Consider the following 288,358-nt stretch of genomic DNA (forward strand, 5'->3'; position numbering starts at 1 on the left):
AATGGGTGCAGGGTGTGTGGTGCAAAAGGGCCCATGAGTCCAGGGAAGGGGGCCACACCGCACACTCTGCACCGATGTTTTTCAATATTCACCTTTCCGAAGTCCTGTGTTAGCAACAGCAGTGCTCCACAAATCTCTGATAATATGGCACGGCGCCCAATTTCCTATGCACTGTAGTAAAAATGATTGTGCAGTAGACTGGCACAGCCCTAGAAAGGAGGGAGCACAGATGGAGACTGCACACAGGCTCCTTCCTCTCTTAATACGCCCCTACGTACTGCGATTGTTTTGCTGCTGATAATGCTTATTAATCAATCAAAAATGTTACCATCAGTTATGTTTACACATTGGACAAGCCTATTTAACTGGTATTGTGGCATCACCGGCATAAAAGCATTAAAATTCTTATTTTTTTTAAAGCAGAACTACAGTTTAGTAATGCCTACATTATATGATATCTAATAAAGGTATATCATCATATATTATGTTGCTTTCAGTTCCAATACTGATCTGCAAGTCTGTTCCTGTCTGTACAGAACAGCGGAGACTACAGTATGGGGGCTGTGTAATAGAGTCTGAGGTTTCCGTAGCAATGCGATTCCGACAATCTCTGCTGCAAATATAAAGCAGCAATAATCTAAATGATTAAACCAGCCTGGCCTACTTATACTTAGGGATAAATTTACTTAAGTGAGAGTTTTTAGAAGTGGAGATGTTGCCCATGGCAGATTCTAGCTATTATCTTCTAGAAGGTGCAAGTTAAATGTTAAGTAGAATCTGATTGGTTGCTATGGGCAACATCTCCACTTCTAAAACCTCTCACTTCAGTAAATTTACCCCTTAATATATCTCCATCACAGTGGGGGAGATGTATCACTCATTCTAAAGGGAAAAAGTAGAGAAGTTGAACATAGAAACCAATCAGCCTCTGTAAATTTACGGAAGGTATTGAAGGGAAAGGGAGGGGGGAATGGCTGCACAAGAGTAGGAAGTATTTACAAAGCCATACTTAACTTATAGAGTAAAAAAAGATGTGCACCCAGTATGCAGCATCATGTCACAAGAATAATTTGCTTTGTCCATTGTTTCTAAATGAAAAACAGCAGATAAGATGGAGGCAGGTGTCTGAAGGGGTAAGTGTAAAATTTGTTATATAGTCCTTACCTGAAGAGGTTATTCAATTTCTTTAAATGTTGATATTTAGGACTTTATTGGAAGATAAGATACAGTATAATCCAAAATCCAAATCAGTAGTCGTTATCCAAAGTCAATTAAATAAAGCAAGAACTGCTAAGAGAGTGTCTATGTAGGATAACATATCACCACAAAATGGCTGCCAGGAGCTGGCCATCCTTTATATAGGGATGTAACCTGCATGCAGCACAATGCATGCAGGCAGCAGCTAGAGATTGCTGTAGCTTTCTGCTGCAGCAGCACTCTGGTCAGAACAGAAAAGCCGGGGTTTAGGAGATGGCAGTGTAACATGGTACTGGTAGAGGACTGGGCACCAGATACAGCCTGAGCCCGTTATTAGCCCCATTCTCTGCACCTAATGTAGCTACACCCTTCTCCTGTCAGTGGCAAGGGTGTTCTGTCAAAGATTGGAAGATTGTGTACAGTGACACAATCCTTTCAGTAGATTGCTTTAGCAGATGCAGATATGAGATCTGCTGCAAAATTGCAGAGGTATGGAGGCATGTATTGGGTATTGAATCTGTGTCCAAGTCTCAACAGTCTGACTTGGAGTTGGATGCCCGGAGGATTGGACAAGTGTGTACCCATTTTAAATCATACAGTGTCATATCCATAGTTGCCGACATTCAGCTCCCTCCTTCTGGGAGGGAGCTGAATGCCTGCACACAGCAGGGGGCGTGGCCGGGCACTGACACCACATGGGGGTGGGGCCAGGGATGTGACCGCACAATTACACATCATGGCCCTGCCCCCTCTTCACAATGCCTGAAAAAGGCATTGTGAAGAGGGTTTCTAGCTGTAGTTTAAGCAGGCGGCAGCCGGGAGGCTTGCCTGCCTTTCCGGAGGGTCGGGAGCGGAACCCGATATTCGGGACGGTAGGCAAGCCTGGTCATATCTGATTAATCATTTGCTTTATCCATTCTTTCTAAATTATTAACTGCAGATAAAATGGAGGGAGGTGTCTGAAGAGGTGAGGGTGATGAAAATTTGTTATATAGTCCTTACCTGAAGATGTTATTCCGATTCTTTTTCTGAATATGTTGCTGTTTAGAACCTTATTGGAAGATGTAATCCAAGGTCCATGGCCCTCATTCAGAGCCGCTCGTTAGCAGCAGTACGCTCGTTCCGAGCGATGTTCGCACATCTGCGCATGCGTACGGTTTTTAGTACGCATGCGCGAACCAGTCAGTGCGGCCGAAAATCGTTTGTACGCTATATAGCGAGTGCCTGCTATTTTGAGTGACAGAATGAGGCGTATGTGGGTGGCAACAGGGGAAGGTGCTTGAAAACGGGGGAGTGGAATTCGAACGCAGGCGTGCTTAAAGGTCAAAACGGGCATTTTAAGGGTGTGCATAATTAATCCAGCAGCATCATTGACCACGTCACTTGGTTTTTTTAAACTCAGAACTGCTCACAAAATAGCGGTTGAAAAAACCAACCACAAGAATAGCGAGCAATTCATAAGCTGTACGATGTACTCGATTAATCTAATAAATAGCGGACATGACGTATGGTGCGAGCGGCCAGGGGGCGTTTTTATCAAATAAACTAGCGTATGTTTTGCTCGCTTGTTCAGACTTAGAGACGTGAACAGACTGCAATGTGCGAACGGATCATTTGAATAGCCACCCCTTGTTTTTGAACGGACGACCGCAAATAGCAAACGGCTCTGAATGAGGGCCCATGTCAGTAGTCATTATCCAAAGTTGCTTAAATAAAGCAGGAACTACTCAGAGAGCATCAATGTAGGACAACATTTTACCACAAAATGGCAGCCAGTAGCTGGGCATCCTTATAGGGCATCCATATAGGGCTGTGACATGCATTGTGACATCACAGCAGCTAGAGAAGGTTGTAGCTTAGCTCAGCCCTGGGCTCAGACGCCCTGCAGCAGTAAGTTGGTGAGAATAGAAAAAATGGGGCTCAAAAGATGGCAGTGTAACTTTATCCTGGGAGATGGCTGGGACCCAGAGGTGACCTGGGCCCTATATAAGTGCTATTCTCTGCACCTACTGTAGCTACACCCTTGTCTTGCCTGTGAGTGGCAGCTTGTCTACCGAAGAGTGTGTATGGTGATACAATCCATTCAGTAGATTATTTTAGAAGATGTAGATCTGAGATCTGCTGCAAAATTGGACAGGTACGGAAGCATAAAGTAAGTGATAAATCTGTGTCCAGGTCTCCAGTGGGATTGTGTTAACAGTTTGGTCTGGAGTTGGATCCCCGGAGGATTAGACAAGATGTACCCATCTTAAATCATGCAGCGTCATATCATATAAATAATTTGCTTTATCCATTCTTTCTAAATTAAAAACTACAGATAAGATGGAGGGAGGTGTCTGGAGATTATGATAGGCCAACATTTGTTATATAGGGGCATATTTATCACAATCCGCATCTCAGATGCGGATTGGCTGTGATAAGTTTGCCCAATATCACAATGCGATATTTGAATACATCACAAGCTCTGTCCCTGCAAATCCACTTCACATACTTTTCACTGTATTTTCCACACAAAAAAGACAGTATGTGTCAGCGCATGTGCCACCGGCTGCCAACACCCCACACAGTGACCGGCCCCTCCCCTGATCCCCTTCCCCCCCACAATTCCTCCCAGATTACACTTACCTGCCTGGTGATCAGTGCTCTGGTTAGGTCCTCTGGGGCTCCTGTCAGCTGGTCTCCGGGCTCCTGCACTCTGCCCCCGGTCAGCTGTTCTATGCATCAGCTGACCAGGGTCACGGTGCAGGAGCCAGGAGACCATCTGACCAGAGCCCCAGAGGACCTCACCGGAGCACCGATCACTGGTCCCTGGATGCAGGTAAGTGTTTGAGGGGGAGGGAGGGTTTAACAATTATTATTTTCTTTTTACAGTAATCATCTTGTCGTCTATTTAGACCACAAAGCTAATCACAGGGGCCGGCACCCAGCTCTGCTCTGTCTCTTAGAGCAGAGCAGGAGTCAGGGAACCGGGAGAAACATCTCCAGGTGGCGTTTTAACTTCACAGGGCTTTCCCCGGTATTTTTTCACAATATATTTTCAGTAAATCTGAGCAGATCACATTTCCATTACAAGTATGGGAAAGGCAATCTGTTTACTAAAAATGTGAATTTAAAGGATTTGGGTAGTTTTTCACAAAAACTACTTCAATTGCCCTTTAATAAATTTATGTGATACTAAAATAATGGATGTGAAAACACCTGTATTCACATTATTTTTGTAAAAATAACGTTGATAAATATGCCCCATAGTCCTTACACGAAGATGTTATTCAGATTCTTTTTCTGAAGATGGTGCTGTACATGACCTTAATGGGAGATTTAATCCAAAATCCATATCACATACTTGCCGACAATCTGGCTGCCCCTTCCGGGAGGGAGCGGCCAGATCGGCATTACTGTGGTGTGTGGCCAGCAAACAGGGGGCGGGGCGGGCCAGTCGATGAGTGTTTGCGGGCGGGGCAGGGGGCGGAGCCACACAATCACGTCATTTTGGCCCCGCCTCCGCTACACACTGCCGATATTACAGGCAGTGTGAAGCTGAGGGTGGGGCCAAAATGACGCGATTCCACGTGAATCGCGTCACCGCCGTCCCCCACTGCGGGGGCTTTACATGTAAGTGCGGGGGCATAGGAGGGGTCGCCGGCAGCCGGGAGGATTGCCTGCCTTCCCGGGAGGTCGGGAGCGGCACCCGATTTTTGGGAGGCTCCCGATCAAATCAGGAGGGTAGGCAAGTATGCCATATCAGTAGTCGTTATCCGAAGTTACTTAACAACAGCAGGAACTACTCAGAGAGTATCAATGTAGGATAAAATGGCACCATAAAATGGCTGCCAGTAACTGGGGCATCCTTTATATAGGGCTGTGACCAGCATTGTGACATCACAATGCATACAGGCAGCAGCTACTGTAGATATGGCTGCAGCTTAAGGTGCCCATAAATACGACGCGATCGGAAATGCCGATCTGCCGGGTGGAAGCGCCAGCCGGCCACCATCGATGTTCAGCGATCCGTCGCAGGATCTCTGAAATTTTCCATGTTAAATGTCCCGGATTAGACAATCACGATCATTTTTTGATCGCGATCGGGAAAATCCAACATGTTGGATTTCTGAGATCCAGGGTTGCAGCATTCCGGGATTGCGGCAATCCATCGCAGATGTATGGGGCCCTTTAGATCTGCTCTGAGCACAGATGCCCTGCAGCAGTAATCTGGTGACAATAGAAAAACCGGGACTCAGGATATGGCAGTGTAACACGGTGCAGGAGTAGATTTTAAGGTAGTGTAAAAAGTAAGACTTCATTACATTTTATATAGTTTTTTTCTAGACTAATGAGCAGAATAAGAAATTCTCCCAACCTGTAAGTAATCCTGTTCAAGATGAGAATGAACATCTGGATAATTCCAATTTGAGTCATTGGGCCTGATTTAGAGCTGGACGCAGTGGAGCGTTTTTTGGCTAATGCACCTGCACCAAAGTGACACTGCGCACGTGCGGCGATGGGTTTGAGACGGCGCATACAGCGTGGATTTATGCGCAAAGTGAGTGTCAGGTAGTCAGCATTTGGAGGAGGTAACGGGGTAGGCTACAAAAATGCAGACATGACAGAACTTCATGCCCTAGTGAGCCTCCGCAAATTCGTATGCAGCTGGGGAGGCCCCAGTGTCTTAGGTGAGACGGACATTCTGAGAGAGTGTAGGGTTGCTTAGTGGCACAATGTGCGACCGGTATTTCCGATATTTCCTATTTTGTATATAAGCGGCGGATGTGAGACACCAGAGGTGGGCCTCTCTGTGCACAAGACGGTGGCTGAGTCATTAGCATATTTTCGCAAGTGCGCTGCATACAGGATTGCAGAGGCGACGGGCATTGCATGCATCTCTTAATCGGGTCCATTGTAACTTCTCTATTTTATTTTTTTCAAAATATCCAGTGAACTGGGATTGGAATGGGTATGTAATGCCGGCAGACGGGATGCCTCCTGTCAAAAAATGCAGACAGTGGCATTCCAATGGTTGGTATACCAACAGGGGTCGGGTAAGTATACTTACCCTCCCCCCTTCTCCCCCTAACCCTCCCTTCTTGTAGCCTAACCCTAACCCTCCCCACCCTGCACCCTAACCCTCCCCGTTAGTGCCTAAACCTAAATCTCCCCCTTTCGTGCCTACCCCCCTCCCTTAGGCGGGCCTTACCCTAACCCCCCAAAAACAGTAACCCCGCTATGGTACCTAAACCTAACACTTCCCCCTCGCCCCCGGCAAACAGCTAAAATGTCCCCGTCTTACCTCGTTCCGGTTGATTTCTTGTCTGTATTTCGGCGTCGGGACTAAGGCAGGCATCGGTATTTCGACGCCTATCTTAAGTCCCGTAAAATAAAATGATTTGTGATAAGCGCTCAAAAAAGGGGGGGACCCCCAGGTGGTGGGAGCAGCTGGGTACTGGAGATGCCCATACTCCAAGAGAAAATTTTAGTCTAATAGATGTGGGTACTAAGCGCTCACCTATTGAGGATAAAACTAATGATGTATCTGAATGTTAAATGAATGAATGAATGAATATTCAATAAAAAATCTAAGTGAGTCTAATACATGGAAATACAGTTGTTTAATGATTGGCAGACACAATGCTCCAATTTTCAACAACTTATGGGTTAAAACAGTCCAAATCCGAGTGTGGTTGTGAGGGAGTTTAGATGGCTCCTTTAGGGTGCCTCTATCCGTATTGTGCTGGAGGCAATACGTTTCCCTCCAAGCACCTAGTGGTGTTGCAACTTGACTCTGGGTGGTCAAAGTGTAAAATAGGAATAACTTGGGTGGTGAGTGTGGCCCTTTAGAGGGTTACTCTCCGTATGTTACTTACGTTACCCTATGTACACTGTGTGTGTAACTATATAAGCTTTCCATCTATGATTGTACACATTGGGATGTCAGAGTTCCCTTGTATGGAGAGTCTCTTAACCGAGAGCATACATTACCCTCACTGCGAAGGATTGTCAAAGTTTATAGGCAGTGTGACAGTTGTATGTGGTGTACAGTAGCGGCGTCCCGCTATGTTGTGCTTACCACTCGATGTTAACAGGGTCCTTTAATGCTCCTGCTCTCTGGAGTCAGGCCCTGATTCAGAGCCAGATACTCTGATAGAGCGCTCGCTCTGAATCAGGGCCGTCCCTCTCTTTTTTTAGAGTGGCCTCCTGGCCGCTCGCATAACTGTGGATACCACCCACAGCTATAGCGAGCGGCCAAAAAGATGGTCGCGATGGACAAGACAATCGCGACCATCGGGCTTGCAACGAGACCCTTGTGGTAGGGTCTCGTTGCCGCAAGCCCTGGAGTGCTTGTGATGCCAGTGGGGCCGGCCCCAGATGGTAGGCATTCCCATAGGAATACCTCCGTCTGGGCAGCCACGCCACCAGCATGCCCACCAAAGGGGGCGTGCTGTCACTCACCATCGACAGCACGCCCCCTTTGGTACGAGACCCATAGCGATGGATTGGCCGTCGCTATCCGGGTCTCGCGCATGCGCACGACGGAGCCAGGTCCATCGTGCACATGCGCACTGGGCCAACATCGACCCACTTGCGAGCGCTCAGCGCTCGCGATCGGGTCTGAATTAGGCCCTCAGTTCCCAGGGAAAGATGTGGAAGTGCGGGTGACGTCTTGGTTCTTATAAGCAGGAGGAATTCCAGTGCTTGGAAGTCAGAAAGGACCCTTGTCCTCCGCAGTGCCGGGCGCTGTAGTAAGCAGCGGGGTGAGTCTTTTAAGCAAGAACGGGAGGAAACTCTCGCAGCGCGAGACCGTGCACTGGTCTCACTGCAACTTTTCTCCTCTGTGTGTTTGATCACACGTCAACGCGTTTCGGCCTATCAGGGCCTTCAAGAATGGATGTGTACAGGGGTTAAAATGGGCAGGAATGGGGTGGAACTGAGTTCCGTCACCTCTAATGGTAGATGGAACTAGTCCCACCTCCACCAAGTCCCTGCACAGAAGTCCACAGACAGAGACACTTTTTAAGTGATCTAACATTGTAGTCTCAGCTAATGAGAGGAGTGCTAAAAAAGCATCTAAAATGTATTTCACACTGTCATAGCCCCCAAAGCTTCTGGAGGACTAGGCAGCCCCCAGCCATTCACTTTATCGTTTCCTATACACAACAGTGTGTGCGTGTGTAGAGCACAGTGTTCACACTTGTTTTGGCCTGTCAGACTAGCGTGGCAGGGGGGTGGAGAGTAGGCGGCTAGAAAGATGAGTTCCACCACCTCTCCAGGACCACTTTAAGCCCTGGGTGTGTGTGATTAACTGGCTGGTAGATATCGTACAATCCAGCCAATCAGCTCCTAGTGGGTGTGTTCCTTAATGTAATCATCTCTGATGCTGAACATCTGGTGTAAAAAATAAAAAAACCTAATCGGGATCCAGCTGTTCCTATGTTGAGATGCAATGTAGGGTGTGTCAGTCTTTATTGGATGTATCTAAACAGTATAGGTAGTAGAATAGAGTTAATAATTGGTGTTGGCTGGAGGAAATGAGTACTGTTTATAAACATATGTGATAAATCCAGACTAAAAATAGAAATAGAAATAATGTATAATAAAATAATATAAAATAAAGCTGTGTTCTATATGGTAGAATGTCTCAGGTTGCGTAGTGATGATTGGTTACGTGCTTATGTGTGGTTTGTGTCGAAGTCAAATCATTGAGTATGATCATTTGCTGTTATTATCTGACGATCTAGTCATCTATTGTCTGACAAAGGGTAAATCGGACGCTACTTTGCATCAGCGCAATCCAATGCGCAGAACTGCAAACCCACCACACACATACACTGATTCACATAATGCACACGCAATAGACTTATATGCTTACACATAGACGCTCACATGTGTAACCACATGTGTACACATAGACACCCATGTGCATCCTCACATACATACATACGAACATTTCCTACATCAATGCACAGAGAGTTATTAAAGGTATCATCAATTAGCAATTATGATGAAATGTGTGCGTAAATAAGATCTAAGGTTTAGAACATAGTAGACATGTCATGTTTGGTATTATATTAAATCCCGGTTCATTTGCAGATCTCTGGTTCTTTCGGCAAGGAGATCGCATCATGCGTCCGCAAGTTACGAACTATAGAGTGTTATTGGTTAGCATGTTAACATTTTGTATGTAGTGTCTGTAGCCAGTTTAACCAGTTATTCGGCGGGAAAATACACAAAGCAACTGATGGAGAACTAGGACATACCCCTGATGACACCGTATGAACTAACCAATGACCAGAATGACCAGGAACAAGGACCAATGGAATCATGCCAGCTTGTCTCTATTGTTCTATCTGTGACCTGTAAGGTATATAGGCTAGTGCTCTAGACACCATAAGGGAGTAATTTTCTCTTCTTAGATGACCACAGGCTTCAGGATTGATGGCTGAGAACTGGAATCCAGAGCGCTAGCGTATGTATTGGCTGTACCTTTGTATTTACTTGCTTTTTGCGCTAATTGTTTAGATCAAAGCGTGTTATACTTTTTCTTGAATAATATAACTTTTTTGAGCTTTGAAACCACACAATTGGACTGGAAAGCAATTATTTCTTAAGCGACTAGTAGTGCTAAATAGCGAAAATTAGGTATACCGATTAAGGGGTATCCATAGATGGGGGCTCGCAGTTGATATCACGTTACCGGAAGTCGCATGATAGAATACAGATCTCGGTGGCTCAACAAAGGGTGGAAGGCACCATAAGCAGGTAAAACGAAAGGTGGTTATGAAAGTGAATGTGTGTTTGTGATGTGAAAAGGTTACTGTTGAAAAGAAACAGAGGTAACTCGTTAGGTGTCTGATGAGGCAAACTGCTACCGGGTCAGTATACAAAGCAGGTATATTGTGGTATGAAAAACCAGCAGTAGTTTTTCGGTCCAACACCCAATAGTAATTGCAAAGTCCATTGATCAGTTAGGTTCTCTGGGGCAATGCGATCAGACAGCACAGCTACGTAAACTGTGATTGTGACTTGGGTAGTTGTGGAGAGGAAATCACTGGCAAGGGTAAGTGTTATTGGAACACTTAAATTCTACCAAGGGAGAGTAACTCAAAGTAGGTAGCGAGCGGACGAAGCTGAGTTAAATTCGCTGCAAGCAAGATAGATCGCAATAGACATTATTCTGTTCCTTGTTGTGTAAGCTGAGTGAAATGCTTAGCGAGCTATACATAATGGGAAGGAGTGCGTGAAAGTAGCTCTTAGAAATCGTTCACCAGTCGAAATCCTCTAGTGAGAAGTTGCTAAGCATTTTCCGGAATGGGGGCTAAGCAAATGCTAGGAATGGTTGACGATGTGCTGCTCATGGAAGGGCTGACAGGGTCAGCCAGGTACATAATGTATACGAAGTATGGTGCATATGCTACTGTGTACTGTGATGAATGGGTCAAGATGACCAAAGGATTTGTAAAATCTTTCCCTAAAATTAGCAGTTTCAATTTGGAGGTACTAAATAATGTAAGAAATAGCATATGTTTAGTCAAATCACTGAAGAAATGAGTAAAATACAACGACTGTTTAAAGTTGTGGCAGCACGAGGGGAACACGTGGTTGAGTGGCGTGCACGTGATGCAAAACAGCGTCGTGCACGCTACGCAAGAGAGTGTGTGCGCGACGCAAAATAGCATCACGCACGCAATGCAAGAGAGCGCACGCGTCGCAAAACAGCGTCATGTACTTGCCGCATGGGAGCGCGGATGCACCGCAAGGTAGCGCTACCAAAGGTAAAGGGGATCGCACATGAGCACCTCCACCGCCCTATGCGGTTGAAGGTGAAGGTACAGCATTTCCAAAAATAATAAAAATTTAACAAGTAATTTGTACCCTGTACTAAGTAATTATAAAGAAAATATGTATGTAGAAGATGATGAACCCACAGTAATATCAGCCATTTCACATAATGTTAATCTGTTAGAGGCACCAAAGAAACTAGTAAAGGAAGTGAACCCCCCCAGTTGTAGCAGAAGAGGAGATTGCAGAGGGTAGTGGAGTGCGTTGCAGTAAGAGACTGAACCTCCAGAGTACCGAAACCATAAGCCCCGTAGTTAGCCCTGAACATAGAAATGTAGCAGGTATACATCCGGTCCGTACTATAACCATTCCCCAGGGGAAACCGGACTGAGAGGGTTTAGTTCCCATGCAGGATGTAACAATGCATTGTCCATGGATGAGTGCAGAGTTACATTCCATAATGTCAGACTTTCCCGATCCTAACTAGTTAACTAAGTGTCAGAAACATATTAAGGACTTACATAATGCCCATGAGCCAACTAATAAAGATTGGCGAGTGGTGTTAAGGGCATGTCTCCCTTTCAATACCGACGTGAGAAAGTTTATCACAGCTTGTGTATTGGATGAAGATGTACCCTTAACTGACGAGGATAATCAGGCTAACATTCAATGTATAGTCACACAATTGGCCGTATATTTTCTAGTGATAGTTAACTGGAGCAAGATCTTCACTATCAAACAAAAAGATAGTGAATCTGCAGCAGACTATTTCACCAGGGCGCTGCAGACAATATCTCAGTACACTGGGATAGAAAATATAAAGGATAATATACACCACAGGGAGGTAGCTGTAACGGTACTCATGGATGGGCTCAAAGACACTCTAAAAACCAGGGTGCAAACCTCTCAACCTAACTGGAGAGGAATTACTGTAGATGCTCTTAGAGAGTCAGCAATAGACCATGATAAGAACATACTCAGGAAAAAAGAGACACAAAGCGACAGGTTAATGGCTGTGAGCATTCAGGCTTTAGAGGGTTCATATACACAGCCGCAAAACACATATTTACCTGCACAAGGACAAAATCTCAACACATATCAACCCGCACAGCCACAAAACACATACCAATCATGAAGGTGTTATAATTGTGATAAAGTAGGACACATAAGTAGGTTCTGTATAGTGAAAAAGTGGGGCCACCTAGGAAAGGAACACCAAATTACACACAGAGAGGACACCCACATAATTCATGAAATGTCCAACAATCACCTGCTCACATAGTGGCAGTGAATGTTTTGCTAGAGAGTGATAGTCAATGCTAGGGGTCAGGTCATACCTGTAGTCTACAGCCAGTCAGGTTAACTGAGAATACTAGGGAAGAACCTACAATGACAGTTGATATATCTGGTACTAAACATACTTTTCTTGTAGACACAGGGGCGACCAGATCTGTGTTAAATTCTACATCTAATTTTCAGATTACTAACAAGACAGTACCAGCAATGGAAGTAAAGGGGAGGGTACAGCATTATCCCCTAACCAAATCTGCAGAGGTTACTATCGGGCCACTGCAAACCAAACATTCCTTTCTCCTGGCAGCGGCGGCTCCTACTAGCCTGCTGGGAAGGGATTTGTTGTGTAAAATGGGATGTGTCATTAACTGTACCCCTGATAGTATATTCCTAGCTATCCCAGAGAAAGTTGCGCATGAGGTAAGGGATATATTGGACACTCCACAAAGGATAATGTTTCACTCTACCGTTTTAGAACAAAGCTCATCCCAAGTAAAAGAGATGTTATCTCAAATACCGGGTTCCCCTTGGACCAAAGATGGACAGGACACTGGATTGATGGCAAATGTATCTCCTGTAATGGTAAATTTAAAAAGTGGTAGACAAGCTCCAAAAATCCCTCAGTACCCGTTAAAACCAGAGGTAGAGTTAGGGGTTTATCCCATAATTGAGAGTTTGTTACAACAGGGGATTTTAATTTGTATAGCTAGCCCAGTCAATAGTCCCATTTTTCCAGTGAAGAAGGCTGGGGGGAGGGGCTATAGATTATTACAGGACCTTAGGGGTGTAAACAAAGTAGTTGAAAGCCAATTCCCCGATCCAGCTGTCATCCTCATGCAGATTCCACCATCTGCAACCCACTTCACTGTCATTGACCTATGTTTTGCCTTCTTCTCTGTCCCTATTCACCCTGACTGTCAATATCTTTTTGCATTCACCTACAGAGGGGTACAATATACATGGACACAATTGCCCTAGGGTTTCATAGATAGCCGCAGTATTTTCTCTCAGGCCTTACATGACTGTTTGCAATCTTTTTAACCAGGCAATGGATCTGTTCTAATTCAATATGTAGATGATTTGTTGCTGTGCTCTGATTCGTTTATGTCATGTTTAAATGATACTAAACTATTGTTGCTTCATCTCTCACAGACAGGACACTAGGTTGCAAAGGACAAATTACAGCCATGCCAGACTAAGGTTAAATACTTGGGACACTGTCTAACCCAGGGGCTACGACATTTGACAACTGATAGAATACAGGCCATACAGAGCGTGACACTGCCGCAAAACCAGCAGCAAATCCGTACCTTCTTGGGCATGTGTGGATACTGCACAACATGGATCCCAGGTTTTTCTATTTTGGCATTACCATTGCAGGAATTGGTGTCATCATCAAAACCCGACCGTGTCACACACACTGAGGAAACAGAGCAGGCTTTCCTTAACCTTAAGGATAGTCTGACAAGAGCACCTGCCCTGGGAATACCAGATTATGATAAACCTTTTGAGTTATATTGTACGGAGGCTGATGGCTGCACAGCAGGTGTCCTCACACAAAAACATGGTGACGCTAGCTAACCTGTAGCATACTACAGTGCACAATTGGACACTGTGGCAAGATCACTCCCAACGTGTTTAAGAAGTGTAGCAGCAACCGCTCTTCTGGTCGATAAGAGTGAGGATGTATTATTAGGTCATGATATGATTGTTTATGCACCAGATATACATGACACACCACTAGAAAAAGCAGATTTGACATTTTACACGGATGGGAGTTGTCATAGACAAACTGAATTATGCACAGGTTATGCTGTTGTAAATGATGAAGATGTTGTAGAAGCCGAACCACTTGGCCCACCTCACTCAGCACAAGTGGCTGAAATGGTGGCACTAAGGAAAGCATGTGAGCTGGCAGAAGGTAAGTCAGCTTATATCTACACTGACTCCAGGTATGCCTTCAACGTAGTATATGATTTTGGGGCTCTTTGGCATCTGAGAAATTTTATGACAGCAGCAGGCACACCAGTCGCACACTCACACCACATAAAAGGACTTGACATCAATCCAGCTACCAAAGGCAGTAGCTGTCATCAAATGTAAAGCCCACACATGTGAAGAAGACCTGGTGTCATTGGGCAATAACAGAGCAGACGAAGCTGCCAAGTGGGCAGCAGGATTGTGCATTAATTTAACAACTGATAAAGTGATGGTCTGCCAGACAACAGACATGCAGAAATTAATTGAGATGCAAAATTTGTGTTCCCTACAGGAGAAGGCGGTCTGGAAATCGAAGGGATGTGGTCAGGAGTCCTCTGGACTCTGGAGAGATGGACAAGGTAGGCCGGTTGCTCCCAAGGCATATTACCCAACCCTGGCTGAGGCAGCGCATTGTTTGACTCACGTAGGAAAAGGAGGTATGTGCAAGTTGGTCAAAGCATATTGGTGTGCACCAGGCTTTTCTTCCCAAGCTGAAAAAAGGGCAATGTCCTGTTTGACTTGCTTGAGGAAGAATGTCGGGAAGACAATCCCTACCGAACCATCCCATATCCCTCCGACAGAAGCACCTTTCCAGGTAATACAAATCGATTTCATTCAATTACCACCCTACAGGAATCTCAAGTATGTATTAGTTTGTACTGATGTATTTTCTAATTGGGTTGAGGCATATCCAGCTGCCACTAATACTGCTGGTTTCACTGCTAAAAAGATTGTTCAGGAATTTGTATGCAGATACGGTATCCCTAGAATCATAGAAAGTGATAGGGTACTCATTTCACTGGAGATGTGTTCCAGAACATGTGTAAGCTTATGGGTATTAATAGTAGACTTCACACCCCCTACCGACCGCAAGCCAGTGCGAAGGTGGAGAGAGTGAACGGTACTATTAAGAATAAACTGCATAAGATCATGGCTGAAACTGGATTAGGATGGCCAGAAGCCTTACCGCTAGTCCTTCATAGCATCAGGACCACTCCTAGACCTCCTCTTAATCTGTCCCCCTTTGAGATACTGTTTGAGAGACAACCTCATTTGATTATAAGTCCACAGGATGATTTGAAGAGCAATAATGAGGTTACTGTGAAATATCTTATAAAAATGAGTAAACAGCTGAAACAGCAGCAACAGTAATTGAAAATGTTATCACCTGATATGCCAGAAACAAATTGTCATGATGTTGAACCTGGAGAATTTGTTATGATCCAAAATTTCTTACGTTCAGGTTGTTTGATAGATCAGTGGGAAGGTCCATATCAAGTGTTACAGACAAGTACGACATTGTTGAATGTAGCAGAGAAAGATACCTGGGTCCATTCCACTCACTGCAGAAAGGTCAACTACCCGGAGGAGATACAAGGCGGAGTCATGACAGATAACGTGGACCTGTCGATTGCGAGCCTGTTCCGGGAGAATTAGACACTGCAGTGGAACACCTGAGCTAGGGAAATTTGCAGACCACTATTTCAGCAATGGAGTGGCGGGCTGGGTTTGTGTTTCTGTTTCCTTCCAGGGCTCTCATCATCCTTATTTTTTGCAGGATTTTCCATTTCTGTGATGGAGGACAGATGACGGAGAGGGAGGTTGATGGTGATGTCGATGGAGTGGGGTCAGGAGAAGGAGCGATAAAAGCAATCAGGGCGGTATATGGCAAAACGCAGTATAGTTAAGAGATCTGTTATCCTAGAAACTCGGAGTCAGTGTGAAGGGCTATTGTCTGAGGAATACTGTATGTGTGCGACCTGTGGATCCCTAATTGATGAAAAGTGCATCCAACGGTTCCAGCCCAAGAATAGTCTGCATCTGGGCGAGCATCCTTTAGAGGATTATCATTCCTTTGTGGGTAAGGTCTTAAACCAGACTGAATGTTGGATTTGCACTCATGTGCCTCAGGGACAACATAATGTAGGATTAGTACCATTCCCGTTAAATGTCTCTGAGATTCTTGAATTACAGGGGGGGAAAATGGTGGACAAGAAATGTAACATATCTAACCCCCCTAATTTGAAGCTCCACCAGTATCAGGTAGATAGATCCCTGTTCTGCTTAAATGTCACTCATTTCAACAAACCAGGAAATTGGGAGGTGACCGGGAACAATCAGACAATGACGTTTTTACACAGAGCTGATAATGAACCAATACATTCTGAACTTGTACGCAAAATAATTGTAATTGGGAGATACTTCAGATACAGGTACATGCATAGTTATGTTAAAGTAATGGTTGGCAGAGTACCAATAGGGTACTGTGCAGATATTATACAACCGGAAATGTGTACCAGTCAGATGGAGGAAAGAGGGGCAGGATCCTTCATTAGAATAATGTGTTCCATGATAATGATGCATTCTATTCCTTATATACTCCCAGGTGATATGTATTTTATATGTGGAAGGAAAGCGTACAAGTGGCTCTCTCCGAGTTCAGAAGGTTTATGTTTTATTGGTAGAGGTTATGACCCTTACACATGGTGAAATGCTTGGTATCCATAAAAACACACCATCTCCATATCTTCACATGCAATATGAACACCGAGACAAAAGAAACATAAATCCTGGTGAAGTACATACAGCCACACAGTTGATTTGCGAAACAACTGGCTTCCAAATTTTGGTAGCATTAGATCCCACCAAGATCGCTCGGGGAACTTTAAATTTTAGATACATCCAAGACCTTGCTAAACTAATAGATAATATCACCGAGATATATGATGAAACTTTCAGGTATACAGGTAAAGAGCTACAAGCTTATAAAAAGGAGCTAGTACAACATAGGCTAGTGCTAAACTAGTTAACATCTATTACTGGTGGATATTGTGTGACTTTGGCCATCCAATTTGGTGTCAAGTGTTGCACATATGTTACCAATAATACTAGTGACCCTAAAGAGGTGATTGACCGGAAAATGGATGAAATCTACAACTGAAGTGGGAGTTTCGGAAGGACCATAATATTTCGTTGTATGAGACAGAGGTAAAGGTAGAGAAATGGTTCTCTTGGTTAAACCCTGTAAAATGGTTCGCCGGTCTAGGAGAGTGGGCACAGGAAATGGTTGCTATCCTTATAGTTGTTGTCATCTTAGTAATTGGTATATGTGTCAGGTGTGTCTTTGCTGTGTTGAAGTGTGAAAAATGTACCACTAAGGTGAACAGTAAAAATGAAATCTTGATGGTGGTGGATGGTGGTGATATAGGTACAAAGGTTGATAAAGAACTGCATTACAACCCTAACATTGAATGTGCCTACAGATAATAACATGCTAATAGGCTAAGTCATGTATAATAATAATTATTGTAAATGTTCCATTAAACATCCTAGGTAATGTAGTCTCAATTCCTCCAGACTTCCTTTATAGGTTCAATGAGATCCCACATCCTACCCATGGTCCTGTATAGATCCGCTGAATGCGTATAAGGGTTGTTCTATCGTCTCTTGAAACGCATTATTAATGGTTCAATGACCGACTGTGTCACACCATTTAGAACATTGAATAATACATTATTATGCATGACTGGAAAGGTTAAGTTCAGAATGTGATAGTTTTATGTTTGCTATAAAAGGGTGGACTGTCGAAGTCAAATAATTGAGTATTATCGTTTGCAATTATTATCTGACGATCTAGTCGTCTGTTGTCTGAAAAAAGGGTAAATCGGTTGCTACTTTGCGCCGGCGCAATCCAATGCGCACAACTGCGAACCCACCACACACATACACTGATTCACATAACACACACACAATACACTTATATGCTTACACATAGACGCTCGTATGTGTAACCACATGCATACACATAGACACCCACATGCGTCCTCACATATATACATACAAACAATTCCTACGTCAATGCACAGACGCACATATGCAAACACATATGTATATAATGGTTCCTAGTTACAATAAGAGAGTTATTAAAGGTATTATTAATTAGTAATTATGATGAAATGTGTACGTAAATAAGATCTAAGGTTTAGAACATAGTAGACATGTCATGTTTGGTATTATATTAAATCCCGGTTCATTTGCAGTTCTGCGGTTCTATCGGCAAGGAGATCGCATCATGCGTCCGCATGTTACGAACTATAGATAGTTATTGTTTAGCATGTTAACATTTTGTATGTAGTGTCTGTAGCCAGTTTAACCAGTTCTTCGGCGGGAAACTACACAAAGCAACTGATGGAGAACTAGGACATACCCCTTATGACACCGTATGAACTATCCAATGACCAGGAACAAGGACCAATGGAATCATGCCAGCTTGTCTCTATTGTTCTATCTGTGACCTGTAAGGTATATAGGCTAGTGCTCTAGACACCATAAGGGAGTAATTTTCCCTTCTTAGATGACCACAGGCTTCAGGATTGATGGCTGAGAACTGGAATCCAGAGCGCTAGCATATGTATCAGCTGTACCTTTGTATTTACTTTCTTTTTGCACTAATTGTTTAGATCAATGCGTGTTATACTTTTTCTTGAATAATATAACTTTTTTGGGCTTTGGAACCACATGATTGGACTGGAAAGCTATTATTTCTTAAGCGACTACTAGTGCTAAATAGCGACAATTAGGTATACCGATTAAGGGGTATCCATATTTGTCTAAAACTATATCAGGTATTGCCGTGTTAGTGGTCCAATTTGAAATTTGTTGTATGTCAGAATCATAGGTCAGGGGGTAAAGAATAGTAAAGAATAGTGTTACCGTATTTTGTCATAGTGTCATGTTATGTCGTAGTCAGGTGTTTGTTGTTTCACAGGTGTTATTCTGTGTTACATGTAGTGATTGCTTGAGCCAAGAAATCTGCATTACCTAAATCTAATGTATATGATGTATATCTGAACATATGTCTCACAACTGTAGTGACGGTCATGCCGTGGAACTGGATCTTATATGTTATGATGGTGATGGGATCTGAATGATGGAAAAGTAGTGAAGGGGGAGGATGGGGAAGTGAGGGGTTAACTATTTAATCTAGATTCTGTTGTTGAATTCTATATTTAAGCCTTTTGGTGCCATGGTATTTAGAGTATAAACCCATTTCATCTCATGTTTGTCCATGATATTCAGATGGTGCCCCCCTCTCCAATTGGTTGGTGGTTGTTCTATAGCAATAAAAAATATACCTGTGGGGGTTGGAATTGTGTCTGCCTTAAAATGCCTGGATACGCTGTGGTTATCATACACTATTTTTATATTTCTTACATGTTCATAGATGCGGGCCTTAAGGGGTCTGGTCATCCTACCTATGTATTCAAGACCGCAGCTGCATCTAAGGAAGCATATGACACCTCGAGTTTCACACAACATATTTTGTTTGATTTTGAAAGTTTGATCTATCGTGGATGAATGGAATTGTGTTACTCTCTTACAGCTGAGGGAATATGTGCACTTGCAGCCAGCACATTTTCCACAGTAGTGGAAGCCTCCTCTCTGTTCTGTGTAAGGTCATTCTTTTTGAATAAGTGTTTGTGGTGGGATATGATTCTTTATCAGTTTCTTTCTAATATCAGGGGCTTTCCTGTAAATGACTTTTGGAGTTTTGCTTAGGATTTTATTGAGGTCTTGATCTTGCAGAAGCATATACCAATGGTGTTTTAGAATGTTTTTTATCTGTTCTGCTGATTTATTATATTGGGTGATGAAGTGGACCTCCTGTGGATTGGACTCTTTCATTGTATTGTTAACTTGTAGAAGTGTTTCTCTGTCTATCTGTCCTATTTCAGTGAAAGCCTGTTGTACCAAAATGGGATTATATTTTTTGTCTATGAATTGTTTGGTTAATTCTAGTCCTTGTGCATGGTATTCTTCCAGCTTGGATCAGTTCCTCCGGATCCTCCGAAATAGTCCATTGGGGATGTTGTCTAACCAACTCTTGTGGTGACTGCTGTTAGATAAAATGTAACTATTGATGTCAACATCCTTTTTGCAGGTCTTGTTGTGTATTTTGTTGTTGTCAATATATATATCAAGATCTAAAAATACTGCTCTGTCATGGCTGATGTGTGTCATGAAAGTAAGGTTCTGGTCATTGATATTGATGTGATTGATGAATACTTCTATTGATGATCTAGAGCCTTTCCATATAAAAATTACGTAGTCTATGTATCTCTGCCATAGGATCAAGTTTGCCCTGAAGCCATGCCCCCTTCATATGTTGTCCTCCTCCCAGGCATATGCCAACTTCTTTATGGGCAAGTGGGAGGAGGACAACATATAGAGGGGGCATGGCTTTGGGACAAACTTGATCCTATGGTGGAGATACATAGACAACATTATTTTTATATGGAAAGGCTCTAGATCATCATTAGAAGTATTTTTTTTTACACCAGATGCTCAGCATCAGAGAGGATTACATTAAGGAACACGACCACTAGGAGGTGATTGGCTGGATTGCAGGATATCTACCAGCCAGTTAATCACACACACCCATTCTTGAAGAAGGCCCTGATAGACTGAAATGTGTAGACACATGATCAAACACACAGAGGAGACAAGTTGCAGTGAGTACAGTGCACAGTCTCATGCTGTGAGAGTTTCCTCCTGTTCCTGCTTAAAAGACTCACCCCGCACCACAGAGGACAAGGGTCCTTTCCGACTTCCAAACACTGGACATCCTCCTGCTTATAAGAACCAAGACGTCACCCGCACTTCCACATCTTTCCCTGGGAACTAACTCCAGAGAGCAGGAGCGTTAAAGGACCCTGTTAACATTGAGTGGTAAGCATTACATAGCGGGACGCCGCTACTGTACACCACATACAACTGTCACATTGCCTGACAATCCTTCGCAGTGAATGTAATGTATGCTCTCTGTTTGAGACTCTCCATACAAGGGAACTCTGACATCCCAATGTGTACAATCATAGATGGAATGCTTATATAGTTACACACACAGTGTACATAGGGTGACGTAAGTAACATACGGAGAGTAACCCTCTAAAGGGGCACACTCACCACCTAAGTAATTCCTATTTTACACTTTGACCACCCGGAGACAAGATGCAACACCACTAGGTGCTTGGAGGGAAACGTATTGCCACTGGCACAATACGGATAGAGGCACCCTAAAGGAGCCATCTAAACTCCCTCACAACCACCACACCCGGATTTGGACTGTTTTAACCCATAAGTTGTTGAAAATTGGAGCATTGTGTCTGCCAATCATTAAACAACTTTATTTCCATATATTAGAGCCACTTAGATTTCTTATTGAATATACATTCATTCATTTAACATTCAGATATATCATTAGTTTTATCCTCAATAGGTGAGTGCTTAGTACCCACATCTATTGTACTAAAATTTTCTCTTGGAGTAAGGACATCTCCAGTACCCAGCTGCTCCCACCACCTTTTTTGAGCGCTTATCACAAATAATTTTATTTTACAGGACTTAAGATAGGCGTCAAAATACCTATGCCTACCTTAGTCCCGATGCCGGAAGACAGACGGATCGCTGAACATTGATGGTGGCCGGCTGGCATTTCCACCCGGCACATTGGCATTTCCGATTGCGTTGCATGTATGGGCACTGATATCTCCTTGCCAAGTCCCCCTGCGTTAAAGGACCCTGTTAACATCGAGTGGTAAGCACAACACAGCACAATAATAATAATAATAATACTTTATTGTCATTGACAGCACAAGTGATGTCAACGAAAAAACAATACAGCAATATACCACATAGTAAAACAGGCTGCAAATTACACTATAATGCAACACCGTATAAAATTTGAGTTAACTGTTTAACATACGCACGGCTGTAGGAAAGAAACTATTATGCAAACGCTTTGTGCGAGTGCGCACAGCTCTAAAACGCCTATTTGAGTTACAATTTCTCAAAAAGAACATGATTAGGATGGCTGGAATCTGCTAAGATAGAGCTACTTTTCTTTCAGAGTCATTTTTCATATATCTCCTGTGTGCACGGTAGCACCACTCCAATAATTCTACTAGCTGTTCCAACCACCCTATTCAACGCCCTCCGTTCAGCCACAGTACAGTTCCCGTACCAAGCAACAATACCATAGGTCAGAACACTTTCCACAATACTACGATAAAAATTTAAGAGGGTCCCTCTACTCACACATGCAGATCTCAAACGACGCAGAAAGAACAAACGCTGATGTGCCTTCTTAACCAAGAAGGCTGAATTTAAGGACCATGACAAAGTATTCGAGATATAGAACCCCAACAACTTAAAGGAGGGCACTACCTCAATGGTCAAACCACCTAGGCACACCGGGGCCTTTGGAGGAGTACCACATTTCCTAAAGTCAATAATCATTTCCTTCGTTTTCATCGTGTTTAGGAGACAGTTACCGCTGCTCCACTCAAACATTCTAGCCACCTCAGCTCTATAGGCAAGTTCATCCCCGTTAGTTATTAGACCAACGATAGTGATATCGTCCGCAAATTTAACGATCTTAACAGACCGAGACTGGGACACACAATCATGGTGAACAATGAATACAGAGCTGGGCTCAAAACACACCCCTGCGGGACGCCAACATTCAGCACCAACTCCTTGGAACTGGTTGTCCCCAACATGACCACCTGGGGTCTATCAGATAAAAAGCTTAGCAACCATCTACAAGTAAACCACTTAAACCTAAGCCAAATATCTTAGCAATCAAAGCACTAGGTACAACAGTGTTAAATGCTGAGCTAAAATCTACAAATAAAATCCTTGTATAGGTATCTCCAATTTCTAAGTGAGATTTCACCTGGTGCAGAACAGTTAGGATAGCATCCTCCGTTGAACGATTTGCCCTAAAAGCAAACTGCCCCGGGTCAAACCCTGCTGCAAAATGAGACTTTACATGACTCAGTACTAGCCTTTCAAAGCATTTTATCACAAGTGATGTCAAAGCTATAGGGCGGTAATCATTTAGACATTTCGGAGGTCCATTTTTAGGAATCGGAACAATCGTAGTAAGTTAAAGCACTTTGGGACAAAACAAGTAGACAGGGAAAGATTAAAGATAACTGATCACTACATTCCCTCAGGACTTTACCCAGGATGCCATCCGGACCCGCCGCCTTCCTAGGGTCTACAGAACGCAAACACTAACGGACAGCCGGTTCGTGCAGCACCAAAGGCAACTCCCCTACTCTTTGGTCCAATACGGGAACATCAAAATTATTACTACCGTCAAATCGAGAATAAAACCCATTTAGATCCTCTGCCAGAGAACTATCTACACTCCCGATCTCCGATGATTTCGCTTTGTAATCAGTGAGCCTCTGCAGACATTGCCACATGCTCCTAGTGTCACCATTCAGATTAATATTATCTTCCATTTTAGCCGCATAGGCTACTTTAGCCGCTTAATACCCCTACAAAGATCTATCCTAGCAGAATGATACCTATCCTTGTCCCCAGACCTAAAATAACTATCTTGTGTCCTCAAAAGAGAGCGGATTTCTCTGTTTAGCCAGAGCTTTTCATTTGCGAACACCTTAAAGCTCTTTCTAATTGTTACACTCTCCACACAGCAACTTATATAGCCTATAACCATAGGAGTCAGCAGAACCAGATCAACCAAATCACTTACCATAGATTCCTCTAAAAAAGATCCCAATTTGTAAATTCCAAACTATCTTTCAGACGCTCAACAGCCACACTTGAACACTTTTTCTAGTTGGTCTAACATGCCTAACAATAGTGACATACATAGGAACCAAAAAAAGTGACACATGATCAGATTTCCCTATATGTGCACAAACGACATTCTCATATCCAAGTTTAAAGTTCGTGTAGACCTGGTCCAGAATATTTCCTCCACGGGTTGGCACCCCGATGTTCTTATAGAATTTGGGCAGTACAGCTTTTAAGTCCACTCCATTAAAATCACCAGCTACAATGAACGCCCCTTCCACATACGCTGCTAACAATTTGGCCATGGCATTATATAATAAGTCCAAGAGTCCAAGGCACAGCCCCCATTTGCTTGCGGGGAGGATATAAACGGCCATTATTATAACTGATGTAAATACTCTAGGCAGATAGAATGGCCTACATTTCAATGCAATATATTCCACCACCTCCGAACAAAAAGACTCCATAACCACAACATCAGAGCACCACTGATTGTTGATATAGGTGCAAAAACCACCACCTTTCCACTTGCTGGAGTCCAAAGTCCTATCTGCCCTGTCAGGTATGCCACTATGTAGCCATGATTCCGTAAAAACAAAGATCGAACAACTCCTCAAGAAGCATTTATCCGCCATTTCGGCTTGTATTATGTCCAATTTATTCTGCAAGGACTGCACATTAGTCTGTTACACTGCCTATATACTTTGACAATCCTTCGCAGTGAGGGTAACGTATGCTATCTGTGACATATGGTTAAGAGACCCTCCATACAAGGGAACTCTGACATCCGAATGTGTACAATAATAGATGGAATGCTTATATAGTTACACACACAGGGCTATATTCAGAGGCGGCCGTACGGTCTACGACCGCACGGCCGCCTTCATGTTTGTCTAGTGCGCATGCACACGAGGGAGCCGGCTCCTTCGTGCGCATGCGTGAGCCCCGCTACGACCGACAGCGCCATTCGTAGCGGGTCTCTTTCCAAAGGGGGCGAGCTGTCGATGTTGATTGACAGCTCGCCCCGTTTGGAAGGCGGGCCGGGGGGTGGCAGCCCAAATGGAGGCGTTTTGGGGAGGCCCCACTGACATCACTAGTGATGTCAGTGGAGAGCTTCCAGCTCTGACAGAGCCAGAAGCTCTCCGGGGCTTACGACAAGTGAGACCCTACCCTAAGCCCTGATGGTCGCGATGGTCAATGACCATCGCGACCATCACCCTAGCGGTCGTTAGAGCTGTGGGTGTTAACCCACAGCCTAACGACCGAAACAGAGGCGGCCGGTCAGGATGCAAGCGGCCGCCCAGTTTCTGAGCGACTGCTTGCATCCTCCGACCGCCTCTGAATGAGGGCCACAGTGTACATAGGGTGATAGGGTGACGTACAGATGTGTCCACATACACCTTTCCTAAAATCGAGCTGTATGGCCAAATGTTCCATGCCTTTGAATCTGCGAATTAGCCACGCCTTGTGATATTTCTTAAAATGTTCTACTTTAAAGTGATACTTTATATGAATACTTTTGCAGGAAAAAAATTTTTGGGATGTATCTAAATGCTACTCGTCGTGGTGCATCTTAGCCATGACGGCATCTCTTGCCAGACAAAGAAAAAAAGAAAGGTGTACGAAGACACATCTGTAAGTTACATACGGAGCGTAACCCTCTAAAGGGGCACACTCACCACCCAAGTAATTCCTACTTTGACCACCCAGAGTCAAGTTGCAACAGGGTGCTTGGAGGGAAACGTATTGCCGCTGGCACAATACGAATAGATGAACCCTAAAGGAGCCATCTAAACTCACTCACAACCACACCCGGATTTGGACTGTTTTAGCCCATAAGTTGTTGAAAATTGGAGCATTGTGTCTGCCAATCATTTAACAACTTTATTTCCATATATTAGAGTCACTTAGATTTCTTATTGAATATACATTCATTCATTTAACATTCAGATACTGTACATCATTAGTTTTATCCTCAATAGGTGAGCGTTTAGTACCCACATCTATTCTACTATCTTAAGTCCAGTGTCGTGCTTCCACCATCGGGATTCAGACCGGCAGCATGCAGTCCGCCAGTCTGGTAACAATAATATAGGCACCATGCTAATGAAAGAGCTCCAATCAGCTGAATGGGTCAATGTGTGAGCAGCCAGTCAGAAGTGGCTATACATTGCTGCTGGTGTGTTATCATCCTATGGGGTCTATTTACTAAGCAGTGTTAGGAGACAGAGTGAAAAGTGATAAGAAAGTGATAAGGTGCTAGCCAATCAGCTCGCAACTGTCATCTCACAGGCTGTGTTTGAAAAATTACAGTTGGGAGCTGATTGGCTGGCACCTTATCACTTTCTTATCACTTTTCACTCTGTCTCCTAACACTGCTTAGTAAATAGACCCCCAGATCTTTGTCATCTCATACCTCCAGTAAGAACTACTTAGAAACACACAGTATATGGGTATGCATCCAAATCTCATTAAGTTGCTTCCCCATTGGGCATGCAACACTTACATACACACACCCTTACTTCAACTCACAATTGTCTGCCCCCATTATACCTTTCCAGGCAAAACGCGCCATAAATGGTATGTATGCTTAAATCTACATACAGATGCACTGTGGGCAGTTAGACTGGAGTAGGCATTCATCTCTATTCCAGTAATATTTCTAGCTTTGAATGAAGCCATGAATGTTAAAGACAATGGAGCAGAGTCTGAGTTGGGAGCAAAGCAAATAAGCAAGTAACTTTGCTCCTGGGCAAACCATGGTGCAATGCAAGGGGTGCAAACAGGGCCGTGGGGAGAGGTGTGAGCGGTGCCGTTGCCCAGGGTGCAGGGGCCCTGGGGGAAGCACCATTGCTGTCACACAGCCCCTGTATGTGGCTAGCAGGTATGGATACCTCTTAATCACTATTTAGCGCTATTGGTCGCTAAATTTAAATAATTGCTTTCCAATCCAATTGTGGTTCCAAAGCACAAAAAGTTATATTTTGTAAGAAAAAGTATTATGCACTGTGATCTAAACAATTAGCAGAAAAAGCAAGTAAAATACAAGGTACAGCCGATACATACGCTAGCGCTCTGGATCCAGTTCTCAGTCATCAATCTTGAAGCCTGCGGTCATCAAAGAAGGGAAAATTACTCCCTTATGGTGTCTAGAGCACTAGCCTATATACCTTACAGGTCACAGATAGAACAATAGAGACAAGCTGGCATAATTCCATTGGTCCTTGTACCTGGTCATCCTGGTCATTGGTTAGTTCATACGGTGTCATCAGGGGTATGTCCTGGTTCTCCATCAGTTGCTTTGTGTACTTTCCCGCCGAAGAACTGGTTAAACTGGCTACAGACACTACATACAAAATGTTAACATGCTAACCAATAACTCGCTATAGTTCTTAACTTGCGGAGGCATTATGCGATCTCCTTGCCGATAGAACTGGAGATCTGCAAATGAACAGTGATTTAATATAATATAAAACATTACATGTCTACTATCTTCTAAACCTTAGATCTTATTTAAGTACATAGTACATCATAATTACTTTGTTAAAAAGACCTTAATAACTCTCTTTATTAACTTATTGTATCTACGAACCATTATATACATATGTGTTCGCATATATGCGTCTGTGCATTGATGTAGGAAATGTTCATATGTATGTATGTGAGGACGCACGTGGGAGTCTATGTGTACGCATGTGGTTACACAAAGTAGCGCCTATGTGTAAGCATATAAGTCTATTGTGTGTGCGTTATGTGAATCAGTATATGCGTGTGGTGGGTTCGCAATTGTGCGCATTGGATTGCGCCGACGCAAAGTAGCGTCCGATTTACCCTTTATCAGACAACAGACGACTAGATCATCAGATAATAATTGCAAACGATCATACTCAATTATTTGACTTTGACACAGGGGGCCAGGAACAGCACCTTGTGGCCAGTAGTGCTGCTTCAGTGGACGCACCCTGCAGTATGCACTGCCGCCCAGAGCGTCCAGGCACCTCTCCTCTTTATCCTCCAAGTGGTCCTGCCCCCTCGAGTAATGTCATGTGTTCGAGGTTACCACAGGGCAGCAGTGAGCTCTGCTCCTGCACTTAGTGCAATTACATTTATTATTTCTACTTCAGGGTCCATAGGGTATCCACAGGATACTTTGGAGTATAGGCGATGACGTCAGACATCGGGCACCGCAGAGTTAAGTTTTCAGCCTCCCAGGATGCACTGGGGTCCTCCTCCTATACCCCGCCCCCAAGCCAAGGCAAATCAGTTTCGAAGGTGCCCGGCTCAGAGTCGGAGCACCTGTAACAGAGGGGGGCTGTTATGGCCCCTGAAGTTTCTTCAAGGCAGCTGTGGCTGCACAAAATGAGCTGCACAGCATAGACAGTCAGTACTGCCTGGACTGTGGACGGATCCAAGGGGAAGGTAAGCGGCGGGTCCCGCTGGGGGTACCTGCCGAGTAACACAGTCCTAAGGTCCCTGGCAGGGGGCTCCCTGGGGACTGGCTGCAAGTGGAGCCAGGTATTAACCTACGCTTCCACTATTCTCCTGGGACAGCGGCTGCCTGTGTGAGCGCTCCTCCCCCGGGCCCGCCACCTCTATGCTCCTTGGCGGCCATTTTCTGTGACTTGGCAAGTGCTGCTGGACGCTGCAGACGGTGGCATTGTGGTCCGGGTCCCCCTGCATACCTCTCGGTGTATGTAGCACTGTTTCCTACCAGGCTCTGGTCTGTGTAGTTGATCACAGTGCTGGTAGTGCAGGGATTGATTTCTGCATTGTATGTGACTTACTGCTAGCGCTGCTGCCTGTGCTTTCACTTCTGACTGTCAGCCATTTTACTATCCCTGTTTTTCCTCTGCTAAAGCCCTTGTGGTGCGGTGTTGCAGGGTGTTCATTGCCTCATTATACAAGCATTTGTCTGTGAGGTGTGTCACATACACTCCATTACACTCATCATGGTTGAGAGTGAATGCGAATTTCCTCTTTAGCTAAAGTGTACCACATGTAATGTACCATTAGCGGAGGGTGATGGAAACGCTGAGGGGTTATGTAGGGAATGTTATATTATATCATGCCCGATTTCTGTGACTACGCCTGTGAGGAACCGCCATGGGCTTGTTTTGCTAAGGCACTTACAACCATTGTGGGCCAGCTAGCGACGCCCCCTGCATTCCCCCAGATGGGGTTATCACAGCAGTTGGTGGTGTCCTCACCCATGCAGGGGTTCCCCAGGGTGTTGATGGTACCCTAGTGTCTCCCACTTTTGCACCCCCAGGTCTCACAAGAGCCGGTGTGGGTGAATTCCTCGTCCAATACGGTACAACACCTGTTGGACGTTTTACAGGGGGAGTCATCATTGCGGCCGCATAAGCGGCCTTTAGCATCTCAGCCGGCTCAGTATTATGAGGATGATGTGTCGTCTGATGACGGTGAGATTTTTGACCTTTCTAACCAGGAGTCCCTCCATACTAAGGAGGCAGAGTCTAAGTCTAAGGTCTAAATACCTGGTCTTATATGTGCAGTCCGTACGGCCTTGGTTATTGAGGATGACGACCCCCCCGTGGCTAAATCCAAATACGCTTTCTTTAAGGATATTAAGGGTGATGCCACTGTATTTCCGCTATCTGGTCAGCTAGTGGATCATTTAGAGGAGGCATGGAAGAATCCGGGTAAACAGTACCAGCCTCAAAAACGTTTGGCTTTGGCATACCCCTTTGCAGATAATTATTTCTCCAACTAGGAATCTCCTCTGCATGTGGAGATGTCAGTAGGTGGACTTCCTGCTCTATTAGAGCAGGAAGTCCACTGGAGCTTGCGGCAATGAGACCCTACCGCAAGGGTCTCGTCACAAGCCCGATCCAATGGTCGCGATGGTCTTGACCATCGTGACCATCACCTGGCTGCTCGCATAAGCTATGCGAGTGGCCAGGAGGCCGCAACTAAAAAAAAAAACTACCCACCCTGATTCAGAGCGTGCGCTCGCTTTTTGCAAGCGCCTCTGAGTCAGGGCCTCTGACTCTTCTGCGGAGCAGGTGGAGTTAGTGGGCAATCTCACGTACATTAATGAGGCAGCCTTGGATATCAGTCTCCTCACCTCCAGAATTTCCTCGGCAGCTGTGGCCGCTCGCCGCACCCTATGGTTGCGCTCTTGGAAAGCTGACGCAGATTCCAAGAAGGGATTGGAATGCTTGCCTTTTAATGGACAGGTCCTGTTTGGCCCTGATCTAGACACGATAGTGGCCACTCTGGCAGCAGCTAAGCCTGCGTGTCTGCTACAGTCCCATCGGGGTCTGGTACTTCGTCCTTTCAGCCCTACAGGGGCCAGAGTAGGTCCAAAGTGCAGTCTTTTCTGAGACAGGCCGGGCCCAAGAAGTCTGCCAACCCCAAGAAACAGGCTTGCAAGTCCCCAAGTCGGACGATAAGCCTACGGCCTGACGGACCGGGTCTCCCTTTGGGGGTTCCCAGAGTGGGAGGCCGCCTGCTTCGGTTCACCCAGTGTTGGTGTCTGACTACCAAGGACACTTGGGTACACGAGGTGGTCTCTTGGGGGTATGCCCTCTCCTTCCGGCGCAGGCCCCCCAGCAGGTTTTTCACCACAGGCCCTTCAATCAGATCAGAACAAAGCCCTGGAACTACAGAAAGTGTTGCACTCTATGCTCCAGGCTGGAGTTATAGTGCCTGTTCCATTCTCCCAGAGGGGCATGGGTTTCTATTCCCATCTTTTTCTGGTGCAGAAACGCAATTGGTCTTACCGACCTATCCTCAATCTCATATCCCTCAACAAGTCCTTGAGGGTGCCTCGGTTCAGGATGGAGACCCTGCATTCCATTATCCTGGCAATGGAGCCTGGGGATTTCATGGTGTCGTTGGACATTCTGGACGCTTACCTGCATGTCCCCATTATCTTAACACATCAGCAATTCCCCAGGTTTGCATTTTCAGTTCCAGGCACTGCCCTTTGGTCTAGTGACAGTGCCTCATGTCTTTACCAAAGTCATGGCAGTAATGGCAGCCCACCTGCGGATGCAGGGAGTCCACTTGCTGCCTTATCTGGATGACCTTCTGTGGGTCTCCAGCGGACCTCCAGCTTCATCTGCAACTGACAATCTCAGTATTGCAGAATCACGGCTGGTTAATAAACTGGAAAAAATCCACCCTGGTTCCCTCACAGAGGATGCTCTATCTCGGGGCCCTGTTGGACTCTCAACAACAAAGGATATTTGTGACAGAGGAAAAGATCTCTGCATTACAGGCAAAGGTACGCAGTTGCCTTCAGAGCTGCCAAGTGTCTATTCATTCAGCAATGAGGTTACTGGGCTCAATGGTGTCACTCTTCGACATGGTGGATTATGCCCAGTTTCACTCCAGGCCCCTGCAGCAGTTGATCCTCTCCAGATGGAATGGATTGCACCATCGGATGAAGACGCAGACCATGGTGCTTTCTCCGGAGGTTCGTCTGTTTCTGGCCTGGTGGTTGCAAACGTCTCACCTGAACAGGGGATGTCCCTTTTGGATGGCAAACTGGGTCCTTTTGACGACGAACGCCAGTCTCCAAGGCTGGGGAGCAGTCACACTTGTTCCAGGGCAGGTGGACCCTGGCAGCAGCTGCACCTCCAATAAACATCTTGGAACTTTGGGCCTGATTCAGAGCCGCTCGTAAGCGGCCGCTCGTTCGTTCCGAGCGATGTTTACACAACTGCGCATGCGTACGGATCGTAATACGCATGCGCAAACCAAGCCGAAAATCGTTTGTTCGCTAAATAGCGAATGCCTGCTATTTTGAGTGACATGAGGAGGCGTATGTGGGTGGTAACAGGGGAAGGTGCTTGAAAACGGGGAGTGGAGATCCGAACGCAGGCGTGCTTAAAGGTCAAAACGGGCGTTTTATGGGTGTGCATAATTAATACAGCAGCATCATTGACCATGTCACTGGGTTATTTTATAGTCAGAACTGCTCGCATGATTGCGGTAGGAAAAACCAACCACAAGAATAGCGAGCAGTTCATACGCTGGTCGATGTACTCGATTAATCTAATAAATAGCGGACATGACGTAGGATGCGAGCGGCCAGGGGGTGTAGTTTCCAAAGAAACAACCCCAAGTTTTGTTCGCTCGTTCAGACATAGAAGCGTGAACAGACCGCAAAGAGCGAACGGTTGATTTGAATAGCCACCCCTTTTTTCAGAACGAATGACCGCAAATAGCGTCCGGCTCTGAATCAGGCCCTTTGTGCAGTATTCAATGTTCCCCAACAAGCAAAACATGTTCTCCACGGAAAGCCCGTGCAGATACAATCGGACAACGCCACCACGGTGGCTTACATAAACCGCTAAGGAGGAACCCGAAGTTAAGCAGCGCTGGCAGAGGTGTCCCGCATCCTGACTTGGGCGGAGGGCAATCTCCCTGCCATCTCAGCGGTGTTTATCCCAGGAGTCCTCAACTGGGAAGCGGACTTTCTCAGCCATCAGGACGTGCACCCGGGTGAATGGTCTCTACATCAGGAGGTGTTTCAAATCCTAGTGGACAAGTGGGGCCTTCCAGAGATAGACCTCATGGCCTCCCAACACAACAACAAGCTGCCTGTGTACGGGTCAAGAACAAGAGATGCGCAGGCTCTTCTAGTAGACGCTCTGCCGGTCCGGTGGACCTTACAGTTTGCGTACCTCTTCCCTCCGTTCTCCCTTCTTCCTCAAATGGTTTGAAAATTCAAGCAAGAATGCGGCATGCTCCTGTTGATAGCTCCAGCGAGGCCCAGATGTCACTGGTACTCAGACCTTCGGAGTCTCTCCGTAGACACTCCGATGCTGTTGTCTTTCCGTCCAAACCTGTTGTCACAGGGTCCTTGTCATTACCTGGACCTGAGTCGTCTGTCTTTGACGGTATGGCTGTTGAGACAGCCCTCTTAAGGTTCATGGGTTTTTCCAGCTCTGTAGTTAACACCATGGTAAGAGCTCGGAAGCCTATGTCTGCAAAAATTTACCATCGAGTAGGGCATACTTTCTTTGAGTGGTGTCACCCTAGAGGCTATGATCCTCATGTTTTCCGGATATCCAGAGTGTTGGCTTCCTACAGGCGGGCTTAGATCACGGTCTTCGCCTTGCTTCTGTGAAAGTGCAGGTTTCTGCCCTGTCCGTCTGGTTTCAGCATAGGATTGCTACTCTTCCTGATGTCCGCACCTTTATGCAAGGTGTACTTCGTATTCAGCTGCCCTTTGTTCCACCAGTGACTCCTTGGGATCTGGCTGTGGTCCTGAGGGCTCTCCAAGGACCGCCGTTTGAACCACTGGGCTCAGTGGATTTAAAATGGCTTACAGCTAAGACTGTATTCCTTCTGGCCATTGTTTCGGCCAGAATGGTCTCAGAATTGGGGGCTCTCTCATGGCGACCTCCCTTTCTCATTGTTCACAGCGACAGGGCGGTGCTTTGCACTTGACCTTGTTTCCTTCTGCAGGTGGTATCTAATTTCTACATCAACGAGGAAATCATAGTGCCGGCCTTGGTGCGGCCACCTTGGATGTGGTGCAGGGTCTAAGGTTTTATGTTGACCGCACCAATTCTTTTACAAAGTCAGACTCCTTGTTTGTCCTCTATGGCTTCCGTAAGAAGGCTTGGCCTGCCACTAAGCAAACTTTGGCAGGATGGATTCGCATGGCAATTGTGGAAGCTTATATTCATGAAGGTCTTCCTGTTCCATCCTCTGTTAGGGCTCATTCCACTAGGTCCGTGGGTCCTTCGTGGACAGCTCGACGTGGTGCCTCGGCTGTTCAGCTTTGCAAGGCGGCCACGTTGTCTTCTGTCCATACTTTGTGAAGGATTATGCATTTGACACCTTTGCCTCTCAGGATGCTTCCTTTGGGCGGCGGATTCTCCTTTCAGCACAGGAGCGTTCCCACCCTTAAAGGATACTGCTTTGGGACATCCCCAAGGTATCCTGTGAATACCCTATGGACCCTGAAGTAGAAAATATGAGATATGGTAAGAACTTACCCTTTTTATCGCTATTTCTACGATGTCCATAGGGTTCCACAAGATTCCCGCAACGTGGCACCTGTACTGCAGATGGGCTTTGATCTGGTCACTGGTTTTTCCGTCTCCTTCTGGTGAGAATGTGATTCTTGTGTGTTCCAGATCTTTCTTCTCTCTCTTTCTTCTCCTCCTCTAGCCTATGGCTTCTTACGTAACTGATTTGCCTTGCCTCGGGGGCGGTGTATCGTAGGGGGACCTCGGTGCATCCTGGGAGGCTGAAAACTTAATTCTGTGGTGCCCGATGTCTGATGTCATCGCCTATACCCCAAGGTATCCTGTGGAACCCTATGGACTCCGTAGAAATAGAGATAACAAGGGTAAGTTCTTACCATATCTCATATTTTTGTATGCAGGGTAAATACTAGCTGCTGTTGCATGTACCCCACAAATGCTGGACAGCTTTATTTTTACATTGCAATTTAGATCTGAATTTGGACACGCCTCTATCAAAATTCAAAACTAAGGGGTAGATTTACTGTACTAAATCTTCTAAAGCAGACAAGGGGTGGTGTTACCATAGCAACCAGTCAGATACTAGCTATCATTTATCTATTGCATCCTAGAAAACGAAAGACATAAGCTGATTGGTTGCTATGGACAACACCACCACTTGTCTGTTTTAGAAGCTTTAGTAAATCTACCCGTAAATCTCTCTGCACCTTTTAAATCTTCCCACCTGTAGTGCAATATGGTTTGCTTTGCTCCCAACTCAAAATCAGCCACAATGAGTTTGCAGTCGCTAATAGAGAATATACTGATAACCTGAACATGTTTTTATATAAATAAGTTGTTTTATTAAAAATATATCGGAAACTTTTTAAACATAAAATAATTGGAATGGTTTGTCTATATACCGTACTGTCAAAAATCAATGCAAAGCAAAGTGCGTAGTGTGTGTGTATGTGTGTGTATATATATATATATATATATATATATATATATATATATATACATAGATCAACCAAATATAGTGTTAAGAATGCCTAAAATAGTGTAACAACTAACACTCAATTGTGTAACATGCAATAAATGATAAACAGATCATATAACTTAACTTATTCAAGCTGTCTTGGGATATATGACCACCATTGAAATCAGGAAATACAAAATTAAACAGAAAGATAACATTGTGTGTATTGTTTCAACACAACATGCATGTATAATAAGAACTGCAGGTAAATTAGGAACAACAAAGTTAGTTACAAACAGACTTCAAGAAGTCTCACAGATGAGATGAAACGTGTTGGAACAGACACTTTATCTTGGAATTACCCCCTGGACAGATAAGTTCTAATGTTTTTATTCCTTGTATGTATTACCTACCATTTGTTTTTACTGCTGAAACGACGCACTGTAGTGACAAACTAAAAAGTATATATATATATATTATATATATATATATATATATATATATATATATAAAGATATCTTCCAATGCTGCTGCATAGAAAGAAGACCAGCACACTTCTTAATGCAAAAAAAAGACCCATTGGTCACATTATATTGTATAAAACATACAGCATGTATAAGTCCACAGATTACATGTCACTCCTAAATCAGACAGCATATTAATCACTGGAATGGTCAAAAATAAACACTCTGTGTTGAAGATAGTGTAGACCAAAAAAAATACAGCGATATACTCATCTAGAGCCTGGTGACAGAAAATGCAGTGAGTGGTATCTGGCCCGACGGCCGTTTCGGTGTATCTACACCTTCATCATGAGCACATTTACCTTAAGGAACATAGCTGTATAAATACAGGAAAAAGGCGCCACCCTGAAAAACAAATTAGCACACTCACCTGGAGTATCGTGCACGAGACAACGCATCCCGGAAGTGTCACCCCGGACTCCAGCTGAGAGGCGTCGTGTCGCGCCTCTTACGTCATCACGCAGTGAGGCAGACGCAGCGCTGGCCTTGTGCTATCATGGCAGCTTTCAATTAAGGCTATAAAAAGCCTAGTTGGGTGAGGCTAACAGCCAGCCCCTGTATAGATGTGTCCCTCTGTATCTAGGAGGTGAGTACATTTAACTGCAATGTAATGATGTGCTAGGCATATACGCTAGTGTTAGGGACCTGCAGAAAAATGGGGTCCCTTGATGCTGGGCTGCAGGCTTAAATGCTTTGATCAAAGCATGACAAAATCCCCTTTGTTTTATTTGCTGCACAGATATAAATTTGCAGTATATTATTGTTAGCGCCGATAGCAAAAGTTTTTCTGTTTTATTTATTTTTATTTATTAACAGTTTCTTATATAGCGCAGCAAATTCCGTTGCGCTTTACAATTTGAATCAAGATTAACATTATACTGGGTTGTAAAAGACATACATACATGACATACATAAGGGTAAGAGGGCCCTGCTCACAAGCTTACAATCTATAGGTATACATATATGGCATTAATATTGCCATGCTGCTGGTACCATGTATGATATGGGTAAAACCGAGCGCGGGCATATTTCTTTTCTGTTTTGTATATATATATATATATATTTACCGGCCAGAGTAATGATCCGGCACTCACTGTAAAAGAATTTAAGTGCTCCGGTGTCCTCCTGTCAGAGGAGAACAAGTCCCCATCATACACACCACGCAGCAGGCGGCACTCAGAGACTATTGTATAGATGCAAAGTTTATTCAGTCATTGACGTTTCGGGGCAACACACCCCTTCCTCAAGATGCAATATACAGAATAACACCAAATAACAGTGTTTAAATAACTCACCCCATTAGTGGTTCTGTTTCCGTTCCCTCCTGCACGCTGGAGCGGTTTCCGGTCAGTGTCCTCCGTTCACCAGACACCATCTGCATCCCGGAAGTCACATCATCAGGTCCCGCCCGGCACACATTGAGGACGTGTCAGAGATAATTCCAGTATGGTGACCATAGTAATCGCTATGGAAACAATAATGATCACATGATATACACACTTCCTCACAATCGAAAAGAAAATTGAAAAAAATTAAAGTGCATATAATAAACAAACAACAAACAAGATAAAAAAATATATAGGGTGACATGTGATAAAAAATATGAATCATCTCTGAAAAATAAGAAAAAAAATAACTAATAAGTACATATGAATGCAAAAAAATGAATGATCATGCATGTGCTGGATAAAACGGCATAAAAAACTGTGTAAAGATAGCAAACTTTGTAAAAATATATAAAGACTGTCATGTGTAGAAAAAACTATGACCCTGATTCAGAGCCGGACGCTCTGACCAGAGCGCTCGCTCTGAATCAGGGCCCACCTCCATTACTATGGAGCGTCCTCCTGGACGTTCGTATAGCTGTAGGTCACCACCCACAGCATATACGAGCATGCAGGATGATGGTCGCGATGGTCTTGACCATCGCAACCATCGAAACTGCGAGCAAAAGCCTGCGGTTGAGTTTTTCAACCGCAAGGCCAGGAGTGATTTTGGCTCTATCAGAGCCAAAATCACTCCCACTGACATCACTAGTGATGTCAGTGGGGCCGGCTTCAGACGGTAGGCGTTCCCTTGGGTACGCCTCCTTCTGGCAGGCACGCCCACCAAAGGGGGCGTGCTGTCAGTCACCATCGACAGCACGCCCCCTTTGATGAGACACTCCGAGCGAAGGAAAGTCCTTCGCTCGTCGCGTCTCGCGCATGCGCACGACGGAGCTCCCTCCGTCGTGCGCATGCGCAGTGCGGACCATCGACCCACTTGCGAGCGGACAGACGCTCGCGAGTGGGTCTGAATGAGGGCCAATGTGTGCTAAAAAAAATGTTATTATTCATTTATTGAAAAAATGATGCGTGCTGAAATTTTTTTTATATATTACATTTTTTTTTTTTAAAAATACGTGTTCTGTGATGACTACATACATGGTCATCCTCATAGTGAACAAAATGTAAAAAAGAATATATAGCTCACATCTAACGTGCCTAAATTAGAGAAGCTTCTTACAAGATTAAAAACACAAGAATTGCTTTCTTCTAACATATATGAATGTTAATAATATGTCAATAGTAAAATCTTAAGATATATATAGCACATGATTTCCAAAAAGATAATTCCCCCAAAAAATATATAGTTATATGACCTCCAATACAGAAATGAGAAAGCAGAGTATTATTGCTAATCACAAAAAACAACTCAATCCTAAGGATTCATTGAGCACTCCTGGATATATTGTGTCTAATCGGAAAATCCAAGCTGCTTCAAGTTTTTTTTTTTTGGGGGGGGGAATTATCTTTTTGGAACTCAAGTGCTATATATATCTTAAGATTTTGCTATTGACATATTATTAACATTCATATATGTTAGAAGAAAGTAGTTCTTGTGTTTTTAATCTTGTAAGAATTTTCTCTAATTTAGGCACGTTAGATGTGAGCTATATATTCTTTTTTACATTTTGTTCACTATTAGGATGACATCATCATTAATGTAGTCATCACAGAACACGTATTTGTTTTTTTAAAAATGTAATATATAAAAAAAATTTCAGCACACATCATTTTTTCAATAAATGAATAATAACATTTGTTAGCACACAGTTTTTTCTACACATGATAGTCTTTATATATTTTTACAAAGTTTGCTATCTTTACACAGTTTTTTATGCCGTATTATCCAGCACATGCATGATCATTCATTTTTTTTGCATTTATATGTACTTATTAGTTATTTTTTTTCTTATTTTTCAGAGATGATTCATATTTTTTATCACGTCACCCTATATATTTTTTTATCTTGTTTGTTGCTTGTTTATTATATGCACTTTAATTTTTTTATATTTTCTTTTCGATTGTGAGGAAGTGTGTATATCATGAGATCATTATTGTTTCCATAGCGGTGACTATGGTCACCCTACTGGAATTATCTCTGACACGTCCTCAATGTGTGCCGGGCGGGACCTGATGATGTGACTTCCGGGATGCAGATGGTGTCTGGTGAACGGAGAACACTGACCGGAAACCGCTCCAGCGTGCAGGAGGGAACGGAAACAGAACCACTAATGGGGTGAGTTATTTAAACACTGTTATTTGGTGTTATTCTGTATATTGCATCTTGAGGAAGGGGTGTGTTGCCCCGAAACGTCAATGACTGAATAAACTTTGCATCTATACAATAGTCTCTGAGTGCCGCCTGCTGCATGGTGTATATATATATATATATATATATATATTGTGACACAGTCAGATTAGGGGTTCCCTCTCCTGGGTAGATTGACTCTTTTCTTACACACACCCACAGCAGCAGGGAAGCAGCACACCAGTCTGGATGCGAGTACAAGCTGGTCGGCGCCAGTCTTTATTGTACAATGTCAGAAATAATATAAAGAAAACATAAACATAAATCCTAGCCCTGTCGGGGCACTAACTTCACAGGTGGTTCCCTCACTACCAGAACCTGGCAGGGCCTAATGCCCTCACCAGCAACAAAGGCACAGCACAACACTCACAGTTAGGTTTTCAAGTGTCTCTGAGCAAACTCCCTGCCTGCTCTCCCAGGTGAGACACTCAGCCCTAAACAAACTAGGCTTATATTGGCCACTTTCAGGTGGAAACCCTAACAAGCCTGTTACCAGGCTGCAAGGCCCAAAACCTGGAGTGGTTGTGGGTGGAGCCCTCCCTCTCCTCTCACCCACAACCCCCAGGTCCCAAACCGGCTTTTCAAAAAGCCGAGACTCAAGCCTGCTACACTGCAGACTTTCTCCTGGAGATTTAAAACACATAAGACAGGAATCTGGGACAAATGTACCTGCCACAGACCACTTTACCAGTGATCCTATCACAATATATATATATATCTATATCCTAATGGATGCAGGGCATAGGGTAAGCAGATCAAAATAACAAGATAGGTAAATGAACAGATACAAAACATGTGCGGAAATGGTGTATGTATAGCAATAAATAATAATAAATATTCACGTTAGGGGTGAATATTGGCAAAAATATGAAGAAAAAATACAGAAATACATAGTGAAAATACACACATTAAAATTGCATCAAGAGAAACAGACCGATGACCAGTAACTCATACATGGGCGCCGAGAGGGGGGGAGCGGGTACAGATTACCTGGGCTTCCTGAGGGGCACGGGTCCGGTGCCGCCAGCCCTCCCTCACAGCAGCCCAGCACACAGCGTGTGCTGAGCTGCAGGCGCCGCTTCGCGGCGCTGCAAAGCTTTTTCTTTTTTTCGGGAAGGGAGTGTGGCCTCGCCTTCCGCGATTAGGCCACGCCCCCTGTTACCCGGGCCCGCCGCGGCTCTTGGCGGGCCTGAACTCATATATATGAAATAATGTGTATAAATCTATGAAGCAGCCCTCAATGCACTGGGAATTAAATTACAAAACTTCAATGGAAGGGTCAATATAGACCAGTGTCTCTAAAGAAGATGAATCAAAGACTGTGCATTTACAAGTACTGGGATCTGCTTTCGCCAGTCATGCTAGGCATCAGACTGGGGATGAGAGTTCCGTGCTAATGGCACAGTGAAACATACAAAAGAGCTACTTCTGCTGCCAGTACTGAAAACAGGGCACGAATCCTGTTGCTGAGTAGTGCTGGTGTGAGGAAATGAAATGTGTGTTAAAAATGTATTTGCAGCATCTCATTGCCTGCAGCGATTAATTAACTTTTTAGTCCTTTTGTTCCCCTATATGTCTGCTAGTGTATGTGTGTTCATTCACAAGACTTATACTTTTGCATTAGCAGGTATATTATATACTGTAATACGGTGAGGAAATGTAATGTGTAATACTTTTTAGCCTTTGTTTAGCCCTTGTCCATATGCCTGTTTTATTCATAACCAGTAGAGCAATGTAACACCTCACAGAACAAAAGACCTCTTGGGTTAATTTCCACCTCCACAGGGGTCACTCAGGACTTACACCTCCTTCCATTTGCCTGCCTTTGTCCCTCACTGGAGTCGGGTTCCGGACTATAGACAGACAGTAATTAGTTAGACAATGTCTAGATAGACACCAGATGTTAGACAGTTATTAGTTAGACAAAAAAAAAAGGTCGACACAGACAAAAGTCAGACACACTAAAGTTAGACATGTAAAAAGTTCGACAGGTACAAAAGATCAACAGGGTCAAAAGTTTGACATGAAAAAGGTCGACACAAAAATGGTCGCACAAGGGACCCCAGCACCAACAAACCTTGTACCACTGGGAATTACCTACTATCAACTGATAGGTATTTTTTCACTAGCCTCACTGCTCTCTCACCAGCATTAAGCCAGAATCTGCAGCACTCAATGTCGTTGAGCCGCCGTCAGAGAGGAGGGGGCCCAAACGGAGGCTGCACACGGGCCCCCTCCTCTCTTAAAACGCTCCTGGCTTTTAATATTTTATTTGATATTTATAGACTCGCAAACACACATTTTTCACTTGTTTGAAGCTGCCACTCATATGTCTAGACATGTTAGGAGTGTCATTTAGATCTCATACACAGATTCTGATGTTACTATTTATACCTGTGCCCTTTTCTCTCCACTTCTTACTATATATATATATATATATATATATATATATGTTGTCTCCCATATCCAAATATTCCGAAATACAGAATAATTTTGGCATGACTGAGATAATGAAACCTTTGCTTTTTGATGGTTCAATGTACACAAACCTAGTCTAAGGCACAGATTATTAAAAATATTGTGTACAATTACATGCAGGCTGTGTGTATAAGGTGTATATGAAACATAAATGAATTTAATTTCTGTACACAAACTTAGCTTGAGCCACAAAATTATTGAAAATGTTGTCTAAAATGAGCTTCAGGCTGTGTGTATATGGTGTATATAACACATAAATGCATTCTGTGTGTATATTGGGGTCCTATTCCCAAGATATTTCATTATGATATGCAAATATTCCAAAATACGGAATATTCCGTTATCCAAAATACCCCTGGTCCCAAGCATTTTGGATATAGTACATTTGGAAATGTTAGTATTTCAAATAGTGCAGCATGAGTATATAGTAAAATGTTTCAAATTTAATATCACATTATTTCTAAAAGCAAACAGGCAGAGCTACTGTATAGACAAATAAGGCGGATTGTAGATCTATTGGACAGAGGCTGATAACGAGTCGTGTAACAGGTTTGTCACATATGCTTTCTCTGTACACTCCTCCTCCCTTCCAGGGTTAGTTAGAGCTGACGTAGTATAAACAGTGCAAGCAATGGTGATCTGCTTATGGATGACTGGATTACAGTGTGCAGTAACAAGGGTTGGTAATCATGCAGGATGATCGCACAGAGAGTGACTGGCAAGGACTTGTCAGTGAGGTGAGTGCTGCAGTCACGGATCTGGACATTACTGCAGGCATGTTAATATATACACACGTAACAGGATCTCCAGTCTGCAAATATTCTAGTGTATATAATACTATTAATATAATACACTGAAATAATGAGCCCCTGAAATAACGTCATGCCACATACCCACCTTTCCAATTTTATCATGCTATATGTATCTGTGAATATATGGTATATATTATTATGCCAACAGTGTATACATGTAAGTAGATAACTGCATATAATTAGAGCTATTTATCATGTGATAATCCAGGATCTTGTGATCATCCTGGGTGTAGTGTAGAATCAGTGTAACATATGTGAGTGATAGCATGGACATAGTCATAGTAACTGTACATCAGCATGAATATTACGTAGCTTTTTGTCAGTGCTTTGTGAATATAATTACATGTATGATCCTTAGACATTATGCAATCAGAGGCCATTTATGTAGTGCACTGTAATACATCTTGGTTTTATAACGGTGTGATTAAATGGGCTGCCCAGTGCACATTAGTGCCTCATAGCATAATGGCAGGAGTGGGAAGCGAGGTATACGTGTCTCGTGTTTCGGAGGGCCCTCCTCTGCTTTTATGTGAATACGCGTGGAAGAACTAGCACAAGGCCCTACGCTCTTGGCGGCTACACCATGCGCCCACTCCTAGTTACAGTCCAGCCTCACACTACAGACCAGTCTCACACTACAGACCAGTCTCACACTACAGTCCAGCCTCACACTACAGTCCAGCCTCACAATAAAGACTAACCTCACACTACATTCCAGCCTCACACTACATCCCAGCCTCACACTATATACCAGCCTCACACTACATTCCAGCTTCACACTACAGTCCAGCCTCACACTACAGTCCAGCCTCACAATACAGTCTAGCCTCACACTACAGACCAGCCTCACACTACATTCCAGCCTCACACTACAGACCAGCCTCACACTACAGACCAGCCTCACACTACATTCCAGCCTCACACTACAGACCAGCCTCACACTACAGACCAGCCTCACACTACATTCCAGCCTCACACTACATACCAGTCTCACTAGAGTCCAGCCTCACAATACATAAGAGTTTACACTACAGTCCATCCTCTTGCCACTTTAATGCCATCCCATGAACAAAAAACCTTTTCAGTTTTTCTCCTAAAATACTACACAGTTTAGCCTCAGACATAACTTACATTAATCATGACAGTGAGAGAATATAGGCATTGTCTGTATCCCTGACTGTCTGTGAGGTAGTGTAGGTAACATACTCACAGGCACCTAACTCTGGAGTTGCTCAAACTCACCACCCAGGTGTAGCCCAGTCCTCATCATCCCAGGCAAAGTGGAGTGTTAACAGGACAGATAGCCTCACCATATGTAGTTTAAGAGCGGGATGTACTACGCATTGCATTATGGATGCGTTACATCCCCCCACTTATCTGGTAGTGGGACATACTGGCGATTAAAAACTCCAGTCTGCACCTAGTGTTACGATTAAAATTGCAAAGGACACCTTTTCCGAAAAGAGTCGTCCCTTGTGATGACAGAACTTCTGGGTTTATGACACATAAAGGGGCATCCTGCATAGATGCTTATTGCAGAATGCAGGATGCCTCAGCGCTGAAGTGTATTAAAACGGAAGTCCTCCGCTGATCTCTGAGCAGCCCTATTGCACATGTAACTGTAAATAATCTGTGCATGTGCGAACACTCAGCAAACCAGCAAGAGTGTCCAGACACAAAACGGGACTGTAAGTAATCATATGAATACTGAATATATATTAGCCAGCCTGAGAACTTAGGTAACGGACTACAAGTCTCAGGCTTTTGCTGATAAGCAATGTTATTTAGCATATCACTGCATAGTATATTAGTTTAATGTTTTTAGTTTCTTTGTTAGTTAGCTCATTGAGCCTGTTATTAGCCTAGTGGTATGTGCTGTGTGTTTGTTTTACTCAATTTATTGCTAGCCATATTAGTGGGAGGGTGCTGGGCTTGTAAGCAATCAGTAATTTAACATGCCAAGTCTCCTACATATGGGTCATTAGTAGGCTGGAATAGCCTGGCTGGAATTGCCACATTCAAAAGTGCATTTTAAGATTAATACTGGCGTTAGACCGGCGTTGAACTGAAGTGGGACAGAAGGGAAATAACCGATCTGCACTTCTAAAAACCTAATCTATATTTGGAGAAAAACCATCAACAAAGGTGATTTCAAAATCTCACTGCTACAAACTCCTGCTGACTGCATAACCTGGACTTTCAAAACTGAACTCTGGTTGCTACAAAAACTCTGGACATCACTTGCTACTATTTGTGCTGCCTCTGTGCTTAACAGATAATCTTACTGAATACTGTTAATGTCAGCTTATCTCTCTAATAATGTATTTTTATTTTACCTTAACTCTTTGGCCTAGTCTTACATCATCTAGCTACTACTACTCTCTACTCTAATATTCAATTTCTGCTCCCATCTTATCTCCACTTTTTCAAAACTCTATAATATATTTTTGTTGGGCTGACACTTTACCTCATCCTTACCATGACCATGTTGTCTTCAACTCCTCCCTTCACTCATTTTCTAGCTAATCTTTTGTTCTGCCCTCTAATTCCACCTCTATCCTTTTTCCCTGGTCTCCTCCACCTCCTCCTATCTCCCCTTCTCTCTCTGCCTTCCCCCCCTCTTCTCCCATTACTCCATTTTCTTTCTCTTATACCCCCAAGGATCCTACTACCCCACGGGTAATCTTTCCTCCCTTACTTATCTCCCTGTCACTTTCCCCCCACTTTCATCCACATCTCCTTAACTTCCCTCCCTGCCCACTTCCTACAGGGTCCCCTCCTAGCACAGGAGCACGCATGATCCCTACACTCTATTCATCTCGGTCTCCCAAAGTATTCCCATCTCCACGCTATTGAATCCCTGATAATCTCATTCACATCTCTCCTATCAACTCTGTCACTCTATCCTCTGCCCTCTGGAATGCCAGATCAGTCTGTAACAAACTGGCCCCCACCCATGACCTTTTCATCTCCAACTCCTGAATTTCCTTGCCATTACTGAAACCTGGATTTTACCCTCTGACATCACTTCTCCTGCAGCTCTCTCTTATGGGGGGCCTCACGTTCTCCCACACCCCTAGGCCTGGGGATCACCATGGCTGTGGTGTTGGGGTCCTTCTATCCCCTGGTTACTCATACCAACATATACCATCAGAACCATCCCTTACATTCTCCACATTTGAAGTTCATGCTATACGCCTCTCCCAACCAGTACACCTCAGAGTAGCTGTCATCTACCGTCTCCCTGGTCCTCCCTCCAAGTTCCTTGACAACTCTGCTTCCTGGCTCACTCACTTTCTCTCCTCATACCTTCCCTCTATTATCCTCGGTGACTTCAATATTCCTATTGATATCCCCACAGAATCTGCTACCTCCAAACTACTCACCCTCACGTCCTCATATGGACTCTCCCAATGGACCTCCTCACCCTCCCATGCGAGTGGGCATTTGCTTGATCTGGTATTCACTCACTGTTGTGATATTTCTGCCTACTCCAATTCCCCATTCCCCCTCTCTGACCATCACCTCCTCACTTTTAACCTATCCCTCTCTCCTTCCCCTCCTCTACCTCCAAAAGCCACTATCACTAAGCGTAACATTGAAGCTATCGACACTGCTTTCTTTTCTTCCCTACTTAACTCACTTCTCTCCCCTATCCTCTCTTTCTCCTGCGCTGAACAACCTGCTTCCCTATACAATGCCTCCCTTACTTCTGCTCTTGACTCTGTTGCTCCGGCGATCACTACTCATCCTCGCAAAGCCACACCTCAACCCTGGCATTCCAAATGCACCAGATACCTGCAAAAATGTTCACGAACCGCTGAGCGACAGTGGAGAAGATCACGCTCTCAGGCAGATTTTCTCCATTTCAAATTCATGCTGTCATCCTACAGTGCTGCCCTTTCCCTCTTTAAACAGTCATATTTCAAGAATCTCATCTTCCTCCCACTCCCTCCTTGACACTTTTCAGTCTAGCTTCCTTTCTCTCCACTCCACTGAACTGCCCTCACAAAAGTCAGCAACGACCTCCTTGCTACCAAATCCAAGGGCCACTACTCCCTGCTCATTCTCCTTGACCTCTCTGCTGCTTTTGACACTGCGGACCACCCTCTACTGCTGCATATCCTTCACTCCCTTGGTCTACATGACACTGCTCTCTCCTGGCTGTCTTCCTACCTCTCTGACCGTTCCTTCTCTGTTTCCTCTCATGACGACTCCTCCCCCCCCCACAGCCTCTTACAGTAGGTGTTCCCCAAGGTTCTGTTCTTGGACCTCTCCTATTCTCTCTCTTTATACGTCTTCTCTAGGTAAACTCATCAGTTCTTTTGACCTCCATTATCATCTCTATGTAGATGATACTCAGATCTACCTTTCCTCACCTTATCTTTCCCCCTCTCTACTGACTCATATCTCTGTCTTTCTGCTATCTCTTCCTGGATGTCCCAGCGATTTCTCAAACTTAATATGTCTAAGACTGAGCTGATAGTCTTCCCACCCTCCCACATAACATCAAGTCCCACTATTTCTTTATTACTAGATGCATAACTATCTCATCTAGTCCCAAAGTGCTTTGTCTTGGAGTCATCCTGGAATCTTCCCTTTCCTTCAAACCACACATTCAGAACCTCTCGCAGTCCTGTCGTTTCCATCTCAAGAATATTTCCAAGATCAGACCCTTTCTCACCCAGGATGCTACCAAAACCCTTGTACATTCACTGGTCATGTCCAGATTGGACTACTGTAACCTACTCCTAGCTGGCCTCCCCAAATCCCATCTCTCTCCTCTCCAGTCTGTGCTCAATGCTGCTGCTCGGCTCATCTTCCTCTTCAAACTCTCTACACCTGCCTCTCCTCTTTTGCAAGCCCTCCACTGGCTCCCATTCCCTTTCAGAACCCAATTCAAGGTTCTCACCCATTCCTCTCCCATTTACATCTCTGATCTCATCTCCCTTCACTCTTCTGTCCTCCCTCTTCGTTCACTTAATCCATCTAATTATGGCTTCCTGTGGGAGCTAGTGTGTGTCTTTGGATGCAGCCGCTTACATCGAAATGCCCGCATCTGCAAACCCCCCCCCTCCCCCGATGCAGTGCTTCCATTACTCAGCTAACAAGTTACAAACTAGTTATAGAATAGTCTGATTTGGAAACCTTTTTATTTTGCCAGGTGAATTGCAGTTTATTCAGTATTTCTGTATTTTTCCATGTGCCTGGAGTCACCACCAGCATTGCTTTTTGTTATTTGTACAGCACTATAAATTTGGAAGACTTTTAGTAGTAGTAAGTTAAATTTTTAACAATATGGTGACTATTATGTAGATTATGTTGAATATGGAAACACCCAAGAGTAAATGTATTGATGAAATACTGTAGTACAGGTTGAGTCTCCCAAATCCAAATATTCCGAAATACGGAATATTACGAAATACGGAATAATTTTGGCATGACTGAGATAATGAAACCTTTGATTTTTGATGGTTCAATGTACACAAACTTTGTCTAAGGCACAAAATGACAAAATATTGTATACAAATACCTTCAGGCTGTGTGTATAAGGAATCGGTATGAAATACCGCCAGCCGATTCCCGGCAGCGGCAGGCCGACAGATGGACAGATCCCGGCAGTGGCAGCCCGACAGCACTGGAAATCCCGATCGTCCTCAGGTAAGTATATACTAACCTAACCCTAACCCTCCTTAGGGGTGCCTAACTCTAACCTCCCCCCCAAGTGCCTAACCCTAACCCCCCCCTTCTCCGCTGCCTAAACCTAAGTCCCCTGGTGGGGTGCCTAACCGTAAGTCCCCCCGGGTGCGCTAAACCTAACTCTCACCCCCCGCGGCTGTCCGCTCGCGGCGCCCGGCATCCCTTCTATCGGGTTGCCGGGCGCCTGTCTCCTGGCGTCGGGAAAATGACAGGCGTCTAGATATAGACACCTGTCATTTAACCCACACCGGGATAAAGCAGTCGGGAATCCGGCCATCGGGATCACGTCAGCCGGTTTCCTGATTGCATCCCATGTATAAGGTGTATATGAAACATAAATGAATTTCATTTCTGTACACAAAGTTTGCTTGAACCACAAAATTATTGAAAATATTGTGTAAAATTACCTGTAGGCTGTGTGTATAAGGTGTATATAATACATAAATGCATTCTGTGTATATATTGGGGTCCCATTTCCAAGATATTTCATTATGATATGCAAATATTCCAAAATACGGAATATTCTGTTATCCAAAATACCCCTGGTCCAAAGCATTTTGGATATGGGAGACTCAACCTAGTAAACAGAGATGGATTAAGATGCTAAAGGGCCATAGGTAAGATACTGGTTTGGAGCCCTTCCAATCTGTGCCTCGAAAATGCATTTTGTTTTGCTGACCCTGGTGAACGTTGGACTCATGGCCCCTAGAGAAGGATTGTTGTGATGCAGAGATGCAGGCAGGGGCGTCTTAAGAGAGGAGGGGGCCTGTGTGCACTCCCTGTGTGGGGCCCTCTCCTCTCTCCCAGGTGGCCGGCAGTCGACTGACGCGGCTGGCCAGCCACCGGAGCATTAGTAGACTCTGGGCACTAGAGTGTGCCTGGAGTCTACTATGCGTGCACAGAACGCCGGAAAAATGGCCGCGGTGGCCATTTTCCTGTGTTCTGAGCAGCGCTGACACCTGACGCGGGACCACGGACAGGTGAGTTTAAAATAATATGGGTGCAGGGTGTGCGGTGCGGGGCCCCCCTGGACCCATGTGCCCCGCACATGCCGCACCCATTATAGATACGCCACAGGATGCAGGGTTGGAGGATCGGTGAAATCCAACATGTTGGATTTCACTAATTTGCTGATCATGATCAAAATTTAACATGGAGAATTTCACTAATCCACTGACGAATCGCGGAACATCTATGGTGTTTCCGATTCTATTGCAGGATCTGGCAATCTGTCAATTAGTGTATGGGGCCCTTTAGTTGTACTTCTTGATAAAGGTCACATGCTGACCGAAACGTTGATGATATTCTGAATATGTAAGGAATACATTCTGCTGTTTTTGATGAATGCTGGTGAGTGTCCCTAGATAGATAGATAGATAGATAGATAGATAGATAGATAGATAGATAGATAGATATTAGTGTTATCTATCTATCTGGGGCAAGGGTATTTACTGTATTACATTTTAAATAATACTGTAATAACACATATAGTTGTTTGTGTGTGTTTATATCTATCTATCTGTCTAGTCCAAGTCAACACAGTAGTACAGTATGTAACAAACATACCACGTAATAAAAATATTGGGCCTGATGCTGCGTATGCAAAAATATGCAAATATTGCAGACTCCGGGAGATGTATTGAGAACGTCCACCTGAGGCTTTGCAAAGCCAAACATCTGCGCAGGGCCGTTACTAAGATGGTGTGACCAGTGTAGAGAAGACTGGAGAGAGGAAGGGAAGGAAAGTAGGAGCGTAGGAGTGGAGTGGAGAGAGGAAAGCCTGGGAGAAGCACAACATTTTCATGTTAATTCAATTAGAAGTGATGAAGTATTGCTTGTTTGGGCAGCACAGACTGTGTAATGGTTAGCATTGCTGCCTCACAGCACTGAGGTCGTGGGTTAATTACCCAGTATGGCCCTAACTGTGTGGAGTTTGTATATTCTCCCTGTGCTTGTGTGGGTTTCCTCCGGGTACTCCGGTTTCCTCCCACATTCCAAAAATATACTATTAGGTTAATTGGCTCCCAAAAAAAACTAACCCTAGTGTGTATGTGTGTGAGCATGTGATAGGGAATACAGTTTGTAAGCTCCACTGTGGCAGGGACTGATGTAAATGGCCAAATATTGTCGGTAAAGCGCTGCGAAATATGTGTGTGCTATATAAATAACTGGTAATAAATTGTTATGTAGCAGTGCATACATACGTTAGCTTCAATTTGTGCATTTTAATACGCCCTGGTATGGGGATGCAAACTACAATCAGGGCCTGATTAAGGGTTGTGCAGACTCCAGGGCAACTAATTTGTGGGGGCCCCTACCAATAAAATTGCCACTATGATACTGTATGCTAGTGATGTTATTAAAAAGTCTACTGTGTAAATACTCCCGGAACCACAAGTGTATTAAACACGCTGTAGTGCCCCCAGTTCACATTATGACACACAGAAACCCCAGCATATCATAGTGCCCCCACACTTGTGACGTAGCTATGTGTTGAGGCCCCCGGTGCTGCCCTGCTGCTAATCCGGCTCTGACTAAAACGCATGATTTAGGGGCAGATCGGAGAGATGTAAGGTGCTGTTGCTGGCGTTCCAAAGCTGTCACAACAGCACATTGGCCGCAAATCACCCCTAATAAATCAACCCCATAGATGGCTGTGTTGGTGGAGGAGCCAACCACAAGGAAGCACAGTAATGGTTTACTGGCCCCATGTCCCACATAGCAGCCACTACAACCAAAAATCTGGGCCTCCACTCAGAATGTGTGAGGGCCTCAGTGGAGTAATGAAAAAATAAAAATAATCTCTACCTGGACCTTAGAACCTTGTACAAGGAGCTGTTATTTGATACTTCAGCACTCAGGGGAACATGGCGATTACATTTTTGGGGTAATAGCTATTATAGCAGCATCCAACATTCCTTTTTGTTCTTTGATATACTATGTAATGCAAAGATGAGCGCAGAGGATCAGTATCTTAATTTTAGGCAATAGGTCAATTAGTGAGAGTGCAGGGTAATTTATGTGTGACTACTATAGTGCACAGTGTGCAGCATATCTGGCATAAATAACACTAAATATATCCCCAGCAGCAGCTCTCTATCTATCTGACTCTATCTTATTTACCCTGGAAGACAAACAAAACCCACACTGCATGTGTCACAGCTGCACAGCATGATTGCATGATGATAGCATGAGTGTACGTACACAGCAGTATTAGCATGTGTCAGTCAGTCCCACAGTACAGCATTACAGACACTGGATGTACAGTAGCTGCATTTGTAGTGTGGTTACTATATAAGCATGACTATATAACCTATACATTAATAATAACAGTAATAATAGGCTGGGCCCGGCCCCAGCAGCACGGTGCTGATGACGTCACTGACAGGACAGGGAATCCCCCCCAGGCAGGGAATTTCCCCCCGCCTGCACTCTCCTGTCTTTTTGATTGGCTGCCTGATCCTCCAACCCTCCCCGGGAACGTCTGCACAGCGGCACTGCGCATGCGCTGTTCCCGGGACCTGGAGTTTTGGTGGAGATTGCAGGGAGCTGAGGCTGGAGCAGCCCGGTAGCAGTATGAGGAGTGGAGCTGGGGGAGATACGGATGATGGCCGGGGACTGGGAGGTGAGGATGTGCCCTGTGCCTGCCCCCTCTCCGTACATCTCATTATACCGTGCTGCAGCATCTAGCCTGAACACTGCACAGGCAGCCCGGGTGCAGGAGAGGGGTCCATATACACTACTACACCATTACTGCATATGCTCTGTGCTGTCAGCTGTCATCATCTTTGGGTCTGTCACTTACGTCATGGCAATTGTGACGTGTGTTTGGGCTAGATGTGTGTGTTAGGGCTAGTGTGGCTTTCAAATGGCCTTGTGGAACATTAGCTATAAGTGGGTGACATGTCTACAATCTACTTATATGTTACTGAACCCTAATGTTAGGATAAGCTCATTAATTGCAGTACTTTTACCTTTTCTGTGATAGAACACATTAATTTATTGCTGCTCTACGCTGGGTCTAAATCCCAGTAGCTAGTCATTTATTTCACTAAAGTGCAGCTTATGATTCTCATTTTACATAAGCAAATAAACTTCCTGTAACCCTAGCTTATCCCTAAATCTGGCAGTCAGAAGTAATTTGTGCATTGAAATGATTGATGAGTACTGATGGCAGTACCTGTAATTGTCATGGCTGGTACTTGAGTTCCAAGAGTATTAATGCATTTGTGAAGTGGACCCTCCCCCACACGACCGACCGCCGCCATCTTTCCAGCGATATTCTCTAGAAGTTGGTGCCTGTGCAGAAGATTGCAGGCAGTGTGCCCGAGTCTTTGCGTATACCTGCACCAACGCCATCTTTCCGAAGATGTCACCCAAATGATGGCACTGCTGCCTGACTACACACAGTGGTAACAGCTGTATAGCACACAATGATCTGGGTGCAGGTTGTGCGATGCTGGGCCCCAAGTGACCCATTTGCACGCGTGCCCTGCACACCAGCACCCATTATAGATACGCCACTGTGAAATCAAGAAACTTTTTATCAACTCTATCTGCCTCGTTAAATATGCTGTAAAAGCATTTTCCGGATTGTTACTAAATGAAGATAGATTGCTATTTATTAAGCATATAAATCCAGAAATATCTTGGCTATCGTCTGCATTAATGTAGGACTCAGAGCACATTGCCGTCCCTATACGATGTATGGAAATGTGGTTATGTTGTTTATCAAACTTTGAAAACTCCATTTATATTCTGCCTCCTCCTGCCATCACAGTGTGGAAGCGCAGTAAAGCTGGCCATACGCCTGCACGACCAGCATCAGATCAGATTCACCTCATAACTCCCTGCAGCTCCCTGGCAGTCCCGGCGGCACGATTTGTTGTTTTTCTTTGCACACGATCTGTCGTACGATCGATCGTGTGTCTCACGTGATCATCAGGGAAAAGTCATTGAAATGACATGAATGGACGCACGATGCATCGCATGCACAAAATACACGTTACGATCTGCACACCATGCGATGGACCATATGGCCTGCATATCTGATCATACGATCCGTTTTAGGAGCTGCGGGGGATCCTACTCAAAAAAGACACTATTTCTACACGATTCATCGTACGACTCGTCGAAAATCATCCAATTGGTCCGAAATCGTGCAGGTGTATGGCCAGAATAACACTACCGGGACAGAAACTGACAGTGTAAAGTGCCGCTGGTATTAGAGTTAAAAGTATAGCTTTTAGGCTTTGCTGGGACATCTTGTTATCAGACATGATCTATGGCCCTGATTCAGAGCCGGACGCTCTGACAGAGCGCTCGCTCTGAATCAGGGCCGGGACCCGGAACGGCGGCTTGCCCGTTGCTATCCTGGTCTCGCGCATGCGCACAATGGAGCCGGCTCCGTCGTGCGCATGTGCTCTGGGCCACCATCGACCCGGTTGCGAACGCTCAGCGCTTGCGACCGGGTCTGAATCAGGCCCTATAGCCCCAAAACACGTTCCGGAATCACAGCAAATAGTGTCCGGGCATTTATCACAATCTTAATAAATAGGCCCCTATATGAGCGACATTTTCTAATTCATCAGTGTATTTGGCTTCCCCCTACGCTGGCCTTCTGTCTAGGTTTGTATAGTGGTAGTGCCATCCCTAGTGATTGTTTAGTAGGTAACAGGTATAAAAACTGGTGAAGTTGATTTAAGCCATAGCAAACATTTGTGTTTTTCTAAGCGTAACTAGAAAAATCAGGAAAAGTGATTGCAATGTACCCTAGGTTATACATGCCTTGTGCAGAAAAACAAAAATATTTCTTAGGTATACTAACACGACTATATGAGTCAACTTTTTTAAATGAGGCAATGTTCACTGCTCTACTCCCCCATCATATGTCTTAAAAATACCATGCATAGACATGGTTAATGGCAAATATTTGGAGTGTCCAGGCACCCACACCACTGGTTTCTATGCACAGCAATCTTTAGGCTATTTAGAAGCCATTTTAGTGCATTGCCCAAACTGAAAGCACAATAGCTGTGTATGTGTATATATATATATATATATATATATATATATATATATATATATATATATATATATATATATATATATATATATAATTTTGTATACTAGCTGGGATACCTGGCATTGCCTGGGTTGAAGACAGGACCCTGAAGTACACAAGCCTTTGCTTGTTTACATTGTCCTCGCCTATAACCCCATTCCATTGATCCTGAGGACCCCGCAGTTTGCTAACATGCATGCAAACAGAGGCGTAACTACTGTGGGTGCAAGGGGTGCAGCTGCTATGGTGCCCGAGCTGCTTCTGTGGCCCATCGCTCCCACTGCAACCAGTCGTGCACACAAGGTGGGCCGGTCCCATCAGGGTCGCCAAGAAGGGCCTGGGTGTAAGTGGTCTTGATTTGGATCTTGACCCGCTAGCTGCTTACAGCTGGCACACCGGTAGGTAGACCTAGAGAGACAGCACCGCTGGTCGCGAGGAAATCAGTTTTCGGACCGGCAGCCAATCAGCAGAGGCAGCACCTGACGGCTTGCCGGACTGGTGCATTATTCTAATAGCGCCAGCACTGTATGTCCATGTCTGCCACTGCCTGCCGGTGCACCAGCTGTAAGTAGCTGGCGGCCCGGCACCATATCCACACCTGCTGGCTGCTGCTGGCACACAGGGGGAGGCGAGAGGCTGGGGGGGCATAATGTGTAAGGGGCATTACTGTGTGGTAAAATGTTATAAGGGGCATTACTGTGGTGTAATGTTATAAGGGGCATTACTGTGTGGCATAATGTGTAAGGGGTACTATTATTGTGTGGAATAATATATGGGGCACTACTATGTGGCATAATCTGTACAAGGCATAACTGTGTGGTATAATGTGTAAGGGCATTACTGTGTGGCATAATGTATAAGGGGCACTACTACTGCATGGCATAACATGTATAATGGGTAGTTCTGTGTGGCATAACCTGAGAATGGGCTCTGTGTGGCATTACATGAATGGGCTCTGTGTGGGGGCAAATGTATGTGTGTGTTTTTTTACCTCTGGAGGGGGCCCTTTGAAGATCTTGCTATATGGCTATAAAGTTCTAGTTACGCCCTTGCATGCAAGCACAGAGGGCTGACTAATATATATGGTCACTTTAAAAAGGACTAACTCTGGATTTAATATGAACTTGCATGAGTCATGAAGTTTGCTCAGCTTGTGAGATTAAAATTATAGTTTTGTAGCTTGCACACAGGTTTTTGGCAGATTGCCAATTCCACTGTAGTCAGTCCTGGAACTTGTGTAACTTAAGTGTTTCCCTATTTTTAGTGATTGTGTGGCCCTGACAAGGTTCAAACCCAGGCAACACCCTAAACCATGCCAAATTTGGTGGAGCTAGGTCCAAACCTATGACCATGTATAAAGGATAGAGAGACAGACCCGCTTTCTTGCATATTATATAGATTAATTGCAAGAATATAAAGAGTAATTTAAAATGGATACAGGGCCTAATGTCACGGACGATTTAATCTAAACTGAGGCACCCAATGGCAGCGTCTTGACATTACTTTTCCTTCTCAGAGTGTCTTTAAACACTCTATCGGTCGCATCACCGAAACCTGCTCCAGCCCTATGGCAGCTGCAGTTTCTCCGTCTGAGTATGGTGTCCTGTGTGAGCAGTTATGCGTGTTTGGACACGGCTGCTTTCGGGAAGCAGGCCTGCGCGTTGACCCCCCCCCCCCCCCCCCCCGTTACTTCACAGGTACGCCCACTAAAATCCACTGACCTTGCATTTATTTTTGTACTTCATCTCTGAGATGTAACAGTCGGGACGCATGTGCAGACTTACATCACCGGCCAACTGCCTGCTGCATGGATGCGGCTTCCACCTCTGAATCAGGCGAACAATGTCGAGATTCAAGGGAGATATCATGTAAGAAGCCTGCGTAAGGAAGAGTGTGGCTTTTTACGTGCCCCTTGTGTCTGCTTTCATGGGACACCCTGTCAGCTGAGCCATTCGTGTCTCTCCTTGTACCTTGACAGTGACCCATTATCTCAGACCCTGCTTCAATAACTATTTGTCCTAAAGAGGGCGATGTGAATTGTCCTAAAGAGAGCGATGTGAATTGCCCCGGGAAAGAGTACCACTACCCAGAGCTATTCAGTTGACCGCTCTGTTAAGTCTGAATAGAGAATTTCTAGCAGGTGCTAGCAGAAATCCGATTTAAGTGCCGGTCGAGATGCTGCTTATTGGTTTACTGTGGCACCTACACCATTGTGACTTAACATCCGGCTGAAGGCGCTTTAACTGGCATCTCCCGACTTAGTGCAGTGTGCGATGGGGATAATTGAGTAGCTCTGGGAACCCCTTCCTGGCGCTATTCACATCGTGCTGGATTGAATCGCCCCCAAAGAGAGAACAAGCCAGCTATGTAACCACTCTGGACCTCTATGCCCCTTGGCCATGGCAATATTTATTCAAATATTCAATTCCAGCCACATGCCATCATAACACAATATACCTACAGTATTTACAATGAGAATGATGAAAGGACGAAAGCCCAATTCAAAGAAAGTACAATAATATAAAGCAGAATTTTACAAATCTTGGCGTACATCCGAATATCACATAGAAGTAGTCAGACATAGGGGAATCCAATTAGCCGCAAGGTTTACCCCGCGTCAAATTTCCTGCGTTGGTCGTTTCAGTTAGCGTGATTTACTCCGTGTGTTAAGACCTAGAAGTGGACCTTTCCTCACAGCTCCCATGCTGCTACTTATAATTGGTGGCAGTGTGACGCTGAAAAGTCCCTTTCTTTATGGCCACATGTTGCATGCTTTTGTTAGAACAGCAACACCCATAGGAGCCATTCTCAGAAAAGAGGCTTACATCGCAATTAATTCACTGCGGTTTCCGCAGTTTCAGGCATCAACACTGTCGCCATTACTACAATGCACATATTCATATCATTCACAAACTAGAGTCACAATAACCAGCAGCGGAGGCGCATGGAAGTTGCTAGTGAGGGCTCAAATGTTCCCTCTCCGGCAATAATTTATCTATAGGGTTACAAGATTATTAGTCATAATGTCAACACTTACAATGTATTTACAGTTATGCTGTTGACATTGAACATGTTGGCATCTGCAGAATGTCGACATGTTCACAGTGTTGACATGTGAAATGGCAACATTCTGCACGGACCGGGAGGGGAGGTTAGGGTTAGGTATTAGATTAGGGTTAGATGTTAGGGATATTCTTGCCGTAGCATCCACCAAAAGTCAACAGCACCTGACCACCAGGTCTGAAAGACACCACTGGGACCCACCGAACTAGGGAAGTTACAATTAGACCACCAGGGACATTTTGTTAATATTCTAATCATGACAATATTTCATCAGCGTCGACATGAATGTCGACACTGACATTGTGACCATGTCGACATTCTCATGTGGACAAGATAAATGTCTGCAATCTAAACCACGCCCGTTACAAGAACAAAGACTCTGAATTCTTTAGATCTTTCACTGTATCCAACCAGAATTTCTTTCACCGATCGGTTTTGGAGCATGACGTGTGTTACTTCAGTAGTAGAAACAAGTGCTTTGCAACCAAAAACTAGGTTTCTCACCATGCCTAAATTTATATGTAGTTTCTTCTTCAGGGTCCATAGGCTCCACAGGGAGACCTGGGGTGTAGGTGGTGGATCAGGAATCCGGGTACCACGCAGTTAAAGCTTTAGCTCCCAGGATGCATCAGTCCATCCCCCTATACCCCGCCCCTGAGCCAGAGGCACCTCCAGTTTAATTTGTGCCCCGTTATGTTTTTATTATTTTACTTTTACTACCTTGGAGCACGCAGCAGCAGACTGTCCATAAGAACATCTGCTCTGCCGCTCCGTCACCCCTATGGCGCCACAACACCAGTACAGATCTGGGGATCTCTGTGGGCATCCCGGGGTCAGTGCTAGCCAAGGCCCCGTAGGAGGACCCAGACTGCAGCCGGACGCTAAGGGGACAGGTAAGGCGGGTCACCGCGGGCAGTCATACCTCTGGTCTCAGGGGACAGAGTGGAGGTGCTGAGTGTGGACGCAGGCTCCAGCCACCGTGATCCACTAGACCACCAGGGTACACATGGTGCAGGAACCAGTGTCCCGGTGGGTAAAAAATTGGCAAGGGGAGGTCAGCTTCTCCATTATAGCGGCCCCTCAACTCGGGGCGCCATTCCACAGAGGTCTTGCTTCCCTGAGTTGCTCTCCTCCTCGGACCACTCCCTCTCTGAGTCATCCGGCGGCCATTTTCTTAAGGCACAGCCACAGCTCTCTCAGGGATATGCAGGTGTTCCGGTCCCCCTACATACCTCTCCCTGGGGTCTGCGTATGTAGCACTGTAGCCTACTAGACACTGAGTCTGTGTAGATGATTGTAGTGCTAGTTTGCAGTTATATGTTATTTCTGCCTGTCTGTTTTTCTATTCTACTGTCATCATATATCTTTCCATTTTTTTTCGGACTTTGCCCTAACATACAAGCGTATTCAGGGGTTTTCCTGTACCTCCCATATATAGAACTAAGGAGCTGATTCAACCTGTTCGCAAAGATGCGTTCGCTCGTAGCTGGCCGTGAGCAGTGACCCGCCTTACCTCTCCCCTTAGCGTCCGGCTGCAGTCTGGGTCTTCCTACGGGGCCTTGGCTAGCACTGGGGTAAAGGGGATGGCCCTCCTTCAGACCTGAGCAAGGCCTTACAATACAGTCCTTTCTGCAAGATGGGGGAATTGTGCCAGTCCCACTATCTCAGGGAGGGACTGGTTTTTATTTTACTCTTTTTCTAGTTCAGAAGCCGAATTTGTCTCCTCTGCCTATCCTCAACCTCAAATCCTTGAACAAATTCCTCAGGGTACTCCGGTTCAGGATGGAAACCCTACGCTCCATCATCCTAGCTATGGAGCCTGGGGACTTCATGGTATCCTTGGATATTCAGGCGCGTACCTATAGCGCCCTCACATCAGCAATATCTCCGATTTGCTATGCAGCAACACTTCCAATTTCAGGCTCTGCCCTTTGGACTATCCACAGTTTCACGGGTGTTTACCAAAATTATGGCTATCATGACTGCCCACCTACCTGGTCAGGGTGTCCGACTGTTACCATATCTGGACGACCTCCTGCTCCTAGCAGGATCCCCAGAAGTGCTTCACCGCCATCTGCAGTTAACCATTGCTTTCCTGCACAAGCACGGATGGTTAATCAACTGGAAAAAGTCCTCCCTGAATCTGTCACAGAAAATGATTAATATGGGAGCCCTGCTGGATTCTCAGGATCAGAGAATCTTTCTGATATCAGACAAGATCTCCACAATTCAACTAGGAGTGAGCAGACATCTCCACAGTCGCTGAGTGTCGATCGACTTGGCAAAGCAGGTTCTGAGATCCATGGTGTCCACCTTCGACATGGTGGAATATGCTCAGTTCCATTCCAGGCCTTTGCAGAAGCTGATCCTCTCCAGGTGGAATGGGTTACCCCATCGTATCAAAGTTCAGATGATGGTGCTCTCTCCAGAGATGCGTCTGTCTCTATCTTGGTGGCTACAGACATCTCATCTAGCCAAGGGTCTCCCCTTTTGGATCCCGGACTGGCTAATCCTAACAATGGACACCAGTCTCTGGGGCTGGGGCGCAGTGACCGGTCCCCACTCCTGTTAGGACCGTTGGTCCAATCGACCCTGCCAATCAACATATTGGAACTTCGAGCTGTCTACAGGGCCCTCAACCAGGCTCAGCACATACTTCACGGAAAACCTGTACAGGTTCAGTCCGACAATGCCTCAACCATCAAGGAGGTACTCGAAGTCAGGCAGCAATGACAGAGGTGTCCCACTGTCTGACATGGGCCAAGGGTCACATCCCGGCCATTTCGGCAGTATTCATTCCAGGAGTTCTCAATTGGGAAGCAGACTTCAACTCTTAGTGAACAGATGGGATCTCCCAGAGGTGGACCTCATGGCCTACCGACACAATCACAAACTAGCTGTGTACGGGTCCAGAACAAGAGATGCCAAGGCAACCTTTGTAGATGCATTGTCAGTGAAGTGGACCTTCCAGGTTGCGTACCTCTTCCCTCCAGTCTCCCTTCTTCCTCAAGTTCTTCAGAAGTTTAAGCAAAACGGAGGCACTGTCCTGCTGGTGGCTCCAGCTTGGCCCAGATGTCAATGGTACTCAGATCTTCGGAGTCTCTCCATCAACACTCCGTTTCTGCTGCCTCAACGACTGGACCTGTTGTTTCAGGGTCCTTGCTTTTACCCGGTTCTGGGTCATCTGTCTTTGACGGCATGGCTCTTGAGAAATCCCTCCTGAGGTCCAGAGGTTTCTATAGCGCTGTAGTCAAAACGATGCTCAGAGCACGTAAGCTAGTCTCTGCTCGGATCTACTACAGAGTGTGGCATACATTTTTCCAATAGTGTAGTACCTGAAGCTACGACCACCAGGTGTTTAGGATTTCCAGAGTCCTGGCCTTCTTTCAAGCTGGATTGGACCTAGGACTCCGCCCGGCCTCACTGAAAGTGCATGTCTCTGCTCTGTCCATTTGGTTCCAGCGTAGACTTGCCCCACTAACTGATATCCACACCTTCCTCCCAGGGTGTCCTCCGGATTCAACCTCCCTTTGTCCCTCCAGTGGCTCCTTTGGGATTTGTCAGTAGTTCTTGGCGCCCTCCAGGGCCCTCCATTTGAACCTCTGGATTCTGTGGAATTCAAGTGGTTAACAGCGAAGACTTTTTCTTCTACTGGCTATACGTCAGCCAGAAGAGTGTCAGATTTAAGGGTGCTCTTCTGTCACTCCCCATTTCTACTTTTATACCAGAACAGGATAGTACTTAGGACTCGCCCTGGGTTTCTTCTAAAAGTTGTTACTAGTTTCTCCTTCATCCGCTAGGGGACACTGGAGTCTCAATACAATGGGGTATAGGAGTGGGTTAACCGGGAGCTGGCACCTTAAAAAAAATCTAACAGTAGTTAGCTCCTCCCCCTCTATACCCCCCCACACGCCAGTCTAAAAAAGTGTGCCCTGGGAGCTGGACATTTGTCTCCTGTTTAGGGCTTATTTTAACAATGAATGACCTCCAATCAGCAGGAGGACGGATAGGCAGCCCACTGCCCCTGCCTGTCTACACCAATGGATGCTGCCGGGGGAGACCTCACCGCTGCTGCACAAAAGTTTGCGATGAGGTCTCCTGCTACAGAGACCTCAGTCTCTGGGGAGCCCAGATACGGGACTAAAACTGGATTTCAGGATACAGCCTCCCTCTCGTTTTTTCAAGACTGGTTTACCTCATGTTGCAGAAAAACGAATAGCTATCCAGGAGGCAATACAAAAACTGTTATTGTCTCAGGTAATAGTGAATGTTCCATCAGACCAGAAATGTCAATGGTTTTATTCCAGTTTGTTCGTGGTGCCCAAGCCGGACGGCTCCATGAGGCCCAAGGAATTAAACCCTTATCTGCGAGTCTTCAGATTAAAAATGGAATCTCTCCAATCCGTGATAGCGAGTCTCGAGAGAGATGAGTTTTTAGTGTCCCTCGACATAAAGGATGCTTATCTCCATATACCTATATGGCCCCCTCATCAGGTTTTTCTTCGTTTTGCAATACTAGACTCGTATTTTCAATTTCGGGCCCTGCCTTTCGGTCTTTCGTCAGCACCAACGGTGTTCACAAAGATTATGGCCCTGCTGCATCGTCAGGGTATTGTCATTGTTCCAGAATTGGACGATCTCTTGATAAAGGCCTCGTCACGGGATCGCCTGTTAAGGGACATTCATCTAACGCAGAGTATGGATCCTAAATATCAAGAAATCCACCCTGATCCCCACACAACGCCTGCTATTTCTGGGAATATTACTAGACACAAAGGAACAAAAAGTATTTTTGCCCCAGAAGAAGGTTGCCCCCATTCAGCACCTGGTGCGCACGGTTTTACAGCATCACCGGGTGTCTGTACATCTCTGCATCCGTCTTCTCGGGAAGATGGTAGCAGCTTTCGAGGCGATACAATATGCAAGATTTCACGCCCGAACCTTTCAATTGGATCTTCTTTCCCAGTGGTCAGGATCCCACCTGTTTCTGCATCAGAGGGTCCTTTTGGCACCTCAAACACGAACATCCCTCATATGGTGGCTGAATTCCTCTCACCTGTTGGCAGGAAGAAGATTTGCAATGTGGGATTGGATACTCCTCACCACGGACGTGAGCCTGAGAGGGTGGGGAGCAGTGACCCTGGGGAATCATTTTCAGGGGCACTGGACTCAACAGGAAGCAAGACTATCCATAAATGTTCTGGAGTTGAGAGCAGTGTTTAATGCCCTTCAGATGGCGCATCCCATATTGAAGGGTCAGGCGATCCGAGTTTAGTCGGACAATGCCACGGCGGTGGCATATATAAACAAACAAGGTGGCACAAAAAGTAGAGCCACTATGAGGGAGGTAAGCAGGATTTTGATATGGGCAGAGGAATTCGCAATAGCGATTTCTGCAATATACATACCAGGAGTAGAGAACTGGGAGGCCGACTACCTCAGTCGGCAGAACATCCATTCGGGGGAATGGTCCCTCAATCCTCAGGTATTCCATCAACTGACTCTGAGGTGGGGCTGTCCTCAAGCCGATCTCTTGGCGTCAAGAGTAAATCACCAGTTACCAGTCTTCTACTCCAGGACGAAGGATCCTCAAGCTGCGGCGGTGGACGCACTGACAGCTCCGTGGCCTTTCCATTACATCTACGTCTTCCCTCCGTTTCCTCTCATTCCACGCTTGCTCCAAAGAATCAAGCGAGAAAGAGGTACTACTGGTAACACCAGATTGGCCCAGGCGAGCGTGGTACTCGCAATACAAAATCTGTTAATAGATGAACCATGGTCCCTACCCCTTCAGGAGGATCTTCTTCTGCAGGGGCCGTTCGTTTATCAAGACTTAAGGCGGCTTCGTTTGATGGCTTGGCTACAGAAAGGGCCGTCCTCAGAAGCAAGGGGATCCTGTCCAGTGTGTTTCCCACTATGATGCGAGCCAGAAAGGATGTCACCTCTCAGCATTACTATCGCATTTGGAAGGCATATGTTGTTTGGTGCGAGAGATGTAATTACCCTCCAGCAGTTTTCAGGACATCACGTCTCCTCCTTTTTCTTCAGGCTGGTCTAACAGCGGGCCTTCGTCTAGGTTCCTTAAAGGTACAGATATCTGCGTTGTCAATTTTCTTTCAAAGAAAATTAGCCTTGCTACCAGATGTTCAGACCTTTTTACAAGGAGTCATCAGAATTCAACCTCCTTTCATACCGCCCACTGCACCTTGGGATTTGGATTTAGTTTTAACTTTCCTTCAGTCTGAAACCTTTGAGCCATTACACAGGGTAGAGATGAAGTATTTAACCTGGAAGGTGGTTCTGCTGTTGGCGCTCTCCTCAGCAAGGCGAGTGTCGGAACTCAGTGCTTTATCCTGTCGCCCCCCCCTTCCTCATTTTTCATGAGGATAGGGCAGGGTTACGCACTCAGAAATCTTTTCTTGCCAAGGTAGTGACTGCTTTTCATATTAATCAACTGATAGTGGTCAAGGTTTTCAAAGGCGATTCTCCAAATTCAAGATTATTGGATGTAGTCAGGGCTCTTAAGATTTACGTGGACCGGATGGCATCCCTCCGTAAATCTGACGCTTTATATATGAGGTTTGATTTGGCCCGTCCAGGTTGGCCGGCGTCCAAACAAACCATTTCAAGATGGATTCGCCTGGCTATCAGACAGGCTTACGTGGTGGCTTCCAGACAACCACCTAGTAGCATTACCGCACATTCAACGTGCTCGGTAGGTCCTTCATGGGCGGCTGCTCGGGGGGTTTCATTAAACCAACTTTGCAGAGCAGCTACCTGGTCGGGAAAGCATACTTTCCTTAAGTTTTATCGATTTGATACTTTTGCGGCCTCCGCTTCTGAGTTTGGCCGTGCAGTATTGCAGGGTTCTCAGCGCTCTCCCACCCGGGATGTAAGCTCTGGGAGGTCCCCATTGTATTGAGACTCCAGTGTCCCCTAGTGGATGAAGGAGAAAATAGGATTTTGGTACTTACCGATAAATCCCTTTCTCCGATTCCACAGGGGACACTGGACGCCCTCCCTGCGTTGTTCTTTTCTGCATTGTTACAGATACTACAGTTGTTGAATTAGGTCATTTGATTAGCCTGTTACCTTTTTTCTTTCTGTGTATGATGTGTTATTACATAGATGTAGTTATCGTAGCTTTTTTGTCTCCTTCTCCTTACTTCCAGCTCTCCTCGGGCACAGTTATTTTTAGACTGACCTGGGGGGGTGGTATAGAGGGGCTAGCTACTGTAATTTTTTTTTTTTTAAGGTGCCAGCTCCCGGTTAACCCACTCCTATACCCCATTGTATTGAGACTCCAGTGTCCCCTGTGGAAATTGGAGAAAGGGATTTATCGGTAAGTACCAAAATCCTATTTTCCACATTAATGAGGAAATTGTAGTCCAGGCATTTCAATCACCAGACCTCTCGGCAGGTGAGGCCTCCTTTGGATGTGGTCTGTGCCCTCAGGATATATGTGGAACGTACCAGTTCCCTTCGGAAATCAGATTCCTTATTTGTGCTCTATGGATTTCACAAGAAGGGATGGCCAGCCAACAAACAAACGTTGGCTAGATGGCTTCGCATGACTATCTCACAGGCTTACATGCAGGCAGGCCTTCCTGTACCGGCTACTGTTAATGCTCATTCTACTTGTTCTGTGGGTCCTTTGTGGGCAGCTCACCGTGGTGCCTCAGCTAAGCAGCTTTGTAAGGCGCCCATGTGGTTCTCTGTACATACCTTTCTGAGGTTCTTGGCCTTTGATACCTTCGCCTCTCAGGATGCTTCCTTTGGGGCGCCGGATTCTCCTCTCAGCGTAGGAGCATCCCCACCCTTAAAAGGACTGCTTTGGGACATCCCCAAGGTCTCCCTGTGGAGCCTATGGACCCTGAAGCAGAAAATGAGAGTTCTTACCATAACTTACCTTTTGTTAACTCTTTCTTCGAAGTCCATAGGATCCGCAGGGCACCCGCCCTGGCGCACCTGGCTTCATATGGGCGAAGTGTTTGGTCACTGGTTTCCCATCCTACTCCGTGAGAGTGATTCTTGTGTGTACAAGTCTTCCTTCTCTCTTCTCCTCCTCTGGCCTTTGGCTTGTCACGAACTGAGGTGCCTCTGGCTCGGGGGGTGGGGTATAGGGGGATGGACCGATGCATCCTGGGAGCTAAAGCTTTAACTGCATGGTGTCCGGATTCCTGATCCACCACCTACACCCCAAGGTCTCCCTGTGGACCGTATGGACTTCGAAGAAAGAGAGTTAACAAAGGTAAGTTCTTACCATAACTCTAATTTTTTCGCCAGTATCCTGGAAATCAATGTGTTTTGTAAGTAGCTGTCATTCCTGCTTCACCCCAGTATTCTTAATATCAGGGCTTGACAAATGTTTCTGAAATCTAGGAGTCAGGATGAAAATGTAGGAGCCAGACCCCCCCCCTCATTACTGAGCAGCTACACCCCGGCAACCAACCCCCATGGCCACACCACTAACTGGGTATGCCAGGTAAACCACCCTCCCACAGCCACATTACTGAGCAGCTAATCTCCCTCTCCAGGCAACCAACCCCCAGAAAGACAACCCCTTCTCGGCCAAAAAACCCTGGGCAAGCAAAGCCACCGCCGGCAGTGGCCGAACTAGAGAGTTGTGGTCCCAGGTGCAAGAATATGCTTTACGCACCCCTATGCAGTGCCCCCAGTAGTGGTCCACTGTGCAGTGCCCACAATAGTGCCCCATATACAGTGCCCCCAGAAGTGGTCCTCCATATGCATTGCCCCCAATAGTAGTACCCACTATGCATTGCCCCCAGTAGTAGTCCACCCCCTCCTATACAGTGCCTCCAGTAGTAGTCCTCACGATGCATTGCCCCCAGTAGCGGCCACCCCCCTATGCAGTGCCCCAGTAGTGGTCCCCATATGTAGTGGTCCCCCTATGTAGTGACCCCAGTAGTAGTGCCCAATATGCATTGCCCCTAGTAGCCACCCCACCCTGTACAGCGCCACACACACATCCCCCCCCCCCCCCAAACAACCACAACTTACCAGTCCCCCACTCCTGCCGTCAACCGCCGCTGTCCACTCCTCCGGGCTCGCTTTCGCTCTGTACTATGGGATGGGAGAGACGTCATGACGTCTCTCGCATCACCTGCTGCGGGGGGGAGCCGGAAGGCTGAGCTCATGAGTGAGCTCCAGCCGGCTCCCTCCGTGGACGCAGCAGTGAGAAATACAGGAAGCCTTGCATGAGTTCTCACAGCGGCTGCCGATCTCGCTCTATTACATAAGCCCTCATCTTTGTTGTTCATAAGATAAGTGATAGTATAGCTTGAATAGTCATCTGTACAAGTCCTTATGTACTTGTCGCCACCTAATGTGGGTAATTGCATGGGACCATAGTCTTCATTCTAGCACCTGTCAAAACCCGTGCAGTTCCTCTATCCTGACTGGGGTATCGTTATCTGCTCTGGTGCTTCTAGCACACAAGCTGCTGCCACAAACTGCTGAGACTAAGCAGTGTGTGCTAGAAGCACCAGAGCAGAAAGCAACACCCCGGGCAGGAAAGAGGAACTGCACGGGTTTTAACAGCTGCAGGGTGCTAGAATGAACCCTAGCCGACCATAGATGTCACTGTGTATGAAATCACGTGTTCTTGAGATTCTGGGCCTGATTCAGAGCCGGACGCTATTTGCGCTCGCTCGTTTAGAAAAAGGGGCCGGCTATTTAAATTGAGCGCTCGCTCGCTCTTTGCGGTCTGTTGACGCCTCTATGTCTGAGCGAGCGAACGAAACATGCGCTCGCTATTTTGTAAAGACGTCCCCTGGCCGCTCGCATCCTACGTCATCTCCGCTATTTATTAGATTAATCGAGTACATCGAAAGGCGTCTGAACTGCTCGCAGTGCTTGTGGTTGGATTTTCCTACTGCAATCATGCGAACAGTTAAGGCTAAGAAACAACTGAGTGACGTGGTCGATGACGCTGCTTTGTTAATTATGTACACCCTTAAAACGCCCGTTTTGACCTTTTGGCATGCCTGCGTTCGGATCTCCACTCCCCGTTTTCAAGCACCTTCCCCTGTTACCACCCACAAGCGCCTCATCCTGTCACTCAAATTAGCAGGCATTCGCTATTTTGCGAGCACACAATTTCCGACCGCAATGACTGGTTCGCGCATGCATATTACAACCCATACGCATGCGCAGTTGTGCGAACATCGCTCGGAGCGAACGAGCGGCCGCTTACGAGCGGCTCTGAGTCAGGCCCTCTGTTCCTATTATTTTTGGAGCTTTTATGGATTTTTTTTTTTTTTTACTTTTATGCAACAATTGCACCTCATAACTGCTAAACAAGCTGACACTATGGGAGCGATTCAGTTGTTTAGAAATGTGTGCAAAGTTCGTTTTTATGATGGCAATTTGCATATACTCCAGAATGTCATGAAGAGTGATCAGATGAATTGAATTAATTGCAAAGTCCCTCTTTGCCATGACAATGAACTTAGGGCCTGATTCAGACCTGCTCGCAAGTGCTATGCGCTCGCGAGTGGGTCGATGTTAGGCCAGTGCACATGCGTAGCCGCCTCTGACGTGCGCATGCGTGAGACCCGGCTAGTGACAGGTGCTCCATCGCTCCGGGTCTCTCACCAAAAGGGGGCGGCTGTCGATCGACAGCTTGCATCGTTTTGGAGGAGTGGTATGGGGGTGGCTTCACAAACGGAGGCATTCCCATTTGAACGCCTGCTGTTTGTGGGCGGCCCCACTGACATCACCAGTGATGTCAGTGGGAGAGCTTCCGGCTCTATTAGAGCCAGAAGCTCTCTGGGGCTTGCGGCCACGAGACCCTACCACAAGGGTCTCGTCGCAAGCCCGATGGTCGCGATGGTCTTGACCGTCGTGACCATCATCCTGGCCGTTCGCAATAGCTGTGGGTGGTCACCCTCAGCTATGGGAGCGGCCTCCTGGCCGCTCCAAAAAAAAAAAAACGCCCTGATTAAGAGCGAGCGCTCTTTCAGAGCGTCCAGTTCTGAATTAGGAGACCTTAGGGCCTGATTCAGAGCCGCACGCTATTTGCGCTCGCTCGGTAAGAAAAAGGGGCCGGCTATTTAAATTGAGCGCTCGCTCTTTGCGGTCTGTTGACGCCTCTATGTCTGAGCGAGCGAACGAAACTTGCGCCCACTATTTTGTAAAGACGCCCCCTGGCCGCTCGCATCCTACGTCATCTCCGCTATTTATTACATTAATCGAGTACATCGAAAGGCATCTGAACTGCTCGCAGTGCTTGTGGTAGGTTTATCCTACCGCAATCATGCGAACAGTTCAGGCTAAGAGACAACCAAGTGACGTGGTCGATGACGCTGCTTTGTTAATTATACACACCCTTAAAACGCCCGTTTTGACCGTTTGGCACGCCTGCGTTCGGATCTCCACTCCCCGTTTTCAAGCACCTTCCCCTGTTACCACCCACAAGCGCCTCATCCTGTCACTCAAATTAGCAGGCACTCGCTATTTGGCGAGCGCTCAATTTCCGATCGCACTGACTGGTTGGCGCATGCGCTTTACGACCCATACGCATGCGCAGTTGTGCGAACATTGCTCGGAGCGAACGAGCGGCCACTTACGAGCGGCTCTGGAAACTCCCAGGCCCTTAATCCCAAGAAAAACATTTCCACTGCATTTCAGCCCTGCCACAAAAGGACCAGCTGACATAATGTCAGTGACAAGGCTTAAGATCACTCTGTCATGCTGGTTGAGTTAGAATAACAGACTGGAAGCTTTAAAAGGAGGGTGGAGCTTGAAATCCTTGTTCTTCATCTGTTAAGCATGGTTACCTGCAAGGAATCGTGCAGTCATCATTGCTTTGCACAAAAAGGGCTTCACAGGCAAGGATATTGCTACTAGTAAAATTGCCCCTAAATCAACCATTATCGGATCATCAAGAGCAAGGATAGAGGTTTAATAGTTGTGAAGAAGGCTTCAAGGTGCCCAAGAACGTCCAACAAGTGCCAGAGCCGTCTCCTAAAGTTGATTCAGCTGCGGGATCGGGGCACCACCAGTGCAGAGCTTGCTCAGGAATGGCAGCAGGCAGGTATGAGTGCATCTTCACGCACAGTGAGGCGAAGACTTTTGGAGGATGGCCTCTTTGGAGGTGTCAAGAAGGGCAACAAAGAAGCCACTTCTATCCAGGAAAAAAAAATACTAGGGACAAACTGATATTCTGCAAAAGGTACAGGGATTGGACTGCTGACGACTGGGGTAAAGTTATTTGCTCTGATGAATCTCCTTTCAGATTGTTTGTCTGGAAAAACGATTGTCCAGAGAAGGAAAGGTGAGCGCTACCATCAGTCCTGTGTCATACCAACAGCAAAGCATCTTGAGACCATTCATGTGTGGGGTTGCTTCCCAGCCAAGGGAGTGGGCTCACTCACAATTTTGCCTAAGAACACAGCCATGAGTTAAGAATGGTACCAAAACATCCTTCAAAAGCAACTTCTCCCAACCATCCAAGAACAGTTTGGTGACGAATAATGCCTTTTCCAGCATGATGGAGCACCTTGCCATAAGGCAAAAGTGATATCTAAGTGGCTCGGGGAACAAAACATCGAAATTTTGGGCCCATGGCCAGGAAACTCCCAGACCTTAATCCCATTGAGAATTTGTGGTCAATCCTCAAGAGGCGGGCGGACAAACAAAAACCCACAAATTCTGACAACTCCAAGCATTGATTAGGCAAGAATGGACGGCCATCAGTCAGTATGTGGCCCAGAAGTTGATTGACAGCATGCCAGGGCGAATTGCAGAGGTCTTGAAAAAGAACTGTCAACACGGCAAATATTGTCTCTTTTAACGATGCTGGATCAGAACCTCTATACACTCCTTCCTATACCTTCTAATAACCTGCCTGTACCTTCTAAGGATGACGCTAATTTGCGTATGCAGTCATACAGTAAATAAAGATTTAGACCTGGAATCTGTGGTTCCAAAGCACAAGTATTATTCAAGTAAAAGTTCAGACAGATACATGCAATTGATCCAGACACAATTTAGGCGCAAAAGGAATTATACAGACCCAAGTACAGTATACATACGCAGCGCTTCCGGTACCAGGTGTTAGGCATCAGCAAGAAACCCCTCAGTCAGCATTCAGCAAGAAGACTAAAGACCCAGTGTTGGAGCACACATATTTATAACAGGCTTGTTCAAATAGACTCTCCCTGCCTCTAACAGCTGGGGGTCTCTCCCTTCCCGCCCCCTGTAACATCCTAACAGTTAATACATTTTGTTGCTTGAAGTCTCTGCGATCCAGAACTCGAGATTGCATGATGCGATCTCCCCACCGATAACACCGGAATATTGTGGAAAGAGTACGCATCAGTACGAAACCAAACACGGCTTGTTTAGCATGTATAAAACCTTAGTTATCAAATATCTTTATTTCACAGCGTTTATATTAAATTGTATATCTTAAAGCTAATGGAACCTTGTAAGTGAATATGTAATGTGTGAGTGTACGGGGTTTGATATGAAGACGCTAGTTAACTTGGTGCAGATGCATGCGCATTTAGCTACTAAACGGTGTTTTCATTCGGGGTCTTGTGCATTCGCTAATATGCGACTAGTTAACAGCGCTATTATGCATATTATTGTGTATATGAGAAATGATGGGAGATGCAGTCGCATGGTGCTAATAGTATTATGGCCACATGTACTAAAAAGTGAGTTTATCTAAAATGTCGCTTAGGCGGCCATTCGCAAAATGGCGTCTTGCGATCTCATTTTCAAGATGGCGTCTTGCGGCCAGTCGCAAGATGGCGTCGCCGCGATTCAATTTTAAACTGAACTTGTCTCAGCCAATTACTGAGCTTCGACACTTTGCATAAACTTATTGTAATTGTCAATAAAAGCTTTTGACACTTATGAAATACTTGTAATTTTACCTCAGTATACCATAGTAACATCTGACAAAAATGTCTAAAAACACTGAAGCAACAAACTTTGTGAAAACCAATACTTGTGTCATTCTCTTTTGATCATGGCTGTATATAGACAGCCAGTAGGGAGTGCACAATACAATTGAATCGGCCCCTATGAGATCCTTTATCAGGTTCCCCTTTTATAGTTCCTGTATGCATTTGGGGTCTTCATGCCCCTGTTGTCTGTGCCACATGTGAATTACTGTGTATTTGTAACTAGTGTCACCTGTTTCTTTGTGGTGTTGAGAGGGGTATGCAATCGGGAAGCCAGCTGACGTTATACCGACAGCCAGCTTCCCGACTGTCATATCCCGGCGAGGATTAAATGACCGGCGCCTAGATGTAGACGCCGGTCATTTTACCGACGCCGGGAGACCGGCGCCCGGCATCCCGATCGAAGTGATGCCGGGCGCCGCTGCAGACAGCCGTGGGGGGGTTAGGGTTAGGCACCCCCCAGGAGGTTAGGTTAGGCACCCTCGGGGGGGACTTAGGTTTAGGCGGCGGGGAAGGGTGGGGTTAGGTTTATGCAAACAGCCAAACACAACGTATAGTTACTGCGCAAGGTGTACTGTAAATAATGACCTTTAAAAATAAAAGATAATATTTATCGCTCTCTGATGAAATGTATATGAGACTTGTTGGATTGAATATCCTTATTTAATAATAAACATAAAACCACATATTACATAAAACTAATTGGATACATCAAAATGGACTGTTGATTATAATACAATTCTAAATGAATACTAAAGCAATCCTGTGACAATAGATAGAATCTACACATGTATATATGTTCTTTGTGTACAAATACTGGCGTCCCAGCACTAAAACAAATGTCTCAAATATAGATGGTCAGTTGTTTGTATAATAAAGGGTGGCCACACTACTGATGAATAATACGATCCAGTATATAAAAGTACTTATTGTATGTTAGTACTCCAACCTTATAGAGCCCTTTGGTATATAGGTTATCAATACCGTTTGGTGGTAAACAGGCAACCTTCCTAAACGGCAAACTCTCCACCTCCTTCGGCACTAACCAGGCACATGTACATCAGCAGCAGGTATTCACCGGGTGGTACACAGGCTTCCAAGTCTGACCTGTCAATTAGCCTCCGCTTCCTAAGAACAATATTACAAATCAGATTAGGTAGATAGACTTGATGTGATGCGAGGGACGTCGGTCGCCGCATCACACATTAAAACCATGATCGGTATATGGTACTATCTTATGATTTAAACATATATACAATCAATCAACTAATAGTGGGGAAGGGGATATGGTTCCATAATATGTGTATGTGTACATATATATTACAGTCAGGTGCATAAATATTGGGACATTGACAGAATTTTCATATTTTGGCCTCTATTCACCACCACAATGGTTTTGAAAGGAAACAAACAAGATGTGCTTTAACTGCAGACATTCAGATTTAATTTGAGGGTAATTACATCCAAATCAGGTGAACGGTGTAGGAATTACAACGGTTTCTGTATGTGCCTCCCACTGTTTAAGGGGCCAAAAGTAATGGGACAAACTAAACAATCCTAAATCTAACTTTACTTTTTAATACTTTGTTGCAAATCCTTTGCAGGCAATTACAGCCTGAAGTCTGAAACGCATAGACATCACCAGACGCTGGGTTTCATCCCTGGTGATGCTCTGCCAGGCCTCTACTGCAAGTGTCTTCAGTTCCTGCTTGTTCTTGGGGCATTTTCCCTTCAGTTTTGTCTTCATCAAGTGAATGCATGCTCAATCGGATTCAGGTCAGGGGATTGACTTGGCCATTGCATAACATTCCACTTTTTAGCCTTAAAAAACTCTTTGGTTGCTTTTGCAGTATGCTTCGGGTCATTGTCCATCTGCACTGTGAAGCGCCGTCCAATGAGTTCTGAAGCATTTGACTGAATATGAGCATATAATATTGCCCGAAACACTTCAGAATTCATTCTGCTGCTTTTGTCAGCAGTCACATCATCAATAACTACAAGGGAACCAGTTCCATTGGCAGCCATACATGCCCACGCCATGACACTACCACCACCATGCTTCACTGATGAGGTGGTATGTTTTGGATCATGAGCAGTTCCTTTTCTTCTCCATACTCTTCTCTTCCCATCACTCTGGTACAAGTTGATCTTTGTCTCATCTGTCCATAGGATGTTGTTCCAGAACTGTAATGGCTTTTTTAGATGTTGTTTGGCAAACTCTAATCTGGTCTTTCTGTTTTTGTGGCTCACCAATGGTTTACGTCTTGTGGTGAACCTTCTATAACCCTCTTGTGAAGTCTTCTCTTGATTGTTGACTATGACACATATACACCTACCTCCTGGGGAGTGTTCTTGATTTGGCCAACTGTTGTGAAGGGGTTTTTCTTCACCAGGGAAATAATTCTTCTGTCATCCACCACAGTTGTTTTCCATGGTCTTCAGGGTCTTTTGGTGTTGCTGAGCTCTACGGTGCGTTCTTTCTTTTTAAGAATGTTCCAAACAGTTGATTTGGCCACACCTAATGTTTTTGCTATCTCTCTGATGGGTTTGTTTTGATTTTTCAGCCTAATGATGGCTTGCTTCACTGATAGTGACAGCTCTTTGGATCTCATATTGAGAGTCGACAGCAACTGATTCCAAATGCAAATGTCACACCTGGAATCAACTCCAGACCTTTTTACCTGCTTAATTGATAATGAAATAACGAGGGAATAGCCCACACCTGTCCATGAAATAGCTTTTGAGTTGATAGTCCCATTACTTTTGGCCCCTTAAAAAGTGGGAGGCACATATAGAAACCGTTGTAATTCCTACACCGTTCACCCGATTTGGATGTAATTACCCTCAAATGAATCTGAAAGTCTGCAGTTAAAGCACATCTTGTTTGTTTCATTTCAAAGCCATTGTGGTGGTGAATAGAGGCCAAAATATGAAAATTCTGTCAATGTCCCAATATTTATGCACCTGACTGTATATGGTATTGTGTGTGTGTGTGTGTGTATATATATGGTTACAATTCTTTAGGATATTTCATATCACCTCAGTTTCTAATATAATGCAATAATAGTAATTCCAATGTTAGCTCCCGCAGGCTGTTAGGGCAGGGCGCTTTTTGCCCTCCTTCTGGAGGGCAGGGCGCTTTTTGCCTTCCAGAAGGAGGGCAGGGTGCCGCGCCCCGCTAAAACAGCATAGCGGGAACGCTAATATATATATATATATATATATATATATATATATATATAATGTACATTCAAATTATTTTAGGTTCCTTTTTTTTATCTTTCCTGTGGCAGAAATAAAAATGAAATATTGAATCCACATGTAATTAATCAATTAATTAAAAACCTGGAGGTATAAATAGGAGACAAATGGAAGTATGTCTCCAGTCTTGAAACAGTCCTGATAATACAGGACGAAACGCGTTGATTTGCCTTCCAGGCGATCCTGTATTAATGAATACATTCCATTAATATCTTCAAGTCCAGGAGCAATATTACTGACTGGGGTGATTGACAGTGCACCTGAACGACTTTGTACGATTACCGGTGGAGCCGGAGAACCTGGAGCACTAATTGCCCAGCAAGCCCTGGCCACTATCCACATAGCAGCTGCTGCCGCTGCTTTACAGGCAAACCTGTCATTGGAGGACATACTGCCCAGCAAGTTTTTCCTCTCATCTGGAGGAGCGCTCGATCGCTGGAGTGACCGCTGTGCCTTGCCTGGTGCTGTGCTGCGGCCGCCACTACCCCGCGGCAGGCGGGTTGATGATTGGTGGAAGCGGAGGCTAATTGACAGGTCAGACTTGGAAGACTGTGTACCACCTGGTGAATACCTGCTGCTGAGGTGATGCCGGAGGAGGTGGAGAGTTTGCCGTTTAGGAAGGTTGCTTGTTTACCACCAAACGGTATTGATAACCTATATACCAAAGGGCTCTATAAGGTTGGAGTACTAACATACAATAAGTACTTTTATATACTGGATTGTAGTATTCATCGGTAGTGTGGCCACCCTTTATTATACAAACAACTGACCATCTATATTTGAGACATTTGTTTTAGTGCTGGGACGCCAGTAATTGTACACAAAGAACATATATACATGTGTAGATTCTATCTATTGTCACAGGATTGCTTTAGTATTCATTTAGAATTGTATTATAATCAACAGTCCATTTTGATGTATCCAATTAGTTTTATGTAATATGTGGTTTTATGTTTATTATTAAATAAGGATATTCAATCCAACAAGTCTCATATACATTTCATCAGAGAGCGATAAATATTATCTTTTATTTTTAAAGGTCATTATTTACACCTTGTGCAGTAACTATACGTTGTATTTGGCTGTTTGCATATATTCCCTTGGTCCCAACTAGACCAAGAATGTTACTAGCTAGCAGGTGGTAATTAAATTAATTCCAATCAATTAAATAATAAGCGCCGGGTATTGTAGTTTTTTTAAACTACAAATTTCTCTTTTTCTGGGGTTAGGTTTAGGCACTTAGAGGGGGGGATTAGGGTTAGGCACTGGGGGGGGAGGTTAGGGTTAGGGACCCTAAAGGAGGGTTAGGGTTAGGAGGGTTAGAATTAGGTTAGCAAATACTTACCTTAGACGATCGGGATTTCCTCCTCTGCCGGCCTCCTGGTGTCGGGATTCCAAACGCCGACCAGGGGACCGGCGGTAATTCATACCGATTCCGTAGAGAGGATACAGGTGTTCATCTGCTTTGACTAATATGTTTAAAAAAAATAATTTACAAACAACAATTTATTAATAACTAGCTGAAGTACCCGTCGTTGCCCGTGTTTAAATCTTCAAGTTGTTAAGTTAGGCATCCTAGACCAATTGCCACCCCACATCCATCAAGTGGTAGGCCCAGAAAAGGATCCCTGGGTCAAAGTTCTGCCCAGTGTACACTAGCGGGAGGTCCAACCGGGACCCTAACTCTCCTAAAACCTGGCCAGGACCCTACTGGAGGAATCGGTATGAAATACCGCCGGCCGCATGGCCGACAGATGAGCAGAGCCCGGCAGTGGAAGCCCGACAGCGCTGGAAATCCCGATCATCCCTAAGGTAAGTATAAACTAACCTAACCTAACCCTCCTTATGGGTGCCTAACCCTAACCTCCCCCCCAAGTGCCTAACCCTAATCCCCCCCTTCCCCTGGTGGGGTGCCTACCCCTCCCTCCCCCTAGCCTAACCCTCCCAAGGGAGTGCCTAACCCTAAGTTCCCCCCCGGGTGCTCTAAGGAGGGCGCTGCCATAAGGGCACATTTTTGCAGTTTTGAAATTGGGCAGAGGGCGGCACCCTGCTATAACAGCCTAGCGGGAACACTAAAAAAAAGTGTGCGCTTATCTGTTGTACTCAATGTCCATCCAGGATCATGATTACTCCGGACAGGCAATAAATCCTATTCCAACTCCCCAGTCCAAACCACACTGAGGTATTCTGCATGATGAACAAACGTATTTTGTCAGAATTACTTCATCAGGGTCAAACAAAACGTGCTGGATAGCGTTGCGACTTTTAGACGCATTTTCGGCAAATAAGACGCCCCAAGCTAGCAGAGTCTCACGGGACCAGGCGTCCTGAGAGGGGCTGTTTGGCACGACTGCAGCAAAGACAAGTGAGGACACATCTGTATATTGATCTTGTTAAAAGTACATACAGATTAGGTGTGTTAGAGTGTATGCTTTACACTAGCATAATGCACACGTCGTTGTTCTTTTAGCTGTTGATTGAATTGGAATCCAACAGATGGTTTTGAATTGACCTGAGGAGAAGCTGAGCTTTTTGTATTGTGCTTGTTGTTATTGCTAACAGTGGTCAGTGCACGCACCTGGTTATCTGTGCATCTGTGTGTATGTTTGTAATGCAGGTAGAAAGTTAGCTTTTAACATGCATGGTTAGACAGATCATTATAGAGTTAAATAGATCAATAATAGAATAGAATTCATTCCGAAAAATGTGTTTAAATTAAAAAATCATCCGTGGGTATGCTGACAATGTGAGCCTGTCTAATGATAAATGTTTACCACTGTATCACATCATTAATGTCAGATTCCTTGTTATATTTTTTTTCTCTCTCCTCTAGTTCCTTGTATGTAAGAGAAAGCTTGAGAGCAAGAAAGAGGCTTTACTAATCCTCTCCACCGAGCTGGACAAATGTCAGCAGGAAAGGGACCAATACAAGCTGATGGCAAACCAACTACGGGAGAGGCACCAATCCCTGAAGAAGAAGTATCGGGAGCTGATTGTACGTCGGCGCTTTCATCTTTATTATCCTAGCTTCTGTGTAGCTAAATAACTATTTTTAGATTGTGATAGCTTTATAACCTGACATTTCATTGAAGACTGTTCTGTTATAAAGTTAAGTATTAACTTCTCTGCATTGCAGCCAGCTGATGTTCCTCTCCATAGCTAGGACCGGGTCCTTACGGGCAATGTTGTAGTGTTTTTACAGCTGTGTGTTCATGGGCTACACTTTCCTTTGTTGGCTATGGAGGAGGGAAATTTTGATGTAACAAAAAAGCTGCACAGTGCCTGCACTGCAATTAGGATTTTGATGGGGATCAGATAACTGAAACTGTATAGAGCTGGAGGCTCAGCCTTGTAGGTAATGGTGACATGACCAATGATGTCACTGAAAGGGAACGTTATGGTATGCTGTACTTTCCTTGTTTTTGCTTTGTGACCCATATGGAAGCTTATTTGTCACGCACAGTAACTGTAAATTGGGGTTTTGCTATATGTGGGGAAGGCAGGATATACGCCATCACACTTCTGTTTAGCAGAGCTGCACTGGGAAGCCAGGGAAGTACACGTCTATGAGTTTTACCTCCATGCTTACTCTACATGAGAACAGGGGTGTAGCAAGGCCTATGGAGGCTTCATAGCAAAATTTCCACAGGGAAGTGCAAGTTATTTAGCAGTTTATCTATTTTGACTGTAAATGATCTAATATTCGCAATATCTGCTTACTTAGCTGACATGCAGGATTAATTTAATGGTGATTAGCATATAAGTAGAAGTAAGTATTATAAGAAAAAAATCTATATATATATTCTAAAAAATTATATAGTCTTCCTAATCCTAACACCATGATATAATGTGGTACTGTATATAAGAAGAGAATGATTCACTAATAAATCAGTCATACCCTTATACACCTAAAACCCGGGTCACTGAACACTGTTTCAAGCTGTGTCACAGCGGCTTGAGACCCATTTACAACGACGGCTGTACCCGGGTTATTGCCAGCGTTTCTCCTCTGACGGCAGTTGGAGATGACATAATCTCCACTGGCCCCTTTTACGCTGAGCTGCGACCGGTTGACACGGCAATAACCCGGGTTATTTGGCCAACTGTAAAAGGGGCATCAGTGAGGAGAGACTGAGGCGAAGGCCGTTGGACCAGTGACGGCAGATGCCCTGTAGAAGCGCTCAGAGGTGGCCTGGGCCTGTAGCAGCCCCATTCTCTGCACCTACTGTCTGAGATCTGCTGCAAAATTGGGCAGGTGTGTAGGCCTATGTTGGTTGTTGAATATGCGTCCAGGTCTCCAGTAGGACTGTGTCAACAGACTGGTCTGGAATTGGATCCTCAGAGTATGTGTGTACCCATCTTAAATCATGCAGCGTCATATCCAATTAATAATTTGCTTTATCCACTGTTTCTAAAATAAAAATCTGCAGATATAACATAAGGAGGTGTCTGAAGGGGTAAGGGTGACAGGCCAAAACTTGCTATATAGTCCTTACCTGAAGATGATATTCAGATTCTTTTTCTGAAAATGTTGCTGTTCAGGACCTTATTGGAAGATATAATCCAAAATCCATATCAGTAGTCATTATCCAAAATCGGTTAAATAAAGCAGGAACTACTCAGTGTATCAGTGTAAGACAATATGGCTGCCAGTAGCTGGGCATCCTTTATATAGGACTGTGACCTGCATTGTGACATCACAATACATACAGGCAGCAGCTAGAGGTGGCTGTAGCTTGGATCAGCTCTGGGCCCAGATGCTCTGTAGCAGCACTCTGGTGAGAATAGAGAAGCCAGGAGGTGGCCTGGGCCCCGTAGCATTGCTCTCTCTGCACCTACTATAGCTACGCCCTTTCAGTTGAGCTTTGTTGTACTGTAAAGGGCAGTGCTTGGCCAGTCCTCTTATCCACAATAAGTGGCAATGTATTACTGGGTTTCTTGAATAAAGGTGAGTCGTTCAAAAATCGTTTTTTTGTGATTCTTGGCTCCACCCAGCAGAATTCTAGCATTGTGGTTTAATCCTTTAGGAAGGGTCAGTGACCATTGCCACGGGACACAGACTGGCACAAGTACTGTTACAGCTGACGTTACTGGCTTATCAGCAGCTGTTACTGCCGTCTCAATTCTCTTCACAGCTTCCATTGTGTGGCGCATAAGAGAACACAATAGCATTCTGATTTCCAAGTTCAGACTCCAGAACAAACCTCACGCAATCTGGAATTGGAGAGAGAATAATTACACTGCAAAAGGAAACTTAAACAATGGAAGCAGCAGGGTATTATGCTAAATGCCAGTAGAGGGAAGCTGGCATGAAGGAAGTGAGAGGGTGGGTGGGGGTGTATAATCATCTAACTTACCACTGAGTTGTACAGTAAGGATTATTGCAGCAAAAAGTTACTAACAAAGCAGCTGAAATATAAGGGGATATGTAGGCTACATTATATAAACTGAAACTGAGAATGAAATACTCATGTAAGTGTAACCTTCGTCTTTGGCTACTTCTCTTTTTGACTCTATTAATTCACTTTGCTTTATTTAAGGTTTCCGCAATTGTCCTTGTCGACGCTTTTGTTTTTCTATATACTTTTATTATTATTATTATTATTATTATTATTATTATCCTTTATTTATATGGTGCCACAAGGGCTCTGCAGCTCCTTACAAAGCACATAAGCAAATGATCACACAAGAAAACTGTGATTAACAGTACCAAACATAGCAGGACAAGGACATGTTTTGTACACTTTGCTGCATTAGTGATCATAACACTCAACAAGCAGCAGGGTGTAAGCAACCAAGTTAGGTGCCCTTGTGGGGAGTTAGGAGTAGATGAGTAAGGGAAGGAGAAGCACATGCAGCGACGTCGCTAACCTTAGTGACACCTGGTGCGGCTGACAAGTATCATCTGGTGCGGGTGTATGTAAGGGAAGTCACGCCCATGCACGTGTGTCACTCTTGGGGGCGTGACTACATGTCACGCCCCCCCCCCTTACCCGTTCTCGGCACTGACTTAATGAGCTTAGAGACTGGGGACCGGGCTGTCCAGCAGTTGCTGCTCCGCTGAGTAAGCCCGGCTTACTCGTTGTAGCAGCAGCTGCTGGGCAGCCTCTCCCCTGCCTCTCTCTGCAGTGTGGCTGCTTGGTGACACCAACCGAGGGGGTGACACCAAAATAGCAGAGCAGCTCTGCTACTTTGGTGTCACCCGGTGCGGCATGCACCCCCCTAGTGACGCTAGTGAGCACATGAGGGAAGAGGGCCCTGCTCATGAGAGCTTACATTCTAAAAGTGAGGGGCTTCGGACTTGGTGTCTTGTATTTTAAATAATTATTATAATATAAATGCAAGAAAAAGTAAATTTATTTATTTTTTTTAATTATTGTATAGTAGTTTTTTTGGACGTATATAAATTCTCATATTTGCATGGTAACTTCTTGGGACTTATATATTTTATTTGTGTACAGTATATGATTTACAACAAATATTGTGACCTTTTTTGTTTTTAAAGCATGTAAACATAGAAGGTTTTTAACATGTGATGACTAAGTACAAGAATAGTAATGCAGACAATACACCTCCCTTGATAATGTCAGAGTAAAGTTGTGTGCTTGGATATTCTTGTCAACCTAATGCCTCTGTGCCGACAATGAATTTTGTACTTTTTTGTATCAAATGTTCTCATGTATTTAATCATTTTTCTTCTATTGATTATAGGATGGAGATCCATCGCTCCCACCTGAGAAAAGAAAACAGGTACACGATGTTTCAAGTCATTTACTGGACAGCTTAGAGTTCCCTGACCAGTCTGTGTCATGAAGAAAGGATTACTAACATTACCTTATTCTAATGTGCAATCCTAATTACCGCCTGTGCAAGAAACCCTGCGGATAGTTGTCTAGAAAAGTTATTTCTTCCTGCACATCCCAGGTGTCTCTATATTGGGATCATACTTTCCAGCCATCCAATCGGTGTTCTTGATACCTAAGTTGTCAGCAGGATATAATTTCTCCTTCCAACCCCAGCAAGAGAATAACACTGTTAGGTGGCGGAGGTAGATGAATATTTCCTGAATATCACTATTTCTAAAGCAGCCATTATAAAGGGGTTTCATACAAAAGGTCAGATAATGAAAAGGACAATGATGATTTGGTCGACATCAGAAGGGCAACATGACCAAAGTCAACAGTGCAGAAGGTCGACAGGTTCAAAAGGTGGAAATGGTTGACACAGAAATGGTTAGGCACTTATCCCAACGGTTAGGATTGGGCACTTACCGGTGGGCTAGGGTTATGTACTAGGAGGGACGGTTAGGGTTAGGCACTAGGAGGGACGGTTAGGGTTAGGCACTAGGAGGGACGGTTAAGGTTAGGCACTAGGAGGGACGGTTAGGGTTAGGCACTAGGAGGGACGGTTAAGGTTAGGCACTTATTGGTGGGTTAGGGTTCGGCACTAGGAGGCATGGTTAGCATTAGGCACTTATCGATGAGTTAGGGTTATGCACTAGGAGGGGCGGATAAGGGTTAGGCACTAGGAGGGACGATTAATGTTAGGCACTATGAGGGATGGTTAGTCACCAAGTGGAGGGTTAGGGTGAATCTTAGGGTTACAAAAAAGAAAGAGTCGACCATTCTGTGTTGACTATTTTTGTTGCCCTTTTAAACATGCTGACCTTCTGAACTGTCTAGCTTTTGTCATGTCGACCTTTTTCCATGTTGACCTTTTGGTGTCAACCTTTTGTATCCCACCCTTATAAAGGATAACACTATTGGCAATGATGCACAGTTGCTGCTTATTATGTTCTCCTGGCATCGCAGATTCTCCAGCACCCCTTATTTAGGATGCAAGGGAAATACTGCAATATTGATGTCCCGAGGTACCAGAGAGACTGTCAGAATGCCGGCATCTCGCAGCCATCGCCGCTAATTGAATTGCCCTCATAAGGGCAAAATTCACACGCTGTTGCGATCACATGTAATGTTTTTTTCCTTAGTCTCATCTTCACCTTTATCCTAATGTTACCATAAGCCTTTCCCCTGGAGTGCAAGTGTGCATCTCAATGCGCAAGGGCTGCGACGACCACTTTGAGCGTCTTCAGTTGCAACTATCTGTAGCACCATCAAGACTTGCGCCAGCCCCATGCTAGATGCAGAATCTCCGTCACAGTATTACGTGCAATGCATGCGATTGAGCGCCTGAGTCTGCAGCCACTCCTGCGATACGTATATATGACACACGCATCTCACAGATGATCTTTGTGCATGTGTTTAGCCACTAGTCACTGTCCAGGAACGCCTAATACATTCCAAAGTCAGCGCTGCTCAATAAATCCTGTTTCTCTGTACACAGACACCGTGCATACGCAGTCGCAAAAAATCGCCAATTTAGGTGAACATTGACATTAATTCAGTGTCTTAAAACAAAATAGGAACCCGTAGGGGAGCGCTGCACACAGGCCTAAAAGGGTGCAACAAATGGAATAGGCACACAAAAAGGAAACACAAATACCACTATGATATCTGTAGTGTTGTATAGTCCTTTTATCTTCGATTCCTCTGGTGTTCTGTAACCGTCCCTCCACGACGAGAAACATGCAGGGGAAACAAAAATGACATCCAATGTGTATATCAACCTTATAAATTAAAGTGATATAAACAGTCTTAAAATCCCCCACATGCAGATGGTGTCCAATATGTAGGGTGGAGCTCTTCTATATGTGCCCCGGTCTATTAAATCCCCCCAAAAAATATTTGTATGATAGGGGCGTACCCCACTCACTCTGCAAACAATAGGATCAAATGTATCAAGGTATCTTTAGTCTTCATGCGTACCATACTCACGTGTGGAAAGGATGATGTAATCCTATCTAGGTATATTTAGTAAGAGCCAACAAAAACAAAGACCCACAGGGTCGAAACGCGTCGGTGTGTTGGCTGTTCTTTGGACTTTAATTGTATAGGTACTTTTGGTACCCAGCACAGGCAGTTATAGACCTTTTCACTTATCCGGAAAGTTGAAATTGTTTTTGTTAACATCTGCATACCTGCTTATGTTTGGATTCATTGACCTATTGGACTATTAATAAATGTTTTTTATTGAACTATTTACCTTGGTGGACATCTATTCTCCTCTCCAATATGGAATAGAGGATACGTTGGCCCTTACTAAAGATACCTAGATAGGATTACATCATCCTTTCCAAACGTGAGTATGGTACGTATGAAGACTAAATATACCTTGATACATTTGACCCTATTGTTTGCAGAGTGAGTGGGGTACGCCCCTATCATACATATATCTTTTTGGGGGATTTAATAGACCGGGGCACATATAGAAGAGCTCCACCCTGCATATTGGATACCATCTGCATTCTTTCTAAGAACTCACAGTGGGGTATTTTAAGACTGTTTATATCATTTTAATTTATAAGATTGATATACACATTGGATGTCATTTTTGTTTTCCCGTTGCATGTTTCTCGTCGTGGAGGGACGGTTACAGAACACCAGAGGAATCGAAGATAAAAGGACTATACAACACTACAGATATCATAGTGGTATTTGTGTTTCCTTTTTGTGTGCCTATTCCATTTGTTGCACCCTTTTAGGCCTGTGTGCAGCGCTCCCCTCCGGGTTCCTATTTTGTTTTATTTCATTGTGGATTTAAGTGTTGGGTGACGCTTAGGGACCTGTTGAAGGGTGCTGCTGTTTGTAAGATTTGCGCAGTGGGATTGTCTATTTTTATTACAGTTGTAATGAATTCAGTGTCTGGCCTAGAGCCTGCAAAACTGGAGCTATATGTCACAAATGTACAATTTCACAGCTTTCACTCTGTGTGTGGTGTTCAGAAATAACTACATGTAATGTCTCTAATCTTGTAATATAATACAGTTTATTGGTTTAGGTCCTTTATGTAGCAGTAGAGGTTAATCACTGTCCACAATTCTGTCACCATTCTAGAGTGTGATATTTAATATATATTTTATTAATTAAAATTAACCCACAGCCCATAGCTCGTCTCTTTTAAACTTCTCATGGTAGATTTATTAGGCATTAATACTGATGTCTGCAGTATGCGAGAGGAGAGACAATTGTTTCCTAGGTTTGTGGCATTGCAGTGCTGAGGATTAATTGTCACACTTCTGCAGGCAAACCTGGCCCAGATGCTGGTGGATGCTCGGGAGAGGGGCAGAAAGCTGGACCTGGAGGTGAAAGAACTACAGCAGAGACTGGGAGAAGTGCAAGGTGATAATAAGGTGAGGATCTGGTACCAAGTCTGCATGGGGCACAGCTTTGTGTGCTCTGATGTATAGTGCCAGCTCATAATCTCCCTTCTAGAGGATAAGCTTCTTTCCACAAATCTGTGTTTTGTTTTAGCAACCTGAATAGAGAGCTGGATGTACGGGTGCAGCAGAGATGGCTAAATATGCCGGGGAACCATTGAGTAGGATAAGACCTCACTAAATAATAATAATAATAGTAGTAATTAGCTGTATAATTGCCATGTTAATTGCGTTATCTCTTTGATATACAGATGTGCCCTCATACACCTAGCTGCAATACTGCATGCAGCGCGAGACGCCTGGCATAATTAAGCCGCGCCGAATGGTGTAGCGTCTTTTTCATCTGAAAATGCGTCTTAGTTCTAATCAGATACGATAAATCGCTTCATGAGACTGCACAGATTAATTTGATATGCGACACTTGTATATGCGTGTGTGACTGAGTGTTAATCTGTATACGAAGCGCAACGGTACTTGGCGTGAGAGAAAGCCGTGGACGCTGCATCATAGCACCTGGTATGCAGATTCAGACTCGGTTGCACGTAGATATACAAGTGTCACATACAGGATCAAATGAATCCGTGCAGTCTCGTGAAGCGGTTTTGTCACATTGCAAGTAAGAAGCATTTTGGGGCGACAAAGATGCTTGTTGCAAGTCGCACAGGACATGGCGTGCCGAGAAGGGCTGTTTGGTGCGGTTCCATTTGTTATCCCAGTACAACATCACTGGTTTGAGGTAGCTTTACATCCTTACTTTGTGCTGTGGTCACATGTGGATGCTTGGACTGGTTACAGATTGGCCTAAATATCCTACTTTATATACATTCACGTGGCCATGAAGGGGTGGCTCTGACCCTGTGGACATTCAAAGGCTACCATGGCTGAAGGTTGTTTTAGCAGTACCCACTAGGTCTCCTGCTCATCCCCAAGTACCAAGCTTTGAAGAATGATTGCAGTAGGTGTTCTGACCCTAGTCACACAGTAATGCGCACTGTGGTAGTGAGGAGGCAGCGGAGGGATCCGCTCGGATCCCTCTTCACATCCCCAGAACTACTTCCCACAGGAAGGAGCGGGGATCAGAGTACAAGCGCCATCTGAAGATAGCGCGTGTTCTCAGCAGCAAACTCCGAAAACTTTTTTATTTTTTCGGAGTTTGCTGAATACCAAGTGGGTGTATTCAGACCCCTAATGATGAATGGCCCGGTAACTTAAATATGCGGAAACTAGCGTTTTCTGCATGATTACCGGGCCATTTATCGTTTGATGAATAGGCCCCTATATCCTTTACTGGTTTAGTGCTGCTATCCAGAAACTTTAAAGGTCCTATTTTGATGGTATTAAACACACCAGACTACACTTCCTCGTCCTGTCTATGGCCCTGATTTAGAGGTGGAAGCACTGATGTTTTTGCAGATGACCGATGTTTTCCTACTGTGCATGTTCTAAAGGTCCGGGAATCCCTCACTGTGCACGAGTGAACCCAAGTGTCCTATACAGTTTGGGTTTCAAGGTAGAGACTGGGAGGTGACCTAAAGCGATCACAAAAAGGGGCCACTTCATGGACGTGTTGGGGGCTTGTCTGGGAATGCTGCTGCATTCCTAGTCGCAAAACCCCTGCTTCAGAGGCTATGGTTTAGTTCGATTTAAGAGTAGCTAGAGCAGACCCTAGGCTACTGCAAATGTTGATGGTGCAACCGATGTGCATTGCAAATGTACAGATCACGCAGCCTGAAAGTGGGCATCTCACTGCTCGGACACTTCATTGCACCGTGGAGCACAAAGTGAAGGCTGAGATTAGCATTTTGCCTGTTCCCGCAACCGCTAGAGAGAAGCTGTGAGCGTGGCTGCATGCATTACCTGATTTCAGGCCCTATATCTGCTGTCTGCTATACTAATTATGGTGACAAGGCCTTGAGCTACTTCCCAGGGCTTTAAGGGCTTGTCAGAGCTCTGGGCCAACCAACGCTTCTAGGGCCTCATTTACTAATGAGTTTTATCACCAAAACGAGTGATAAATGTCACTGTGTATGATACATGGTGCTCCAGCCAATTAGCTCCCAACTGTCAACTATTAGAAAATTGACAGTTGGGAGCTGATTGGCTGGAGCACCATTTATCACACACAGTGACATTTATCACTCGTTTTGGTGATAGAACTCGTTAGTAAATGGGGGCCCTAGTTTGAAGTGTATAACTGCCAAAGCTTAATGTCCCAGTACTTTGACTAATAGTGATCAGTGTTGGCCATAATTGAGGTGATGTGAGAACTGTTCATTGTGAGAAAAAATAAAGCCCTAGAGTGGCTGTAGCTCCTTCATGGAAATATATATATATTTGCAATATGCTTTTACTCTAGAATTTCCAATAGTGCCATAAGGCGCCATTTTACAATACACAGTGGAAGTGCCTCCGACATTCTCCCTGATGAGAGGCCTCCATGGTTCTTGCTGTACCCTATGGTCATCACAGAGAGATTTTTCTTAATTTCACTACTACTTGTTATAAAAAAAGGAAAACCACCCAAGAATATATGATGGACGACGTTCCTGCTGCAGAGTCGTCAATAGCTTCCAAGTGGATTTGCTGAATATATCATTTATGATCGTGGAAAGCAGGTCACTTTTTATACAACTAGATTTGGTTTGGGTTTGTTGGCAGGCTACAAAATCTAATCAAGGTATCTTGACAGTTATATCACAGTTACATTAGAGTGATGTCTCTCGTTGTTTTGTTTGCCAGGGGTGGGTATATTTTCATATCTTAATCCTGGGTCCTCATGCTTCAGTGCCTGCAGTATGCTATGTATTCATTGGGAGCGCTTAGATTTCATTACCATGTTTTTTTACGGTCAATACCCTCTTCGCTGTTTTTTCCTGGCATTATTCGGCTGATGCCTTCTTCTATATGCTGTTATTGTCTAGATAGATAATTTAATGAAACATTGCCTTAGTAACATTTGGGAATATTTTCCGTATTTGTGTCTACAGCTCTTACATGAGCTTTTCTTCAGTTCTCCGTATCTTGAAAAAGTTTCTAACACAATTTGGAGTAGGGAAAAGCACTTGTAGTTAGACGACTTGGTTTGCATATTGTGATGATATACATACATTAATACCTCTTGTTTTATATACCTGATCTTTAATTTCAATTTACTGTAAAAAGCCCTTGTACAAAATGACTCCATTATTCTTATATGGGCACTCCTATGCAGTGGTGTAAGTTCATCCCAGTCGCCTGGAGGCAAGGTTGTGGGTGGAATGGGCATGGCGAAGCTGTAAATAACGGAAAAAACATAGAGTTCAGGGCCCCAAATTCAGATTTAAGTGTCAAAGGATTTAAGAACCCCATCGCTATACAAATGTCCAAGGGAGAACCCTTGGACCAACAAATAGGGCCAATTCTCCAAGAGCTGAAGAATGCCACAAGGATAGATTAGGGTCAAAACCCTCACACCCCACTAAAGCATGAGTCTGCGTGACCAGTGGATCTCCCCCTCTAGGGCAACTGTCGTCAAGTAGGAGTTGTAAAGGGGAACGCCCTCTAGAAACAGTATGCACCAGTTATGTAGATAGATCCTGGCTCTCCTCCTCCTCCTCCAAAACCCACCCCTGCAGCGGGGCTAGCTGAGAGGCCAAATAATAAAAGTGGAAATTTGGGAGTGCCAGACCCCCTAACATTCTCGCCCTTCATAGAGTTTGAAGCTTAATCCGAGGTCGTCTGCCCGCCCAAACTAAGGAATAAAGGTAACTCAGGTGAAAAAGAAGAGGAGAGATAGAAACTGGCCTGCTGGAAAACATACAAAAATTTTTTGAGAACTATAATTTTAACCAGAATCACCCTACCTGTAACGGTCACGGGAAGTTTGTTCCAAACATGTAACTTAGATTTCAAACAGTCGATTTGTGGCTGAACATTAACAGGGGTATTCAATATGAAACGTAAACTTCGCCGTCTACGCAGGTCGAAGTTTTCGCCGCACATCGGAGCTTTTGCCGGCGAAGAAGTATCGCGCGCGCCCTGGATTATACCCGTATTCAATATGAAATCGGCGAAAATGGCACCCTGTGAATGTGAAATCAGTGAAAACTTTGCTGATTTTTGGGGAAATCACCCTAACACCCCCAAAAAGATGCTCTGACATGGGGGATCACTCTGGATACCCCCGATTAGCCCTGCTTGAAGGTTTTTGGGGTCTTTAAACAGGCTCAATAGCTGCTATTTTGGGGATTTGGGAAGGTGGTGAAGAATAGTATTTTAAAGTTTTTTTCTGCAGTAAATAAGTAGTCCCAGGAAATTTGGGGTACTTGAAAATGGGGGTGAGCATATGTAAAAGTTGCTAAAGTGAAGTTTTAAAAAACGTGAAAAATCCACCTGCCGCAAACACCTGCAATGAAAAAAACACCTGGGGCATATTTGGGGACCCCCCTAGATTGTAGTTCGCTAGTTTTTAACTTTGTATCCCCCAATTTTTTTTTTCGCCCCCAAAACGAAAGTGCTTTTTTTGGGGTCCTCTGAGGTATTTTTTTTTTTTAAATTGACACAGTTTACCTTTGGGGGACTGTCTGAAGGTTGCAGGGTGGTTTCCGAAATGTTGCACCCCAAAACCCCAATTCTGCACTTTTTTTCGCCACCCATTCCTTGGTGATACTTTTCCGCAGGGTCGAATGCAATATACTTTTCGCATCGGCGAAAAGTTTTCAAATTGAATACGGTGTAAAAGTAAAACTGGCGAAAATGACGTCATCCGAGCGAAAACCTTGCAGAAACGGCGTTTTCGTTCCATATTGAATACCCCTGTAAGTGGGGTCAGGCATGGATGACCTAATCCAAATTCCCAGATATTTAAACCGGACTTTGCACTCTAAGGAAGAATTTGCAGCCCCTGCAGGAAAGGAAGGACTATGAACAGGGAGAATGCAAGATTTATTCCAGTTAATATGCAGCCCAGAAAACGAACCATAGGAATCCACCACCGAAAGAAGGGTGATCAGACGGTAATAGCAACATGCCATCCGCATAGAGAGCCACTGTGACGACCCTTTGCTGTATCCGAATCCCCCGTATGCCTGGATGACTTCTTAGAAGAAATGCTAAAGGCCCAATGGCCAGGGCAAAAAGACTTGGAGAAAGGGGGAAACCCTGTCTTGTACCCCTAGAGAGGCAAATGGGAGAATAAACATAGCCATTAATACAAACCCGCCCTAAAGGGGAAAAATATAGTAATTGTTACAAGTCCAGTCCAGGACTTGTCTCCTGCCAGTATTCCTCCTGCTCCTGACCATGCTTCTAGGTTGCCGGTTGCTAGGAGACCCAGACGTCAGAGGATTTCACATGTTTCCTCCTAGTGTTGCCTGATTGGCGCCTGATCCTATTTGAACTTCCTGGACTGTCGCCGCCCTGTCGGTTATGCAAGCTGCTCTCTGTGCATCCAGACTTCCAGCTATATTTTCTACATGCTGCCTGTATTCTGCTCACCGGCTTTTAAGTGACCCAAGTACCCTGGGTCCAAGCAACGCTGTCTCCAGGGCCCTCCAGACCATACAGCTATCCTGCTTCTATACCACATTTCAAGTAACGCTGTCTGCAGGCCCCTCCAGGCCATACGCTATCCTGCTTCTATACCACGGTTCAAGCATCGCTGTCTACAGAGCCCTCCAGGCCATACAGCTATCCTGCTTCTATACCACGTTTCAAGTAACGCTGTCTGCAGGCCCCTCCAGGCCATACAGCTATCCTGCTTCTATACCACGGTTCAAGCATCGCTGTCTACAGAGCCTCCAGGCCATACAGCTATCCTGCTTCTATACCACGGTTCAAGCATCGCTGTCTACTAAGCCCTCCAGGCCATACAGCTATCCTGCTTCTAAACCACGTTTCTAGCTACGCTGTCTACTAGGCCCTTCAGGCCATACAGCAATCCTGCTTCAACACCACGTTTCAAGCACCGAGGTCTACTAGGCCCTCCTGGCCATACAGCAATCCTGCTTCTACACCAGGTTTCAAGCATTTCTGTCTGCTAGGCCCTCCAGGTCATACTGCAATCCTGCTTCTATACCAGGTTTCAAGCATTGCTGTCTGCTAGGCCCTCCAGCAATCCTGCTTCTTCACCACGTTTCAAGCATTGCTGTCTACTAGGCCTCCTGGCCATTTAACAACTTTAGTTTGGACTGTAAACCTACAGTATATTCTATTGACTGTCCTATGGTTTCAGCTCCTTATTGCACCATTGACATGTTGTGTTTTCACTGGTCCATCATATAATTTATTTAGTAAACTGCCATGATTTAACTATACTTCTTGTGACTGTTCTTCGATGTCCCACGTATCTCCAACACCTCCATCTCGGTCCTAGCAATTGCTAGAGGATCGTAACAGTAATTTAACCCAGGCTATAAATTTAGGTTCCCTCCCAAAGATAATACCACTCCGCAGAATCAAAAGCCCTGGCAGTGCCCAAGGACGCCACCACAACACCATCATCCACAGAATCTGTTAGCTGCAAAGTAGAGTACAATGTCCTAAGATTCTGTGAGGTAGATTTTCCTGGCATTAAACCTGTCTGGTCGGGATGTACCACCTCACCAATCGCCCTATTAATCCTAAGTGCCAGCATTTTAATATCTGTTGAAATTAGAGAAATTGGACGATAAGAGACAGGATCAAGAGAATTTGAGCTATAACTGTAGTAGGCCGAACCTCCCTGGTAAAATAAGCCAAAAAAGCTCCAGATTTATCGGAGTCTACATACTGACTATGTTTACCAAATCGTAAACCTCTTCTAGACTTATCTAAATGGAAATCTGATCATATTTTAGCTGCTTCCATATAGGAGGATCTAGCAATAGTAGAGCCATCAGAGCAATAATGCTGCTCAAGTAGTTGACAGTGACTTTCCAATTCCACTTCCTTTTTTCTATAAAAAGTTTTGATACTTATCACCCTCCCAATTAAAGGACCCCTCAGGACTACCTTAAGAGCATCCCACAAACTATCAGGGGAAACAGAACCAGTATTCTCAGAAGAATCATACCATTGGGACTTCAATTCCGAGTCAGCACCCATGTAATGTGAGCCAGAAAGGATTGAATTTCCAAAAGGAGTGACCTCGCGGAGCAGCATTATCCATAGCCAACAGCAAAGGGGCAAGATCTGAAACGCCACAAGACCGGTTTTCCACCTCAACACCCTGCGGGACCAGCCTCCCAGATATCAGTGCAAGGTCTGTCCTAGAAAAATAGTGATGTGAGGCCGAAAAACAAGACTGCCATGCCAGGTGAGTATGCCGAACCCTCCAGATGTCCACCAACCCAAGCTCATCCACTAAACTGGAAAAAGAATGGGAGGAGGGACCAGAGACAACTGAACTCTCTCACACCACCTATCCAAAGTAGAGTGTAACACATTATTGAAATCCCCAACACAAATAATCGGCTTATCAGTGGACAAAGATATAAATTCAGCAGACTTCTTCAGGACCACACTAGTATAGGGGGGGGGGGGGGATTATAAACAGCAACAATATAGAGTGGGGAGGAGTGAATAGATGTCTAGATAAAGACATATCTTCCCAATGGGTCAATACTAACCTCATCAAGCACAAAACCAAGGGATCTACGGACAAGGACTGACACTCCCCTGGAATACATGGAGTGGTCGGTCGGCCCAGTCCACCCAGGGTTTACGCAGAGCCAAGACTTTCCTTCTCACCAGATGCGTTTCCATCAAACATATAATATCTGCATGAGCCTTTTTTTTTTTATCTGATTCAAGACCAGGGAGCACTTAACATTGTCATTGAGGCCCTGGACATTCCATGAGAGTACTTGAAGAGGGGGACTTAAACTATTAGACATCATGGGGTCAGCCACACACCATGAGGGAGAGGAGAGACCTACAACTCAAACGTCATATATGGAGGCACCCAGCGAGGCACGGCAAACAGCAAAAAAACAAAAACAAAATAAGGTCCAAAAATATAGTTAAAACATTATGATTCTGATAGAAACATAACATTAGCAAAGAATATAGACTTAAAATAAAATCCCACACAATAACCTCAAAAGGAACCCCACCCTGTATACTCATGCCAACCTGGTATACATGAATCCCTAACCTACAAACCCCAGAACTAAATATCTAGAAAAACTAACAAACCCTAGTTAATTTTAGGGGTAAGAGAGGGGGAGGAAGTCTTACCTTGGCCATAAGGTGAAGTATCGTCCAGGCCCAAGGATAGCAGCCCTAAAGGTCGCAATATAACATAAATACCTCAACATAATAGCAATTTAGAGAGTGCAGTAGAACAAAAAAAAATCAGACTAGTAGTATCCAAAAATATAGTATTACAATAGACTCCAATGAAAAAAATGAACACTCAAAAACAAGCACATCTCATGAGACAAGTAATCCAGGTCAGTCTGGAGGAGCATCACCGCCACGTCCACTGAGCTCCATCCACGTTGCACCCTCATTGTGAGAATCAAAGTAATGGGATTGACCATCAGCCATCACACGCAGACAGGCAGGAAACAACATGGCATAGGAAAGGCCCAAATCACGGAGGCGACGTTTAACCTGAACAAATTTGAGATCTAGAAGTTTGCACATTCATAGAAAAGTCCGGGAGCACAGCCACTCGATTTCAATTATATTCCAAAGGACCACGTAGTTGTGCCAGACAAAGGATCGCATCTCTGTCTTTGAAATGCAGGATCTTGGCGAGTAAAAGTGCGTGGGGGACCACCAGGAGGAAGAGCCCTGGTAGCAACACTCTGCGCCCTTTCCACTGCAAATTGGGCAGTGAAATCCTCCCTGCCAAAGGTGTCCACCAACTATTTTTCAAGAAATGTCTCTGGATCTGAGCCCTCCGCCTTCTCAGGCAAACCAACAAATCGGACGTTGTTTCTGCGGAATTGGCCCTCAATATCTGAGATTTTAGTGTGACAGGCCACCATCTGTGACTCAATTTCCAAAAGCCGACCTGCAACCAGAGAAGTGACATCTAAAAAAGTAGAAATGCGGGTCTCTGCCTCACCAGCACGCTCTCGCATTGTCTGCATATCGTGACGGATAAATGAAAGTTTCACAAATATAAATGTGTAGGGCAGGAACAGCAGTGATCAGGAATGTCAAAACCCCCACTTCATCAGCTCAGAATCCAGCAGGCAGAGGCATCAGGCAGAGGGGAATCAGAGAGTGCAGGGAAGCAGCCAGCAATTAGAAAACAGAAGGGGGAGGGCTGTGCAAGGATGGAGAACAGCAGTAATATGTTGTTGCATTCAGTGGGGCCAGGCACAGCAGCAGGCTCCGCAGCAGCTCCGCATTTACTCTGGGGTACACAAAAAAGCAGGGAGCAGTGACAAGTTTCCCTCAGGCCCCCCCTGATGCAGGGCAGTACTCCAAAATGGTGGCCGGGTCCGGAAGTCAGGTTCCACAGATGTCCCAGCACTTTGTGGAGAAGGGTATTCACCCACAGTTACCCATGGAAGTGACCTGCAGGCAGAAATATTCAGCCCTGGAGCCAGAAGGTCAGCAAACACTCTGGCTGAAATCCAAGATGGCGGCCGCGGGAATTGCGGGTCCGCAGGAGCTCCCCCGGAGGACTGCAAAATGGCCTGGACAGGGTCCTTCTACCCAGAAGGCCAATCGGGAGCCAGCTGCAGTGAACGCCGGGGCCAGGAGCCCCAGGAGACATTGGGGCCGGATCCAAAATGGCGCCAGCGGCCAGGAGAGGCTGCAGAGCGAAATCTTCAGCGCCTGCAGCACAAGAGTCAGGGAGCACAGTTAAGCCACAGAACTCCTGTAGACTGTAGAGGTATATATGCGGCAGCGAGAGAGTGCCAGGGACCGGGTAGAGTAGTAAGGATGGCTATTCAGGATATTGGGGCCCAGGAGCTATGGAGTTAACGTCCTACATCCAGCCCGTCCAGGCCACGCTCCTTTTACGATACAATTTTGAATGTGAGATCCATCATACAAGTCAACATTTTAAAATGACTCTCCAGTTTGTGTGAACCTGTGCCCCCAGCAGCCTCAGTTACCTGTATTTAGCTGACAGGTATGGAAACTGATGTGGCACATCCACTTCAAAGTCCGGTAAGATGTACTGTGACTACAGATATCCTCTTCTCCATGCCACTGGTGTAACACATGGTCATTTTGAGTTACTGTCTCCTTCCTGTCTCCTTCCTGTCAGCTTGAACCAGTCTGGCCATTCTCCTCTCCGCTGACTTCTTTTATTAACAAGGGTTTTCACCCACAGAACTGCCACTCCATTGAGCAGCCATGGTAAGCACACACACTTGCCAATCGACTGCTCGATATGCCTGTGCTGACATCACAACTGGACGGGCATTTACTGTAGATTTGCCTGCCTAATTGAGATGTTGGTGTTGGCGGCCCCAGCAGCCAGTGTACGGGCCATCGACGGGTCACCCATACACACAAGCAGATGTGCTGGTATATCTTTCAGCTATATTGACATTGACTGTGCTGCAGGGCCGACCTGACATGTCTTTGAACTATGTAGATTACAGCGATATCGGTGTACAGACTGTGCTGCAGGGCCGACCTGACATGTCTTTGAACTATGTAGATTACAGAAATATCGGTGTACACACCCACTGATGCACTCAGGATATATTGCTCATTATTATAATGAGCGATCTATATCACCAAGTGTGTACCCAGCATAACATCAATTAAAAAAAACAAAATAAATAAGCTGCCTAAGTCGTAGAAAATACACAAGGCTATCACATCAGCGCACAAAGCGTGACAGATATACTGAGAACTAAAATACATATATTTTGCAACAGAACCACATTGGCATCACAGAAGATACATAAAAGAGCACAATGGAACCTGAGCACCCATGGGCCCTACTTATAGCCTAAATTGCGGAGGGTTCACTCTCTTAAGCTTATCTAGAATTTAGCCATAAGGCTCAAACTGTCAAATTTACAGATGTGTCCACATACATCTATCCTCCGTGCGCTACACATAACGCGGGAGCGCCATGTGACTTGGTAGCGCAGAACGTCTTTTCGTGTGACTTTTTACCTTCAAAGGCGTCTTATTTGCACAGTGATGCAAATAGGTGGCACAAGCAGCTTTTTGCTGATTAAAATGACATGCAGCATGCCTATGTTCTGTGTGCAACTGTGGGTGTAGCTGCATGCAAAATGCTACGTTAGTCGATGACACTGTAACGTAGCATTTTGCATGCAGATACACCCGCAGTTGCACACATAATATATGCATGCTGCATGTCATTTTAATCGGCATAAGCTGCTTGTCGACTGTGCGTATAAGACGCATTTGAAGTTAAAACTAAAAGTCTGAAAAGAAGACGCTCTGCGCTACCGAGTCACGCCACAACATGGCGCGACTAGACGGGCTGCTTAACATGAAAGGAGGCTAGATGTATGAGGACTCATCTGTATGAGGGCACTTTTGCTCATGATCAATTGTAGAATGAGCCATATCACTCAGCTGTGTATAGTGGGAGCTTTGGGAGCCATCCAACAACTGGCAATCCAAACCGTGGACAGTGTCAAAAGACCGTTAACATAAAGCTGAAAATAGTGATTTAAGCAATTCTTGAGGTGCAATCCAAAAATACATATGCTCGTGAGCAACAGAAGAAGGCTTATCCCTGTACCTTGTGAGCCCAAAAAGAAGAAATCAAACTGCAGGACTGCAATAAGTGCCACAAGTATGAAGCACCACATTTAGGGCATGAGTTCAATCTCTTTAATATAACCAGACGCACAGGGGGCCAGTACGCCCTATGCAGAATATAAAGTTGAATCTGTTAAAACCAAGCAGAAGATGTGGACACTCGGGGAGAACCCAGAAACAATGCCCAATCGTCATCGTCCAATATGCCTAAATCTACCTCCTATTTAACTCTAGGATTCTGCAGTGCTAAATCATCCATTTTGTGCAATAAATTGGAATAAATAACCGAGACAAGTTTGCGGGAGAGGAGAGATAGGAGTACGGCCTTCCACTTAGCACAAATAGGGGCATATTCAATTAGACGCAAAAAAGTTTCGCCGGTGATGTCATTTCGCCAGGTGAAAACTTATCCCTGTATTCAATTCCAAAGACTTTTCGCCTACGTGGAAAGTCAAAGCATTGGCGTAGGCGAAAAAGATTTGCCTATGAAACCAGGCAGAAAAAAGTGCAGAATTGCAGTTTTGGGGTGCAAAGGTGGGGAAACCACCCTGCACCATTGGGACAGGTCCCCAAAGGGTACCTGCATCAAAGAAATCCCAAAAGAAATTGAAGAACACCCCAATTCGTTTTCGCGTCCTTTGGAATTGAATAGGGCGAAAAGCGGCGCCGCGTGCAAAAAGTTTTCACCTCCAAAACACGCGAATGCGGGGAAAAGTACAGCAGGCGAAACCTTTCCGACTTTTCGTGTCTAATTGAATATGCCCCATAGTTGGAGAAACTGTACAATTATCCTGTACCTGATTGTTTGAAACAAATAAAACAGCATGAATTATTTTATTCACCACAGGGTGTGCAGCTTGGGGTTTTATGGTCCACAGAATGCTGTCACACTAATTCTCTTCGTTACAAGTGCACAGTGCTATAATCATGTGCTTCTGTCTTGTCCTCAGCTACTAAGAATGACCATTGCCAAGCAGAGAGTTGGGGATGAGGAAGTCGGAGCCCGCCATTTTGCACCCCACGAACGTGAAGACCTTGTGCTGCAATTGGAGAAAGCAAGGGAGCAGGTAATTTTGGAGGTTTACAATTCATATACATATAAGGCAGAGGTTCCCAAACTCCGCATTATAGCCAGGTTTTAAGGATATCCATGTTTGAGCCCAGATGGTTAAATCAAATTGACTGAGGTGCTATTTAAGGGCCTGATTAATAACCGATCGCAACTGCAATTACGCACGCAATTGGTCGATTGTTGCGTTCTGTGTATGCATCGCAGTGCTTGTGTGCAAACCGGCCACTGCGATCAGTGACTATGCAGACCCATCGCAGAGTGATTGACAGGAAGTACCGTTTGGGGGGGGGGGGGTCGTAGAAACGCAGGCGTGCCAGTGCGTTTGAACACCGTTGCATGGGCATACATAAATTCTCCACTGCGATACCGTACACAGCCTGAGGCCTGATAGCGTGCGACGAGGTTAGCCTTTCCCGAGTAAGGTGAGCGCTTGTGTGAGTGAGGCTACGATGGTACTCGATGTTACCAATGGTTTCGCAGTCTTGCTAAACATTACTGATGTGTGTAATGTAAGGTAAGGTGGGCGTCCTTATGTAGTGCTGTGACGGCATAGCGATCGCAGTGAATTAGCAAACTATCGCAGTGAGACTGCGTGCTTAATCACAGTTGCGATCCATAATGAGTAGGAAAAGGAGGGGGATTTAACCCCCTATTGTACCTCAGCACACTGAATAATACCTGCAACAATATATGAAGACTATATGGTCATAGAAATTCAGAGATATTAGTTGCATGCATTTGCAAATACATGGGAGGGTGCTGGGCCACGTCACGGCTTTTCTGTTACCAGCAGTCCCTAACACTAAGGGGTTCACGTCCGGGGCGCAGTGCACCCCAAAAAACGTCCAGCCCAGGACCCCCCCAGGGCATCACACGAAAATGGAAAAAGAGTGACAGTGCAGTGTAAAGTATAGCTGTGTGTGAGTAATCATTAAGTGTGGAATGAGAGGTTAAAATATATGTGAAAAAATACATGAATAATAAACAAACATAAAAGGTGATGTGAAAAGCAACTATGTGTATTAAGTGGTGATGCCCTGAGGAGGCCCAGCCAGACCAGTCCCGGGGGCCCTACGCCCAAACGCTCACCCCAAATGTAAAATATACCAATTATTTCCTACTTAGTCTGACCCCTCCCTTTCATGCACCTGATTAGTACTGCTAGATTGATTGAGCAGCTGCCATTTTTGTTTGTTTGTTATGAGTTGCATGAAGGAGCCAGCATTAGTAGGGCATGCTGGTTCTAGTAGTGCTAGTTGGAGTTCCCAGGGGTGACTCCCAGGTAAGCTGGCTCTCAATTTGGATGCATTTATGTATGTGCCTTTATCATGAGGCCTTACATTTGACAAAATTATATATGTGCCTTTATCATGAGGCCTTATAATTGGTATATTTTACATTTGGGGTGAGCGTTTGGGCGTAGGGAAACCCGGGACTGGTCTGGCTGGGCCTCCTCAAGGCATCACCACTTAATACACATAGTTGCTTTTCACATCACCTTTTATGTTTGTTTATTATTCATGTATTTTTTCACATATATTTTAACCTCTCATTCCACACTTAATGATTACTCACACACAGCTATACTTTACACTGCACTGTCACTCTTTTTCCATTTTCGTGTGATGCCCTGGGGGGGTCCTGGGCTGGACGTTTTTTGGGGTGCACTGCGCCCCGGACGTGAACCCTTAGTGTTAGGGACTGCTGGTAACAGAGAAGCCGTGACGTGGCCCAGCAGTCTCCCATGTATTTGCAAATGCATGCAACTAATATCTCTGAATTTCTATGACCATATAGTCTTCATATATTGTTGCAGGTATTATTCAGTGTGCTGAGGTACAATAGGGGGTTAAATCCCCCTCCTTTTCCTACTTAGTCTGACCCCTCCCTTTCATGCACCTGATTAGTACTGCTAGATTGATTGAGCAGCTGCCATTTTTGTTTGTTTGCGATCCATAATGAACCTGGCCCTAACTTACCTGTGCTCAAGCATGGATATTCTTAAAACCTGGACTGTAATGGTGCAGTTTGGGAATCTCTGATATTATTTGGCAATACATAGTTTTACCAAATAAATATTTAAACACGATTGAAATAGCAGATCGGATTTAAATTGTGTCATGTGTCGGAATCCTTTTCATGCATAATTTAGCAATGACAAGAAGCAAATTTTGTGTTCATTGAAATTCTATCCATTTTTATTTAACCTCTTGTTGTCCTCTCACAGAGTGGAAACGATTGTATGAAAGCTTATCACTGCGCTACCAATTTAAGTCGAATTTTGCAGTGTAAAAAGGGCCGTGCGCCCACTCGTGCTCCTTTATCTCTGTTCAGTATCTCTTGTTCTGCCTAATAATTCATGGTTTTGCAATGCACTCCCAACTTCCCCCAACTTCCCAACCTCCAGCCGCAGTGCTGGTGCAGATCTGTGTTTCCCCACAAACTGCAGAGACTTTTCATAAGTATGGTAGATAATAAAATATCCGTTTTTACCCTAATCTAAATATATGCAGCTTAAAATAACTGAATCCCTTGTCTTTTTTGTTTTTTTAATTTAACGTTAAAATGAAGGGGCGGTGGTAGACCAGCAGGTCTTTCTCTATACTAGGATAAATATCTGGGAAGGAAATAAAATGTCCCTCATTTGGTAATGTTTTTGGTGGCTCCTTTTACTATTACACCCACCATTAGCTGACACTATTTAGCGAGAGGCCCATAAACGTAAAAGAAAATTATTGTTGTTAAATGATAATTAATTTTCTTATGTTGATCTTGTATATTTGTATATTTGCTTGCTATATTATAGAAAAAAAGTAGTGTAACACCTTCCCTATCCCACCAATAGCTAACTACGGCGCCAGCCAGGTTGGACAGGCCTGACCACAGCATGGGAATCTACTGTCCTACAGTATTGGGGTCCAGCGCCAGCCCGTTGAGTGCAGGATTTTAGCTTCTATGATCCATGCTGAACTGACTGGTGAGGGGGGTGGGCATTGTAACAAAGTAGCCTGTTCCTTCTCTAATAGGCTAATACACCCATGCACCTGTGGGGTGACACACGAAACACACTTTAGGGCTTAATTACTAACACTGCATTTAAGTACAAAATGTTCTCTAAACCACAGCAAAACCAATCAGAAATGCATTTTTAATCTCTTCATTGCCATTTATACAATGTAAGCAACTGATTGGTTGCTATAGCTTAGTTCAGATTTTGCACCTGCAATTTTAGTAAATGAGCCCAATTTCTGAGACCTTTGGGAGCAGTTTGAGAGCCATCACTTTTTATCTTTCGGTACCTCATCCCTTTTTATTGGTGGCGGCCAAAGTAATTAACTAGAATTATTTTTTTTTCAGATTGAAGGTTTGGAGCATGACCTCCAGGCCTCGCTGGATGAGCTCTATGACGTGAAGCAGGAACGCCTGTTCTTCCAGGATAAAACCGAGAGACTGAACCAGGAACTTAACCATGTTCTAGGTGGTGACGAGAAGAGGCTCATAGACATTGATGCTCTGTGCATGGAGAACAGGTGGGTCTTAGATCTTAGCAGCAATTAAGGAGTCCCGGAGCTGTAAAAGTAAATGACCGAGTTGCAGACAGACGTGTATTTATCACAGTGTTGAGTCAGCTACGATGAGATAAAAACTCAAGGCTACAATCATATGGCTGACCATATGCTCAAATCATTTCAACATATGTTTGTGGGAGTTAATGTTGTCACAGGCAATGGGCTGTTAAGCCAACATATCACTTTTCCGTTTTGTTTTTCGTTCTTCCCATTTTGTAACTGCACAAATATCTACGTCTTAATTAAGTGCTGGTACTGTTCTTTTTATCCATTTTATGAAGTTACAGTACTTTTTTTGGCATTTAGCATAATCACATACTTTTTAATATTTCCTCTATTGGTAACGTTATAAAAATAAATACTACTAAATACTATTTCCTCTTTTGTCCTATGTGGGGGACACTGGTAGTCTGTGGGATTAGAGGGGAGGCTGAGGAGTAAGCACTAAATATTTATTCTAGTGCCCTTTCCTCCTCTAATCATTCCCACCTCCCACAGGCAACTCCACTTTTTAATTGTTGCTTATGGAGTAAGCGCAAGGATTTTTTATTTTATTTCTAGTTTTAAGTTTTTCTTAGTTTGTGCAGGCTCCATAGCCCCCTTTTGGAGATCAGTGTATTGGGGGAAACCAAAAACCTGCGATTGTGCTGGGCCCCGTTTATTATACTCTTCACTAAGACTCTGTTCCTGTGATGCAGCGTTAATGACTCTCGCCACAGGTAATGAAGGGTGAGCTTAGGGACCAATGACTGGGATTGGGCCTCTGGGGCTCTAGTTCTCCGCTGTAGGTTTGGGAGGGCACTGAGGTATGCAGGTCCCCTCCAGGTACTATGTTTTTAATAGTCGCTTTTCATGAGTATGGATGGCGCCATCCTAGTTGCAGTGGCTCCCGGAAGTGGCGTTCCAGCTGTTTTATAAGGACTCCTCCTTTATAGTTTTCCTGCTGTGCTGGGAGCTTTGGGACAGGAGCATGGAGGTATATTACTACCTGTATATCTGTTGTGGAAGGAGAGTGGAGAGGGGCTGCTGATATTGCTGCCTTTATTGCTGTAAATGAGCCACTTTGGTTACTGTTAGTATAGGGTGAACAATTTAGGGATTTAGGGCCCGATTCAGAGCCGGACGCTCTTTTAGAGCGCTCGCTCTGAATCAGTGCCCGCCTATTGTATTTTTAGAGCGGCCTCCTGGACGCTCGCATAGCTGTGGGTGACCACCCACAGCTAGTGCGAGCGGCCAGGATGATGGTCGCGATGGTCAAGACCATCGAGACCATTGGACTTGCGACGAAACCCTTGTGGTAGGGTCTCGCTGCCGCAAGTCCCAGTGGACGACTTGCTCTTACAGAGCAAGAAGTCCACCCACTGACATCACTTGTGATGTCAGTGGGGCCGGCCTCAGACGGTAGGCGTTCCCATGGAAACGCCTCCGTCTGGGCAGCCACGCCCCCGGCCCGCCCACCAAAGGGGGCGTGCTGTCACTCAACATCGGCAGCACGCCCCCTTTGGTACGAGACCCGGAGCGATGGTTTGCCCGTCGCTATCCGGGTCTTGCGCATGCGCACGACGGAGCCGTCTCCGTCGTGTGCATGCGCACTGGGCCAACATCGACCCGCTTGCGAGCACTCTGCACTCACGAGCGGGTCTGAATCAGGCCCTTATTTCCTTTTCTTTTACCTGATCTCCTCTTTAAATGATTACTCTGGCTTAATATACACTTATTTTCTGCACCATCTCTATTGATATTACGCAGTATATTTATCCCTCTTATCTGTGTACTGGGGGTGTCAGTATGGTTGGAAAGGTAGATGGACATCACAAGGCTAAGCAGAGGGCTGCTCAGGTTTTGCATTATGTTTGTTCAAAGAGCTCTAATAAGCTTCCTGGTGGCAACACAGACCAGGATGTCCTCTGTGTGGCATGCAAGGCCGAGTCACTCAGTCAGCGTGTATCTGAGATTTTGCCTGCTCAAGAGGTTTGGATGATGGTCGTGTGGATCTAGCTTGTCAGATAAATCAACAAACAAAGGTAAGTGATTCTACTCCTTCCTTTGCTTAGTCGCTTATTGCTCCCAAATCTCCTATTCCTTTGAGACAGGGTACCTCAGTAGACTCTAGAGGCCTTAATATTGAGAGGAAATTCTCCAGAGTATGTTGTTCTTTGGATAATTTTATTGACTACTCTGTGGAGTCACTTTCTAGGAAGCATCTGGCTTATCCTGGGGTCCTTTTCCCAGGTGAGGAGGATTCTGAGGCTTCTTTTAAGGAGAAAGGTGAGTCTCTGAAGAATGACTGGATAACTACTCTGAGTGGGAGGAGGAGTCTCTTGATAGTCTGGGGGTTCAGGATCTGGTTTTGGCTATCTGCCATACTCTGCAGTTCTCTGATGATTCTCTTTCTATAGCAGGGGGTCCCCTCGGGTCTCTAATGCTGGGCATAAACTGCCAGATAAAATGTCTGTCAGACCGACAGACATTTTATCTGGCTGCCTGCCAGCCGCAGATGTCGCCGGCATACACTGTGAGAGAAATCTCACAGTGTATAGCCCGACATCCGCGCTCCGCCCCCGGGGGAGGAGACATTTCCCTGTTCCTTCCGTAGGAAGGAACACAGGAAATGTCTGTCTGTCGGCCGCGCTGGGCATACACTGCCCGATGCGGCCGACAGTTTCCCGGGTAAATATCGCATCGGACGGGCATGCTGGACAATCCAGCATGCCCGACCGAGCAATATTTAACCCTCGGTCGCCCGCATACACGCTGCAATTATCGCGCCGATCCGCCGATATCGGACGGATCGTCCCGATAATTGCAGAGTGTATGGCCAGCATTAGAAAGGAAAGAAAAAAACAGGTAGTTACTTTTCCGGCTTTCTCACATTTTGAGGATGTACTGAGGGCCTGATTCAGAGCCGGACGCTATTTGCGCTCGCTCATTCAGAAAAATGGTCCGGCTATTTAAATTGAGCGCTCGCTCTTTGTGGTCTGTTGACTCCTCTATGTCTGAGCGAGCGAACGAAACATGCGCTCGCTATTTTGTAAAGACGCCCCCTGGCCGCTCGCATCCTACATCATCTCCGCTATTTATTTGATTAATCGAGTACATCGAAAGGCGTCTGAACTGCTCGCAGTGCTTGTGGTAGGATTTTCCTACCGCATTCATGCGAACAGTTCAGGCTAAGAAACAACCAAGTGACGTGGTCGATGACGCTGCTTTGTTAATTATGCACACCCTTAAAACGCCCGTTTTGACCATTTGACACGCCTGCGTTCGGATCTCCACTCCCCGTTTTCAAGCACCTTCCCCTGTTACCATCCACAAACGCCTCATCCTGTCACTCAAATTAGCAGGCACTCGCTATTTTGCGAGCGCTCGATTTCCGACCACAATGACTGGTTGGCGCATGCGCATTATGACCCATACGCATGCGCAGATGTGCGAACATCGCTCGGAGTGAACGAGCGGCGCTTACGAGCGGCTCTGAATCAGGCCCTGAGAGAGGCCTTGCTGATACCTAACAAGTTCAAGGTTCCAAATTTACCTATCCAATTGTGGAAGCAGATATGGCTCTCTGCGAGGTGCCACCCATGATAAATGCCCACATTGCCAGGCTGACGAAAGCTATGGTTCTCCCTACTAACAGTTCTGCTACGCCGAGGGATCCCACTTACAGTAAGAGTGAGGCCTTAAATCTTTGTTTTTTTTCTTACAGGGACTACCCTTTCGCCAGTCCTGGCTGTTGCCTGTGCAAACAAGCTTTGGAAACCTGGACAGACAGGCTTTCAGTGGGCATCTACACTGGTCTGGATTTGAAGGAACTCCTCTCCTTGGAGGGCAAAGTAAAGCAGGCCTCTATTTATGTACATCCCGCATCTCAAGCCAGGTCAGCCTTGGTGGTCTCTGCCAGACAATCGTTATGGCTGAGGTCATGGCAGGTGGGTCCTTAGTCTAAGAGAACTCTGGTAACTGTTCTCTTTGTGGGTAAGTCGCTGTTTTTTCTAGAACTAGGTCGGATCACTTCACAAGCTAAAAGAGGTAAGAGCTCTTATCTTCCTGTTTGTCCTGCTTGGCTTGTCCTGCTAAACCTCCTCCTAGTTTTTGGACCTTTCACTTTCCTGGCGGACAAGGCTCCATCCTCCAGGGGACAATCTGGGCCCACAGGGTAGGTCACTTCAGGGGCTGCATGTCCATGGTGACCCGATGATCCGGTACTAAGCCAGTGGACAAGTTCTCAGCATGTCTCTATGTTCACCTTGGAATTCCAGTGGTGGGGGCCACCTCCTCCAGTTCCAGAAGCCTTACAACAGGCAGCACACACTGTTGGCATCCAAGGATTATCTGTACAGTTCCACAGGGATAGGAGGAGTTGGGATTTGCTCCAACCTTTTCCTTCTTCAGACACCACATAGGTCTTTTCGGCCAATTTTAAACTTCAAGTGGTTGAACCGTCATCTTTTGGTGGAGTGGCTCAGACTTGAATCGGTAGTCGGTCATCACTACACTGGAGGGCGGGGACTCCCTAGTGCCCTTAGACATCAAGGATGCATGTTTACATGGTCCTATCTTGTCAGAGAAAGATGGTGGATTTCTTCAAATCTTTTCCATTTGATTTCATTCTAGGGATCTCCAAATCCTGCTCCATTGGTCCAGATTGAATCCAAGGTTAGACAAGAAGTTCTTCCAGCTGTTCCATTGGTTACTTCAGTCGCTGAATTGGTGGCTTCACAGGCTTCCTCTGTCCAAAGGGTACAAGTTCTCAGGCTGGGACTGGCCCCTGGTCATGACTAATGTTAGCCATTTCAGTTCTACACCCATATTTGCCACATTTAGCTTTGACAAGATAGTCAGGTGCATAAATATTGGGACATTGACAGAATTTTCATATTTTGGCCTCTATTCACCACCACAATGGCTTTGAAATGAAACAAACAAGATTTGCTTTAACTGTAGACTTTCAGATTTAATTTGAGGGTAATTACATCCAAATCAGGTGAACGGTGTAGGAATTACAAAGGTTTCTATATGTGCCTCCCACTTTTTAAGGGGCCAAAAGTAATGGGACAAACTAGACAATTCTAAATCTAACTTTCACTTTTTAATACTTTGTTGCAAATCCTTTGCAGGCAATTACAGCCTGAAGTCTGGAACGCATAGACATCACCAGATGCTGGGTGTCATCCCTGGTGATGCTCTGCCAGGCCTCTACTGCAAATGTCTTCAGTTCCTGCTTGTTCTTGGGGCATTTTCCCTTCAGTTTTGTCTTCATCAAGTGAAATGCATGCTCAATCGGATTCAGGTCAGGGGATTGACTTGGCCATTGCATAACATTCCACTTTTTAGCCTTAAAAAACTCTTTGGTTGCTTTTGCAGTATGCTTCGGGTCATTGTCCATCTACACTGTGAAGCGCCATCCAATGAGTTCTGAAGCATTTGACTGAATATGAGCATATAATATTGCCCGAAACACTTCAGAATGCATTCTGCTGCTTTTGTCAGCAGTCACATCATCAATAAATACAAGGGAACCAGTTCCATTGGCAGCCATACATGCCCACGCCATGACACTACCACCACCATGCTTCACTGATGAGGTGGTATGTTTTGGATCATGAGCAGTTACTTTCCTTCTCCATACTCTTCTCTTCCCATCACTCTGGTACAAGTTGATCTTTGTCTCATCTGTCCATAGGATGTTGTTCCAGAACTGTAATGGCTTTTTTAGATGTTGTTTGGCAAACTCTAATCTGGTCTTCCTGTTTTTGTGGCTCACCAATGGTTTATATCTTATGGTAAACCCTCTATATTAACTCTTGTGAAGTCTTCTCTTGATTGTTGACTTTGACACATATATACACCTACCTCCTGGAGAGTGTTCTTGATTTGGCCAACTGTTGTGAAGGGGTTTTTCTTCACCAGGGAAATAATTCTTCTGTCATCCACCACAGTTGTTTTCCGTGGTCTTCCGGGTCTTTTGGTGTTGCTGAGCTCTCCGGTGCGTTCTTTCTTTTTAAGAATGTTCCAAACAGTTGATTTGGCCACACCTAATATTTTTGCTGTCTCTCTGATGGGTTTGTTTTGATTTTTCAGCCTAATGATGGCTTGCTTCACTGATAGTGACAGCTCTTTGGATCTCATATTGAGAGTCAACAGCAACTGATTCCAAATGCAAATGTCACACCTAGAATCAACTCCAGACCTTTTACCTGCTTAATTGATAATGAAATAACGAGGGAATAGCCCACACCTGTCCATGAAATAGCTTTTGAGTTGATAGTCCCATTACTTTTGGCCCCTTAAAAAGTGGGAGGCACATATAGAAACTGTTGTAATTCCTACACCTTTCACCTGATTTGGATGTAATTACCCTCAAATTAAATCTGAAAGTCTGCAGTTAAAGCACATCTTGTTTGTTTCATTTCAAAGCCATTGTGGTGGTGAATAGAGGCCAAAATATGAAACTTCTGTCACTGTCCCCAATATTTATGCACCTGACTGTATATCGCTTGAGGCCCAGATTTTGAGATCTCAAAGACTATATCTAGATATTGGTCAGGGCCCATAAGCAGGATAAGGTGGCTATCTGCCATATGGTGTGGAAGACATATTTTGTGAAGTCCGAATGGTGGAGCGCACCTGCCTCAGTTCTGCTTGCTGCCTCGTCTTTCCTTCCTGCAAATTGGTCTAGACCAAAGACTCCATCATTCAGATTAACAGGGCCAGGTTTCTGCTTTGTCTGTCCTGTTCCAAAGGCATTTAGTTTTGCTGCCGGCGTTGCAGACTTTTGTGCAGAGGGTGTGTCACATTCAGCCTACTTACTGTATGTTCTGCTTATTCTACCTTGGGACCTGAATATGGTCTTGCAGGTTTTGCTGCGGGCCTCATTTGAGCCTCTCCAGTCAGTCGATGTGTGGGGGCTTATGTGGGAGGTTTCTTTCTCGCTAGCTATTGCCTTAGCTAGGAGCAACTCTGAGTTGGTGGTTCCCTCTTTTCGGTCTCCACTGTTAATATTTTATCCTAACAGAGTGGTTTTGCGTACAAATCTCTGTTTTGAACCTAAGGTAGTTTCCAGCTTCCTTCTCAACCAGGAAATTGTGTTGCTGATATTTTGGCATTCTTGCTCGTTTGAGGCTGAATTGTTCTCACAAGAGAGGCTGACCATCCGATGGTTCAGATCTACCATCAGACAGGCTTGTAGTCTTTGTGCGAGCATGTGCTGGATACCATCAGGCTGTGAGTGCTTCTTGGGCAGCACGACAGGGTTCCTCGGTTGAGCAGCTATGCAGAGCGGCTACCAGGTCCTCTGTGCATACCTTTACTGAGTATAACTGTTCCCACACCTTTGCTTTTACAGATGCCACTTTTTGAAGCACAGGGTTACCCCCCTCTTAGACTTGCTTCGGGAATTCCCACAGTCTACCAGTGTTCCCCAGATGGACTCCATACATTTTACAGTGAGTTAAAAGTCCACTTTTTTTTTTTTGCCTTTTTGGACTAGGTGCATGTGGGGCTAATATCTTTTTGATAGCTGCTTGCACTTGAAAAGTGTCAGCCGTCCTTTACGTTTTTTACACAATGACTTTGCTGAGTGTGGTCTGTACAACCGAATTGACTTCTGGTGCATATAGAACTGAGACAGTGTGAGATCACCACAGTCCTTTTCTGTGATCCCCACGGCCTCTGGTGTCCTGGAAATAGCAGCGGTATAGGTGCCGTTTGAAGATCAGGGGAGACCTGGCAGCTGTAGTCTTTAAGTCTGAGCTCGGTGTATACAAGCTGGGAGCAAATGGTTTCCCCCATATCGTGGTTGCGAATGTGATCTGTGCAATGTGGTAGTTTGTGACAGTGGGCAACAACATGGTCACTCCTGAACATTCTAATATAACATACAGTATAATTTTTAGCTGTAACTAGCTACATAAAACTGCTTTGTGTCTACCAATCCTAAGTGTTCCTATGTATCTTTTGGGGTATAGTGCAATGAATTGAACAAAGGGCAAGATTCATAGTTATTTTACAAGGATGAGCTAATGCAAGATAGATATAAATTGCAGTTTTTTTATGTTTTTTGCATGTATGAATTCTAATTTTCATAATTTTTAATATGGCATTGTGGATTTAAGTTGTGCCATCAGCTGCTCCCAGAGGAGGCAATTGGTGACCCCTATAAAGTGTGAGGTACAGAGTGCGTCATGGCTTCATCAAGTTTGTAGGTTCATAGGCTGCATTATCATATTTTGTCTCAGCTGACAACATGGTGGCCTTCGCTGTGTGTAGGGTTGATGGGTCCACCTTAAGTTTCCTGAATTTTGGATAATGTATTACAAATTACACAGGTCTGAGAAGTTTAAGATATTGAAAGCATTTTTAATAATACTTTTATATTCTTAATTATACTCCTGTGTTCATCAAGAAATAGTGTATTAAAAAAAATTACCACATCACATTTACCTATAAGGGGGTTACGTACATTTTTAAGAAAAAAACAAGGTTTAATTGTTTTTGACATATTTATTGTGAAATACGAAGAAGTGTAGATGATATCACTGTTTTTGTCTTAATTACATAATAAAATAACAATAAAATCAAACAATAATAGAATACTTAGAAACAAAACCATAATTATTGAAAAAATCGTGAACATCATTTTTTTTTTGTCTGCAAACTTCGTTTTTTCGCTTATAAGCTTTTTCTGTGTCGTCTCTGTGTATCGTCAGGCAGTAGTCAGCCATCATGCTGACGTCCCAACGACCCTGATATCTTCTTTCTACATCTTTAATGTCTTTGTGGAACCGTTCACTCTGTTCTTCACTGTAGTCTCCGAGATTATTCGGGAAATGCTCAATATGGGAATTCAAAAAATGTACCTTTAAATTCACATTGCAGCCAAGGTTTCTGTAACTATTAAGCATTTCCCTGACAATTTCTTTGTAGTATGGATCCCTGACATTGCCTAAAAATGTTGAAATTTTGAAAATGAGTGGTGTGTATTGTATATGTACTGTACGTGTGTGTGTATGTGGTGGTGGGCAGGGGTTAAAATGAGCTGGCACAGGGCAAAACTGTGTTGCATCTGTTGTATTTGGTTCTACCTTCGCCAGCTCACCTTGTAGTTGTAGTTGTTGTGTTTGTACAATGTTCCTTTAGACATGGGGTTTAGGACCTTTGTACATTTTAGCTCCAGGCCCATGTGGACCTTAATCTGTCACTGGGCGGGGGGAAGTTTTATGATGAGAACTGAATTGCAACGTTCTATACTACCGACTGAATTCATTTAAGACAATGTTTTATAATAAATGTAGGCAGAATACATTTATTACTTTAAAGAATATGAAAAAAAATTACCTTTTTCATAAATACACGATTTGCAGAAAAACGTGGTGATATGCCAAATCGGGAGTCATTTTCGTGTTCAGAAGCCAAAAATCTATAAGTATCACATAAATTTGTTAAAAAAGCTTTTTCATCGCAGAGCCTGTGTAATTAGTCCACATCTGTAAATGTAAACTGCAGTAACTTAATTTGTTGACTAGGATAAAGCAGCAGAATGTTTACCTTTGTTTTATTGGCCACTACATTCTAAAGGATATATTTGTATTGGATTTAAACTTAAACAGTTGGAGGGTTGCAACTATTGGGAGATAGCAGGCAGTGGCATCCCTACCTCCTTTTCACCTGGAGCGGGCGGCGGCGGGAAGCTTGCACTGCGCACAAGGGGGCGTGGTCTCGTCAGTGAGGGCGTGACATCGCTGCCAAAACCCCCGTTTTTTGGCCACACAGGCTGCCCCCAGGGACCAGCCTGTGCGAAGCACTATGGTGTCACCCCTCGGCTGGTGACACCCAGGATCGGTCCGCACCCCCCTTGTGACGCCAGTGATAGCAGGCACATCGGCTGATTTATTGATTATAGATAGACTTCAGGGACTCCATTTAATGCAGTATCTTAACGGCAGCTGTAGTTAATGGGAAAGAAATTTCTGAAACCAAAAAGAAATGTACAGCGGTATAGATCTGTATTACAGAAGTAGATCTAAATGTGTAAAACCACATGCATGCACATTGCATTAGGACTGCTGGTAAGCCATTCAAGGCTAAGTAGAGCTGAAAATGTCATCAAGAAGGTGATTGTTGTGATCTCTCTAAACCAGCGGTTCACTGGTCTCTTCTAACAGGCTGCTCCATAAGGATTTCAAATTTTGTAGTAATTAAAATATTCTAGGTCTTCATCTTTACTGCTATGTCACTAGATCACCCCAACTCACCAGTGGCAATAGATGCTACAGTGGCATTACATCCCCCCTCCCCTTCCTCCTATTGGTAATAGAACCCCAAGTGGCGGTACCTCCTCTCTCTTCCCCTCATGCAGTGTAGGGGGTCCCAGAAGGAAATGATCATCTGCCCCCGTGCTGATCTCTGAGCTCTATAAGGTTGATGATCACACATCAGCATGCTCTGGGGCCCATTAGTAACGAGTTTTATCATACATAATGAGTTTAAAACTCGTTGCGTATGATGATGGTGCTCTAGCTAATCAGCTACCAACTGCCATCTGTTTGAAAAGTGACAGTTGGGAGCTGATTGGCTTGAGCACCATTATCATACGTAACAAGTTTTATCACTTGATGTGAATGATAAAACTCATTGATAAATCGGGCCCAATTGGGAGATGTGTGCAACAAGTTTTAAAACACATTGATAAATGGGCCCCTAAGAGCATATTCGGCGGTCATGGGGGCTAATTCAGCAGTGCACTGCTGAACGCATATTCACGATTATCAGGAATCTGTGCATGTGCAGGACCCATTCTGCGAGTGTGCAGAATGGGTCCTGCTAACACGCACTCTAGCCCTTAATTGCCTGTGCCTGATAGACAGGCAGAGGCATTTATGGGACGGGGCGATGCGGGGACGGGGTCGGGTACAGTTCTCAGAAACGGGCGTATCCGCCCGGTTTTCCGGAAGTGGCCAGCCCAGGATCTGCTTTGACATACACCTCCTGCTGCATTTTGTATTATTGCAAGGACTGAATTGTAAAGCTGCCTGCGTGCACTACACACTACAGTATATACCTGCGTGCACTACACATTACAGTATATGCCTGCATGCAGCTTTGCAATTGCGGTTCTTGCTGAATCAGGACCATGGAGCGCTACATCACAGTTCGGGGGTGGACCAGAAAGGGAGAGTCAGTTTTGCACACATGCAGTTTTCATATTATTGTTAACATTTAGGTGTAAATTTACTAAAGTGAGAGTTTTTAGAAGTGAGTTTTAGAAGTGATATTGCCCATAGCAACCAATCAGATTCTACTTAACATATTACTAGCACTTCTTAGAAGATAATAGCTAGAATCTGATTGGTTGCTATGGGCAACATCACTTTTAAAACTCACTTCTAAAAACTCTCACTTTAGTAAATTTACCCCTTAGAGAAGTTTAATGGACCTGAGAAGAACATAGTAGTTCTAGGCAGTGTCCTGTTCAGGATAGAACCCATCCAGTGCTGTGAGGCACTATGCCATTGTGTACTACTATCTTATCACTTTGAAAAGTCTCCATTCAAGTGTAATAAAAACCACATTGATACTCATGACCTTCACCACCTTGAACAACTGAAGCTGCCCACACACATAGCGATATTTTACCCGATCTGGCCTATTCCGACGCATTGGAACAACAGATCGTGTAAAGCATCGCCAAATTGTGAGGAAATCGTGAGTCCCCACTCACGATCACGATGCGATGCGCGTCCCCGCTGGTCGCACATCGCATCTTCAGATCTGCCGTGCAGTAGGGCAGATCTGACAATCTAGGACACGATGCACTGTGAAAGTCTGACTGCAGGAGAGATCGCATGAAGATTGGACACCAAATTGTGTGGAGATTGTGTGCTGAGCTGCCGGGGGGAGTGTCAAGGGAAATCGTACACATCGGCTGATCGTGTGCAGATCGCTATGTCTGTGGCCATCTTCAGTGCAGCAGTGTTGGTGATTTGTATCTATACAAGGTCCTACAATTGATTGAGCCAGACTGAGGACCAAGTGCTAAAAAATGTACTTCTGGGTTAGATCCTATTTACAGATAGGAAGTGTAAGCCTCTCCCCTCCATGTGTATAACTTCTCAGGTTTCTCTGGACCCTTGGAATTAGCAGCCGCTATACCAAACAAAGTAAAAAGATATTAATTGGGTGCACTTATATAAAGAAGTTATTTTGGTGCCTGTTGAGAGCTAATAACACACAGGAGAAAGGATGAGGCTGCACTATTAAGGTAAAAACCACTATGTAGGCTGCTGGGAGTGTGTGGGCTACCCTACCCACTAGTGGATACAATACAATCAAGGAAAATCAGCGCTCGCCCAAATGTGACTTTGTCTTTTTTTTTTAATACTATTTGTTGTCAATCAATATGGTGCAATTTCTATGAATTTATTGTATTCAAAATTTTGAATACAATTCATAGAAATTGCACCATATTGATTGTCTTTCTTTTTTAATACTATTTGTTGTCAAAGTCACATTTGGGCGAGCGCTGGTTTTCCTTGATTGTATAGCTAATAAAGCACAGCCATGGAGAAGATAGGTGTCACTGAATGCTATCCTGTCTGCACAGAGGCTTCCTGGTGCAATCTCCATCTCTCGCCGTCAGTAATCCCGTGTGCCATGATTGCTCCATCATACTCCTGTGTTCTTGTCTTACACAATTACATTTTCTATTTTATTTTTCTCCAGGTATTTACAAGAGAGATTGAAACAACTGCAGGAGGAAGTTAACCTGCAGAAAAGTAACATTGTCAAATACAAGGTAAGAAAGAAAACAACAAAACACTTTTTTATTAGACTGTACAGAGAAATGAAATGTTTTCCTGAGTAGTTTGTTGAAATTGTTCTAGAATCCAGACTTGATGTATTGATTTTGTGCCACGTGTGCCCCAGAATGATCGGCTCAGGTTTGTGGGTACTCAACAAAGATTCCGCTTGGTTCCTATGCAAATATATACGACGGCACTCCAGTCTAGTAAAGATAATTCCTCCACACTGATGCTGTGATGTAGTCATTGTCTTTACTAGACCAGAGTGCTGCCATTCATCTGTGTATGTATGTATATGTATGTATGTATATGTATGTATGTATATGTATGTATGTGTGTATATATATATACGAGGGCTGATTGAAAAGTAATGAGACTGATAATTTTTTTTTTTATTCAGAATCAGATGACTCCACAGGATCTGAACATTTTTCTTTTTCAAAGTAGCGTCCTTTACATTCAATACATTTTTTTTGCAGCATTTTAACAATAATTCAAAGACGTACAGTGGACTGATTTGTGACAGGGTATGTCACCAGTATGCCAGCCATCTTGAAGTCTGCCATCTTGGATGCAACTCTAATTGTGTGTGTGATGTATACATTATGTATATATGTGTCTATATATATATATATATATATATATATATATATATATATATGTATGTATGTGTGTGTGTGTGTATATATATATATATATATATATATATATATATATATATTACACACACACAGTACATATATATATACGTAGTGTGTGTGTATGTATATATATATATATATATATATATATATATACTGAGTGTGCATTTGTGTATGTATGTGTGTATATGTGTATATATATATATATATATATATATTTTTTTTTTTTAATTCACATTTTTTGCGCTGTTTGCAGTTGCAGCTTTTTTCCACGCCAACTTCCGTTTACAGACTCAGTCAAACAAAGATCTACAAAGACGCTGCACGATGCCACCAATACCTTAATGCGTTTCTCTGGGTTCTTAACGCCCAGTTTCATCAGAGGGAGGGCATAGGTATCCAGAATCCTAAGCAGGCTTCATATAATTAGGTAATTAGGGCCGAAACGTCGACTTAAATGATGTTTGAACAATAAATATTTTGGCTTTTTTCTTCTGATAGTGCGGTGAGTGCCCTCATTTGGGGTTTTATGCCCTTAATACTGGGAAAAAAAATAAATATATATATATATATAATAATTTATTTGCACAGAATATATATACTTCACCAATGGATGCAGCACTTCTGGCTCAAGAAATAATCAGCGCTGAGATGGTATATAGGTCGTATATGCCGACTTAACGCTGATTATCTCTTGAGCCAAGGGTGCTACATCCATTGGTGAAGTATATTATACTGTGTTTGTGCACTTATGCGGGCACCCGGCGTTATAACATATATTCAAGGTAGAGCCTAACTCTGGAAATATATAACCTTTTGGATATGTCACAGGGATAATTGCAGATAGAACTAGGAGTCTTGAGTTTCTGTAGTGTACTCTGCAGAACTTGATGGATATTGACTCATTTTTCACCTTGTCTAGCTCTAGGTGCTTGATTTTTCCAAAAATGTGTGTTAGAGAAATACATTTGGATCAGTTGTTGTTGAACAGCAATAGGTGCATCTAGATCAGTTAAACATCTAAAGTAGTCAAATCTATTATCGGAGGCTGAACATTCCTATAACCATGAAACCTTATGACAGACACTGTTAGGAGCTCTGCTAAATGGTTTAATTAGTAGAAGAATGCCTGAGATGTTTGCGGAAAATACAGAGGGCATGTTTAAATGTTATTTAGTATATCTTAGACATTGACCTCCAAATGGCTTATCTAGACAACCATAAAGTCCAACATCACATATAATAGATATACTGAACTACCTTTATATTATATTTTTCATTTGTATTAGTCCCTTAGAGCTTTGTGGGATCACAGAACTTCTTGGTGACTTCTAATATTGTTCTATTTTATAGTAGGTAGCATGGTTTCTACTATACAATCCTATTAAACTGTGTCTCTATGACCTGCGCAGTGAGAGTTGGGAGGTGGCAAAACTATCAGGTCTTGCAGGCTTAGAACAGGCCACAGGAGGCTGACACACGGGTCCTACATTTACATATATGCCCTGTCCGCAGCACCGTGGATGCTCTCTTCTGTCCACCACCACATATGTGATGGACCATCAATGATTACAGGTAACGGTCTCCACTGAGGGAGCAACATTGAGTTTGTACCCAAGTTATCTTATGCTAAAGATGAGGGGTTACTCCACCCAGGAATAGCTGGTTGTGTTAGTTTCTGCTAATATATCTCTGTGATCCACTCTAATTTCTAGGTTATTGTAGTCATTCCAGATGATGGTTTACCCCTGGGAATTGACTCAGTCTTTATGCCTTTTATATTTGACCATAGTCTTTCTGTAAAACAAATCTACCTGCCGCATTAATTACAGATTGTGTATATGCATTTGAAATTTAGTTTTGCTTTAAAGTAATTTGCAGACCGATCTAGAACTTATGTCCCAATACATTCCAACAAATGCCCAGGGATTTTATAAACTGAACCCCATTTTTTTTTCCTGTACAAATATATGACAAAATACCACAGGGATCAACCATTTAACCAACTTTAGAAGCTATCACTACATTAGAAACCATATAGGCAGCTATGGAAGAGACTACCAATACAGAGATTTTTCCGGGTGTGGTATATTATGTCGTAATGTCGCCATGCAGCATGTAGACATTGACCACGTTGACATTCATCATGTCAACACTGATGAAATGTCGACATGATTAGAATGTTGACAAAACATCCCTGGTGGGGGGCAACCTGCCTGCTACTCTTGTCAGGCAGCTCCAGCTGTATCTTCCGGGTCCTATTAACTTCAGGCGGACCCTGCACGGCTTCCGGTAGTAAGTATGACTATATCTAATCCTAACCCTCCCCCCTAGTGCCTAACCCTAACACTCCCCTCTTGTATCCAAACCCTAATCCTCCACTGCCGTATCCTCACTCTAAGATCCTCTCCCGTAGCCCAACCCTAACCTCCTCTCCCGTATCCCAACCCTAACCATCTCTGCCGAAGCCTTACCCTGACCCTCCTCTCCCGTAGCCTTACCCTGACCCTCCTCTCCCGTAGCCTTACCCTGACCCTCCTCTCCCGTAGCCTTACCCTGACCCTCCTCTCCCGTAGCCTTACCCTGACCCTCCTCTCCCGTAGCCTTACCCTGACCCTCCTCTCCCGTAGCCTTACCCTGACCCTCCTCTCCTGTAGCCTTACCCTGACCCTCCTCTTCCGTACCCCAACCATCTCTTCCGTAGCCTTACCCTGACTCTCCTCTTCCGTAGCCTTACCCTGACTCTCCTCTACCGTAGCCCAACCCTGACCCTCCTCTCCTGTAGCCCAACCCTGACCCTCCTCTCCTGTAGCCTAACCCTGACCCTCCTCTCCTGTAGCCTAACCCTGACCCTCCTCTCCTGTAGCCTAACCCTGACCCTCCTCTCCTGTAGCCTAACCCTGACCCTCCTTTCCTGTAGCCTAACCCTGACCCTCCTTTCCTGTAGCCTAACCCTGACCCTCCTCTCTTGTAGCCTTACCCTGACCCTCCTCTCCTGTAGCCTAACTCTGATCCTCCTCTCCTGTAGCTTCACCCTGATCCTCCTCTCCCGTAGCCTCAAGTTGTGTATCCACTACGCGATGTTACGGAGCGATTGCACAATTACGACATCGTAATCGTGCAATCGGTCAGTAATCATGCACAAATCGGGCACTATTATGTCAAAAACGACCAGCGATGCCTGCTCCCACTGGTCGTTTCTGACATCAATTATTTACTGAAGATGCTGGTCAATCTGCCGATAACGACAGATTGCCAATGTTCAGAGATTATTGATGTGCCTACACTGAACGATCAGTCATTCAGTGTAGGCACTGCAGGGGAACAGCAACGACAATGTTGTAATCGTGCTGCCGTCGCCTAGTGGATGTGCGGCATTACCCTGACCATCCTCTCCCGTAGCCTTACCCTGACCCTCCTCTCCTGTTGCTTAACCCTGACCCTCCTCTCCCGTAGCCCAACCCTGACCCTCCTCTCCTGTTGCTTAACCCTGACCCTCCTCTACTGTAGCCTAACCCTGACCCTCCTCTCATGTAGCCTAACTCTGACCTCCTCTCCCGTGCCCTTACCCTGACTCTCCTCTCCTGTAGCCCAACCCTGACTCTCCTCTCCTGTAGCCTAACCCTGACCCTCCTCTCCTGTAGCCCAACCCTGACTCTCCTCTCCTGTAGCCCAACCCTGACCCTCCTCTCCCGTAGCCCAACCCTGACCCTCCTCTCCCGTAGCCCTACCCTGACTCTCCTCTCCTGTAGTCTACTTCTTACCCTGTGGTAGCCTAACCCTAACCTCCTCATCCATAGTCTGACCCAAAAGCCGGGTACACATTAGCTGACAGCCCGATGAACGATATATCGGATGGTTGATACACACTGCACGATATGTCATTCTCCGGCACCAATTACTTTGCCGGCGTTGGCAGCTGGGTCGCTCCGTCCTCTGTGCTTGCACGGACGATGGAACGACCCCTATGTCTGGCAGCAGGAGGCACGCATAGTGGGTACACACTAGTCGGTGTCCCCGATAAGTCGGCCTGTTCCACAGGATCGGGCTGACATATCATCTAGTCTAGTGTGTATTCAGCTTAACGCTCCCCTCTTGTAGCCAAATCCTACTCCTCCACTGCCGGATTGTGCAGAATGTCGACATTTCATATGTTGACACTGAATATGTTGACATTTCAACAATGTCAACTTCATAAATGTTGACATTATGACTAAACCCATATTTTGCTAGTCAACTAATGGTCCTAAGTACCGCAGATCCCAATTATTTCTCTGGTAAGTAGGAACCCATTTGTACACTGATAGTCATACAGATGTGTCCTCATACATCTAGCCTCCTTGCGCCATGGTCAGGGGCGTAGAAAGCCACTCCGGGCCCTGGTAAAGAGGGGGCGTGGCCTAATCGTGGGAGGTGTGGCCATGCCCCCTTGAAAAAAAAATAATATTGTTTTGCAGCGAAGCGGCGCTGCGCGCCGGGCAGCGGGCACTGTGAGCCCCTCAGGCCGGGTCAAAGCCAGTGGGGAGCGCGATCAGTTTGATCGTTCCCCCCTTCAGGCATAGAAGATTGCTGTGGCTGCTGCAGAGGGAGGGAGGATGGAGGAAGTGAGGGGGGGGGGCGCCGGGCCCCTCTGGAAGCCTGGGCCTGGGTAAACTGTACCCGCTCCCCCCCCCTCTCTGCGCCCCTGGCCATGGTGTGGCATTACTCAGTAGCGTTGAGCTTCTTTTCCTGCAACTTTTTCCCTTCAAATGTGTCTTATTCGCACAGCCATTTGAATAGGACACACAAGCAGATTCTGCTGATTAAAATGATATGTGGCATGCCTATATTCTGTGTGCGGGGAAATCTGCATGCGAAATGCTACGTTAGTGTCACAGCCGCTGATATAGCGTAGCATTTTGCATGCAGATACACCCGCAGACACACACAGAATATAGGCATGCCACATATCATTTTAATCAGCAGAAGCTGCTTGTGTGTCCTATTCGCATCACTGTGCGAATAAGATGCATTTGACGGGAAAAAGTTGCACGAAAAGATGTTTGGCACTACTGAGTCACATGGCGCTCACGTGTTATGTGTAACGCGGCTTGTAGCACACGGAGGATAGATGTATGTGGATGTATCTGTAACTGCAGTCATTATACCAGCCTATCATACACTCTTGCTAAAGATATATACAATAATGGCCTTTTCCTTTTATTGTTCACACTTGTGGACAATCTCTTAAATTATTTTATTTACAAAGGTGATTCTCAGTAGCTGGCTGAACTTCCATGTACATTTTTTTTTTTGTATACTTTTCAGGACTGCAGTCTTAATACATATAGGCCTTGATTCAATTCATGCTGGACTTTTTGCTCCACATCGCTGATTTTTCGTGGATAAAGTATCGGGCGCGTGCCCACTTTATCCCCGTATTCAATTAGGAAGCAGCGAAAACAGGAGCCAGCGGAAAGGTAAGTATCTCTAAAAATTTGTGAATTTTGGGGTTTTGTTCCTAGGACCCCCCTAAAGATGTCCAGACATGGGGGTTCACTGTGGGTACCCCCGTTTAGCCCTGCAGAATGTGTTCTGCATTTTTAAATAGCTACGGCAGGTGTTTTTTCCCGACATTAGAACAAGTGATGCAGAAGAGCACTTAGGTTTATTTTTTCGTTTTTTTAAGTGGTCACATCAAATTTGGGGTACTTGAAAATGGGTACTAGCATATTTTAAGCCCCTAAACTTATTTTTTTTAAATTCTGCAAAAATGCATCTGCCACTAATAGCCTATTGTAGAAAACACCTGCCGCATACTTGTAGAACACCCACGAACCTATTTGCCTATTTTTTAAACATTGTTACCCAATTTTTTTTATTTTTTTTTGGTGTGTCCCTATTTTTTTAAAATACTTTTTTTGACACAATTCATTTTCAGGGGCTTTTCCCGGGAGTGCAGGCTATTTTTTTAAAGCCTGCACCCCTAAACCCCAATTCTGCACTTTTCGCCAGTTAAAGGCTGGTGAAAACTTATCCCCGTTTTTTTTTCATTGAATACGGGAATAATTGAAACATGCGAAAATGATGCCATCGGCGATAATTTATCGCCGCTTTCAACTTTTCGCAGACTAAATGAATACCCCCCCATAGTGGAGCTGCTATATTAACAGAAACTATATGCACATTGAGAAGTAATTGTATGAAATCACTCGATCATATGTATTTGTAATAATTCTGCATAGTTTAACGTTAAACTGTTTTTGTATTACAGAATGCACTGGAGAGGAGGAAGAACTCAAAGACCAGTAGCAAGTCAAACAGCAGTGCCCTGACTGGGGTGCTCTCAGCTAAGCAAGGTATTTGCTGGGAAGTGACACTTTATACAGTAGTGATTCGAGATGCAATGAACAATATAGCAGTAATCCAATGATTTATGTTAAAACAGGAAAAAACAAAAAAAAATGTGACTGAATAACCTATTTTCAAAATGTCTTTGGCCCTCATTCAGAGCCGTACGCTCTGAGCAGAGCGCACGCTCTGCATGAGGGCCGGGCTCCTTTTTCATGGAGCGTCCTCCTGGACGCTCGTATAGCTGTGGGTCACCACCCACAGGCTATACGAGCGTGCATTTTGATGGCCGCGATGGTCGTGACCATCGAAATTGCGAGCTGGAGCCTGCGGTTGAGATTTTCAACCGCAAGCTTCGGAGTGATTTTGGCTCTATCAGAGCCAAAATCACTCCCACTGACATCACTAGTGATGTCAGTGGGCCGGCTTCTGACGGGAGGCGTTCCCGTGGGAACGCCCCCGTCAGGGAGGCACGCCCCCAGCACGCCCACCAAAGGGGGCGTGCTGTCAATCAACATTGACAGCACGCCCCCTTTGATCGGACACAACGAGCGAAGGAAAGTCCTTCGCTCGTCGTGTCTGGCGCATGCGCACGACGGAGCTCCCTCCGTCGTGCGCATGCTCAGTGCAGACCATCGACCCACTTGCGAGCGTACAGCCGCTCGCGAGTGGGTCTGAATCAGGCCCTTTGTTTTGAATTTTATTCAATCATTTAAACTGCAGTAAATTGCAGTATGTTTGACACTGCAGTTCATAGTATGCTATGTGATCCATAATACTGGTGCAATTGCAACTCCAGAGGCACAATTATTTTCCTTACCCATTCCCTTACAGCATAGGGTCGGAGAGCGCTCCTCGCTTTACTGCGCGGGCTGGTAAAATTAGGTGGGGGGTACAAGCTGTTTTTTTTTTTACAGCCCCCTCCACCAGACCTGAGCTGATCAGCCGGGGGTTATTGCCACTGTGACAGGGAGCCATCATAGTGGAGTCTACCCTAGGGGAATTTAGGGGTAGGAAAAGGGTCATAGAGTCTGATTTTATTTTTATTTATTCTTATGTCAAGTCATTTATTTATTTATTTACAGGTTGAGTCTCCCATATCCAAAATGCTTGGGACCAGGAGTATTTTGGATATCTGAATATTCCGTATTTTGGAATATTTGCATATCATAATGAAATATATTGGGAATGGGACTCAAATCTAAACACAGAATGCATTTATGTTTTATATACAGCTTATACACACAGCCTGATGGTGATTTTATACAATATTTGTAATCATTTTGTGCTTTAAACAAAGTTTGTGTACATTTAAATCATCAAAAAACAAAGGTTTTCCTCTCTGTCATGGTAAAATAAATTCTGTATTTCAGAGTATTTGGATATGGTAGACTCAACCTGTATGATACTTTTTATATAGAGTTCACATATTTCGGCAGAAGGAAGATGTCCCACGCTGTTTATGTGGAGTCTGGTTTTTTTTTTTTGTCTTATTGGATTATTATTTTAAGTTTTTTCTGAAGACTCTGAACTTGCATATTGGAAGATGGTATAAAATTATATGATTTCATACAGTCTGGCTTGTGGTTTTGCAAACCTCTTCTTCGTACATTTCCTAATTTGCATTTGTCTAAGGTTTTAAAGCAGACATTGTGGTTTTAATAAATGTGGCCTTGCCTTTTAGGTTGAAAACCGCATGAAAATGTCAGGTTGACTAAACCACACTTTGATTATACATGACCCAGTTTGGTCCATTATCCTTTTGGTTATTTTAATGTGCTGCTACTTACAATACAAGTTTTAGAAATATTTGTGGAATAAATATAAATTTTTTGTGTTTTCATTTTGTTGGGAAACTTTTACCTTGTTGTCTTAACTTCCATATCAGATGCTGTAATTGTATCGTAATTCCTATTTTACGCTTGCTGAGTTTCTCTTTTCCTTCTAAAGAGTTCTTGTTCAATTTCTTTGTATTTTTTAAATTGGATTTGACCTCTTAGTGTTCTTTGAACACTTATTAGAACTTGTTTTACAGTGGTGAATGGAGGATTTGATAGCTTTAGTGCAGGTAACTTCCTTTTTAACTATTTAAAACAATTCCATATGATACTAAATTTGTTCTGTATAAAATATAACTTCATTTTAAACAACTTTATTTTAAGAGTACGGGGGATCGGAAATGTCCCAGATCAGTTGTATACATATAGCAAAAACATAAAGGCACTACTACAGTGACCGTTTTATTGTTGCCTAAATCAATTCAAACCACAAGATAGCAAAGTGCGCAGCTAAAGCATGTCATTTATATCCTCATCGTTACAAGAGGTTGGGAGCAAGTGCTACAGGGGAGTGGATATTACAAAGAAAATATTTATAACTTGTAAACATCTTCTTTGTTTATTGTAATCATTTTTATACTTAACACTCGCCAGCTTTGTGGAGCTCCCTGGGACTGCAGGGAGATGAGACAGCAACAGCTCAGCCTCACTTCTGTATAGTCAGTCACTGCTGGTAGAGCTGGGGGCGGGGCCATACCACGGCAGTAAGCTGCACAGAAAGAGAGCTATTAGAGGCTTTCCTCTGAGTATGGGGGTGTGCCTTGACCACTGATGGACACCTTGGAGGTGTCATGTGACCAGGAAGTGCACTGCAGTGTTTAGAGATCGGAGCTTAGCAGCAAGAGAAGACAGTGATGCAGGTAGTAGAATCAATGGACACTGAAGCTTAGTGTAGTGAGGGGAGAGTTACAGTGAGTCTCCATGTGTGTCTCCCCAGCCATTGACCTCACCGCACGTCACTGATAGGGGCCAGAACATAAATGTTCACAATATTCACACCCAATTTAAACGTAGATATGAAGCTGCATTCAAATGCCCCCACATGCTCCTTAAGTGCCAATTAGACCCCCCCATGACATTAGACCCCCAAATGCCCTTTAAGTGTCAATTAGACCTTTCCCATAGTCTCAGATTTCCCATACATGCCCCTTAAGTGCCAATCACACCATCCCACGAACCTAGTACCAAACCGAATCATTGCAGTCTGCAAACTATTTGTAGAGCGCAGACCCCTCCTCTTTTCTGCAGCAGCAGGAAAGGACACTTTTCCTTATTAAGCTTTCAGTAAGCAGTGCTCCTCTCCTCCGGCTCTTCCTCTGTGTGTGTGTGTGTGTGTGCGCGCGCTCTGTATGTCACTCAGTCAGACTCTGACTGATGGTGTCATGGTGCTTCTCCATGCAGCTGTCGCTGGCTCCTGCTCCTCGGCACCTCTCTTCACTGTTCACACTGACAACAAGCGTGGCATGGTGCCCTTACTAACAGGAAGGCCGCTGAGAGGAAAGGGGAGGAGCCGGAGCTGCGCTGATTCCATGATGTGACTAAGGGGTGCACTAAAGGGCATAGCCTATGTATCAAGTTGCATGCGATTCATTTCATTATCAGTCATATGTATTAAGCAGGAAATGAGAGGTTTTCGTGAAAGATGATTGCGATAATTTTCTATGATTGCGTCTTCCAATTGAAAAACCGTAGAAAGGCAATACTTTCAAATGTATCATTCAAATTTTGCAAATATTTATCGTACTTTCTTGCTCCTCTTTATCGCGTGCCTCAGATGGCGTAGAAATAGCTTTTTCATAAGAAGGTGGTTTAGGAGAGGGGGATCCGAGAGCCAGCCCACCAATGTTTGAGAAGACCTGCCATGTTTTACAGCTCCTCCTTTTCCTTGGCCTGCTTGTAGTGAGCAGGAGCCTTCACAGCCATCCATTTCAATTGAACCATTAATTACAATTAATTATTGGATACATGAGTAAATTGATGCATAATATATATTTTATTTGATTAATTCAATTAAGCATTTCTTCCTCCTCCATGGAGCGACAACATGAAGGAATGGTTTGTGGTTTTGATGAATGCGCATTCTCCGCTTCTCTTGCCAGCATGTGCGCAATGCTTCAGACTCAAGGGCGTTGGTCAACAATTTTGCGAAAGTAGCAATACATTTCTTTGCATCGCGCAACACGTTACGTAATCCACTGTGATTTTCGCAATGCGATGTCGCACAAAGATTTTGTGATACATTCGACCGTTAAGTGTTTAATGCATTGCGGAAGGTATGATTTTGCATTTAAAAAGCTAAAATTATACATTGGCCCCTTAGTTTGACGTGGCTGCTCTAGATTTTAGTAGCGCTATTCAGCATTTCATTTGATTACATCATGGATGGGCCTGATCAAGCAAGTGTATGTTAATGATTCTTGAATGTGAAATACTGTGACTCTGTGGTTCGTTAGGTACAAACAAAAGGTCGACAGTCATTTGATCGACACCTAAAGGTGGACATGGGAAGTTGCCGACTCAAAAATGGTCAACACATTTTTTTATTTTTTTTCTAACCATAACCTTCACCCTAACCCTAAACCAGGGATGGGGAACCTTTTTTTATGCCGAGGGCCATATATATATATGTATGTATATATATATAATATATATATACGTATGTGTATATATATATATATATGTGTGTGTGTGTGTGTGTGTATATGTGTATATATATAATATAGCATTATTTGCGGGCCTGGTGCAGGCCATGCCCCGTGAGCAGGGCCAAAATCGAGATTACAGCAATGCCCGGAGCATCCTGAGGATGCTCCAGGGAGCTGTAAGAGTAGCGGTGTAACCGTCTGAAGCGTCCTAAGGACGCTCCAGGCGGCATTGCTGCATAGATTCTGGCTGCAGGTTGCCATTCTGAGGCTAGCAGAACAAAGCTCAGAGGGACAGACCAAATGATTCAGTGGACCTTATACAGCCCCAGGGCCTGAGATTCCCCATCCCTACCCTAACACTTACCATTCCCTTTGTGCCTTAACCTAACCATCCCCCTTGGTGTCCAAACCAAAACACTGAGTAAGTGCCTAAAACTAACTGTCCTTTCCGTAGCCTAACTGTAACCCTCCAGTAAGTGCCTAACCCTTAAAAAAATAAAAGTCGACCATTTATGTGTCAACTATTTTCATGTCGACCTTTTGACATGTTGACCTTCTTCCATGTCAACCTTCTGGTGTCGACCAAATCATTGTCGATTTTTTTTTTTTTTTTTTTGTTAATTGTCGACCAGTTGTCTGGAACCCCAGAGGAAGAGGGTAAAAACCAGAAACATAGTAAATGCATTGAAGAAGCCTCAAACCATGTAAAGTGTATTGCAAAAGCCGGAAATCCTATTAAATGCTTTGAAAAAGCCGGCTACCTTAGTAAATGCACTATAAAAGCAATTATCATGTAGCCTATTTAACTGTTTTTTTTATGTTTTTAATAAATAGAGGCCAAAGTCTTGAGCTATTATAACAACTATACATTGTTTATTGAATTTGTAGGCAGGTGTTTATATGGTAAAACATGTTGTAATATTTGGTAGCATAAATGTACAGTCAGCCTACAAGTAGATATAATTTTTACATTTTTAAATAACAGCAACAAAAGCAGCTAAAACTACAGATGTCCTCATACACCTAGCCTCAGTACGCCAAGCATAACAGGCATCCCAATTGATTTTCTTGCAGCTGTAATGTTGATAGCAGGTCTTGTACTTGGGCAAGAACATTTCTCATTGGGGAACAAAGTAACTAAATAATGATTTGACTTTAGTACCTAGAATTACGTATTCACCGACATGAGGAGTAAGGGAAACTAATCCACAGGAAATTGAAATGTCTGCTGTAACCTGGTGGCAAGTGGCAGAATGCTTCTCATACATAACGTCCATTTGTGCCTGTAATACATAGCCTTCTTTATTTAACAAGCTCTACTTCTTGTACTGGAGCACAAAATATTTCCGGGAGTTTTGTATTTTCTGTTAGTTCTCCATATTTAGAGCACTTGCCTCCTGGCTCCCGTCACATTGATTTCTTACCTTTTGGTGGATTCATGGTGGTGACATCAGCTGGCTTCTCTCATCCATTCTCCTTGGATTCTGATTTTGCTACCATGCTTTGTGACCTTGCATCGTCCCCAGGTTTATCTATCCATCCCTCACACTCTCCCCAATACCTGCACATATGGCCTCTACCTGTGTGGGTACATCCCTTCTTGCGATGGTTCTTGTTGAACATCTCTTCCGCATTAGAATCCGAGCCTCCCTGCAGGTAGAGCTCAATAGAGCGAAGTGTATAGCATCCTAAGCCGTCTTCGTGTATTGCGACAACCAATTTATTCATGTTATTTATGGCAAATCCTGACCTAATTCTCTGTGTGCTGCAGCCGAAATTACCAGGTGACACTTCCAATCTTCAGCTGTCCAGTTTTGGAAAGTCTGTGCCCATATTTCCTGTTCTTTACTGACAGGAGGAGAACCTAGGATAGTCTTCTGCTGTTACATCCCATTCACTTCAAGCTTTGACGTGCTGTGCGTCCAGAGATATTACTCAGAAAGTGTTATGATTGATGTAGAGGAGGAAAATACAGCAACAGGGGGGAAGGAGGGGAGCACTGAGCACAGACTCTATGGGATGTGTCTGTGGATGGGGGAACAGGGGAGCACACACTGTGTGATGTGGAGGGAGAACACCTTTTAATTAAAAACCCACTGCCTCTCCCTATTCACCCACTTCCTTCCCCTGTTGCTCTGTCTCCCCCTGCCACCCACTTCCACCCTCTGCCTTCCCCTCTCACCCTCTACCTCCCTGCCACCCACTGCCTCCCCGTCACCCGCTGCATAAAATGCTTAAGGGGCCAACCTCAACTGCTGAAAGGTTGGTTATTACAGATTCACAATAGTCCAGTATTTTCATGTAATTTATAATACAGCAGATGCTTTAATATCTGATGAAAATGGGAAAAACATAACATAAGCGACTTCCACCAAGAAGTTTTATGTAAACGTAAAAAACATGAAACATATTTGTTGTCTGTAGGATTAAAAACTGGGCCACCCGGCAAGCAATTAACTGAGAGAGTTTTAGGGGGCTTCTGTGGACTAGAACAAAATAAATGCAATCCTGGGTCCTGCGCCATATTTCAGCAAATTCTGAGTGGATGCGGCTTTGCATATCTTATCTACTGGAAGTCTTAAAAGCATTAGGTCATAAAGTGACAATCGCATCCCATCATCAACGATACAAGATTTGTAACTATTTATTCTAACGTTGGCTGTGGAGGAGTAGGCTATGCACATTTCCACAAATGTCTTATGAATGTCTAGAACCCTCTAGTTTATACAGTTATGTTGCCATGGGGAAAGCAGCTGGAGCAAATGCTTCCCCTAACAAAAATTTTGACCTACAGTACTTGGCTCCTTCTTGTCGATGGGCTTTTTTTTTAATACAGGTTGAGTCTCCCATATTCCGTATCCGAAATACGGAATATTTTTAGCATGACTGAGAAAGTGAAACCTTTGCTTTCTGATGGTTCAATGTACACAAACTTTTTTTAAAGCACAAAATTATTAAAATACAGTATACAATAACCTTCAGGCTGTGTGTATAAGGTGTATATGAAACATAAATGAATTTCATGTATGTACACACAGTTTTTTTGATGGTCAAAATTATAAAAAATATTGTATAAAATGACCTGCAGGCTGTGTGTGTATAAGGTGTATATATTACATACATGCATTCTGTGTTTAGATTTGGGTCCCATGCCCAAGATATCTCATTATGGTATGTAATTATTCCAAAATACGGAATATTACGATATCCAAAATACCCCTGGTCCCAAGCATTTTGGATATGGGAGACTCAACCTGTAATACAGATGGTAGACTCCAGACCCATCTTCAGCTGCGTCTCTAACATTGTATTTGTACTCTGGAGGCGGACGACCTATTTAATTGAATTTATCAGGGGTATTCAATTTGGTGCGAAAACTTCGCCGATTTCAATTATTCCCGTATTCAATTTCAAAAACTTTTCGCAGGTTCGAAAAGTCTTAGAAAAAAAAAACAGGGATAACTTTTCACCACTGAATAGGTGTCGAAAAAAAGTGCAGAACTGGGGTTTAGGGGTGCAGGCTTAAAAAAAATAGCCTGCAACCCTGGGAATGTCATTTAAAAATAAACTGTGTCAAAAAAAGTAAAAAAAAAAAATTAGGGACACCCCAAAAAAATTATTCAAAAATTGGGGTAAAAAAAAAAATGGAAAAAAGTGTTTAAAAATAGGGAAATAGGTTCAGGGCTATTCTGCAAATATGCGGCAGGTGTTTTCTAGCATAGGTTATTAGCGGCAGGTGCATTTTTGCAGAATTTTTAAAAAATTACTTTAGGGATATAAAAATATGCTAGTACCCATTTTCATTTACCCCAAATTTGATGGGACCACTTAAAAAAATAAAAAAAATAGCCCAAGTGCTCTTCTGCATCACTCTTTCAATGTCGGGAAAAAAAACACCTGCCGCGGCTATTTAAAACCCCGACTTTCATTTGCAGGCTACAACGGGGGTACCCATAGTGATCCCCCATGTTTTGACAGCTTTAGGGGGGTCCTACAAGTTATTCCAGGTAAATACCATTTTTTTTGCCGATCCTATTTCGCCGGCTCCCGTTTTCGTAGCTTTTTAATTGAATACGGGGATAAAGCAGGCGTGTGAACGATACTTTATCCCAGGACAGTCAGCAATGTGGAGCGAAAAGTCCACAACGGACTTTTCCCTCCAAATTGAATACCCCTGGTAGACTTATATATTTCTAATTTTTTTTTAAATATTTTCTCCAAATGCTTTAATGCTATTTGAATATTTTATTTATTAATAATAACGGTTGTGTTTTAAAAGAATAATAACGTTGACTATTCCGCTCTACTCAGAAATGAAACTCTGTATGAACTTAAAAATGAATGCTCAGAAAAAAAAAAAAGTGATCTTTTAGTAGATTACCCCTTCTTTCTCTCTCTTCCCTTTTCATGCTCTGGAGGCCACTTAAGTGCCACATCATACGCGACTCCTGCCCTGAGCTCTTACTGTTCAGAGTACATCTTCCTAGAGCAGTGTTGTCAAACTTGGGCCCTTCAGCTTTTGTGGGACTAAATATCCCAGCATGCTCTGCCACAGTCTTAGCATGCCCTAATAGCAAAACTGTGACACTGCATGCTGGGATGTGTAGTCCAACTGCAGCTGGAGGGCCCGAGTTTGACACCACTGTCCTAGAGTATAATAGCTTCCAGCTTATTTTGGTCCCAGCCGGTGGCAGCTCTCCTTGTGGGTATTCTGTCATTAGCTGTGACTTCCCCACCTATCTCTCAGCTCCAGTCACATGGCTCACAGCCCTGATAGGCTCTTAGTGACATCCTACCTGTTTGTGTGTAGATAATCCCAATGTCTAAAAATTGCTCCAAGACACTCTCCTATCCCATCGCTTACTGTTATCTTCTCACTAGGGCACCCTGCAACAGAAACTAGCTGCCTGGTCACCAGGTGGACTTTGCCCACTTCAGGCTACATAGCACTGTTGCCATACAGTTAGCACATATTTTTACCCTTTTCCACCCCCCCATCCCCCCAACTTGAAAGCCTGGCTATGCCAATGAGTCTAGAATTCTCTGCATAAGTAGAAGATATGATCTAGGGGGCCCTTTAGCATAACAACTATTAACAGATTTCAACCTAGGTTTCTCTGTAGTAACCCACAATCCTTTTGTGATTTCATTGGTCAACTGATGAAAAACAGATTGGAACCGAGGAAGCCTTTATCTACAAACGGAAAGATGTTTCATGGTTATGACAACACTCCTTTTCCAGGAAGGAACTGGGCGGAGGATATTGACTGTATTGTTTAACCAACTGATCTGTGAAAATGGAGTTAGAGTATATAGAGCTTGGAATGAAAAAAGTATTTTGACTAAATTCTTTAATTTTAGGGTATGTTGTGTTATGGGGAGCATATAATGTACTAAGGGCCTGATTCAGAGATGTATGCTATGCAGATGTGTTTGCAGTTGAGAAACATTACCATAGTCACAGGGAGTGTTTGAGGGAGGTGACGCAACAGTTTTCGGGGTGTGTCACAGCCTGCGTCTGCATTCCTGTACACCAGTGATTCCCAACCTCGGTCCTCAAGGCACACTAACAGTCCTGGTTTTAGTGATATCCATGGTTAAGCATGGATAGTTAAGTCAAAATAACTGCGGTACTCATTAAGACAGCTGTGCGCAAGTATGGTTATCTTTAAAACCTGGACTGTTAGTGTGCCTTGAGGAGAGTGGTTGGGAACCCCTGCTTGTACACAGTGGCTCCGTGGTCTCACGCAGCCATTCTGCGATTATAGGGCTGCTCAGAATTGCGATAATGTATTAATCTCCAACCGATGTTGCCTCTGTACGCAGATGCTGGGATTTGCAAAGCCGTGGGTGGGAGTCTCAATACGTATCCTGGTGGCTGTGACATTTGCATATTTTCGCACAGCAGCTGCGTACACAGCAGTGGCGGAATTAGCGTACATCTCTGAATCTGTATAGTAAGTAGGAGGATTTCCTCATGCAAAAGAAATAAGCAGGTTGCTGTTTTAATTTTTATTTAGGCCTTGCCGAGCTGTTCATTGTATTTTGTTTAGTGAATTAATTCGTAACCTTGAAGTATTGTGTGGACTTAGAATCTTGGAGCATAATCTGATACCAGCTGTCGTTCTGTTCTGTGCAGTTCAGGAGTTATTATCGGAGGATCACGGCTGCAGTCTGCCTGCAACTCCACAGTCCATCTCTGATCTGAAGTCTTTGGCTACAGCCCTGCTAGAAACTATTCATGAGAAAAATATGGTTATACAGCACCAAAGACAGACTAACAAGTATGTATGCTTTACTCACGGCCTCCCTCCGCTTCACTGTCATTGCTGCTTTCATCTTGTGCTTACAGGATAGAAGAGAAAACACAGAGCTTAGATATTTCATCATGGGTTGGAAGACAAAACCAGGCACCGTGTAGTCTCTGAGCCGCTCAGACAATGTAGCGTTGGGGGTGTAAGAACAAACACGTTATATGCCTGAGACCAATACACACAGTACAGGAGGCGAGGACAGAGCAATTTTAATGTCAGTTAGTTGTCACAAATTGTAGAATAAATAAGTAAGTGGGAGATATGAGCTCCATTTCATGTAGACGTATATTTTATGCCACAACTATCCTACTGTGTGCTGTTTGGGGAACCTGCTTCTCCCATTATATAACCCTCAGTCTGACTTCCAGCTGGTCTCCACACATCATCACACTGTCACATCCAGCCATGTCCCCACAAACCTAATCACCGGTGGACAGGTCACTGAACTTAGATGATTTAGGGATTGATGTATTAAGCAGTGAGAGAAGTGGAACAGTGGAGAAGTTGTTGCCAATAGCAACCAATCAGCTTCTTCTTATTTTATAGAATGTATTTGACAAATGCTTCCTCAAAGCTGGTTGGTCGCTATGGGCAGCAGCGTCACTAACCTGTGGGACACCCGGTGCGGTGATCACAAATCTTCTCTTGCCCGCCAAAGGAGTGCGCGTGGCAGGGGGCGTGGCCTCACACCGTGGAGCCACATCCATTCTAGTGACACTCCTGGGGGCGTGACCGTATGTCACGCCCTGTTTTTGGCACTCAATAGGCTCTTAGAGGCAGGGGAGAGGCTGGGGGCTGCCGAGTTTTGCTGTTGAACTGTTCCGCTGAGTAAGCCTGGCCAGTGAAGCTAGTGGCTATGGGTAACTTCTCCACTTTTTTCACTCTTTAATACATCAACCCCTTAGGGGTAAATGTTTCAAACTTTCTAATTAGTGGAGAAGTTCCACATTGTAACCAATCAGCTTCTAGCTAGCATTCACATATTATAAAATGCTTCATATTATGTATGTTGTCTTTTTTTCCTTAAACAGAAGGAGACCCAAACCATTGTCTTGCCTAGGGCCCCATGGGGTTTTCCATAGTCTGCCAAACTCCTCACACTAATCTCCTGCTGCTGTGACCAATCCTAATGGCTAGTAAACATGTTACATGATAGAGGAGCAGGAGATGAAGAATGAATAGAATAGGGTGCTCAGCACTTAAGCTGGCACCACATCTAAAGATTATCTGTCCAACCAGCCAACTGGTTGATTGGTTGGAATGAAAATCTAGTAACGTATGGGATGATCAGCAATTTACTCCTAAATGCCAGAAAACAGATGAAAATGGTCGTCAGACAAGTTTGTTAAATGTTTGACTAAACAATTTGTTCAAACAACAGTTTTTATCCATTTTCCGGCATTTGGGAGCAAATTGCTGATTGTCATTTGCTTTCATTCCTTACCAGATTTTCATTCCAACCAATCAACTAGTTGGCTGGTTGGACAGATAATTTTTAGATCTGCGGCCAGCTTTAGTCATATAATAACGTCTGTCCTGTTTGGCCTTCTCTATGTAGACAGCCTCCTGGTGGGATGTCTCAGTTCTTTTCTGATGGATTTCTAACATAGCACTCCCTTCCCCTGTCTAGTAAAACAGGTGCGGTTTCTCCCTCCTAACTGAGGCGTCTAATTACTATTGATGGTCAGCGGGTGTTGGTCATTATGTAGTTACAATGCTGGGGCTGCTCTTGGAGCCCTAGTGGAACCCCCCCAGCTTGGCAAGAATATTTACCTTTCAAATGGTTAACACTTCTAATAATTGCCCATAGTTATTTGTCCCGAAGGACATTCAAAACCCCACATTTACAGTGCACTTTGTTTTTGTTACAGTTGAGGGAAGTTTTGAGGCTCATAAATTATATACACCCAAAATGAGCCACAGGCCTAACCTGCTCCCATTGGTGGTTTATAGTTTGTGTTAAACTAACCATGCTAAATAGGGTAAAAGGGAAAAGTTCAGCATTGTGCAAGTCAGGTAAACTGGACCTGTGCCCTGTGTCCAGGCGACAGATAAACTTTGAACAATTCACATTTGTAGATGGTGCTCTAAATTCATCAGTCTTTCATTTAATAAACCTACTTGTATTACTGTGTACATTTTTCTATTCATATCTAATACATATTCTTCTTCAGGTGAATCATTACTTTTTTGCCATCACGTAGGGGCAGATTCAATTAACCCTGTGGCTAAACCTCAGCCCCGAGCTATTCACTTTGCGTGCTACCCAGCGCAGTAAGCCCTAGAAGGTGGGCGGCGACACACCCGCATCTGCTTAGCGCCCCTCCACCCCCATTGCCTCCCAGGAATGCCCACTAATATCCACACACCCTGCCTCCGAATCTATACTGCGTCTCTGAGCTGTAACAATCGGACGCATTCACATTGTCTGTTTGCGTGCGGCATCACCAGTGCCTCCACCTCTGAATCAGGGCATGTATTTGTCTGATGTAGTTTGTAGCCTATTTATCTATTTACATTTTATTTTTATGCAACTTCCGAGTTCTGAAATATATTTCAGCTTCTAGTTCATTTAGATTTCTAGCTTATAGTTAACATCTGTGGCCTTTTTATTACTGCAAGATGAATGCTGTGGGCATTCTGGAACCATTCTAAGCGAACCAGTCACCCTGCAGGTGCACATGGCTTAGTAACCATCTCCAATAAATTGCTTGAAGAATTCAGTTAAAAAAAATATATGGCGTGATATACAAATCCTAATTGTGATGAGACGTTTTCCGTGCTTGCTCCAGAATTTTAGGTAGCAGAGTGGCCGAGCTGGAGAAGAAGCTGAGGACGTTGGAGGTATCTGGGCTATGGAGTCTCCCAGGTGAATGATTTTCCTTTTCTGTCACAGATGGATCTTGTGGTCCCAACAACAAGGAGTGAATCTTTATCATGTATAAAACATTTGTCCATCTCCACAATAAACTATATATTGGTTTCCAGCAGTGGAGTCTCCAGAGGTGGGGCTGTAGAACAGTCCAAAATTCAAATTGGGGAGCCACACCAACTGCCAGTCAGTCCCTGCCGGCGATGTTAGGCAGCGTTTGGGGTGGCAGTTGATGTGGCTCCCCTATTTCAGTTTTGGAGTGCGCTGCAGCCCCACCTCTGGAGCCGCCAGTTTGCAGCCCCACCTCTGGAGCCGCCAGTTTGCAGCCCCACCTCTGGAGCCGCCAGTTTGCAGCCCCACCTCTGGAGCCGCCAGTTTGCAGCCCCACCTCTGGAGCCGCCAGTTTGCAGCCCCACCTCTGTAGTCTGGTTTCCAGTAAAACACGAAGGGGCTTGATGTATTGAGTCAGTCAGTTTTGTGGACGGCTCTGTTTTCGCACAAAACCGAGCAATTACGGGCGATGCAGAGTCATTTGCATCTTGTATAATGACACCTGTTTTCATTCCTTTTGCAACAGAAATGGGGCTGGTGCAGGCATGCACATGATGCCCAGTGTACGGATAGGCACAGTCCGGCACAGAGATGTGTACAACTCAGCATATGTGCGAATGTACAGTACTCCATTAACTGAGAGAGCATTTGCAGACGATTGCATGCAACATTGCATCAGTCCCTAAATGAGGATTTCTCTAGTTGACTTGTGGATAAGAATAGGAATAGGAATGGGTTTTGAAATTCTTATTCTTTATTCAAAACTACAGTGGCAGAAGACTGCTTCTGAGTTATCAGAATTCCTGTGCGCTCCTCTCCCCTGTAATCTTCATATTATAGCTTTACTATATAGTAACGTATGTTAGCAGGCAAAAAAGGTGTCCCTGTAGTTTTCTGGGTGCACCTAGCAGGCGGTATAAGGGAAGCAGGCCTGGGAATTAGCTCTCCACTTTACCAGTCTTACTCATCTTCTCTACTATCAGTCTGCACTGTTGTCCCTCCTGGGCATGCTCAATTTATGTTTCGGAGCTCTCCTGTTGGTGCAAGCCTTAAATAGTGCACTGTGATTGCTCCCAGGTCTGCTCCCTCTATATCTCAGAGCTATCCCGGTACAAGCCCATAAATAGTGCACTGTGATTGCTCCCAGGTCTGCTCCCTCTATATCTCAAAGCTATCCTGGTACAAGCCCATAAATAGTGCACTGTGATTGCTCCCTGGTCTGCTCCCTCTATATCTCAGTGCTGTCCTACAGTGCGCACTGGTACAAGCCCATAAATAGTGCACTGTGATTGCTCCTAGGTCTGCTCCCTCTATATCTCAGAGCTGTCCTGCAGTGCGTCCTGGTAGAAGCCCATAAATAGTGCACTGTGATTGCTCCTAGGTCTGCTCCCTCTATATCTCAGAGCTGTCCTGCAGTGCGTCCTGGTAGAAGCCCATAAATAGTGCACTGTGATTGCTCCTAGGTCTGCTCCCTCTATATCTCAGAGCTGTCCTGCAGTGTGTCCTGGTAGAAGCCCATAAATAGTGCACTGTGACTGCTCCCAGGTCTGCTCCCTCTATATCTCAGAGCTGTCCTGCAGTGCGTCCTGGTAGAAGCCCATAAATAGTGCAATGTGATTGCTCCTAGATCTGCTCCCTCTATATCTCAGTGCTGTACTTCAGTGCGTCCTGGTACAAGCCCATAAATAGTGCACTGTGACTGCTCCCAGGTCTGCTCCCTCTATATCTCAGAGCTGTCCTGCAGTGCGTCCTGGTAGAAGCCCATAAATAGTGCACTGTGATTGCTCCTAGGTCTGCTCCCTCTATATCTCAGAGCTGTCCTGCAGTGCGTCCTGGTTGAAGCCCATAAATAGTGCACTGTGACTGCTCCCAGGTCTGCTCCCTCTATATCTCAGAGCTGTCCTGCAGTGCGTCCTGGTAGAAGCCCATAAATAGTGCAATGTGATTGCTCCTAGATCTGCTCCCTCTATATCTCAGTGCTGTACTTCAGTGCGTCCTGGTACAAGCCCATAAATAGTGCACTGTGACTGCTCCCAGGTCTGCTCCCTCTATATCTCAGAGCTGTCCTGCAGTGCGTCCTGGTAGAAGCCCATAAATAGTGCACTGTGATTGCTCCTAGGTCTGCTCCCTCTATATCTCAGAGCTGTCCTGCAGTGCGTCCTGGTAGAAGCCCATAAATAGTGCACTGAGATTGCTCCTAGGTCTGCTCCCTCTATATCTCAGAGCTGTCCTGCAGTGCGTCCTGGTAGAAGCCCATAAATAGTGCACTGTGATTGCTCCTAGGTCTGCTCCCTCTATATCTCAGAGCTGTCCTGCAGTGCGTCCTGGTAGAAGCCCATAAATAGTGCACTGTGACTGCTCCCAGGTCTGCTCCCTCTATATCTCAGAGCTGTCCTGCAGTGCGTCCTGGTAGAAGCCCATAAATAGTGCAATGTGATTGCTCCTAGATCTGCTCCCTCTATATCTCAGTGCTGTACTTCAGTGCGTCCTGGTACAAGCCCATAAATAGTGCACTGTGATTGCTCCTAGGTCTGCTCCCTCTATATCTCAGAGCTGTCCTGCAGTGCGTCCTAGTAGAAGCCCATAAATAGTGCACTGTGATTGCTCCTAGGTCTGCTCCCTCTATATCTCAGAGCTGTCCTGCAGTGCGTCCTGGTAGAAGCCCATAAATAGTGCACTGTGACTGCTCCCAGGTCTGCTCCCTCTATATCTCAGAGCTGTCCTGCAGTGCGTCCTGGTAGAAGCCCATAAATAGTGCAATGTGATTGCTCCTAGATCTGCTCCCTCTATATCTCAGTGCTGTACTTCAGTGCGTCCTGGTACAAGCCCATAAATAGTGCACTGTGACTGCTCCCAGGTCTGCTCCCTCTATATCTCAGAGCTGTCCTGCAGTGCGTCCTGGTAGAAGCCCATAAATAGTGCACTGTGATTGCTCCTAGGTCTGCTCCCTCTATATCTCAGTGCTGTACTTCAGTGCGTCCTGGTACAAGCCCATAAATAGTGCACTGTGATTGCTCCTAGGTCTGCTCCCTCTATATCTCAGAGCTGTCCTGCAGTGCGTCCTGGTAGAAGCCCATAAATAGTGCACTGTGATTGCTCCTAGGTCTGCTCCCTCTATATCTCAGTGCTGTACTTCAGTGCGTCCTGGTACAAGCCCATAAATAGTGCACTGTGACTGCTCCCAGGTCTGCTCCCTCTATATCTCAGAGCTGTCCTGCAGTGCGTCCTGGTAGAAGCCCATAAATAGTGCACTGTGACTGCTCCCAGGTCTGCTCCCTCTATATCTCAGAGCTGTCCTGCAGTGCGTCCTGGTAGAAGCCCATAAATAGTGCAATGTGATTGCTCCTAGATCTGCTCCCTCTATATCTCAGTGCTGTACTTCAGTGCGTCCTGGTACAAGCCCATAAATAGTGCACTGTGACTGCTCCCAGGTCTGCTCCCTCTATATCTCAGAGCTGTCCTGCAGTGCGTCCTGGTAGAAGCCCATAAATAGTGCACTGTGATTGCTCCTAGGTCTGCTCCCTCTATATCTCAGTGCTGTACTTCAGTGCGTCCTGGTACAAGCCCATAAATAGTGCACTGTGATTGCTCCTAGGTCTGCTCCCTCTATATCTCAGAGCTGTCCTGCAGTGCGTCCTGGTAGAAGCCCATAAATAGTGCACTGTGATTGCTCCTAGGTCTGCTCCCTCTATATCTCAGTGCTGTACTTCAGTGCGTCCTGGTACAAGCCCATAAATAGTGCACTGTGACTGCTCCCAGGTCTGCTCCCTCTATATCTCAGAGCTGTCCTGCAGTGCGTCCTGGTAGAAGCCCATAAATAGTGCACTGTGACTGCTCCCAGGTCTGCTCCCTCTATATCTCAGAGCTGTCCTGCAGTGCGTCCTGGTAGAAGCCCATAAATAGTGCACTGTGATTGCTCCTAGGTCTGCTCCCTCTATATCTCAGAGCTGTCCTGCAGTGCGTCCTGGTAGAAGCCCATAAATAGTGCACTGTGATTGCTCCTAGGTCTGCTCCCTCTATATCTCAGAGCTGTCCTTCAGTGCGTCCTAAAGGAAATCTGTAAACAGTGACCTGGATGTAATGCTCCTTTCTAGGCATTGAGGTGAAAGAGGAACATGATATTTTTGTTCTGCCAGCTACGTATGATACAAGCTACTGTGCAGTAAAGCAATAGTGACCTTAGAGGACCAGACGGACGGTTCATTTTACTTTTTTTGTGAAATACAAACTATAATATAAGTTAGCAGCAGATTGTCAGCATATTCTCAGCATCCTGTATTGTTAGTTTAGGACTGATGTAACAGATATTTACATGTACATGGGTTCCAGGGACCACATTGTACCATTGGTTATTGGTAAGATTGTCCATTTACATCATATGTCTGTGTATGTCCCTGTTGTGCAGTATGTACAGTATGTGGCTGCCTTATGCGGACATGTCACTTAAAAATAACTTTTCTCTTTCTCCCTTTCTGCTTCATGAAGGCCTCAGCTACAATGTCTCGGTGGGATTTGGGCGTAGGTTTAATGTCTTGTGTGTGTATATATAATATATGTCTGTCTTAATTCTCCTAGAGTGTGGCAGTATTATTAGATTTAATAAACGTAAAGTATCAAGTACTTGGTTGGTTGGAAATTGGTTCTGTGTAATTTTGTACTCTTCCCCCCATGCTGGAAACAATAATAAATAACCCACTAAAGTATTTCTTAGAGAGAGAACATGAGAATTGAGAGATAGATATACATGTACAGGTTAAGGGGTCTATTTACTAAGCAGCGTTAGGAGACAGAGTGAAAGGTGATAAGGTGCCAGCCAATCAGCTCCCAACTGTCATTTTTCAAACACAGCCTGTGAGATGACAGTTGGGAGCTGATTGGCTGGCACATTATCACTTTTCAATCTTCACTTTTCACTTCTAACACTGCTTAGTAAATAGACCCCTAAGTTTCCCATATCCAAATATTCTGAAATACGAATTAAATAGTGACACCTTTGTTTTCTGATTTTTTTTAATGTACATAAACTTTTTGTTTAATGGACAAAAATATAAAAATGATTGTATAACATTACCTTCAGGCTGTGTGTGTATAAGGTGTTTATGAAACATAAATGCATTCTGTGCTCAGATTTGGGTCCCATCCCCAAGATATCGCATTATGATGGTAATGCGAATATTGCAAAATACTGAAAAATCCGATATCCAAAATACTTCTGGTCCCAAGCATATGGGAGACTCAACCGGTAAATGTTTTTTGAAATGCTGTATCAGAGAGCCTGGCATGTTTGGGGTATGCCTACTACACTTTGTCCGTGTGCAAAATTACTTTAGCATTTTGTAATGCTTCCCACATCTCTGTAAGGACCGTAGAAATAGCCCTGTATACATTTACAGTCCGTTCTGATTTGTCCCATATTATGCATTCCACTCACTTCTGGGCACTACTTTCATCGTCACAGCTAGAAAAAGGCAGCTTCCTGGATTGAGTATAGTGAATAATGCAGAGTGACCGGCACTAAGTCCTTACATTAGCATGCAGGCCATTTTTCTTTTCTATTGTAGCATAGATAAGTGTATTATTAAAATGACTACATATTTATTTTGTGCCTTACTGTTTTAATACTTGTTATTATAAGACTATATCGAATAGTATATTACATAGTCTCTCTGTATTGCTAGACCTCTATAAAATAATTGACTAAAGGGACCCATACATATACAGCCATGGCCAAAAGTTGTGAGAATGACACAAGTATTGGTTTTCACAAAGTTTGCTGCTTCAGTGGTTTTAGACCTTTTTGTCAGATGTTACTATGGTTTACTGAAGTAACATTACAAGCATTTCATAAGTGTGAAAGGCTTTTATTGACAATTACATTAAGTTTATATAAAGAGTCAATATTTGTAGTGTTGACCCTTCTTTTTCAAGATCTCTGCAATTCGCCCTGGCATGCTGTCATTCAACTTCTGGGCCACATACTGACTGATGGCCGCCCATTCTTACCTAATCAGTGCTTGGGGTTTGTCAGAATTTGTGGGGTTTTGTTTGTCCTCCCGCCTCTTCAGGATTGACCACAAGTTCTCAATGGGATTAAGGTCTGGGGAGGGTTAGGTTCAGGTTGCGGGGAGGTTTGACTTAGGCACCAGTTTTATGAAAACACTGTGTTTCCTATAGGGGTCGGGATACTGGCTGTCAGGATGCCACTGTCGGTATTCTGACCAGCGGCATCCCGACAGCAGGGATTTTATATATATATATATATATATATATATACAACACGTAATAGATGGCACTCCCATGCACTAGAACAATTCGGGTGCCCTCAGCAGTAAGCCATGTAGCCAACAAATATAGTCACCATTGCAGCGACACTCCAAGAAAAAACACAATCTGGACAGGAATGATAGCCAACGTTTCAATGCTTTACTGCATCGTATTCAAGACATAATGAGACATTGAACAACAATACTTACATATACCCCAACGCCCCACCACGTGCAAAACGCCACAGCTTCCGGGTCTAAGCATTGAAACGTTGGCTATCGTTCCTGTGCAGATTGTGTTTTTTCTTGGAGTGCCGCTGCAATGGTGACATATATATATATATATATATATATATATATATATATATCTATATATATAAAAACACACATAGGTTGTGACACAGAACAGAGGAGAGCACTATGTGGATGCACTTACACGTTTGTCCCTCTCAACTGAGGTAAACCTCATAGTGGGTCCGGGCTCCCAGCGCCCCATCCCCCCTTAAGCAGAACTGCAGCAGGGACCAGCAGGCTGTCCACCAGCCCCATTGCATGGCCGGCGGGTCTAATCCCGACAGCGGCAGCCCGACAGAGGAGGAAATCCCAATCGTCCTTTGGGTAAGTATAACAAACCTAATTTCCCCTCCTATACCTCCCTTAGGGGTACCTAACCCTAACCTCCCCCCCTAGTGGGTAACCCTAATCTCCCCGCTAAGTGCCTAAACCTAACCTCCCCCCCTAGTGCCTAAACCTAACTCCCCCTTCCCCGCAGCCTAACCTCCCCCCCTAGTGCCTAACCCTAATCTCCCCGCTAAGTGCCTAAACCTAACTCCCCCTTTCCCGCAGCCTAACCTCCCCCGGGGGTGCCTAACCTTAACCCCCCCTCCCCTAGCCTAAACCTAACCTCCCGGGTGGTGCCTAACCCTAAATCCCCCACGGGAGCCCCTTACCTAAACGCGCGGCTGTCCGCACCCAGCTTACCTTCAATCGGTAACCCGGGTGTCGGTTTCCCGGCGTAGGTCTAATGACAGGCGTCGGGATATCAACGCCTGTCACTAGTGCCTTGCCGGGATTAGACAGTCGAAAGCCGGCGGTCGGGATTACATCCGTTGGCTTCCTGTTAATATGGCCCTGGGTGCAGGGGGTTGCTTGCAGGGCTGACGGGCCACCTAAGCTGCCGGGGCCCCATAGCAACAGCACCCCCTGCACCCTCTATAGTTACGCCACTGTCTGTCGGTCTTACAGACTTTATATCTCGGTGTATGCCCAGCATTATTATAGGTGTTTTTTGGTTATTCCTTTTATTGGTATCATTCTCAAGAGACCGTGGATTAGATGGGGAACATTCAAGGAGGCATGCGTTAAACCTAAGGTGACATGTTCTCATCTTGGGAAAACAATTGCAGCCCTGGTAAAAAAAAAAAAAAAAATTTGCAAATGTAATTAAGCATTTTATTTCGCAAAGGACATTTTCAATACATGTATTAGGCAATGAATGAATATTTGCCAATACAACAAGGTGTCTCTGAGTGTTAGTTTAGAAGATACAGCACCGCCTGACCTGTGCTGTGTCTTTTAGGACTCTCTGGGCTCCTCCCACTTAAGTTTTTAATCTGTGTCTCCTATGTAACTATTAGCCGTCTGTAGATAGTATTCAAGTTCTAGCTGCTGCAGACGGCTACTGGGAGATTGGTGGATACTGTTAAATGTGGCTCCGTTACGTGTGCATGTATGCAATGGGCGGTGGGCATTGCAATTTACTATACATATACAGTCAGGTACATAAATATTGGGACATTGACAGAATTTTCATATTTTGGCCATTATTCACCACCACAATGACTTTGAAATGAAACAAACAAGATGTGCTTTAACTGCAGACTTTCAGATTTAATTTGAGGGTAATTACATCCAAATCAGGTGAACGGTGTAGGAATTACAACGGTGTCTATATGTGCCTCCCATTTTTTAAGTGGCCAAAAGTAATGGGACAAACTAAACAATCCTAAATCTAACTTTCACTTTTTAATACTTTGTTGCAAATCCTTTGCAGGCAATTACAGCCTGAAGTCTGGAACGCATAGACATCACCAGACGCTGGGTTTCATCCCTGTTGATGCTCTTCCAGGCCTCTACTGCAAATGTCTTCAGTTCTTGCTTGTTCTTGGGGAATTTTCCCTCAGTTTTGTCTTCATCAAGTGAAATGCATGCTCAATCGGATTCAGGTCAGGAGATTGACTTGGCCATTGCATAACAATCCACTTTTTAGCCTTAAAAAACTCTTCGGTTGCTTTTGCAGTATGCTTCGGGGCATTCTCCATCTGCACTGTGAAGCGCCGTCCAATGAGTTCTGAAGCATTTGACTGAATATGAGCATATAATATTGCCCGAAACACTTCAGAATTCTGCTGCTTTTGTCAGCAGTCACATCATCAATAAATACAAGGGAACCAGTTCCATTGGCAGCCATACATGCCCACGCCATGACACTACCACCACCATGCTTCACTGATGAGGTGGAATGTTTTGGATCATGAGCAGTTCCTTTCCTTCTCCATACTCTTCTCTTCCCATCACTCTGGTACAAGTTGATCTTTGTCTCATCTGTCCATAGGATGTTGTTCCAGAACTGTATTGGCTTTTTTAGATGTTGTTTGGCAAACTATAATCTGGTCTTCCTGTTTTTGAGGCTCACCAATGGTTTACATCTTGTGGTAAACCCTCTCTATTCACTCTTGTGAAGTCTTCTCTTGATTGTTGACTTTGACACATATACACTTACCTCCTGGAGAGTGTTCTTGATTTGGCCAACTGTTGTGAAGGAGTTTTTCTTCACCAGGGAAATAATTCTTCTGTCATCCACCACAGTTGTTTTAAGTGGTCTTCCGGGTTTTTTGGTGTTGCTGAGCTCTCCGGTGCGTTCTTTCTTTTTAAGAATGTTCCAAACAGTTGATTTGGCCACACCTAATGTTTTTGCCATCTCTCTGATGGGTTTGTTTTGATTTTTCAGCCTAATGATGGCTTGCTTCACTGATAGTGACAGCTCTTTGGATCTCATATTGAGAGTCGACAGCAACTGATTCCAAATGCAAATGTCACACCTAGAATCAACTCCAGACCTTTTACCTGCTTAATTGATAATGAAATAATGAGGGAATAGCCCACACCTGTCCATGAAATAGCTTTTGAGTTGATAGTCCCATTACTTTGGGCCCCTTAAAAAGTGGGAGGCACATATAGAAACCGTTGTAATTCCTACACCGTTCACCTGATTTGGATGTAATTACCTACAAATTAAATCTGAAAGTCTGCAGTTAAAGCACATCTTGTTTGTTTAATTTCAAAGCCATTGTGGTGGTGAATAGAGGCCAAAATATGAAAATTCAGTCAATGTCCCAATATTTATGCACCTGACTGTACATACTCAGGGCTATTGTTTTGGAAAAATAGGTTCAGGAACTGGGGTGGAGCTATAGAAAAATGATATATTATATCTGTTTATTTTATATATATATATATATATATATATATATATATATATTAGTATTTAGAAAAGAAGGCAATCAAAAGGGACGTTAAATATATGTATCTTATGGAAAATACATCATAGTTAATGAGAGGTTCAGGAACTGAGGCGCTGATTCAGAGCCGGACGCTCTGACAGAGCGCTCGCTCTGAATCTGAATTATTATTTTTTTTAGCACTGCCTCCTAGCCGCTCGCATAGCTGTGGGTGACTACCCACAGCGATAGCAAGCAGCTAGGAAGATGGTCGCGATGGTCAAGACCATCGCGACCATCGTGCTTGCGACGAGACCCTTGTGGTAGGGTCTCGTTGCCGCAAGCCCCAGAGAGCTTTCGGCTGAAACAGAGCCGAAAGCTATCCCACTCACATCACTTGTGATGTCAGTGGGGCTGCCCCCAGATGGTAGGCGTTCTCATGGGAACGCCTCCATCTGGGCAGCCACCCCTCCGGCCCGCCCACCAAAGGGGGCGTGCTGTCACACAACATCGACAGCACGCCCCCTTTGGTGCGAGACCCGGAGCGACGCATGCGTTCTGGGCCACCATCGACCCGGTTGCGAGCGCTCAGCGCTTGCGACCGGGTCTGAATCAGGCCCTGAGTTCCGGCTGAAAAATAGCCCTGCATATTCTACCGTAATCATTACAAGCCGTGCTGTACTGTAATGCAGAAAGCTCTTCTCCTACTAGCACTGCATTTATAAATGTTACTTGTTCTAGAACAACCAGCGAGTCACAGGCTTCCTAGGTCTTATCCCATATTCCACTGACATCAGGGAAATATAAGCCTGTTTTGCAATCCTGGTATTACAGCACATCCGATGGGGAAAATATAGGACTTTTTTCATTGCAAAAGGAAAATGCGAGACTTGCCAGATTTATTACAGGAATAAACTTTCCCACATTTACACACTCCTACAGTACATTCCTACATTTCATAATTTTAAGGGTATCTCTAATTATACTATGTTTGTCTATGAATATTTTGCACTGCTACACAGTGGTTTTATCTTTAATGGTATTTTTACTGCAGTGTTTTGAAAAAGGAATATACTTCATTGGGCGGGATGTACTAAACGTGAAAAAGGCGTAAAACAGTTTTCTGCAAATGTACTAAGCACCGGAATGCAATGCATTCAGGTGCTTCATCCCGATAGGTAATGCCACCTGAAGGGCTTCTTTTCGGGACACTCGCCCCTTGGGAATCCGCCACCATGATCCCCCGTGGCATGCGCAGAAGGACGCCTGAGGGACTTCTGGGTGTTAAACCCGGAAGTCCCTCTGCCCGGCAACATCGCAAAGGACAGCTCTTATCTTAATTAAATGCTTAGTACACCCACCCTTAAGGTGCGAGTAGCATTGATTTTTCAGAGGAAATTCACATGTTGTTTTTTTTTTTTGTGCACCCCCCCTGAGAAGGTGAAAAGGTAGGGAAAACCTATATTTTAAGGTAAAAATTCAAGACACAGCATCTGGTACATCCCTCCCAATGAATAATTATGCACTTGGAGAGATTTAAATATCATAATTTGGCTAGCAAAGACATGTCAGTTTTTAGGTGATTTTCTTTAAATAGCTCAATAATGAGATAAATGATATGGGACAGGCATGTGGAGGTGTAAATGATGTGGGACGGGTATGTGGAGGTGTAAATGATGTGGGACGGGTATGGGGAGGTGCAAATGATGTGGGACACGTATGCGGAGGTGTAAGTGATGTGGGACATGTACTGTATGTGGAGGTGTAAATGATGTGGGACAGGTATGCGGAGTTGTAAATGATGTGGGACATGTACTGTATGTGGAGGTGTAAATGATGTGGGACAGGTATGCGGAGGTGTAAGTGATGTGGGACAGGTATGTGGAGGTGTAAGTGATGTAGGACAGGTATGTGGAGGTGTAAATGATGTGGGACATGTACTGTGTGTGGAGGTGTAAATGATGTGGGACAGGTATGCAGAGGTGTAAGTGATGTGGGACAGGTATGTGGAGGTGTAAGTGATATGGGACAGGTATGTGGAGGTGTAAGTGATGTGGGATGGGTATGGGGAGGTGTAAGTGATGTGGGACAGGTATGCGGAGGTGTAAGTGATGTGGGACAGATATGCGGAGGTGTAAAGGATGTAGGACAGGTATTTGGAGGTGTAAATGATGTGGGACAGATATGTGTAGATGTAAATTATGTGGGACAGATATGTGGAGGTGTAAATGATGTGGGACAGGTATGTGGAGGTGTAAATGATGTGGGACAGGTATGTGGAGGTGTTGTATTGATGGGAGAGGGGATTTAGAACTTCCCTTTTAAGTTAAAGTAGAGAATTATTGTAAACTAATATATTCCTCCTTACGCATTTACAATTAATGAAAGTCCATATCGTATTCATCTTGATTTTCATGAACCTAAAAAAGTAGGGACTTTATAATATAGTAATTTCTGAGGTCCTACAGGTGGCACAGGGAGTCTAGTGAATGCAAAGCTGTTTCCATGACAACCAAATTCTGTGCAGCTTGGAATTATCACCAAATATCACACACTGATTGCTCTGTCTCGCTACCCCTGTCGGATCTTCATTATTCCATGGGTTGAAAGTTAGAGAGATGTCCTTGTCCTGCCGAGCAACTGAAGGCCTCATTTATCAACGAGTTTTATCATTCACAAAGCGTGATGAAATTCATTGCATATGATAATGATGCTCCAGTCAACCAGCTCCTAACTGTTATCTGTTTGAAAAATGACAGTTGGGAGCTGATTGGCTGGAGCACAACTTATCATACACAACCAGTTTTATCACTCGTGAATGATAAAATTCGTTGATAAATGAGGCCCAATTGGGAGATGTGCGCAGCAGTAAATGGGTGGTTGGAGCAGAGATCAGAGCCAGCATAGTGCTACACGCCCCCACAGTGGTGCAGGTATGACCCCATCGTGGAGCGGCCACCACCTCTATTTGACATTGGTGAGCCTAAATGTTAGTATTGGACTAGAGGGCAATGTATATATTCATTTCAAGTCTCTCCATCATGCTGTGCTTCAGTGGTCAGCGTAATGGTGGATTATTGTATGTCTGAGGGTACATCATTATTCATTATTCCTAGTGGGTCCAAAGCGATCTGTGTTTTTACTAGTGTGGCTTTTCCTTTTACAGAAAGTTACTTGTTCCCTTTTCCGCACATCTGCTGCTGCACAATCATCCTTCAAATGCTGGTTTATATGTAGCAATACGGTGGCCGCATATGTAACGTTCTGGTTATTCTGGGCTTAATGACTCTGTGTAAATTGACCAAGCTGGCTAACAAAATCACCATATGCGGGGACAGTGTTACATTAAGTGAGTACATAGATCTGTTTTGACAGGAAAGATGAGAGGTTACATCCCACTCCATAGCGTAACTGAGCAAATTAACGTGCTTTGCTTTAGCCTTATTCTAATAGGCAGCCTATTTATCTGTTGTCGTGTCTAGCAGGTGGTCTTCTGATCAGTGTCACGCTGCCTGCCTAGTGTCCTTCTAACTCATTTACCTTGCCGTAACATGTTTAATTAGATGTGATTGCCATAGTTTGTTCTTATTACTTACAAATCAGCGTCCAGCTGGCCCACAGCATGCCGATCACTACTGTGCATAGTCTCTCCGTACATAAATATTGGTACTCTATGCAAAACACCTCTGTACTGGAGCTAAAGCAATTCCGCCTTACAGACGCTCACCAGTCGGATGGATGCGTTCACCTTTGCATATGGGCGAATATCTTCATTTATCTCTCCACATACACAATGTGGATGTAATTACGCCCATCTGGTATACAGCTCTGCAGCAGCCCCGTAGTCTGGTAGATTTACAGATGCACAGTCTGACGTCCATAATAATAATAATAATAATAATAATAATAATAATAATAAAAATTAGATCCTAAAACCTATCAATGTGAATTAGTGTGTAACGTTTGTTTCTTGCTTTTAGTGGTGCTTTTATATTGTATTATTTATAAAGTACATCATATTCCGCACCTCTGTATAATGCAAAAGTCCACATAGGATTCTGAAAATAAATAAAAATTTTGTGATGACTTAAGGCTCATACACACTTAGCGATCTGCTCCATGAGCGATATCGTTATGTGTTATCCCTCGAACTGCCGGGCTCAATGTCGGGAACGACATTGAGCATACACACTGAACGATAACGTTCAGTGACTGCACCCTCCCTCATCCCTGAACATGCACAACTTGACGATATCGTCAGGTTGCCCTGCAAGTTCAGGCGATGGCAGACATCGTTAACGATATTGTGGATACACATTGGACGATATTGAACGATAACGTTATCGTCCATATCGTTCACTTTATCGTCTACTGTGTATGAGCCTTTTAGAAAGATGATAGTTTGTAATATAGAGAAGATGGCAAACTAAAACGCAGCTTAATAAATTTATTAAGTGGGACGTGTATTTGGCTGTTTTGACCGGTGGAATTAAAGGGGCAGTAGTAATTACAAAAGACACCTGGTTTTGTATTTAGTATTACCACTTTAAATCCAGTGGCTGAGGATGTAGCTGCTTTGAAAAGTGCTGCTTGGTAAATTTACCCCAAGGTATTAATGGGAAAGCCTAGTTGTTGCAGGTACCTTTTATAGGGAGTCTTTTGAAATTTCCCTTTACAGTAGGTGCAGCAGGTACTGCTGCTGATCATTTCAGGCGGGTATCTGTGAAGATGGAAAACAGTGGTCATCTGCTACAGTACTAGAGGTTTTATCTGAGAGTATAATGGAACATATTCAAGTGTTTTAAGTTTGTGCAGCAGTGTTTTCAGGGATCACTTAAAGGTTTGGAGGGTAGAAGAAAGTCTTTGTTGTGTGAGGTAAGGCATTCCACAGGGTGTATGCAGCCCCCAAAAAAGTCCTGTAACTGGGAATGGGAGCAGGTAATGAACTGTGGGAGAGAGACACAGAGCAAAGGGATCAAATTATTTTGAGACAAGGGAAGATGAATGTTGGAGCAGTTTTGTTTATGGCCTTTGTAAGTTGTATTGAATTTGGTAAAAATACAGGCAACAAATATAGTGCAGAAAGCAGCAGAAGAATGTTTTACAAGGAAAATAATACCAGATTAAGGGCCTGTTTCAGTGATCTACGGCGTTGCAATAGCAGCTAAGATTTCGTATGCTACGGATTGTTTGCACAATAGTACCCTCGTCTAACAGTACTGAGACGCCCACCGGAGCCATCGCAAACAGCACCACAACTGCATAGACATTCGCAGCCCATACACCGGTTCTCCGATAATAGACCATGTGACTAATCTTATGGTCGCACAGCATGGGTGCCTGGACTGACTCTGGAGCCTTCTTATGTACAGAGGGGATCGCAGACATCTGCTGCAATCCGCTCCAGAAATGGTACTGACGTGCCTGCGTTTTGACGACCACTTCCCTGTGTCTTCCCCAAATGGGATCGCAGAGGGGGCTAGGTGCATGCGCAGTTCACTGATAATGGCGCAACTGCGTAAAAAACGTAACAGCATACATCTCTGAATGAGGCCCTAAATCCATTACAAATGCATGGGGCCAAATATTTTGATAGTTTAGGATGGGGCAATATTCTGGTCAGTGGTCTGCTAATTGGGTCATAGACAACCAAACCGGACTGAGACAATCTGCTCCTTTGCAGCCGATATTAGGAGCCCCAATTAATGACGAGACCTAATCCCTTTAGCACTCGATTACCGCTGTTTGTCACTGTATCGCTTACACAGAAGCCCTACGCTGGCCACAATAGGCTGCCTGCAACAGGGCAGAGGGGGACGTTGCTGGACCTTGCCGAGGGCTAAGTAATGTTGAAGGCATATTTGTTGGTATCCCTGTGATAACAAAGAAAATATGCCGCCGGTATTCAGGCTCGTTGCTACCTGGGGCCCTAAATATGTCGGTATTAGTTGTACTATTATATGACTAGCGCTTATATGTTGGTTGTCATGTAACAAGATGAGACAACACTGCTGTAGAAACAGGCACACATAGCATACTTTATATCTTCTACAGCTAATGATCCAATTCTATACTGGCTACAAGTAATACACGTGAGTGTTATTTTCCTATTATAAAAGTAGAATGATATAACAAACCATTTCTCTTATATAGCTTTTGTTCTGCCGGCAGGAGGACGGGATACCATCTCATTAACCGATTCAGCAGTTCCCACCACACACAGACCAAAGTCACCGATGATGACGTTCACTGACGTTCCCTGCCATAAGCCTCTGACCTATGAAGGTAATAACGAGGCATGGATGACGGTTATTATATTGAAGCATGACTGTTTTTTCTCTATACGGTACCGTGTCTGGTTCCAATGTCCTCTGCATGTTGCATGCATTATTCTGCCAGCATGTATGTGTATCAGTTTTTGCAAACTGCTCGTTGTGTCAAAACCAGCAATCTGTATTTAAAGCAGGGACTGAAATGAACATAACAGTAGCTGATGTGGTTTTGTTTTTTTCTCTGCAGAACACAGACAGCCAACAGTTGAAAATTGTTCCTGTGATTTGGAAACGTTGGCCAAAAATGAGGATACACAGGTCCTGGAGAGCTCCCAAGATCCACTTGGTAATGCTTATGAAAACATGTATCTTCATCCTTTAATTCCTCTTCTGTGCTCTGAGAAAGACGAGCTGGAGAAAACAGGAAAGCAGATTGTCGGACTAACGGAGAAACTGGCCGCTGCAGAGCTGGAGAATCGCCTTCTAAGTTCTACTGAGGGTGACACTCCTGCAGGTGACCACTCGTCCCCTGATTGTTCAGAGACTCCTCTGTCCAGTCCAGGGCAGATCGAAAAACTAGAGGCGGAGATTTTCCCAGCAGCCACCCCAGATGAAACTGAGGAACTTGGCGATGAAGGCTCAGAAAGCATTGGACTGGAAAACTGCTTGGACAGAAAAAACGACCAATCACCGTCCCCCGATGTAGACGAATCTTTAAAATGTGTTTGCAATTCGGAAAGTGTTCCCTCTGCCCATGACTGTGAATCATGACTACTACCTGCAGATTCCAAAGTTGTGTTGTCTTTGTTAAAACAGATTTTATGTTCATTTCATTTAAGTTGAAGCACCGTTCAACATCTAAAGAGACGTTAAACACATAGTGACCATTCCATTCAGTGCATCCTCTATTGTGGTTTGCTGTACAAGGCAGTTTGTTATTACTGGGATAAATGGTTATCTTGTCTCATGTTATGTGTGACTGTATCGGTATATATGCCTGTGAAACATGTGACAGTGTATGTTTATAGTCAGGAGAAGAGCTGTAAGCCTCAGGCAGTTCTTACATTATTACCGTAGTTAATGCAGTCTCACTGATCAGGACCATGTTTGTAGTGAGCTCAGCATTCACTCCAGTTATGCAAATGTTCCCATGTTGGTGTCGGTATCATTTCTGGTCATCCACGTTGATTGTTTGTGCATACAAATGTTTTCTGGGAGTCTTTATATTTGAGACAATATAGATATTTATTTGCTCAAACACTGTGTTCTTACTTTTTTTTGTATTCCTTTGATATATTGACATTGTAATTCAATGTTCGTAGTGATAGTAAAGGCTATATAGCAGGGGGTCGGCAACCTTTCCCTACGAGTGTGCTAAAAGCCTGTTAAGCCCAGATTACTATGTCTATATTTATGTATATCTCTCTCTCTCGTGAGTATCCACTAGACAAAAAAAGATGACATCGTAATCGTTCAATCGCTCATTACAATGTTGTAATCATACAGTCGTTCCATTCTTGTGTAGTGGATACGCACCTTTAGGGGTTGTCTCTAGCAGCCCACTGTATAGTTACCCCACCCCTCCATGCCAGTGGCCACAAAATGTCTATGTCAGACCCCCTCCCACCCCATTCTCGATAGGCCCCCTATAGTTTTACAACTCCCCCAAGTGCCATAGATCCCCCGTGCAGCATTACCTACCTCTCTCCCATATATGCAGAGTGTGTGTGTCTCAGAGGAGCCTTTATCAGTCTCTGCTGAGCTCTAAACTTGGAGTGAGTGGCAGGGCAGGGGCTGATGATCTTCTGTCATTAGGACATAGTGCAGAAAGGGGGAAGAAGAAGTCTGGTCTGCACCTGTTCACCACTGATTTCCTCATGACAAGCCCGGTGGATGGACAGGAGGCAGCGGTCGTATGAGATGTGACCATGTCAATAGAAGCACAGCTGCCAGTTAAGTGGTTCAAGGCCAATGGACAGTGCAGTAAATATATGAAAGACAAATACTGAAAGTGAAAACTACAGGTGCACATGGTTTTGTTGAATGTTTTATTAGTACATTCCGTTATGCATCATACTCTAACATTGTTATTCTATACCTGAAAGCCAGCCGGCTGTGTGTATACTGTTTCTTGTCCATTTGTTCCACAGTATCTATACAAGTGATGGTTAATGTATTATTCATTACATTTACAATCAGAGCCGTAACTAGGCTTTTTGGTGCCCAGTGCCAGAAAGAGCATTGGCGCCCCCCTCTTTTTCAAAGGGACATAATGCACTCAAAAAAGGGCCATGGCTTCATGGGGAAGGGCCAGGGAAGAGATAGGAGAGGCCAGGAGATGCTGGGGATTAAATAAGAGGAAGCTACAAGCAAGAAAGATAATAAACAGAAATTTGACAGGCCCAAACAGCGCCCCCTGACCTGTGGTGCCCTGTGCGATGGCACCGGCCGCACTACCCTAGTTACGGCCCTGTTTACAATATTCAGCATAGAGGAGCTGTAGTTACTACTTGCATGGTAAGTACTAACGCAAATGATTGGTAAATTGCCATACCTAGGCAGAATCCTATTTTTCACATTGCATTTGCTATAAAACTGTCTGCAAGCTGTTGCTCTCTGTTATCTGTCATTTGTCGGCTGCATTTACCCCTCCATAGCAGGGGTTTTCGACTATAAGCCTCGGTTACCCACAACAGAACAGATTTATTTGATCATGCATAGGTGAGTTACAGTAGTTTATTTTGCTGCCATTCCACAGAAACAAATCCTGAAAACATGACCAGTTGAGGGTAGAGTGATTGAGGACTGGAGTTGAGAACCACTGCTCTATAGAATAACTAAACGGAGTTGGTGAAGCTTGTGAATCTGTGTTTGCTAGGGGTGATGCCTGTAGTGGGCAGCAGAGGCCACCCCAGAGATGAGAAGTGCTGTGGTGCGCCACTGGTATATAGAAGTGTTGTTACTAGTTTTATATGAGGCAACTTTTATTTTAGTTTTTGTGCATCATTAATGCTGGTGCCCTCCTAGTGAAAACTTACAATTGTATAATTTTCCCAGTTTTAAATTATTTTGTTGTGCAAGTATTTACATTGTTACTGTCATTGAGGCTTACCCATTTCATTTTTTTAAAGCACCTTCCCAGAAAACACAGATAAGTGCTATACTGCATTGTTTATAGTGGGAGGTGGGCGTATATAGAACATTCATACATTTATAATGGATCCATCGGTTATAAAGCTCTAAGTCTGGATTAAAATTTTTGGTCTCCAGACCACACTTGCTGTTCACCTCTATACACCCCCTTCTGCTATATTGTTTTAGCCCAACAGCACCCCATCAGTATTATATACATCTCAGTGATGTACACATTAGAAATTAATATCATAGACAAACTTTTCCTGTGCAGCTCTATGGGGGGAGCAGAAAAACTAGCAAAGTCTACCAAATATATGTAAATAAATTATGAATTCCACTTCAGAAAATAGGGAGATCTCTGTAAGATTGTACATACCAGATTTAAAGGCCTGCTTTTATTCATAAGCCTATGCCCAAACAACAATAATACATTTTAGAAGATGCACACAAATAAAATATATGCAAAGCAATAAAATCAAATTGTAGAGTCTCTAAGCTAGGACTCCTATCAGCCAATGGGGTCAATTCAATTAGGCGCCACTTAGCCAGCGGACTTGCAGATTTTTTGTCCACAGCCCTATAGGTCTGCCTACAAAAATCCATGAGTCTGGGGCAACATCGGGCTGTGAGGGGCGAGTTGCAGTGCCCCCTTGCTCCTAATTGGATTGACCCCACTGATTTTAGATCAGTTTTTGGATCTTTGCTGTTTAACACGTCTTGAAATTCTTGGATTCTTTAGCTGTGCATTGTCTTCCATGTACTTATCCCAGTTCGTTTTACTGCAGGAACCAATCACACAACAAGCAAGACGTGCGCCCGCATTTCCGTTTTCCAAGCTGGCCTGGTTATTGCCTTTACCAAGGTCATCGGCCAATTTGTGGACCACAATAGATTTGCCAACTGCAGAGAATGGGCCAAATAGGGTGGCTTCAAGATTTGTCAGGTGTTGCTGAATCTTTCCATTTCGCACTCGGAAATTTCCAAAATCTCCAGGGTGCTGCGGGTGGTTTACAGAAAACGGATTGTAATGTCCACCTGCAGAGTCGCAGCCATTGCTGAGGTCCCCGAAGCTGTGGATGTGAATTGCTCTAGCAGACTGATTGACATCTATGGGAAACCCTTCTACCGTGAAGACTGCTTCTAACTTTCCGTCCGGATAGGTCTGCTTGAGCAAGACTTGTCCTGTGATTCTGAGTTCGCTCGCATTCAGTTTTGGATTTGGTTGTAGATTACATGTGGCATAGACGGTCCTATCTGCACTGTTCTGAGTATCTTGGAGTAGCGCGTCCCATAGCTGATTCACCTTCTTGGAGATATCCTTTAATGTTTCTGCTTGGCACGCTTGCCCGTCTTCGGCTTTGGCTCCAAAGCAAACAGAAATAAAGCAGATAACAGTTGGGTAAAGCACGTAGCACATGGTTCTCTATATCTGTTAATAAAAAGCACATTATAGATTTTATTTACGATCCAAGGAATCAAATAAATTACTGAATGAACAAGAATATACCACAAATGTAGACAAAAGTACAGGAGTCACTGGAAATACAACTTTGTGTAATATATACAGTATATTGGGTAAACCATTTTTTAAGATATGTAAAGTGATAGCAGGGTGGCTGTAGCAGGATCTCTGGCAGTATCATGAAAATGTAGTTTGGACCCTCTGACTGGACAGCTCAGAGGAGGAAAGGGGCATCGTCCCCCTGGTGCCCACACCACAGGCGAATCTGACAGGCCTCCTAGTCTTCTCTGTGCCAGCATGGCACCTTTGTCAACTTAAATATCAGCTTTTTTATTATTATTATTAATAATAAAACAATCACATTTAGGGGGGTATGTATCAAACTCTCTAAAGAGGACAAGTGCAGGTGTTGCCCATATAGCAGCCAATCAGCTTCTAAATAGAATGTTATAGAATATGGATAAGTGATGGCTATTAGCTGGTTGGTTGCTATGGGTAACTTCTCAATTGGTCTTCTTGAGAAGGTTTGCATCTCCCCCATATAAATGTGCACCCAATGTACAAGTCTTGCTGCAATTCTGTCTTTGTAGGGCTGTATTGATAATGAATATTTAAACATTATATAATTGAAGTTTGGTATTTCTCAGGTTATACCAGCTGTTTTCCAGTAGCTAAAAACCTCTAAAGGGTCATTATTGTATCACATGCGCTTAGGATAAATAATCCAACTATTATTTTCACATGTGAATTTGTAACTACAGATTTGAAAAAAAAAATTCTACCTTTTTTATATGATGCTAACATTGTAAATTCATATCTGCTTCTGTAGGGAGAAAATACCGGGCTGGTACATGTACAGTATCTTCTCCCTACAGAAGTAGATATGAATTTACAATGTTAGCATCATATAAAAAAGGTGAAGGATTTGAGTCTGCCAGTGCCATGAGTACGAGACAATCGGCTAGTGCGCCCACCACTTCGGCTGCAAGAGTACTACTGTGCGGATACTTGGGATTCGCACACTTTGGCCACACACAGACTCTGGTCATACAGTAGCCAAACTAGGACCCCATGTGCACCGAGGGACATTATTATTTTTTTTTTTTATAGGAGGGCAAGAGGGGGCCCAAATCATTATCTTGCCTAGGGCCCACGTGGGGTATTTACCAGGCTCTGGTCAGACAAGTAATGCGTGGCTGTGCTCCATTGAGGGTAACTGGTGGAGACTGGTGGAAATAATATAAAATTTTTCTGTGTGCCAAAGGATGATATGATTTAGCTACACTTTGCAGTTTAGAATGTATGCCATGTTTATATGTAGACTAACTGTTTGCATCCTTACAGGGGACAATGTCTTGTCTTAGCTACATGCAAGCAAATGGCTCCCCATTTATAACTGGACTTGATTAACAGAATAAAGTAGATATTATGGAGTAAATCACAGTTTATCCAAACAGCATTGTGGCCGGAGATCCAGGCCACGTGGCGAAGATGCAGCTGCGACACTAAAAGGGTTATCCCTCGTGCCATGGCGCCATCTTTAAATGGATGAATCAGCACTAGGTGACTTTTTAAAATAGGCTTGATGCTAGGCGCCAATTTCAAACCAATTGCTAGTGGCAGACACCTTGTATGTAACCTATGTGAGCCGCAGCCCCGGATCACCTCTGGTGGCTGCAGCAGGGTGATTGTTAAAGTCCCGGCAGTGAGGGAAGTCGGCGATGCACTGGGACATGTACAGATGCGTTCAGTTGGGCATCAACATTTAGAAGCCCCAGCTGCTGCGGCGATGCAGTGGGAGCCTGCAGGGTTGTTGGCTGCCTAGCGCTGGAGAACCACAGCGCTGAGAGGGAACAGCGAGGAGTGCCGCAGCCTGGACTAAGTCCACCAGCTGTAGTGATATTGGTAGGTTCACCCAGGGATACTATAGAGTCCTAGGCTGCAGAAGGGGGAAACCAGTGCTGAGTGCCGGGCACTGTGTGTGTGCTGGGTCCAGGGAAGTAGCTCCTGGTTCCGCCAGCAGAGAATTGGTTAAAGTCCTTATATAGTCACATTTACAAATATGGTACAAATATCTAAATAAAATGTATTAAAGCTGAATGTTGCTGTAGCTGCAGTGCCTTGGTGTATAAAGCACAAGGTATGTTTAACAGTCTGCTAACAAGATGAAATGTTTTTGTATTTAAGATGTCTAAATGTATTATTTAAAGTAAAAATACACTTACCTTTTACCCTGGTGGTCTTGGGCAGAAGTTCTCAAGCTCGGTCCTCAGGACCCCACACAGTTCACATTTTCCAGGTCACCCGGAAGGAGCACAGGTGTATTCATTACTCACACATTTTAAAAGTTCCACTGGTGGAGCTAATTATTTCACTTGCGATTCCGTGAGGAGACCTGGAAAACATGCACTCTTTGGGGTCCTGAGGACCAAGTTTGAGAACCAGTGGTTTAGGGGAATCTGAAGCCCTCTGTGGGCTGCTGGTTTTCCCAGTCCCCCACCGAGGGAACAGGAATGTCTTTCCTGGCAACCTCCTGCATCTGAGTGGTATGTAGAGATACAGGGAGAGCTGGCTAGCATAGCCAGCTAATTGTTTTACTGGAGCACCAAATAGCACCCACTCGGTGGCCAGGAGTCTGCTGCCTGGGGATCCTGTTTCCCTGCCTCTGGAAAGTGAACTTTGCCAGAGAAGGTAATTAGGCTCCCCAGCAGAACCCTGGAAGTAATGTTTGGGAGGGAGTCATCCTCCACTCCAGAATTGCCGGCACCTGAGTGTGGATTACTTGATCATGGGGTCTCGGGAACAGCAGAGTGACCACTCTCATTGTCCATTAGGGACAATGTTAAACGTGTGCAGGTACAGCACATGATCTTAGCTTGATTGGTTAAGGGACCTAGGGCCTGATTCAGACCCGCTCGCTGCCGGAGGTCTGAAGGGCGTTGTTTTTTGTTTTGTTTTTTTTAGGTTCACCACAGCTTTTGCGAGCGGCCAGGTGATGGTCGCGACCATTGGGCTTGCGATGAGACCCTTGTGGTAGGGTCTCGTCTGCCGCAAGCCCCAGTGAGCTTCCTGCTCTAATAGAGCTGGAAGATCACTACTAACATCACTGGTGATGTCAGTAGGGTCGCCTTCAAACGACAGGCATTCCTTCGGGAACGCCTCCGTTTGGCCAGCCACCCACCCCCCCTCCCCGCCTACAAATCGGGGCGAGCTGTCATTTTGCTGCGAGCCCCGCGGCTTGCGCACGCCCCGGCCATTGACCCGCTTGCGAGCGGGTCTGAATCAAGCCCCTAGTGCGGGCTTACCTCCTGTGGTATTGTGTGTTAGAACTGTATAAAAAGAGGACCTGTGAGCCCTCTTTATCATTGTGAAGCAGAATTCACCATGCGTTGAATTGTTCACCCACTAATATGGAACGTGAGTTGGTTTAGACCGTCGTATGTTCTCTGAACATCAAGGATTGTGCTTCTGTGACATACTGCATGCTGTGATTGTCTCGAGCACTTTACATAAGGGACCCAGCTTTTTAAAGACATTTGAGCAATAAACATCTTGCCTTATGACACCTTTATCTGCTTGTATCCTGTGACTTCCAGAATTGTGGGAAATGCAATTCTGTTCTCCGGCTGTTCTGGATTAAGCCAAGTGTCTTCAAGTTGAAACCCTCTGCCAACTACCCCATGCCGACTGTTCCATAGTGAGGGACCAGTGCTAATTAGTGGACACTAACCAGGAAGTGTTGCAGCAGCGTGTCCACACATACCAAGAAGTAGGAGGTTCCTGGTGTTGGTGGTAGCAGCCTGGAAGAAGTGGTTCCACGTGCCAGTGTAGGAGTCAGTAACAGGTGGTTACTGCCGGTGAGAGGGAATCCCTAGCACTGGTGATGTAATCCTACTCCGGTTACTCGGGGAAGAGTAACCACCCTCTATCCTATCAATGACAAAACTATGTGATCACCTGGCGGAGCGAGGTCATCCAGTCACAAGCGTCTTGGACAAAACTAATGGTATATAGATGTTTTGGGACTTCCATAGTATAACCCTGGACAATTAATATTGCTGTCTTCATTGGCCAACAAATGTGAAAAAACAGTTTGACTAAGCCTACCAGGTTTTTTTTATTTTTATTATGTTAATATTTTTTTGCTTTCCTTTTCTTATCTACCCTAAATACACACAGTCACAGTCACATGGAGTGTTATGCAGGAACTGTTTGTCTTCTTCTCACTTTTTATATTGATACAAAAATAAAATTACGACACAATATTTATTTTAATTTCCCCCAAAAAAGTCTAGGGTATGGCGTTTTATTTTTATTAATTTATTGTTTATAACACTTTTTTTTTTTTTTTTTTTTTAAAGATAAATGGCAAAATTTGATGTGGAAACTGACCATGATTAAATCTATGAAAGTTTTTGATTTTTTTTTTCTTCTTACTAATCTACAAGGATATCAATATCCTAAATCTCCAATTGTCAAAATGACCAGAGATTTTGCAGGATAATAGAATCAAAGTTTCTGGTCCATTGAAGCATAAGATTGAAGGTTCAGATAATAACGGGGAATTATAAGTGGTGCCAGTAGCAGCTTTCCCAATTACTGAGCTGAATAATAAGAAATAACTGAATTATTTACATTTCACTCAATGGGGTCAAATCAGTGATGGCTGAAGGGTGCTACAGCATTCAGACAATTTCTACGGCACCTCGCAACCACCAAGACAGCATATTTTTACTTGTACGCCATAGAAGTGTGCAGGAAAATCCGCCATCTTGGACTTATGTAAATATCGATGATGAGGGCAAGCGGTAGATTACTGATACTAAATACCCCCAGTATGTCCAAACATTGGTTGCAATGTTTGTATATGAATGCAGTGTTAATAAATGATCCTAGCACTGACTGACATCCAGCAGACTTGATCGCAGAACTGCACTGTGTGGACCAGTGAATTAATACACCGGAGCAGTACCAGTAACTAGAATAATTACAGTTCCCCTAGCACTGATGTAAAGCTAAACTTAGTTGCTCATTCATTGTTGCCATATTTTGAGGCTTTCTGTACAGCATGAAATCGTTGCTGTATAAATTGTGAACTGTCTGCATTATGTGACAGACAGTATTAATGTATTAAGACACAAATGGAAACTTCTTGTATGACATTTTGACACAAGTGGCTCCTATTTCTTTGTTCCACTTGAGCAATCCTATATACCTTCATAGAGGGCACATATGTCAGCATTCTATCATTGTATAACTATTATTATCTTTTATTTATAACCATGACCAATGTTATTCAGTAATAAAATAAAAAACCCCAACAGACTATAGACAATTTTGTTTGTAAAGAAATCTAGGTTTATGCAGTTGCAGAGTCGTTTGTTTTATAAACAGCCGTTCTCTACTTGACATTCCACATATTAACCTTAAGCTGGGAACACACTATACGATGTATTGTACGATATATCGTACACATCGTAAAGTGTGTACGCCCGATGTCATTCATCGCATCGTCCCACGCTGTTCTGCCCGTTAGATGGGACGATGCACTGAATGACGCGGTGCTGTTAGATGCAGCATGTAACGATACATTGCGACGGCGTATGGCCGATTGTGCAGTGTGCACAGTGCGCGCTATGTACTGTTAAACCGCATCGCTTGGTCGCACCATAGTATTGTGTGTACCCAGCAACAGAGGGTTATTACATCTTAATTATTACCGTTAAAGGGGCAGATATACTAAGCTCTGGAAAGACTAGCAGCCAATCAGCTCCTAGCTGTCATTTTTCAAACACAGCCTGTAACATGACAGGAGCTGAGTGGTTGGTAGTTTATCACTTTCAAATGTATCACGTTACAGAGCTTAGTACATCTCCCGCATTGTTTTGCTCTATACATATTACAAAAATCTGACCTGGAATAAGTGATAAAACTATTGTAACAGTGTAATAATCTACATCAGAGTAACATAGCAGACGTGACCTGCAGCTGTCATTTTGTTATCAAAGTAACCACGATCTCATTGCAAATTATTGCAGAGACACGTAAAATCTATTTCAGAAAAGTCTACACAAGGTTTAAAATGGCCCTGCTAAATCATTGTGACTAGTAAGGATTTTGTCACAGTTTTTTCCCTTTAACACAATGTTAGATGTCAGTTACTGTACCTTCAGTTGTTTGGATCCGGTGCCCAGATGTGAATAGTAGAGAGCTGGAAGGAGTGTGAGCCGTCTGGTTGTGTAGTGGTTTTATAACACTGAGTAAGGAGGGGAGTGGTCAGAGTAACAGCAGTCAGCTCATTAGGATAAACATTCCAGTTGGCCTGACTTGTTTTTGGAACAGATTCATTACCATTTGGTTATATAAGCTACATTCAACAGATCAGTGCTGCGTCACTGCCTTGCTTAACATTCAAAGCTTGCTTACTGCCCAAATAAATTGTGACTGCAACAGCGCTTCTACAAAGAAGGAAGGAAAACATTTGGATATAATACAAACAATGGTGTTAACTATTGTATCTGCTACCGTTTGTATGCTTGTTTTTAACACTCACATATAACCACACTGCTCATTTTTTATTGTTACTACAGTTTAATGTGATATTTAACACTTTTGGACTTTTGCTAATAAACTATTCCTAGTAATACAACGGTTATAACTGTGGATGTATGCTTTCAAGAGTTGCCACTCTTATGACTGGTGAGGTTCCTGGGCTGATTGTTAGCTCTTTTGCCCACTCGGCAGCTGCTGGACATTTGGGGGTGCCTTATGTGGTACCTCTATGAGTTTGGAATCACTTAGGCAAAGTCACCAATATGTGATAAGAATATATGTATTTACAAAATAACACCGGCATATGCGTACAAGTAATAACAGTCTGTATTCACAGTTCAGAGATGCCACTAAACTATCCTACTTTAAAGAGTTACCATTCCTGGGTAGAGCATTTTGGCCAACAAACCACATCATGCACCCCTGCAAGTCATGGAGCAGCTCCAATGTCTTCCTGCTTATGGTAGGTCTACAAAGTAACAAGAACCACATAAACGAAGAGATCAATCCCGAGACCAGTCTGATGAGATCTATAACATCTAGTCAGTCTGTCTGAAGTTTGATAGCAATTTCCCACTGGATAGGATACTGGCATGATGAGGGGAGGTCCCTGAGCCCCCCACAAGTCCTTTCCTTACAGCATCCCTGCTGGGATCAGATCCACTCTATCTGATTTGGGTAGAGATCAAAGGCCAACCACTTGTCTGGTCGTGAAGGTTAATCCGCATTAGCTTATAAAACATTCCATGGGTGTCCTTATTGGACAAAAATGATTCTTGATCTGATTGGCATTTCATGCACCACGTGGCTGACCGCTAGTGAAGGAAGCCCGCAGGGTCTTTAGCTAAATGTCACTTTTTGATTCTTGTTCTTCCTGTAGGGTCTGTGTGAATATATTGTATTGTTTCATTTTATTGTAATTTGCCCTATACGGCTTTGCGGACACTTTGTGACACAATATAAAATCTAGATAATAAAAGTTGCAAATCTATTTCTAGTTTATGTTGAAACGGGAGGTTTTGATCTTCAATGGAAGGCAGGAGGACAGCAAAACGCACCAAGAGAAAATGATTTCCCTATTATCAGTCTCTGAATGTCATTGGGTGAGGAAGGAGGGGGGATTTAACAAATCTGTCTGAGTGATCTGAGATTTAATAGAGTGACAGACCTGTAGATACAGTTTTGTGTAAAATTTTGTCTGTAATTGGGCAAAATGTGATCGAACATTGTCTGTACATGACTCTTGTATCCCAGCTATGGCTAATCTATGTCATCAGATTTAGGTCTGACACCAGCCTAACCAGACCTAGAATGGGAAGAGGGGCAAATCATTTCTAGGAGTAGTTTAAGCATCTAATCCCAAGCATTAATAGTACCCCGAACCGATATTAAAGGAAAGTTATTGAGGTCTCGCATTGGCATACCAGTCCAAAATGTGTCAAAAATGGACTTCTCATGGTCACCTAGGGTTTAGGGGAGTTAGAAAGGAGATAGATAAAAAAAAATGCTAACTGATAAAATAAAGTTGTAGGTGCAGCTATAGACCCTTTTTTAAATGAAACCTAAACATTTGTTCTTTTGTGAATCTTGAATGTTTACTTTCCAAACTAAGGTAAACAATTGAGAATTGATTGAGTAACCAAATTTGGAATTGGTCGAAAAAAAAAAGGTAGAATATCTTGGGATATTTTTACAAGGCAATCACAACATTTCATAGCTAAGCCAAGCTGTAGCCAGAGTGTACACTGTGGATTAGATACTTCTGGAATAGTTAACGTCACTTCTGGCTGTGGGGAGTATAATGGCATGAATACCCGATAAACCAAGTAGGGAGATTACTGATTATATAATTTTCTTTAAGACTGTGAAGAAGAGGCCTGGGGGATATTTATATAGATTGCCTTGGATTTGGAACTGGATTTTTTATATTAACGTTTATGGTGAAAGCTGACATTCACTGAACCTTTTATCAAATCAGATTTTTACACAAGTGGCTCTATAGCCTTGGCAAGGGCGTAGCTACCATGGTGCTGGGGGTGCATTTGCTACAGGGGCCAGCTAAGTTCAAGTTACGCCCCTGAGCTAAGGCAAATAAGGGGAGACAATGGTACCCCGGTCTTGTTCTACTGGTAATTTAAAAATTTGAGAACAAAAAAGATATTACTATAAATTCTAGATGAATTTATATTATATGGATTGAGAATAGTTTTACGGAAGACCCCTTGAGAAACCATGCCAGGATAAGACAGAAGATTTATATACCCCCAATGAAGCCTGTAAAACTCCTCTGGGTCCAGAGAAAGTTGTAACAGTGGAAGGTGTCAGTATGTATACCTGCAATGTTAGGTACTTTACTGGAGTTGCAGGAGCCCTTCTACCTTATATAGAGGACTATTCATCATTCTATATTTCTACAAATATAGAAATTCTTTTATAGAATTAAGTGTCAGCACCATTCATTAACTGTGTAACACAGGAAATATCACGGATATCTCCTGGTTACAATTTCCACAATCCCCATACCCCATACTAAAGTAAGACACCAGAAAGAGTATGAGGTGAGGAAGCGGGCACACTGGTCAGAGGATACAGGGAGGGAGCGAGCACACCGGGCAGAGAATGCGGTGAGGGAACGGGCATACTGAATAGAGAATGCTGGCATACTGGGAAGAGAATGTGGTGAGGGATCGGGCACACTGGCCAGAAGATGCAGGAAGGAAGTGTCCACACTGGGCAGAGGATGCAGTGAGTGAGTGGGCATGCTGGGCAGAGGATGCGGTGAGGGAGCAGGCACATTGAACAGGATGCGGGGAGGAAGTGGGCACACTTGCCAGAGAATTCGGTGAGGGAGTGGTCACACTGGGCAGAGGTGGCAGGGAGGGAGTGGGCACACTGGTCAGAGGTGGCAGAAAGGGAGCGGGCACACTAGGCATAGGAAGTGGGAAGGGAAGCGGGCACACTACGCAGAAGGGGCGGGTAAGGATCAGACACACTAGGCATAGGATGTGGGGAAGGAGCGGGCAAACTGGTCAGAACACGGTGTGGGAGCGGGCATACTGGGCAGTGGATGTGGGGAGGTAGCTCTAGAAAAACAGGAGAAGTATTTCACACTTCCAAAAAGTTGTCTCCGCAGAAAGCAGCTTTTCAGAAATTATTATTAAGTAATGAAGACTTGATGAATGCCTGTGACTTCAATATATATGTATAATATATAGTCACTGTGACTTCAATATATATGTATCACCACACACATTCTTTTCATCACGAATAGGCCCTATAATGCCTACTGTACTTGATCTTGATTGAACCGCTGCCCTATGTGAAGGAGTTATTATATTTGCTGCTAGGACGCACTCCGTCATTTGATTTGCTTAGCACTTTATAAGAGACATCATGTGAGAGACTTTAGAGGGAACTTTCTCTAGTGCACATAAGTGATTGATTGGTAAAATATATCAGAGGTTCTCAAACTCGGTCCTCATGACACCCTAACGGTCCAGGATAACCATGCTTGTACACAGGTGGCTTAATTAGTTCAGTGTTTTGATTTAACCTTCTGTGCTCAACCATGGATATCCTTTTCATCTGTCAGATTTTCCATATATTGCTCCATTGCAAATCCATGTTTATAGATGTGGTATATTTAAAAAAAAAAAACATTTGTCACTACTTTGGTACATTTGAGCATCTAGATTCTCTCCACTAATTACTGTACTAGTGAACGATCTGTATATTCTCCTGTAGCCACCTATGAATAGGATCTGATTTCTCCAGAAGCCAACACTAAATTAGGGACTGCTGTGCCCAGTAATTACCAGTGAGTAGATGGTTGAGTTGTTCTGCACTGTATGGTAGTTACCACAGTGGGATTATGCATAGTTTGGGGGTCCACAGAATAGGTTCTGCATTTTAAAGTGATCAACCAAATAGGACTTTCTTCTACTGTGGTCACTAAAATGGGCTCCGCATACTAGTGTTTTTATCAGACTACAGCATTCTATCTGCTATAATGTGCATGCAACAAATTAACTCTCTAGTGTAGTGTACAACACACTGAATATGGCTCTAATTTAGAACATATTTGTGCAGTACTGGTGCATGTCCTGTTTCAGAAAAGGTGGCAAATTTTGGTGGAGGATAAAACTTAAACTAAGAATACAGTCAGCACCATGAATGGATGATATTCCGCCCTGTGCTGGCCCTGCCCCCGAACATCTGGATGTCTATTTACTAAGCAGTGTTAGGAAAAGTGTTAAGGTGCCAGCCAATCCGCTCCCAACTGTCATTTTTCAAACACAGCCTGTGAGATGACAATTGGGAGCTGATTGGCTGGCACCTTATCACTTTTCACTCTTCACTTTTCACTTCTCCTAACACTGCTTAGTAAATAGACCCCTTGGTGTCATGCTGAGGGTCCTAAGGAGGCTCCAGGTGACACTACAGACTGCCGTTCCAGGCACCCTGCAGGTGATCAACCAAATAGGCCTTTCTTCTACTGTGGTCAGAGTAATGGGGCACCCTGGGCAGTGGCACCACTCGTACATCCCTAATTAAGGCTCCAAAGATAACTTTACAATACAGTGAAGAAATGACATGTTAGTTTTACAATGTCATTATCACTTGATATTACCAAGAACACAAAAAAATAGAATACATTATTGGGTTTCCTATGAACAAGTAGTCTTTATTGATAAGCACCTTCATTGTTGACAAGTCAGCCTGGCCTGTATATTAGTCATTATCATATTCACATGTGCAATTGTTATTATTCTGCAGTAAGTTGTTGTTTCCTATTTTGGGGGAGATGTATCAAACCTCGGAGAGAGCGAAGATTGAAAAGTTGCTCATTGCGACCAATCAGCTTCTTATCTAGCACAGTCTTTGAAATAACAGAAGCTGATTGGTTGCTTTAGGCAACTACTCCACTTTATCTCTCTCGGCTTGATACATATCCCCTTTTATGTCAAATGTACATATATTATATATACACTATGCATAGTGGTGGGGTTGTATTCCCAAATCTTGTCTTGGCACTGACTATACAGCTATATATATATATATATATATATATATATATATATATATATATGTGCTAATTAAAAATGATCAACCACAAATGCTAAAATCTAAGTATGGCTGCGTAGTATGGATCCAAATCATCCAAAATGAAGCTACAATTTTGGATCTACTGTATACAATGCAGTCTTAGGAACCTTTAGTATTTGAATCTCCAAGCACGGCCATATATTTATCCCAGCTGGCACTACTGCTGGCACCAATCACACAACAAGCAAGACGCGTGCCGGCATTTCCATTTTCCAAACTGGCCTGGTTGTTGCCTTTCCCAAGGTCATCAGTCCATTTGTGGACAACAATTGATTTACCACAAACAGAGTATGGGCCAAAGAGAGTAGCATCCAGGTATTTAATGTGTTGTTGGATCTTCCCTTCTTGGACATGGAAATTGCCAAAATCCCCAGGGTGGTGCGGATGGTTTACAGATAATGGATTGTAGTGCCCGCCAGTAGAGTCGCAGCCGTTGCTTAGGTCACCTAAGCTATGGATGTGAATTGCTTTAGTAGATTGACCAGGTTCCTGGGAAAATCCTTGTAAAATGAAGTTTGCTTCTAGTTTCCCATGTGGATAGGACTGCTTCAGCAAGACTTGTCCTGTAACTTTGGGTTCAGTCGCATTCAGTTTAGGATTTGGCTGTAGATTACATATGGCATATGCAGTACCATTAAGGTTATTCTGTATGGGAATTGCATAGAGCATGGAGTTCCAGAGATCGTTCACTTTTTGGGACATATCGGTTAACATTTCGGAGTCATTTATTTGTTGCGTCACTGCCCTGGCATCACACGATGTGTAGATAAATAATATAATGGCTGGATAAAGAGTGCCATACATGGTGGGAGGATTTCTGAAAAATAAAAACAGATGTTTTTTGTCTCAGTAATTATCAAAAAATAAAGCTGCCTAATCACACAAAAAAATAATAACAACTATGTCTCTAACAGTCATTTTACAGGCTTGTTTGAAAAATGATAGGAGCTGAATGGTTGGTACTTTATCTCTCTCCAATATTTAATAAATCTCCACCTTAGTCAGTTATTGCAGCAGGTTTGTTATACTGTAATCAGTAGGTTGGGAGCAGGTGCAAGATAAGTCAATGATCAAAGCCAAATTCAGTACACAGGGACTATCTAGACAGGAGCATGGTGAGCAGTAACAATACAGAGTAACACTGAAATCACCTAGCACTGAATGCTAGGGCTGAACCTGTTTTATAGTGCTAGGAGAAGGAGATCTGAGATTACAAGACAGCAATCTGCATATGGTTTTCACAACATTGGAAGTTCGCTCCTTTTTTAGTAAATATAATTACTCTACTAGTGTTTTGATTGTAAAACCAGGGTTCAAGCCATCACTCCTTATAGGTTTAGGAAATGTATTAGTTGTCCATGTTATTGCTATATTTCTATATTTATGCATTCTTGATTGTAAGGAGGTACAACCATAGAGGTCATTAATTAGACAATAATTCAATGCAAAAATAAAAAAGAGAAATGGTAAAAAACCTGAGTAAGGTGCACTGGGTTTAAATAAGGATTACTTTTTTGTACACATTTTCATACTATCATAGGTCTTTCCTTTTTTTATATCTTGCTTTACAATTGTGGGATCACACAACATTTATCAATGGTATGTGGGATATTCTCTGACTAATCATAGAACAAAATCAAACCTGGGAGATTGGAAAACATTTAGACATAAATAAATAACCATGTCTGTATAACTTTTGAAGAAGTTACAGTAAATATTAGGGTCAATCCATACAAATAAGCCGAACAACTACTGTGGAGTATACTGCTAAATGGCTTACTCTTCTGTACCCTATACCAGATGCTCTTCACAGTTTACATAAACTTTGGCTCAATAAAATGATAATATACTGCTATCCAATCCCTTGTGAACATAGAGGCAGTTCATACATGCTGGATAATCCCACCCACTATTATAAGATATACACAGTCACTAATAAACTTTCCGGATAATTAAAAAATTATTATGGCAGTGTTCACTGCTAAAGAAAAGGCCGACTACTTTAGAAGAAATAAACTAATGCACTAGTACTAATAATTATCCATAGTAACACTATAATTCCACTTCACTCACCATAAGGGCAATATAATATTTCTTAAACACAATTACACTATAGCACAAAACTGAATATATTAGAATTGTTTAGTAGAATACATAATATAGTATTTACAGGTGCCAAGCACAATCTTTTTTCTTTTTTTTATTTATTTTTGAAAAATGAATTTATTGGGTTTTATCCAGCAAGAGGAAATATCATTAAAGCAATATAAGAATATGTAACATCTAATAAAGGTCATACAATCAGAGAAATAAGAGCACTCTACTGGTGCTGATAGGGGATGGATAGCCCATATCCAATCCCTGCAGTGGTATATATCATACTTGCCGACAATCAGCTCCAGCATTCCGGGAGGGAGCTGATTATCGGCTAACAGCGAGGGCGGGGCCGGCCAGTGACGTCACATTGGGGGCGATCATTGACGGCATATTGTGGGTGGAGCTGGGGGCGGGGCAGCACGATTGCATCATCGTGGCCCCGTCCCCTCTTCACAATGCCGTTATTTTCACCATTGTGGAGCAGGGGGCAGGCCACGATGACGTGATTCATCACCCCCCGGCTGAGGGGGATTCTATTTTTTTCTGGGGAGAGGTCGGGAGGGTCGCAGGCTTCTGGGAGGCTTGCCTGCCTTTCCGGTAGGCCGGGAGCGGCACTCAAAAATCGTGAGGCTCCCGGCCAAATGGGGAGGGTAGGCAAGGCTATATGGTCTATATAGCTAAAATATACAATGCCGCCAAGGGGAAAAACACAAAGACAAGGATTCTGATTCTGAGTTATACCCTAATGCTGCTGCTGCTGAGAATGTGTATGCAGCTGCGATGCAAAATTCTGCAAATGTCGCAGCCGCCGGGAGATGTAGTGAGACGCCCACCTGCGACATTGCACATACAAGCATCTGCATACACAGACGCAGCATCGGTCACAGATCATTCAGTCGTCACAGTCTTGAGTGAGTCTATAGGCCCGCGGAATGGCCGTGGGAACTGAGACACCGGGAACCATATTTCTTGCGTACGTGATCGCAGTCGCAGGTTCTGACACGACCCCGAAATGGTTGCGAAACACCTGAATACCTTATCGCCAGTCCCCGTTACCTCCACCAGACGCTCCCTGACTGTTAATCACACTGCGAGTAAATAGTTGCTGCGAGCAAAGACGGTAATGTACCTTGACGCTTGCGCAGAGTGACTTAGACTCCTGCACAGATTGCCGATTATCGCTCAACTGCGAAAGCATCGGCATAGCGTACATCTCAGATTCAGCACACAGACACATTAAAGGACAAAGGAGAAGAGAAAGGAGAAGGGGGACAAGGATTTAAAAATGGATCATTATAAATGTTTACCGGTGCTCCATCACCACCTGATAGTATCAGCCACAGAGGTCAGTGTAATGTTCATTCAAGAAGCTGCCAGAAAACTGTGATATAAAAACCATTCCGTAGCCTTGGGTAGTAGAGTCCAGGGAATCTACTGTGTGTATATATATATATATATATATATATATATATATATATATATCCATTTCTTATAAAGCCTTATAACACCCTTTTGTGTATGGTAAGGTTCAAAAGCAATGGACAAAGAATATAAACTAAAATTATTAATTTCTCATGATTATCCGTATATAACCCCAAATTTCAGATAAGTCGTATTTTCTGCGGGAGTTTAACCCTAATCCAACCAAAATACAATACAGGTAAAGGGAAGAGTACAAGGGGTTGTAACTTGTGGGTGCACAAATAAATTGTTAAAACTTCACTTTTATTATAAATCCAATAAAAGAACCCATTTGGTGGGTATAATACAGTGAAAAATAGAGGTTAAAATCAATGATAGACTAATATATATTTAGGACAAAATTTACTAAGTGGCGGGTTCTAAACCCCGGCGGTTTGGTGGCAATTTGACGGTGGGTTCTAAACCTCGGCGGTTTGGTGGCGATTTGACGGTGGGTTCTAAACCCTGGCGGTTTGGTGGCGATTTGACGGCAGGTTCTAAGCCCTGGCAGTTTGGTGGCGATTTGACGGCGGGTTCTAAGCCCTGGCAGTTTGGTGGCGATTTGACGGTGGGTTCTAAACTCCGGGGGTTTAGTGACGGTTTGGCAGCAGTTTCTAAATGACAGCCTTGTTCTATCCTATTCTAAAATCTGTTTTGATGGCAGTTTTGCAGCGGTTTTGGCCTTAGTAAATCTACGGATAGCAAAACCGCCGCCAAACCGCCGGGGTTTAGAACCTGCTGCTTTGTAAATTTTGCCCATAGAATGTGCCAAGAAAAAATAAAGAGTGTGGTACTAAAAACCGTAATACACTTGTTATGTCTCTTATTTAATTTGTTATAATGTGGCTGCTATATCAATAAAGATTAATATCCAATCCAAAATCTGAGATTTAAATTGGATACGTTTCCAATGATAATATCTCCTATTATACCGGTATATCCGCTATCATTGAGCAAAATTATATTCTCCAGAAAACCAACCTAATTTGTATGGTAAAGTGCCAGAATTTGCTTATATCAGAATGTATGAGGTCCCAGTATAAATATCTCGTTTTGTATGGTAAGGAGGAAATAAATAGTAACATCCGTTTTTGTTTTCCTGAAAAACGAACACACCCGAAGTATCAGGGCTGCTGTAAATTCACAACTCGGATTTGAAAAACGAATATTGATTGCATGTAAACAGGTCCAAATTACATGATTTTAGCCAATCTGAGATGCAGCAGAAAAAGCTAGCCCTAGTAAAGGCAAGATTATCAGGGACCGCCATTTGTTTTGGGGTTTATCGCTTATTATTTAAAACTATATATATATGTTATATCATTTTTCACTGACCTTTTAAAGATAAACTAAAAAGAAAGTTATATTTTAATGTCTAATTAGGTAAACCCAGTGCTTCTAACTGTGAAGTTGCTCCTTTTCTCAGCTTGTGGGCAAGTTTGCTAGTTTGCTAAAGATGTGCAACACCGAATAGCAGACTTCTCGATCTGCGTACCATCAATGGTAGTGTTGAGAACCTAGGTAAAAAGAGCCAGTTTAGTGACCACAGAGACACAAATAAAATTGTGGAGTCTACAGTTTCCCGGTCATTTGTGGCAGGTTCCAAGAAAGTGACCAATGTGACACAATAGAGGATAATAGATTATTCTTGAACTGACTCTCACTTTCCCCTGCCCCAGTTGCATGGATTCTTCCATTGACACTACTAAAGTCTGTAAACACTAGCACTAACTTAAATGAGAAGCTATGGGATGACACTCTCTTGAGCATGCTCATTGAAACGAATGTCCACTTTGTGGTAAAAAATTATGAGGACATTTGGTGAAGGAGGTAACACCCAGGATGCCAGAATGTGGTGACCAGAGTCTCATTATATTGCAGTTCTAAAGCCATCGTACAGACTGGTTCATCAAAAAAATCTTTTTGAAGGACTCTAGAATGGAAACACAATTTTGAAGAGGTGGATTGTCTCGCTCCCAAATCAGAAAGGCCCAAATTAAGGCTTGATGGAAAGCAGCGAAATATTAATAAGTATTTTTTGCCTTCTCAGAGCATTAACTGAGGAAGCTTCTACAGGTCTTGGGATCCTCACCATATTTTGGTGGAGCAGATATCCTGAGCTGAGAAGAGGCAGTAACAACTATAGGAGATGTTAACAGAGTGTCCAAACATTGCATAGGTCCCGGCAGTACTTGCATAATCTGGGCACGGTTGGCCTCTTGTTTCAGACGACTGAGACGTGAAGCCCCACAGTGGGACATTTAAAAAAAACAAAAAAAACCTCTTTGCATTCATGAAAATATAGAAACACAGAGAAAGACAAAAAAAATGGGAAATGTAGATATTTATTTATACACTATTTTAACAGATCACAGCAGAACAGATTCACGCTCCCATCTCGTGATATATACACAGTATGTATTTTGCAGAACTTAGCGAATAGGCTCACTTGGGGGACAGGAAATCATAAATGCTGAATAAGTTTTGTTACTTGTAAAAATGTTTATTTTTGCTGCTGAACATTTGTATAAGATCAGGATGAAGGGTCAGGGACTTAGGGTCAGCTTAATGGTTAACTGCCTATTGATTTCTATCCATATGCAGTACCACTGTAGAATGTTTGTGGATATATATACTGTATATAGGGATGTGCGCCGGACCATTTTTGCCGGATTTGGATTTGGTTCTAATTCGTCGTCCGGCTTTGGATTTGGATTTGGATTTGCCAAACTGCGGTGACTGGCTTTGGATTTGGATTTGGATTTGGATTTTTTTACAAAAATTGACAAAAAAAGCTAAAATCACATAAATTGGTCTTTTTTTTCTTCCTAGAGTATTATTAACCTCAATAACATTAATTTCCAGTCAATTTAGACCATATCACAGCTTATAATATTGTTTTCAACATTATTGGCCAAAGGTTGCAGTGAGCTGACTGGTTACTAAGCGACAAAGCAGCGGCACAACGACACAGACACCACAGTATAAAGCACATCTATGACACATTGCCACACAGCAGTGGCAGAAATGAAAAGTAGTGCACCCACCCAGTGGGGTACGGCCAGCAGAGTCACAGTACTTGTTTACAAAGTGGGCTACGGCCCTAGGAGTCACAGTGCATAATCTTATTAGCATTACACCGCACATAGGGCCTGATTCACATTACACCATAAAGTAGTGTCTCTTATTTATGTTACGACACACAGTAGTGCCCCTTTTACACAATGCCCACAGTAGTGACCCTTTTACACAATGCCCACAGTAGCGGTGTCCCTTACACAATGTCCCCCAGCAGTGGTGCCCCCTATGCAGTCCCCTTAGTAGTACGGTCCACTATGCAGTGCCCCCAGTTGAATGCTCCCCAGTAGTATGCCCCCCATTAGCAGGCCCCCCCAGTAGTATGTCCCCCATTAGCAGGCCCCCCCAGTAGTATGCCCCCCATTAGCATGCCACCCAGTAGTATGCCCCCCCAGTAGTATGGCTCCCCCAGTAGTAGGCTGCCCCAGTAGCAGGCCCCCCCAGTAGTAGGCTGCTCCAGTAGTAGCCCCCCCTGTAGTATGGGCCCCCCCTGTAGTATGGCCCCCCCTGTAGTAGGCCCCCCCAGTAGTATGGCCCCCCCCAGTAGCAGGCCCCTCAGTAGTATGGCCCCCCCAGTAGCAGACCCCCCCCAGTAGTATAGCCCCCCCCAGTAGCAGGCCCCTCTGTAGTATGGCCCCCCCAGTAGTATTGCCTCCCCCAGTAGCAGACCCCCCCCCAGTAGTGCAGACCCCCCCCCAGTAGTATAGCCCCCCCAGTAGCAGGCCCCTCTGTAGTATGGCCCCCCCAGTAGTATAGCCCCCCCCCAGTAGCAGACCCCCCAGTAGTGCAGACCCCCCCCCCAGTAGCGCCCCCGGACCTTCGACAAGTAAAAAAATAAAAAAAATAAAACTTACCTGTATCCCCGCTCCCGCGCCGTCCGCTCTGTCACACGCTGAGGAGGGAGCCGGAAGACGGAGCTCATGTGTGAGCTCCAGCCGGCTCCCTCCGTGCAGCAGCCAATGAGAGTCTGTGTGACTCTCATTGGCTGCTGTAACAAACACACAGCTGCCGCTGGCGGCTGTGTGTCTGTGTCTGTGTAGGGCAGAGCGCTATCACTGCGCTCTGCCCTACACGCGAGGAGACCTGATGTCGGATTCTCTAGTGAGAATCCGACATCAGGCGGCCGCCGTTCGGCCCCGAACGGGGATCCGAGTCAGGCGGTGAACACCCGAACAGGGTTCGGGTGGACTCGGATCCCCAATGTTCGGAGCGGTTCGGATTCCACAGAATCCGAACCGCTCATCTCTAACTGTATAATATACATATATATATATATATATACACACACACACACACACACACACACACACACACACACACACGTGCATTACTGACATAAAAGATTGCTTTAAAAAAATAAATTAAACCCACACTGACTCAGGCCACAAACTGCTGCCTTCGCTGTTTGTAGATGACCAGTGCAGTGCGGATGATATGAAAGGAACAACTTCTAGGACTCAGAGTATAGGGCAATCATTTACTCATGAATTACAATTACTTTTGCCCTGGGAATTATTGTCAACTTACTCATCCACCAGTAATGTGCAGTGAGGTCAATGGCTGGGGAGGCACAGATGGAGATGGGTCTGAGTGCTGGGAGCCTGTCTCACCCCCTACTCACTGTAAATCTCCCCTCCCATTGATTCTTCTACCTGCATCGCTGTGTCTTCTCTTGCTGCTGACTGAGCTCCAATCTCTAAACACTGCAGTGCACTTCCTGGTCACATGACACATCCTGGGTGTCCATCAGTGCTCAAGGCATGCCCCCCATACTCAGAGGCATGCTTCTATTAAGTCTCTTTCTGTGAAGCTTACTGCCCATGGTGTGGCCCCGCCCCCAGCTCGGCAAGCAGTGTCTAACTATACAGAAGCGAGGCTGAGCTATTGCTGCCTCATCTTTGTCTCCCTGCAGTCCCAGGGAGCTCTACAAAGCTGGTGAGTGTTAACTCTAAAAATGATTACAACAAACAAAGAAGATGTTTATAACTTATAAATATCTTATTTATATTATTCCAATCATTTTTATATTGAATCTCAGGAGTATGACAGGGGACACATCCAAGTATGTGTATTTTGTGCGGTGCTGCATTATAGACCTGCCTCAGTCCAACGCCAAAGGGGATCCTTCAACTCTGGGTTTCGCCATTGATCAAGGCTGTGGTTTTTCTATACTGTAGCTCGACCATCACTTTCATGTTTTATCGCAACCCTCACATATACAGTATTACAATTTCAAATTGATATTTCCCCAGAATGCGAGAGAGGTATGAGCTGCATTTGTCTTTTTCTGCATCACAGAATATATTTAATACTAGGTTTCTAATAACTGCATGAATAATTACAAGGGGATTGAAATCACGGCTAAGTGTATTTTTTGTGTGCAAATTAAATAAAAGGAAACGTATCAAAAGAAAGTACAATTGTTCTTAAGATAATTGGTGTCCTTGTGCTGAGCAACAGAGGGTGTGGAGGAAGAGTTACTTTACACAAATGTTGAAACATAGGTGTGATGACCACATACAGGCACACATTTGCATGATTATGTATTATTTATAATTAAGTCTTTCCAAAACAAGAAGGTAAATACAGTATAGGAGCCAAGTGCCTTTCTATATACACAATCATTACTGGGGAGTTGTTCTTACTGGGACTATATGTAAATGATATTAGCTACAGGTCATAGGTAGCAAATGTTTTCCACCTTCAGCAAAATGTAATAATGACCCTCCTAAAGCTCTACGGTAAGACTATTGTCCTGGGATGCAACAGAACTGTGCAATAGATTCACATGTATCCAGAGAGCAGCGTTGTGTCATGTGACTGTGCCGCCCCTGTGCATTACATCATTATTATTATCATATATGGGCGGGGTCACCAGCACCCAGAAGTACAGCAGTGCCCAGGGTGTCTTGAAGATGGCAAAAAGGGGAGGGTATATCAGTTCTGTGAGAACTTCAACCCAAAGACTCTATAAGATGCACTCTCATAGCAAAATGTCAATCAAAAATATCTCAAAACATAACCTTTATTAATGTTTGCAAGGAAAAAAGATTAAAATTGACTTACACAGATCGTTATCTCGGTAGCGGTTACCCAGATGGGGGAAAGGTGAGATATGAAAATATAACAATAAACAAGACCACATTAAACATGTATAATAATCATAAACACACCAGGTCAGAATGTTGCTGAGAATATACAATAGAAACGTGGAGGGACAACCTAGAGCATCAACACCCAGCAAGATAAGGATAAGACAGTGAGTAATGAAGAGAGGAGTAAGGGGATGTAAGATACTGCAGCTAGGCTCTGCTGCTCCCTATCACACACAGGAGTAAGGGGATGTAATATACTGCAGCCAGGCTCTGCTGCTCCCTATCACAGACAGGAGTAAGGGGATGTAATATACTGCAGCCAGGCTCTGCTGCTCCCTATCACAGACAGGAGTGAGGGGATGTAAGATACTGCAGCTTGGCTCTGCTGCTCCCTATCACACACAGGAGTAAGGTGATGTAAGATACTGCAGCTAGGCTCTGCTGCTCCCTATTGCACACAGGTGTAAGGTGATGTAAGATACTGCAGCTAGGCTCTGCTGCTCCCTATCACACACAGGAGTAAGGGGATGTAATATACTGCAGCCAGGCTCTGCTGCTCCCTATCACAGACAGGAGTAAGGGGATGTAAGATACTGCAGCTAGGCTCTGCTGCTCCCTATCACAGACAGGAGTGAGGGGATGTAAGATACTGCAGCTAGGCTCTGCTGCTCCCTATCACACACAGGAGCGAGGGGATGTAAGATACTACAGCCAGGCTCTGCTGATCCCTATCACACACAGGAGTAAGGGGATGTAGGATACTGCAGCTAGGCTCCGCTGCTCCCTATCACACACAGGAGTGAGGGGATGTAGGATACTGCAGCTAGGCTCCGCTGCTCCCTATCACACACAGGAGTGAGGGGATGTAGGATACTGCAGCTAGGCTCTGCTGCTCCCTATCACACACAGGAGTAATGCTCCCTATCACACACAGGAGTGAGGGGATGTAAGATACTGCAGCTAGGCTCTGCTGCTCCCTATCACACACAGGAGTAAGGGGATGTAACATACTGCAGCTAGGCTCTGCTGCTCCCTATCACACACAGGAGTGAGGGGATGTAAAATACTGCAGCTAGGCTCTGCTGCTCCCTATCACACACAGGAGTAAGGGGATGTCACATACTGCAGCTAGGCTCTGCTGCTCCCTATCACACACAGGAGTGAGGGGATGTAACATACTGCAGCTAGGCTCTGCTGCTCCCTATCACACACAGGAGTGAGGGGATGTAAAATACTGCAGCTAGGCTCTGCTGCTCCCTATCGCACACAGGAGTGAGGGATGTTTGACACTGCAGCTAGGCTCTGCTGCTTCCTATCACACACAGGAGTAAGGTGACTGCAACTTGGCTCTGCTGCTCCCTATCGCACACAGGAGTAAGGGGATGTAAGATACTGCAGCTAGGCTCTGCTGCTCCCTATCACACACAGGAGTGAGGGGATGTAAGATACTGCAGCTAGGCTCTGCTGCTCCCTATCACACACAGGAGTGAGGGGATGTATGATACTGCAGCTAGGCTCTGCTGCTCCCTATCGCACACAGGAGTGAGGGGATGTAAGATACTGCAGCCAGGCTCTGCTGCTCCCTATCGCACACAGGAGTAAGGGGATGTAAGATACTGCAGCTAGGCTCTGCTGCTCCCTATCACATACAGGAGTGAGGGGATGTAAGATACTGCAGCTAGGCTCTGCTGCTCCCTATCACACACAGGAGTGAGGGGATGTAAGATACTGCAGCTAGGCTCTGCTGCTCCCTATCGCACACAGGAGTAAGGGGATGTAAGATACTGCAGCCAGGAGTAAGGAGATGTAAGATACTGCAGCTAGGCTCTGCTGCTCCCTATCACATACAGGAGTGAGGGGATGTAAGATACTGCAGCTAGGCTCTGCTGCTCCCTATCACACACAGGAGTGAGGGGATGTAAGATACTGCAGCTAGGCTCTGCTGCTCCCTATCACACACAGGAGTGAGGGGATGTAAGATACTGCAGCTAGGCACTGCTGCTCCCTATCACACACAGGAGTGAGGGGATGTAAGATACTGCAGCTAGGCTCTGCTGCTCGCTATCACACACACAGGAGTGAGGGGATGTAATATACTGCAGCTAGGCTCTGCTGCTCTGCTGCTCCCTATCACACACAGGAGTGAGGGGATGTAAGATACTGCAGCTAGGCTCTGCTGCTCCCTATCACACACAGGAGTGAGGGGATGTAAGATACTGCAGCTAGGCTCTGCTGCTCGCTATCACACACACAGGAGTGAGGGGATGTAATATACTGCAGCTAGGCTCTGCTGCTCCCTATCACACACAGGAGTGAGGGGATGTAAGATACTGCAGCTAGGCTCTGCTGCTCCCTATCACACACAGGAGTGAGGGAATGTAAGATACTGCAGCCAGGCTCTGCTGCTCCCTATCACACACAGGAGTAAGGGGATGTAATCTACTGCAGCCAGGCTCTGCTGCTCCTTATCACACACAGGTGTAAGGGGATGTAAGATACTGCAGCTAGGCTCTGCTGCTCCCTATCACACACAGGAGTGAGGGGATGTAAGATACTGCAGCTAGGCTCCGCTGCTCCCTATCACACACAGGAGTGAGGCATGCTTGGCGACATTTCGCTCCCTCCTTCCTGGAGGGAGCTCGCGGGCTTACAGGGCTGGTGGCGTGACGCTGCCAAAGGGGGCGGGGCCCGACACATGACACGGCATTGGGGGCAGAGCATGGGGGTGTGACAGCACGATCGCGCTATTGTGGCTCCGCCCCCTCTTCACAATGCCGTAATTAATGGCATTGTGCCGCCGGGGGCGGAGCCACGATGACGCGATTCAGCGCGAATCGCGTCACCGGCCCCCCTGCTGCCGGGGTTGTACTTAAAAGTGCGGGGGGGGGGTGCGGGCACATCGCCGAGGGCCTGGGGGATTGTCTGCCTTCCCAGGAGGTCGGGAGCGGCACCCGATTTTCGGGAGGCTCCCGACCAAATTGGGAGGGTAGGCAAGTATGGAGTGAGGGGATGTAGGATACTGCAGCCAGACTCTGCTGCTCCCTATCATACACAGGAGTAAGGGGATGTAAGATACTGCAGCTAGGCTCTGCTGCTCCCTATCACACACAGGAGTGAGGGGATGTAAGATACTGCAGCCAGGCTCTGCTGCTCCCTATCACACACAGGAGTGAGGGGATGTAAGATACTGCAGCTAGGCTCTGCTGCTCCCTATCACACACAGGAGTGAGGGGATGTAAGATACTGCAGCTAGGCTCTGCTGCTTCCTATCGCACACAGGAGTGAGGGGATGTAAGATACTGCAGCTAGGCTCTGCTGCTCCCTATCGCACACAGGAGTAAGGGGATGTAAGATACTGCAGCTAGGCTCTGCTGCTCCCTATCACACACAGGAGTAAGGGGATGTAGGATACTGCAGCTAGGCTCTGCTGCTCCCTATCACACACAGGAGTAAGGGGATGTAACACACTGCAGCTAGGCACTGCTGCTCCCTATCACACACAGGAGTGGAGGAGAGGGAGTGAGAGAGCTGCTTGTGCTGTAACCCCTGGAAGTAGCAGTCAGCAGTGGTCACTGTCATCAACCCTAATGGAGCATACACACGGTCAGATTTTTCTTCAGATCTGAACGATAACGATTTAAAAAATCGTTCAATCATTCATATCTGAAGGAAAATCTAACATATCTGTCAGATCTGTCAGATGAACGATTTGAACGATAACGATATCTGACATCTGATGTGTTTGCAGTCAGACTTGGACGATTCTATTAATTTTAATGCAGTCAAAAATCGTTGAAATCATTCAAATCTTTGGTAAAATCGTTCAAATCGTTCATCTGACAAATCTGACCGTGTGTATGCTCCATAACTTCTACTATCGGTTGTCTTGCTAAATTGCATCGGACAACCAATGAGAAAATCAGTAGGTTGGTATGAAAAACCACTGGGCATGTAAAGAAAGGATGCTGGTACACGAACCTAAATCACTGTTAATACAGTATGAGATCACCTTAAAAGAGAATGATTATACATTGGGCATACATATCAATGATATCATTCTAAAATCCTCACAAAGGTAAATGTAATCGATGTTCAAACATCATCATGTGATGATAATTAGGATTTAGAGAAAGATATAGATAAGTGGGGATAACCAGTTTGCATATAGGATGTGGTTATCCCCACTTATCTATATCTTTCTCTAAGGTGATCTCATACCGTACTCACAGTGATTTAGGTACATGTACCAGCATCCTTTCTTTACATTCCCAGTGGGTTTTCATACCAACCTACTGATTTTCTCATTAGTTGTCCGATGCAATTTAGCAAGGCAACCGATAGTAGAAGTTAGGGTTGATGACAGTGACCGCTGCTGAGTGCTACTTCCAGGGGTTACAGCAGTAGCAGATCTCTCACTCCCTCTCCTCCACTCCTGTGTGTGATAGGGAGCAGCAGTGCCTAGCTGCAGTGTGTTACATCCCCTTACTCCTGTGTATGATAGGGAGCAGCAGAGCCTAGCTATAGTATCTTACATCCCCTTACTCCTGTGTATGATAGGGAGCAGCAGAGCCTAGCTGTAGTATCTTACATCCCCTTACTCCTGTGTGCGATAGGGAGCAGCAGAGCCTAGCTGCAGTATCTTACATCCCCTCACTCCTGTGTGTGATAGGGAGCAGCAGAGCCTAGCTGCAGTATCTTACATCCCCTCACTCCTGTGTGTGATAGGGAGCAGCAGAGCCTAGCTGCAGTATATTACATCCCCTCACTCCTGTGTGTGTGATAGCGAGCAGCAGAGCCTAGCTGTAGTATCTTACATCCCCTTACTCCTGTGTATGATAGGGAGCAGCAGAGCCTAGCTGCAGTGTCTTACATCCCCTTACTCCTGTGTATGATAGGGAGCAGCAGAGCCTAGCTATAGTATCTTACATCCCCTTACTCCTGTGTGTGATAGGGAGCAGCAGAGCCTAGCTGCAGTATCTTACATCCCCTCACTCCTGTGTGTGATAGGGAGCAGCAGAGCCTAGCTGCAGTATCTTACATCCCCTCACTCCTGTGTGTGATAGGGAGCAGCAGAGCCTAGCTGCAGTATCTTACATCCCCTCACTCCTGTGTGTGATAGGGAGCAGCAGGGCCTAGCTGCAGTATCTTACATCCCCTCACTCCTGTGTGTGATAGGGAGCAGCAGAGCCTGGCTGCAGTATCTTACATCCCCTTACTCCTGTGTGTGATAGGGAGCAGCAGAGCCTAGCTGCAGTATCTTACATCCCTTTACTCCTGTGTGTGATAGGGAGCAGCAGAGCCTAGCTGCAGTATCTTATATCCCCTCACTCCTGTGTGTGATAGGGAGCAGCAGAGCCTAGCTGCAGTATCTTACATCCCCTCACTCCTCTCTTCATTATTCACTGTCTTATCCTTATCTTGCTGGGTGCTGATACTCTAGGTCACAGGTTCTCAAACTCGGTCCTCAGGACCCCAAACAGTGCATGTTTTCCAGGTCTCCCCACAGAAGCACCAGTGAAATTATTAGATCCACCTTTGGATCTTTTAAAATGTGTCAGTGAGTAATGAATACACCTGTGTGCCTGCTGGATGACCTGGAAAATGTGAACTGTGTGAGGTCCTGAGGACCGAGTTTGAGAACCACTGCTCTAGGTTGTCACTTCATGTATCTATTGTATATACTCAGCAACATTCTGACCTGGTGTTTTTTGATTATTATACATGTTTAATGTTGTATTTCTTGTTATATTTTCATATCTCGCCTTTCCCTCATCTGGGTAACCACTACCGAGATAACGATCTGTGTAAGTCCATTTTAATCTTATTTCCTTGCAAAAATTAATAAAGGTTATGTTTTAAGATATTTTGATTGACATTTAGCTATGAGAGTGCATCCTATAGAGTCTTTGGGTTGAAGTTCTCACAGAACTGATATAACCTTCCCTTTTTGTCTACTTGCATTTACTCTGAGTAGCACCACCACCACCAGCCACAGTGGTGTTTCATTACCACACAATACAGTGTAGGTGGATATAGCTTATTATATATACCTCTTAAGCTGCATACACACACAACGATTTTGTTACCAACGATTTTATGAATGATTTTTATGAACGATTATCTGTCAGATTATCTGTCAGATTTTTTAATGTGTAATGAACGATTTTTATGAACTACAAACGATTTTTGCATATTCCCTTAATGAAAATCGTTGAGATTACAAGTCTGACTGAACTACAAACTACAAACGACAAACTACAAAAGTGAACACGCATGAACGATAATCGTTCATCGTTTGACTCAGAAAGTGAACGATTTTTTCAAACGATTATTGTTAAACAATATCGTTTAACGATAATCATTAAAAAAATCGTTGTGTGTGTATGCAGCTTTATACATTCCAACAGACATATGTGGATCTGTGCGGTGATTCTCAAATCCCTCTTCCCCCATCCCACATCTTAGTCAGGCTTGCCGACCTTCTGGCTGCCCCTTCCGGGAGGGAGCAGCCAGATCGCCATTACAGGGGGACGTGGCCATCATGAGGAAGCGGACCGGCCAGGTGATGAGTGTTTGTGGGTGGAGCGGGGGCGGGGCCACGTGATCATGCCATTTTGGCCCCGCCCCTGCTACACAATGCTGATATTACAGGCATTGTGAAGCAGGGGGCGGAGCCGAAATGACGCGATTCGGCATGAATCGCATCATGGCCTCCTCTGCTGCAGGAGTTTCTAAGGTAAGTGCGGGGGGGTTAAGAGGGGTGGGCGGCAACTGCGAGGATTGCCTGCCTTCCAGGGAGGTCGGGAGCAGCACCCGATTTTTGGGAGGCTGCCAACCAAATCGGGAGGGTAGGCAAGTATGATCTTAGTGTCTTCAAGATGTACCAGGCAGCTGTACACACGGCAGGGTGCCGGTCTGTAGTGTCTAAGGAAGCTACGGGCAGCACTGCCGCAGCGATAGTAACTGCAGGGAGCCTTTTCAGGCACCCTTCTAGCCAGAATCAAGGGCCATGAGGAAGTGATGGTGATGGTGCCGCCCACAGGGTCTTGTGCTCTCCCCTAGTTACGGCCCTGATCCATTACAAAACAATGGTTGGAACTGGTTTTTAAAGGATCAGTAAACTAGAAGTTACTACATATTTCCCACCCTTGGTGTCCTGCAGTACTTACCCCTGCTCTAACACCTCCCCGCTGTTTAAGGCTTCAGGGGGAGATTTATAAAATTTTGGAGAGAGATAAAGTTGAGATGTTGCTCATGGCAACCAATCAGCTTCTAACTGCTTTCTATCACAGCCAGTAAAATGACAGTTAAGAGATGAATGGTTGGTACTTTATCTCTCTCCAAGATTTCATACATCTCCACCTCAGCGAGAAGCCATGTTGGGGAAACACCACTACCCTATAATAACAAGATGCCCACTGATTTGTGTGCAGCTTTATTTATATTAATAGGAACTCTATAAAAAAATACAGAGTAGTTTTTGCCATGCTCCTGTCACCTCCATTGATATAAAGTTGGATGACATTCCAAACTTGGCAGTCAAGTATAGAACACTGGACAACTAGTATAACACAATATATGGGAGGATCATTAACTTATTATTTACGGGTCTTTTAACCCTTGCACACAAGTTCCGTGTCAGTTCCGGATTGGAACCCTGTTCCAATCTCCGAGTCAGACCTGGAATTTAGGTATAAAAGCTGTATAAGATATATATATATATATACACACACACACACACACACACACTATATACTATTGCTGTTCTCTGCTCTTGTGTCCTGTAAATAGACATCTTACTTCCCCCACCTACCCCTTCCTTATGCAGTTACACGTGTTATAGATGTTCTCGAACTAGCTGCCATGTTTTCTTCTATTCTTTTTCTTTTTTTAATTATCTCTTGAATGGACTGTCCACAAACCATTCTTTTTACGTTATTAAGACCAAAAGAACAGACCTTATATTGTGTGTGCTATGGTGTTTCATTTTGCATTGTATATTTATGCCCATCATGCTCATGTATTTATAACAAAACACATTTGTACAAGAGAAATGTAAACATTTAATTAGAAATAAAATGCATTGAAAAATATAAAAAAAAAGTTATATTGTAGTAAACACTAAAGATGTCAGTCCTCTGAGAACCAGACCAGCACTACAATCAAATTTAGGGGTTCTGAGTCAAGCCAAGTCCGAGTTCAGAATCATTTTGGGGTACCGAGTCGGATCTTCCCGCTGTTCGAAACTCGGATTTAAAAACCAAACTCGGGTTTTGGATGACAGGCTAACAGGTCAAAATGACGTCATTTTAGCTGTTTTTATTTATTTAAAAAATAAAAAATACAGATCCAAAACCAAAACATGTGAGGGTGGTTTTGCGAAACCAAAACCAAAACACAAAAGATAAATAGAATAAATCACTACAAAAAGAAACAAGTAAAATAAACTCTTGGAATAACTGAGACTGTAATAACAAAAATATAACAAAAGTATAGCAATAACAAAAAACAGCAACATTATATATAGGAAGAAAACAATGAAATTATAATAAAATCCTCTTAATGCAATTGGTCTGTTGCAATTATTGTTCATTGTGTATTTCTCTTTGCTATGAATGAAATGATAGTTACCTCTGCAGTTGTTTGCAGACAGTGGCAGGAGATGAGTAGTAGAGATGAAAGGACTGTGTGTTCAGAGTGTAATCAGCCTGGGATGTGTAGTGGTTTTATAATACAGGGGGGGAGTGGTCACACTGACTTCAGCTGGTCTATTAGAATACACATTCCAGTGTTTAACAAATCTCCACTGACGCACATGTAGCCGCCAGTCCAGCAGGTAAAAGTGTACAGAGTTTTTTTGCAAATAACAACCACTTGTTTCAGTGCTCGTTAGTTGTCTGCAACACATATTATTTGCTGTATGCATTTTCTTACCTGCTGTGATTTAAATGATATGTATGAAATACAATACACAGTGAGTATATTTCTACAGTGTCCCTCGTCTTTTTTTTTAACATTAGTTTTTATTACATTTTTTCATACTACTTATAGACACACTTCTTATAGACATGCTCCTTAACGATACACACCTTATAGAATATAGACAAACTTCTTATAGACATGCTCAACGATACACACCTTATAGAATATAGACACACTTCTTATAGACATGCTCCTTAACGATACACACCTTATAGAACATAGACACACTTCTTATAGACATGCTCAACGATACACACCTTATAGAATATAGACACACTTCTTATAGACATGCTCCTTAACGATACACACCTTATAGAATATAGACACACTTCTTATAGACATGCTCCTTAACGATACACACCTTATAGAATATAGACACACTTCTTATAGACATGCTCCTTAACGATACACACCTTATAGAACATAGACACACTTCTTATAGACATGCTCAACGATACACACCTTATAGAATATAGACACTTCTTATAGACATGCTCCTTAACGATACACACCTTATAGAATATAGACAAACTTCTTATAGACATGCTCAACGATACACACCTTATAGAATATAGACACTTCTTATAGACATGCTCCTTAACGATACTCACCTTATAGAATATAGACACACTTCTTATAGACATGCTCCTTAACGATACACACCTTATAGAATATAGACACACTTCTTATAGACATGCTCCTTAACGATACACACCTTATAGAATATAGACACACTTCTTATAGACATGCTCCTTAACGATACACACCTTATAGAATATAGACACACTTCTTATAGACATGCTCCTTAACGATACACACCTTATAGAACATAGACACACTTCTTATAGACATGCTCCTTAACGTTACACACCTTATAGAACATAGACACACTTCTTATAGACATGCTCCTTAACGATACACACCTTATAGAATATAGACACTTCTTATAGACATGCTCCTTAACGTTACACACCTTATAGAACATAGACACACTTCTTATAGACATGCTCCTTAACGATACACACCTTATAGAATATAGACACACTTCTTATAGACATGCTCCTTAACGATACACACCTTATAGAATATAGACACACTTCTTATAGACATGCTCCTTAACGATACACACCTTATAGAATATAGACACACTTCTTATAGACATGCTCCTTAACGATACACACCTTATAGAATATAGACACACTTCTTATAGACATGCTCCTTAACGATACACACCTTATAGAACATAGACACACTTCTTATAGACATGCTCCTTAACGTTACACACCTTATAGAACATAGACACACTTCTTATAGACATGCTCCTTAACGATACACACCTTATAGAATATAGACACACTTCTTATAGACATGCTCCTTAACGATACACACCTTATAGAATATAGACACACTTCTTATAGACATGCTCCTTAACATTACACACCTTATAGAATATAGACACACTTATTATAGACATGCTCCTTAACGATACACACCTTATAGAATATAGACACACTTATTATAGACATGCTCCTTAACGATACACACCTTATAGAACATAGACACTCTTCTTATAGACATGCTCCTTAATGATACACACCTTATAGAACATAGACACACTTCTTATAGACATGCTCCTTAATGATACACACCTTATAGAACATAGACACACTTCTTATAGACATGCTCCTTAACGATACACACCTTAGAGAATATAGACACACTTCTTATGGACTCAATCCTTATGGACACAATTTCTTATAGGCACACTCCTTATAGGCACATTCCTTATGGGCACACTTCCTTATGGACACACTACTTATGGGCACACTCCTTATACAAACTCCTTATGGACACGCTCCTTATGGGCACACTCCTTATGGACACACTCCTTATACAAACTCCTTATGGACACGCTCCTTATGGGCACGCCCCTTATGGGCACCCTCTTTATGGACACACTCCTTATGGACACACTCCCATATGGGCACTCTCCTTATGGACATACTCCCTTATGGGCACACTATTTATGGGCACTCTCCCTTGTGTACACACTCAATTATTGACACACTCCTTATGGGCACACTTCTTATGGGCACACTCCTTATGGACACACTCCTTTTGGGCACACTCCTTATGGACACCCTCTTTATGGACACACTCCTTATGGACACATTCCCTTATGGGCACCCTTTTTATGGATACACACCTTATGGACACACTCCTTATGGGCATGCTCCTTATGGGCACGCTATTTATGGGCACACTCCCTTATGGACACACTCCTTATGGACACACTCCTTATGGACACAGGCCCTCATTCAGAGTCGATCGCTAGATACAAGCGGTTGCTCTGAATGAGGGCGACCCATTGTGGTGTGAAGTGCGGCCTCCTGGTCGCTAGCTAAGCTGTGGGCTATCACCCACAGCTCTAACGAGAGACCAGGTTGATGGTCACGATGGTCAGGACCATCGCGACCATCGGGGCTTGCGATGAGACCCTAAGGTTGGGTCTTGGCAAGCACAAGCCCCAGGGAGCTTCCTGCTCTGATCGAGCAGGAAACTCCCCACTGACATCACTGCTGATGTCAGTGGGGCCACCCCCAAACGGCAAGCGTTCCGTCGGGAACGCCTCCATTTGGCCGGCCACCCCCCCTGCCCACCTCCCAAATGGGGCGAGCTGTCAATCACCATCGACAGCTCGCCCCCTTTGATGCGAGACCCGTAGCGACGGAGTGCCCATCACTAGCCGGGTCTCGCGCATGCACACATCAGAGCCGGCTCCGACGTGCGCATGCCCAGTGGGCAAACATCGACCCGGTTGCGAGCGCACGTCGCTTGTGACCGGGTCTGAATAAGGCCCACACTCCTTATGGACACACTCCTTTTGGGCACACTCCTTATGGGCACCCTCTTTATGTACACATTCCTTATGGACACACTCCCTTATGGGCACCCTCTTTATGGGCACCCTCTTTATGGGCACCCTCTTTATGGATACACCCCTTATGGACACACTCCCTTATGGGCACACTCCTTATGGGCACACTCCTTATGGATACACTCCTTATGGGCACACTCCTTATGGGCACGCTCTTTATGGGCACACTCCTTATGGACACGCTCCTTATGGACACACTCCTTATGGGCACGCTCCTTATGGGCACGCTTTTTATGGGCACACTCTTTATGGGCACACTCCTTTTGGACACGCTCCTTATGGACACACTCCTTAAGGACACACTCCTTATGGGAACACTCCTTATGGGCACACTCCTTATGGACACACTACTTTTGGGCACACTCCTTATACAAACTCCTTATGGACACACTGTTTATGGACACTTTCCTTCAAAATGTAACTTCATCACATCGGCCCTTTGAATTATTTTTAGGTTTGAATATTAAATTTTTAATGGTGATTTATTCCCTGACATCTGCTGAACTATAAATGTGATGAATGATCTCTGAAATACAGGATTTGATTTGGAAAACTCTGACCACACTTGTATAGATTTTTTTTTTACTAATTTAATAATTTTTTGTTTTAATCAAATTGGCACAAAATGATCATGAATGTGGAATACTGATGCAGATCACAGGATATTCCAGCCATGCCTTATGAAGCCAATAATACTATGGAAACGTTCCCAATTGCTCACCTTGGTTCAGGACCAGATCGCCTGTGCAACCACCTGCTCATGACTGGTAGGCTCATGATGTGTCCACACTTCATTGGAGTTTTGCTATGCCACATGGTGTAATGCCTGTGATACATAAATTGCTCCTCGATGCACTGGTGATTGTGACCCTGCCTGACTCTTAAGGCTCCCATACATCAGCAATCAGAAAACAACAATTGAACAATTTGAAGATTTGTTACCCGATGTTAGGATTTCCCAATCTAGCAATCTGCGCCCATACATTACAGATCTTTTTCAGTGATTTGCAGATCATTTTCAACAAACACAGATCTGCCAATCTTGTCCATCATTTTACTAGTAATGGTCTGCAAATCTGCTGATCATGTCCATACACTAGCATCTACAGCCCCATCGGTGAAAACCAACATGTTGGACAACCTGATTTACCAATTCCAATCACTTTTTGGTTGAAATCTGTGATCTGTGAACCCCATACATTGCAGATTTTTTTACACAATGATCTGCAAATTGTAGAATTGTCATAATCGATTGCTGATGTATGGGGGTCTTTAATCACATTGATTGCATTGGATTTGGTCTTTTCACCTGGATGATATTTTAGGGCTGTGGGGTATATGTATCAAGCCTTGCAGATATATAAAGTGTAGAGAGATAAAGTACCAACCAATCAGCTCCTGTCACTTTAAAGCCTGTTTTTATCAAATGACAGGTATGATCTGATTGGTTGGTACTTTATCTCCCTTCAAGGCTTGATACATCTAGCATCTGGCTAAAGGTGCATATCCACTACACCATGAAAGAACGATTGAACGATAACGACATTGTTATCGTTCAATTGTTCCTTATATTGTGCAGTGGATAATGTGCCCATACTGAACGATATATCATTCAGTGCAGGCACCCTCCCCCATCCCCGAACATGCACAACCTGACAATATCGTCAGGTTGGCCTGCATGTTCAGACGATGACAGAGGCGGCCGCGTGCATTGCTGGTCGTTCCCGGCATATTTAGTGCACTATTAATGAATTATTCAACGATATTGATATTATTCAATCATTTATTTTTATTGTGTAGTGGATATGCACCTTAAGAGTTGCTAATATCGACTTGACCTGACATTGCTTTTGGATAGTTACATTTTTTGGTCTACATTTACCTGGCTGTTGCTGAGCCTGGTCTGGACATTGACTTTGCCTTCTGTGTCTCTGAATGTGGATTCTGTTAACAAACCCAATAATAACAATAGTCTGAATATTACCATACAGATAAAGAGGTAAAAGGGCCCCTAATCTTATAATATATAAGAGAATAGCAATGGAATAAAGTGCTTGGTGGTGGTACACTATCCTATCCAGTCACATAGCAATGCTAGTAGAGATATAGAAAGAAAATGGATGTAAGTTTTGTATGAACTGTGTGCAGGGGTGGTAATTAGGTAGTCTAGGGAGATTAGAAGGGTGGCTTAGGAGTTTGATGTCTTTGCATAATGGGGTAAAACTCCACAGAAGCCCTAAAATACAGGCAGCCAATGCAGAGAGAAGTAGAGTGGAGCAGAAATTTAGACGGACATCTGCATTTAATTTTGTATTGCTGAAAGTCTGGTTTGGGAAAGTTCAGTAAAAGGGAACTGTAATAGTCAATGAAGGAGATTTTGGGTTCAATACAATGGACTCCAATAACATTTCTATGCTGATGACACTCAGTTCTACCATCTCCCCCTTTGACCCTTCCCCCTCTCTCCTAACCCGTATCTTCAGATTTCTCTCTGCTATTTCCAGCTGTATGTCCCAGCGCTGAGCTGATAATCTTCCCTCCATCCCGCATAATTTCACCTCTCTCAATTTTATTCTCTATTGACAGCACAACTATCTCCTCTAGTCCCCAAGTCCGCTGTCTTGGAGTTATCCTGGACTTCTCCCTCTCCTTCAAACCTCACATTCAGTACCTTTTGCAGTCCTTCCATCTCAGAAATATCTCCAGGATCAGACCCTTTCTCACCCTGGGGGCAACTAAGACCCACTCACCGGTCATCTGCAGACTAGACTACTATAACCTTCTCTTATCTGGCCTCCCTAGCTCCTACCTCTCTCCACTCTAATCTCTCTTCAGTGCTGCTGCCTTGTTCCTCTTTCTCTCCAAACACACTATGGGGCAGATTCAATTAGCCACAGGGTTCTCCCGGCGACTAATTGCCGTCCAAAATACCCGCGGCACGGGGAAAAGCTATTCAATTAAATAGCCTTTTTCCCACGCCGATTTGGTTGTTTTAACGTGGATTTGACCTCGCATCTCCATGAGCTGCGATGTAAAGTCTGACTGCGGGGACTCGATGAATCCCCGGCAATTTAATTGGACCGGTGCAGCAATTAGTTGCGGGTAAAATCCAGCGGCTAATTTAATCTGCCCCTATGTCTGCCTCCCCTCTCTTACAAGCCCTACACTGGCTCCCCTTCCCTGCAGAACCTCATTCATACTCCTTATACTCACTTACAAAGCCCTCACCCAATCCTCTCCGATTTACATCTGAACTTGACTCCCTTCACACTCCCACCCACCCACTTTGCTCCACAAATGCATGCCGCCTCTCCTCCCAACTGATTACTTCCTCCCACTCTCTCCACTTAGCTGCCCGTGCTACTCGTTGCCACAGGAACTCTCTCCCGATCAGACTCTCCACCTTTGGTATCGGCTCCCCTGCTGCTTATTTGGGTCTTATAACTGCTGAAATGTTTCTAAATGTTATCCATGTGCTGCTATGTTTTGTACATATTTTGTACACTTTTTTATTGTTTTGTTCATATTGTTTCTGTACTTGGTAAGGCGCTGCATACACCTTGTGGTGCCATATAAATAAAGAAAAATAATATAATAAACCAAACAGGTTTCAGAACACAAACATCTCTAGTTTGTAATTCTAAACTTTCTAAGCATGAATGAAGAGATCCGTAAACAGGGCTAATCATTGCTAAAAAAGTATCCTGGCAACTTTACTTCCAGTTCCTATTTGGAAAATTAAATAATCCATTTTAAAACTGTCTACATACCACCCTTAGGAAAATATATCTTTGGACGTCTTTGACTGTTAAATTCAATTAGAGATGTGCACGGACCCTCGTGTTTTGGTTTTGCAAAAACCACCCTAGGATTCGGTTTTGGGTTTGGTTTTGGATTTCTTAAAAAATTGGCAAAAACAGCAAAAATCATGTAGCGTGGGCCTGTTTTTGTTCTTATAGTATTATTAACATCAATAACATTAATTAATAGTCAATTCAGACCACCTCTCAGCACCTGAAATCACGATGGAGGGACTTAAGTGCAATGCAAAACTCGCCAGATCCAATTATTATTAAATACAAGTTCCGAATTGCGAGAAGTCCCAAGCCTGGACTCGGTTCTACTTGGAACCCTAAAGTGATTCCAAAACCCCTAAGTTTGAGTGTATTTTGTTTTCTCAAAAACCGAATCTCTAATTTCAATTAACAAGCTGCGACTGGAATATATTTCAGAGAAGTGTGTGTTGGACTACAAATCTTCTTCACTCTTCCAAATACAGTCGCAGAAGTGGAGCGAGCTTTCAGCAAACTCACCATTACAAAAATCCACATGCAAGCAACCAAGCTCAAAGAGCACTTAAATGGTTTGGTGTTACTGGTAATTGATTATGAAATATCACGCAAAAGAGAAATTGAGAAGGATTTTGTATCTATGAAAATAAGAATCTTAAATTTCAAATGCACAGTGAGTAATTTAACTCATATTTATTTTATACTCCATAAGATGTGTATTTTACCTTACTGTATTTCAACTCTGTACTTACCAGGAAGGGATGAGGGGTCCAAAAACAGGACTGTTGCCGGGTCTGCCAATGACTACATATATTTTTTGTACATTTGGAATGTGGGAAGTGCACTACTGTACATGTGCCCTCTATCACCGTGATTATGGCCTGACCTTCTTAACATTTAAATTGATCCTTGGTTTAATAATTGACATGTTGGCTGCAGTGTATACTCACATTACAGTATACTCACTCGCAGTTACAGTACTTGATGTACTGTACATGCATTGTTCTCTATAACTGAAAGCACATGAAACTGATTCACTTACATTGCTGTGGGTTGCATTTGGTATAGTTTAAAATGTACTGAACTTGATGAAAATGTTGATTGTTCCTAGATGTAGTATGTGTTCCTCTCTCCATCCTAATGTGTTTGTGGATTTAGAAGCAGCATGTACAGTCAGGTGCATAAATATTGGGACATTGACAGAATTTTCATATTTTGGCCTTTACTCACCACCACAATGGCTTTGAAATGAAACAAACAAGATGTGCTTTAACTGCAGACTTTCAGATTTGATTTGAGGGTAATTACATCCAAATCAGGTGAAAGGTGTAGGAATTACAACTGTTTCTATATGTGCCTCCCACTTTTTAAGGGGCCAAAAGTAATGGGACTATCAACTCAGAAGCTATTTCATGGACAGGTGTGGGCTATTCCCTCGTTATTTCATTATCAATTAAGCAGGTAAAAGGTCTGGAGTTGATTCTAGGTGTGACATTTGCATTTGGAATCAGTTGCTGTTGACTCTCAATATGAGATCCAAAGAGCTGTCACTATCAGTGAAGCAAGCCATCATTAGGCTGAAAAATCAAAACAAACCCATCAGAGAGATACCAAAAACATTAGGTGTGGCCAAATCAACCATTTGGAACATTCTTAAAAAGAAAGAACGCACCGGAGAGCTCAGCAACACCAAAAGACCCGGAAGACAACTGTGGTGGATGACAAAAGAATTATTTCCCTGGTGAAGAAAAACCCCTTCACAACAGTTGGCCAAATCAAGAACACTCTCCAGGAGGTAAGTGTATATGTGTCAAAGTCAACAATCAAGAGAAGACTTCACAAGAGTGAATAGAGAGGGTTCACCACAAGATGTAAACCATTGGTGAGCCTCAAAAACAGGAAGACCAGGTTAGAGTTTGCCAAACAACATCTAAAAAAGCCATTACAGTTCTGGAACAACATCCTATGGACAGATGAGACAAAGATCAACTTGTACCATAGTGATGGGAAGAGAAGAAAATGGAGAAGGAAAGGAACTGCTCATGATCCAAAACATACCACCTCATCAGTGAAGCATGGTGGTGGTAGTGTCATGGCATGGGCATGTATGGCTGCCAATGGAACTGGTTCCCTTGTATTTATTGATGATGTGACTGCTGACAAAAGCTCCAGAATGAATTCTGAAGTGTTTCGGCCAATATCATATGCTCATATTCAGTCAAATGCTTCAGAAATCATTGGATCGGCGCTTCACAGTGCAGATGGACAATGACCCGAAGCATACTGCAAAAGCAACCAAAGAGTTTTTTAAGGCTAAAAAGTGGAATGTTATGCAATGGCCAAGTCAATCCCCTGACCTGAATCCGATTGAGCATGCATTTCACTTGATGAAGACAAAACTGAAGGGAAAATGTCCCAAGAACAAGCAGGAACTGAAGACATTTGGCCTGGCAGAGCATCACCAGGGATGAAACCCAGCGTCTGGTGCCACCAGGGATGAAACCTAGCGTCTGGTGATGTCTATGCGTTCCAGACTTCAGGATGTAATTGCCTGCAAAGGATTTGCAACAAAGTATTAAAAAGTGAAAGTTTGATTTAGGATTGTTTAGTTTGTCCCATTACTTTTGGCCCCTTAAAAAGTGGGAGGTACATATAGAAACCGTTGTAATTTCTACACCGTTCACCTGAAAATCTGAAAGTCTGTAGTTAAAGCACATCTTGTTTGCTTCATTTCAAAGTCATTGTGGTGGTGAATAGAGGCCAAAATATGAAAATTCTGTCAATGTCCCAATATTTATGCACCTGACTGTATGTTATTACAGATTACTGTAGACGGAAACAATGAATATCGCTTTTGTTCTCAGTTAGGGCTCTATTTACTACAATCCGCATATTGAATGCGGATTGTAGTGTGATATTACCGAGTGAATTCGCATTGCGAATTCAGGCAATATCACAGGGACTTACTATAAATCCCTTGCAGGGACAGAGCTTGCAATAAAGCTCTGTCCCTGCGGATCCCATCCGCACTCTAGTCGCGGTATTTTCGGAAAAAATACCGCGACTAAGAGCCCGCACATGCGCCGACCCACCGTCGCTGCTAGACCCCACCGACGCTAAGCCCCGCACCCCGCGATCGCGGACCCCCGCGACCCCCCCTCCCTTCATTACACTTACCTGCATCCTCCTGGCCTCCGGTGATCTTCTCCGGGCTTCCCGATCAGGTGATCTCCCATACTGCACTGGGGCCCGATCACCTGATGACCGGGCAGCAGGGCACTATGGGAGACCAGCTGACCGGAGAGGAGCCAACATCGGAGGCCCGATCACCGGTCCCTGGAGTCAGGTAAGTAAAAAAAAAAAAATGTAACATTTTTTTTTCTTTTTTTTACAGCAATCAGCTTGCAGTCTGTTTAGACCACACAGCTGATTACTGGTACCGGCTCCCGCCTCTGCTCTCCCCGTTAGTGGGAGCCTGGTAACCGGGGGAGAGGGGGAGACCCTGGATAATGCCACCTCCAGGTGGCATTATCACAGGGCTTGCCCCGTTATTTTTTTACAATTTATTTTTAGTAACTCTGGTTGGATCACATTTCCCATTACAATTATGGGAAATGCGATCTGCTTTACTAAAAATAAGTGATACTAGGGGTTGGAGTAGAATTTTACTAATTCTACTCCAATTGCCTTGTAATAACTATAGGTGATACTAAAATAATGTGAAAAGGGTGTGAAAACACCCTTTTTCACTTTATTTTAGTATAAATAATGTTAATAAATAGAGCCCAATCTTATGTGTTAGTGACCCAAAACAATGTACTGTTTGAGCCAAGAACAAACCATGTAAATTGCAACTTGTTCATGGTAAAAAGGTCACTATTTAAAATGGTTTGATGAAGCATGAAGTGTTATGTATTATTAATTAGTAGGCATGCTGGGACAAAGTTTTCCTGATCCATATCATGCCACACAGCGATGTGGTCATGAGTTCAACTCCTAAAGCTGGGTACACACTATACAATGGTGTAAAGCAGCGATGCAGTGATCCGATGTAAGGATACACCGTGTTGCCATATACACTACATGATCCGGCATACGATGGCGTGATGTATCATTACATGCTGCATGTGAACAACACCACGTCGGACGTTGAATCGTCCCATCTGATATGCAGCACAGCAGATGTGACAACTCAATGAACAACATCAGTGTACAATGTATTTGGCATACACACTATAATGTGTGCATGATATATCGTTCAGTGGCGTCACTCTGGTGACACCCGGTGCAGACCCATTATGGTAGATATAGTAATGCGCGCAGTGTAGTCTCGCGCCGTTAAAAAAAGGGGTGTGACCTCACGGGTAGGGAGTGGCATCATGGGTAAGGGGTGTGGCATCAGTGGGTGCTGCAAAATGTTGCCAACTTGATGTATGAAGAAACTACATGACCACAATCAGACATGAATAGCTGCCAAATGTCCAATATCTAATTCCAGTCCCATTTCGAAAACGTGTACTGTAAATTTTAATATTTTAAAAAATAGTCTCTGTAAATATTTCCAAGTAAATGTCACATTTCTATTTTTCTACATGTTGTCTGCAATGTTTTCTTTCTATTTTTATTTTCTAGGATTTAAAAAATAGTGATTATTAGAAAAGAAATATAAACTGTACAATTAGAAAGAACACCATTATCACATTCAGCAAACATGACATGATGGGATTTGTAGTGCTCCAAGGTTCGCCACCACAGTTTTGCTCATTACATTGTGGCACAGCGGCAAAAGAATCCTTAAGTATATTATACAATGTTGCCAACTATGACACATGTACGCTGTCAAAACTGATTTCCTGTCTGATGATGATGTCAGACAGACGCTTTTTATGGCCATGTGGTTTGCAATAACCAGCTCAGCGCTTCTACGCTGTTTTACTGACATAGCAGGTAGTTGTGTCACACAAACAACCATGTCTGCACTGAGTGTTCTTAGTGCTTTACAGTAGAGGAACTCAGCACTTATCTCTGCATGCTACACACAGTGCAACACAACATATACGGTATGCACCAAGGGCTAAGCCACCACTTCTCGAGTTGAAAATGTAAAACGGCACTAACATTCAGTGTAAAGCATGCTGGGATACTTTGCGGGACTCGCAGAAAGGTTATGCAACTTTGCTACAAAAAAGCCACCTAAGTGGGGAATAGCTTTGTTTTCTCTTTATTCAGTTCTACTGTAGCTCTCATTGATTAGTTCCCCTCTTCCTGTCCTTATTCCTCCCCATATCTTCGACCGCTTTTTACGTTTACCTGAATGTACATTCACCCATATTCAGTATCGGACTGGGACATGAGGGCCCACCAGGGGAATGCAATCATAGGGTCCCACTAAGGAGTATGGCCAGTCTCCAGAAGAAGTGGCTCAGAAGGGGTGTGGCCAACCACCAGAGAGGAGTGGCCAGCCATTATAGGAGCATTATAGTATGGATGGTGTAACCGATGGTGGTATATAAGGATGCCCCAATCAGTATCACAGCTTGCTAAAAGTGGTCATCTCTGTTCTTGCACACTCGGCCACATGGATGTACAGGGAAGGAGTTTGTAGTATAATTTGACAACTGAGGAAGGCGATAGTAATAAGGACATATATGACAGCTGGGGATGGTGGTAGTAATATCGACATACATGATAGTGGTTGGGTAAAAGTAGTAGTAGTAGGGACTGGGTAGAGGTAATAGTAATGTCAAATAGCAACAGAGTGAGGTGGTGGGGGTGATTATAGTAGTATTAGTAGGGATTGGGTGTAGGTAATTATAGCGACACATGGCAGCTGGGAGAGTTGGTATGGGTGATAGTAGTAGTCGTAGAAGGGGCTAGGTGGGGTAGTAGTAGGAACACAGACGTTGTCTGGATTTAGCACGGGTTGATGGGATAGAAGCACAGAATTACGTGCCCCCCCTCCTCCCTCCTGAATCCACAAATGCCCTTTACACCCATAATAATGGCTGGCTACTGGGCAGCTTCTCTGCATTCTCCCTGTCTGCAAAAGACCTTGCTGGGAGCAAGGGGCAGTCAGCAAACTACTTGCCACTATTCATGTGTATTCAACAGTGTTTAAATATACTTGCAAAGTGTCATGTAGTTTGCTTGTCCCTTTTTCCCAGTGTGAGCTCTCACAGACAGGCAGAGAGTAACCCATACTTGTCTACCCTCCCGATTCAGCCGGGAGCCTCCTGAAAACCAGGTGCCCCTCCTGCCCCCCCCCCTCCAGAAAGGCAGACAAGCCTCCCACCGGCCACTGCCCCCTCCGACCTCACTCGTGCTTATGAAAGAATCCCATGCAGCAGGGGTGGCCCATGACGCGATTCACACTGAACGCGTTATTTTGGCCCCGCCCCCTGCTTCACAATGCCGGTCATCTCTGCATTGTGTAGTGGGTGCGGGGCCAAAATGACACGATTGCGTGGCCACGCCCTGCTAAACCCCCTTGCCGGCCAAGCCCACTTGCTTTGCCAACCTGGCTGTTCCCTCCTGAAAGGGGAAGCCAGAATGTCGGCAACCATGGAGTAAACATATGTGTATGGGGACAGCAGGCCATTCCGCAAGAGGAAGGTAAGCATCTGTGATATCTCCTGCTATACCTTCTTAATGAATGGCCCCATAACTTAATTTTTACAATTGCAGGTAAAAATGTTAATTTTCACCTGCTTTTGTAAAAATTAAGTGATGATGAATAGGCCTTAGTGTCTATAAGGAAAGTACTGGAGGTTCTTAAAAGGTGTCAAATGGCTGATTTTTGCACTTTTTATTAATGGTGGAAAAATTAGAGCCAGCAAGTGTTTTCCAGGATTTTGGGGGTACAGAAAGATGTATGTAAAGTGATTTTTCAGTGTTTTAATACCATTTTGTAAAAAGTTGGGAAAATGCTTTTTAACTCCCATTTGCATCATCTAAAACCCCTCTCCCATCAATACACCTCCACACACCCGTCCAACATCATTTACACCTCCACATACCTGTCCCACATAATTTGCACCTCCACATACCTGTCCCACACCATTTACACCTCCACATACGTGTCTCACATCATTTACATCTCACCATACCTGTCCCACATCATTTACACCTCCGCATATCTGTCCCACATCATTTACACCTCCGCATACCTGTCTCACATCATTTAAATCTCACCATACTTGTCCCACATCACTTACACCTCCACATACGTGTCCCACATCATTTACATCTCACCATACCTGTCCCACATCATTTACACCTCCACACACCTGTCCCACATTATTGACACCTCCACATACCTGTCCCACATCATAGACACCTCTACATACATGTCCCACATCATTTACATCTCCACATACTGTACCTGTCTCAATTCATTTAAATCTCACCATACCTGTCCCACACCATTTACATCTCCGCATACCTGTCTCACATCATTTAAATCTCACCATACCTGCCCCACACCATTTACATCTCCGCATACCTGTCTCAAGTCATTTACACCTCCACATACCTGTCCCACATCATTGACACCTCCACATACCTGTCCCACGTCATTTACACATTCACTTACCTGTCCCACATCATTTACATGTCCACTTACCTGTCCTACATCATGTACACCTCCACATACCTGTCCCACATCATTTACATCTCACCATACCTGTCCCACATCATTTACATCTCACCATACCTGTCACACGTCATTTACACCTCCACGTACCTATCCCACATCATTTAACTCATTATTGAGCTTTTTAGAGAAATTTGCATGAAAACTAACATGTCTTTATTGCCTACATGATGCTATTTTAACCCCTCCAAGTACATGATTATTCATGGGGGTTGTACCAGAGGTTCTGCACTGTCCCGGCCTTTTTACCTTAAAATAAAGATTTTCCCTACCTTTTCCCCTACTCAGGGGGCTATGCACACAAAAACTACAAATTTCCTCAGAAAAAGCAATGCGAGTGTTAAATTGAATTACAAATACAATTTGTGGAGCGAGTTTGCTGTAACGGCTCACAGGACCCAACTCGCACATAATTGAATTGACCCCTATGAGTAAAATGTCATAGCTATTAGACTGCTTAATCATCTGCCTGAGATCAGCAGTTTTGAAATCAAAAGTGTAAATGGTTTTAAGCAGTCTGGAATTTAAATAATGCTGAAGCTTGCAGATAACATAGCAATTGGAATGAGACACATGGACTGTAAGTGTATATGATTGACACTTAAAGAAGAGTCCCCTTCAGATGAAACCTTTACACTGCCATAACGGAGAAACGCGTTAAGAGGCTCTCTGCATGTCTGTCCCCTGCTGCTTGATACTCTGGCGATTGACTGTGACTGAGTGGGACACGGTGGACTTAAGTATACACCTCCCTTCAATCTGATGTACATCTCCCTCCCAAAAAATGGCCGATAATGTGTTGCTACTACAGACATCACACGGGGAGCGTAATTCACTGAGGTACTATCCTCATAACGTAGCTACTCCAGGATTGCTACTGGGAGCTGAGATCTACATTAGCGGTGAGGTGGCTATACGGTGGGGAGGTCAACTATAATGCCAATATTCTGGGTTTATTGATGATCGTATTGTCCATTATGTATTGGAATATTCTCCATTGTCCTATATAAAAGTGGATTACACTATTTGGAATTCTTGCCTTCGTCCCATACAAGTGGAATGTTTTACTGTACCGAAGTTCTTAGCCAGAGTGGACAGTAATTAATAATCAGGACTCAATTAATTTTTTCCTTATATTTATTATTTATTTTTATTTTTTTAGCCACATTGAGTGGTCATAATATTGTATCTATGGTATAATGTTTGCTTTTTATGCTTTACTAAATGAACATGTGATTATTCTTATAGCGTTCCCTTGTTTGCTTTTATGAATTTTACCAACAACTAGTGTTTTCAGGATACGGATTGGGAGCTGCAATTACGGATAACATCTGTTTTTAATTATTTCTTACTATTGCCCCTGATCTAGATCTAGATAGCTTTTATCTGTGAGCTATATATACTTAAAGAAGACAACTACTTTTAGCTGCATATATTACTATATACACTCTACATAGAGTGGATCTAAAAAACAAATCAAGGTAGACAAGATCTTAGGTTTAACCAACAAACTAATGATACTGGCGCTTATCAGGAAAATAATAAATAAATTCAATTAAATACACAGATGTCTGTAATTAATTAAATTGAAGCAGCAAGTCTTAAACTATGGGCTTTGTGAATACCCAAATAAAGACAGAACATGAATTATTCACAGACTGCGCTAATATGCCTTATTATCGCAGGATTCACATGCATCAGTATTTTTCATTTAGTTTTATATGCTCATTAGAGTTTTACTGTTGCAATTTAAGAGACAGTGTATTTGACAATTGAATGTTTGTTTTTTATTAATTGAAACATATATATTTTTATAATAATAGGGTGTATTTTTATATGTTTGGAGCCATGACTGATTTTTGATGCATGTGAATCCTGCGATCTAAGCACTAATAAGGCGTATTAGCGCAGTCTGTGAATAATTCATGTAAGATCTTAGGTTTGCAAAATGTAACCTTTTGTTCTATTAAGTCTAGTATAAGTTAAAACAAACACACAAAAAAAACTGTAAAGATTCACTTATCCATAAAACATTACAATAGTCAATTCCATGAGAATCTGAAGGTATGTGTCAACTATTAATGGTCAATTGTTATGAGTTATGACAATATTATTGTTGCAAGTACTGTCAGTAATGCATTTGTGATTTTATTAATTTTATTGATTTTATTACATTTTATTAAATTGGGATTCATGCTTGAGTAAATAAATGTTATAAAGTATACAAGGTTAATAAAAGTAAATAAAACTATGTTTATGTTAGGCCTGCCCTTCTGATTTTTACAACTAATTATAAAACCTGCCCAACCAGTACCTGTCCCATATTCAATACAAAAATATATTTTTTCATTATCACTTACAAACTCACGTTGTCTCCCAGAGATTTCACTTTAAAGACACTGGGCCTGATTCAGACCCGCTCGCGAGCGCTGAGCGCTCGCAAGCGGGTCGATGGTGCCCTAGTGCGCATGCGCACGATGGAGGGATGTCCGTCGTGCGCATGCGCGAGAACCAGATAGCGACAGCCAAGCTGTCGCTCCTGGTCTCGCACCAAAGGGTCCGTGCTGTCGAACGCTCGTTCAGAGCGTCCGGCTCTGAATCAGGCCCACTGTTCTTATTCTTCAACTTACACAAAATTACATTTGAGAGGATACTTACAAGTCCGTGTACACACAAATTCCACATAGAAAATGAGTGGCTGTAGTTTATGTTAAAATCATAATCTATCTTAATTCTTTATCTTTTATTTTAACACACAGTTTTTTTGTTTAATAATCATTATTAACTTCAGACATTGGGGGTGGCCATGGGGACTAGGTTTGCCTTGAGTTTTGCCTATATTTTTATTGCCAACATATCGTTACTATGAATTGTTTGACATTTTATATTGTTGTTGTTTTTTTTAGTATTTACATTTAATTTATTACAATAAACTAAAAGAGAATCAGTTCCAAAATGTATAAGAATTTTGCCATCTGACAATTGTAGATTATCATAAGTACATTACTGTAGCTCCACATGTTATTGTTTGTGCCACTGTCAATATGACCATGACAATTGCTTTCAGTATACTGACTAAGCAAAAGAGGCTACAAATATGTTCATAGTCCTATTGTTAAAATAAAAATAAAGTTACCAATATTCAGTCAAAGTGTGAGGATGATCTAGACCAGCATAGGCAACCTTTTGAATTAGAGCCACAAGGTGGCATATATGGTTTTCACTCTTCTCCTACAGCTTCCTCTCATACCCCATGTCCTTCCCTCATGGAAACATTTTCAGCAGATAGACCAGAGACGTGCAGTCAGGGTAATCAGGGGAGGCAGAGCCTCCCTTGTCATACTCCCTCCTCTATCATACTCCCTGTCATGCTCCAGAGTTTTGATATAGAAACTGTGATTTTATACATGCGTACCTCTCCAGCCATTAACCTCACTGCAGGTCACTGCACTAGACCCATTCAAAACATGAGTTCCCAAGTGTGGCCTGCAAATCAATTGCAGCCTGAGCCTTTGGTGACTGAACTCTGCCACAGTTGGTCTCACTTACGGTTGAATAACAGTACAAAATTCTGAAGCATATCTTTGTCTCCAAACTGCAAACTAATCTACCTAACCTGAGCAAATTAGTGTCATTAAAAGAAGGACAAGAAAACATCAAACATTTTTCACACATCTATTTATTTTGTATATGTTGGAATAGTGGTGGTGTAATAGTGGTAATGTTTTGGTCTTGTAATTCAGAAAGTCTGGCACCCAAAGAGAAAAACTGTGCCTAGACAGCTGGTTGATGGATCACCTTCTGGTTTTTAGCTTGGAACTTCCAAACAAGTAATAGTAATTGATGATTACAACCCTGTTTTGGTGATAATAATATCACTTACCAAAAAATATCACTTACCAAAATATATGAGGCATTCAAGCACAGCTTTCTCGGGCCAGTATGTGCAGGTGTGTGCGTGTCTGTACTAGAGATTAAGTTTCCTGGAAAAAAAATGCACCCAAACTTGCGGAAATGCAAGAAACATGCAAGATTGCATGTTCTCACACCCTATTACAATGCGAGTTTAGTGCTAAACTCACATTTTTTTTTCACAACTTGCACCCTATTACATTCCGATCCAAGTCTGGGATTGATATGTTGACTTTGGACACTCTTGAGACATGTATGATCTTCTGATATTTCTATACACAACTTGTCACACTGGTGATAAGACATGATTTCAATAATGTTTGATTGGTGGTAAAATTTAAGCAGAGAAGTCTCTATCTGAGAAATAGACTCTTCTTTTGTCTTCTAATAAATCAATTAATTAATCAACCAATTAATAAATCAATGCTTTACCTGGCTTCCACTAAATAGGACTCTACCTCCATTTATCTGTGGTGGCCTCAGGCCTCTGATCTAGTTGTTAATTAATGAAAACACTCTATAGCTTTGTATAGTTTATATTAAACTGTCATCATGTCTGCCACTGCAGTACCACTATGTTTGCTAGATGTACTATATTCTTTTTTAAACTGCCATGTATTTGTGCTGCTGCTCTGTTGCTTAGTTTATCAGCCAGCTCACTGTAGCATTTGGCCAATATGAGTGAAAACTGAAAACATTATTGTGAGATGTGAGGTGGTCAAAATTGGCTGTAAATTACTGGAAAATAATAATTGATGTAAATAATACTATAGGAACAAAAACAGGCCCAAATTACATGATTTTAACTGATTTCATCAAGTTTTAAAGGAATCCATATCCAAAACCAAATCACTTCAGGGTGGTTTTAGCAAAACCAAAACATGGGGGTCCGCACACATCTCTAATCTGTACTGGCTTGCAAGAATTTGTTATGTAAGTCTCACTTATGTGGAAAAATAAATAAAGTTTCAAAATAGTTATTTTAAAAATTCTTTTTTAAAAACAGTATTGCATTAAGCAAAGCATTTTTGAATTACCATATATACTCGAGTATAAGCCGAGTTTTTCAGCACATTTTTTGTGCTGAAAAAGCCCCCCCTCGGTTTATACTCCAGTGATGCTCCAGGACCACAATGAAAAGTATCTGCTTGAGGTGGCCAGCGGTAGCAGTGTGAGATATCCCCGGGGTATGCTGCCCTGTCTGATTCCACTGCGCTGGTGACCTGCTCTGAAAGCCTTGACTTTTGCAGCAGACTGAAACACTTGTCAGTAGTATTTTGCAGGAGTGGAACAGGATTATTGCTTCTGAGCAATCCTTACCTGGGAGTATAAATCCATCCACTATATAAAGTGCGTCTACTCCAGTTTATTCTCCGCAAACAGATCTTAGGATCATTTAATCAGTGTTCACATTTTCCTGACTATTAATAGGACTGATAATACAGTCATTTGATGATGTACCCCTGATGAAGTCCCATGTGGGGACGAAACGTGTTGGGTCTCCATCGTATTTTGACTAGTGTTTGATGTAAGCTCATCAGATTCACTGATTTTATTGAATAAATATTGTTCTTTTTTATTGAGATTGAAGTGTTTTATTCAAATAATAATAGTGGCCTTTTGGCCTGTTTGGGTGTATTTTTGGTGGAAGGGTATTTTTCAGCAACATCACAAGGAATCATTGCTAAACCCTGAAAACAGGATTTATGACCTCTACAAAATCATTTAAAGACCAACAAAGGACTCAATAAATGTACTCTCTGTGAAACGAAAGGGAGATTCATCCTTTGTGTCGACATCTAGGACTGATCATTGAAGTAGCTTCATTGCTGCATTAATCGTTGATTTTTTAATTATTCAGTTTGTGTTATTTACACATTTTGTATTTTAATATATTTTACATTTTGTACATTAGAGCGCCCTTTCTCTTCTTTCTTGATATATATATATATATATATATATATAGAGTCCAATAGTTTGGCACTTGACACACTGTAGGCCTTATGCATTCCAGGTGCCTTCCTATAAATTAAATAGACGAAAAATTCCCCTCGGAGCTGAAATAGTCCCAGAGTCCCAGAGCCCCTGTGATTTCTATTTAAACAATGTGGTCACATACCATGTTTCACCCCAAAACTAGGAATGGTGAGTGCCATGGATTAGTGCTTTTTATTATGATTAATTTTTATAATTAATTATTTTTGTGATCACATTTTCTCATGCACCCCTATTAACTAGTTATCTAACTTGTGTCAGCTGTTTTCCTAGGTGCTTTGCAACAGGTGTGCTTGGTAACTGTCTCACATTTAAAAGCAAAGTTGCTGTGAGCTTTAAACCTTCATAGCATACCCTGAGTTTAACACTAATGTGATGGCTATGTCCACGTTATAATTCTGAGCAATAGAGTAGGGACTTGCAGTAAAGTGGGGTCCCGTGACGATGGGCTGCAAGCTTAAATGCATTGATCAATTCATGAACCAAAACCCCACTGTTTATTATGTTTATTATTAGTTATTATGGTGAGTGCAGAGCCCCTGTGATTTATATATATATATATATATATATATATATATATATAAATAAAAAAGGGTGAAGGAGCGGCGCCTTCAGTGTAACAACTTTTATAGCAGGGATATTAAGACCAAGTCCATAAGGTCCGAACACACAGTCTATCCTTGCAGTGTCTTCGTGTAAATCCCACGATGTAAATCTCAAAGAAAACAGAAAAACAAAACAAACATAGTGTAGTCTGAAATTATATAAATATATATATACATTCAAAAAGTGCTGTCGTGCAAAAGTGGTGACATAGACAATAGCCGTGTGTTAGAAACACTCCACTCGTGTGTATACAACAAAGCTCCAGCACCCCGAGTATATAAAAAATAGCCTTGTACCAGCTGTTTACTTGTCTTATATCAAGGTAACAGGTATCTTTCTTTTGGTCCTTTTCTAGGTCCAAGAACCTGAATTGTCATTTGCCAAAATCCTATGGATCACAGATGAAAATATGAGACTTGCACCTTCTTACTTTGGTGAATGGAATTACTTCATAACTTGTGTTTTTTTTTTTTTTTTCCAACCAATTCTGACACAGCTTAAACTGGAGTTTAATTGTTATTCTTCTGTGGCTGGAGGGCTCCTGATGAAGCCTATAACACGAGTGGAGTGTTTCTAACACACGGCTATTGTCTATGTCACCACTTTTGCACGACAGCACTTTTTGAATGTATATATAATATATTTATATCATTTCAGACTACACTATGTTTGTTTTGTTTTTCTGTTTTCTTTGAGATTTACATCGTGGGATTTACACGAAGACACTGCAAGGATAGACTGTGTGTTCGGACCTTATGGACTTGGTCTTAATATCCCTGCTATAAAAGTTGTTACACTGAAGGCGCCGCTCCTTCACCCTTTTTTATTTACATTATTTAGTTGATTTTTTTTTAATAGATCACACTTTGGAAAGTGTGGCAGCCACCTTAAATAGGGAGTGTTTTTTGAGATATTTTATGTGATTTAGTTTTCACTATTTCTTTTGATTATATCACATGTACTGTTTATGAGCTTTGTGCGCCACTTATACAATTTTATATCATATATATATATATATATATATATATATATATATATATAGTTTAAACAACTCCAAGTGAGCCAGTGTGTCACATACAGAAATGCTTACCCCTGAGGACACCAAAATTTGTTCATTCAACTGGTATCACCAATAAATACCTACAGGGGAATTCATTTAGCCTGCAGGCTGCAGTTAACAGGATTTTTTTTTCGGGTCTTATCAGAGCTGAACATAAATTCCAGAAAAAATAGCCTGTGTTAACGGGTACCGGAAATTTTCCAGGATCTATGTGTTAACGGGCGTTACCAGGGTGATTTAGAGCCATATTCAATTTGAGCCGAGCCACGTTAAGTTAACGCGGCCCGGACTTAACGCCGACTTCACCTATTTTGTAAGCGTTAAAGTATCGCGTGCGTGCACGCTTTACCCCGAATTCAATTTCAAAGTACGCGTAAACGGCACCCGGCAATACTGTGACAAGTGGAAAGTACTGTCATTTTTGGGGAAATCAGCCTGTCACCCCCCAAATGATGCTCTGACATGGGAGTTCACTATGGTACCCCCTGATTTGGCTCGCTGAAGGTATTTGGTGTTTTTAAATGGGCTCAATAGCTGCTAAATAGCGTTTTTCTATACCTGATGCAGAATAGTATTCAGGAGTATTTTTTCCAGAAAATAACTTATCCCAGCAAATTTGGGGTACTTGAAAATGGGGTTCAGCATAGTTAAAGTTGAAAAAGTGAAGTTGAAAAAATCGTGAAAAATCCACCTGCTGCAAACACCTGCAATCAAAAAAACACCTGGGGCATACTTGGGGACCCCCCAAACTAGGTTTGCTAGTTTTTAACTTTGTACCCCAACATTTTTTTCCGCCCCCTTTTTCAAAGTAAGTTTTTGGGGTGTCCTTAAGTTTTTTTTTTTTTACACAGATTACATTTGGGGGACTGTCTGAAGGCTGCCCGGAGGTTCCCGAAACGTTGCACCCAAAACCCCCAATTCTGCACTTTTTTCCGCCTGCCATTCATAGGCGATACTTTACCGCCTATTACATTGCATTGACTTTCCGCCTTGGCGTAAAGTCTTTAAAATTGAACACAGGGTAAAATCAAAACAGGCGATAATGACGTCATCGGCGGCAACTTAACGCGGATCCGGACTTAACGCTTCAAATTGAATACAGGCCTTAGTGGGTGAGAAAAAGGGGCTCTAATTGAATAGCCCAAGGCGTTAAAGCTGAGGCTACCACCATTTTCCACACACATTAAATTAACAGGACTAATTGAATTCCCCCATAAGTGTGCTCTCTAGCAATAAAACCTCCCGGCAGTATCCCTTTGCCAGGCTCCAAAATCTGCGGGATGGTCCATCAATGGTTGTACCTCCCGAGCCCACTGTATGCAAAGCTGCTTTCATAAATTATCTACACCCAAGTGAGGAGTCACTATTTTGGACCTAGGTAAGCTCAGCTCATTTGCCTTGATGAATTCATATAGAGATTCCTGATCAGACTTAGATTATACACTCTATAATAGTATGGCGAACACCTATGGGACCAAATGTAATAGGGTGAGAGTTTAGAAAACGTGAGAGTTTAGCAGTAGACTGTCCCATTGGTCATGTTTTATCTTCAAAATGGGAAATCGTGAGAGTTTTTTTAGTCTAAAAACAAGCGAGTTTGCATGTTCTCGGACTCTATTACATTGGGTGAGTGTGCATGTTCTCGGACTCTATTACATTGGGCGAGTTTGCATGTTCTTGGACTCTATTACATTGGGTGAGTGTGCATGTTCTCGGACTCTATTACATTGAACGAGTGTGCATGTTCTCGGACTCTATTACATTGGGCGAGTGTGCATGTTCTCGGACTCTATTACATTGGGTGAGTGTGCATGTTCTCGGACTCTATTACATTGGGTGAGTGTGCATGTTCTCGGACTCACCCTGTTATATTTGGCCCATGATCTTTACTCTTTGTTTCTAGTACAGTGTAAAGGAACACAAAAACAGATAAGTTAGTTCCTATACTGCCTATAGGGTTCCTTTCATGTGGTGCAGAGAGCATACACACTTGTCTATTGATAATGTTGGGTAACTCATAGTAATTTGGCTTTAGCAGTTATTTGAGAAAGGATTATAATTAGCACAGGTGAATGTAAGGCACAGCTGATCACTTATATGACATCAGAAGCATAAGATCAGAGGTTTCAGATAATAACAGACTATAAGGGACTATAGATAGGAGTCTGTTCTTGCTTCAAGTTTTTATGTCAGCAGATATACTATAAAGCAATGATTCTCAAATCCAGTCCTCGGGACAAACTAATACTTCTTTTACACCAAAGTTCCGGGCATACATGCCGACTTTTCAATTCTCCTCCCCGGGAGAAGCCTGGGGAGGAGATGCCGGTGTGCGGAGTTGGAGACGGTGACGGGCGAGTCACGTCATTAAGCCCTGCCCCTCATGGAAATTCACTGGTATTTTAATAGGGGGTGGGGCTAAATAACGCGATTCTCATAGAATCGCTTCATTAGGCCCCGCCCCCCACCGCACGGACCCACCGATCACCGGTTATATTCTCCACATTCTGCCTACTTCACTAATAAGTGGCAGAAAGCAGAAGAAGTGCCTACCTTTCCGGGGGTGTGGGGGGCTACCCGAAAAATCAGGAGCCTCCCGCGACTTCCGGGAGGGTAGGCATGTATGTTCCACGTCTGACCCCGGCGTTGGAACAGGGTTCCAATCTGGTTCACACCCGGAACTTAACCCTTTCATACTGCGGCGCTGACCCAGGATATTCCCAAGTCTGCGCCGTTCATACCTGAGCCGGAACTGCAGTTACCCGGCTCTTCCGGCGTTACAGAGGACGTTTGGAGATGACGTCATCTCCAATGGACACTGAAGCTGGCCAATGGGGTGGCATACGGCGCTATCCCGGTCATCGCGACTCGGATCGCGCCGTTTACCCTGCAGGGTTTCACGGGTTGTTCCTGTGTTAAACCATGCACGTTACCTGGGTTGCATTACGGGGTCACTTGACCCAGGAATCAAACCCTGACCCCTATTAACCCTGCAATAACCCAGGTTTTAGCTCTGGTGTAATAGGGGTATAACAGTGCATGTTCTGCATAACTCCTTGCTGGAGCACAGGTGTTTTCATTACTGACTGACCCATTTTAAAAGATCCATAGTTGGTACTAATTATTTCACTAGTGATCCTGTGAGGAAACCTGAAAAACATGCACGGTTAAGGTTTCCTGAGGACTGGATTTGAGAAGTGCTGCCATAAAGATAATAAAGTACGGATGTGTTACACCAGACTCTCCCAAACTCAGGGCCTGATTCATTATGGATCGCAATCCTACGTACGCACGCAGTTTAACTGCTATAGCAAGCCTAACCACTGCGATTGCAATGCAATCTCAGCACTATATAAGGACTCCCACTATACCATACGCACAGGGGCGTCGTGAGGGGGGGGAGGGGGGCTATTTACCTGGGTCGGGCTTGCTAGAGGGGCCAGACGGGGGCCTGGATCTGGCAATGCTCCCTCCTCCCACCCACACAGCAGCCCAGCACACAGTGTGTCCTGAGCTGCAGTGGGAGACTGCTCGTAGCTGCTGAGAAGCAGCCGCAGCAGTCTCCTATGCCTGCTGGGGGGAGGGCGATCACACTGATCGCGCCCCCCTCTGGCTTTGCGCCGGGCTGAGGGGCTCACAGCACTCCGCTACAAAAGTTGTTTTTTTTTAGCTCAAGGGAGTGTGGCTACACCTCCCATGATATGGCCACACCCCCATCACCTGGGCCCGGCCGGGCTCTCTACGCCCCTGCATACATACTTAGGCCCTCATTCATTTTAGTGCGGCCTCCTGGTTGCTAGCTAAGCTGTGGGTTACCACCCACAGATTAGCGTCCGACCAGGTTGATGGTCGTGATGGTCAAGACCATCGCGATCATCGGGGCTTGCGACGAGACCCTAAGGTTGGGTATCGGCAAACGCAAGCCCCAGGGAGCTTCCTGCTCTGATCGAGCAGGAAGCTCCCCACTGACATCACTGCTGATGTCAGTGTGGCCGCAAAAAAACGACAGGCGTTCGCTCGGGAACGCCTCCGTTTATGTAGCCACCCCCCTGCCCCGCCTACAAAACGGGCCAAGCTGTCGATCAACATCGACAGCTGGCCCTATTGTAGAGAGCTCCGGAGCGAGAGAGGCCCTGTGCATGCGCAGGGCCTTAACATCGACCCGGTTGGGAGCGCTCAGCGTTTGCAACCGGGTCTGAATGAGGTCCTTAGTTCTTAGCAGTATAGCAAAACCATCGGTATAATCAAGTACCATCAGACCCATATGCATAGTTGCCGACTTTCTGGCTGCTCCTTCCGGGAGGGAGCAGCCAGATCGGCAGGGCAGCGGGGGGCGTGGCCGAAAAAGGGGGCGTGTCCGGACGGGTGCCTGCCGTTTGTAGGCGTCACGGGGGCGGGGTAACGCGATCGCGTCATTTTGGCCCCGCCACACAATGCCGATAATACAGGCATTGTGAGGCAGGGGGCGGGGTCAAAATGACGTGAATCGCGTCACTGGCTGCCCTCAAAGCGGGGGTTAAGAGTAAGTTGCGGGGGATGTCGGGGGGATCGCCGGCTGCCGGGAGGCTTGCCTGCCTTTCCGGGGGGGCGGGAGCTGCACCCGATTATCGGGAGGCTCCCACCCAAATCGGGAGGGTAGGCAACCCTGCCCATATGTACACTTGCACAAGTCCTTACCTTACTCAGGAATTGCTAACAGCCACACACGCTATGAGGCCTCAGGCTGCATATGGTATCTCAGTGGATAATTTATGCACGTCCTAGCACACGGGCACACCTGTGTTCGGCCGACCACCCCTGTCACCTCCCACAAACGGCACTTCCTGTGAATCACTCTGCCATGGGTCTGTGTAGCCTCTGCGATCGCAATAGCGATTACACGCACTGTGATGCATACTCATGTGCAGAACGCAACAATCAGCTGATTGAGTGCATATTAGCAACTGCGATCCAAGCTGAATCAGGCTCTCAAGGCAACCTAACAATCCAGGTTTTAAGGATATCCATGGTTGAGCACAGATGGTTATATCAAAAGTCTGAGGTACTAATTAAGTCACCTGTGCCCAAGTATAGTTATCCTTAAAACCTGGACCATTGGGTTGCCCTGAGGACTGAGGGCCTGATTCAGCAGTGCACGCTAGATCCTGATGTTCGGGAATCTGTCCAGGCACCAGACCCGTTCTGCGCATGTGCAGAATGGGTCTGCGAGCCCCACGTAAACTGGCAGCAGACTGTCAGTGATTATTTGTGAGGGTGTAGGTCACATGACTCATACAATAACCAATACAATGCTTTCTGTTAATTTTCAAAGTACATTAGCCAATCAAATTTTTTCTGGGACCTTTATTAAAACTGTTTTGTGTGGAAAAAATCATTGCCATCATGAGGTCGCAGAGAACTCCTGGTCCTCACAGATGTGATGGACCGGAGAATAACTTCGCATCCGGCCCCCATCACTAACCGCCGCAAGCGGCAAGCCTATGCGGAGGTGCGGCGCCAGCTGCGTACCTTGGGCTTCCGCCGCAATATCGCCCATTTTGAAAGGCGCTGGTCAGATCTCCACCGCAGATCCCCAAGCCTTTTGGCCAATTTGCGTCAGCAAATTAGCGAAAGCAAGTGTATTTTTTTAACATTTTAAATGTAAGCATACCTGCGTGTGCATGTTTTACGTCTAGCCCTGTTTCTTTATTTATGACATACCTGCGTGTGCATGTTTTCCGTCTAGCCCTGTTTCTTTATTTATGACATACCTGCGTGTTTTCTGTATTGGGTTTTTTTTTTTTGGTTGTGTAAATTTTTTAAATCCAAAAATAAAAATAATATAACATTTTTTTATCCATCATTTAGGGGCTGAGTGCAGACTACGACGTCTACTACGTCAATGACGTCAGCCTCGTCCCCTATCCCCCACTCCCACCCAAACCTCCTCTCCCCAACCTTCCCCAAATTCCCCCTCCACCCCAGACCGGCCAGACCGTGATGCCCCTCCCTCTCATAATATTCACATCCCTCAAAATTCACCATCCCCTCCACCCCCCCTCTCTTTTCATCACCCACCCCTCTCTTTTCCTCACCCTCCCCATCAAGCCAAATCACCCCTCCTCCATCCGACCAGCACTGGCCCACCTCTGAGGAGGACGATGTCGGGGCTCCAGGCCCAGTCATCATTGTGACCGGTATGTTTCCCTTTTAAACTATGGTTGCTTTTGCATTATTTTGTTTTTGATTGATGTCCTTTTGCCTGTGCATTTCCAATTTGTTAAGTATTTCTAATGTTTTGGATATATATCTTTGCCAAACAATGTCTAGGATGTTTTCCCCTTACACATATCACACATGTCCAAACACTCATACTTGTGTCTTTCTTGTTTACGGTAACAACAAATGTAGTATTTTTGCGTACTTCTCCCTTTTTTTTGTTGTATTTTTATGTGTAATTTTTAAAGTTTTTATTTATACAATCTTTGCGTTTGCCATTACTTTGTTTTTTTTTTCTCTTTTTTTAAAGTATAGTCTGATTTTAAAGTTGTTTGGTAACATATAAATTAAGGTGTCATTTTAGTAATCCACACATTTTTTTAACCCACAGAGGACCAGAGGCAGATGCAAGAAATGCAGGATGGCTTGCACAGGTTGAGGGGCCATGTCATAGGCATGCTCGTGGTCCTGGACCACATGTTGGCGCTCCTGCGCCACTAATTTTTTTGTTTTTTCGCCCTAAAACTGTTAAAAAAAAATCAAATATATTTTGATTTATTAAAGTCTCATTCCTTGTCTGTAAATATTAGAATGTTTAACCTTACATAAGTCGACTTTTGGAGCATGTTTTTTTAAGTAATGTAAATTAGATTGTAGAAAGCTCAAGTAAGTATGTAAGCTGGCACATTAAACACCTAACAATACCAATAGGTTTGTAGAATTACCAGCAATTTGGGGGGTTTTCTGGGGTGGGTAATATAAATATTAAATCAAACCTGCTTAGGCCTAGATTAGAAAACATAATGATTCACCATAATACCTTTGGTGTTTGTTTTTAGCCACAAAGCAGGGTAAAATACTTTACAATTACAGGATTAGCCATTAAGCAAGTTTGCCTTTTTTGGACCAGGTTACACTTGCTTGTAATTTACCAAGGAAATGTTTTTTTAACGTTAACCAAAAATTTATTCCACACAAATAATAAACACAAAGTGAATTGTCACAATCAATTCACACAGTGATAACACACTCAAAAATACTACCAACACCAAAAATAACAAAATAAAAACAACAATCAAGAACTGTTTGAAGAAGTAGCATGCCAACATGAATCCACAAATGAGGCGAAGAAATCATTGTTCCAGAATGGCCACATGAAGTCAATTTTTTTGGATCAGGTAGTAGGCATCGTTTTTTCGGTTAATTTTATGGAATAAAAGACAAAATAAAAAAAAGCACAAATTAAAATTGGCCATTAAAATCTTACATGTCTACATTGTGTCAATTAACTAAATTTTTAACAATAATTACCTAAAAAATCTGGCCACCACATCATCGCGTATGGCCCCCCACATACTGACCTCCGACCAACCTCGGGGGGCCATCCTCAGGCAAGGCATCTTCTGGCTGCATTGGGACACCACTCCTTATGGCGATGTTGTGAAATATCCCACACAGAACCACAATTTTCAAACCATATCCGGCAAATACATGAGCTCGCCACCAGAGCGGTGGAGGCATCTGAATCGGCCTTTTAAAGGGCCGATACAGCACTCCACCACCTGCCTGATGGCTGTAAGTGCGGAATTATACTCACTTTGTGGCCCTGGTGTGGGAACCAAATAAGGAGTGAGCAGCCAGGGAGTCAAGGGTAACCACTGTCTCCTGTGAAAAAACAAAAACAAACATCAGGACCATTGTGTAACAAGCTTTGCATTGGTTGCAACAGAAGGTGTCAACTTACCCAGAAGCCACGCATCACCAGCTTGTAGGTTGTCTAATTTGTGCCAAATCCCTGATTGCCAGATGACGAAGGAATCGTGCACTGCCGGGGAATTTTGCATTCAGGGACAGGATCTGGAGGGAGGCATCACATACCACCATTACATTCAGTGAATGAAAGTGCTTGCAGTTCCTAAAAATAGCCTCCAGCCTTGCTGGAGGCTGAAGTGGTATGTGAGTGCCATCCACAACCCCTATGATGTGTGGGAAGCCAGCTATTTGGTAAAAATTGGCCTTCGCCACACTAAGGGAACCCATATCCAATGGCATTTTAATAAAATGATGGAGGTGTTTAAAAATGGCCTCCATCACTGCCCTCAGGATCCTTGAAAAGGAGGATTGGGAGATTCCGGCAACTATTGCCACAGTGGTTTGAAAGGATCCTGAGGCACAGAAATGTAACACTAACATTAATTGCGTAAGTGGTGGTATTGCTGTCAATTTGCCATTCAAGATCACTCTCTATTAATGAGAGAGTGTCTAGGATGATTTGGGGAGGAAGACGGTATCGTCTTAATACCTTATCATCTGGCATTCCAAAAAGGGTGACAAGCCGGGGACTTGTCATGAGTGGAACAACCTACATTTAAAAAGTAGAAAGTATTTTTAGCTTTTTTTTGGTAAACTTGGATTATAAACACATTTTTTGGGGGTAAAAAATAGAGAAGGGAGCACACATTAGTTCGGAAATTCGCACGCTACATTTAGTGGTAAAACATGATTTTACAATGAAAAAATCAAAACACATAAGTGCGCTAAATAGTACGCAATTTTTACAGTTACATAAGGAGACATTAGTGCGCTAAATAGTACGCAATTTTTACAGTTACATAAGGAGACATTAGTGCGCTAAATAGTACGCAATTTTTACAGTTACATAAGGAGACATTAGTGCGCTAAATAGTACGCTATTTTTACAGTTACATAAAGAGATAGTGCGCTAAATAGTACGCAATTTTTACAGTTACATAAGGAGACATTAGTGCGCTAAATAGTACGTTCCTTTTAAAGTAAAAACAACTCAAACATTATTTCGCAAAAGAGTACGCTCTATTTAGTGGTAAGACATGATTGGTCCAAGAAAAAAAACAAGATTACTTAGCGAAACATATGCGAAGACCAACACATTCGAAATTGTAACTTCATGAAACTAAAAACACTTACCAAAAACAGACAAATATCCCAAAGTACAAATACTTCAATGGGGCAATGCCAAAATAACTGTAAAAATAAAATATTAAAAAATAAGTACAAACATTTGTAAACTATTTACTCTTATTTTTTAGGGTGGTTTTTAAAAAGACTTAATCAAAAACTCCAAAAAAAAGCTAAACAATAAAAAAAAAGCGAACGGAAATTAAATAAGTAAGAAAACAAACAAAATGATCACAAGTGAAAAATCTGCCTAAAACTCCAAATACAGCCAACAATCAACTCCTACGCCAAACCTCCAACATTCATAACACGCCACCTCGACTCGAGTCACACCAAGCCATAAATAGTCTTTATTTTCCCGCTCAAATTAAGGACGGACAATAGGAGCGCACAATCAATGATGCGGCCGAATAATGCTGACGCATGTATAAAAACGTCACTGAAAACCCCAATCGGTCTGCTGTAGTGAGACCTGAAAGTCAAAAATGGCTACAGAGCAGCAAAGCACTGGCCAAGAGGCGCCAGGTAAGTATTTGTCTTTTTTGGACTAAAGGATTATGTTTAACAATAATTTTGGTAACGTTTGACATTATAATTTTTACAATCTTTTTAAAAAATGGAGTGGAGGATGTCATGGAAGAGGCTGCTGGGCCTAGTAGGCCAACTAAACAAAAAAAAAAAAGGCAGCCACAATTCACAAGAAAGGAAATGGAGGTTTTGGTGCAAATGTGCAAGGACAATCTACCACAGGCACCAAGGAATATGGGTGCAAGCCAGAAATGGAAAATGTGGGATGACATAGCCAGTGCTGTCAATAGGGTGGGTGAGTTTGTTCGTTCAACCCGGGAGGTCAAACGCCGGTACGTAAAAACTACATTAGAAAAAAAATTGTTTACAGGTCCAAATACTGCAGGAATAATGCCAACTTTTTAACTCACAGATGGAGCGACTTCAAATATCGGCTTAAGCAAAAACTGGCTGATAGGGCTAGGCATGCAGGGGAGACAGGGGGGGTCCCCCACCCCTGTGTCACTGGAACTCACCGATTTGGAGGAGATGGCCCATGGGTGTGTGCAGGATGAGGAGGTGTTTGGCGTGTCGAACATGGATACCGACATGCCAGACTTTGTGGTTCCTCATGTTGGCCAAGGTAAATGTTGTAATGTTAACAACTCAGAAATGTGTTTGGGACAATATCTAGATTCTAATGTTACTCTTTTCTCTTTTTTATCCCAGAGACACAGGCGGATGAGTCTGCTCCAGAGGGGAGCTTGGCCGCAGAATTTCTGCTGGCTCTGCAGGGGAGGAAGCAGTAGATCTGGCTGGGGACCCTGTGGCAGACAGTCCAGGACATTCGCCCTCGCAGGCAGTGGGCCTCCTCACTGATCTCAATATTGAAACGGATCAGCACACCGAGATTCTGCTGAGGCTGTACGCCAGTCTGCTACGGGTGGCGGACGCCCTGGAGCAAAGTGCTGCGGCCAACGTGACCATTGCTAAAGCCCTGGCGGAAAATACTGGGGCCAACGTCCGAATAGCAAATGCCCTGGAGCAGCTCGTTCGCCAGCAGATGTTGGAGCCAGCCTCCCTTCCTGCCGGAACATCAGGACCCTCCACCTCGGGCACAACAACAGCCATCCCTCCAAATGTGCCTAGCCCTATGCCTAGTCCAGAGGACACAACATCTGCCTCTGGCCAGGCCAGCAGAAGGACATCCCGGACCCGTTCAGGCTCCCTCCCTACCTCGGCCAAACGGGCCAAAAGGCGATGACAGCACTGGCTAATTTTCCCACAATCCTTCTCTGTGTTTGCCCCATATTCCTTAATGCCCAAAACCTCCCTCTCCTTTCTTGTGAATTGTTTTTAAAATTTGTTTGTTTGTGTTTTTCAAATGCCACTTTTTTTGTTTGTGTGTTTCTAAAATATTTTGTTTATTGTTTTTACGTTTTCCAGATTTTATTTATGGAAAAACACAAAAAAAAAAAAAAAATGTGAGGATAAAATAAATACTGTTTAAAATCTGCACAATTCTATTGGTAACTTTTTTAAAACTGGTTAAAAGGTAATCCCGCAAACAAAATTACAAACAATACAATGGAAATCTAAACATTATTTTTGCAAAAAAAAGCCAGGGGTTAAAAGCAATTTATGAGTTTTAATTAACACTTAGCAAAAAACAAAAGGACGATTGTTTTCTTTGCCCCTAAAAAATTAAGAAAAAGAACAAAAATGCGTACAATATTGTTGCTCTAAAAAATTCCAAAAACAAATGTGGCAAAAACACGCAATTTTAAAATAATTTTGTAAGCTAATTGACTGTATAACCCAGAAATTAGCAGCTGAGTAGTTCACCTGCGTACGGTTTTTTGCTTAAAAAAAAAAAGCAATTTGCTAAACACCTTACAAGCATTTTTAAAATTCAACACTGATTGTTTTGGTGGCATCAATTGATAAATCGAAAGAGCATCGATGTGCCTCGGGAAGGACGAAGAGTATACCAGACCACAAGCTGAGCGAGAAGTTTTAATGGAAAGGGGAACAGTCAGTGACGTATCACTTTTTCCGTTCACATTGGCCGTTCGCATCAGATAATTTATGTACGCCCCAAAAATGCCTCGACACGCCTGCGTTTTCCCATCTCCACCCCCGTCACCGACCCAAAATGGACAGTTCTGTCAATCACATTTGACATGTCACTTCCTGTTCGCTATTCGACGAACGACAGGAAAAATTATCGCAATCAGCCATACGCACATGCGCACTGTTACACCGACGCATGCGTGGTTTAACAACATCGGATGACTACGAGCGTACGACCGCTTACGAGCGGCTCTGAATGAGGGCTATAGATTGTAAGCTCCACTGGTGCAATGACTGATGTGAATGATTAAATATTCACTCTAAATCGCATATGTGTGTGCTATATAAATAACTGGTAATAATAATAATACGACTTCTCTTAATTTTCATACCAGATCCATACATCAGTATCTTGTATTACACTGTGTGGTGTAAAAATTACTGTATATTTAAAATTCTCTGGAATTATATTATAATCATGTTTAATAATAATCATAATTGAGTTAGACATTACCGTTCTGCAGTCAGCTGAATACACGCGGTGGGCATGGAATGGAATTGAAATGCCGGCGGCTGTTTAGCGTGAGCCCGACAGCAGGAAATCCCGACAGTGGCAGGTAAGTGATCTAACCCTCCCCTCCCCCCCCTAACTCTCCCTCAGGGGTGCCTAACCCTAAACTCCCGGGGTGGTGCCTAACCGTAACCTCCCCCCGGGGGTGCCTAACCCTAACCCCCCTTATCGCTCCCTAAACCTAACCCTTCCGGGGGGGTGCCTTACCCTGACCACTCTCTGTGGGTGCCTAACCCTCCCCCCTAGGGATGCCTAACTCTAACGTCCCCCCACCAAAACCTAACGTTAACCCCGCTAACTGCCCTAAACCTGACACTCCCCCCCTCGCGGGTAACAGGACGGGCGCCCTGGACTTACCTCGTTCTGGCACGCGTCGTCCTGGATTCCAGCGTCGGGATTATGATAGGCGTCGGTATTTCGACACCTATCATAAACTCTTTGCCGAATTTTGCAGTCGAGATTGTGACTACATCCCGGTGGGCATATATTTGCCTGGCAAACAGTAATGCTTACCTACCTTATAAAAGGCGTGGCTGCCACGGACGGTCAGGGGCTGTGCTTTATAGCAATAGGCTGCATTGCCCCTGCACCGCACAGAGGTGTAATGTGTGGCCTTTAAGTTAAAACATCGTACATTACACCCCCTCCTCCGTGCAGTGTAGGGTCTGTGCGGCTTATTGCTATAAAGCACAGCCCATGACCATCTGTGACCGCCGCTACAGTTCCTGTGCGGTGTGCGCGCCCAGGTAAGCAAGAGGGAGAGAGAATGGGAGGGGCATTGGAACGATTTTATGCTGCCCCCCCCACCACCATAAAATCTTTCCGACGTCCCTTAAAGAGAACTGTTAAGGCGGGTATCCACTAATAGATATACAAACGAGAGCACGATTACGACATTCCAGTCGTGCTCTCATTTGTATATCTAGTGATGTGCCTAGACTGAAAGTTCACTCGTTCAGTCCAGGCACATCCCTCCATCCCCGCACATGCTGAACCCGACGAGACCGTCAGGTTGACCAGCATGTACGGGCGATGTCGGGTGTCGGAAGCGACCAGAAGGCACGCGCATCACTGGTCGCTTACGACCAAAACATGCCCGATGCATGCACGATGCATGTATGATTTACAAGCGATTGCACGATAACGACGTCATTATCGTGCAATCGCTTGTTAAAATCGCCTAATGGATACCCCCCTTTACTCTGCGCTACAAAAAAAAATCATAAAAAGGACTTGAGGCACAAATCAGTAGATTTTACCCTAAAAAACACTCACACACAAAATCCACCTTATTGTAACAATGAGTTTGTTTCAGCCTGATCTGTGAGAAACATACTCCAGGAATGCAGTTTAGCACGTGTTATTATTGTTTATTTCTGTGGCAGAATTCCAGCAGAACCGCCAGTGATGCACATCAGAAAATTCACTTAGCAATTTGGTCTGCGGTGGGTAAATCAACCTGCAGTCTCCATTATATCAGATAAATCTCCCCCTACTCTCATTATTCCTGTCTGTTCTCCAGGAATTTAACAATCTTTAGCCATTTATTTTACTAATTTATCTTCTGAAAGCCTTGTAGAAGCAAAGTTAAGTGCCACTCTGCCTGCCATATTTATCCCTTCTATGTCACCCCCACCGTTTATATTGCGATTCCACATTTCACGCTGCAGTCTGCCACTATATTAATCTGCAGACATCTTTTTTTTCAGTGGAACTGTGAAGTGATTTATCTTAAATTGTCCCTTTCAGAAATTCTTGAACGCAAGGAAGGCAATATGTTTTTACAGGGTCATTTTTACATTATCTTATACAGGGTGTTTCACTCGCTATTGGCCCCAAAGTTTTTCTTATAACTTTTAAAGTAATTGACGTAATTTAGAGAAATGTCACACAGACGTACCTTGGTCTATGAGAAACATGAGGAAGTCATAGTAAGTGTAGAAAGTGTGCGTCATTAGCACCAGGGCCAGCTGTTCACACATGCGCGAAGTGAAGATCAGCTGTTCACCGCCCTAGTCAGCAGCGCAGTCCAAAGTTCAAATAGGGGAACCACACCAACTGCCAGTGAGGATATAACCAGTGAGGATGGCAGCTGGTGTGCTTCCCACCTCTAGAGCCGCCACTGCTAGTCAGTAGGGATTCCTGCTTCTGACAGTGGTATTGTGTACTCAGGGCCGGATTAGCAATGGGGCGGATGGAGCTACAGCTCCAGGCCGCCCATCAAAATAGGCCCACAGCACCGGATTGGTGTGCTGCTGCAGACAGGAAAATTTATTTTCCTGTCTTCTTAGGAGCATGACAATCGGCCTCTGAAGCTCCGCCCATTAGAACCCCCGCCAGCCTGTCACCACACAAACAAATCCCGGCACCCTTCCAGGCTGGGTGTCACACAGATGGCGGCGCAGCGGGAGATTTCAAAAGCCCTCCCTGCGGCGCATACTGTTTCAGCCTCTCCCCTGCGGCTTGCGCTCAGTGCCCCGGTGACAGACAAGAGTGGGGTGCCGGCCGGTGAGTAACTGCAGGTGGGTCACTCTGCTTATTTAAAATGAAGGGTGATGATTGATGATCAATCATCATCACCCTTCATCGGCGCCGCGGGACACAAACCTCGGCTCTTGTCTTCTGCCTCGGCTCACTGTAACAGCACAGCCGCAGGCTCAGTCAGTCAGTGTGTCTGTGTTGACACACTGACCGCGGTGTGCGCCCTCCTCTGCTGTCTTTATAAAGGCATTAAAGGGAGCCAGGAGGAGGTAGGCAGGAGACGCAGGTGTCCTGTTTAATCAGGCATTCTTTTGGTTAACAGTCTGACTGGAACGAGGGCTCCCTAAATACCAATGGAGTGTGAGGTATGTGAATGGATTTGATTGAATGCTAACAAACTACCTGTTAAATCTGTAAATGTTATTTAATAATGACCTCTATTAATTGAGCACTGATTATCTATCTATCTATCTATCTATCTATCTATCTATCTATCTATCTATCTATCTCATATATATATCTCTGTGTCATATCTATCTATCTATCTATCTATCTATCTATCTATCTATCTATCTATCCAGGGGCGTCTTAAGAGAGGGTGTGGCCCGTGTGTAGCTTCCGTTTGGGCCCCCTCCTCTCTGTCAGCGGCTCAGTACGGCACAGCGCTGTAGATTCTGGCTTCATGCCAGAATCTACAGCGCATGTGCAGGTCTCCCGGAAAATGGCGCCTGCGCCTACTTTCCCGTGGACATCTTTTTTGCGCATGCGCAGATCACTGGGAAAATGGCTGCCGCCAGTTTCCCAGTGAGCGTTTGCTGCTCAGCAACGCCGGGCCGGTAAGTATGATTACCAGTGGGTGCAAGGTGTGCGGTGTGGGTCCACCTGGACCCAGGGGCCCGTGTGCACCGCACACCTTGCACCCATTCTAAAGACGCCCATGTATCTATCTATTTATCTATCTATCTAACTCATATCTATCTATATGCATAGGCATGCTCCTGTCCCTCCCTCCCACCAGGACATGGAGTATTGAATAATAACTTCAATTTCCATTAATTGAGCACTGATTTTATATATAAATAGAAAATGCAATAAAAAACTAATTTTGGCGTTACCCTGTAGAAGTCTATGGGCATCTACCCCATCGCGCTGGTGTGAGTGATCCGAACGGATCCCTCCCAGCATGCCCCGTGGCCGCCTCGTCACTCTGCAAATACGCAGATGGACTCCCGGGTCATAAACCCAGAAGTCCAGGGTGCAGCGCTGATCGCAAAGGATAGCTCTTATTGGAAGAGCTGTCCTCAGCGGTACTGATCGCATATGTTAGTGCATATACGATCAGTACGAATGCGATGTCTGGTGGTATGTACCGCCCTGTGTTACTGCATCCCACCCCCTGTATAGACCACACACATACATAACTAGTCACACTCTCGCGGCATTGGACACGCCCCCTGCGGCGGTATACAATAGGCCCTTCACAAATTTCAGCTCCAGGCCCATGTGGACCTTAATCTGGCACTGTGTGTACTGAAGCATCCACATTCGTGTCTCATGGCACTGAAAGAAAACAATGTGTGTCATGGACTCTCATGGCACTGAGAGAAAACATTCAGCGGGAAATTGAGATTGTGACTCCCAAAATGTTGGTTAAAACTAAGGATGTGCGCCGACCCCCGTGTTTTGGTTTTGGATCCGGATCTCCGCTGGTTTTAGATCTGGATTGGTTTTGCCAAAACCTCACCTCCGTGTTTTGTTTTTCGATTTCGGTTTTGGATCTGGATTTTTTTTCTTAAAAAAATCATAAAAACAGCTAAAATCACATGGGCTTGTTTTTGTTCCTACAGTATTATTAACCTCAATAACATTTATTTCCACTCATTTCCAGTCAATTTTGACCACCTCACAGATCACAATATTGATTTTTTTCATCTAGTTAAGGGCCAAAAGGTTGCATGAAGTTAGCTGGCTCAAAACTGAGTGATAAATAGAGTTGAGGACTGTGCAAAGACGATGGTTGGGGTAGCCCTTGAGGATTGAAGAATTGATAGTTGACAATTGATACAGTCACTATCTAAAGGAGGAATTGATAGTTGGCGCTAGGGATAAGCGGGTTCGGTTCCCTGAGAACCGAACCCACCCGAACTTAGGGGATCCGAGGCAGATCCGAGTCAGCTCGGGTTTTCCCGCCTGACTCGGATCTGAAAACGTCATCTCAAAACGTCATCATCTCGCTGTCGGATTCTCACAGGTTTTGGATTCTATAAAGGTCTCGCGATCACTGCCATTTATCATTCCGGCTGTGGAGAATGAAGAGGGAGGGAGCTGGGACCTGTGCTGTTGCTGTGCATAGGGGCTGGCTACTGTTATCACTCAGGGACTGGCTGCTTAATGTCCATATAGGGGCTGGCTGTTGTCCTGCCCATAAGGGCTGGCTATTGTCTATAGAGGGGCTGGCTGTTGTCCTGTCCATAAGGGCTGGCTGTTGTTTATAGAGGGGCTGGCTGGCTGTTGTCCTGTCCATAGGGGCTGACTGGCTGTTGTCCTGTCCATAGGGGCTGGCTGTTTTCCTGTTCATAGGAGCTGGCTGGCTGTAGTCCATAGGGGCTGGCTGTTGTTCATAGAGGCTGACTGTTCTGCTGTGTTGTCCAGGGGGTGTTCTGTCCTTCAGGGGTGCTCTTCACCCACCCCCAGTGTGCAAAAAAAAAGGAAAACAATTTTTTTGTGTGCATGTTAGCCACACCTGTCATCAGCATAGGTGTGCAGGGGTGCTGCTGTCTGTCAAGGGACTGCTGACTCTTTCAGGGGTTCACCCTCAGTGTGAGAAAAAAATAAACAATATTTTTGTGCATGTTAGCCACAACTGTCATCAGCGTAGGTGCGCAGGGGTGCTGTGCTGCTGTCTGTCAAGGGGCTGCTGTCCAAAATAACAAACAATTTTTTTGTGTGCACCTGTTAGTCACACCTGTCATCAGCATAGGTGCACAGGGGTGCTGTGCTGCTGTCTGTCAAAGTGCTGCTGCCTCTTTCAGGGATTCACCCTCAGTGTGAAATAAAAAAATAAACAATTTTTTTCTGTGTGCGTGTTAGCCACACTTGTCATCGGCGTAGGTGCACAGGGGTGCTGTGCTGCTGTCTGTCAAGGGGCTGCTGCCCAAAAAAAACAAACATTTTTTTTCTGTGTGCGTGTTAGCCACACCTGTCATCAGCGTAGGTGCGCAGGGTTGCTGTGCTACTGTCTGTCAAGGGGCTGCTGCCTCTTTCAGGGGTAAAACCCAAGTGTGAAAAAAACAAACAATTTTTTTGTGTGTGCGTGTTAGCCTGCCACACCACCAGTGAAAAAATAAAAACAATTTTTTGTGTGTGCTTGTTAGCCACACTTGTCATCAGCGTAGGTGCACAGGGGTGCTGTGCTGCTGTCCGTCAAGAGGCTGCTGCCTCTTTCAGGGGTTTACCCCCAGTTTGAAAATAAAAACAATGTTGTGTGCGTGTTAGCCTGCCACACACCACCAGTGAAAAATTAAAAACAATTATTTGTGTGTGTGTTAGCCACACCACCAGTGAAAAAATAAAAACAATTTTTTGTGTGTGCGTGTTAGCCACACTTGTCATCAGCGTAGGTATGCAGGAGTGCTGTGCTGCTGTCTGTCAAGGGCTGCTGCCTCTTTCAGGGATTCACCCTGTGTGGAAAAAAAAGAAACATTTTGTGTGCGTGTTAGCCACACTTGTCATCAGCATAGGTGTGCAGGGGTGCTGTGCTGCTGTCTGTCAAGCGGCTGCTGCCCAAAAAAACAAACAATTTTTTTTGTGTGTGTGTTAGTCACACCTGTCATCAGCGTAGGTGCGCAGGGGTGCTGTGCTGCTATCTGTCAAGGGGCTGCTGCCTCTTTTAGGGGTTCACCCCCAGTGTGATAAAAACAAACAATTTTTTGGTGAGTGCATGTTAGCCTGCCACACATCACCAGTGAAAAAATAAAAACAATTATTTGTGTGCGTGTTAGCCAGACCATCAGTGAAAAAAAAAAAATTTTTGGTTGTGTGCATTAGCCACAACTGAGCTGCACTATAATTGCTTGGTGACACTGCTGTAAGACAGCAGTGAGTATGAAGGACAGTCACATGACAGGAGAGCAGGATCCACATACCAGTCTTGTAACTGCAGGCAGCAGTCATGATGACAATGCAAGGCCGTCAACATCATCTATGAAGGCCGATGCACCAGGGCTTAAGTCAGGCCAAGTAAAAATATCAACTTTTACCCTGATAAAGAAAAAAAAAAGCTAAAGCTAAGTTAGCTTTAGAGAAACAAAAAATTGGCAATATGCCATTCACTACACGAAGTGGAAAGGATAAGGCATTGGGCTGTATTTATGACTGATGGTTCTAATGATAATTTAAGCCCCTCTGCTTGTAGGAGAGGTCCAAAAAAAATTAAAATTGTTAAGATGAGTTAGACACCGGAACCAACTGTGTGCTCGGAAAAATCACAAATCCCAGAGGAGAGTCCAAGTGTGTCTGCGGTTGCCATGTGTGAGCCAGACCTTTCTAATACTGTACTTGAAGAGGATCCTCCTTCCACCATTTGTGTGCCTTCTGACATAGCAATCGAGGATGCTTCTGTGGAATTGCACCAGGAGGAAATTTATCTAGTTGGCGATAACAAGGATGATGAGGATGTTGATGATGGTGAGGATGTTTGTGTAAAAACTGTAAATCAGGCAACAGTTGTTGCCCATGGTGAGAAATATCCCATTGTTGCCATGCCTGGGCAAAGGACCAAAAAATCCACTTCTCATTGTGTGGAATTATTTCCACCCAAATCCGGACAACGTTTGCCAAGCCATTTGTAACCATTGCCAAGTAACAGTGAGTAGAGGTAAGGACCTTAACAATCTTAGAACCTCCTCCGTTACGTCACATGCAGCGCATTCATCAAATTGGAAAGAGTATTTCAAATTCTAAGACTTTGGGGACAAAAAAATTAACAATCAGTCCAGTGTCACCTAGCTGCTCCCTTCTATCTGGATCCAAGCGCCTGCAATCTCCACCACCAACACCGGCATCATCAACATCCTCATTCATGATTGGAAGTAGTCTTGCATCCAATTTCATAAGCGTGACTGACTCCTCTCCTATCCGTGATTCCTTAGGATCCTTGAGTGCTGCGCCTGTTGCTGCTGCTGTGGGTGGATCTTCATCCCAGAAAGGGACCAAGATGACTACTACTAGTATTTTAAAAAAACAATTGACTATTAAACAGTCCTTTGATAGAGGAAGTATAACAGCTGTCACCCAGTATCACAGCGGATCACTGATGCCATGATGGCTGTGCTAGTATTAGATGGTGAAATAATAAAAAATGAGGATGATAGTGTGGACGAAGTGTAAAAGGAGGATGAGGGGGAAATTTGTGTCCTGACGCTAATGTGAATGTTGATGATGAGGATGTGGTTTGCGTAAATCAGCCACCAGTGGCAGCAGTTTTTGCTCATGATAAAAAGAAAGCCAGAAAAGCCACGTCTTGGCTGTGGAATTATTTTAGTCTTAATTCTGATAACAGTTGTGAAGGCATCTGTTCCATTTGTAAAGCCACAGCTAGCAGAGGAAGGGACACTGACCATCTAGGTACCTCCTCCCTGTTACATCATTTGCAGTGAGTTCATGCAATTTGTTTAACAAAATTATAATAATTTGTAATTAATAACAAGCAGTCCAGTATCAACTACCAGCAGATTGGTCCAGCACATGCAATCTCCACCACTAATCGAAGGTAGTCCTTCCAAAAAATGTTTTGTGGGAGCCCAAATAAACCAATGAGTTCAGCCACGAAAGTGTCAGTCCCAGTCGTTAAAGTGCTTGGTTTGTTAAACTGTGCATGTCCTTTTTAATACCCCACATAAGAGTGGGTGGGAGGGACAATTCCATCTTGCACCTCTTTTCTTTACATTTTGCACAATTTGGGGCATTGCCGACTGACATTAATAATGTTTATTAAACTGCCATCCTGTCTGCCACTACTGTGTGGCAATGTATCATAGATGTCCTATATTTTTTTAAACTGTCGTGCGTTTGTGCCACTGCTCTGTTGCTCACTTTAGCCAGCCAGTTTGCTACAGCCTTTGGCCTATATTGGTGAAAAATAGTGAAATCAATATTGTGAGCTGTGAGATGGTTAAAAATGCATGGAAATGCCTGAAAATGATTGTTATTAAGGTTAATAATACTGTAGGAACAAAAATAGGCCCAAATTATGTGGTTTTAGCTGTTTATATCATTTTTGTGAAAAAAATACAGCTCCAAAACCAAAACCGAAAAATAAAACACCAAGGACAAAGATCCAAAACCAAATCCAGATCCAAAACCAGGGGAGATCCAGATCCAAAACACGGGGTCGGCGCACATCTCTAGTTGGCGCAGCGACTGGCTGAAGTAAGAATAGTTGATACTTGATAATTGGTGCAGCCAATTGTTTGGTTGAACTAGTCTTCCTGGTCCCCTTCTGGGATGAAGATCCACTCACAGCAACAGCAGCAGTCATAGCACTCAAGGATCCTTCTGAGGAACCACGGATAGGAGTCAGGACCTCATTCAGAGTCGGTCGAAGTGGCCGCATGGTCGTACGCGAAAAGGGGCCGTATATGCAAATGATTCCCTCGCAAGTTGCGTCTCTAAGTTCGGATCGGTATTTGGCCGACCAAGGGGAGGAAGCGGTCGGAAGACAAAAAAAATACACCCCCTTCTCGTACACATTGCACGTCATCTCCGGGCATATAAGGATTAATCGAGACCATAGGCAACCATCGAAACTGGTCGTAGAGCTTAAGGTTGACCATACCCTCTCTTAAAGCTCTACGATCATGTCAGTGTAAAAACCTCCCATATCACATGTGCCATGACGCTACTTTGTTAATTATGCACTCCCATAAACCGCATTCACTCCCACAAAACGCCATTCGCATAATGAGGCATGCCTGCGTTCGGATCTTCACTCCCCCGTTTTGAAGCACCTTCCCCTGTTACCACCCACAAACGCCTCAATCTGTCACTCAAACTACTGACCTGGCTGTGTTCGAGGAGAGAGAAATTTCTGATCATAGCGGCTAGTTTGCGCACGCGCATTGCGAACTGTACGCATGCACAGTATAGCGAACATCGGTGGTGTACGACCGTGCGTCCGCTTCGACCGACTCTGAATGAGGTCCTCAGTCCTTATGAACTACTTCTGATCACGAATGAGGATGTTGATAATGATGCCGGTTTTGGAGATTGCAGGCACTTGGATCCAGATAGAAGGGAGCAGCTAGGTGACACTGGACTGATTGCTGTTTGGTTTTTTGTCCCCAAAGTTTCAGAATTTGAAATACCCTTTCCAATTTGATGAATGCGCTGCAAGTGACATAACAGGGAGGAGGTTCCTAGATAGTTAATTTATTTACCACTACTCACTGTTACATGGCAATGGTTACAAATGGCTTGGCAAAGGTTATCTGGATTTGGGTGAAAATTATTCCACATGAGAAGTGAATTTTCTTGTCCTTTGCCCAGGCATGGCAACAATGGGATTTTTCCCACCATGGGCAACAACTGTTGCCTGATTTCGTTTTTATACAAACATCCTCGGCATCAACATCATCATCATCCTTGTTGTTATCGCCAACTACATAAATATCCTCCTCATCCTCCTGGTGCAATTCCACAGAAGCATCCTTGATTTCTACATCAGCATTGTCGAAGCTGGATAATTGGCTGAGACAAGATCAGCTTAAAATTAGATCATAAAGACGCCATCTTGCGACTGGCCGCAAGACGCCATTTTAGAAAATGAGATCGCAAGACGCCATTTTGCGATGGCCGCCCAAGCGCCATTTTAGGTAAACTCACACTTAAGTACATATGGCGATATTACTATTAGCATCATGCGATTGCATCTTTCACCATTTCTCATACACACATTAATAAGCACAATTGCGCTGTTAACTAGTCGCATATTAGCGAATGCATAAAATCCCGTATGAAAACGCTGTTTATTAGCTTCATGCGCACCCATCTGCCCCAAGTTAACTAGCGTCTTTATATCAAACCCCAAATACTTACACATATTCACATAAAAGGTCTCATAAGCTTGAAAGTATAAGATTCAAGTTTGTTAATTTATTATAATTGCTGAGAAATAAAGGTTATTTGGTAGCTAAGGTTTAATACATGATAAGTAAGTCATGTTTGATATTATACTGATCTGCACTCTTTCAACAGCATTTTGATATCGTCAGTGTGAAGATCGCAACATGCATTCTCAGCTTATGGACCGCAGAGACTTAAAGCACCGAAATGTACATTATATGACCAACTGTTAGGATGTGCATGAACAGGAAACCAGAGACAGCCAGTTGTTAGAGCCTGGGCTGTGTCTATTTGAATCAACCTGTTAAATGCTCTGCAACAGATGCATCCTCCTGGGAACCAATGGCATCAGCGACAACCCTCTCTATTGTGTTGTCTGTTTCTGTGAGAGTATAAACGTGTGTGTTGTGACCCCTGTCTGAGTCTTCTTGCTGAATGCTGATTGATGGGGGTTTCTTGCTGATGCCTACATCTGGTCCAGAAGTGCTGCGTATGTATTACTGTACTTGGGTCTGTATAATTCTTTGCGCTAAATTGTACTTAGGGTCTCATTCAGACCCGCTCGCGAGCGCAGGATGCTCGCAAGCGGGTCAATGTTACCCCAATGCGCATGCGCACGATGGAGGGAGCTCCGTCGTGCGCATGCGCAAGACCCGGACTGCGACAGCCAAGCTGTCGCTCCGGGTCTCGCACCAAAGGGGGCGTGCTGTCGATGGTGACTGACAGCACACCCCCTTTGGTGGGTGTGCCGGGGGTGTGGCTGCCAGACGGAGGCGTTCCCATGGGAATGCCTACCGTCTGGGTCTGGCCCCACTGACATCACTAGTGATGTCAGTGGGAGTGATTTTGGCTCTGATAGAGCCAAAATCACTCCAGGGCTTGTGGCCACGAGACCCTACCGCGTGGTCTCGTCGCAAGCCCGATGGTCGCGATGGCCTTGACCATCGCAACCATCATCATGGACGCTCGCATAAGCTGTGGGTGGTAACCCACAGCTATACGAGCGTCCAAAAGGCCACTCCACATTTAAATAGGACGGCCCTGATTCAGAGCGAGCGCTCTGGTCAGAGCGTCCGGCTCTGAATCAGGGCCTTAGATCATAGCGTGTAACTGACTGTACTTTTACTTGAAATATCACTTTGTGCTTTGGAACCACAGGTAAAAGGTCTGGAGTCTTTATTTACTATATGACTGCGTATGCAAAATAGCTTCATCCTAAGAGGTTTATAGGCAGGATATTAGAAGGTATAGGCAGGATATTAGAAGGTATAGGCATGAGTGTATAGAGGTTCTAATTCAATATCCTTAGCATGTTGACTTGTGCTGCTCATCCCCACATTTGAAGAGGGCACAGAAATGGTGGAAGGAGGATCCTCTTCTAGTACAGTATTAGAATTAGAAAGGTCAGGCTCACACATGGCAACTACGGACACACTTGGACTCTCCTCGGGGATCTGCAACTTTTCATTTTTTTGTACCTCTTCTACAAGCAGAAGGGCTTAAATCATCACAACTAGAACCACCAGTCATAAATAAAGGCCAAGGCCTTATCCTTTCCTTGACACTTCGTGTAGCGAATGGCATATTGCCAATTTTTTTGTTTCTCTAAAGCTGACTTAGCTTTAGATTTTTTTTTTCTTTAACAGGGTAAAAGTTGATTTTTTTACATGGCCTTACTTAAGCCCTGGTACATCGGCCTTCATAGATGATGTTGACGGCCTTGCATCGTCATCATGACTGCTGTTGATCCCGCTCTCCTGTCATGTGACTGTCCTCCATACTCACTGCGGTCTTACAGCAGTGTCACCAAGCAATTATAGTGCAGCTAAGTTGTGGCTAACGCACACAACCCCACACAGAAGAATTTTTTTTTTTTTCACACTGGGGCTGAATAGCAACCCTGAAGGAGGCAGCAGCCCTTTGATAAATGAGACACAGGCAGCACAGCAACCCTGCGCACCTACGTTGCTAATAAGTGTGGCTTACATGCACACACAAAAAATTGTTTGTTTTTTTTCACACCGGGGGTGAAGATAACACGCACACAAAAAATTGTTTTTATTTTTTTCACACTGGTGGGGGAAGCACCCCTGAAAGAGGCTGCTGCCCCTTGATAAATGAGACATAGGCAGCAGAGCACCCCTGCACACCTACATTGCTGATAAGTGTGGCTAACACACACACAGCCCCTATGGACAACAGCCAGCCCCTGTATGGACAAAAGCCAGCCCCTATGGACAACAGCCAGCCAGCCCCTATGGAGTGGATATGACAACAGCCAGCCTGTCCCTATATGTGGACAACAGCCAGCCCTGCCCCCTATGGACATAAGCAGCCAGCCTGAGTGACAATGACAACAGTAGCCAGCCCCTATGCACAGCGTCAGCAACAGCATATTCACAGCCCCCTCTCTCTTCACTCTCCACAGCCAGTATGAAAAATGGCGGTGATCGCAGGACCGTTTATACAATCCAAAACCCGCGAGAATCCGACAGCGGGAGGATGACGTTTTGATATCCGAGTCAGGCGGGAAAACCTGAGCCGGCTCGGATCTGACTCGGATCCCCTAAGTTCAGGTGGGTTCGGATCTCTGGAATCCGAACCTGCTCATCTCTAGTTAAAACCTTCCATAAAATGGAGCGATGCGATCAAGCTGGCCTGGATGCTAATGGCGAACACTTTCAACACTTGCTATAACTTTCTCATGAAAAACTTTGGGGCCAATAGTGAGTGAAACACTCTGTATATGTAAAATTATCTTAGAAAAAAAGTTAATTTGTGAAAACAAAATATAGCAGAGATGTAGCACATTTTATTCAGTGTATACATGGCTGTTCGTGTACATGGAGCAAACAGTTGCGCTTTGTGATGATTAAGAACTTTGTGTGACTTTGTGCAGGTGGGTAATGTGTACGCACTGGAGTAACTACCGTAGGTGCAGTGGGTGCGGCTGCTATGAGGCCCGGACTGACCCGTGGCCCAGCCAACCCCCTACGGTAATCGGTAACAGGCCAGCGCCGATCTTAAGCTTTGCCCCCACCCACCTCCACACACCTGTCCCACATCATTTACACTTCCACATACCTGTCCCACATCATTTACACTTCCACATACCTGTCCCACATCATTTACACTTCCACATACCTGTCCCACATAATGTACATCTCCACACACCTGTCCCACATCATTTATACTTCCACATACCTGTCCTACATCATTTACATCTCCACATGCCTGTTCCACGTCATTTACACTTCCACATACCTGTCCTACATCATTTACACCTCCACATGCCTGTCCCACGTCATTTACACCTCCACATGCCTGTTCCACGTCATTTACACCTCCACATACCTGTCCCACGTCATTTACACCTCCACATACCTGTCCCACGTCATTTACACCTCCACATACCTGTCCCACATCATTTACACTTCCACATACCTGTCCCACATAATGTACATCTCCACACACCTGTCCCACATCATTTATACTTCCACATACCTGTCCTACATCATTTACACCTCCACATGCCTGTTCCACGTCATTTACACTTCCACATACCTGTCCTACGTCATTTACACCTCCACATGCCTGTTCCACGTCATTTACACCTCCACATACCTGTCCCACATCATTTACACCTCCACATACCTGTCCCACGTCATTTACACCTCCACATACCTGTCCCACGTCATTTACACCTCCACATACCTGTCCCACGTCATTTACACCTCCACATGCCTGTTCCACGTCATTTACACCTCCACATACCTGTCCCACGTCATTTACACCTCCGCATACCTACAGTGCCTACCGTGCGGCTGTTTTGCTGCTTAGCGCGGCGATGACAACCGTGCGGCCGGCACTGTAGTCGGAGAATGCCGGTTCTCGTGACTTAGCCTGGGTGTTTAGTCGTGAGAACCAGCATTCTGTGACTAAAGTGCAGGTCGCATGGTTGTCATCGCCGCGCTAAGCAGCAAAACAGCCGCATGGCAGGCACTTTAGTCGGATTTCTCCTCGCATCCCCAGGGGGGTGCGAGAAGAAATCCTTAAGTCTGTCCAAACAGCGTGGTGAATTGGATAGCCCCGGGAGCTCCCTCCCTGGGCTATTCAGCACCGCGCCGAATTGAATCGCCCCATATGTTAGAAATTAGTTCATTGGTGACTCTGGAAAATATCAATGAGCAGCTTATTATTTTGAGGATGATATATGTATATATTACTGTACTAAAAGTAAATGCTGAAGATTATTCATTTAGTTAATCTTTCTCTACTGGCTGTTGACATGTTGATCACTGGCACCTTGGTTTGATAGCGAGAACATGTAAAGTCCTCTCCTCTTCGTCAGTATACTATCTGGCATGTGGCCCTCTAGTGGTAGACTACCATATAACAGTCATCATATTAGTTGGAAATGACCTGTTTAATGTACACCATTATCACCTTTTCTGAACTATACAGCTCACCATAGATATACTACAACTAAAGACAAATTGTAGATTGTTTGTCCTGGACAGTAAAAGGTATAGTCAAGGGCACTGAGAGAGCACAAAGGTGGGCCTCACGGCTTTGGCCCATTATTATGCTCTATTTGTATGGTGCCACAAGGGATCTGCAACGCCTTACAACATACATATACAGGAACAGTATACACATAAAATTACATTACAAAATATTTCAGAGCAAGGGCAAGGTTTATAAACATTGCTGCATCAGCAGCCATAAGACGCAAATCAGCAGCGGAACAGCCGATCCCAAAGGTTTGATGCCGTTGTTGGTAGTGAGGAGGGAAGGAAATGCACAAAAGGGAAGAGGGCCTTGCTCGTGAAAGCTTATAATATAGAGATCCACTCATGCTCCAACCTCCTAGTCTTTAGCCACGGCAGTGTGAGCAGTTTCTTCTCTGGGGCACTATCAGCAGTAAACCTTCAGAATGGCAACATGGAGTCACTTTACACTGCAGTGCACAATCTTCTTTCACAAATAGAGTGCTTCATACTCATTTGGGGAAGAGGAAGCCTGCACTTAAGAAGAAAGAAAATCATATTTGCATTTGAATATCAGATGCGCAAAGCCAATTGGGGTGCCGGAATATAGATAGACAGTAGAAAGGTAGACAATGTCTAGATAGACACCAGAAGTTAGACAGTCAATAGGTCGACTAGGACATAAGGGACAAAAGGTCGACACACTAAAGGTCAACATGTAAGAAGGTCGAGAGGTACAAATGGTCAACAGGGTCAAAATGCCACATGAAAACGGTCGACATGATTTTTTTGTATTTTAGGGTTAGGCACTTACCGGAGAGTTAGGCACTAGAAGGGACGGTTACATTCAGGCACCTACCTCGATGGTTAGGGTTAGGCACCAGGAGGGAGGGTTAGAGTTAGGCACCAAGGGGAGGGTTAGGGTGAAGATTAGGGCTAAAAAACAAAACAAAAATAATGTTGATCTTTTGACAGTGTTGACCTTCTTACATGTCGACCTTTAGCATGTCGACCTGTTGTCCCTGTCGACCTGTTGTCCCAGTCGACCTATTGACTGTCTAACATCTGGGGGTAAATTTACTAAAGTGAAAGTTTTTAGAAGTGGAGATGTTGCCCATAGCAACCAATCAGATTGTAGCTGTTACCTTCTAGAAGTTGGTAGTTAAATGTTAAGTAGAATCTGATTAGTTGCTATGGGCAACATCTCCACTTCTAAAAACTCTCACTTTAGTAAATGTATCCCTTGGTGTCTATCTAGACATTGTCTACCTATTTACTGTCTCTGTTAATCCACAGCTCACACACTCTTTCTCACTTATTATATAGATGGTATTAGGGCCTCAAAACTTAGTATTCTATATTGCATCAATTTGGAATGTTTTCTCACTGCTATTTATAAATTTGGGGGTCCTCTTGGAGTCCGGACAAAGGACTGTATTCAGACCAGCTCGCAAAAGAGCTGCTCGCTTGTACGCCGAGTGAGCGAGAAAATGTTAATGGTTGCCTTCGCATGGGCGCTCGCCCGCAACCAAACTAACGCCCATTCTTCTACAATGCTCCTTTTATAGCTAGCGAGCGGTACAAGCTAGCGACCGAGCCACTCGTCGTTTGTATATTTGTTTGTGATGGTTGCGCTTACAGGTTATTTTGCTGCGGCAAACATGTCATGTTTCGATGGTCTGTCTGTTTAACACAGCATTTGTTAATTGCTTGATGTCAATTATTTAATTAATTAACTTAAGTGTTGGGAAATGTTTTTTTTTTTTTTTTAAATGTCACTAAACTTTATTGTTAAAATTTAATTTTTTTTACTTTATTTTGTTTAACCCTTCGTTGTTTTGTTGGCATGGTTTTGGTTTTGTTTATTTCTTGTTAATGATTTCATGTTGTTAAGTGCATGTTCTAAATAGAATGTTAGTTTTAAGTATGGACATTTTTTGCTCTTAACTTTGCAATCGCACCTAAACGCCTTCAGATATGACAATATCATGTAATATTTCTGTCACATGATTAATGCAGTATCCAATAGAAGTTAGCATATGTAAACTATGAAACTTAACTAGCCAATCATTTTTTTTAACACATGTATATTTTGAGTTTACTGTTAAACTCACCATTGCCATCATGAGAGCGGCAGCATTCACACGTCGTGAGCTGGACATTTTGGTCCAAGTTATGGACCAACGCTTGGGCACTCTAGCCCACCCCCCATTCCCCAACCGCGAAAAAAGAGAGGCATACGCCTGCATATGGCGGGGTACCGGAGGAGCATTGCTCAATTAGAAAGGTAGTGTAAATATGTTATTAGCCTGTAATGTATGTTGCAGCTATTGTACGGTATGGGCCTACTGTACTTTATATTATTGTCAGCATGTAAGCTATTTTGAAAATTAGATTTTAAAACTGTACTTATTAAAATTTGCAGGATGCTAAATTCATCTTTTAAAAAATATGAAACAATACCCAAATAAAATGTTTGCCAAACATATACTTCACTTAGGACAACAGCGGAGACGGAGAGTGCGTCTAAGGGCATGCCGCAGTGCAAATGCGGCCAACACTCCTCCAAACCCCTCCCCTGCTCACTCCTCCCAATTTACCCCTCCCTCCCCTGCCCACTCATCCAAAATTACCCCTCCCGACCAGGCCCAATCCTCCCAAATTACCCCTCCCTCCCCTGTCCACTCCTCCCAATTTACCCATCCCTCCCCTGCCCACTCCTAACAAATTACCCCTCCCTCCCCTGCCCACTCCTCCCAATTTACCCCTCCCTCCCCTGCCCACTCCTAACAAATTACCCCTCCCTCCCCTGCCCACTCCTCCCAATTTACCCCTCTCGATCCTGCCCAATCCTCCCAAATTACCCCTCCCGACCAGGCCCAATCCTCCCAATTTACCCCTTCCTCCCCTGCCCACTCCTCCCAATTTACCCATCCCTCCCCTGCCCACTCCTAACAAATTACCCCTCCCTCCCCTGCCCACTCCTCCCAATTTACCCCTCCCTCCCCTGCCCACTCCTAATAAATTACCCCTCCCTCCCCTGCCCACTCCTCCCAATTTACCCCTCTCGATCCTGCCCAATCCTCCCAAATTACCCCTCACGACCATGCCCAATCCTCCCAAATTACCCCTCTCTCATCTGCCCACAGGCCAACACACGCTTTGTGTAGCTGCTACTGTTTGAGACATTTGCCCTTATTAACACTTGTCTATCTCTTATTTAATATTAGGGATGTGCAGGCTCGGATAGGTTCGAGTTTGCACGTTGAGTTCGGAGTTTTCCCTCCAAAAAAACGGAACTCAGAAAGAGGCAAAACGTCATCTTACATGGACGAACATCATCATTCCTGGACATTTTTTGGGGGAAATAAAATGGGAATGTGTATACATACATATATGTCTTTTTCACACTGTTATTTTTTTATTTGTTTTGGCCCATTTTTGCAACATTACTACAATGTGCATCAACCCCTGCCCCTGTTTAGAACATTTAAGGTTGGCAAACTTTGCCTATGCATGTTCGGATGTGTACTTATCTTTCAGTTAGAGCTCAGCTTAGTTGCCCCCCCCCCCTGATGTTTTTGTTTCTTTTTCTGGATGTAATATAATTTCAAAACAATAATACTTTTTTATATATTACCTACAGATCCACAGATGGTGAATGCTATCCTCATCCAGGAGCTCAGCTTGGCCACGCAGTATTTGAGCCGCCTGGATGCATGTTTCAGATTCATGATTGATAGTTTGGAGCAGCCATGATTGATTTTATTTTTTTTTTTATTATTTCAATTTTTTTATATTTTTTTCAGAATTAAATCTAATTTTGTTACTACCGCAGAGTCCTTATTCATTGTTAAGCAAGTTTGGAATCAAAGTGTACACATGTTTTTGTATTTTTATCTTGGTTATTTATTTACATCAAATATGACATATTTACACATACATTCCTAATTCAATGGCTAACTGTAACACCACATTTGTGGTGTTTTGGCAAAATACATATGGCTGATTTTGAGTTGTTTAAAATAGTTTTGAATTGTGCATACTTTTTCAACCCAAAAAACTTAAAAAATACAAAAAAAAACCAACCTAAACAGGTTAGCCCTACTACCCATATCTACCACGTGTTCCTAAAGCATTTAAAATTCTTTGGCCCTTAAGTGTTTGTTTGGATATATTTACCAAAAAAACACTGTCTAGGCTTAGACCCACTTGAGACAAAAGTGCAATCTGGATTACCGCCAACACACATTCACATACCAAATTTTTAAGGGGGTGTTGATATTGTTTGCCTTTACACTCCAAAAATACAATGTATGTGATGTTGAAATGTGCCATATATTCACATCAATTACATCAAAACACAAACCAATAAATTTAGTAAAAAGGGAAAACACAAAACAAATGTTGCTAAATAAATAATCAAGAACTGGTAGAAGATGGAGCATCACAACATATTGGTCCAATCCATCCAAAGTGTGGGTTTTCCAAATGCAACATGCAATGGTATTGCTAATGTGTTGTAGATGTTTTTTGGAGGGTAAAAATGGTGTTTGGAAACAAATAAAAAAAAAAAAAAAAAGATTAGAGACATACATGGCATCAATTCCAAAGTAAAACATTGGTAATCATCTAAACATAAATGTCCTAAATATGGTACTGAAAACATAACACATACGCTACATTGTGAAATACATACCTGAAAAAACGAGCAACAACAGCATTGCGGATGGCCCCCCTGGACACTCCCACACCACCTACCTCATGGGGGCCATCCTCCGGCAAGGCATCCTCTGGCTGCATTGGGACTCGACTCCTTATGGCGATGTTATGAAATATCCCACACAGGACCACGATCTTGGAAACCATATCCGGCGAATACATGAGTTTGCACCAGACCCTTTAACAGGCCAATAAAGCGCTCCACCACCTGCCTGGTGGCAGTAAACGCAGCATTATATTGTGTTTGTGGCCCTGGTGTGGGGGCCAAATAAGGAGTCAGCAGCCAGGGCGTGCAAGGATAGCCACTATCTCCTGCACAAAAAGATGCAGACAAATACATCTCAGAAAAATACAGTGACATAAACTTCATTTGACTAACACAAACACATATTTTACTTACCCAGAAGCCACGCGTCACCAGCTTGCAGTGTGGATAATTTTCGCCAAATCCCTGATTGCTAAATCATATATGCATCATGTGCACTTCCGGGAAATTTGGCATTCAGGGACAGGATCTGGAGGGAGGCATCACATACCACCATGACATTCAAAGAATGGTAGTGTTTGCGGTTCCTATAGATTTGCTCATGCAATGCAGGAGGCTGAAGTGGTATGTGAGTGCCATCCACTACCCCTATGATGTGTGGAAAGCCAGCAATGTCAAAAAACTGCTGCTTTACCACACCAAGGGCTACCATATCCAATGGCATACTAATAACATTTCCTATATGCATCACAAAAGCAGCTATGACGCACCTCAGGATCCTAGAAAAGGATGGCTGAGATATGCCACCCACCACACCCACTGTGGTCTGAAAGGATACCGACAGCAACTGCGTTAGTGGTGGTATTGCTGTAGGAATGTGAATTTGACTTTCTAGATCACTCTCTATTAATGAGAGAGTGTCTTGGATAATGCTGGGTGGAAGGCGGTAGGTTCTTAAAACAACATAATCTGGCATTCCAAAAAGGGTGACACGTGTTCTATATATCTGGGGCCTTGCACGCCTGCTATGCCTATGCCTAAGAGGATGATCAGGTAGGTAGGTGTGTGAGAGCAGTGACACAACCAACTCTTCCACGGCTCTCTGAAATGTGTGAGAAAATTAATAATGTTAGCTGAGAATGAAAAAAATGCAGCTACAAGCTTAACTTCAGCAGAATGTTGAAGATTCTTAAAGGGTTGGGAAGGGACATCTTGGTTTCCTCCTACATGTTTTTTTCAGACATTAAAAAAAAAAAAATTAAAATAAGAAACATTCCAAAGCTAAAGAAACCATGCCCTTGTAAAAAATGATGAAATAAAGTGTATTTGACACCAAAAACAGAGCCTGCTTTAAATAAAAAAACTATAAATGTAAAGATTTTTTAAAAAAAGCCAACCTTAACACTAGAGATACATGCAGTACTCATATGTACTTACCAGGGACACCAAATAAGGAAGTTTGGGATAACTCTATCTAAATAGAAAGATAACTAAGAACTACAGAATCAAAAAACAACCATTTGTTAATATGCAAAAACACTTACTGGAAAACATGTCAAGATAAGGCAACCTCAACACTACAGATACATGCAGTACTGATATGTACTTACCAGGGTCAAAAGCCAACGAGATATTGTGCAGACACTCCAACAAACACCAGCCAACAACCAACAATAAAGCACAACTAATGGCCCAAACACCTCAACCTTAAATAGGGTGAAAACTCCTGGCCAAAAATCCTTTTTTTTTTTGTGAAAAAAAAAAATTAGCGTACGCATAGCCCTCGGCGCACAAACAATGATGCGTTCAACCAATTATGCGTAAGCATCTATAAATGAAGCTCAAACCAACACTAGTACTCATGCTTTCAACAGAAGTCAGACCATGGACTCTGAGGAGTGCCTGAAAACCAGACACCAGCTGAATTAAGTAAGTTTCTTTCACAATGTTTGCACTTGACACTAAAAACGAATGACAGTATGAATTATACATGCTTCACAAAGTAAACTACAAATGTACATTTTCTATGTGTAGACCCTCAAGATGAACAAGAGACTGAGGAGGAGGCTGGCACAAGCCAAGAAAGGCCGAAGCTGAGGCAGCCACCATTCACGAGGAAGGAGTTGGAGGTGTTGGTTACCATGTGCATGGACAATATTGTCCATGCACCCAGAAATATGGGGGCTACACAGAAGGATCGGATATGGGACAAGATAGGCAGGGCTGTGAATATGGAGGGGAGCAGGCACTGAACCAGTGGTTAGGTTCGAAGACAGTACAGTATTGCTATTATTAATGTTGCTTGCTATTTGAAGTTTAAAATGTTGCAGAATTACAAAACTAATTCTTTTAAAAACATTGACAGATGGACGGACTTCAAGTATCAGCTGAAGAAGAAACTCGCAAATAGGGCTCAGCATGCCTTGGGGACAGGTGGTGGTTCTACCCCTGAGTCCCTCAATTTAACAGTTTTGGAAGAGATGGCTCAGGGGTGTGTTGAGGAAAAGGAGGTAGTCGGCATGTCCAATATGGACACAGACATGCACGACTTTGCAGCTCCACATGGTCTATAAGGTAATTGTTTAATTTTAAACAGCCATCCCAAACCAACCAACCAAAAAAAAAAAAAGCATACCCAATGTGAATTTTGCATATTTGCTTCTTTACAGAACCAGAGGAGGAACAGCCTGCTCCTGAGGTGAGGGCTGGGCCCAGCAGATATGGAGGCTCTGCAGGGGATGACCCAACTTCACCATCTGGGGATCCTGTGGAGCCCACTCCTGGGGCACCACGCACCCAGGCCTTGTCCCTCCTCACCGAGTTGGTCGACCAGACTCAGCAGAATACAAATGTTCTGCTTAGGATAGAGGCCACTCTGGATGGAGGAGGCCATGGAGGCATCTGTTGTGGCTCAGATTCGGATGGCTGATGCCCAGGAGCAGGCAAACCGAGTTGCCTGCAATGCCATCAAGGACCACCACGTCTGGCAGCCCATAAGACAGCCCCCAAACTATGGCGAGCCCTATGCCTAGGCCAGAGCCAATACCATCAAGCTCTGGCCAGGCCATTCGGAGTGTTACACGCCAGTCGAGTTGCGCAGCCGAAACTTCAGCTGAGGCGTAAAAAATGCCGCAAATAGCACTGGCTATCTCGTCCTTCATCCATTCGTGTGCAGTCCCCAATTTCTTGTAACCCATACCTTTCTCGTGAATTTTTAATGTTTATCCATTTAAAGTTATTGTTTTCATTTTGTAGCCAAAAAACAGTTTGAAGCCATGAATTAAAATGGCACCAAAGTATTTTTCAAACAATAAACCAAAAAACTTGGAAAAAAAAGTGTGTACACATTTGAATTTTTACATTTGTATTATACTTTAAAAATATACAAGGTTAATAAACACAGGAAAAAGGTATTTGAATAGAAAAAACAGTAGGTTTAAATAAAACCCAAAAAGTAGCTTAGCTATTTATAAAAAAAAACATTTGCAAATCCAACAACACTAATTTGGTTAATTAAGCTAATTCGCAAATGCAAACGTACCTGAACAATTGGTCTGCCAATTATCCCGGTTATTACCAACAACTTATGGTGCATACACACGGTCAGATTTTTCCTTCAGATTTGAACGATAACGATCATCCCGACCTGAAACCGGCTCGCAGAGTGACGTATTACTACTTCCGCTCTTCTATGTCGCTCGCAGCAGGTAATATATGTATGCCCCTAAAGAGGAGATTTGAGAGGCGTGAAGGATTTTAGGTGGCTTGAGCAGGAACTTCCTCATGTATTGATGTAAGGAGGTAGATACATGGCAGGGGATGATGGGCCCGAAGGCAAGTACAGGAACAGAATGTCTTTATTGAACAGCAGGTTGGAATGGAACTGGATATATAATACTGAATGAATTAGCAGAATTGGACTGGAACCGATGATGCTGGATTGAGAGCTGGAATTGAATACGATGTTGAAGAATTGATGAACTTGATCGGTTTCAGAAGAATTGAAGAACTTAATTGATGTGAGTCTGATATTAATTGATTAACTTGATCGGTTGGGACCGATGTTGATGAATTGAAGAACTTAATTGATAAGTCCGATGTTGATGAATTGATATAAGTCTGATTTTAATTGATTAACTTGATCATTTGGGAACGATGCTGAAGAATTAAAGGACTTAATTGATATGAGTCCAATGTTGATGAATTGATGCATTTGATCGGTTGGGACTGATGTTGATGAATTGAAGAACTTAATTGATATGAGACCAATGTTGGAAGCTTCGTATGAGACCGATGGTTGGAGGTATCGGCTGGAACCAATGGTGGCTGTAAGAACAAGTTTCAGTGGTAAAAGACTGGTGGGCAAGATGGTATAAGAGACTTGTGTGCCAGATATAGGAACTGGATATAATGGACTGGAAACAGAAACAGATACAGATACAGAGTACCTGGGAGCTTAGCACAGAGCTGTAAGAAGCAACATTGGACTGGCAGCCGAGGCCAGTCAGGAAATGGAATTTATAGGGGAGGATCCCCAGGGATTGGATGCTGCGATCAGCTGGTCTGGGAGCAGCGCTCTGAGTGGAGGAAGAGCATCAAGTGACAGAGTCCAACATGGCTGCTCCCATACTGTGGTTTAGGAGGGAACTCTGGCTTGCAGCTTGTATGCCATCATGCTGAGAAAACACGCTGTGAGTAAGGGACTGCGGAGAGCCACCTCCATGCTCAGTGACAGAACACTGAGCGGAAGAGGCAGGAGCAGCACAGACAGACCTCAACACCAGCCGGGAGCGATGTACAGCATGAGCGTACCTCTGTGCTATCTGGGAGTGAAACAGCGTGTTCGGCCTTAATCGCTAGCCTGGACAGACACCGGAGAGGTAAGAAGGTTTTTAAGGGCTGAAGCGTGACACTAAACTGTGTGTTTTTTAACTTTCACTGGCACCCTAACGCTGCTGTTGAGAACCCAACACTGTGTAAGGAAAGCTGTAACCTATATGTTATATAAAAGCAACGTTAGATGGATAGCTAGAGACAGAAAACAGACAACTAGAAAGACAGATAGAGAAATAGGTAGACAGATATATTCATACTGAAGATTGATAAAGTGACAGATAACAGTGATAAAATGCAGACAATTTGAAGATTATCACCTGATCATGTGACTGGCTAATGCTGCCCATCCACTAGAAGACAGGCAAAAGACGATTATGACATTGTAATCGTGCAGTCTGTGATGAGCCTAGACTGAATGAGCAGTCGTACAGTGTAGACACATCAATCATCTGCTAGCATGCTGAACCTGACGTTATCGGCAGGTGGTCCAGCATGTTTGCCCGATGATAGATATCTAAACGACCAGTGGGAGCGTGCATCGCTGGTCGTTTTAGACATTTTTGCAAACGATTGAACAATATCGTTATCGTTCAATCGCCCAATGTAATCTTCTAGTGGATGGGCACCTTAACATCACAGACAGCTTTTGTGATGTCACTGAGCTTTGGTATCTCACTGCTTGGTATAAAACGGGCAGCTGTTACCTGTACAGTATCTGCAGATATGACATAACATGGTATGGTTAACTTATTTATACCTAAATGTAATTTGAAAATAATATTAGATGGATAGATAGATATGTGATACTCACTAGTTGTGAGGCCAGTGAGATCCTACTCAAAATAGGCCATTTTGGAAAAGGGCACAGAAGCCAGTGACATTATAAACAAAGTTGATTTAAAAAAAGAGCAGTTGGAGCTGTGGAGAGAGGAGAGCTGGGGAGCACCATAAAGCAGAATGATGCAGATAGAGGAATGAGCAGCTGAGAGAGACTACAAGAAGCTAACTGGCTGAGACTTGTGGTTCCATGCACACAGTCTCGCTAAAGTGAGTGTTGTACTTACCAATGGGAGGGGAGGTACTGTAGCATCCCGACTCGGTATACGTACTATATAGGCTAAATAAAGCCATTTATATGTCCATAAGCATTCATTATTGTGGAACAGACATAGGGATGGTCAACATGCTGCCCTCCAGCTGTTGTGGAACTACACATCCCAGCATGCCCTGCCACAGTTTTAGCATTCCCTATTAGCAAAACTGTGGCAGGGCATGCTGAGAGATGTAATTGCACAACAGCTGGAGAGCTGCATGTTGAACAGCCCTGAGATATAGTGGTACATTTATATACATATCAGCACTTCAATGTTGCTGACTCCTAGCTCATACTTACTGGACTTTCCGGAATGGCAGCCCCCCACTTTACAATGGCAATATTACTGTCATTATAATGTAGGGGACAGGGCTACGATGATGAGATTCAGGGTGAATCGCGTCATCACCCCCCCCCTGACCGCCCACTTTTGCCATTCTGGGAGACTTGCCTATGCTTGTGGGTGACCAGGAGCGGCACCCGATTTTTGGGACGCTCCCAGCCGTCCTGGGAAAGTAGGCAAGTATGCTCCTAGTTGTGTATACACTTTTAGGGCCCCAACATGAAGGCTCAGATGTCACCCGGATTATCAGCATTCACATCATTTAGAGAGTCTTCATCAGATGTCACAGTGTTGTGCAAATTTGTATTTTGGGTTAAAGGATCATCAATTACTTAACCACTTAACTGACAGATTTTTTCTCCAAAAACTGCTCTGAAATTGTCGGGTTTTTTTATTATTCAATTGGGTCAAAACGTGTATTTAAAACTTATCTGACACAATTTTATCAGTTTCTTTTTTTTTTTTAAAGACATTATACCATAAAAATAGCAATTTTGTATGGTATACTGTAGTAATTATTATCCTTTATTTATATGGCGCCACAAAGGTTCCGCAGCGCCTTACACAGTACATAAATGAGCACACAAGAAAGACAGTTAATAGTAATACAAAACAATGCAGGACAAGGTTATAAACTCAGCTGCAAAACACAAGCAGCAGGACATGAGCAACCAGGTGTTAGGTGCCGTTGTGGGGAGTTAGGAGTAAATGAAACTAGAAGTAGGGGGAGGAGAAGCACATGAAGGATGAGGGCCCTGCTCGTGAGAGCTTACATTCTAAAGGGGAAGGGCAGACAGACAGGGGCGACACATGGTGTAGATAGTGAGGAAGGAGCATGGGGCAGTGGGTTAGGATATGTGCTGTGGAATGTGTGTGTATAAGATGACCTGATGTTATGTAAAAATTAAGTCCTTCATACATCTATCTCTATGACAGAAAATAGATTGTTTGTGTTATTTAAATGAGAGATGTACAAAATAAAGTAGCAGCACTTTAATTGTTGTGTGTTACATTTTAGCATCTATATACAGCCTGACAAAATGCAGCTATTATGGGACTGTCCTGCCATCCTAATACAGTAGTGATTACTTTAGTCCCAGCTGCTGGGTGCTATGCCATGCTCCTGTGAGTGAGTGCATCTCACATGCTAGATCCACTCACAAATGGGTGCAGCCATGCCCAACATGATGTGGTCCCACTGGATGTTGCAGTACCCGGGCCCAGAATTTCTCTTGGCAGCCCTGGAGGTGACAGACAGAACCAGGAGGGAATGGGGCTTAGTGGTGGGGTAACAAGGCCATAGAGGGAGGTGGTTGAGAGTGGAGGGACAGGAAAAGTGGGGGAAAGAAGCAGAGGGTTGGAAGCAGACTGATGAGAGAAAAAAAGGGGTAACAGCAAGTGGAGGAGACAGGAGGGGGAGGATAGGGATGGAAAAAGTAGAGGATTATGTGGACATAGAATATGGGGGTTGTGTGAAGTAATTGTGTTCATGCTGTGGACAAGGTAATAATTGAGATGTAAACTGGAGTGTAGGCTGTGAGATATAGAGACAGTGTGGATTAAGGCCCTGATTCAGAGCCGGACGCTCTGACCAGAGCGATCGCTCTGAATCAGGGCCCACCTCCATAAATATGGAGCGTCCTCCTGGACGCTCGTATAGCTGTGGGTCACCACCCACAGCCTATACGAGCGTGCAGGATGATGGTCGCGATGGTCTTGACCATCGCCAGTGCGAGCAGAAGCCTGCGGTTGAGTTTCTCAACCGCAAGGCCAGGAGTGATTTTGGCTCTATCAAGAGCCAAAATCACTCCCACTGACATCACTAGTGATGTCAGTGGGGCCGGCTTCTGACGGTAGGCATTCCCTTGGGAACGCCTCCGTCTGGCAGGCACGCCCCCGGCACGCCCACCAAAGGGGGCGTGCTGTCAATCAACATCGACAGCACGCCCCCTTTGATCAGACACAACAAGCGAAGGAAAGTCCTTCGCTCGTCGCATCTCGCGCAAGCGCGCGACGGAGCTCCCTCCGTCGTGCGCATGCGCAGTGCACACCATCGACCCACTTGCGAGCGGACAGCCGCTCGCGAGTGGGTCTGAATCAGGCCCTAAAGTTGTTAAATGTTCAAAAATACGTGTAAAGAACAGTGCTGCTAATGTATGAGCCCAGCTCCAAAAGTGATATATAAAGGAGAGGTGTGTGAGTACTGGGTGCAGGAATTAGTTATTAAACAAATGATTAAAGCCATTGATGCGTGTACCATTGATGCGTGTACCTTCGATAACCGATGATTTTGAACCATCATTAGAAAACCATTGATGATGCAGCCATCGATGGTTAGGTTTTGCGCATTGTGCAGAGTGTGACCATTGGGCCTGCACCACCGATGTTTTGCTAACATCTGCTCCTGCCATTGATGGGGCGGTGTCAGTGCTTGCCATCAGGCACACACCATCAATGGTTGATGGCTGTCCCTAGTATACTCCACATTAACTTTCTGCGAAAAACAAAATTAGTTTTTTCCCCAATATGTCAAAAACACTAAGTTTCAATACTATCGCGGGCACCCAGAGTGTTGCTATATATATCCTATGGAAGGTCATCGGTGGGATGTCAATCGATGGTTACCATCAACTGCCCATCGCTGATTACCATCTATGGCACAAAAAACATCTACAGTAAACCCTCAATGGTTAGCACCCTCTCTATGGTCACTTCCGCTGCAGGCATGGTGGGCCACAGGCCAATCAAAAATGGGGGCAAGGCTTAGTTGGTGTAGGGGGGCTAAGCTCCGTCCTGCCACAAAAAAACCCCATCAACTCCCACTCATTGGTTCCCTGCCATTGATGGCAAAACTAGTTAACATCAGCCAGCAACCATCAATGTTTTGAAAACATCGGTAGTCGATGGCTATCCCTAGGATGATCTGTGAGCTTGACTGTGAGCTGCTGGGTATACACGAAGGACAGTGCCGGGAATACCAATATCAGACAGAAGCTCTGGGCACACAGGGGGAAGCAAGGAGCCCCTGCACTGCTCCCCTAACAGATTGCCCGGCGGCTGTAAGGAGCAGCGCCGGGCACACGGGAAGCGGGTCCAGTTGTGACAGCTTTCTCCGCTAGCAGCGCCAGGAACAGGGGCAGCAGGGAGCCACTGCTCCTCAGTCAGATTGCCCGGCAACTGCGAGTTGCAGAGCCGGGAACAGGCAGCAGGCCAGTTATGACAGCTTTCCCCGGCGGCTGCTAGCAGCAGCACTGGGGACGGGGGCAGCTGGGAGCCACTGCTCCACTATCAGATTGCCCAGCGGCTGTGAGGAGCAGCGCCAAGCACACAGGAAGCGGGGCTAGTTATGACAACTTCCCCCGGCACTTAGCGCTGGGGACAAGGGCAGCAGAGGGCCTGCCCGGCGGCAGCGAGGAGCAGCGTCAGGCACAGACAGCGGGGCCAGTTATTGACCGCTTCCTACGGCAGCTACTAGTAGCACCGCTGGGGACGGGGGCAGCAGCGAGTCACTGCACCACTATCAGATTGCCCGGCGGCTGTGAGGAGCAGCGCCAGGCACACAGGAAGCGGGGCTAGTTATGACAGCATCCCCCGGCGCTTAGCAGCAGGGAGCCACTGCGAGGAGCAGCACCGGGCACAGACCGCTTCCCCAGGCAATGGGAACAGTTTTAACCGCTTCCCCGGTAGCTGCTAGCAGCAGCGCCGGGTACAGGGGCAGCAGGGAGCCACTGCTCCACTATCAGATTGGCCGGCGGCTGCATCTAATACACTTCCCGGGCCACTGATTGAGCAGGGGGAAAGGGGTGTCGCTGCTGGGCTGGCTGATCACTGTGTCTAGCAGTGATCAGCAAACATTGGAGCAGGATCCAAAAGTGCAAAGGGGCTGAGAGGTCCCTCTAAGGTTGACGGCTGCTGGAAGATGCTCTTCCAACAGCTGCCCCCAGGGCGTCTTTGACTCGTCGCATCAGATACAACCATGTCAGGGAAAGCCCAGCCTAGTGTGGTCATATCTGATACGACCGTGCCAGGCAAGGTGTTAAAGGGATAATTGTAGAGTGCTATCAAAATGCATATTATATTATGTTTATGTGAATATCCATTTTTCTTGTGTTGGTTTTTAAAGACCATAACTATTTCAGCTTGTTTTCCATTAGTGATAAAGCTACCAGTTATTAAGAGACTGCATTTTATTTATTTATTGTGAGACTGCATTTTATTTATTTATCATGAGACTGCATTTCATTTTTGTAAACTTAATGTGCATGTAAATCTCCTTACATTTATTACAACCATCCTGCTCCCCCATTCCAAGTCTTAGCTAGGGTCAGTTAAATTAAGTATTCCATTCTGGTGCATGCTAGCCTGGTTGTGCAGTTACTGTGCCTGGGGGGAACCCTTGCCACTTTTGTCGGAGCGTGGTTTGAGTTGGTAATTGCTGCTGAAAAAAGAAGCAAAAGGTCGATCTACCAGAAAGGTAACTCCAAGTTCTACCAGCTCCATAACATCCATATCCTCACCTTAAGCGGGGTGTCACAGATATGCAATGGCACTCACGGTGGCGTGGACTTGTCAGAGGTTCACTATACACTTTTTGCGTGTTTCCCTTGGCAGACAGACAGGGCACTCCCAATTTCCTAAACACAATAATAATCTGATATCCAGAGATATGCAAGGGACATAGGGCCTGATTCAGAGCCGCTCGTAAGCGGACGCTCGTTTGTTCCGAGCGATGTTTGCACAACTGCGCATGCGTACGGATCGTAATACGCATGCGCGAACCAGTCAGTGCGGCCGAAAATCGTTTGTTCGCTAAATAGCGAATGCCTGCTATTTTGAGTGACATGAGGAGGCGTATGTGGGTGGTAACAGGGGAAGGTGCTTGAAAACGGGGAGTGGAGATCAGAACGCAGGCGTGCTTAAAGGTCAAAACGGGCGTTTTATGGGTGTGCATAATTAATACAGCAGCGTCATTGGGTTATTTTATAGTCAGAACTGCTCGCAAGATTGTGGTAGGAAAAACCAACCACAAGAATAGCGAGCAGTTCATACGCTGGTCGATGTACTCGATTAATCTAATAAATAGCGGACATGACGTAGGATGCGAGCGGCCAGGGGGCGTAGTTTTCCAAAAAACGACCACAAGTTTTGTTCGCTCGTTCAGACCTAGAGGCGTGAACAGACCGCAAAGAGCGAACGGTTCATTTGAATAGCCCCCCTTTTTTCTGAACGAGCGAGCGCAAATAGCGTCCGGCTCTGAATCAGGGCCATAGAATGCAGGCGCACACTCTGGATACTAAGACAATGATAGTCAAACGAATTCTAATAAACTCTACAATTAACATGGAGTATGAGTACGGTTCTTAGTCAAGGTGAACCCCATAAGATGGGTCCCTAACATCCCTAATACTAGCACATTAAGTCAAATTTATCTAGGACTTACCTATCATAGTGCCCATTCTAATATGTAGCCAAAAATGTACGAACCTGGGCTGATGATTAAAAACACCTAAGGGCAGATGGGTGGGGTGCAAATACCAAACAGGAGTCTCAGCCTTCAAATGTGAAAAATATACACAAATATAGTGGAAAGGGGGAGGAGGTTTGGACTGCACACCCTAATTTTAAACATAATAAGAGGTGCTGCCATGCTGAGACCTGTAGTACAATGCAAGGGACATAGAATGCAGGCGCATACTTAAGAGCCGGCCATCAAATGGTATACTTCAGATGAAACAGTCAGGGTGTATCACTAATCCTTGAGCAGATCCTTCTCTTCTACATCCTATTGCTCTTGGATCTCAGTAGCTTCGTACACTTATACCCCTTTTACACCGGAGCTAAAACCCGGGTTTTTGAAGGGTTAACCCGGGCAGCTCCCTGGTGTAAAAGGGGAGAGAGTCGGATCGCCGGGTCGAGTGACCCGGCAATCCAACCCAGGTAACTAGCAGGGTTTAACACTGGTGTAGCCCGTGAAACCCTGCTGTGAGAACAGCGCACTCCGGGTCACGATGACCTGGAGTGCGCTGCTAGTCGGCCGATTGGTCCGGCTTCAGTGGCGCTTGGAGATGACGTCATCTCCAAGCGACCACTTTCACTCCGCAAAAGCCGGGTCTATGCAGACCCGACTGCAGTGTGAGCGGCGCTGACTCGGGAATATCCCGAGTCGGCGCCGGCAAAATTCCGGGTCTGATCCGGATAGGAACTTTGGGCCTGATTCAGACCCACTCACGAGCGGCTGTCCGCTCGCAAGTGGGTCGATGTTGTGCACTGCGCATGCGCACGACGGCGGGAGCTCCGTCGTGCGCATGCGCCAGACGCGACGAGTGAAGGACTTTCCTTCGCTCGTTGTGTCTGATCAAAGGAGGCGTGCTGTCGATGTTGATTGACAGCACGCCCCCTTTGGTGGGCGTGCCTCCCTGACGGGGGCGTTCCCAAGGGAACGCCTACCGTCAGAAGCCGGCGAGTGATTTTGACTCTGATAGAGCCAAAATCACTCCGGGCCTTGCGGTTGAAAACCTCAACCGCAGGCTCCGGCTCGCAGTGGCGATGGTCAAGACCATCGCGGCCATCAAACTGCACGCTCGTATAGGCTGTGGGTGGTGACCCACAGCTATACGAGCGTCCAGGAGGACGCTCCATAATTATGGAGGGCGGCCCTCATTCAGAGCGTGCGCTCTGCTCAGAGCGTACGGCTCTGAATGAGGGCCTTTGTTCCAACTCCGGGTCAGACCCGGAATTTAGGTGGAAAAGGGGTATAACAGTACTTCATTTTAAACCGGGAGAATGAATTGAGTTACAATAAAGAAATGCACCTACTTTCCAAACTAAAAACTTTACATTTGGCATCCCAATAACTACTTCACATAAATCTACAGGATAAATCTAGGTGATTAATCTAAGGAAAGCCTTCTTCCTCAGAGAATTGTTACCATTTAATATTCAATAGACAGTGATCAGATCTCAATTACAAAGCTTCCAAATTCATTATGGGGTATTAGATCATTGGAATCTAGCTGGCTATTGCTAATAGATAGATACAAGATAGATAGACAGACAGACAGACAGATTTATACTGCAGATTGATAAATTGCAGTAATCAAATGCAGGCAAGTTAAAATTCATTACTTCAGGAGGCTGATCATATGACTGGCTAACTTCATAAACAGCCTTTGTGATGTCACTCAGCTTTAGTATATCACTGCTTGGCATCAAATGGTCAGTTAGCTGTACATTATCTGCAGATATGACATAACATTGTATGGTTAGCTTATTTAAACTTAAATATTATTTAAAACAATTTTAGATGACTAGATAGATGATTAGATACATAGGTAGATTTGTACTGTAGATTGATAGATTGCAGGAATCATATGCAGGGAAGTTGAAATTTATCACCTCAGCAGGCTGATCACGTGACTGGCTAACATCATAGACAACCTTTGTAATGTCAGTCAGGATACTATATCACTATATACTTAAATGTTATTTGAAAATAATTTTAGATAGAAATAGAGAGATAAGTAGATTAATTGATTGATACTATAGATTGATAGATTGCAGTAATCAAATGCAGGCAAGTTAAAATTTATCAGCTCAGTAGGCTGATCAAGTGACTGGCTAACATAGATAGCCTTTGTGATGTCACTCAGCTTTGGTATCTCACTGCTTGGCATAAAACAGTCAGTTGGTAGCTGTACAGCTGTACAGTATCTTAAGATATGACATACTGTACACTGTAAATCAATCTATCTAATATTGTTTATCATTATATCATTAATATTTAGGTTAAATAAGATTACTATACACAATCATATACAGAGAATATCTGAGTTTTTGGTATACCAAGCAGTGACATACTAAACCGGAGTAACATCACACAGGATGTCTACAATGCTAGCCAGTCAAAGTTCAGCCTATTGAATGCCTGCATTGCTTCTCTTCTTTATGTCAATATATCAATCTACAGTATAACTTTATCTCTCTCTCTATCTATAGACAGATAACCATACCGTGTTACAGTAGATTGATAGACTGACAAATAGCACTGGTGAAATGTAGGCAAGTTGCAGTTTATTACATCTGTTGACTGATCATGTGAATGGCTAACATCATAGACCACCTTTGTAAGGTCACTGAGGTTTGGTACAGAATGTCACTGCTTGGTACAAAATTGTAAGTTATTAGCTGTATCTGCCAATTTGACATATAACTGTATAGTAAGCTTACGTAAGCCTAAAATTAATTTGAAAATAATATTAGATGCATAGATAGCTACAAATGTGCCCACTTACACCTATCCTCAAAACGCCACACAGCGCGACATGCCAAAAATGTATATATAAAATTAAAACTGCGCTGGTAAAGACAGGCAACATGTGTATATATAGAAAGATCTCTATTGGACTATCAATTAAGACACAGGTTATAATTATATAGCAATAATGTTTAAAAGTGACATATACAATAAACATCAGATACATTAAAACATCAATCTTCTGTTAAATTGAAGTAACTAAAAATGTGTTACTATGTACATAAAGCTAACATCACGCTTGTTAAATGTTCAAGTCTTTTGTAACTTTCTATTGAATTATGGCCCTCATTCAGACCCACTCGCGAGCGACTGTCCGCTCGCAAGTGGGTCGATGGTCCGCACTGCGCATGCGCACGACGGAGGGAGCTCCATCGTGCGCATGCGCGAGACCCGACGAGCGAAGGACTTTCCTTCGCTCGGAGTGTCTCATCAAAGGGGGCGTGCTGTCGATGTTGACTGACAGCACGCCCCCTTTGGTAGGCGGGGCGTGCCTGCCAGACGGAGGCGTTCCCAAGGGAACGCCTACCGTCTGAAGCCGGCCCCACTGACATCACTAGTGATGTCAGTGGGAGTGATTTTGGCTCTGATAGAGCCAAAATCACTCCTGGCCTTGCGGTTGAAAAACTCAACCGCAGGCTTTTGCTCGCAGTTTCGATGGTCGCGATGGTCAAGACCATCGCGACCATCATCCTGCACGCTCGTATATGCTGTGGGTGGTAACCCACAGCTATACGAGCGTCCAGGAGGACGCTCCATATTAATGGAGGTGGGCCCTGATTCAGAGCGAGCGCTCTGGTCAGAGCGTCCGGCTCTGAATCAGGGCCTATGTCCTATTGAATTATGTCCGAGTCAATAGACCACGATGTAAAGCAGGGACTATCCTTTTATCTTTTTTGCAACAAATAGAGATTCCATACGAAGGTCTAGTTGTTACCTACTCCTTTTAGTGGAATTATGGGCAGGTTCTGAAGATCCGATACATCGCCTTCTACAAGGTGAGTGTATCGCTATGATCTAAGTACACAGAGGGCCTGATACAGAGCCGCTCGGAAGCGGCCGCTCGTTCGCTCTGAGCGATTTTCGCACAACTGCGCATGCGTATGGGTCGTAATGCGCATGTGCAAAACAGCCATTGCAGTCAGAAATCGTGCGCTCGCAAAACAGCAAGGGGCTGCTAATTTGATTGACAGAATGTACCGTTTGTGGGTGGTAACGGGAAGGTGCTTGAAAACGGGGGAGTGGAGATCCGAAAGCAGGCGTGCCTAACGGTCAAAAGGGCGTTTAATGGGAGTGCATAATTAGTAAAGGCGCGTCATCGACCACGTCACTTGGTTGTCTTGTAGCCTGAACTGCTCGCAGTGATAGCGGTAGGAAAAAGCTACCACAAGCACTGCGAGCAGTTCAGATGCCTTTCGATGTACCCGATTAATCTAATAAATACCGGAGCTGACGTGTGATGCGAACGGCAAAGGGGCGTCTTTACAAAATAGCGAGCGCATTTTTCGTTCGCTCGCTCGCTCAGACATAGAGGCGTCAACAAACCGCAAAGAGCGAGCGCTCAATTTAAATAGCCGGCCCCTTTTTTGGAACCACCGTCCGCAAATAGCGTCCGGCTCTGAATCATTCCCAGAGTCCGAACTTCAGTGATGGCTGTCAGATATTTAGCCGTACTAACCTTCGGTCTATGTGTGACTTGCTCCAACTCAGGGACCCGCTAGCTGGTTTTCATGCGGTCGTGGCTACAGTCCTCCTTATGGTATATGTAGCCAGTCGTGGGTGACCCAATTTGTCAGGTAGGTACCAGGATAAAATACACTGGCGGGCTGCTCCAGCACAGGACCCCTCCAGCTGCTTTCTGTACTGCCGTGGATACAAAGTTCTCCACGGTGTGCGTGGCCGATAATAAGTGGAGCAATTAGCCGGGTAGGTAGCAGGACACAATACAAAATTTGTTTCGTCCCTAACTTGGGACTTTTTCAAGCTGAATGCCTGCAGATCGTCCTACTCCCTTAAATAGGGGAGATTTCATTATTAGATAATTGGAGTCCATATATTATCAATTGTAGCCATAGGAGGTTTTTTTTTTAGAAAAACATGCGCTCTCTCTATATTTTTTTAGATATGCAAATACCTGTATAAATATATTTTAACTACAAAACACATACACAAACATAAATTCAGATATTAATAAAATATATAATTATATCGATAAGTGAATTATAACAGTGGATATTCTAATTATTAATTTTCATTCATTTATACATTTTAACTATTTGTTTATTTTAATTGTTCAAATTTCATGAATGAGACACCTGATTCAAATGACTACCTATTTATACACACGCAATATCTATTTTTATGTATATTTATGCATGGGTAAATTTGGGTGTGTATAAGTACATTATATATATATATATATGCATCTATATATATGTACTATGAGGTAGTTTTAATGTATCTGATGTTTGTTGTATATGTGAATTAAACATTATTGCTATATAATTATAACCTGTGTCTTATTTGATAGTCCAATTAAATAGAGATTTTTCTGTACAAGTATATACTGTACATGTTGCCTGTCTTTACCAGCGCAGTTTTATTTTTATTTATGTATTCTATGTGGGGTTTGCAATTTCATCTTGTTTAAAAACTGCTGCATGTATAAATACTGCAGGTGTGATCTAGGCGCTAGGGCAGGGGTGGCCAACCAGTCAGAGGCAAAGAGCCAAAATATATCTGTAGTCAAGTTGAAGAGCCGATCACATGCACGCGCCTTAGGCGCGACCGCAAAAATGGGGCGTGGCCTAGCTGTCACAAGTCCACGTCCCATTTATGTGCGCACGCCTTTGGTGTGACATTTGCAAGAGCATGACCTTGTGTCACACCCCGTTTTTTGTAAAGTTGGTGGGTGACTCCAGCACATTGAAAATACACAATTTACATAAAGTTCCCAATATAATTGTTTCACTGTTGAAGTGAAAGAAAAAGCCAGAGCAATATAGAAAACATTGAAATAGCCACGTTCACATAAAATACACAGAAACAAGCCAGATCAACATAAAATACATTTAAAATACATATTTAAATCCAGAACCACATAAAATATATTGAGAAAGCTAGTGCCCATTATGCTGTGCCCCCTGTAGTTGTCCCCTATATGCAGTGCCCCCTGTAATTGTGCCCATTGAGCAATGCCCCAGTAGTTGTGGCCCTTATATGTAATGCCCCCTGTAGCTGTGCCCATTATGCTATGCCCCCAGTAGTTGTGCTCCTTCTGCAATGCCCCGTGCTTGTGCCCATTAAGCAATGCCCCTAGTAGTCGTGGCCCTTCTTCAATGCCGAAAAAAGAGATTTGCCCCCCAGCACACTGCAGCAAAAACAATACTTAAATCCTACATGATAATAGCGATTCAGAGGTATTAGTTACATACATTTGCAAATATATGAATAAGCGCCAGGCCAATCATCAAGGCTCCTTTATACTGGCGTCCCTAACATTAAGGGGTTCACGTCCGAGAAGCAAGGCCTTGACGATTGGCCTGGCGCTTATTCATATATCCATACCTCTGATGACACCATATGAACTAACCAATGAACGGAGGGACCTGAAGCAAGAACCAATGAGCATCTGTTATTCTGTGCCTTTGCTGTCTCTGAAACCTGTACCGAATATAGGCTTGTGAGCTGGGGCAGTAGTCAGTCATTTCTCCATATCCTTGGGTGAAGGTGACCGCAGATTCAGGATTGAATTACTGCATACTGGGCCAGTGCGCACACGTATGTATCGGCTTGTACCTTTGTATTTACTTTTTGCGCTAATTGTGTTATATCTAAGCATGTAACTTTCTTTTTATTGCAATATAACTTTTTGTGTTTTGGAACCACAATTGATTGGTAAGCAATTATTTCTTATGTGACTTGTAGCGCTAAATAGCAACATTTTGGGTATATAGATTTAGGGGTATCAATAGATGGGGGCCCACAGCTGATATCACACCACTGCGATTCACACAATAGTGAACAGACCCTGATTCCGCAGCAGAGGGGGGAAGGCGCCATAAGCAGGTAAGAACGCACTGTGTTTAAAACCCTGCTACCATTCAGTGTTGTGGAATCGATGTATTTTATTGTGTGATTTTAAGGGGCTCTGATTAGGAACCTGGGGACAAGAGAGAAAGGTTTGTTTCTTTGTCTGTTCACGCTTTAGACCTCATTCAGGGGCGCTCGCAAAATGCGAGCACTCGCACTGAATGAGGGCGGCCGCATCTATTTTCTGTGCTGGCCTCCTGGCCGCTCGCTAGGCTGTGGATTACAACCCACAGCTTTAGCGAGCGGCCAGGTTGATGGTCGCGATGGTCAAGACCATCGCGACCATCGGGGCTTACGACGAGACCCTTGTTGTAGGGTCTCGTCTTCCGCAGTGATGTCAGTGGGGCCGCCCCCAAACGGCACGGAACGCCTCTGTTTGGCAAGCCACCCCCCCGCCTACAAAATGGTGCGAGCTGTCGATCACCATCGTCAGCCGCCCCTTTTGTAGTAAGCCCCGGAGCAAGAAAATTTCTCTCTCGCTCCGGGGCGTGCGCAGGGCCTCTACATCAACCCGCTTGCGAGCCCATCGGCGCTTGCGAGCGGGTCTGAATGAGACCCTTTGTGTGGTAGTCATATTATAGTGTAGACTAGTCGCACAATAGCGTCATTTTTATTTTTGCGGTTTTGTGTATCAGTCGCATTATTGTGTATGCGACTAGGCACACAATAGTGTACACGTGCATCCGGTAATACTGGTTAACCCCTTTAAATTGCAACTGCCAAATTTAAGTAAAAGTTTTTCTGCGCAGGAAACAAAAAGGTGTATGAATGTATGCTTGTAATAAATAGGTCACTGTCTGTTAGGCCTGGAGTAACTCAGTAGGTGTCTGATTAGGCAGGAAAAACTACTGGGACAGTGTACAGAGCAGGTACATTGTGGCAGACGGGAGAAAACCGTAGGTTCCCATGAGTCGGGAATACGAAAGTTGGCTTTCGTTCGGCCCCTCAGAGTGATCGCAAAATCCATTGATCAGTTATGTTCTCTGGGCAATGTGATTAGACCACACGGTTGGGTAGACCGTGATTGTGACGGGGGGCATGGGGAGTGATATCACGGGAAAGGGTAAGCATTATTGGAACAATTACATGCTACCAGTGGAGAGTAACTCAAAAAGGGTGAGCTAGAGTAGTGCTAGGCAGTATTTGGCTCCACATTGTGCACGCTGTCCATAACGACTAGCGGGCCGGTTGTACACAACGGGCAGGAGTGCATACACGTTAGCTCTGAATCGTGTACAAGCGAGCGGTGAAGCTTGGTTGAATTTGCCGCAAGCAGGGTAGATTGCAATGGGCAGGTATTTTGCTCCTCATTGTGCAAGCTGACCGAAATGGCTAGCGTGGTCGGCAGGCATAACAGGAGGGAGTGCGTACACTTTGGCTCGTAAATTCGTGTACCGGTCGACATTATCTAAGCGGAGTTTAGCGTTTTCCCAGATGGGTGCTAGGCAGTCGCTTGTCATGGTCGACGATAGGCTGCTCATGGAAGGACAGACAGGGTCGGCAAGACATATAATGTACACTAAGTATGGAACGCATCCAACTGCGTACTGTAATATATGGGTTAAGATGACCGAGGTATGTTTGAAGCCTTTCCCTAAAATTGGCAGTTTCGATTTTGAGGTGCTAAATAATTTAAGAGATAGAATATGTGTAGTCAAATCCCTGAAGACACGTGTAAAATACAATGACTGTTTAAATTGTGGCAGCACGAGGGAAACATGTGGTTGAGTGGCGCGAACGCGACTCAAAACAGCGTCGTGTGCGCGCCTCATGGGAACGCGCACACACCATAAGTGGCATGCACGCGACGCAAGATAGCGCAAGCGTACTTCTATCGCCCTATGCAATGGAAGTACAGCCAATGTAAAATAATAATAAAAATGTAACAAGTATTATTTTTTTTCCCGTGTTAAGGCACTTTCAGGTAAGGTTACTGAAGAAGAAAAATTAACCCACTGTAAAATCAGCCATGACTGAAATTGGTGAGATTAATGTATAAAAAGTAATGGTTTAAGCAAAATAATTTATCATTGCTATAAAAGAGCAATTATTAACATTTTAGATACTTAGGTGGTTTCATGATTTTGTAATGTACTGTATTAATCAGTGTGCATTTCAGGAAAGTAAGATGTCTTTGTTTACAGTAAATATTGGGATTGGGAATTCAATTCAGAATAGTTACTATATGCTAATAAGAACAGGTATTTTTGCCTTGAAACTTCTTAGAAGTCTAGACAGATTATTTTGTTGTGTTTATCAGATTTACTTTGAGCTAGTATTAACAAAAAATTGGGATTCTAAATTACAATAGAATGTTAACATAAGTTATAAGGTGGCCGTCTCAATAATTATAACCTTATTTATGTTAATTTTTCTCTATTTTTGAAGAAATGGTAATCAAAGGAATCTTGTATTAACCCTGTCTGTGCTGCCTATATCATATAGGCCACCCGGCAGCATATCTGCAGTGAAAATTGGGCATTAAAGTCACACATGTACAATGCTTGTTTTAAAGTACTAGGGGAATTCATAAGTAATGGCAGCCAACGCAGATATGACTAATTTTTATATATTTGAAGCAAATGAATGTAGCTGGAAATTCATATTTTTAGTGATTATAAAATAATTTTACATACTAGAATGCAATATATTGAAGGATAGTTCCAATGTGGGGTGTTCTGAGAATGTCACAAACATTATAACTGGCACATTTTTAAGATGTTTGTAAGGATTTAGGACCCTCTGTTGTTCTCAATGTCTGATTGTGAACACCAGTGGGGGGTGGTTGACACACAATCTGGGAAAATAGGGATCTGTGTAATACAGGGCATTACTGAACACACAGAAGTATTGAGGTTTATTTGTGCTCGCAGGATCTTGGTTTTCCGTGAGGAGGTTTGTACGTGCAGCATATGAAAGTTGTTTTTTTTTGTGCATAAGTTTATATGTGCTCATCTGTGTGCAGTTTATATGTACTTCTGAAAATTTCCTTGTAGGTACAGCAGTTTATAGATTTATTTCAGATTAAGAAATTCAGTTCTGAGTGAGTCATGACATGTGGTGTGTTATATTGTATTATCTGTGTATTAGATCGCATGTAAAACACACATTACCTTGCAGTTATAACTGAGTATGGTTTGAATGCTGAAATATGCATAGTACATTGTTTAAGATGATCAGGTTACTGGATGTGTCTTGTCAAGGAAATAAGGGCAGGTATGGACCCTGTGGAAGCGGACAGGGTTAACTCATAGGAAGCTTTGATTGCTATACACATATAGTGCAGCGAGGACGACCTGGTGTCGGGGGTCTGTAAGTGGTACAGGATAAAAGAAAGCTGTAGAGAAAAGTTAGCAATGTTAAGAGATATAAGATGCTTAAGAATATCTGAGATGTAGCGGGGAAGCGATTGTTGTTGTTATGTAAGATATTCTGTTGTTTTAACCCTAACCCTTATTTCCTACAGAGACATGCCTTTGATAGTTGATTGCACGGGTAATGCATTTAGCGACGTGGTAAGAATGGAGCAATGGGGGACCACTGGAGGTTTTTTGTACCCCTATGGTCCAGTCTGACCCTGTATACTGGCCATAACTCAGATACATATGGATTTCTGTAAAAAGAATAAGGAACTCGTCAAGGGAGGTATTTGTGTTTAACCAATTCATTCAATCCTGTAAGTTATATAGGTAACACCGATGTGAAGCTTAGAATCAGGTAATGTATTGCTAAGCAGGGTGTTATTAATTGGATCATATGGCACGTTTACAATGAGCCCTGTAATAATCGTTCTATATAAATTGGTAAGCAGAATGGAGTTGTAAACAAGGTAAAAATGGCTAATTTAATTTAAGACACCACAGAATAATTATATTTCTATAGGTAAACAGGTCATGTGCTAAGTATAGATGACTGCAGGAAATATGATTTGTAAATGGCAATATACGAAATATTATAGATAGTGGGAAACAATGTGATATGCGTAATGTTGGACATGAGATATTCCTTAGAAGTAGAGATATCATATGAAAAGCAGAGGTAAGGAAATCTAGGTTTGTCATTTCTGTAGTACATAAGGAGACGTCTTTATGTTTTCTGATTAATGGATTTAACTTTTATGCTTATAACAATGTTTACGGTATATGCCATTGTTCTCAATACTGTGTACAGATAAAAGTATAATAATGTATATCGGCGAGAAGGGCATTCTAAAATTGCATAGTGGTGATAAGTAAGTATTGCAACCCCTGACCAAATTCATAGGAATTGGAAGATAGATGTACAAGGTTTGGTTTGTAGGATATTGGAAAGATTAATAACTAAACATAAAGTGTATATCTCATGACGTAATGTATGTGTTAAATGACATCGAAGCTGTTATAAGTGGTAACAATTCATACGGAATGGTTTTAGAGATCTCCAGTGATTGTTGGTAGCAGATACAAACGTGATATCTTTGTGTATGTATATCCCTGTAAAACCTAGTTAAATTGTGATGTAAGTATTATGGATAACCAAAGGGTGGAGGTTTCATCCACCAGAACAGTAGGATTGTCATAGATCATAAAAATATGCATATGATCGTACTGTTTTGAAAGTGTTGTAGTGACAATAACTCACCGGAATGTAAGTTTTTCTCAAAAACACCTGTTGTAATTTTGCTGTTTTATCTCTTGTGACCAGTAGTGACACTCACATGTCCTAGGAGGAGTAGTAGTGGAAGGGAAAATATACATCCACTTCCTAGCAGAGGTAGTAAGGCCTGCAATTACTAGGGGTTTTCAAAGAGAAAAATACATTTAAGATTGTTCCAAAATTGGTCTTATATTTAAAAAGGTTTCACAGGATAATTTTCTGTTATTGCTAAATGAACTGGGTATATCTATTAACAGTTTGTATGTCTAGAATAGATAAGAATTAGTTACATTTTGACATACATGTATGATGTATACTAACATTTCTTTCTAGTTCCCCGGAACATCGGAATACAGGTCAAAGTGTATTTAGAATTTCCTAGATTAGGGATAATTGTTTGGAGATTTTCATAAAAAGTGAGAAAGGAAAAGGCATTGTAGGATGTTGACTGCCACCTAGTGGAGAAAACGAGTTAAAGTTGAGTCTGTAAACATTCGTCAATGTCAATAAGTTGTGTTTTTTTTTGGAAACTCCAATATGGAGCAGACAAAATTCTAAATTGTCACAGTGGGGGGGAGGGACTACTAACGCTCGAAGAATCTGTTTTTCGTCCATGTAGGCAAATCATGTCAACAGCAGGATATCTGAAGCCTGCAGACCTGATCGGGTGGAAGACGTCAGATTGGGTAGGAAAGATGGAGACATTCTAGAGGACTGATATCTCAAATTTCCTATTCTAGATGCTGACAAGGCCCAACTGCAGACAGATGATATTCCTGGTAGATGACGAGGATAACCGGACGAGACACAGATTGAAATAATCGGAATCTAGATCATCCAGAAGTGTGCCCTCACCCCATTGGGCGAAGACAACATAATAAGAACAATCATAAGTTTTTTTTTCATTTTTAGAACTATAAAAATTATATTGTTATGATTCTCTCCAAATTGAATTCTCTCTTTTACCACCTGTATGATCAACCCACATTAACACATACGCTAATATAGTGAAGGATTGCATTACAACTCCGACATTGAATATGCCTACAGATAATAATATGTGAACAGGCAAAGTCATGTACAATAATAATTATTGTAAATGTTCCTTTAAACATCCTAGATAATGTAATCTAATTTCCCCAGACTTCCTTTATAGGTTCGATGAGATCCCACATCCTACCCATGGCGCGGTATAGATCCGCTGCATGCGTATAAGGGTTGCTCTACCCTCTTGAAATGCATTATTAATGGTTCAATGACCGACTTGTGTCACACCGTTTAGAACATTGAATAATAAATTATTATGCATGACTGGAAAGGTTAACATCAGAATATGATAGTTTTATGTTTACTATCAAAGGGTGGGCTGTTGAAGTCAGATGATTGGATATGATCGCTTGCAATTATTATCTGACGATTTAGTCATCTATGGTCTGATGACGAATTGCTTGGATGCTACTCTGCGTCAGCGCAATTACGATATGCACAAATATATATTTATATCACTCCAAGGTTTAGTCAGAGTGTGGAAAACAGGTTTAATGTGTATGTCTGTGGGTGTTTGCATATGTTTTGAGAGACTCCGCATACTGATACAATACGCCTGTAATAAATAATTAAAAATGTAACAGTCAAAATGCAAGGTTGGGAATCATTGTCGGGAACCTGCAGATCGTTAACAATTGTATACCTTTTTGTTCAGTGCTGTTTTGGTTCATAGGAACTGACACCTACGGCCAAATGTAATAGGGTGAGAGTTTAGAAAATGTGAGAGTTTAGCAGTAAACTCTCACATTGGTCGAAATTTATCTTCAAAATGGGAAAACATCTGGATGAGATTTTAAATCGTGAGAGTTTTCTAAGTCTAAAAAAACATGCAAGTTCGCTCTACTTTACATTGGCAAAGTTTAAAAAGTGTCAGAAACTCTCACTTTTCTAAACTCTCACCCTATTACATTTGGCCCCTATACTCTAATTAAGTGGAGAGGGGCCTGTCGCAAGCTACCAGACAAGGTGGCAACAGCAAACAGCTGGAGGTCTCCCACTGCTTAGAAATTATGAGATATGGTAAGAACTTACCCTTGTTATCTCTATTTCTACGAAGTCCATAGGGTTCCACAGGATACCTTGGGGGTATAGGCGTGACGTCAGTCATCGGGCACCAAAGAGTTAAGCTTTCAGCCTCCCAGGATGCACTAGGTCCCCCTCCTATACCCCGCCCCCGAGCCAAGGCACCTCAGTTAGTTACCAAGCCATAGGCCGGAGGAGGAGAAGGAAGAGAGAGAAAAAAGATCTGGACACACACAAAAATCACATTCTCACCAGAGGGAGACGGAAAAACCGGTGACCAGAGCAAAGCCCATTTGCAGCACAGTGCGACAGGGCGGGAGTCCTGTGGAACCCTATGGACTTCGTAGAAATAGAGATAACAAGGGTAAGTTCTTACCATATCTCATATTTTCTACTTCAGGGTCCATAGGGTATCCACAGGATACCTTGGGGATGTCCCAAAGCAGTATCCTTTAAGGGTGGGGACGCTCCTGTGCAGAAAGGAGAATCCGCCGCCCGAAGGAAGCATCCTGAGAGGCGAAGGTGTCAAACCTGTAATACCTCACGAAGGTATGGACAGAGGACCACGTAGCAGCCTTGCAGATCTGGACTGCAGAGGCACCACGTCGAGCTGCCCACGAAGGACCCACAGACCTAGTGGAATGAGCCTTCAGAGAAGGAGGAACCGGTAGGCCTTCATGAAGATAAGCTTCAGAAATAGCCATATGGATCCAGGCTGCCAAAGTTTGCTTTGAGGCAGGCCAACCCTTTTTACGGAAGCCATAGTGGACAAACAAAGCGTCCGACACGAAGAAGTGCGGTCAACATAAGTCCTTAAGGCCTGCACAACATCCAAAGAGGCCTCACCCACGGAAAGACCCGGTGAGTTAAAGGCCGGAACAACGATTTCCTCGTTAACATGAAACTGGGAAACAACTTTGGGAAGAAACTCGGGCCGAGTGCGGAGCACTGCCCTGTTCCCATGAAAAACCAAGAAAGGTGGTCTACAAGAAAGAGCCCCTCAATCAGAAACACGTCTGGCCGAAGCAATAGCCAGAAGGAAAACAGTCTTAGCTGTTAGCCATTTAAGATCCACTGAGCCCAGTGGTTCAAACGGCGGTCCTTGGAGAGCCCTCAGGACCACGGCCAAATCCCAAGGCGCCACAGGTGGAACAAAGGGCGGCTGAATGCGGAAAACACCTTGCATAAAGGTGCGCACATCTGGGATTGTAGCAATCCTACGGTGAAACCAGACAGACAGGGCCGAAACCTGTACCTTCAAAGAAGCAAGGCGAAGCCCATGATCTAGTCCCGCTTGTAGGAAGGCGAGAATCCGAGACAGACGAAACTCCAGCGGTGCATAACCTCTCGGTCGACACCACTGGAAGAACGTATGCCACACGCGATGGTATATCCTCGCGGAAGACGGTTTCCGAGCTCGCAACATGGTACGCACTACAGAGCTGGAAAACCCCCGGGACCTCAGCATGGCCGTCGCAACAGCCACGCCATCAAAGACAGCCGAGTCAGGTCCGGGTGAAGGCAAGGACCCTGAGACAGAAGGTCCGGTCGTAGCGGCAACCGCAGAGGACTGTCCACGGACAGACCCTGAAGGTCTGAGAACCAGTGCCGTCTGGGCCACGCGGGAGCTATCAACAGGAGCGTCCCTCCTTCCTGTTTGAATTTCTGGATTACCCGTGGAAGAAGGGAGACCGGAGGGAACAGGTATGCGAACCGGAACGTCAACCGGACGGACAGAGCATCCACCAGAGACGCCCCTACGTCTCTTGTGCGAGACCCGTACACCGGCAACTTGTTGTTGTGCCGGGACGCCATGAGGTCGATCTCTGGAAGACCCCATCTGTCCACCAGCAGTTGAAAAACGTCCGGGTGCAGGGACCATTCCCCGGATGAACGTCCTGGCGACTGGGAACAACTGGGAACATCCTGGGAACATCCGCCTCCCAATTTAGCACTCCCGGGATGAAGACCGCTGATATGGCCGGAAGATTGCGCTCCGCCCATACCAGGATCCGAGAGACCTCCACGAGAGCTGCCCGACTTCGGGTTCCTCCTTGCCTGTTTATGTAGGCCACGGTGGTAGCGTTGTCCGACTGGACCTGTACCGGATGACCCTGGAGAACCCGATGTGCCTGCTGGAGAGCATTGAAGACCGCACGGAGTTCCAAGATATTGATTGGAAGCTCTGTTTCTGTCGGCGTCCACCTGCCCTGGAACAAGTGTGGACCCGAAACTGCTCCCCAGACCCGAAGACTGGCATCCGTTGTCAACAGGACCCAATTTGGAACCCAGAACGGACGTCCCCCGCTGAGATGGGTCGTCTGTAACCACCAGGCAAGGGACAGGCGAACCTCTGGGGTGAGCACAATTGTCTGGGACTGAGACTGCGGCAGCCCGTTCCACTTGGACAGAATCAGGTGCTGCAGAGGTCTAGAGTGAAACTGGGCATATTCCACCATGTCGAACACCGACACCATGGAGCCCAGTAACCTCATCGCCGAGTGTAGAGACACCCGGCGACTGAGCAGACAACTGCGCACCCTCGACTGTAAAGCAGAGATCTTTTCCTCCGTCACGAAGATCCTCTGCTGTTCCGAGTCCAATAAGGCTCCAAGGTGCAGAATCCTCCGAGACGGAATTAGAGTGGACTTCTGCCAGTTGATTATCCAGCCGTGCCGTTGCAGTAGCGCAATGGTCAGGTCCAAGTGGCGTAGAAGGCGCTCTGGAGATCCTGCCACCAATAAAAGGTTGTCCAAGTACGGCAACATGCGGACTCCCTGCAGCCGCAGAGAAGCCGCCATGACCGCCATCACCTTGGTGAACACACGTGGTGCTGTCGCCAGGCCAAAAGGTAACGCCCGAAACTGGAAGTGGTCGCTGCGGATTGCAAACCTGAGGAACTGTTGATGGCGCAAAAGAATAGGGACATGCAGGTAAGCGTCCTGTATGTCCAATGACACCATGTAGTCCCCAGGTTCCAGCGCCAGAATGATGGACCGTAGGGTCTCCATCCAAAACTTCGGTACCCGCAAAGACCTGTTGAGAGCTTTGAGGTTGAGAATCGGACAATACGACCCATTGGGTTTCTGTACCAAAAAAAGATTTGAATAGAAATCCTGGCCCCTCTGGGAGAATGGAACAGGCACTATAACTCCAGCCTGGAGCATAGTGTGCAATACCTTCCGCAGCACCGTAGCCTTGTTCCGGTCTGATGGTAGACCCGTGGTGAAGAATCGAGCCGGGGGTCTGTGCCGGAAGGAGAGGGCGTACCCGTGGGAGACCACCTCGAGAACCCAAGTGTCTGTCGTAGTGACCGACCAACACTGGGTGAACTGCAGCAGGCGGCCTCCCACTTTGGGATCCCCCAAAGGGAGGCCCGGACCGTCAGGCCGCAGGCTTGTCATCTGGCTTGGGGGCCAGACGTCTGGTACTCCATGCCTGCTTCCGGGGCTTGGCTGATTTCTTAGTGACAGCCTGTCGAGGAAAAGACTGTGGTTTGGGCCTGTCCTGGGCCCTAGATGACCGAAAGGACGATGGTCCAGAACCAGAAGGAGCAGCGGCCGACGGGAGACAAGCCGATTTGGCTGCCGCCAGCGTGGCCACAATCTTATCCAGATCCGGACCGAAGAGAACTTCTCCGGTAAATGGCAACGCCTCCAGACCCCTTTTGGAATCTGCGTCCGCCTTCCAGGATCGCAGCCACAAGGTGCGACGAGCAGCCACCGCTGCTGAAGAAATTCTAGACACCAGAGTACTAATGTCTAAGGCCGCCTCGTTGATATAAGTGGCCGAATCACGGAGATTACCAATCAACTCCGCCTGTTCGGCCGGACAGTCGGAATCAAAAGATGCCTATAATGAATCCGCCCAGCGCTCCATCGCTCTGGCAACCCAGCAAATGGCCATAGCCGGTCGTGCTGCCCCCGCCCGCAAGGGAATAAGCAGACTTCAGGCAGATCTCCACCTTGCGGTCCGTAGCATCCTTAAGGGAGGACATGGATGGCATCGGCAATGTGGCACTACGGACAAGACGGGTCACGTGAGAATCCACCTGTGGAGGGGATTCCCACTTTGCAAAATAATTATCCGCGAACGGATAAGCCACCGCCAGGCGCCTCTGCGGCTGGTATCTTTTGCCAGGCTGTTTCCACGCCTCCTCTAAATGGTCCACTAACTGACCTGAAAGAGGAAAGACTGTGGCATCGCCCTTCACATCTTTAAAAAAGGCGTACTTAGATTTAGCCGCTGGGGGAACTTCATCCTCAATCACCAAGGCTGTGCGGACTGCCCGAATAAGTCCAGGAATATATACCTTGGACTTAGCGTCAGCGTCCTTAGTATGGAGAGGTTCCTGATCGTAAGGATCCAGAATCTCCCCATCATCAGACGTCCCCTCGTCATCCTCATAAGGAGCCGACAGAGACGCTACCGGCCGTTTATGTGGCCGGATCACAGACTCCCCTTGCAACACATCCGACAAGTGCTGTACAGAACTCGTCAGGGAGTTAACCCACGCCGGCTCCTGAGAAACCGGGAGCGGGGAAATAGGGAGACTGTGGGGTACCACCAATTGTCGTGGGAAACCCTGAATGATGGGACACCACTGACTGATGGGACAAACCCATCGGTGTAAACGCGGGTTGCGGAGCTAACTGGCCCACTAAGGTTGTAAGCGCCTGAGCGAAACAAGCCCAGGGCGGCTCCTGTACCGGTGCTGTAACCGTAAAAGGCTGCGCCATGGACAAACACTGCCGGCAGAGGCCCTCCGCGCTACCCTCCCCCTCCGCTAACGGTACTTTACACGTAGTACACTGTAGCCGGAGAGGAAAATCACTTTCAGATATGATGGCACCAAGTATGTGACCCCTCTCACCAATTATATATCAAATAGGCGAGAGACCACCCTACAGCACCGCACCGCAAGGGCTTAGCAGAAAGAACAGGGATAGTAATAAAGCTGACAGTTTAGAAGAAAAGTTACAGGCAGCAGCGCTAGCACAGTCACATACAATGCAAAGAAATATCAATTCCTGCACTAACAGCGCTGATCAATCAACTACGCAGACACAGGGCCTGGTAGGACACAGCGCAGCATACACAGACCTGACCCAAATCGGAGGAGAGGTATGCGGGGGGGACCCAGACCACGATGCTTCCGTCCAGGCTTCCAGCAGCGTTCACCATGCGTTCAGAGGAAGATGGCCGCCGAGGAGCAGAGAGGAGGCTGGCCTGGGGGAGGAGCGCTGCCACAGGACCAGTCGGCAGCGTGCAGAGAGGACTGTGTGCAGCAGGGAGGCGCCGGCTGTGAGACAGGGGAGGCGCGCTCCCCTGGCATGCATTTAACCCCTGGGACGCCGCAGCGCTACCGCTCTGCTGCGGTCCGCTGTCCCAGGGGGCAGTGGAAGCGCAGGTTTGTCGCCTGGCTCCATGCTGCAGCCAGTCCCCAGGGAGCCCCCTGCCTGGGAACTCAGGACCATGTGATCAGCGGGGACCCACCGCGGGACCCCGCTGCTTACCTTTGTCCCCCTTGAATCCGGCTATGGTCCGGAACATCTGGGGTCACCGCTAGCTGTGACCCCAGATGCTCACCAGCATCCCCGGATCGGTACCGGCGTTCTGGTACCGGCAGGGGTGTAGGGAAGACAGCATGGACGTCAGGACTGACTGTCCATGCTGTACATCCAGATGTGCAGCCACAGCTGCATAGAAGAAAGCTTCAGGGGCTCTTCTAGCCCCCACTCCGACAGGTGCACCCGACTCCGGCCAGGCACCAAACTAAACTGGGGTGCCTTGGCTCGGGGGCAGGGTATAGGAGGGGGACCTAGTGCATCCTGGGAGGCTGAAAGCTTAACTCTTTGGTGCCCGATGACTGACATTACACCTATACCCCAAGGTATCCTGTGGATACCCTATGGACCCTTAAGTAGAAATAAACCTTTATTTACAACTTAGAATTTGTATGCTTAAAAAGTGGGAGGTACATATAGAAACCATTGTAATTCCTACACCGTTCACCTCATTCGGATGTAATTACCCTCAAATTAAATCTGAAAGTCTGCAGTTAAAGTACATCTTGTTTGTTTAATTTCAAAGCCATTGTGGTGGTGAATAGAGGCCAAAATATGAAAATTCTGTCAATGTCCCAATATTTATGCACCTGACTGTATATATTAATCCATAACAAATACACTGAATTACATTACACACACATAGACTTACATGCATACACATACGCGCAATGCAAACTAGCGAAACTACACAATATTCTCACACTTACACATACAATAATGTATGAAAAGGTTCCTTCACATTATGGAGCGTACACACGGTCAGATTTGTCAGATTTGTCAGATGAACGATTGAACGATTTTACCAAAGTTTTGAACGATTTGAATGATTTGAACGATTTTTGACTGCATTAAAATGAATGGAATCGTCCAAGTCTGACTGCAAACCCATCAGATGTCAGATATCGTTATCTGACAAACGGGAACGCGCATCGTTGATCGTCCATCGTTCAGGCATGTCAGATATGAACGATTTTCCTTCAGATATGAACGACTGAACGATTTTTAAATCGTTATCGTTCATATCTGAAGGAAAAATCTGATCGTGTGTATGCACCATAAAAACGTGATAGAGGTTTTAGTAGCATATAATTATGTTGTGAAATGTATGTATATGGTATTTAAAGTATAGAACTACTAGACATGTCTTGTTTGGTACCATTCTAAATCCCTGTTTATTTGCAGATCTTCGGTTCTATCGGCAAGGAGATCGCAGCATGCGTTCGCAAGATATGAATTATAGGTTAGAATGTATCTCTGTATGTAGTGTTTTTTATTAGTTCTTCGGTGGGAAACCTACACAAAGAAGCAGTTGGAAAGCAGATCCATACCTCTGATGACACCATATGAACTAACCAATGAACGGAGTGACCTGAAGCAAGAACCAATGAGCATCTGTTATTCTGTGCCTTTGTTATCTCTGAAACCTGTACCAAATATAGGCTTGTGAGCTGGGGCAGTAGTCAGTCATTCTCTATATCCTTGGGTGAAGGTGACCGCAGATTCAGGATTGAAATACTGCAAACTGGGCCAGTGCGCACGCATATGTATCGGTTTGTACCTTTGTATTTACTTGCTTTTTGCGCTAATTGTGTTATATCTAAGCATGTAACTTTCTTTTTATTCTAATATAACTTTTTGTGTTTTGGAACCACAACTGGATTGGAAAGCAATTATTTCTTATGCGACTTGTAGCGCTAAATAGCAACATTTTGGGTATATAGATTTAGGGGTATCAATAGCCCATTAAGCAATGTCCCCAGTAGCTGTGCCCTTTATGCAATGCCCCCTGTAGCTGTTCCCCTTCTTCAATGCCCCCTGTAGTTGTGCCCCTTAAGCAAAGCCCCCAGTAGTTTTGACTTTTATGCAGTGCCCCCTGTAGCTGTGCTCATTATTCAATGCCCCAATAGTTGTGCCCATTATGCAATGCCACCAGTAGTTGTGCCTATTATGCAATGCCCCCAGTAGTTGTGCCCCTTCTGCAATGCCCCCTGTAATCATGCGCCCTAAGGTAGTGCCCCAAGTTCTAGCTCCCCCTCTCTCCCCACACCCCTAAGAAGAAACTTACCTGTCTTCATGCTGGCACCACTCCACACCGTCAGGGTTCCCGAGTCCCACCTTCGCTGCTGCCGCCACTTCTGCTGCCTGATGGATCTGACTGGATCCAGCAGGCATGCAGGCTTCTCACTACTGGGAATGCTGGCTTTTGAAGCGATCAGAGGCTTCTTTAGTCACTGATCACTTCAGAGACCAGCGTTCTCAGTACCACTGGGGGCATGCCGAGCAGGGAGCCAGGAGCCGCAAGGGAGACATAAAAGAGCCGCATGCGGCTCGAGAACCGCGGGTTGGCCACCCCTGCGCTAGGGAATTTGCTGGTTTACTATACCAAAATGTGCCTAAGTTGCAATGCGATGTGAATAACTAGACCTCACCAAAAGCCTGTGCTGATTAATTTGATATGAAACACTTGTATATCTGTGTGCGACTGAGTGTAAATGGAACTTGCCGTGAGAAAAAGCCGTACCGGCTGCATTGCAGCTGATTCAGAGACTCAGTCGCACACTGATATACAAGTGTCACATATCAAATAATCAGCACAGCATCACATTGCAACATACTGTAGACTCATTTTCAGCAAAAATGCCGCAGAAAGCCGCCTGGCGCTAGCAGAGTCTCACGGGACCTGGCTGACCGAGCTGGCTGTTTGGTGCAAATGAAGCACAAATGTACGAGGACACATCTGTAGATAGATAGATAGATTGCAGTAATCAAATGCAGACAAGTTGAAATTTAGGGCCTGATTCAGAGTAGGACGCTCTGAAAGAGTGCTCGCTCTGAATCAGGGCGTTTTTTTTTTTTTGGTGCGGCCTCCGGGCCGCTCGCATAGCTGTCGGTGCCCACCCACAGCTATTGCGAGCGGCCAGGTGATGGTCGCGATGGTCGAGACCATCGCGACCATCGGGGCTTGCGACGAGACCCTTGCGGTAGGGTCTCGTTCCCGCAAGTCCCAGTGAGCTTCCGGCTCTTAATAGAGCCGGAAGCTCACCACTGATCAGTGAGGACGCCTCCAAACGGCAGGCGTTCCATCGGGACCGCCTTTGTTTGGCCAGCCACCCCTCTGCCCGCCTCCAAAACGGTGCGAGCTGTCGATCAAAATCGACAGCCATCCCCTTTTGGTGCGAGACCCGGAGCAACGGAGCGCCCGGCGCTAGCCGGGTCTCACGCATGCGCACGTCGGAGCCGCACGTCGGAGCCGGCTCCGGTGCACGCATGTGCAGTGGCCAAACATCGACCCGCTTGCGAACGGGTCCGAATCAGGCCCTTAGTTTGTCAATGCTTTATATGAAACTTAGTAATTAGCTATATCTGCAAATATGACATATAACTGTATGGTTAGCTTATTTATACTTAAATGTTATTTGAAAATAATATTAGATGACAGATAGAAAGATTCCAAAAAGGAACCCTAATCAAGGTGCTAGGAGAATCCAAATATAAATATGAATATAAACAGGTGCTGGGTTGCAGCCGTGTAGAGCAGGGTCAGTGCTCTTAATCAGATTCTGATGGAAACTGATAACATATAATACAAAACAGGACATAGCGCAAAAGACTCATCACCTACCAATATATTAAAAGTGAAAAGGTTTTAATATCTCATATAAAAATCTGATATAATCAATAACAGTGACAATACCGATAATTAACAACAATATGTCTAATAAATAGCCAGTGGATGCAATGATACAGCCATACAACTATTGCATTGATGTATATGGATACATGTTACCAGTAAAACTGAGTCCGTGGAAACTGGAGTTATACAGTTCTGCCCTCCATAGGAGGTCTCCTATATGGTATGTCCACGGATAGTCCAATTATGTAATGCACAAGGTGAGTGAAGCAACTGTGTGTAGACTTCTGTGGAACTGAAAACCACAAAGGACTAATAAATCCTCACCGCTATAGTCCTGCTGGCCGCCGAATGCAGGCTCCAAATCGCTCCAGAAATGACCAGTGTGCAGTCGTGCAAACCTCCAGGTGTTTAAGCTGGTGCGGGAGCAGGAACCGTGATGTATATGCAGCAAATGCCCGAGGGAATTCCGCTGCAGTCTTCAGCCCTCGGGAATTTGCTGCATATACATCATGGCTCCTGCTCTCGCACCAGCTTAAACACCTGGAGGTGACCTGGATCAGGCATCGGGAAGGGAGGGTTAGGAGACGGGAAAGGTTAGGATACCTACTAACAGGTGTCGGTATCCTAACCCTGTTGGGATGCTGGCGTCGTGATTCCCGTACCCATCCCGTATGATTTATACTATAGACTGATAGATATAACTTTAGATGGACAGATAATTAGAAGATTGATTTGTACTATAGATTGATAGATTGAAGTAATTTAGATAAAAAGATACATTGATTTTATTCTATAGATTGCAGAAATGTATCACCCCAGTAGGCTGATCATATGACTGGCTAACATCATAGACAGCTTTTGTGATGTCACTCAGCTTTTGGAATCTCCCAGCTTGACAATATAACGGTCAGTTGTTAGGTATACAGTATCTGCAGATATGACATAACAAGGTAGGGTTAGCTTATTTAAACCTAAATGTAATTTGAAAATAATATTAGATCAATAAATAGATTGATTTATACTGTAGATTATTAAATTGCAGTAATTTAGAAAAATAGATTTTATACTACAGATTGATAGATTGCAGTAATTTAGATAAAAAGATAGATTGATTTATACTATAGATTTATATATTGTAGTAATTAAGATAAACTGATTGATTAATTTATACTATAGATTGCAATAAATTAGAGAGATATATCGACAGATAGATTTATTCTATAGTAGATTGATAGATTGCATAATAATTTACAAGTACAGATAGATAGATTTATACTATATATTGCAATAATATAGATAGATAAAATCATGGCTATAACGATATCTATCTTGTATCTGTGCTACTGACACTTGTATTACAGTTTCTTTTTAATATTGGGGTGATTGTTGTTATGTTGCAAGTGTATTTATGTGGGTTTTTATTGTGTTTATTTGCAGCACTGTATTGCTGTTGGTTGCTAAGGTTAGGTTGCTGTTCTACTCACAGGATTTTCAGCGGGCGGCTCTGGGGGTCGGACGCCGGTGGGCTGCAGGTGAGTAATCCACATATGATTACTGTGGCTATATATGTTGATGTTGTACGTCATTTATTTATCTATTGCTGTCCCTGACGAAAGGGGAAATTCCGAAATGTTGGATAAATCAAGGACCGTTTTATTGCTTAAACAAGTCTATCGAGTGCCGCCCTATTTGTCGATTTAGATAGCTAGATATAGATATTTAGATAGATTGATTGATTTATACTAAAGATTAATGAATTGCAGGAATTTATCACCTCAGTAGGCTGATCATATGACTGGCTAACATCATAGACACCCTTTGTGATGTCACTCAGCTTTGGTATCTCACTGCTTAGCATAAAATGTTCAGTTGTTACCTATACAGTATCTGCAGATATGACATTACATGGTATGGTTAGCCTATTTAAACCTAAATGTTATTGAAAAATATATTAGATAGATAGATATAGATTTATGCTGTAGATTTAGAGATAATATAATATTAGATAGATAGACTGATTTATACTATAAATTGATAACAGTAATTTAAATAAATTGATTTACACTATAGATTGAGAGTTTGCAGTAATTTAGATAAATATATAGCTAGATAGATTGAAGAAATGTATCACCTTTAGTAAGCTGGTCATGTGACTGGCTAACATCATAGAGAGTTTTTTTAATGTCACTCAGTTTTGGAATCTCACAGCTTGACATAAAATGGTCAGTTGTTACCTATAAAGTGTCTGCAGATATGACATAACATGGTATGGTTACCTTATTTAGACCTAAATGTTATTTGAAAATAAAATAGACAGATAGATAGCTTTACACTATAGAGTGATAGATTGCAGTAATTTAGATTAATCCGGTAGATTGATTTATACTATAGATTGCAGAAATATATCAACTCAGTAGGCTGATCACATGACTGGCTAACATCATAGACAGCCTTTGTGATGTCATTGAGGTTTAGAATCTCACTGCTTGGCACAAAACGGTCGGTATAGGGGGACCATTACTGGGGGCACTGTATAAGGGACACTGCTGGGAGCCCCTTACACTACAGTGGGCATTGCGTGTAAGGGGCACTATTACTGTCTGCATTATATGTAAGGGACTCTATTGCTACGGGCATTGTATAAGGGGCACTACTACTGTGGGCATTATGTATAAGGGGCACTACTGTTTGTCATAACGTGAATAAGGGACACTACTATGTGGAGTAATGTGAATAAGATTGTGCTGCTGTGTGGCATTATTTGAATCGGGGGTACTATTGCATGATCATGCCCCTTTCTTGTGAAACCACGCCCATCCTTGCGAAGTATGCCTATGGTGCGCTGTCCCTTTATAAAAAACTTTGAGGCAGGGCCCAAACTTATAATTTGCAGGGGGGCTCCAAACGCCCTAGCACCGGTCCTGGATTGAGCTATATTATAGATAGATAAATTGCAGTAATTGAATTGATTTATACTATAGATTTCAGTAAGCTATATCTATACAGTATAGATAGATAGATAGATAGATAGATAGATAGATAGATAGATTGATTAATATTAAAAATTTGTAGATTGCAGAAATGTATGATCTCAGTAGGCTGATAATGTGACTAGTTAACATCATAGTGTCACAAGTCGCCAACGCACCTTGTTACATACCCATGTTCTGGTTATCTCTCCTCCTCCGGGTCATCATGTTCACCAGCCACACGCCCAGACTTCTGCCCCTGTGCAACGTACATGCAATACTCGGATGACACCTTCTGTTGCTAGGAGATTAGGAAGCCGCACCTCGGCCCTCAAGGCCGCATCTCACAGCCTGAATACCCATCAGCTCTCAAAGCCGCACCACGGCCCGGCTTTCTAACCGCACCTCCCTGCAAGAGTACTCATCGGCCCTTATAGGCGCATCTCAGCTTCGAAAGACGCACCTAGACTCAATTGTACTATCCTTGCCAGTGTCCACAATGGTCGCTTTAACGTCCAGTGGCCTTCAGGGTAGCCGTGGTTCTAAGACTCTCACACGGTGATTCCTAGGAGACCATAACACATAGACAGCCTTTGTGATGTCACTCAACTTTGGAATCTCTCTGCTTGGCATAAAAAATATCTGCAGATATGACATAACAAGGTAGGGTTAGCTTATTTAAACCTAATGTTATTTGAAAATAATATTAGATCAATAAATAGATATATTTATTCTGTAGATTGGTTGATTGATAATCTAATATTAGATGAGAGATAAATTGATTGATAGATTGCAGTAATTTAGATAGATAGATTTATTTATTTATTGTGAAGATTGCAGTCATGTATTAACTCAGTAGGCTGATCATGTGACTGGCTAACATCATAGACCTCCTTTGTGATGTCACTCAGCTTTGGAATCTCACATCTTAGCATAAAACTGTCTGTTGTTAGCTGCACAGTATCTGCAGATATGACATAACACGGTAGGGTTAGCTTATTTAAACCTACATGTTGTTTAAAAATAATATTAGATCGATAAATAGATTGACAGAGTACAGTAAATTAAATAGATTGATTGGTCTTTAGTATAGATTGATAGAGTACAGTAATTTAGATAAATAGATAGATTAATTTATATACACTATAATTGATAGATAGCAGTCATTTAGAAAAATGATAGATTGATTTATACTATAGATTGATTGATTTATACTATAGATTGATTGCAATAATGTAAATAGATCAATTGATTTATATTATAGATTGATAGAGTGCAATAATTTAGATAATTAGATAGATTTATACTACAGATTACAGTAAGATACAGTATATCTACAGTATATAGATAGATTAATTGATTTATACTAAAGATTGATAGATTGTAGAAATGTATCACCCCGGCCCCGCCCCCGCTACACAATGCCGAAAAAACAGGTACTGTGAAGCAGGGGGGCAAAATGACGCGAATCGCGTCAGCGCCCCCCCCCCACTACGGGGGTTTAACAGGTACTGGCAGGGGATGGAGAGGGGGATCGGCGGCAGGTGGGAGGCTTGCCTGCCTTTCTGGGGGCGCGGGAGCTGCACCCGTTTATCGGGAGGCTCCCGTCCGAATCGGAAGGGTAGGCAACCCTGCAGTAATTTAGATAAATATATAGCTAGATAGATTGATTTTATTCTATAGATTGAAGAAATTTATCACCTTAGTAGGCTGGTCATGTGACTGGCTAACATCATAGAGTTTTTTTAATGTCACTCAGCTTTGGAATCTCACAGCTTGACATAAAATGGTCAGTTGTTACCTATAAAGTATCTGCAGATATGACATAACATGGTATGGTTTCCTTATTTAAACCTAAATGTTATTTGAAAATAAAATAGACAGATACAGTAGATAGAGAGATAGATAGATAGATAGATAGATAGATAGATAGATAGATAGATAGATAGATAGCTTTACACTATAGAGTGATAGATTGCAGTAATTTAGATTAATGCGGTAGATTGATTTATACTATAGATTGCAGAAATATATCAACTCAGTAGGCTGATCACATGACTGGCTAACATCATAGACAGCCTTTGTGATGTCATTGAGGTTTGGAATCTCACTGCTTGGCACAAAACGGTCGGTTTTTAGCTGAACAATATCTGCAGATATGACATAACATGGTATGGTTAGTTTATTTATACTGTACCTAAAGTTATTTGAAAATAATATTAGTTCGATAAATAGAAATATATATTTATACAGTAGCTTGATAGATTCATAGAAAATATATTAGATACATTCAGGGCCGTAGCTAGGGTAGTGCGGCCGGTGCCATTGCACAGGGCACCACAGGTCAGGGGGCGCTGTTTGGTCCTGTCAAATTTCTGTTTATTATCATTCTTGCTTGTAGCTTCCTCTTATTTCATCCCCAGCATCTCCTGGCCTCTCCTATCTCTTCCCTGGCCCTTCCGCTTGAAGCCATGGCCCTTTTTTGGGTGCATTATGTCCCTTTGAAAAATGAGGGGGGCGCCAATGCTCTTTCTGGCACAGGGCAACAAAAAGTCTAGTTACGGCTCTGGATACATTTATACTATAGATTGCAGTAATTTAGATAGATACATTTATTGTATAGATTGCAGACATGCATCACCTCAGTAGGCTGATCATGTGACTGGCTAACATCATAGATAGCCTTTGTGATGTCACTCAGCTTTAGAGTCTCACTAGTTGACAAAAAACGGTCAGTTGTTAGCTATACAGAATCTGCAGATATTATATAACACAGTAGAGTTCGCTTATTTAAACCTAAATGCTATTTGAATATATTATTAGATTGACAAATAGATAAATTGAAAGACAGCTATATTTATACTGTAGATTGATAAGATAATATAATGTTAGATAAATACATGTATACTATAGATTGATAGATAGCAGTAATTTAGATAGATTGATTTACAGTATACTATAGATTGTAGTAATGTAGACAAATATATTTAAACTACAGATTGATAGATTGCAGTAATTTAGATAGATAGCTTGATTGATTTATACTATAGATTGATAGATTACAATAATTTAGATAGATTTATTCTATATATTGATATATTGCAGTATTTTAGATACATTGACTGATTGAATGATTGATTTATACTATATATTTATAGATTGCAATAATTAAAATAAATAGATAAATATTGATTTAAACTATAGATTATATATTGCAATAATTTAGATAAATAGATATATTGTATAGATTGCAGACATGTATCACCTCAGTAGGCTGATCACGCTTAGCATAAAACAGGCAGTTGTTAGCTAAACAATATCTGGCAGATATAACATAACATGGTATGGTTAGCTTACTTAAACCTAAATGTTATTTGAAAATAATATTAGATTGATAAATAGATAGAAAAATATATTTATACTGTAAATTGATAGATAATATAATACTAGATAGATAAAAAGATCGATAGATTTATACAATAGATTGGGTCAGGGCCGGTGCAACCAGCTCAGTAGAGCATGCACTGCAGGGAAGCGCCAGGCTGGAGAGGCGCTCTCCCTGCAGATGCTGCTGAGGTCACCTCTTAAGTGTAGTGCAGACCGCAGTGAGTGCAGTCCGCACTACACAGAAACACACACACCGCCGCAGGAGCCGGGTAGTGCACTCGAACTACCCAGCGGTGGTGTGTGTGTTTCAGCAGCCAATGAAAGTCAGACAGACTCTCATTGACTGTTGCATCCACAGAGGGAGGCGGGCTAAAGCTCACTCATGAGCTCCGCCTTCCGGCTCCCGCAGTGGGTGATGGGAGAGATGTCATCATGTCTCTCACATAGTACCAAGCGGGCCGGGAGGACGGAGGAGCGGACAGAGGCGGGAGCAGGAGCGGGGATTCAGGTAAATGTTTTTTTTTTGTATAGGGAGGACTACTACTGGGGGCACTGTAAAGAGGGGACTACTACTGGGGGCACTGCATAGGGGGACCACTACTGTTGGCACTGTATAAGGGGCACTGCATGGGGGGACCACTACTGGGGGCACTGTATAAGGAGAACTGCATAGGGGGGATCACTACTGGGGGCACTGCATAGGGGGGGACCACTACTGGGGGCACTGTATAAGAGGCACTACTGGGAGCTCTGCATAGGGGGGACCACTACTGGAGGCACTATATAAGGGGCACTATTACTGTCTGCATTATATGTAAGGGACACTATTGCTACGGGCATTGTATAAGGGGCACGACTACTGTGGGCATTATGTATAAGGGGCACTACTGTTTGTCATAACGTGAATAAGGGACACTACTATGTGGAGTAATGTGAATAAGATTGTGCTGCTGTGTGGCATTATTTGAATCAGGGGTACTATTGCATGACCATGCCCCTTTCTTATGAAACCACGCCCATCCTTGCGAAGTGCGCCTATGGTGCGCTGTCCCTTTATAAAAAAATTCGAAGCAGGGCGCAAACTTATAATTTGCAGGGGGGTTCCAACCGTCCTAGCACCGGCCCTGGTTTGAGTTATATTATAGATAGATTGCAGTAATTTAATTGAGTTATACTATAGATTTCAGTAAGCTATATCTATACAGTATAGATAGATATATAGATTTATATTAAAAATTGATAGATTGCAGAAATGTATGACCTCAGTAGGCTGATAATGTGACTAGTTAACATCATAGTGTCACAAGTCGCCAACGTGCCTTGTTACGTACCCATGTTCTGGTTATCTCTCCTCCTCCGGGTCATCCTGTTCACCAGCCACACGCCCGGACTTCTGCCCCTGTGCAACATACATGCAATACTGGGATGACACCTTCTGTTGCTAGGAGATTAGGACGCCGCACCTTCGGCCTTCAAGGCCGCATCTCACAGCCTGAATACACATTGGCTCGCAAGCCCACCTTTTTCCTCAAGGCCACACCTCGGCCCTCAAGGCCGCATCTTACAGCCTGAATACCCATCGGCTCTCAAAGCCGCACCACGGCCCCTGACTACACACCTGCTTTCTAGCTGCACCTCCCTGCAAAAGTACTCATCGCCCATTAAAGGCCGCATCTCAGCTTCCAAAGCCACACCTAGACTCATTTGTACTATCCTTGCCAGTGTCCACAACATCCGCTTTAACGTCCAGTGGCCTTCAGGGTAGCCCTGGTTCTAAAGCTGGCCACACACTAGACCAACTTTCATCCAACCATCCAACTAGTTGTCTGGTTGGAATGAAAATCTGGTAACGTAAGGGAGTAAATGATGATCAGCAATTTGCTCCTAAATGCCAGAAAACAGATGAAAATGGTCGTCAGACAAGTTTGTTAAATGTTTGATCTAAACAATTTGTTCTTTGTCCGTTTTCCGGCGTTTGGAAGCAAATTGCTGATTGTCATTTGCTTTCATTCCTTACCAGATTTTCATTCCAACCAATCAACTAGTTGGCTGGTTGGATGTAAGTTGGTCTAGTGTGTGGCCAGCTTAAGACTCTCACAAGGTGATTCCTAGCACATAGACAGCCTTTGTGATGTCACTCAGCTTTGGAATCTCTCTGCTTGGCATAAAAAATATCTGCAGATCTGACATAACAAGGCAGGGTTAGCTCATTTAAACCTAATGTTATTTGAAAATAATATTAGTTCAATAAATAGATATATTTATTCTGTAGATTGGTTGATAGATAATATACTATTAGATGACAGATAAACTGATTGAGTTATACTATAGATTGATAGCTTGCAGTAATTTAGATAGATTTATTTATTTATTGTGTAGATTGCAGTCATGTATTACCTCAGTAGGCTGATCATGTGACTGGCTAACATCATAGACATCCTTTGTGATGTCACTCAGCTTTGGAATTTCCCATCTTAGCATAAAACTGTCTGTTAGCTGCACAGTATCTGCAGATTTGGCATAACACAGTAGGGTTAGCTTATTTAAACCTACATGTTGTTTGAAAATAATATTAGATCGATAAATAGATTGACAGAGTACAGTAATTTAAATAGATTGATTGATTGGTTTATACTATAGATTGATAGAGTATAGTAATTTAGATAAATAGATTAATTGATATATACTATAATTGATAGATAGCAGTCATTTAGAAAAATGATAGATTGATTTATATTATAGATTGATTGCAATAATTTAGATAATCAGATAGATTTATACTACAGATTACAGTAATATACATTATATCTACAGTATATAGATACATTAATTGATTTATACTAAAGATTGATAGATTGTAGAAATGTATCACCTTATTAGGTTGATCATGTGACTGGCTAAAATCCTAGACAGTCTCAGTGATGTCACTGAGCTTTGGAATCTCACTACTTTGCAGAAAACGGTCGTTGTTAGATGCAAAACTGGATGTGAAGTGTGGACCTGTGCGCAATAGGGACTCTATGCAGCTGGTCAGTGAATTTCAAATCGGAGTACCCCTATACCTCCACCAACTGTATTATTGTGAAAAAAAACAGAAAAACACATAACCTGCGCCAGTCACAGTACTTCAAGATCTCCACTTTTTAGGATCAATATGCCACACATAGAAGATGATCTAATCCTACAGGAGACCTTACAAAACTCCCCGTGGGACTGAAAGGAAAAAAAGTGCATATAGTGAAGCACAATTTTTAATAGTAAAACAAGAGACATAACATTAAAATAGCAGCATTCTTTGGGCAAGGTGTCCAAACGGACAAAGGTGTGTAATTACCAGATGGCGGAGGAGTAAAATACCCCAATGAGAATGAGATGTAACACATCAATGAAAGTCCCGGAAACTCCACTGGTCCATGCACATGTCCCCAGCTCTCCGGTAACAGTATCTCCGTCTGTCCTGGATAACCTCCTCACAGCACCGACGCGTTTCGACCCCTATCTGGTGGTCTTTATCAAGGTGTCCTGATTGTGTATGCTGCACTTACACACATCCATCCCTTAAATACCCTAAGATTTAAGGGATGCATTTAAGAGGATCAATACCCGATGGGGTAAGAACTAAAAGAGGGTGTAGGGGTAGGCAATTGAAGAAACCAAAACGAAAAAAGAGATCTAAAAAGAGGAAAGAAACATTTAATGGAGGATCAAAGGATGAGGAAACCATCCAAAAGAATATGCCTTTAGAAACTCAAGACGGGAAAGTAAAAATTTTTAACTTAAGTACACATATTTTAACGATGGAGGAAAAAAATATTTTAGAAAAGGGTCTTAAATATGCCCCCTCTATACCATTAAATAAGTTTACCACTTTCATAGATCTTAATAAATATATTAGAAAATTATCTATAAAAAAATTCTTTCTGTCTAAAGAAACTGATGTACTAAACGTACAAGAAGAAAGTGAGAGGACCATATTTAAACCTAAATCAATTTTCTACCCGACCCACATGAAGGGAAACTTCATAGATACCTTCTACAAATTAGTGAGCGATGATATCCAAGCCGTCAATACAAAGAAAATTAAATATAATCTGACAAACAAAGAACGAAAAGCAGTGAAAGATTTACAATTAAACCCCGATATAGTAATCAAACCCGCTGATAAGGGCGGGGGGGGGTGGTAATTTTAAATAGAGAGATGTATGAAAAAGAGGTATTGAGACAGATTGAGGATAGAAGTACTTACTATAAATTGCGTACAGACCCCACTGAGGGTATATTGAACAAATTGGATGTATTACTGGAGAAATACAAGAGAAATAACACATTGACAGAAAAGGAAAGTCTTTTCCTATGGAACCCTGAACCTGTCATACCAGTTATATACATACTTCCCAAGATCCACAAAGACCCTGTTCACCCCCCAGGACGCCCCATAGTATCGGGGATTGATTCTATAACATCTAATATGTCTGAATATATTGATCATTTCTTGCAACCTTTGGTCTTAAAAAACCGATCCCATTTGAAGGACACAAAATACTTTTTAAATGTAATCTCTAAGATCCATTGGGAAGAAGATTATATCATGGTGACGGCGGATGTCAAATCGCTGTACACCATAATTGACCATCAAGCAGGTGTTGAAGCCATAACAAAATGCTTAGAAGATAGTAATATAGAGATCGGTCTGCAAAAATTTCTGATAGAAGGGGTCCAATTCATTTTAACTAATAATTATTTTGTTTTTAATGACGTCTTTTATCTGCAAAAAGTCAGGACTGCCATGGGCACCAAGTTTGCTCCGAGTTATGCTAATATTTTTATGGGGCAGTGGGAGAATGATTTTATCTGGAACCACAACCCATTCGGAGCAAACTTGGTGTCCTGGTCAAGGTATATAGATGACGCCTTTTTTATTTGGAAAGGGGGACAAATACTTTTAAAAGAATTTTATAATTATTTAAATGATAATGTTTTAAATATTGAGTTTGTATTTGTGGAAAGCTCAAATTCAGTGAATTTTTTAGATATTACTATAGAGGTTGAAGGTAATCAAATACATACCAGCAACTATTCTAAACCCACCGATTCTAGTACTTATCTTAAAGCGGATAGCTGTCATCATACAAACTGGCTACTCTCTATCCCAGGGAGTCAGCTAAGGAGACTAAAAAGAAATTGCAGCCATCCGAACATCTATAAAACCCAATCCGAAGGAATGAAAGCCAAATTTTTAGCATCAGGCTATAATAAGGAAAGCATTGAACAAACCAATAAAAGGGTTGAACAGATTGAAAGAGAAGACCATTTGAAATATAATACGAATAAGAAAACCAATTCTTCTTTTGAGTGGGCGTTTATTACCTCATTTAGTAGCCAACATAAATTTTTAGAGAGGTCTTTGTACAAACATTGGGGAATTTTAAAAAAAGACCCGATAATTGGTGCAAAATTACCAAAAATACCGAAGTGTATCTATAGGAAAGCACCAAACCTAAGCACCAATCTAGTAAGAAGTGCACTACCAAGGAAAAATTTAGGAGGCAATAAGTCCAAAGGCTTCTTCCGTTGCGGGATGTGTTTAGGATGTAGAGGAATAAAAGGGGATGGAATTAGCAAAATAACTGAAGTGACCATTAATGGGAAAATTTGTATAATAAAAGACTTGCAACACAAAAAGTGTCATTTACACTATAGGATGTAGTTGCAACCTATTCTATATTGGGAGAACCTCAAGGCCCCTAAAAACCCGTATTGGTGAACACCTAAGGAATATACGCAAGGGGTTGGAAACACATGCTTTGTCCAATCATTTTAAGAAATATCATAATAGCAACCCTGCAGAGATCAAGTGTTTTATGGGACTACAACACATTGAAGGCCACTGGCGTAGAAGAGATTTAGCCAAACAACTGGCCAGGGCTGAGATGAAAACAATATTTAATCTTGGCACCCTTGAACCAGGAGGCATTAATTTAGACTTCGAGGTGAAATGGTTCCTATGAAGATTTGCACTTTGTTGCGTATTTGCACGGTGTATAGATTTACATTCACGTCGCACTTTATATGTATATTAATATGATGTGGTTTTTTTGATTATTAATTTTTTTTTTTTTATATTTGTATTTATTGAGGGATATGTTTTGGAAACTGCTATGTATGGACTATCAACCTATAGACGTGCCAAAGTCACTAGATCATAAGCACTATGTCTACAAGAGAGTCCCGTGTTGTGTTTACATTACCATGTCAACGTGTGCCATATCGGATGTCTGGACATAACACGAGGAGAGTGACGTCATATAATCTGGGTCAGGCGCCACGTTACTATAGGGACAAGACTGATGCCGGAAGTAACATGCCGAACTTGAAGAGAATACTGTAGCGTGGAGATGGATATTGGCCTCGTCACCCGGAAGTATTAGTGGACAAGCAGGAAGCACTGTTCCGGCGCAGCAAAGGATCATGGACAATGTCGTTTTTTATGTATAGAGATCAGCTGCGCCGGCGGTGCTTAGATGAGGATCTTAGGGTATTTAAGGGATGGATGTGTGTAAGTGCAGCATGCACAATCAGGACACCTTGATAAAGACCACCAGATAGGGGTCGAAACGCGTTGGTGCTGTGAGGAGGTTATCCAGGACAGACGGAGGTACTGTTACCGGAGAGCTGGGGACATGTGCATGGACCAGTGGAGTTTCCGGGACTTTCATTGATGTGTTACATCTCATGCTCATTGGGATATTTTACTCCTCCGCCATCTGGTAATTACACACCTTTGTCCGTTTGGACACCTTGCCCAAAGAATGCTGCTATTTAATGTTATGTCTCTTGTTTTACTATTAAAAATTGTGCTTCACTATATGCACTTTTTTTCCCTTTCACTCCCACGGGGAGTTTTGTAAGGTCTCCTGTAGGATTAGATCATCCTCTATGTGTGGCACATTGATCCTAAAAAGTGGAGATCTTGAAGTACTGTGATTGGTCGTTGTTAGATGTACAATATCTGCAGATATGAAATATCATGGTATTTAGCGTATTAAAACCTAAATGTTGTTTAAAAATATTAGATCGATATATATACTGTATATATTATAGATAGATAGATTTATACTATAGATTGCAGTAAGTTAGGTAGATAGATTGATTTATGCTATAGATTGCAGTAAGATACAGTATATATATATATGTAGTATATACATATGTATATAGATTAATTGATTTATACTAAAGATTGATATATTGCAGAAAGGTATTACCTCAGTAGGCTGATCATGTGACTGACTAACATCACACACAGCCTTTGTGACACTCAGCTTTGGAATCTCACTGCTTGGCATAAAAAGGTCAGTTGCTGGTTGTACAGGATATGACATAACATGGTATGGTTAGTTTATTTAAACCTAAATGTTATTTGAAAATAATACTAGATAGATAGACTTTTTTTCTATAGATTGCAGAAATGTATCACCTTAGTGGGCAGATCATGTGACTGGCTAACATCATAGAGAGCCTTTGTGATGTCACTCAGCTTTGGAATCTCACAGTTTGGCATAAATTGGTCAGTTGTTATCTATACAGTATCTGCAGATCTGGCATAATATGGTATGGTTAGCTTATTTCAACTTAAATGTTATTTGAAAATAAAATAGACAGATAAATAGATAGATTGATGTACACTATAGATTGATAGCAGTAATTTAGATAAATAGAGTAGATCGATTGATTTATACTATAGATTGATAGATTGCAGTAATTTAGATTAAAAAAAAATAGATTAATTCATTGATTTATACTATAGATTGATTGATTGCAGAAATGTATCACCTCAGTAGGCTGATCATGTGACTGGCTAAATTCGAAGATAGCCTTTGTGATGTCATTGAGCTTTGGAATCTCACTGCTTGGCACAAAACGGTCAGTTGTTAGCTGAACAATATCTGCAGATATGACATAACATGGTATGGTTAGCTTATTTATACCTAAAGTTATTTGAAAATAATATTAGATCCATAAATAGGTAGAAATA

The 288,358-nt window shown here is 43.9% G+C and overlaps 3 protein-coding genes across 5 annotated transcripts; 1 reads left to right on the forward strand and 2 right to left on the reverse strand.

Annotated features, from left to right (window-relative positions):
* The first annotated feature begins 42,052 nt into the window (after positions 1–42,052).
* Positions 42,053–151,609, forward strand: CCDC149 (coiled-coil domain containing 149). 3 transcript variants are annotated; one of them, XM_088450612.1, is made up of 13 exons: positions 42,053–42,154; positions 77,088–77,249; positions 80,966–81,004; positions 84,396–84,503; positions 97,163–97,279; positions 100,642–100,814; positions 113,574–113,646; positions 120,548–120,632; positions 131,247–131,391; positions 134,214–134,290; positions 138,830–138,862; positions 150,279–150,392; positions 150,627–151,609. In XM_088450612.1, exons 1-13 carry the CDS (start codon positions 42,107–42,109, stop codon positions 151,148–151,150), a joined length of 1,698 nt encoding a protein of 565 aa, XP_088306738.1. In that variant the 5' UTR covers positions 42,053–42,106; the 3' UTR covers positions 151,151–151,609. The 3 variants fall into 3 exon arrangements, with proteins under 3 accessions (XP_088306738.1, XP_088306739.1, XP_088306740.1); XM_088450613.1 differs by lacking the exon at positions 138,830–138,862 and having other exon boundaries at positions 150,261–150,392; XM_088450614.1 differs by lacking the exon at positions 138,830–138,862.
* A 2,271-nt stretch (positions 151,610–153,880) lies between these two features.
* On the reverse strand, positions 153,881–161,229 carry LOC148501308 (extracellular superoxide dismutase [Cu-Zn]-like). The gene is made up of 2 exons (XM_088450595.1): positions 161,144–161,229; positions 153,881–154,943 (listed from the first exon to the last, which is right to left on the reverse strand). The coding sequence occupies exon 2, from the start codon at positions 154,929–154,931 to the stop codon at positions 154,200–154,202; it is 732 nt and encodes a 243-aa protein (XP_088306721.1). The 5' UTR covers positions 154,932–154,943; positions 161,144–161,229; the 3' UTR covers positions 153,881–154,199.
* Positions 161,230–166,227: 4,998 nt separating this feature from the next.
* Positions 166,228–185,050, reverse strand: LOC148501309 (extracellular superoxide dismutase [Cu-Zn]-like). The gene is made up of 2 exons (XM_088450596.1): positions 184,997–185,050; positions 166,228–167,451 (listed from the first exon to the last, which is right to left on the reverse strand). The coding sequence occupies exon 2, from the start codon at positions 167,436–167,438 to the stop codon at positions 166,734–166,736; it is 705 nt and encodes a 234-aa protein (XP_088306722.1). The 5' UTR covers positions 167,439–167,451; positions 184,997–185,050; the 3' UTR covers positions 166,228–166,733.
* Positions 185,051–288,358: the final 103,308 nt, after the last annotated feature.

The sequence above is a fragment of the Taudactylus pleione genome, unplaced genomic scaffold, assembly GCF_031769625.1.
Source record: "Taudactylus pleione unplaced genomic scaffold, aTauple2 ptg000520l, whole genome shotgun sequence".
Lineage (NCBI taxonomy): Eukaryota > Metazoa > Chordata > Amphibia > Anura > Myobatrachidae > Taudactylus > Taudactylus pleione.

Coding starts and splice junctions, on each gene's coding strand:
- LOC148501308 (XM_088450595.1), bottom strand. CDS start 154,931: ATGTGCTACGTGCTTTACCCAACTGTTATCTGCTTTATTTCTGTTTGC.
- LOC148501309 (XM_088450596.1), bottom strand. CDS start 167,438: ATGTATGGCACTCTTTATCCAGCCATTATATTATTTATCTACACATCG.
- CCDC149 (XM_088450612.1), top strand. CDS start 42,107: ATGCAGGATGATCGCACAGAGAGTGACTGGCAAGGACTTGTCAGTGAG. Junction 97,280..100,641: donor TGGAGAAAGCAAGGGAGCAG/GTAATTTTGGAG, acceptor TTTTTTTTTCAG/ATTGAAGGTTTGGAGCATGA. Junction 131,392..134,213: donor CACCAAAGACAGACTAACAA/GTATGTATGCTT, acceptor TGCTTGCTCCAG/AATTTTAGGTAGCAGAGTGG.